General features: G+C 40.2%; 2 protein-coding genes and 2 pseudogenes across 2 annotated transcripts; 2 read left to right on the forward strand and 2 right to left on the reverse strand.

The window, feature by feature from the left end:
• Nucleotides 1-18,751: 18,751 nt before the first annotated feature.
• On the reverse strand, nucleotides 18,752-19,467 carry LOC128563325 (disks large-associated protein 5-like). Its single transcript, XM_053558656.1, has one exon. It carries the CDS (start codon nucleotides 19,337-19,339, stop codon nucleotides 18,752-18,754), a length of 588 nt encoding a protein of 195 aa, XP_053414631.1. The 5' UTR covers nucleotides 19,340-19,467.
• A 12,465-nt stretch (nucleotides 19,468-31,932) lies between these two features.
• On the reverse strand, nucleotides 31,933-175,104 carry LOC128563326 (ral guanine nucleotide dissociation stimulator-like). The gene is made up of 13 exons (XM_053558657.1): nucleotides 175,045-175,104; nucleotides 174,421-174,667; nucleotides 67,001-67,111; nucleotides 54,971-55,158; nucleotides 40,935-41,051; nucleotides 38,828-38,938; nucleotides 36,745-36,935; nucleotides 35,695-35,805; nucleotides 35,226-35,452; nucleotides 34,781-35,103; nucleotides 33,455-33,529; nucleotides 32,396-32,517; nucleotides 31,933-32,163 (listed from the first exon to the last, which is right to left on the reverse strand). Exons 1-13 carry the CDS (start codon nucleotides 175,102-175,104, stop codon nucleotides 32,124-32,126), a joined length of 1,923 nt encoding a protein of 640 aa, XP_053414632.1. The 3' UTR covers nucleotides 31,933-32,123.
• Nucleotides 121,824-123,586, forward strand: LOC128563565 (suppressor of cytokine signaling 7-like; annotated as a pseudogene).
• Nucleotides 175,105-228,774: 53,670 nt separating the features above from the next.
• LOC128563327 (dnaJ homolog subfamily B member 14-like) lies at nucleotides 228,775-230,900 on the forward strand (annotated as a pseudogene).
• Nucleotides 230,901-287,050: the final 56,150 nt, after the last annotated feature.

Genomic DNA, 287,050 nt, shown 5'->3' on the forward strand with positions numbered 1-287,050 from the left:
ACCAAAAGATGTTAATGACAATATAATTTACAATAGCCAGAAAACAGAAACAACTCAAGTGTCCATCAATAGTAGAACAGATTACTGTGGCACATTCATACAATGGAATATTACATAGCAAAGGAAATAAATTACACCTCCATACAACAACCTGGGTAACTCTCACCTTGTTGAAAATAAGCCAGCTGGAGAAAAAAAATTGTATGATTCTATTTACATACAGTTTAAAAATTAGGCGGCGAATCTATATTATTAAAAATCAGGACAATAGTTACTTTTAGGAAGAAAAGAAGACACAGAGATTGAAAGAGGATGTGTGAGGGGCTTCAGGGGTATTGATAACGTTTTATTTCTTGGCCTGGTAGGGGGTAAAAGTGACAACTGAGGTGTGTTCCCTTTCTGATCATTCGTTGAGCTGTATAGACATCATCTGGGCACTTTTCTGAATCTTACGCTTCCATTTTTTTTCTTTCTTTCTTTATTTTTTTGAGGGTCACCCAGGCTAGAGTACAATGGCATGGTCATAGCTCATTGTAAACTCAAATTCCAGGGCTCAAGCAATCCTTCCACCTCAGCCTGCCAAATAGCTGGGGCCACAATCATGTGCAATCACACCAAGCTAATTTTTTATTTTTATTTTTTGTAGAGATAAAATCTTGCTGTCTTACCTGTGCTGGTTTTGAACTCCTGGCCTCAATCAATCCTTGTGCCCCAGCCTCCCAAAGTGCTAGGATTATAAGCAAGAGCCACTGCATCTGGCCATTTTCATTTCTTAAGGAAATGTTCAGTTTTTCTAATAATTAATAAGCCACTTGTATCTCCTCTTTTGTAAACAGCTCATTTGCTTTATTTTTCTTTTGGTGTCTTGAGGGTATTATTTGCATGAGTTCTTTCTATATTAACTTTACTTCTCTATTGATCTTTATTATGGAAAATATTTTTGTATTTTTCATTTACGATTGATAATTCATTTATGATTTACGAGAAGTTTTTAATACTCAAATTTTTCATTGTTTTACTTTGTGATACATCATTCACTGCCAGTATTCTCAGACAACCCTCCTCCATATACAGGTCAGAGAAACTAATAACATTTTATTCTACTTTTTAATGATTTTTAAATTTGATTTTAATAAAGTTTTCTTAAAAATGAGCTTTTATCTATTGAAGTAAAGCTTTTTTTTTTTTTTTTTTTTAAGAGACAGAGTCTCACTTTGTCACCTGCGGTAGAGTGCCATGGCGTCATAGCTCACAGCAACCTCCAGCTCTTGGGCTTAGGCGATTCTCTTGCCTCAGCCTCCCAAGTAGCTGGGACTATAGGCTCCCGCCACAATGCCCAGCTACTGAAATAAAGCTATTTTTAAAGTACATTTCCTCAATAGTAGTAAAAGGCTTGATTGGCTTCTTGCAATCTTACTATTTTAGGGCAGTGCCTGAGGCTCAGTGAGTAGGGCTCAGGCCCCATACGCCGAGGGTGGCGGGTTCAAACCCAGCCCCGGCCAAACTGCAACAAAAAAATAGCCGGGCTTTGTGGCGGGTGCCTGTAGTACCAGCTCCTCGGGAGGCTGTGGCAAGAGAATCATATAAGCCCAAGAGTTAGAGGTTGCTGTGAGCCGTGTGACGCCATGGCACTGTACCCAAGGGTGGTACAGTGAGACTCTGTCTCTACAAAAAAAAAAAAAAAAAAAAAACCTTTACTATTTTAAATGAAGATATCAAATGAAGAGCATGAAAATTAAAGTTCTGTTAAGAAGAGAAGGGATCGAGAAAATATGAAAGGTCACTTTTATTACAAAGAAAATGTCAGTTAAAAAATTAAGTTTAAAAAACTCCTGGCTATTCTGGGGGTGCTGGTAATGTTCTCTATCTTTAAAGTACTGGCGGTGGCTACAGGGGGCAAAAGTATAGAAAAATCCATTGAGTTGTATGCTCAAGAACTGTATATTTTACAGTACAATGTTTTATAAATTGGCGATTTTAAATAATCAAGTTGCTTTTAGTTGAATTTTAATGTCAAATATAACATCTTTGTAATACTACACTTCAAGATTCAGAATATTTAATATTTATTATATATAGCATTAGAACTTCTGAGTAACAATTAAAAATATTAGAATAATCACCACCCTCATCATTTGTATACTTATTCCAAGTCAGCTCTGTCAAAACAGAACAGATTAAAGCTTTGAATGCATGGAATGTATTTCAAAGAAGCCAGTCATATACCATTTCAGAGTAACAGCCAGTGCACAGAGCCAAGACTGGCGGTTAGAAGGGTACATCTAAACTGAAGATAGCATAGAACTTGTCCTCAGGAAAAGGCATAATGTTTAACCAAGTAATTCCACTAAGAGCCAAACTGTAAAAGAATCTTTGCTAAATTAGCTGGGCATTGTGGCAGGTGCCAGTAGGCCCAGCTACTCAGGAAGCTGAGGCAAGAGGTTTGCTTGAGCCCAAGAGTTGGAGGTTGTTGCGAGCTATGACATCACGGAGCTTAACCCAGAGAAACTGACTGAGACAAGACTCTGTCTCACAGAAAAAAAAAAAAAGAAAGAAAGAAAAAAGTCTTCATTAAGGAACAGACTAGAAAGGGAATTCAATTTCATGTGAAGACACCTGCTCGAACTGCACTGGTTAATCCAGGGGCAAGACCTCCTTGACCCTTGTCCTACCTGTGAGCATCAGGGGAAATCCATAGCTCTGGGCAGAAGATCTTGTCAGGGAAGACTCAGTTTTAGTATTTTTAGTAACTTAATAAATTAAGTAAATTAAAAAAGAGTGGAAGTTGTCTTGGTGCCTGTAGCTCAGTGGGTAGGGCACCAGCTATATACAGCAAGGGGGGCGGGTTCGATCCCAGCCCAGGCCAGCTAAACATCAATGACATCTGCAACAACAAATAGCTAGGTATTGTGGCAGGCACCTGTAGTCCCAGCTACTTGGGAGGTTGAGGCAAGAGAATTGCTTAAGCCCAAGAGTTTTAGCTTGCTGTGAGCTGTGATGCCACGGCACTCTAACGAGGGTGACAAAGCAAAACTGTGTCTCAAAAAAAAGAGTTGATGCCTTCTTTGAACTATGAAGAACTATATAAATGGTAATCATGGTTTTTAGAACAAGTGCTCAAAAACACAGTCCTTCAGTGTTGTACTTCTGAAAAGATTATTTAAGTGTTTTGTGTTTACATCCTTATCTATATAAAGCAACTTCTGCATTTACATAGCTAAGTAAGGTGTGGAAAAGCTCCACAGATATTTTACTTTACCTTCTTTATTTCTTCTTAGAATATAATACTTTATACATACAAAACAATGTAAGTACTGTAACATATATTAAATTACCAAGGACAATAAAGGTAATCACTATGAACCAACTACTAGACTCAAAAATAAAAACATAAACTAAGCCACAGATCTACCAATGTTTTCACAGGTATTTCTTTCTTTCTTCTTCTTCTTTTTTTTTTTTTTTTTTTCAGTTTTTGGCTGGGGCTGGGTTTTTAAACCCGCCACCTCCGGCATACGGGGCCAGCGCCCTACTCCGTTGAGCCACAGGTGCCACCCTTCTTTCTTATTTTTTACAGACAAGGTCTTGCTATGTCACTCAGGCCGGAGTACAGTGGTGCCATAGTAGCTCACCATCAAACCATTTTTAAATGGGGTTCAAGCAATCCTATGTCTTCCTGAGGAGCTGGGACTACAAGTGCTACCACACCTGGCTAATTTTTTTAATTTTCTAGAGACGGGTCTTGCTATACTCAGGCTGGTCTCAAATTTCTGGCCTTGAGTGATCCCCCAACCTCGGCCTTCCAAAGAGCTGAGATTACAGGCATGGGCCAACAGGGCAGCCAGGCCTGGGAAAGTGCCTTCATCTGCCTACAATACTATGCTGAGAAAGACTAGAGGCCTTCTGTGGGTCAACAGAACACTGCTGCAGCTAGAACAAAGGCTGGGGGCATGTGTGCCTGACCCTACCAACGCCATCAGCCTCATCTCCTTTCCAAAACCCTACTCTGTTCCAGTCACCATGAAATGTTATAAGTGGCCTCGTGGTTCCGGGTTTTTGCATCCTCTGTTACATGTACTTCTCCCTTTACCTGAATGTTCTCCCTACCTTTTTTTCTTGAATGATTATACATGCATTAAGTCCTAGAAGGCTTTCCTTGACATCCTCAAAAAGAGAGGGCCACATATTTTTCTGTTATCTTCTGACATCTCTACCATAAAAACTACCCAGCTTCAACTACTTGTTTATACGTCTGACTCTCCCACTGGGCTGGGAACCCATGCCTCTAGAAGGGATGAAAGGGATGGAAGTCATTTTTTTTTGTGTGGTTTTTGGCCGGGGCTGGGTTTGAACCCGCCACCTCCGGCATATGGGACTGGCGCCCTACTCCTTCAGCCACAGGCGCCGCCCTGGGATGGAAGTCATTTAGCTTTACATTCCCAAAGCAGGCAATGGGCACTTAAATGCTTTTTGAAGGCACAAACGTAGTATCAAATAATTAGTAAAATGTTTTAACTGCATTATGCAAATTTATTTCAAGTTTAATCTGTAAAACTAATTCAAATACAAATGGAAGAAAGAAAAGAAAACAAGTTGATGAAGGGCAAAGGGAATTAAGAACATCAGGGAGGAAATGCTCCAGGAAGAATTTACAAACATACCTAGTATACAGCACGATTTCACAGAAGAGATAAAATCTGTGTGAGGCTTATTTAACATTCTTAGATTTGGTTTCAGCATCCCTTCAGAATACAATGATAATGACTTACTGGTTATAGAGCTCTGGATGCCTAACCAGGTTTTGAATAAATTCATTCAGTCCTGCTCTTCTTTGTTTAATAAAATCTGTTAAGAGAATATAAGACCTTCGGTTTATTTATGTCAGATTATGTAACTATCATCAATACAATTACATAAGAATAAACAGGTATAGACGGTACATTTTGATTAAGAATCTATTTCTCAATTCATGCTTCTTGGTTACAATGAAGAATAAATGCTCAGAAATATACATCTATAAATCCAATAATTAACATAAATCAGATAATGTAGCTTCCAAAATAACTTAAAAGCTATCTATTTTGGATTGTGAATACATTCAACTACAAAACTTAGAAAAGTACTTTGCTTTGTCTAACTCCTCATGTACTGTCAAGTAATGAATAAAAATGAACACTAATAACTATCATGCTAACTTTTAAAAGACAAATGACAAAAATAAGTATTACTGGAAATCCTTTGCAACTGGGGAATAGTGATTAATTGATTAACTGAGTATTACCAAAACTCTGGTTTAACCCTCATTGTTAAAAACCCCCTTAAAAATGTATGGGTACATTGTCCTAACAAGTACTTGCACAGCATCTTCTAAGTATTTTATTTGTTGATAATTGAGGGTCATATAACAGCAGTTTAGTAATAAATGTGAAGCATAAGCCTTTCTTAGAATTAGAAAACTTTACCCAAGTATCTTGTCTCTGGTACTTATTAGATGACCTTAAACCTTTCTAAGACTTAAATCCTTACTTTAAAATGGGGATAACAACAGTATTCATATGTCAAAATGCTGCTATATGATTAAATGAGACACACAGTAATGCATATAAGCTTATAGCAGAATGTCTGGCAGATGGTTAGGATGTAATCATTAGCTGCTATTATTTTTATTAAATGTGGGGTTAAAAAGCCATCATCCTAAACCCTAATACTTAAGAAATATACAGAAAAAACTGAAGAAATGTGACTTGATAAAGTGCCTCCTAATAGTGAATATCTGAATAAAAACCCACAAACAGTATGTCACTGAATAATGAATTTTGGTTTAGTAAATCCACTCAATAAAGGATTTAAAGTACACCATTTGTCCCCAAACTGATGGGTTATTTCCAGTCACGTAGGTTTATTTCTACTTCTTATATGTTAAGTATGGCTGTTAAAGAACAAATATAAAATTAGGTGCGGACTTTTGGACTGATGCACTTGGTACATTTTTTGTCAACTATGAATTCTCTGAAGAATTTCAGGTATCTTGTAAGATTCTTCCAAGGACATTTTTTCATGTCACCAGACAACGCACATGTGAAGATTACATTAAAAACTGTACTTGAGGCTTGGGCCTGAAGCTTACTGAGTAGGGTGCTGGCCACATACACCGAAGCTGGCAGGTTTGAGCCCAGCCTCGACCTGCTAAACAACAATGTAAACTGCAACCAAGAAATAGTCAGGCATTGTGGTGGGCACCTATAGTCCCAGCTACTTGGAAGGCTGAGGCAATAGAATCGCTTAAGCCCAAGAGTTTTGAGGTTGCTGTGAACTGTGATGCCACAGCACTCTACCAAGGGTGACATAGTCAGACTCTGTTTAAAAAAAATAAAAAACAAAAAACTGTGCTTGAAAAACAGTTATTTCTTGAGAGCTGGACTTAGGAACATGGGAGGAAGAACTAATATGAATGACTGCATTGGGAATATTAAAAGAAAATTTTTTTTCTCCTTGGAGGCAGAGTCTTACTATGTTACCCTCTGAGCTACAGAGTGCTGTAGCATCACAGCTCACGGCAACCTCAAACTCTTCGGCTTAAGCTATTCTCTTGCCTCAGCCTCCCTAGTAGCTGGGACTACAGGTTTCTGCCACAACACCCGGCGATTTTTGTGTTGTAGTTGCCATTATTGTTTAGCTGGCCCCTGCCGGGTCAAACCCACCAGCCTTGGTGTATGTGGCCGGCGCCCTACCCACTGAACTATGGGTGCTGCCTTTAAAAGAAATTTTTTTTTTTTTTGAGACAGAGTCTCACTTTGTTGCCCTGGGTAGAATGCCCTGGCATGACAGCTCACAGCAACCTCCAGCTGTTGGGCTTAGGCAATTCTCTTGTCTCAGCTTCCCGAGTAGCTGGGATTACAGGTGCCCACCACAACACCCGGCTATTTTTTTTGTTGTTGTTGCAGTTTGGCCGGGGCCGGGTTTGAATCTGCCACCCTTGGTATATGGGGCTGGCGCTCTACTCACTGAGCCACAGGCACTGCCCTAAAAGAAAATTTTAATGACTATATGGAAGGAGCTTTAAATTCTTCTGTGGATTTATTAAAGATGCTTTACTTTTGGAGACCAGTATGATAACAGAGGGAGTTTTCTTTTTTCAATGAGCTATAGACCGCGCTGCACTAAGCGCTACAGACTTTCTAGTTCATCACTAACTAAACAGTTTTGAAATCCCAGTGTGAGGCCCTGTACGGAAAGAGAAAGAAAGAAGTCTGCAATCAAACAAGAAGTTCAGCAGCAGTCAGAATTTAGGAACAATTCCAAGCTTCATTTTTTTAGATCAACATTAAGCATGCAAATATCTGAAAAAATTCCAGAAAAGACTAAAATGTGTACCATGCCATTATAGGATTAAGTGCCAAGAATTTTTATAAGGTTGAGATATTGTGTTAAGAATTATAGTAGGCATTTTTAAAATCTCTCTAATGAAGAACTTACACAAACATATCTGTTGTAATTAAAAAGAAATTTCAATTAGAAATTCAGAAAAACCCTTAATGCTCAGATAATAAAATGAAAAGCTTTAGTCTCCAAAATAAGTATTAAACTGAACTATTCCCATTTCTATCATTTTGCTCTTCATGAAAAATCATACAAAAGGACACTATCCTCAACAGTGTGGGGCAGAGGAAAGAATCATCGGACTGACTGAGGAGATGTTGGGTTTTACGACCAATGCCGTGAACTCTGCTTTTAAAGGCATCCTATGTTTACACATGAAGCAGACAGTAAAGAGCTGAGGGAATGAGCTCTGAAGACGGACAACCTGGTAAGTCTGATTCTGCCCTGGATTAGCTATGAGACTCGGGAAAATGGCCTCATCTTGCAAACTCTCTATTTTCCTCATCTATGAAATAGAGGTAAAAGGCACTACCGTATAGATATGAACTCAAATAACAGCACAGTCACCATGACGACTCCTACTAGTATAACGGCCTGCCACAGCAAAGGACACTGGAGTAGTCTCATAACTCTGGATCTTGCCTGTGCCGCTTTCTGGCTTTCTGACCTCAAACAAATGCCCCCTTTCTTTATCTCATGATCTATAAGAGATCCTTCCAGCTATACCACTTTGTGATGGTCGTCTAAAAAAGAAAGGGCGTGGGAAGCTAGCTAACAAAATTATTCTACCTTATTTGGAATCCTTGATAATTTAGAAGTTTAAGTTATACAGTAAGTGATATTTAAAAGCTTTAACCTAATATTGAATAGCCTTTCTAAAAGAAGTCACTCAGGTGAAAATGGCATACAAGCATTCATTTATTCATTCATTAATCATCTATTATACACTTTAAAATGTGCAAGGCACTGGAAATACAAAAATGTTTCATTAATACCTGGTAACTATCCTCAAGAAGTTCACATTCTAGGCTGGGCAGGGTGGCTCACGCCTATAATCCTAGCACTCTGGGAGGCAGAGGCAGGTGGACTACCCTGGACTCAGAGGTTCGAGACCAGCCTGAGCCAGAGTGACACCCCATCTCTACCAGAAAAAAGCCAGGCGTTGTGCCGGGTGCCTGTAGTTCCAGCTACTTGGGAGGCTGAGGCAAGAGAATCTCTTAAGTCCAAGAGTTGGAGGTTGCTGTGACCTATGATGCCATGGCACTCTACCGAGGGCCACAAAGTGAGACTCTGTCTCAATAAAAAATAAATAAATAAAAAGGAAAAAAAAAGAAGAACTCCACATTCTACTGGAGAAGAAATTTAAACAAATCACTACATACAGGCACACCAAGGGTACTAACAGCAAAGAACTCACAGGTTGTTTCAAGAGCAAAGAGATTCCTAACCTATCTAGGGACTAGCTCTTAAGAAAAATATCCTGGACAGCTGACATGACAACAAGGCTTATAAAAAGACCTGGGTAGATAGGAAGTCTGGACTTCAGTAGAACTCAAAGACTGGGACTGAAATAGGAAGTAGTCTTTTTATTTTGTACAAACTTATTTGTCCTCAATAAGCAGAGGTAAATATTGAGTAATAAAAGAAGTTTATAGCTAGGCCAGATGTGGTGGCTGACTCATGTAATCCTGTCACTCTGGTAGGCCAAGGTAGGTAGACTGCCTGAGCTTAGAGGTTCAATACCAGCCTGAACAGGAATAATACCCCACCTCTAAAAATAGCCAGACTTTATAGTCCCAGGTACTCGGAAGGCTGAAGCAAGAGAATTGCTTGAGCCCAAGAGTCTGAGGTTGCTGTGAGCTATGACACCATGGCACTCTACCAGGGGCGATAAAGTGAGACGCTGTCTTAAAAAAAAAGGAGTTTCTATCTAAGCTGTTTAAGGGAAGGATCATGCCTTCCAGGTGGGAATGCAAATTAATACTCATCATCCTTAATCATCAGAGAAATGCAAATCAAAACTACTTTGAGATATCATCTAACTCCAGTAAGATTAGCCCATATCACAAAATCCTAAGACCAGAGATGTTGGCGTGGATGTGGAGAAAAGGGAATACTTCTACACTGCTAGTGGGAATGCAAATTAATATATTCCTTTTGGAAAGATGTTTGGAGAACACTTAGAGACCTAAAAATAGATCAGTCATTCAATCCTATAATTCCTCTACTAGATCTATACCCAGAAGACCAAAAATCACATCATAACAAAGGTATTAGTACCAGAATGTTTATTGCAGCCCAATTCATAATTGCTAAGTCATGGAAAAAGCCCAAGTGTCCATCGATCCACAAATGGATTAATAAATTGTGGTATATGTACACCATGGAATATTATGCAGCCTTAAAGAAAGATGGAGACTTTACCTCTTCCATGTTTACATGGATAGAGCTGTCATATTTTTCTTACTAAAGTATCTCAAGAAAGGAAGAAAAAGTATCCAATGTACTCAGCCCTACTATGAAACTAATTTATGGCTTTCATATGAAAGCTATAACTCAGTTATAACCTAAGAATATGGGGATGAGGAAGGGGGAGAGACAGGGGAGGGAGGGGGGAGGATGGGCAGAGGGAGGGTGATTGGTGGGATTACACCTGCGGTGCATCTTACAAGGGTACATGTGAAACTTAGTAAATGTAGAATATAAATGTCTTTTTTTTTTTTTTTTTTTTTTTTTTGTAGAGACAGAGTCTTACTCTACCACCCTCGGGTAGAGTGCCGTGGCTCTCTCACACAGCTCACAGCAAGCTCTAACTCCTGGGCTTACACGATTCTCTTGCCTCAGCCTCCGGAGGAGATGGGACTACAGGCGGCTGCCACAACGCCCGGCTATTTTTTTTTGTTGCAGTTTGGTCAGGGCTGGGTTTGAACCTGCCACCCTCAGCATATGGGTCCGGTGCCCTACTCACTGAGCCACAGGCGCCGCCCGAATATAAATGTCTTAACACAATAACTCAGAAAATGCCAGAAAGGCTATGTTGACCAGTTGATGAAAATGTATCAAAAGGTCTATAAAACCAGTATATGGTGCCCCCTGATCGCATTAACGTATACGGCTATGTTTTAATAAAAAAAAATTGATCTTTAGCCCTTAATATAATGTCTTACAAGGCACTTAATACTTACAAATAGGCTAGGCGCCCATAGCACAGTGGTTACCGTGCCAGCCATATACATCCAGACTGGTAGGTTCCAACCCAGCCCAGGCCAGCTAAACAACAATGACAACTGCACAACAACAAAAAAAATAGCCAGGCGTTGTGGTGGGCACCTGTAGTCCCAGCTACATGGGAGGCTAAGGCAACAGAATAGCTTGAGCCCAAGAGTTTGAGGTTGCTGTGAGCTGTGATCCCACAGCACTTTACTGAGGGTGACACAGTGAGACTGTCTCAAAAATATATATATATATTTATATGTTAAATAAATAAATACTTGTAATTAAAGAAAATACTGAGCAACCATTTATACATTCTAGCAATTCACATTCTCTAAATTTCATAAAACCACCCCTTAATGAACTCCATTTCTTCATAATTTTGCCATTTTGTTATTTTCAAAAATAATCTTTTTTGGTAAACAAAAAAGTGGTTTCTATATTGATATCAGGATCCCATCAGCAAAAGATTTGATACTAAACTATTTTAAACTTAAGAAATATAGTTTCCTGGGCAGTGCCTGTGGCTCAGTGGATAGAGTGCTGGCCCCATATACTGAGGGTGGCGGGTTCGAGCCTGGCCCCGGACAAACTGCAACAAAAAAATAGCCCGGTGTTGTGGCAGGTGCCTGTAGTCTCAGCTACTCAGGAGGCTGAGACTGGAGAATCACCTAAGCCCAGGAGTTGGAGGTTGCTGTGAGCTGTGTGATGTCACAGCACTCTACCAAGGGTGATAAAGTGAGACTCTGTCTCTACAAAAAAGAAAATATATATACATTTTTTTCTCTCTTTTTTTTTTTTTCCGGGCAGCACCTGTAGCTCAGTGGCTAGGGTGTCAGCCACATACACTGAGGCTAGCAGCATTGAACCCAGTCCAGGCCTGCTAAAACAATGGCAACAAAGAAAAAGCCGAAAGCGAAGAGTTCTGGCAGAATCCTGTAGTCTCAGCTACTAGGGAGGGAGCCTGAGGCAAGAGAATCACTTGAGTCCAAGAGTTTGAGGTTGCTGTGAGCTGTGACACCATAGCACTCTGCCCAGGGTGACAATTTGAGACTCTGTCTTGGAAAAAAGAAAAGAAAAGAAAGAAAGAAATATGGTTTCCTTTGGGTGTGCCTTATAAAAAATCTTATATTCAAAATAAAATTTTAACTTTGAAAAATATAAGCAGAAATCATTCTTAAGCCTTCAAGCACATAAAACTCATCTTACAGAGGTTGGCAACCATCAGAATAAAGAAATAAAAAAAGAAAATGAAGATCAGGCTTGTGCTGCACCCCAAGGACTCAGAAAGATGTAAAACAAACTCAGGACGATGGCTGCCAAACACAAATTAAGTTAAAAGGGGAATTTCAGGCTCGGTGCCTGTGGCTCAAGAGGCTAAGGTGCCAGCCACATACACCTGAGCTGAAGGGTTCGAATCCAGCCTGAGCCCGCCAAACAACAATGAGGGCTGCAACCAAAAAATAGCCGGGCGTTGTGGCGGGTGCCTGTAGTCCCAGCTACTTGGGAGGCAGAGACAGGAGACTCCCTTGAGCCCAGGAGTTGGAGGTTGCTGTGAGCTGTGATGCCATGGCACTCTACCCAGGGCGAAAGCTTTCTGTCTCAAACAAAAGGGGGAGGGGGATTTCAGGATATTTTTCTAAGGTATGCATTTATTTTTAACTTTTCACTGTGGAAAATTTTAGAAATACATAAAAGGTGGCAGACGAGCATAATGAACCACATGCATTCATTACCCTGCTTTAAAAATTACCATACCAACATTCTGGTATTGCTGGCTCATTTATCCCTATTCTTCACTTTTTTTCTGGAGTATTTTAAAGCAATTTTAGACAACTTTGTGGTTTTGTTTTTTTAAATACATCAATGTGTTGCCAGTAATATCTTTTTTTAAAAAACGTGAGATCTTGTGGCGGGCGCCTGTAGTCCCAGCTACTCGGGAGGCTGAGGCAAGAGAATCGCTTAAGCCCAGGAGTTGGAGGTTGCTGGGAGCTTTGTGAGGTCACGGCACTCTACCAAGGGCCATAAAGTGAGACTCTGTCTCTACAAAAAAAAAAAAAAAAACGTGAGATCATCTTACAACGTCCATAAAGTCTTCGATTTGCCTCCAATCTACAGACAGAGCTTAATTCTTCTCTTGAATGTGTGTTGGACTAATGACTATCTTCGAATTAACTGAATATGGTGGATGTGATGGTATGTGACTTCCAAGTCCAGGTCATAAAAGGCATTGCTAGTTCACTTGGATCATTCATTCCGGAAAAGCCAGTTGCCATGTTGAAAGGACAGCGAAGGCTATGTAGCCCACATGCAAGAAGGCTTTCTGCCAAGAACCACAAGAGTGAGTCATCTTGGAAGCAGATTCTCCTTCCCCAGTAAAGCTTTCATCATTGATGGTCTGTGCCTAGATCCATTAACTCATCAGAAGTTATACAGTGATTCTTCCCATTTTGTCATTCCTTTTGCAATTATGAGCTGTTGATTCTTCTATGAAGAAGTACTACTTTCCATCATTAGCTCTTTGGTACAAAGAAATTATGTTTCATACCAAACAAGGATAAATGTTTGATTCTTTGACTGATTGCAAGAATAATAAATCAGTAATCTAGTAACCTCTAAGGTATTTGATGAGTTGTTCTATTTTTTTTTTTAAAGAATCCATGTGAACTCAAGGGTCTTTATATATTAATGTGTTCTAACCCACTCCAATACTCTTTCTCCATGTTCTAATTGTCCAATCTTTGCTCAACTAAAGCTCCCATAAATTCAGCTCTTTTGTAGTTTTGATAAACCTTCAGTAATTGCAGATCACTTCTGTGTGAAAATTTAAGGCAAGATGTCTTGAGATAATCTTGTACATTGCTTGCCCAGAAGCTGAAATGACCGTTTTCCAAGAACTCTGGTTCCCTTGAGAGGAAAATTGTATTTAGAGATCACAACTTAAATCCTGGTGTTGTTGATTGCTACTTATTTGTTGCTGCTTTTAGGCATTTCCAGGAGAGAACACTAATACATACTGTTTGAAAATGTAAACAAAAGAAAAAAATTATGATTCCACGTTAAGTTTCAAAATGAAGCAGAAATTATAGGATTTTCACTTAAAATCTTCGGTTTCATATTTGTTTCTCTTTCCTCTTCTGCTTAAAATCTTGGTTCCCATGACATTAACATAATTCCAGAATAACAACTTTATATAACTTACTATCGAATGCCATATAAAACTTCTTTGAAGGTTTTTGTTTTTGTCTTTGGCATATAAACCCATGAGATATAGTCAAAATCTTATTATTCTAATGATTAATTATTCTCTAAGTATTTACAACAAAAATCAAAATATAGTTAGGTTATTTTTTCCTTTAGTTTCTTTTCGATTGTTAGATTTCTCTTTATTATTGCATTTTAATTTTTGTTTTTAAATCATGTAAAACGGGCTGGGCCCAGTGGCTCATGCCTGTAATCCCAGCACTTGGAAGGCTGAGGTGGGTGGATTGCCTGAGCTTACAGGTTCCAGACCAGACTGAGCCAGTGCAAGACCCTGCCTCTAAAACATAGCCAGGCGTTGGGAAGCTGAGGCCAGAGGATCACTTGAACCCAAGAGTTTGAGGTTGCTGTGAGGTAAGACGCCACAGCACTCTACCAAGGGTGACTAAGTGAAACTCTGTCTCAAACATACATACATACATAAATTATGTAAAACAAATACATGGTTCCAAAGTCAAAACAATGAACAAGATTCACTCAGGGACATTTAACTTCCACCTCTGTTGCGTCCCCTAGCCTCTCCCTCCTCAAAGTCCCAGTTTTGATTTATTCTTTCATCATCTCCTCGGTAGAGTGCTGTGACGTCACAGCTCACAGCAACCTCCAGCTCTTGGGCTTCGGGGATTCTCTTGCCTCAGCTTCCCAAGTAGCTGGGACTACATGTGCCCGCCACAACACCCAGCTACTTTTTGTTGCAGTTTGGCCAGAACCGTGTTTGAACCCGCCACTCTCGGTATATGGGGCTGGTGCTTCCCTGAACATACATCATTTTATGTGCAGTTTATCTTTGGGATAGATTACTAGAAATGTAATTTCTTGGTCCAAGTGAAATACATACAGTTTTCCTAAATGTTACCAAAATTTCCATCGACATGGATTTCCATTTGGCATTCCTACCGGCAAAATGTAAGAATGCCTGTTTCCCCAGCAAGGCTTAACCAAACAGACATTCTTACCTATTTCTGGATTTTTACGTTAAGACTTACATTTGCTATCCCCAATGCTTTTCAAGATTTCTGTTACATACAATGTAGTTCACTGTTACTAAATCATATACAGCACACTTTAAGATAGATTGCAAATGGCTTTTCAATAAAAATCCATTTTTAGTGTCAAATAATTAATTCATTAAAACATAGGTACAATTGGGCATTCAGTCTGGTATCTTGTCTTTTATAAGAAAGGAGTAGAGCTGCGGGTCTTTTACTTCTTTGTGCCTTCATTCCTTGAAGTAATGACTGTCTTAACGATTCAACTAAGGGCTCTACAGAACTCCAACCCAAGTTCAAGTGTCATCACTAGCATCGTTTGATTCTTCTTAAAGTCTTTCAGCCACTTCATATTAATTAATTTTCTCAGTCAGATCATACCTGACACTTCACTTATCTCTCATTCTCTTCTTTATGTGTCATTACTAAGCAATTATCAAAATTTCTTACAGATTTATCATTAGAAGAGCTTTTGCACACGGCTCATTTTTTAACCCTATTCCCACTCGAGTCCCTGTGCTGATTATCTAATGCCATGACTGGTAGGAATACTCTCTTAACCAGACTCCCACTCTCTACTTGGTCTCTCCTCTCTGCAGTGCCTACTACAGGGTATTCTAAAAGTCTCCACACATAGGAAAAACTTTAACACAACAGATCCCTTAGACTGTGTTCTCCAGGAGTAAGGGAGAAGACTGTGTATGTTACAAAGAGGTGGCCATAGAGAACACATAGAGAATATTTTGTAATTTTTTTCTACATATCTATATCTATTTTTCTTTAATTTAAATTGAGTAAAAAAGGGAAATTAGAGGCTCAGCACCTGTAGCTCAGCAGCTAGGGCGCCAGCCACATACACTGGAGCTGGCGGTTCGAACCCAGTGCAGGCCTGCCAAATAATAACTACAACAAGAAAAGAAAAAACAAAACCAGCCAGGCATTGTGGCAGGCGCCTGTAATCCCAGCTTCTTAGGAGGCTGAGGCAAGAGAATCACTTAAGTCCAAGAGTTGGAGGTTGCTGTGAGCTGTGACAGTATAGCACTCTACCAAGGATGATATAGTGAGACTCTGATGCAAAATAAAAAATAAAATAAAATAATGGGAAATTAGACAAATTGATATCCTTAAAGCCCAAAAGAGGATATTTTTACAATCCTAGTATCTGCTACCCTTAAATTAAATGCCAATGATGGCATGCATAAGGATTTTTGCAAAGTACAATAAACTTTATACACAGTGGAACAGACTATTATGTGACATTTTTCAGAAATATGATTACTAGAATCTGTCTCATTACAATAGCAAAAATATTTTCAGCATGTACCAAAGAAGTGCTTGAACTATGTATCTTACTATGTAGAACAAAATTATATATATATATATATATATATGTATGTATGTATATATATCGATCCATCTATCTTGGTCTCGGTCCCTGTAGCTCAGAGGTTAGGACACCAGCCACATACACGGGAGCTGGCATGTTCGAATCCAACCTAGGCCCGCCAAACAACAATGACAATTACAACCAAAAAATAGCTTGGTGTTGTGGCAGGCGCCTATAGTCCCAGCTACTTGGGAGGCTAAGAAAATCGCTTAAGCCCAAGAGTTGGAGGTTGCTGTGAGCTGTGATGCCACAGCACTCTACCAAGGGTGACAAAATAAAACTCTGCCCCCCCACCCAAAAAATATATAAATATACATATGTATATAGGTTCAGGGCCCATAGCTCAGTGGCTAGGGTACACTGGGGCTGGCGGGTTCGAACGCAGCCTGGGCCTGCTAAACAACAATGACAACTACAACAAAAAAATAGTCCCAGCTACTTTCGGAGGCTGAGGCAAGAGAATTGCTTAAGCCCACGAGCTTGAGGTTGCTGTGAGCTATGACTCCACAGCATGCTACCGAGGGTGACATAGCAAGACTCTGTCTCAAAAAAAAAATAAATAAATAAAAAGTTTCTAAATGTAAAAATAAATTCCTTTTCTGGCATTGTTTAAAGTTAGAAAAGTACCCCTAAATTAGCGATTGCTAAATTTATCTGAGGCAAGATTGCTTGAGTTTAACTTCCAAAGCTGCCATTTACCCTGTGTGTGTGACCCTGAGCAAAATAATGAACCTAACTGTGCCTCAGTTTCCTTATCTAATAATGACAACAATACCTACCTTATAGGCTTGTTGTAAGGATTGAATAAATTAAAACACCTGGCACACAGTAAGCACATTCCAGAAGCAGTATTTCCATAAAGCACAAGATCAATTAGTTTTCTAAAGTCCTGCACTATGACACAGTCCAATGAATATGCTCATGACTTCTTCAAACCTGAACTACCACTTAATTCCTGGTCTATAAAGTTACAGCTTACCTGGATCAAAATTATCACCAAATATTCTCTTGGCAGGAATCTTCAGGGCCATAGCAGGGAACTGCTTCTTTAACTAAAAAAATTTAAAATAACATTACAAATTACAAATAATTTTGCAAGTGGTCTAGTTATGCATGCACCAAAACCAAATATAACCTGATTTTGAAGAAAACCCATTCTAAAACACTTTTAAACAGATGCCCACCCAATGTACAGTATTAAGTTATACCAGTAAACCACACACTGACTAAGCATCTTTATTTGCCCCAATAAAGCACTTGGTATCTGTGTTGCCTTCTATCAGTTACTTAACATCTCTGAGCCTCAGTTTTCTGGCCTGTGAAATGGGAGTAATTTTAGCAATTCCTTTACAGATTTAGTGTGAGACTTAGAGGAGATTGGATGTTAAGTGCTTGGACGAGAATCTGATGTGTAAGTACATGTTACTCACCATTTATGACCTCAAGAGCAGATGTGATCTTTTGTGGTCCCTCTACATGAACAGATTAACAATAGTTTTCTTTCTTTTCTTTTTTTTTTTTTTTTGTTTTTTTGAGACAGAGCCTCAAGCTGTAGCACTGGGTTGAGTGCCATGGCATCACAGTTCACAGCAACTTCCAGCTCCTGGGCTTAGGTGATTCTCTTGCCTCAGCCTCCCAAGTAGCTGGGACTACAGGCACCCACCACAATGCCTGGATAGTTTTTGGTTATAGATGTCATTGTTTGGCGGGCCCGGGCTGGATTCCAACCTGCCAGCTCTGGTGTATGTGGCTGGCACTGGCCGCTTAAGCTAGAGGTCCTGGGCCAACAACGGTTTTCTTAAAAAGCTGATGTATTGACAGCTGCCCATGCTCGATGGGCTCCAGGTAGGGTCTCCACCCCGGGTCGGAGTCCGGGGCTCCACGTCCTGCCCCTCTCCAGCACCCAGGCCAACGGGAGGCATTAGAGGTGAAAAGGAGATCAGGTCACCACCAAGGGAAATGTATATGGAATGTTCTCAATGTCTGCCCTCTGGCTGAGTGAATGGATTGCTGCAGTTCAGGCCTGTTGAATCAACAAGGCATTCAGTAGTGAGACTTTTATTATCAAATAGTACTTGACGGAGGAAGTTTAGTTTCCTCTTCTGGTGAGAGGATATTCTGTGATGGTTTAATTTTTTCAGGGCTACTCATCAAAACATCGCGTGATATAATTGAAGAATTAGCTCCATTCCTTCCACAACATCTGAAATTTCTTCTTTTTTGTTAATATTATCTGCTACTCCACCAGCAAGAAGAGGCAAACTCAATTCTTTCACTGGGTAAGTAATGCACGCCAAAGTTTACCTTATTTTCATCATGTTTCGCTTCGATTAAATTCTGTGATCCAGGACACTGAGCATCTTCTCCTAGGTTGCTCTGGCTTTCAGGAGTATTTTCGAACAAAGTCTTCTTATCATCGTGTTCATTTTTGGTACTCCAAGGACTGGAACTCTCTGGTGATGCAGTTTGTCCTAGGAGGCCCACCGCACCCCTGCTCTGAGACGCAGCTTTGCTGACAGACTTAGGTGTTCAACGTCTTTTGAGAAGGATGTTCAAAAGAAATGGAAAGTCTTGAAAATGATATAATGGGACTTTCAACCCTGAAAAATCCAGCATCAAACACTATTTTATCAATCTCCTTTGGCATCATAGAGGCTGCTGCCTCCGCATGTTCTCCCAGCTTCGTCTTCTCTCTCTCTGTACTTTTTATGACAGCCAAGCGATTTCTAGCTGCAATTCTTCCACCATTATGTGGAAGAATTTGTTTTGGTTTATTCACCATACCTGAGATGACTTTTTTCCTGAAGACTAAAATGCTTGCATTACTATTGTTTTGCCACCCAGATTCTTCAAGTCTGGTCAGATTGTTGAATTTTTGCTTTACATCTTCTATCTGAAAACTAATCATATCCCAGAACCTGTCCAGATCTGTGTGAGTAATCTCCTTTTCACCTTGTTTATATTCACAATCATTCCCTAGTCCTTCAAATTGTTTGAACCTTTCCTTCATAAGGAGTCTTGTGGGACCATCTGCTGTGCGAATAAGATCTTTAGCATCATCTGGAATGTCCGATCCCAGCTTCTTCTCCCCCTGAAGGCAACTTGACATTGTTAATTTCTCAGTTTCTGACTGGAGGATATTTCTGAAATGTGGTACATATCTGTCCTTCCTTCATTTCAAGTGATGGGACCTCTGTTACTGGAAGGCCATTTGACTTTTTAATAGATTTATTATGATTTAAGACCTGTTCTGCATTCCAAACTGTTAGAGAACCTAAAGGATTTTGTAATTTACTTGAATCTTGCTGTACTAACTCAGTAGCCGACATTTTACGTTTTAGCACCAAAATCTCTTTTGTTGCTTCTTGAGTCTTATCATCTTCTATTTTGCAAGGGGTCCAGGTGTAACTGGGTGTCGAGAAATCGTCAGCACTTCTGGGAGTCATGGGTTTGACTTGATAGGTCTTCAGACCATCCAGGGGCTTTGCAGGTTTTGTTTCTTTTTGGGGGGCGGGTCTTCCTTTATTTGGTGCCTTTCTTCCTGGTTCACTGTCACCAGTGGCTCTTGAGAATGGCTTTCTTGCTGTGCTGGATGAGACTGCTCCAGCAACCTGCTTTGCTGCTTGAGCAGCAGATCAAGTCATTCTCACCGACGTGGGCACTACAGGCTGTCCAACTTTTCCCTCTTTGTCCAACACTTTGTTTTCAGAAGTTTGTCTTTGACCAGGTCATACTGCTGGTCATACTCCCATTATTGGGAGTGATGTTCGAGCAGTACGAGTGAGCCTCCTAGGACAAACCAAACAGGTCTTTGGCCTTTGACCTTGTAATCCATACAGAAGAAGTCTTTTGTGGCCCAGCTTTCATAGCATTCAGGTTTGATGAAAGGAAACCAGGCGTATCAGGTCTATAAAAACCCACTTTAAACGCTTCTCGTTTAGCTTTCTCTTTCTCTGTGCTTTCAATTTTTGTAGTTGCTTTTCTTCTTTGTATTTTTGGAGCGTTTGTTTTCGTTGGTCACACAGAACAGTTTTTATTGACCTTGGCTTGGCGTTTTCTAGAGCAAGCTCTTGAGATGTCTCATCTAATTCAACAAGAATTCTACCTTCCAAGGTTGGAATGCTGACATCTTTCAAACCAAAGAGTCTATTTTGTTCATATTCCTTATGTCTGTTTTGTTTCTCAGACAGTGATTTCCTTTGAGCAAGTTTAGTCCTAATCATTTCAGTACTGAAATCCTTTCTGAACCGACTGGCAAAATGTGATGAAGACATTCTGAAGCACCTCCTAGCGTGAACCTCAAGTGAATCAAAAGTTAAAGAACCCTGGAAGTGGACGCACACCACCGCCTCCAAGGTTCGCCTCCATGCAACTCAAACTTCCTGCACTGAGCCCATCTTTGGATTTTTAAATAATGCTTTATGAGTATTGTATATAAACTTTTAGAAGTGAAATTTCTGTGCCAATGGATTTAGAAACATTGCTTTAAATTTTTGCTAAATATTGAAAAAAAAAGCTGATGGATTTTGCTTTGAATAACCTCTGCTCTAGCCTTCTTATTAATATTCTAATATATTCAGGTGGCACCTGTAGCTCAGTGGGTAGGGTGTCAGCCACATACACGGAGGGTGGCGGGTTTGAGCCTGGCCTGGTCCTGCTAAACAATGACAACTGCAACAAAAACAAAAAAAAAAAATACCCAGGCATGTTGGCAGGCACCTGTACTCCCAGCTACTAGGAGGCTGTGGCAAGAGAATCACTTGAACCCAAGAAGTGGAGGTTTTGAGCTGTGATGCCACAGCACTCTACCAAGGGTGACATAGTGAGCCCCTGTCTCAAAAAAAAAAAAAAAATTCTAATGCATTCATATCAGATTTGCATGTCCCCAGAGAAGGTAAACTTGGCCCTGAAGAAATTAAATTTGGGACAGTAAAGTCACAAAAATGGGTTATATTTATAATATAAACTTAATATAAACAAAAACCACACGCAAATATAAAAACTACATTTCTAACACCTCAAAATACCAAGAATAAAAGAATGCATTAATCACTTTACAATATAGGCATACTGTCAACTGGAAAATCTATAAGAAAAGAAAAAGACTTTTTTTTTTTTCTTTTGGCCAGGGCTGGGTTTGAACCCACCACCTCCGGCATATGGGACCGGCACCCTACTCCTTGAGCCACAGGCGCCGCCCAGAAAAAGACTTTTTTTCACAAAAGTTTGTAGAGGAAAGAAAAGAGAGGCAAAGAGGAATTTGGTGATTAAAAGACACTTGATAGGGTGGCACTTGTGGCTCAAAGGAGTAGGACGCTGGCCACATATACCGGAGATGGTGGGTTCAAATCCAGCCCCAGCCAAAAAACCACAAAAAAAGAAAAGAAAAAAGAAAAAAAAGACACTTGATAGAGCCATTAACCACTCCTATGAACACTAACTGGGGTTTTTTTTTTTTTTGAGAGAGAGAGTTTTGGCTTGGCACCCATAGCACAGTGGTTATGGCACCAGCCACATACACCAAGGGTGGCAAGTTTGACCTGGGGCAGCTAAGCAACAGTGACAACTGCAACAAAAAAAATAGCCGGGCTTTGTGGTGGGCTCCTGTAGTCCCAGCTACTTGGGAGGCTGTGGCAAGAGAATCTCTTGGGCCCAAGAGTTTGAGGTTGCTATAAGCTGTGGCACCACATACTCTACCGAGAGTGACATAGTAGGGTTCTCTGTCAAAAAAAAAAAAAAAAAAGAAAGAAAAGAAAAGAAAAAAGAGTTTCACTTTGTTACCCTTGGTAGAGTGTCGTTATAGTTCACGGCAACCTCAAACTCTTGGCTTAAACGATTCTCTTGCCTCAGCCTCCCGAGCAGCTGGGACTACAGACACCCACCACAAAGCCTATTTTTAGAGATGGAGTCTCTCTCTTGTTCATACTGGTCTTAAACCCATGAGCTCAGGCAATCCACCTGCTTCAGCCTCTCAGAGTTCTAGGATTACAGGCATGAGCCGCCATGCCTGGACTCTAATTAGATATTTGATACTAAGGCATTACTGTTCTTTTTTTTTTTTTTTTTTTGTAGAGACAGGGTCTCACTTTATGGCCCTCGGGAGAGTGCGGTGGTCTCACACAGCTCACAGCAACCTCCAACTCCTGGGCTTAAGCGATTCTCTTGCCTCAGCCTCCCGAGTAGCTGGGACTACAGGCGCCCACCACAACGCCCAGCTATTTTTTGGTTGCAGTTCAGCCAGGGCCGGGTTTGAACCCACCACCCTCGGTATATGGGGCCGGCGCATTACCGACTGATCCACAGGCGCCGCCCCCTTTTTTTTTTTTTAATGTGATAGTGGTTTTGGTTTTAAGAATTTTTATCTTTTGGCTGGGTGCAGTGGCTCACTCCTGTAATCCTAGCACTTTGGGGAGTCAAGGTGGGTAGATTGAGCTCTGAAGTTCAAGACCAGCCTGAGCAAGGGCAAGACCCCATTTCTATAAGAAAAGAAACACAAATGGCAAGGCATTGTGACGGGTTACCTGTAGTTCCAGCTACTCAGGAGGCTAAAGCAAGAGGATCACTTGAACCCAAGAGTTTGAGGCTGGTATAAGCTATGACACCATGGCACTCTCTAGCAAGGGCGACAAAGTAGAACTCTATATCAACAAAAAAAAAAAAAAGAATTTTTATCTTTTAGAGATGTACACTAAAATATTTACAAATGAAATGATATCTGAGATCTGTGTCAAAATCATTGATGGAATGGTACAGGATGGAGATTAATTAATCAAGAATAGCCATGTACTGGTAATTGTTGAAGGCTAGTGGTACAGTTACGTTATATTACTTTCTATATTTATACTAATCTACTTCTGCATGTATTCGACAATTTCTATAATAAAAAGTTTAAAAATATAAACTATAGTCATCAAATATACATTTAAGCTGACAATAAAATGCTTACAGTTTGGAAAATTTTATTATACTTTTTATCTTTTCTTTTACTCTAAAAGGAGAATAGTTCAAGAATTTGTGTTTTTTGAAATACAGGCCAAGTTTAACCTCATGTCTGCAGTTTCAAAGAACACAACTGATACCATTTTTCTGTTTTACTTCCTGCCCCTCACCACAGGAGGCAGAATTAAAAGGAGTTATACAAAAAGACAGAGGTAGACACAAAAAGGAATGAAGTAAGAAAAAGATGAAAAAAAGGAAGAGAAATAGAAGAGCAACAAGGGAGATGAATGATAAAAAATGAATTACATATTAAAAAATTCTGCTGCAAAAGTTTAAAGACAGGGCATTTCAAAGAAGAGAGAAAATAAGTGATCATGGGGGAAGGGGCTCATACAAGTTTTATTACTTCACCTTTATTATTAAAGATATACAAATATACCCACATATATACATATATTTTTTTTTGAGATATAGTCTCACTTTGTCACACTGTGTAGAGTGATACCCTGGCATCACAGTTCACAGCAACTTCAAATTCTTGAGCTCAAGTGATTCTCTTATCTCAGCCTCCCAAGTAGCTGCGACTACAGGCGCCCACCACAACACCCAGCTATTTTTTTTTTCTTTTTCAGAGACAGGGTCTAACTCTTGCTCAGGCTGGTCTGGAACACTTGAGCTCAAGCAAACCACCCGCCTTGGCCCCCCAGAGTGGTAGGATTACAGGTGTTGAGCCACCTCACCCGGCCAAAGGTACACAAATATTAACACTCTGTCTATGAGATCATCAGCTATTTAATTCATAAAACCATCTTCAAGTGCAGCACTGAGATGGATCACCATACTGCTCAGTTTTTAGGTGACATTCCCTGTACACCCCTTCCTTTTATGAACAGTTCTGCTAAAGGTAAGTTTAGAAAGTAAGTGTAGCCTATAAAATATTTTAAGCAGAAAGTAGAAAGAAGTCTCAAATTTCAGTTATTACTATTTCTTTTTTTTTTTTTTTTTGGCCGGGGCCAGGTTTGAACCTGCCACTTCTGGTCTATGGGGCTGGCACCCTACTCCTTGAGCCACAGGTGCCACCGTTACTACTATTTCTTTAAACAAAATTTCATCTTATCTAAGAAGATCATATAAACTGTGTTCATATGAGAAAGATATTGTAATGTTATTTTTCCCTGAGCATAACTAGGTATCCCAGTGGGTACAGAGTTTACAATCCTCAAAACAAGGATGAACATGTAGATAACAGGTATCTAAGAGTTTTCAGCAGAACTAACAGTTCAACTCTTACTCAGTTTCCAAAATAAAACCATTTTTTAAAAATTACGGAAGGCAGACTGGGTACGGTGGTTCATGCCTGTAATCCTAGAACTCTGGGAGGCTGAGGTGGGTTGAGTGCCTGAGCTCACAGGTTCGAGACCAGACTGAGCCAGAGTGAGATCTCCATCTCTAAAAACAGCCAGGCATTGTGGCGGGTGCCTATAGTCCCAGCTACTTGGGAGGTTAAGGCAAGAGAATCACTTAAGCCCAAGAGTTTGAGGTTGCCTGAGCTGTGACACTACAGCACTCTACCAAAGGTGACAAAATAAGACTCTGTCTCAAGAAACAAAAAAAATTATAGAAGGCTAGCCAGGCATTGTGGTGGGTGCCTGTAGTCGCAGTTACTTGGGAGGCAGAGGCAAGAGGACCACTTGAGCCCAAGAGTTTGAGATTACTGTGAGCTGTGATGCCAGAGCACTCTATCCAGGACAATACCGACTATGTCTCAAAAAGAAAATCATGGAAGGTATTTATTTGTATGCACAAAGTTCTACTGGCTTCTACTTATTTCAAAAGTGGAACTTTGGCAGGGAACAGTGGCTTATCTTGTAATCCTATCACTTGGGCCTCTGTGTAGGATCTTCAAGGCAACACTGTCCACAAACATTGGTACCTATGTAAGATCTGGCCTGATGTATCACAACAGAGGTGGTCTGTGGCCTACTCTAGAAAGTATGTACTAGGAGCACTGAAAACACTAGATTACGAATACTATTTCATATCTGCACTATGAATGCATAAAAATAGGTTTTAATTATTTAAGTAAATAGCTAATGGTCTCTCATCCCAGGTAACTATCAGAACTTCTGAAAGTTTATACACATTTCAGTTGTGTGAGGTACTTAAAATCTGGAACCTGAGACTTACCTTCTAACTAAGTATGAAAGGGGAGTGGGTACATGACATAAGTTAAAACTTAAACCTTACAGTTGGGCAATTTAAACAGAAATATCTTGATGATTAACCATTATCAAAGAGGTAGGTAGAAACAATTGATTTCTAACATTCTACGACAGTAAAATGTACAGGGTGGCCATAAAGTTCGTGCATGAACTTTAAGCCATTATCTAGTTCTCTTACTTTCAATGATTTATTTGGAACCTCTCAATGGTATCTGTTCATCTTCTTCTCTAAGAATTCTTTAGAGTTACAATGCATTTGAAAAATCTTACCCTTTTCTTCTTATCTGATATGTGCAAATATTAATTTAATCATTCAAATAAATATCTCTCGTTTGGTCATTTTCTCAGGTTATTTTGTTTTAAACAAAAATCTTATAAAACGACTATTCCTTACAGTGTTATAAAGTTTATCAAACTCTGCATATCTCCTGAAGACAAACCATTCACTCCTGCCCACTGAGACCAGAACTTTATAAACCTGTGGAGATAAAAAGTAACGTAATGAAACAAAATTCAATTGCAAAAAAATCCACTGTCTATTTAAATATGTGAAAATCTGTTTTCATATCCACGACACTGATATATATTGTGATTCTGTAAGATACATAAGCATGTCAACTAAAACACTTATTATATCTTGACAAAAGGTGATATTCTATTTTAAAAATGTTGCTGGGCATGGTGATTGCTGCCTATAAACCTAGCACTTTAGGAGTCTTGAGGCAGAAAAATCACTTGAGGCCAGGAGTTTGAGACCAGACTAGGCAACGGCGAGAACCCATCTCTATAAACAAAATCAGCCGGACAAGGTGGCAGACACTTGCAGTTCCGGGGCCTCAGAGGGGTGAGGCTGAGGACTGCTGAGGTCAGAAGCTACGACGATGCCACTGCCCTCCAAGCTGGGCGATAGAGTAAGACCTTGTCTCCAAAAGTTGTGAAATATTTCTGTAATTTTCAAGGAATAACACTATGTTTGCTGCGAATTTTCTCTGAAAATTACAGAAATGTTTCTTTGTGCTCATTATTTAGACGTATTAAATTCTATTATTTTATCATTCTTGCGTCATATTTTTCTCCAAGAATAAAATATTATAGATTCAATTGACGTCATTTTCCTCTCTTCTTCCTCAGCCATATATATATATATATATATTTTTTTTTTTTTTTAGAGACAGATTCTCACTTTGTTTCCTGTGGTAGAGTGCTGGCATCACAGCTCACAGCAACGTCCAGCTCTTGGGCTTAGACGATTCTCTTGCCTCACTCAGCCTCCTCAGTAGCTGGGACTACAGGTGCCCGCCACAACGCCCTGCTATTTTTTTGTTGCAGTTTGGCTGGGGCTGAGTTCGAACCCACCACCCTCGGTATATGGGGCCGGCGCCCTATTCACTGAGCCACAGGTGCCACCGCCTTAGCCATAGTTATTACTTTGAAATTATAAAGTATTTTAAAAGTGATGCCTGGCACACAGTAAACAATTATTAGTCCCCTTTCTTCCAGATCATCTTTTAAACATTATATTTCAAGGTAAAAACTTATTCTCAGGTTTCTTACTTCCATCTTACATGCGTTTAATATTTTCCTACATAATCTCACATAATCATATGAAGCCTATGAAGTAAGCAGAATATTGCAGCTTCCACTATACCTCTACTATACATGAGGAAATAACAGACCAAAAATTTATGTAATTTGCCTAAGTTCACAAACTTAATAAAAAAACATAAAACTGAGACTAAAATCTAAAGATAATTGTCTATCCACAAGAAACAGTATCAATTATAATATACAATCAACCCTCATAATTCATTCTACAGGTACTCTCAGAATAGAATTCAACATACCAACAGTAAGAAAAGAGTTTGGAGGACCAACGGTCTTGGACCATTTCTAAAGCGAAAATAATAAGAATCCAGCTATATGAGGAAAGACTAGATGATGCTGGCTTGAGTTACCAATCTTACTATGTTACAGTGATGATGAGGGGAAACATATGATTTGCTCTGGGGTTTATGATGCAACTATCCACAGTCTGTTGAACAAGTTAAAAGAAGAAATAAGATTTACTTCAGAAGACAGGCATACTAAAGTGTATAAACTATCTCTGCCCATGAAAGATAGGTAACCTATACTCACAAGTTCATATTTAGATAATATTGTGAGGAAAACATCTCTCTGATCCTATAGGTGATATTATACATGAATTCTGTAGTACTGTTTAAACTTTAAAATATGGTCACACTGGCTGGGTGCACTGGCTCACACCTGTAATTCTAGCAGTTTGAGAGCCCAAGGAAGGAGTATTACCTGAGGCCAGGAGTTTAAGATGAGCCTGGATGAACACAGTGAGACTTGGTCTCTACAAAAAATTTTAGAAATCAGCCATGCATGGTGGTGTGTGCCTAGCTACTTGGGGGACTGAAGTGGGAGGACGGCTTGAGCCCAGCAATCCTGCAGTGAGCTATGATGGTACCACTGCACTGAAGCATGGGTGACAGACAGAGACCTTGTCTGCGGATGAGGGGAGAAGGTTATATTAACAGCTCACCCATAGTGTCCGTGAAAAGGCCTAGAATGCAAAGCTATGTCCTTCTGTAAAAGAGGGGGAAAGGTCTCATCCAGAAGGTGAGGCAAACAAGGTACTGGTATCAGTCACCTGGGCAAGGAATGCATGCATCCGGGTGGATAGGAAGAGAGGGTAACGTGTAGGGGGATGATCTGGCCCTTTGGGTCTGAGCCAAGAGGGCAGCCAATGGTTTAGGAGAAGCTACTGGGTGAAAAATGTTAGAATAAATAGTAATGGCTCGGTGCCTGTAGCACAGTGGTTACGGGGTCAGGCACATACACTGCGGCTAGCAGGTTGGAACCCAGCCAGGGCCAACTGCAACAAAAAAATAGCTGGGCATTGTGGCAGGCACCTGTAGTCCCAGCTACTGGGAGGCTAAGCAATAGCATCCTTTAAGCCCAGGAATTTGAAGTTGCTGTGAGCTATGATGTCACAGCACTCTACAGAGGGCAATATAGTGAGACTCTGTCTCAAAAAAAAAAATAGAATAAGTAGTGAGATTATACTCCCCACATGGAAAGAATGCAAAGTGGGCTCAGCGCCTATGGCTCAAGCGGCTAAGGCGCCAGCCACATACACCTGAGCTGGCGGGTTAGAATCTAGCCCAGGTCCACCAAACAACAATGACGGCTGCAACCAAAAAATAGCTGGGCATTGTGGCAGATGCCTGTAATCCCAGCTACTTGGGAGGCGGAGGCAGGAGACTCGCTGGAGCCCAGGAGTTGGAGGTTGCTGTGAGCTGTGATGCCACTGCACTCTACCCAGGGTGACAGCTTGAGGCTCTGTCTCAAAAAAAAGAACATAAAAGTGGAGGGTAAAGGACCTAGACAAGGTCCTAGTGAAGCCTAGGAAATAGGGTTGCTTTTAGAGTATAACCCATATGCTTTAGCTTTTATTTTACATTAGTTGGGTCACACTAGGATAGGTGGTTAACACGATTGTTATCGAGAAATATCACGAAGTGCCTTCTTCCTGCATAACGGTGCTCTCCTATCTGAGGATATGAAGACGTATCTATACTAAAGTACATGGATTTGACTTACAAGCAATTTATTTTAGTACTAATAAAATAATTCTCATTTCTAATTCTGGGAGTCTTGTCCATTGTTTGCTTTCTTTGGGGAACCATTTCACTTCCAGCCCATTGGCTCTTTGTTAACTAAAATAACAATATGATTGTGATATTTCTCTCTTTGGCTAACCTTAAGTGTGCATTCCTCTAGATATTCAAATTCATATAATTGCAATATTCCATAAAATAAAATAATTTCAAATTTCTTGTGTCCTGAGGTCTCTGTCATAGATTTCCTTACAGTGCGTTAGTTGAATCATCGATGAGAGAGGATTAGAGATCATTGATAGCCACTATTGTCAGAAATATTTACAAGAAGGAACCTTTACAGTAACCTTACAGTTGGCACTTATGAAAACAGAGGGGTGAGAAAATGGCCATTACAAATGACTTTTTAAAAAACAAAGGAAAGGAGCAAGTGAAATATTTTCTAAAAAACCTTATATGCAATGATGCTTCTAAAAAGTTATGTGTGTGTTGAATGTTGTCTTAGGAACTCTTTATCTTCCATTCCTGCTGATTCCTGTGAGGGATGTTGTGTAATTCACTGAATAAAAAACAAAACAAAACAAAACAAAACTGATGTTACTGTAGTGGGTTTGAAATGCTCAATGCACCACAGTATACAACCTTAAAGTTAAGCTCCCTTTTCACAGCAACCACTGTATAGCTCCTCAAGCGTCTTTGGACCCAACTGCATGTACACACTGAGGCCCCCTGGTCTTTGATGCACCGTTTAGAAGTTTTGTTGGTTACATAGGCACAAACTTGGGGGTTTTTCCTTCATTTGAAAACTCAGCGATAATTTTGCTGCAAGAGGTGAGCGGCAGTGCCCCCTAGGAAAGCACTAGTGGGATTCCGATTATTTCACAAGGTAAAGCAGGTTGGTACCTGTAGCCACGAGGTCAACTAAACTGAAAGATTGCATAGGCTTTGACATGGCCATAAGTTCTGGGGTAGCCGCTAAGCTGTGCTAGGGAAGAGGTGGCAAGTGAAAAGAATGCATGGGGTGGTGCACTGAGGATGGCACACGTCTGTAGGTTTTCTTGTTTTTTAGACAGTCTCACATGGTTGCCCCAGGCTACAGTGCTGTGGTGTCAGAGCTCACAGCAACCCCTAACTCCTGGGCTTCAATGATCTGATCCCCTTGCCTCAGCCTCCCCAATAGCTGTGACTACAGGTACCTACCATTTGCCCATCTAATTTTTCTATTTTTCATAGAGACAAGGTCTCCATCTTGCTCAGACTGGTCTCCACCTCCCCAGCTCAGGCAATCCACCCACCTCAGCCTCCCAGCATGCTAGGATGACAACCATGAGCTATTGTGCCCAGCCAAATCTTTGTCTCACCTGAAGCCTCTCACTTTTTTATTTTTATTTCTTTCTTTATTTATTTCTTGCAGTTTTTAGCCAGGCCCTGGTTCGAAGCAGCCATACCCCTTATGTGGGGCCAGCACCCTACTCCTTGAGCCAAAAAAGCCTCTCCCGTTTTTAAAGAATCTATTCTTATGCCTCTCTGAGCTCACAAATAGGACTCATATTTTTAAAACAACATTACTACTTAACAACCACAAATTTTAAATGAGAACTACTTGTATGACCGTATGTAATTATAAGGGTGACACAATGTGCCAACCGCATTATAAAGCACTTTACAAATATAAACCCTTTTAATGCCCACAGCAATTTTATTAACACAATCTTCATTTCATAGTGAAGGCAAAGGAGCCATTGCTTAAATAATATTCCTGAGGACTCACAAAGAGTAAGTCACAGAGCTGGGAGAGAATCCGGAGAGTCTGGTGCTAGAATCCCGCCTTACCATTACCTTCCATTACACATTTCAGGAAAAACTAGAAGGAAGAAATAGAACAAACCACGGGAGTATGTACTCTCCTCCAACACTACCACGAGCAAGGAGACTAAGACCTTCTTTAGAGAATCTAAAATTTTTTTTATCAAAAGTGAAGTTTGTCCAACCCACATTCCCTCAAACTGTGGTGATGAGGAATTAAAATCATTAGTACTCTAAAGTCAAATGATAACAGAAGATGCTTCAAGCACATGGAGGAGCTAGTGAGAAGCACCAGGTAGTGTAAGTTTAGGGTAGTGCTGCTGCTAGCAAACTAATCAATAGGAGTAGAAAAAAAATTGCTACTAGTCTAATCCAGACCATCTGAGCCACGATAGTGTAGGATGTCCTCTGGTCCAGAAAATGTGGCTTGGGCAGCACCAATTAAGCTGTTATTGATGGTCACCTCCTCCAAGTCTATTGTTGTATGACAACTGAAGTCTAAAAAACACATCTGTGCTGGCATTTTCATCACCCTTCAGGCCGTCTGCGTCTCCAGAGTGGAGTCGGCAGGACAAACTCTACCACCATAGAGAAACCTGCGTGCACCCCTTTTGCCAGCCACCCTTTTCAGCTGGACCAACCTCTCCTCTTCCTCCCCCTGCTCAGCCAGCATGAGTGGAGAATGAGGATGAAGACCTTTGTGGTGAAACACATCCACCTTTAGTAGTAAAGATCAAGTTGTGTTTTGTCCGGTGTTGGTATCAGGGTGAAACTGGTGGCACGAAGTCAGTTTGGAAGTGTGCTAAATCCATGCCACGAAGTGTAGAAGGACAAAAAGAATTAGGAAGCCTTTTGAAAGCAGATACGAGACAATCCTCCAGATGTCATTCATGAGGTGGTCTTTGCAGAAACTCTATACAGGAGAGATGGAGCTCCACACAGCTCCCTTGAGTTCACATAGATAAGCGACAGCCTCAGATCATGAAGAGTTTCATGTCTGTGGCATCCATGCGTTCACAGAGCACACTCTCAAAATGATACAGACTAGCCACGACAGCTATACAGAAAAATCATGAAGAAAACTGATAACAATATGGAACATGCATTTATTTAAGTGAAAGCCAGGGATGAGGAGCAAGGAATAAGGGATATAGATGACAGGAAAAGGGAGTGTCAGGGCGGAGTAAATGAACAGGTTTCCAGGGGGGTGTAAGGGAGTGGCAGGGGAGAGTAAATAAAAGTAGCTCAAATGTGGACACAGTCCCAGGACAGGTCTCCTTGGCCTTGATGTTGTTTTGGCCTATTCAAATGGTGGCTCCAGCTCCCAGGAGAAATTGAGGCTGCAGGACAGAGAGGAAGCTATGAGGCCACCAGGAACAAAATTCAGGTCCCCCACCCAGGGTCTGCCTGGCAGGCTTGGACACCCGGCGCTCAGCAGTCACCATGCGCCAGGGACTGTTGGTGACCAGGGAACCACGGCCACAGGCTCTTTGCAGCTGGCCACCAGACAGAGTCCTGAGCAGGGATGCACAAAGGTCCCCCTACCCTCCGCCAACGTTTGCAGGCACTCACATATTGTACTGGTCCAGTGGCTTCATGGTTTGGAACCAGGACTGAAAGTCTCTGTCCGGTTGAAAACAGAAATTATTGGCAGTCACCTGCAGCAACTGCAGCTGCTGGACGATCTTGAAGGCCTGGAGCCAGAGAGAAGGATGGATACTGACTGGGCCGGGGGGAAGATTCTGAAGGGGCCATGCTGGGGAGGGCAAGGGGCCGATCTCTGGCGCCTTTCTCTGGAGTGGTTCCCTTCTCCCCTCCCATCCTCTGAAGGCCCAGTCTGTCCTCAGAGTTGGATATCAACTGCCTTTCTGCAGGAGTTGGTTTTCATTCCCATCCTGCACGTTTCATGGGGTGGACTGCCCCTTCCCTGTACGTCAAACCCTCCCAGGAAATCTACGATGTGGAAGATGCAGCCAGGAAATGTCCTCCCAGGGCAGTCTCTGACTTCCACATGTTGTGCTTCCCCAGAGAGAGGCCCCCAGTTGCCCACCTTCCCCTTTTTGTTATGTTGAGCACATTTCCGTGCAAGGCACAGCCAACGCCTGGGAGACAGTCCCTCCATCCATGACTCCCCCCTCCTTGGGCTCCCTTACTACGTGTCATCCAGGCTCACCGGCCAGGGGACCTGCACAGAAGGCACTTGCACCCACATCACGCTGTGGGTTGTGATGAAGGGGGCGAGGGGGCTGATGCTCAGGGGCCCTGTGACCCAACACTTCCTCATGACAAGTAGGGTCACACAAAATCTCCTTGCACACAGACAGAGTTTGGAGCCACATGGGAGCTGCCTGAGTGTGGAGGGGCCAATTTCAACTCCTCCCGTGGGCAGCACCTGAGGGAGAGGCTGAGTCCAGTTCAGCCAGACGCTCGGGCAGCTCAGCAGTCAGGCAGCTCTGCAGCTTCTGCCTCGGGAGCAGGGTCTCAAGGCTGACGTCGGGCCTGATACCCCAGCTCACAGGGCTGCCTGGGAGCAGTTTTACTGAGTGCTGAGTTCTCAGGGCTCCATCCAGGAATGTCTCCCCCCAGCCTTAGGATTCTGGTCCCCAGTGTGCCAGCCCTAGGCTCACTCACAGCCACATTATTCTGCGTCCTCTTCTGCAGCAGAGTTAGGTCATCAACGAAGATTCCAAGAAAGAGAATGATGCCCTGTGTCATTGGGGTGGGAGTGGTGATGAGCACCCACCTGCAGGTGGCCTTCCTAGTTCTGTTGTCCGTAATCTCACACTCCATCCCGGTCTCCTAGACCCCTCCTCAAGATCTCTGACTTGCAGCAGCCAGAGACCTTCAGCTTCCTCCTTCCATTCTATCCCTCTCCTCCCCCAGCTGCACCCATGGTCACCTACAGCCTGGGATGTTCACAGTTCACAATGCCTTGTGGTCCCAGACCCCACCCTTCCTGTAGGGAAGTCATGGTCAGTGGGCCCCTGACAGGAAGGGCTGGGGGCTGTTCAGAGGCTTGGACTCTGTTCAGCAAATCTGACATCTGACAGAGGCGAAATCGAGTGTCCTAGGGCCTCCCATGCTTTACCCTGTCCACCTGGATCCGAAGTTCCAGCACCCTGGCCCTGTCCTGGGCCTTCATGGTGTGGGTCCCCAAGCATGGAGTTATTACAAAGTACACCACCCTATAAAAGTGAGTGAGTGCAGCATAGACTGGTGCCACCTGCTTCATGTCCATCCACTCCCACTCAATCCAAATGGACCCCAGGCACTCCCAGGGCAGCACCTTCATGCGTTCCTCCTGGGGAGGAAGAAAGATCCACATGTGCATGGCCCATGTGGATCTAAAGTCACCCCTTGACTCAGGCAGGTGACCAGACTCTGAGCTTTGGCATTGGCTCTCCCAGAGTAGTTGGAGCCCCGGATTTCATTCCCCTTTCATGGAGGGCACGAAACGCATAGAGCCGGGCAAGTAGAGAACAGCATGTGGTGTTTCTCCCAGGCTGGCCTCACAGACCCCACACTTCACAAGATGGCTAAGCCTGGCCCTTCCTGAGGCCACCTGTGTGCAAGGCCTTCTTTCTTTGGAGATGCACACTGCCTGTGGCAGCCACCTCCAGGGTCTCAGTGCAGGTGTCTGGTCTGAAATGGAGTACTTGCCAGATGTGTAGTAACTGCTGAGGGTGGTGAGGCCTCCAGGGTGGGGGGCTTAGCAGCCTGGGGGCGGGGGAGGGTGTGCTCAGTGGTTTACTCCAGCATCTAGTGGGCCAGGTCCCCTCCCTGTGCTCTGTGCCCTCCCATGGGATGTTCCCAGCAGCTGTGTGTAGCTGCCACAGACACAGGGACCGTATCTACAGAAAGAAACTCAACCAGGTGGCCTGGCTCATAAGACGTGGAGCAGCATGGGACCAGATCGTTGGCCTCTGGTCAGGGAAGGGGGTTTGAGCAGCTGCTCACCTCATCCATAAGTGTCAGCTGTTGAGCCAGATGTTGGGCTGTGTAGGCCATGATGGGAGACGGCCGCGCCCTGCACAGCTTTTTCTCAATCACAGTCCATGGAAGGCAGAGGTGTGGAATTGCCTCTGGTTTTGCCTTTCCTGTTATCACTGGCGGTGGCTCTGTCCTAGGTGCTGGTACTGCCCTTGACCCTGGCCCTGGAGCTGGCTCCATATACAGGAGCAGATACAGGGATGCAGGCGCACCTGGCTCCAGAGCAGGCCTCTGCTCTCCCAGATCTGCCAGTGCTGGTTCTATGGCCAGCACTGGGAGTGATTGTCCTTCTGGAGATTGAGCAGGAAATGGAAAAGGAGATGAAGTCAGCCACATCTGTCACTCCCTGCTGAGTTATCTAAACACCCCATTACCTCCCCATGACAAAGAGAATTTCAGCCCCAAACTCTACCTTTGTGAAGCTGGTCAACTGTCGCCATCTCACCCTCTGGGTCTGTGCCAATGGGCCCGAGTTGCTCCAGCCAGGCAAGAGAAATCTTTGCTAGATGCCCCAGGTGTGATGTGGATGCGGTGACCTCTATACAAGCCACCTTAAACATGAGCCCTGCAATGTTCAGAGACTGGTCGAGGACCACAGGGTATCCTTCTGGCCAGGAGATGCAGATGGAAGAGGTGGTTCTGGGGATGACAAGCGGAAGCTGAGTCAGAGGACTGGCTTTTCCTCCAACACCCTTCCCAGGACATTCCTGTGTGTTTATGGGTCCCTGGGCCTGCTCCTCCAGTCTAGAGGACAGGCTGAACTCCCCCTTCTGTCTCTGCTGCCCTGGAAGGGACAGAATGGGTCATGGATTAGGATTGGACACACTATTGTGGGCCTCGCCCTCCCACTGCCATTGTCACCCCAGGTCAACAGCAAATACCTCTGCACACCTGGGCCCTCAGGGCTGTGACTGGAGGCCGGAGGGTCAGCAGGGTGCTCATCATCACTCCAGTCTGGGCTCCCGGTGCTGTGGTCAGTGAGGGGGTGTGAGCTGGAGGAGACAGGCAGAGCTGGGAAGGGACTGTGCTGAGGTTGGGACCCTTAGGGGCAGCTCTGAGCCCCACTTCTCCTCTCTGCAGGGTCATGCAACCTATCCACAGCTCTAACTGAGTCATTTCTTCCCTGAAATCCCCTGACCTTAGCCCTCTCATGAGCGTTCTCAAGTGGCTGAGACCCAGGTTCTGTTTTGTCTCCCCAGCCACAGTCCACAGAGCCCCATACTCTGAGTGGAAAAGAAACTCTTTCATTGGATCACAAATGCATGCCTTTTGAGTTATACCTGGGGTTTGTGATGGAAAAATCCCGGAATCTGGGATATTTCTCCGTGCATAAAAGATGCTGCTTGGTCTTCCAGGAGGAGGACATTACCTCCTCGTGTCTGCTCTGACTTTCTGCCTCCCTGCACAGAAATGCAGCCCGAAGACTGTCCCCTTCTTTGTTCATTAAATTAAGTTTCTAGCACATGCCTGCACAAGCAGCTGGTTACTGAATGACTCCGACAGAACCTTGGCAGATATCTAAGTGGTTCTCGGGACTCTTTCCCCACCCCAGGAAACCCCAGTTCTCTCAAGGACAGGGACAAGGTGGAAGGAAACTCAAACCTCTGCGAGTGGGACAAGGTTTGCTCTCTCTGTGCTTTTCCCACACAGGGAGAGGGGCGGGCTACTGGGGTGTGAGGCAGAGGGCGCCTTCTGTGAGGAGACAGATGTTAATGTGAACAGACACAGCAGCCCCTGGAGCCTCTCCACAGAGCCAGGAGTGAGGGACACACCTGCCACCTCTTATTCTATTTATTTTCCAACAAAACCTCATAAAGCTCATCCTCTGACCACTCCACTTTTCAGAGGAGTGAAGCGAGGCTCAGGGAACTGAATGACACCCACAGACATAGTTGGTAGATGGTGGGCAGCGCTGTGCCTTGGCCACTCACCTCCTGAACAGTTTCTCCAAGAACCATGACATGGTGCTGACATCCAGGTAGGAGCCCTTGGAGGTGGTGGAGGAGATGGTTCGAGCCAGAAAGACCAGCACCAGGGCGCTCACCAGCATGTCCCGGGTGGCTGGCTGGGAGGTCCTCATCAGTTTGAGCTCTCTGAAGTAGAGGGTTGACTCATTTCCATACTACTGGGGACAAAGAGAGACACACAGTCAGTGACCCTGACCCTCCAGAGAATGGGGTCTGATGCTCAATGCAGGAAGCTCCAGCCCTTCTGAGACTCCTGTCCACGATTCTACACTTTTCACATAAAATGTGATGGGCATGAGGAGCTGCAGGAAATCCCTGACACCCTCCAGGCTGCTTCAGGGGGGTTGTTAGGCAGAACAACAATGCCCCTGCTCAGACACCCTGTATGAAGAGCACAGTGCCAGTGAGTCCCCTAATGGCCCTCACCGTGCAGATGAGAAAACTCAGGCTCTGGGATGTCACCTGTCACCGGCACGTGGGTCAGAGCTGCGGCCCTCCCAGGGAGGGCTGCATGAATTTTCCCCTAAGCTTGCAACAGCTCAGCCTGCTCTCACTCAGGGAGAGGGTCTTGGCCCAGCCTGTTTTCCCCCTCTATGTAGAGACCATGCACAGGGTCATGCGTCCTACAAGAGGACTCTCCGCTGAGAACTGCGCAAGTGTCTGTCTTTGTTACTTTAAAAAAGTCTTGAGAGACAGCCTGAGCAACTCTGGACTTGGCATAGGGGCAAATGCAGTGAGACCCCAGGGTGTAAGAAAGCTTGTTACAAGGCCACAGGGCTGAGGAGGTGAGTCAGCGGGGAGAAATCTCAAATAGGTATAAAGAATATAGGTATGACTGAAATAGGACTCCCAGTTGTCAGTCGCAAAACTGGTAATGGAAGCAATGATGTGATTGCATTTCCTACCAAACCTAGATCGGAAAACACTTAAAACAATACTAACACCAGGGAGGCTGCCTACAGAGCAGTAGCGACATTCAAAGACCACTGCTAACCTGTCCCTGCCACAGGAAGTCTGGAAGTTATACTGACCACAGCCAATACAACTCTCCACATGTAAACTGTTGCCAAGCACCCACTTCCTGGAAGCCCACCTGAGCACATGTCATGGGCCAAAATTCATACCTTCATGTCTGATGCCCCCAGAACACGACTGCATTGGCACAAAAGGTCCTTGTAGTTACGTGTCCTTAATTCCATATGACTGGTGTCCTTATAAGAAGAGGTGCTAAGCACACAGAGAGGCATGACTGAGGACCACTCTGTGAACAAGGAGATAGATGGTGGCCACAGAAGCCGAGGAGAGAGGCCTCTGAGAGAGCTCCGCAGCTGGCAGCTTTACATGGGACTTCCAGCCTCCAGAACTGAGGAAAGTGAATTTCTGTTCACGAAGCCCTTCAACCTTGGGGCTGAGTTCTCCCAGCCCCCCAAATCTGTCCCAGCCAAATGGGACACAACAGATTGCCTGCAGCATGGCTGACTGAGAAATAGGAATGTGTTCTGTCAGGCTCCACTGGCATTGAAAGGCTGGGGAGCAGCGGGAAACGGCCTCCCTGAGGGAAAATGGCCAAGACCAGAGGGGAGAGCTCCTGCCCAGTGGGGCCACAAGGAGTTGTTCCTGCAGATGGCACCTTGTAGACAGGAAAGTACAGTAGCTTTATCTCCTTTTGTGAGTGACCCCCTCCCATCTTGTATAGCCCCCCTGGAGTAGTGTTGGTTGTTAAGTGTTGGAAAGGCCAGGCAGGGGAAGGGAGCTGTCTGCCTGGTCTGGGAGACCCGTGGACCAGTTTAAATCTGTGAGAGCATCAGCCACATGGGGAACTATCCCTGGACTAGTGTAAAGTGAAAACTAGAGGAAGCATTTTCTCTGACATCCCCACAAGTATGTGAGTCGTGAAGGTGCCTCTTACCAAGTTGCCACTGGGGACGTAGGAAGGCCGGAATATTTACGGAGGGAATTGTGGGTCACTCAAGGGGAAAACTGCCAAGGACAGAGTCCAGGGCATCCATCTTTGGGTCTGTGGAGACCCCTTTGTGCCCATTCTCACCCCAGTCTGGCGCTGGCTGCGGTTGATGGCCTGGTGCACCTGCTCTTCATCCAAAAACGGTGGATGTTTAGAGTTCTCCAGTGGCTCCTCACGGACCCCCTGCGCGGAGCTCTGGAAAGAGAGGGCCCAAAGTCGGGCCTAGAGGCATCAATGTCTGCCTGGCGCTCTCCTCAGGGGAACCACCCAGGGAGACTCATTTCTATTCTACCATGGACAAAGAGAGACACACAGTCAGTGACCCTGACCCTCCAGAGAATGGGGTCTGATGCTCAATGCAGGAAGCTCCAGCCCTTCAGAGACTCGTGCCTTTAGAAGTCAGGGGTGTCCACGATTCTACACTTTTCACTGAAAATGTGATGGGCACAAAGAGCTGCATGAAACCACTGACACCTTCCTGGCTGCTTCAGGGAGGTTGTTAGGCAGAACAACAATGCCCTGCTCACACACCATGAATGAGGAGCACTGTGCAGTGAGTCTCCAAATGGCCCTCACTGTGCAAATGAGAAAACTCAGGCTCTGGGATGGTCACCTGGCTGTCACAAGCATGTGGGACTTAGCTGCGGCCCTCCCAGGGAGGCCTCCATGAATTTCCCTCTAAGCTCACAGAGACTCAGCCTGCTCTCACTTGGGGAGAGTGTCTTGTGCCAGCCTGTTTTCCCCCTCTCTGTAGAGACCATGCACAGGACCAGATGTCCCAGGAGAGACCTCTCTACTGAGAACAGCGCTGGTGTCTGTCCTTGTTACATTAAACGGATTCCTGAGAAACAGCCTCAGCACCTCTGGGCCTGGCATAGGGGCAAATGCTATGAGACCCCAGGGTGGAAGAAAGCTTGTTACAGGGCCACAGGGCTGAGCAGGTGACTCAGGGGAAAGAAATCCCAAATAGGCATGAAGACACTGAAATGTGACTCCCAGGTGTCAGTCGCAAAGCTAAAAACGGAAGCAATGATGTGATTGCATTTCCTACCAAACCTACATTGGAAAACACTTAAAACAATATTAAAACCAGGGAGGCTGGCTGCAGAGCAACAGTGACATTCAAAGACCACTGCTAACCTGTCCCTGCCACAGGAAGTCTGGAAGTTATACTGACCACAGCCAATACAACTGTCCACATGTAAATTATTGCCAAGCACCCCCTTCCTGGGAGCCCACCTGAGCACATGTCATGGGCCAAAATTCATAACTTCATGTCTGATGCCCCCAGAACATGACTGCATTAGGACAAAAGTTCCTTGTAGTTACATGTCCCTAATTCCGTATGACTGGTGTCCTCATAAGAGGAGGCGCTAAGGACACAGAGAGCAATGACTGAGGACCTCTCTGTGAATGTGGAGATGGAAGGTGGCCACAGAAGCCGAGGAGAGAGGCCTCTGAGAGACCTCCCCAGCCGGCAGCTTTACATGGGACTTCCAGCCTCCAGAACTGAGAGGAAGTCAATTTCTATTGAAGTAGCCCTTCAGCCTTGGGACTAAGTTCTGGCAGCTCCCCGAACTGTCCCAGCCACTTGGGACACAGCAGGTTCCCTGCAGCATGGCTGACTGAGAAATAGGATTGTGCTCAGTTAGGCTCCATGGGCATTGAAAAGCTGGGCAGCAGCGGGAAACAGCCTCCCTAAGGGAAAATGGCCAAGACCGGAGAGCAGAGCTCCTGCCTCGTGGGGCTACAAGGATATGTTCCCGGAGATGGTACTTTGCAGACAAGAGCATGCAGCAGCTTTCTCTCCTTTTGTGTGTGACCCTTTCCCATTTTGTTTAGCTCCCCTGGTGTAGAGTGGCTGTTAGAGTTGGAGAGGCCTGATGGGGAAGGGAACTGCCTTCCTACTCCGGGAGACACCTGGGCCGGGTTAAAGGTGTGAGAGCAGCAGCCACATGGGGAACTATTCCTGGACTCGTGTAAAGTGAAAACTACAGGAAGCATTTGCTCTGCCATCCCCACAAATATGTGAGCAGGGTTGATGCATCTTATGAGGTTGCCACTGGGGACATATGAAGGCTGATTCTTTATAGAGGGGATTGTGGATCACTCAAGTGGGAAAACTGCCGAGGACAGAGCCTGGGGCATCCCTCTTTGGGTCTGTGGGGACCCCCTCTGTGCCCATTCTCACCTCAGTTTGGCACTGGTTGTGGTCTGTGGACTGGTGCACCTGCTCTTCATCTGAGATAAGAGATTGTGTGGAGTCCTCCAGGGGCTCCTCCCAGAGGTCCTGCATCCCCATGCACCTCTGTAAACAGAAGGCCCCATGCCTGGGCATCAATGGCTGCCTGGCGCTCTCCGCAGGGGAAACACCCTGGGAGATTCTGTTCCCCAGAACACGCACAGTGGGGCATCTGAACAGACCTCCCACCAGGGAAGAAGACAGATGACAGCTGGATGTCTATGGATGACATCTCAGTAGACAAACTTGTCCTTGACACTCACCTTTCTATCCCATAGCCAGGACTTGGAGTCTTGGGGTATGAACCTGAAAGCCCCACCAGGATTCCCATTGGTGACACCCTACTCCTATTCAGTAGGGGTCCCCTTGTCTCTTCTTTCCCCAAACATAGTAATATGAGGCGTGTGGACCTCCCCAGATGGGCTCACAGGTGAGAATGTGCCTGCAAGAGACTACCTGCGGCTGCCCTGTGTTACCTGTAGTTGGCCCCTGCCAGGTCTCCGCAGGCAACGGGAGTAGAGGGAGCGCCAACATCAACATCGGCAAAGTCAGATAAGGTCCCCACTTCGGGCTTTCCGGACGTGAGAATCACGAGAAGGTGGGATGCAACAGGAGAACATCTTGCTCTCTTAAGCGTCTCCCACCACATGAGCCGGACACAGGTCTGTGTCTAGAGTGTGGATGTTTGGCTACCAAGGGTTCTAAGTTCTGTTGGGGTCTGTCACCAAGGAAGTAAGGTCACTTTTGCAAGATTCCACATTTGGCCCTCCCCCTCCTCACTATGTCAACTCCACACCTGTACACTGGTATACAAACACAGCCCCCTCAGTGCACGGTCCCCCACACTGTGGAGACAGGGCTGGCTCTCAATCTCCCTTCCTGACCTTGAAGGTCACCCAGACAAATCCTGTGTGTTTCCATTCTGTCCCCCAATCGAATACGTGCACAGTGGGGATCGTGCTATCCTCTATATCCCAGGGAATTCATCAAGCTTACTTGAAAATAATGTAGAAAACTCACAGTGTCTTGTCACCTCTGGATAACACACAGACTTGTGGGTGGAAGAATCACAAGAAGGGGTGTAGACAGAACACTGAATGGTACCAGTTGATGAGGCTATTCAAAAAGCCCACCAGATGTTTGGAACAGCTACAAGTTTACCATGTTCTGGTATTAAAGCGATATGAATTCCTTGAGGGAAATAAAAAAACACATCTGCTCTAATCCCTGAGAGCACTCTGAGGCAGTGGAATGCAACTGCACAGGTGTGAGTCTCCACCTTCCCTAGACTGTTATTGTCTGGGTTTCATATAATTGTGATACCTCAGCACTTCAAAGCAGGGATGGTAGAAGGGTAAGTCAATCACTTTACAAATAACCCAGGGACATGGAGAGAATAAGATCGTCTTCTAACCATCTCTCTAACCGCATAGCATTGTAGAGACAATTACTGTAGAAACTGAGAAGCAGCTTGTAAAGGAGATTATACAAATCTGGAGCCCAGCAATATGTGCATTATTATAGCGTAAATGCAGAAATTGTCCCATTGGAAAATAAACATGTATCTCAAGTGGACCAATGAGCAGTGTAGATTTAATCAATTCTTATAGACATTCTATGTGTTCACTCCATTAAACTATGAAACAAGATATCCTTATAGGATATTTTACTACAGAACTTAGGAAAAAGTTCCATAAGAAAAATTTCCATATTTAATGAAAATGTCTCCAATTCAAAAATGATCATGTGTAGGATAAACAAGGAAGGTGTTTTGATGTAGCCTTGGGGTAATGATTGGTTAAAATTATGATGATGAAGAAAATTCCTCAAAGAAAATAAGAACACACCTTCCAAGATAATACCAACAGCAGATTATCCACTCTGATAAGTTTTAGATTTCTCTCTTAATTCCTTCTTGTTTTATATTTTTTCTTTTGACAAGATCATAAAGTAAAAAGTGTCCTAAAGGGACCAGAAAATACATGAGCAAGTAGTGAAAGTTGCTATATACCATTTCAAGTTTTCTATTATAATTTTTATTAAAGTTAATTTTTAAAATATGTAATGATCTTACAAAATAAATGATTTCTTTTTTCGTGGCAGAGTCTCACTATGTTGCCCAGTAGAGTGCAATGGCATCACAGCTCACAGCAGTCTCCAACTCTTGGGCTTAAGCGATTCTCTTGTCTCAGCCTTCCAAGTAGCTGGGACTTCAGGAGCCTGCCACAGTGCCCAGCCCAGCCATTTTTTGGGTGGAGTTGTCATTGTTATTTTGCAGGCCTGGGCTGGATTCAAACCCGCCAGCCCTGGTGTATGTAGCCACGGCGTAGCTGCAGAGCTACAGGCGCCAAGCAACAAAATAAATTATTCTACAAAAACAAACAAACAAAGAATACAAATGTATTAAAAATAAAAACTCCTAAAATTTTACTTTAGGTAACTATATCTTGTTCAGCCAGCAAATTGTTGTTATTTGGTTTCATATGTTTAAAATATGTCAATATTTATTAATTTATTTATTCATTCATTTATTTCTTAGACAGGATCACACTCTATCACCCTGGGTAGAGGGCTGTAGCGTCATAGGTCACAGCAACCTTAAACTGGGGCTTAAGCTATTCTCCTATCTCAGACTCCCTAGTAGCTGAGATTACAGGTGCCTGCCAGGACACCTGGCTAATTTTTCTATTTTTAGTAGAGATGGGGTCTTGATGCTTCTCAGGCTGTTTTCCAACTCATGAGATCAAGCAATCCACCCACCTCAGCCTCCCGGAGTGCTGAGATTACAGGTGTGAGCCACCACGCCCAGCATAAATATCTAAACATTTAAATCACTTTTCTCAATCTCAGCTAAAGAAAGATGCTGTGAGAAAGCTGAAAGCACGTGGGAACTTTGCAGCATGACCTGCTCACTAATGGTCAAGTAGAAACAAGCAGGAATCAGGAGCTTGGAGTTGGCCACACGAGCCTTTTTTGAACAGTATTCTTACCAGAACTAATAAAATAAATGTGTCTTAGCACAATTAAGGTTCTTTTTCTTTTATTTATTTTATTTTATTTTATTTTATTTTTTTGTGGTTTTGGGCTGGGGCTGGGTTTGAACCCGCCACCTCCGGCACATGGGACCGGCGCCCTACTCCTTGAGCCACAGGCGCCGCCTTATTTATTTATTTTTTAATTGTTAAATCATAGTTGTATACATTAGTGCAGTCAAGGAGTACAATGTGCTGGTTTCATATACAATCTGAACTAATCTCATCAAACTGTTAAACATAGCCTTCATGGCATTTTCTTAGACAATTAGGGTTCTATACATACACATGTATGTTCATGTGGTGGGAAACTTGTGGCCTTCTTGATCTTTGTATGCAAGCTTTTAAATGAATCCAAATTTTACAGAGCCAATCCTTTTCATAAAGAGATGTATTCTCTGGCAGTGCCTGTGGCTCAAAGGAGTAGGGCACCGGCCCCACATACCAGAGGTGGTGGTTCAAACCCGGCTCCAGCCAAAAACTGCAAACAACAACAAAACAAACAAACAAACAAAAAAACGAGATTCTGTGAAATTTGGATTTGGTCAAGGGATCGTACTTGGGGTTCTGAAGGGCCATATTGGCCTCGGGCCGGTTTCCCCACCTTTCAAATCTGGATGGTACCGCATGCTGCACGCCTAGGCTGTCTGACATGGCCTAATGATTTTGTACTACAAATCTGTACAGCATGTTCTGAACATAACAGGCAATCATGACAGTAAGTATTTGTGTGTCTGAACATGTCTAAACTTTGAAAAGGTATACTGAAAGTACAGTATAAAAGATTGTTTTCAATGGTATACCTGCACAGGACACTCACCATGAAGGAAGCTTACAAAATTAGAAGTAAGTCTCTGGGTAAGTCAGCGAGTTAAGGGGTGAGTACATGTGAAGGGTTAGGGGATTACCATATACTGTTGTAGACTTTATAAATACTGTACACTTAGCTACACTATATTTACATTAAAAATTATTCTTTCTTCAGTAATAAATTAACCTTACCTTCCTGTATTTTTTTACTTTGTACATCTTTGAATTTTGTGAACATTCTTACCTTTTTGTAATAAAAGTTTACGTAGCCCAACTGTCCAAAAGTATTTTCTTTCTTTATATCCTAATTCTATAAGCTTTTTCTATTTTTACGATTTTCTTCATCTATTGTATATAATGCAATGGTACATTTTAAAACTATGAAGTGCAGAGCATAAATGTCTTACCATGAAAAATAAGCAAGTCAGGTGCTGGTTATGTTAACAAGTTTGATGTGAGCTTTGCAACCTGTATATCTGTTTAGGACAATGTACCCTATAAATGCATTAATATACACAGTCATGATTTCATAGAATTAAAAATGAAAGTCATTTTAATTAAAAAAAATTGAAGAAAGTAATCAATGGCAAAGTGATTTGCCAAAGTTCGAACAGAATGTGGCTAATAAAGGCAGCATTTAAAACTTAAAAAAGGATTTTCTTTTGACCTTTAAAGCTTTTTTGTGACTGGATGCAGGGCTCATGCTTGTAATTCTAACACTCTGGGAGGCTGAAGCTGGTGGATCGCTTGAGCTCAGGAGTTCAAGAGCAGCCTAAGCAAGAGTGAGACTCCATCGCTACTAAAAATAGAAAAAGCTAGCCAGGCATTGTAGCAGGCACCTGTAGTCTCAACTACTTGGGAAGCTGAGGCAAGAAGATCCCTAGAGCCCGAGAGTTTGAAGTTTGAGGTTGCTGTGAGCTCCAAAGCACTCAACCCCAAGGCAAATGAGTGAGACTCGGGCTCAAAACAATAACAACAATTTTCTTTTGTTAAATACTCAGATGCAGGCACACACATTAGCCTAGTGCTACACAGGGTCAGGATCATTGCTACCACCTTTTCAGCACCACATGTCCCACTGGAAGGTCTTCAGGGAAAACATACACGCAGACATCTCCTACAATAACAACGCCTTTTTCTGAAATACCACCTGAAAAAATTACTGAAGGGACCAGGGATAGACTTGGGGGAAAGGGTCTGTAAAAGGAGGAGGAGGCCAGTTCATGGATTGGGAATACTTTATTAGCAGAGACAGGAGAAAGGGTAGAGTGGAGTGAGCCCAGGATCCAGCTAGGCTCTCGCACAGTCTCAGGAGACTTTTATTATCCCTATCAGTAGGGCTGAATGTGGCAGAGGGTTCAGGGGAGTCATTTCTTCTACAGAGATACTAATTTTTATACTCCAGGAAAATCTAGGAGTTGTTTCCTTAATTGGCCACTGGAGTCAATGAAGGTGTAAGAATAAAGGTTACAGCTCAGGAAGATGCCTGACTGGTAGCAAACCTCGGCAGAGGCTCCTGACCAGAGGAAGGAAAAGTGGACAGAATCGGATACTATGAAGCCAACAGTGGAGACCTGAGCCAAGAAAGAAGTTCAGCAAGCACTCTCTGTAGTAGGCTGTGGCTGTATTAGACTTCCAGGAACACGCCAGTCTCAAAAGAACTGATGTGTTCAGATCTTCCGTGTAGGGCTGTGATTTGTAATTTAAATTTTTAGTTGTGTTCTGAGGTAACCACAAATTACATTCAACCAAACTTGGGTCCACCGAGTGGGAAAAGGGGTGGGGAAGAGAATAATCTTGTTTCTCTTAGGAATTTTTTATTTGGATAGTGCTTTTTCTTTGTTCCACATTAAGGCCTTTTTTGTTTTGACTTGAAATAAATTCTTTGACACAGCATATTGCTTGGTTAAGTAACCTGAATTATGCATTAGAATTGTGAACTGTCTTGTGAATTTGCCAATCCTGAGAGTAGAACCAAATAGTCTTTGATGTAAAGGGCAGTGGATGCCAGAGGCTCTACTTCAGGTGCTGCTAAAGCCTCCTCTAATCAGGTTGTGATTAGTAAACTATAGAGGGAAAGTGTGGTTTCTGCTCAGGCTAAGGGATTCGCTGACCTGTCCTTATAAATTCAAAGCAACGTAAGCAAAACCTCAGCTACAACCCATGTAAGTTAAAGGGATTGTGCATGATCTTTGATAGAATTCCATATATACTGTGTCCAATTTGTTTATTTTTGCCCCTACAAGTGTGATGTGCCCATATTTTTAAGGTATTGGACATTCTGTACATGCAGCGATTGTCCCAGCTAGCTCTGTTATCAACCTATTGGTGTTTCTTTATGTTGTTCATTTGGAGTCAAAGTGAAAGGTGATACAGCACTTCATTTTTGATAATTACAGCTTGAGCTGTCTAATAGTTGTAGTCCTAAAAAGGGACTTGAAGCTACCAGGATTATAGAGAAAAGTTTCCATCCACCTAATGAGTTAGTCTGGCAGTTTCCTAGTTTTAAAAATCTTGGATCTGTCAATCAAATAAGGGTAGACTGAAAATGAGTTTAAGTAACTTATCAAGATGACAAAATCAAAGAGGGTGAAAGATCAGACTTTTTTTTTTTTTGGCCGGGGCTGGGTTTGAACCCACCACCTCTGGCATATGGGACCACCACCCTACTCCTTTGAGCCACAGGCACCGCCCGAAAGATGGGACTTTGTATAAAAGATCTCCAACCCTCTACATCTAAGACTCTTTAGCTAAAGCATAGAACCACTTCCTGGTCTTTACTTACTTTGCTGGCTGCAGGGAATAACAGGATGCATGACTGTCTTTTCTCTCCCTGAAGGCTGTTTACAGCCAGGCCTTCACTTTTATGATGCTTCTTTTTTTTTGTCTAATCCGTCATAAAAGCACTTCTTTTGTCTTGCTATAGGGATTTTCATGTTTCATGAAGGTTTGGGGTTATATTTGGATTCCATCAAAGCTGTATTTCAAGATCAAAATGGTATTTTTAAAATTTGAATATACTTCATTCTATTGTGTTAAATACTTTAGGTTTTTCTTAATGTAGATTTTAAAATCAACAATTTAATAAATTCATAATTGTTTTATGAGAATACCATTTAGGTATTTTGGGAGAAAACTATATATATATATAGATATGTATATATCTATATATATATATACACACACACACACACATACATTTGTATAAGACATGGTTCTTTCCTAAAGTTATGGTCACCCTAGGTAACTCCAAATTACATGTATTGTGAAAACGATATTCCATGTATCTTACTGGTACCACTTCATTTCACCTCTATATACTTCAGGGCACCACTCTCCAATTTCTCATAAAGGGTGTGACACCATCTACTCCTGCTCTATTTTAGGTTTTCTTTAGCTCATAGCATCTATTTTCCACTTCCTGATAGAAAACTCCCTTAAGGCAGATGGTCTTTACTAATATAAAAGTCTCCCTGTTGGTTCAAAAACCTGTTTTAAAAGGTGTTTGAAAAGATTATCCAAAGGCACTTCCTTAAGTGTTTGCATTACTGATGTAAATGCTTACTAATGTCTTCCTTTAAGCAAAACATAAAGAGATAATAATCCTAGATTTTATGCTTTAAAAAGCAAATTCTGAATAATCTGTACTTTATGGTATTCAATGGAGCATGTGGGGAGGCATACACTTATAATCAAGAAATTAAAGAAATAGAGACAAAATTACTATGTGGTACTACAAAAATATTTCTTTGCCCTTTGCAATTTTAATTACATAAACCAGAGTCTTTGATGTATAATAATAATCAAAAGTTATAGAAAGCACATAATTAATTGAAATAGCTGATAGAGATGCAAAAGGGAAAACAAAAGTTATTGTAAAAATATACATGGTAGAAAAACAGAAACTAAACTGAATTTAGAACAAACATTATTTTATTAGTAAGAAAAAGACTCAGGTTAACTTTGAAATAAAGTTGAAAGTTATATATACACAAGATGACTCTCTCCTTGTATATGCAGGCTATCCTAAAACATGTCTATCTTTTAATAATATTCTTTCTTTTCCAAGGGGTAGTGCCTTAATTATATTTTGTACTTAATAGCTAGGAAGTGAAAAGGATTGTGTTGAAGAAAATATGTACTTAAACATGAAGAATGATTTTAATTTTTGGAGTATGAATCAGGGCAAGGGGCCGATCTCTGGGGCCTTTCTCTGGAGTGGTTCCCTTCTCCCCTCCCATCCTCTGAAGGCCCACTCTGTCCTCAGAGTTGGATATAAACTGCCTTTCTCCAGGAGTTGGTTTTCATTCCCATCCTGCACATTTCATGGGGTGGACTGCCCCTTCCCTGTACGTCAAACCCTCCCAGGAAATCTATGATGTGGAGGATGGAGCCAGGGAATGTCCTCCCAGGGCAGTCTCTGACTTCCACATGTTGTGCTTCCCCAGAGAGAGGCCCCCAGTTTTCCACCTTACCCTTTGTGTTATGTCGAGCACATTTCCATGCAAGACACAGCCAGTGCCCGGGAGAGAGGCCTCCTACCAATGACTCCCACCTCCTTGGGCTCCCTTGCTGCGTGTCATCCAGGGTCACCAGCCAGGGGACCTGCACACAGAAAAGCACTTGCACCCACATCACGATGTGGGTTGTGATGTAGGGGGTGGGGGAAGCTGAAGCTGGGCCTTCTGTCCCAACACTCCCTCATGACAAGTAGGGACACACAAACTCTCCTGGCACACAAAGAGTATTTGGAGCCACATGGGAGCTGCCTGAGTGTGGAGGAGCAAATTTCAACTCCTCCCGTGGGCAGCACCTGAGGGAGAGGCTGAGTCCAGCTCAGCCAGACGCTCGGGCAGCTCAGCAGTCAGGCTGCTCTGCAGCTTCTGCCTCAGGACCAGGGACTGGAGGCTGATGTCGGGCCTGATACCCCAGCTCACAGGGCTGCCTGGGAGCAGCTTTGCTGAGTGCTGAGTTCTCGGGGCTCCATCCATGAAAGGTCTCCCCCCAGCCTTAGGATTCTAAGCCCCAGCATGCCAGCCCCAGGCTCACTCACAGCCAGATCACTGTGCGTCCACTTCTGCAGCTCGATTAGGTCATTGAGGAAGATCACAAGAAAGGGAATGATGACCTGTGTCATTGGGGTGGGAGTGGTGATGAGCTCCCATCTGCAGGTGGCCTTCCCAGTTCTGTTGCCTGGAATCTCACCACCCCTGTCTTCTAGACCCCTCCTCAAGATCTCCAACTTGGAGCAGCCAGAGACCTTCAGCTCCCTCCTTCAATTCTATCCCTCTCCTCACTCAGCTGCACCCATGGTCACCTACAGCCCTGGGATGTTAACAGGTCACAATGTCTTGTGGTCCATGACCTCACCCTTCCCAAAGGGCATGCTGAGCCCAGCTCTTTCAGGCCTTTGTCCTGATTCCTCTGCTGAGGGCATTTGAGGCACAATGCCCTCCTACAATGCTTCCTGCTACTACAGGAAGGAGGGCCTAGGAGGAGGCCCTTGCTCTCCTCATGGGGAGACTCCAGCTGGGAGGGAGGCCCTGCCCTCTGTACCAGTGGCCCTCCCCACCCACACCAAAGGAGGTTCACCTTTCCAACTCCACTGCCTCATCTGGGCTCTCTGGGGGTTGCTTTCCCGGGTGGCCAGCTTGGAGATCCCCAGCTGCCAGGTTCAGGACAAGGTCAGTGAGACTATTTTGCCCTCACTCAGCTACTCCCAGGACCCTGACCTCGCACTGTGGACACCTGACCACAGTCAGCTGGTGAGGTGCTACAGTCACTCAGTTAGCTCTGGTTCTGGACCCACCCCTGTCCTACACCCACTTGCTGTGTCACTTGGGGCATGCACGTCAGCCCCCCGTTTGTCTGGAGACCCTGCCCCAGCTGCCCACACCACACACCAGCAATAGAGGCCTGGCTTTCTGAAGAATTTCTGGCTGGTTTTGGGAAAGAAAGAAGCCCCCCCCAACCCCCACCACGTTTTCCCATCTCCTGGTGGAAGCTCCATAACCAGAAAGACCAATGCAAGAGCCAGAGCCCTGCTAATTATCCAGCTCGTCCCTGATGAATAGCCAGCAAAGCCCCACGGCCAGAGCCCCGGCCTGCACCCACCTGCCCCCAGACAGATCCTTCTCTCTTCTGAACAGGACTGGTGACTGGTACTTTTCAGGTCAACGTTGAGTGAGAAAATTAACCAAAAAATACCTGGCCCAGTACCCTTTCCGAATTCACCTCTTTCTGCCCTCAAAACATTTGCCCCCATCTCCAGTCGCCCTTTATTTTTATCAGCTTTTTCTGTGTTATGCCATCATCTTATGCACACAGTTGTTCATAAGCTCTGGAGCTTTCCCTTTGTAGAGGGGAAAGAAAGTCGGATAAATCAGGGAGTAGCGGGGAGGAGGGTGAGTTCACATTCCTTGAACTGGGAATGAAAAGGATCCAAACTGGCAGGATTTGTGTTTCCTCTGGGTTCCTGATTCCTGGGGCTCTACAGGACCGGGGGCTCTACAGCGCTGACCTGCTGTTCATCTGGCCCAACCCAAATTCAACCGGGCAGCTCAGTTTCTCAGTTTACATGTGCTGCGCACTAGACATGGGAATATCTCCAATGTGGCAAAAACCTGTGCCCCATAGTTAAGAAAACTTGGTGCTGAGTTAGATATTCGGTGCTAACACCCAGTGGACTGAGAGACCCTGCCAGGCTGCCCATTCCTGCCTCCGGAGGTGCTGGGCTCCCCTCCCCTCCCAGTGCAGTGAGGGAGCATGGCAGACCCCGGAGAGGTGCTGGGTACAGCTCAGGAGACAGACGCCCACCCACCTGGATGCTGCCCTCCAGGTTTCCTGGAGCCTATAGACGGGCATAGCCTTCAGGGCTTCGACTATGGCATGAGAAGATGAGTAGTTTCTCAACTTGTTACACTCCTGGGGAGAGAAGAGGATGCACCATGAGGTGGGGAGTTGGAACCCCACTGCCCCAGCTGTGCCCCCTGTGCTGACCTTTCCTCTGTGGGGACGCAGAGGCCCAGGGAAGCACAGGAAAGCAGTCTGGGCCAAAGTGAGTTTCACACTCTGGGAGGACAATTACAGTTCAACCCAAGGTACGTGTTCAGGTGGAAAGGGTGCACCAACACTGGGCATGGAAGTCAAGGTCAGTGGGCCCCTGACAGGAAGGGCTGGGGGCTGTTCAGAGGCTTGGACTCTGTTCAGCAAAATTGACATCTGACAGAGGAGAAAAACCAGTGTCCTAGGGCCTCCCATGCTTTACCGGGGCCACCTGGATCCAGAGCCCCAGCAGCCTGGCCCTGTCCCAGTCCCTCCCATAGCTTACCCTGGCCACCTGGATCCAAAGCTCCAGCACCCTGGCCCTGTCCTCGGCCTTCATGGTGTGGGTCCCCAAGCATGGAGTTATTACAAAGTACACCACCCTATAAAAGTGAGTGAGGGCAGCATAGACTGGTGCCACCTGCTTCATGTCCATCCACTCCCACTCAATCCAAATGGACCCCAGGCAATCCCAGGGCAGCACCTTCATGCATTGCTCTTGGGGAGGAAGAAAGATCCACATGTGCATGGCCCAGGACAGCTCTGAGTCTAAAGTCACCCCTTGACTCAGGCAGGTGACCATATTCTGAGCTTTGGCATTGGCTCTCCCAGAGTAGTCGGAGCCCCAGGTTTCATTCCCCTTTCACTGAGGGCACAAAACGCATGGAGCCGGGCAAGTAGAGAACAGCATGTGGTATTTCTCCCAGGCTGGCCTCACAGACCCCACACTTCACAGGATGGCTAAGCCTGGCCCTTCCCGAGGCCACCTGTGTGCGAGGCCTTCTTTCTTTGGAGACGCACATTGCCTGTAGCAGCTACCTCCAGGGTGTCAGTGCGGGTGTCTGGTCTGAAATGGAGTACTTGCCAGATATGTAGTAACTGCTGAGGCTGGTGAGGCCTCCAGGGTGGGGGGCTTAGCAGCCTGGGGGCGGGGGAGGGTGTGCTCAGTGGTTTACTCCAGCATCTAGTGGGCCAGGTCCCCGCCCTGTGCTCTGTGCCCTCCCATGGGATGTGCCCAGCAGCTGTGTGTAGCTGCTACAGACACAGGGAACCACATCTACAGAAAGAAACTCAACAAGGTGGCCTGGCTCATAGGATGTGTAGTAGGGTGGGACCAGATCGTTGGCCTCTGGTCAGGGAAGGGGATTTCAGCAGCTGCTCACCGCATCCATGAGCGTCAGCTGTTCATCCAGATGTTTGGCTGTGTAGGCCATGATGGGAGACGGCCCCGCCCTGCACAGCTTTTTCTCAGGCACAGTCCATGGAAGGCAGAGGCCTGGAATTGCCTCTGGTTGTGCCTTTCCTGTTATCACTTCCGGTGGCTCTGTCCTAGGTGCTGGTGCTGCCCTTGAACCTGGCCCTGGTGTTGGCTCCATATACAGTGGCAGATCCAGGGATGCAGGTGCCCCTGGCTCCAGAGCAGGCCTCTGCTCTCCCAGATCTGCCAGTGCTGGTTCTATGGCCAGCACTGGGAGTGCTTGTCCTTCTGGAGATTGAGCAGGAAATGGAAAAGGAGATGAAGTCAGCGCATCTGTCACTCCCTACTGGGTTATCCAAACACCCCATTACCTCCCCATGACAAAGAGAATTTGAGCCCCAAATTCTACCTTTGTGAAGCTAGTCAACTGTGGCCATCTCACCCTCTGGATCTGCACCAATGGGCCCGAGTTGCTCCAGCCAGGCAAGAGCAATGTTTGCTAGATGCCCCAGATGTGATGTGGACGCGGTGTCCTCTATATGAGCCTCCTGAAACATGAGCCCTGCAATGTTCAGAGACTGGTCAAAGACCACAGGGTATCCTTCTGGCCAGGAGATGCAGATGGAAGAGGTGGTTCTGGGGATGACAAGCGGAAGCTGAGTCAGAGGCCTGGCTTTTCCTCCGACACCTTTCCCAGGACATTCCTGTGTGTTTATGGGTTCCTGGGCCTGCTCCTCCAGTCTAGAGGACAGGCTGAACTCCCCCTTCTGTCTCTGCTGCCCTGGAAGGGACAGAACGGTTCATGGATCAGGACTGGACACACTGTTGTGAGCCTCACCCTCCCACTGCCATTGTCACCCCAGGTCAACTGCAAAGACCTGTGAACCCCTGGGCCCTCAGGGCTGTGACTGGAAGCCGGAGGTCCAGCAGGGTGCTCATGATCACTCCAGTCTGGACTTCCGGTGCTGTTAGCGAGGGGGTGTGGGGTGGAGGAGACAGCCAGAGCTGGGAAGGGGCTGTGCTGAGGATGGGCCCCTCAGGGGCAGCTCTGAGCCCCGCTTCTCCTCTCTGTAGAGACCTGCAACCCACCCACAGCTCTAACCGAGTCATTTCTTCCCTGAAATCCCCTGACATTAGCCCTCTCATGAGCATCCTCAAGTGGCTGAGACCCAGGTTCTGTTTTGTCTCCCCAGCCACAGTCCACAGAGGTCCATACTCTGAGTGGAAAAGGAGTTCTTAGATTGTATCACAAATGCATGCGTTTTGAGTTATTCCTGGGGTTTGTGATGAAAAAATCCCAGAATCTTGGATCTTTCTCCGTGCATAGAAGATTCTGGGTGGTCTTCCAGGAGGAGGACGTTACCTCCTCGTGTCTGCTCTGACTTCCTGCCTCCCTGCACAGAACTGCAGCCCGAAGACTGTCCCCTTCTTTGTTCATTAAATTAAGTTCCTAGCACATGTCTGCACAAGCAGCTGGTTACTGAATGGCTTTGCAGATATCTAAGCAGTTCTCGGGACTCTTTCCCCTCCCCAGGAAACCCTGTTCTCTCAAGGACAGGAACAAGAAAACTCAAACCTCTACAAGTGGGACCAGGCTTGCTCTCTCTGTGCTTTTCCCACAAAGAGAGAGGTGTGGGCTACTGAGGTGTGAGGCAGAGGGCGCCTTCTGTGAAGAGACAGACGGTAAATGTGAACAGCCACAGCAGCCCCTGAAGCCTCTCCACAGAGCCAGGAGCGAGGGACACACCTGCCACCTCTTAAGCATTTTCCACCAAAACCTCATAAAGCTCATCCTCTGACCACTCCACTTTTCAGAGGAGTGAGGCGAGGCTCAGGGAACTGAATGACACCCACAGACATAGATGGCAGGTGGTGGGCAGTGCTGTGCCTTGGCCACTCACCTCCTGAACAGTTTCTCCAAGAACCATGACATGGTGCTGACATCCAGGTGGGAGCCCTGGGAGGTGGTGGAGATGGTTCCAGCTGGAAAAACTGTCACCAGGGCGCTCACCAGCATGTCCCGGGTGGCTGGCTGGGAGGTCTTCATCAGTTTGAGCTCCCTGAAGTAGAGGGTGGACTAATGTCCATACTAGCGGGAACAAAGAGAGACACACAGTCAGTGACCCTGACCCTCCAGAGAACGGGGTCCGATGCTCAATGCAGGAAGCTCCAGCCCTTCTGAGACTCCTGTCCACGATTCTACACTTTTCACATAGAATGTGATGGGCACGAGGAGCTGCAGGAAACCCCTGACACCCTCCAGGCTGCTTCAGGGGGGTTGTTAGGCAGAACAACAATGCCCCTGCTCAGACACCCTGTATGAAGAGCACAGTGCCAGTGAGTCCCCTAATGGCCCTCACCGTGCAGATGAGAAAACTCAGGCTCTGGGATGTCACCTGTCACCGGCACGTGGGTCAGAGCTGCGGCCCTCCCAGGGAGGGCTGCATGAATTTTCCCCTAAGCTTGCAACAGCTCAGCCTGCTCTCACTCAGGGAGAGGGTCTTGGCCCAGCCTGTTTTCCCCCTCTATGTAGAGACCATGCACAGGGTCATGCGTCCTACAAGAGGACTCTCCGCTGAGAACTGCGCAAGTGTCTGTTTTTGTTACTTTAAAAAAGTCTTGAGAGACAGCCTGAGCAACTCTGGGCTTGGCATAGGGGCAAATGCAGTGAGACCCCAGGGTGTAAGAAAGCTTGTTACAAGGCCACAGGGCTAAGGAGGTGAGTCAGCGGGGAGAAATCTCAAATAGGTATGAAGAACATAGGTATGACTGAAATATGACTCCCAGTTGTCAGTTGCAAAACTGGTAATGGAAGCAATGATGTGATTGCATTTCCTACCAAACCTACATTGGAAAACACTTATAACAATATTAATACCAAGGAGGCTGCCTACAGAGCAGCAGCACATTCAAAAACCACTGCTAACCTGTCCCTGCCACAGGAAGTCTGGAAGTTATACTGACCACAGCCAATATAACTGTTCACATGTAAACTGTTGCCAAGCACCCACTTCCTGGAAGCCCACCTGAGCACATGTCATGGGCCAAAATTCATACCTTCATGTCTGATGCCCCCAGAACACGACTGCATTAGGACAAAAGGTCCTTGTAGTTACATGTCCCTAATTCCATATGACTGGTGTCCTTATAAGAAGAGGTGCTAAGCACACAGAGAGGCATGACAGGCAGACATTCACTCTGTGAACGAGGAGATGGAAGGTGGCCACAGAAGCCGAGGAGAGAGGCCTCTGAGAGAGCTCCGCAGCCGGCAGCTTTACATGGGACTTCCAGCCTCCAGAACTGAGGAAAGTGAATTTCTGTTCACGGAGCCCTTCAACCTTGGGGCTGAGTTCTCCCAGCCCCCCAAATCTGTCCCAGCCAAATGGGACACAACAGATTGCCTGCAGCATGGCTGACTGAGAAATAGGAATGTGTTCTGTCAGGCTCCACTGGCATTGAAAGGCTGGGGAGCAGCGGGAAACGGCCTCCCTGAGGGAAAATGGCCAAGACCAGAGGGGAGAGCTCCTGCCCAGTGGGGCCACAAGGAGTTGTTCCTGCAGATGGCACCTTGTAGACAAGAAAGTACAGTAGCTTTATCTCCTTTTGTGAGTGACCCCCTCCCATCTTGTATAGCCCCCCTGGAGTAGTGTTGGTTGTTAAGTATTGGAAAGGCCAGGCAGGGGAAGGGAGCTGCCTGCCTGGTCTGGGAGACCCGTGGACCAGTTTAAATCTGTGAGAGCATCAGCCACATGGGGAACTATCCCTGGACTAGTGTAAAGTGAAAACTAGAGGAAGCATTTTCTCTGACATCCCCACAAGTATGTGAGTCGTGAAGGTACCTCTTACCAAGTTGCCACTGGGGACGTAGGAAGGCCGGAATATTTACGGAGGGAATTGTGGGTCACTCAAGGGGAAAACTGCCAAGGACAGAGTCCAGGGCATCCATCTTTGGGTCTGTGGAGACCCCTTTGTGCCCATTCTCACCCCAGTCTGGCGCTGGCTGCGGTTGATGGCCTGGTGCACCTGCTCTTCATCCAAAAACGGTGGATGTTTAGAGTTCTCCAGTGGCTCCTCACGGACCCCCTGCGCGGAGCTCTGGAAAGAGAGGGCCCAAAGTCGGGCCTAGAGGCATCAATGTCTGCCTGGCGCTCTCCTCAGGGGAACCACCCAGGGAGACTCATTTCTATTCTACCATGGACAAAGAGAGACACAGTCAGTGACCCTGACCCTCCAGAGAATGGGGTCTGATGCTCAATGCAGGAAGCTCCAGCCCTTCAGAGACTCGTGCCTTTAGAAGTCAGGGGTGTCCACGATTCTACACTTTTCACTGAAAATGTGATGGGCACAAAGAGCTGCATGAAACCACTGACACCTTCCTGGCTGCTTCAGGGAAGTTGTTAGGCAGAACAACAATGCCCTGCTCACACACCATGAATGAGAAGCATTGTGGCAGTGAGTCTCCAAATGGCCCTCACTGTGCAAATGAGAAAACTCAGGCTCTGGGATGTCACCTGGCTGTCACAAGCATGTGGGAGATAGCTGCAGCCCTCCCAGGGAGGCCTCCATGAATTTCCCCCTAAGTTCGTAGAGGCTCAGCCTGCTCTCACTCGAGGAGAGGGTCTTGGGCCAGCCTGTTTTCCCCCTCTATGTAGAGACCATGCACAGGACCAGACGTCCCAGGAGAGACCTCTCTACTGAGAACAGCGCAAGTGTCTGTCCTTGTTACATTAAACGGATTCCTGAGAAACAGCCTCAGCACCTCTGGGCCTGGCATAGGGGTAAATGCTATGAGACCCCAGGTAAAAGCTTATTACCGGGCCACCGGGCTGAGCAGGTGACTCAGGGGAAAGAAATCCCAAATAGGTATGAAGACACTGAAATGTGACTCCCAGGTGTCAGTCCCAAAACTGGAAATGGAAGCAATGATGTGATTGCATTTCCTACCAAACCTACATTGGAAAACACTTAAAACCACATTAACACCAGGGAGGCTGGCTACAGAGCAGTGTGACATTCAAAGACCACTGCTAACCTGTCCGTGCCACAGCAAGTCTGGAAGTTATATTGACCACAGCCAGTACAACTCTCCACATGTAAACTGTTGCCAAGCACCCACTTCCTGGGAGCCCACCTGAGCACATGTCATGGGCCAAAATTCATACCTTCATGTCTGATGCCCCCAGAACACGACTGCATTAGGACAAAAGGTCCTTGTAGTTACATGTCCCTAATTCCATATGACTGGTGTCCTTATAAGAAGAGGTGCTAAGGACACAGAGAGGCATGACTGAGGACCACTCTGTGAACGAGGAGATGGAAGGTGGCCACAGAAGCCGAGGAGAGAGGCCTCCGAGAGAGCTCCGCAGCCGGCAGCTTTACATGGGACTTCCAGCCTCCAGAACTGAGGAAAGTGAATTTCTGTTCACGGAGCCCTTCAACCTTGGGGCTGAGTTCTCCCAGCCCCCCAAATCTGTCCCAGCCAAATGGTTGCTACTATTTAGAGGATTTTTACTGCATGTATGATGTTTCACTTAATATAAAAGGAAGAGAATTTTATTCTAGCAACATATAAATATTGGGTCTTTTATTTATTTTTTAGGTGAGGCTTTTAGGTTGCTGGATCCTTTATACTGCATTCCTCAACTCCTGGGCCACAGACCAATATGGTCTTCACACCCCCAGAAACGAGGGTGCTGAGTAGGAGGTGAGCAGGTAGGCGAGTGAGAAAATCCTCATCTTTATTACAGCCACTTCCCATCACTGTAATCACTGCATGAGCCCCCCTCCTGTCAGATCAGGGCATCATCCAACCTTAGTGTAAACTGAGCATGTGAAGGATGTAGGTTGTTGGCTCCTTATGAGACTCAGATGCTGCTCTCCTCACCCCACTCCTTCCATGGAAAAACTGTTTTTCATGAAGCTAGTCCTAGTGCCAAAAATGTTGGGGCCTTCCACTTTATATCATTAGTATGCAGCTTTCTTTTATAATAACAGAATTTCTGAGCATCCCTTTAGATAGTAGGGTAAATTTATTGTTTTATAAAATTTATTTTCCTTTCACTCCTGTGCGCCAAAAGTACTACTATGGCCCCTGATTTGGGGCTTGGTCACATGACCTGCTTTGGTCAATACACTGTTACGACCACTCTAGGAGCTTGACAATTTCCTGCTCTATAGACTGAAAGTCAGTGTTTCATTATTATTCTGAAATAAAGCATTTTCTCACAAAAAAGGTATGTGAATCGATTAGCCAAAAAAAAAAAGAAATCTGATTTATCACTTTCCCAAATCAATGTCCCAGGCTTGCTTAACATAAACAGCAGGTACATCAATCTGTGTATGTGTTTGTATGCATGTTAACTATAAAAATGTTATGACTAATTAAATAATAGTATGGATGTTTTTCACATGTCATAATAATTATATAACAGGCCCTTCTTTTTTTTTTTCTTTTTGAGATGGAGTCTCACTTTTTTGTCCAGGCTAGAGTACCATGGCCTCAGCATCCCTCATGGCAATCCTGGGCTCTAGTGATCCTCCTGCCTTAGCTCCTAAGTACCAGTGACCACAGATGCACACCACCATGTCTGCCTAATTGTTTTTTTTTTTTTTTTAATTTTTTTATTTTTAGTAGAGATGGGATATCACTCTTGCCTGGGCTGGTCTTCAATTCTTGACCTGAAGTAATCCTTCTGCAGCCTCGGCCTCTCTGAATACTAAGATTGCACACATCAGCAACAAGCCTGGCCAAATATGTATTTTTCAAGACACCACACATTGTTAGACTTAGTATCTTATAGTCTGAGAAAACTTAAAAAACGAGTAAATAATAAAATGTCAATTAGTTGTAATTTCTGTTGAAAAAGATCGTTTAAGAGTATATGCCAAGAGACCTCAGGATGTAGGAGCTAAAACATTCTTCCTAGGAGTTGATATTTGAGGTAAAAAGAAAAAAAAACATATTAACATTTAACACACGCTATCAGGCCAGGCATGGTGGCTCATGTTTGTAAATCCTAGCACTCTGGGAGGCCGAGCTGGGTGTATTATTTGAGCACATGAGTTCAAGAACAGCCTGAGCAAAAGTAAGACTCCCATCTTTACTAAAATTAGAAAAACTGAGGCAAGAGAATCACTTGAGCCCAGGAGTGGGAAGTTGCAGTGAGCTACGATGTCACAGCACTCTAGCCTGGGCAAAAGTGTGAGACTCAGTCTCAAAAAATATATACGTAATATATATAAAATACATGCTTTCATAGTATAGAAGTAAAATTGTTTTATATATTCCAGGAAAAGTTTTAAGTCATTACTTTTGAAACGTTGCCCCATGGAGATCTTTGGGTTTTCTAATGCCACTTGGGTAGGGAAGGGGAGTGTAAGTCTCCTCCCACTTCCTATTCCATTGGGACAAAGTCCCACTATATGTTATCAAAAAATTAAATTTAATGATGAAGAGAAATAGACTATCATGTTCCTTTTTTGAAAGGAATTGTTTTCTTAACTTTGGAGTGTTTATTTAGTTTACAACCAGTTAGCTAACTTACAGGCACAAAAAGACTGAATTCTCAGAATTGATTAATTTCATTAGATAAATGTTGGGTATAACTGTAATCTCAGCTAAGCGTTTTCATTTGTGTGCCATTGATTATAACAATCAGGAAAGAGAATTAAGTTTGGGATCAAATTATATGATTTTTAAAATCCCATCTACTGTGGACTTGAAGGGTCTAAGTTTTACTACTAAAAATAAAGACTTTAGATCAGACATGGTGGCTCATGCCTGCAATACTAACACTCTGGGAGGCCAAGGTGGGTGGGATAGACTGAACTCAGGAGGTCGAGACCAGCCTGAGCAAGAGGGAGACCCCTTCTCTACCAGAAATAGAAAAATTATCTGGGTGGGATGATGGTCACCTATAGGCCTCGCTACTCAGGAGGCTGAGGTAGGAGGGTTGCTGGAACCCAAGAGTTTGAGGATGCTATGAGCTATGACTCCATGGCACTCTACCCATGGTACAGTGTCAGACTCTGTCTCAAAATATTATATATACATCTGATAATAAATCATATATGCATACATCTCACAAAGACAATATTTTCGTCTAAAAGGTATTGAGAGTAACATTACATTTGTATGAGTTTTAATTTTTTTTAAATTACAAAAATATTTTCTATATTTGTTATATTTTTCCTCCACTATTTTTTCCTATTACATATGTTTTTATTCTTTAAAAGCACTTTTTCATTTACATCTAAACTGAACAGACTGTAAAGAGAATTCTCATATATCCCTCACTGTAACACACATGGAAAGCCTCTCTCATGATCAGCATCTCCCTCCAGAATCCCACATTTGTTATAATCCATGAATCCACGTTATACATCAGAATCGCCCAAAGCCCATACATCGCATTAGAGCTCACTCTTGGTATTGTACATTCCATGGGTCTTGACAAATATATACATTGACATGTGTCCACCATAAGAATATCATACAGAACAATTTTCCTGCCCTAAAAACCATCTGTGCTCTGCCCTTCATTCTCTTCCCCTGTATTCCCTGGTATCCACTTATCATTTTACCATCTGCAGAGCTTTGCCTTTTCTAGAATGTCACATAGGTGGAACAATGCAGCACGCAGCCTCTTCAAATTCCTTTCTTTCACTGAATGGTTTGTACTAAAACTTCTTTTATGTCTTTTCATGGTTGAATAGCTCATTTTTAGCACTGAGTAACAGGCTATACAATGGTATATCCATTGTCTGGATATACCAGAGTCTACTTATCTATTCACCACTAAGAAATGTGTTACGTGCTTTCAAGTTTTGGCAATTATAAAGATGCTATGTGCAGGTTTTTGATTTCCCATAGTGTTCAGTTCCTTTGGGAAATCATCAGGGAATGTGATTATTGGATCATATGGGAAAAGTATATTTATTTCTGTACGAAACTGCCAAAGTGCCATGCTATTTTGCATTACCATCAGCAATGAATGAGAGTTCTTGTACTATATCGTCACCAGCACTGGGTGTTGTCAGTATTCTGGGTTTCGACCATTCTGATGGGTGTGCAGTGGTATCTCATTGTGCTTTTAATTTACAATACTTAATAACTAAATGAAGCATCTTTTCAACATGCTTATTTGTTATCTTTATATCTTCTTTGATGGGTGATTAAAATCTTTCCTTGTCGTATTTATAAATCAAGTTACTCACTTTATTATTATTGAATTTTGAGAGTTCTTTGTATATTTTGAATAGCAGTCATTAATCACCTATGACTTTTGCAAATATTTTCTCTTATTCCCTGTCTTGTCTTTGCATTTTCTGGTTATTGTCTTTCATGGAGCTGATATTTTTAATTTTAATTAAGTCCAGATTATCAATTTTTTCCTGATAGACTGTGCCTTTGATGTTGTATGTCAGAATTTATTATAATTAATTTTTAAAAGTGTAAATTTATGATTTATAAATTTACAGTAATGGTAATTACTAATTACTAATGTTATACAAAGTAATGGTCTGATTTATGACCATACTGAGAAAAATTTAAATCAAGGTAGTTAACATATGCATCAACTCAAATATTTGTTTTTTATGGTGTGGCCATTGCTCCTGGAGCAATTTTGAAAAGTGCAATACTCTGTTGTTAACTATGTTCATAATGCTATGCAACAGGGCTAAAAAAAAAAAAAAAAAAAAAGGAAGGCGGTGCCTGTGGCTCAAGGAATAGGGTGCGGGCCCCTATACCAGAGATGGGTTTGAACCTGGCCTCAGCCAAAAACTGCAGAAAAAAAAGTGTGAAACTAAATGTAAAATATAAATGTCTTAACATGGGACAGCGCCTGTGGCTCAAAGGAGTAGGGTGCCGGCTCCATATGCTGGAGGTGGCAGGTTCAAGCCCAGCCTTGACCAAAAACTGCCAAATAAATAAATAAATAAATAAGTGTCTTAACACAATAACTAAGACAATGCCATGAACAATGCCATGTTAACCGGTTTGATGAAAATATTTCAAATTGTATATAAAACCAGCACATTGTACCCCATGACTGCATTAATTGTACACAGCTATGATTTAATTTTAAAAAACTAGAAAAACAATAACAGATTCTTCCTCTCTGAGAATTTGTACCCCTTAACCATCACCTTCCTATTCCCTCTACCCTAAGCCTATCATTCTAATCACTGCTTCTATGAGCTGAATTGTTTTAAATTCTGCATGTAAATGGAAATATATGGTGCTTGTCTTTCTATGCTGGGCTTATTTCACCTGGCATAATATCCTCCAATTCCATCCATGTTATCACAAATGAGAAGATTTTTTGTTGTTGTTTTAATTTGTTGTTTTAGGAACCTCTACAGTTTTCCATAAAGGATAAGCTAAATTCCATCTCCACAAACAGTTTAGAAGGGTTCCCACTTCTCCACATCCTCACCAACACTTGTTACCTTTCATCTCTTTGATCATAGCCATTCTGACAAATGTGAGATACCTCATTGTGGTTTTAATTTGCATTTTCCTAATGATTAGCAACATTCCACATATTTTCATTTATCTGTTGAACATTTGCATGTCTTCTTTTAAAAATTGTGTATTCAGGTGCCTTACTCATTTTAAAATTGGTTTTCTTCTTTTCCTGCTATTGAGTTGCTTGAGTTCCTTATATATTAACATATGAGGTCCATTTTTTTCATCGGCATATAAACATCCAATTTCTTCCCCCAAACCACTTATTGAAGAGACTAGCTTTTCCCCACTGCATATTATTGGCAAATAATTTGTCAAAAACAAATTTACTCTAAGTACATGAATTTATTTCTGAGCTCTACATTCCACTGCATTTGTTGATGTCTCTTGTTTTTCACCAATGCCATGTTTTTGACTGACTATAGTTTTGCAGTATAGTTTAAAACTATGTGGTACTTTCAGCTTTCTTCTTTATTTCTCATGATCATCTTGACTATTTGGATTTTTTGTGATTTTATATAAGATTTCAGATTTTTTATTTCTCTTAAACCTGGCATTGGGATTTTGACAGGCATTGTATTGAATCTGTATGTATGTATATATATCATGGGTAGTGAATACTTAATAATGTTAATTATGTCCATCTATGAACATGGATTATCTTACCATTTATTTATATCTTCGTTTCTTCATGAACAGTTTATAGTTTTCAATGTACAGGTTTTTAATTTCTTTGACTAAATTTATTCCTAAGTTTATTTTTTTTTTGTAACTATTATAAATGGGATTATTTTCTTGATATCTTTTTAGCATTGTTTGTTCTTAATGTATAGTAATGTAATTATTTTTCTGTGTTGTTTTGCATTCTACAACCTTATTTTATCTGTTATTATTTCTAACAGTTTTTCTCGTGAAGATTGTATGATTTTCTACATTTAAGCTCATGTCATCAGAGAACACCGATTATTTTACTTATACCTCTTTCCTATTTTAGATGCCTTTTATTTATTTCTCTTTTCCAATGGCTCTGTTATGGACTTCCAATACTATGTTGAATAGAAGTGGTGATAGTAGTAATCCTTACCTTGTGCCAGATTCTAGAGAAAAAGCTATTGCCTTTTACCCTTCATTATAATGTTAGCTGTGGGCTTTTCACATATCACCTTTATTGTACTGAAGTACTCTTCCATATCTAATTTAGATAAAGATTTTGTTGAATTTAATCCAATGTTTTTTCCTGCATCTAATGAGATGATAATATGTTTTTTGTTATTCTTTCTATTAAAATGATAGATCACATTTGTTGATTTGAATATATTGAATCATCTTTGCATCCCAGGAATAAATCTCCACCCAGACAGTAACGGTGGATGAAACGATTTATGTATCATTGAATTCAGTTTGCTAGTATTTTTTTCAAGATTTTTGCATCTTTATCCATCAAGGATATTGACTTGCATTTTCTTTTCTTATAATGTTCTTTTCTGGTTTTGACATCAAGATAATGGTGGCCTCCTAAAAACGTTTTGGAAGTATCTCCTTCTCTCTGATGTTTGGGTATAGTATTAGGAGGATTGCTGTTTGGTCTTCTGGCAATGTTGGTAGAATTGAGCTGAGAATCCATCATATCTTGAAGTTCACTTCAAATTAAAAAAAAATAGAAACTAAGAATTGATACTTATGTTGTTAATGTTGCCTTTTGCATGCGTCTGTAGCAACAGTCTTTAAGAGGTCAAGAGACATAGAATACTAAAGGAAATATTATTTTTCACTACATGGATTTATGGTAATATAATTAATGACTTTTGGTTTTTGGTCTCAGCTTTTCTTTAGATCAGAATCTCAGAGTCAAGGCTATCTTTGTTTCTTTCAGTATTTGGACACAGGGTAAGACTTAAAATAGGCTGGATTAAATGCACAGGTAATTTAAATGAGAGCAGACAAAAGAAAAAAGGGTATTGCAGGAGTTCTGTAAGCTTATATTTTAAAGGGTAGAATTGTTTCTTAAATCTGAAAAATTATTTCTCAATGCAGTCACTGTCATCACTAAATTTTTACTCTTTGTATTCCCACTTGTTCCTAGCCAAACCATGTTTAATTTCAAACATATTTGTTAAATCCTAATTAAATCTGTGCAGGATTATATGGTCCAATTCTTTTCTAAGCTACATATTTTCTCTCCTTGAAGCATTCAGCAAAGTAAGCAATTAATAAATATTTTTTGAAATAATCAGATGAACATGCATTAACATGCATTAACATCCCAATAGACAGATATTATGAGTTGATTGTATCTTTCAAGCTGGTAATGCCACTCTGCAATAAACTCCTGGTAAAGATTATATTCAAATCTCATAAATATGTGACTTAAATCATTAATATAACTGAGAAACTAAAAAAACAAAAATTACATCATATAAGTTTCACTTTAAAAAAATATTGATCTTCAAATGCAGCTGTTTGGTTGTAAAGTCCTTTTGATACTTGAATCACTTTTTTATTTTTTTTTCCTTTTTTTTGTTAAATCATATCTGTGTACATTAATGCAATCATGGGGTACAATGTGCTGGTTTTATATACAATTTGAAATGTTTTCATCAAACTGGTTAACATAGCCTTCATAGCAATTTCTTAATGTTTACCAAGAAATGAAGAGTCATATAAATGACAGTACAAACTATCCCATTTCAATGGGGATTACATTGATTAATATGTAAATTTCTTTTTATCAAAATTAATTGTGCACATATCATATTGTATATACTTACGCATACAAGTGTATGTGTATAGGTGTGTGTATTCACAACTACCTTTTGTCAGGTAGAGTTTATAACAAGTAGAAATTTTCATACATATATTAGAACACATTACAGGCTGGAAAATGTATGTAAAAACAAAATCTTGGACTTTGTATATACATGTACAGTTATATTATTTATACTGGAACTAAAGTGACAAAATCATATTCAAACTCAGCTAGGATTCTTATCTCCAGCTCCTTCTACTTTGGGGGAAAAGAGATTAGACTGAAGTGTGTAAGTATATCCAAAGGCCCAATTTGGTGCTGGTCAGCTGCTTGGCATTAATTATACCATTGGTCAAGGGAAAAATTAAACACATGGACTCACTCTTAGCCATGCTATCTCAATACTGATTATTTTTCCCTCCATCCTGACCAGAAGATGTATAGTATAAAAATAAAATAACCCCACATCTCATTCAATACACAAGTAGTTTAAGACACCCCTAACTCCAATACAAATTTAACACGTGCAGTATGACTTAGTGTTTCAGTTTTATTTAGCTATAACATAAAGGCACAAAGCATTGTTAAAAAAATAAAAAGTAAAAACATTTTATGTACTTTAAGACAGAATAGCTTCTTTCCCTAAACATTATGGTTTAAAAGGATTTCTTATCAAACTCTCACCATAGCAAAGAAAAACAAAGCTTCTCTTACCAGAGTAGGATAAAGCTTCAACCTTGCTATAGCGTCTGCTGCAGCCCTTGTTTGGAAAGGCAGATTCAAAGCAACTTTGTGCATACAAGTGATCTGGTTGATCTCCAGTCCCTGCACAAAAAACAGTATAATCGGCACTTGAAAGAGTGTTGTAAACATTCATCACGATGGTGCTCACATGTTAAATCTAGTCGCTGTTACCCTCGTAGACTTTTTCCAAACAGGCCAATCGCATTTCTACTTTCAATACGAGCTGTTCGCTTTTCTCTATTCAGGGATGGGATTAATGTCTTTAAAGAAAGCATGAATTGGTGAATTTATGCTCTGCTACTAAGTCCACACCTTCAAGTTAGGAAAGTGTGGTTTAAGAAAAACACAAAGTCATGCACACAAATTCAAATTATGACAACATTGTGTGATATATAGGTAAATTTACGTAGCACCTATATGTCTTTATTTTTACATTTGACAATATTAATGCTCTTCTTTACATGGTAATGAAATAATTATTAAGTCTCTTTCATTCAATTTTGGAGAAAAGTCAAATTAACATTCTATATCTATACTTTGCACAGAAGCCGCATCAATAATGCCTACAACATACCCCAGAGTCTGTGACCAACTGTGCTGGATTGCTAAGTCTCATTAAATATTCCACTGTTCCATTGCCCAAATCTTCAAAGGGGTTCAGACACAATCACATACTTTAATTTTTATGAGAGCAATGAAGAGGTCACACAGCGTGGGCTTTTTTATGATTTTTAACATTCAATTTTTACAGAAGCATTAACTGATTGTAACTATGAGTGGCATGATTCTTGTTACCAAGAGAATGTGAACACTACATCAAAAATTAAGGCTCAAGAAAAAATACAGTCCCAATCTGTATCACTCTTTAAAATGATCTAAGCAATACGTTGATCTTTCAACTACATAAGGATCTAATCTTTGTCTTGCTTCCCATGTGTATAAAGCCTGGTTAACAGTTTATCAGCAGTGCCACCACTTCAAAAATAGAAATTAACTGCAGAGAAAAAGTTTCTTTTTCTTTGCATTTTTCTACCTAGTATTTTAACTTTTATCATGTATCTAAGTTAACAAATATAATAAAACAATTTTATGACTATTCAAATTAGGATTATACAAACATCTAAAAATTATAAGCTATAACAATTTATATGCCTCCTAAATGCAAATAAAATTTTTAGGGACTCTGTATGTGTAAAAATAGATGTATTGTTGGTCCTGTTTAAAAGAATATTTAATTAAATTAATAACTCCAGGCTCAGCGCCTGTGGCTCAAGCAGCTAAGGTGCCAGCCACATACACCTGAGCTGGTGGGTTCGAATCCAGCCCAGGCCCACCAAACAACAATGATGGCTGCAATCAAAAAATAGCGGGGCGTTGTGGCAGGCGCCTGTAGTCCCAGCTATTCGGGAGGCTAAGGCAAGATAATCACTTAAGCCCAGGAGATGGAGGTTGCTGTGAGCTGTGATGCCACAGGACTGTACCTGGGGCAACAGCTTGAGGCTCTGTCTCAAAAAAAAAAAAAAAAAAATTACAATTCTAAAACCTTGAAAGTGAAAATTTTTTATTTATAGTTATAGATGCTCTCTATACCACTTTTTTTAGGTTGATAAGTCAACTCTTATCTCTTATTTTTATATAGCAATTGCCTTTTTAAAATTTTCTATTAATATTTCCTTATTTACTTATCAGAAAGGTGAAAATAGCATGACTGTTCTCCATTTTACACATTAAATTAAAACTCAAAGAATAAGAAGTTGACAGGATTCTTAACTAGAGAATCTTCCAATATCAATCAACTATGAACATGTTTTCTTTTAAAACAAAGCATGCATGATTTAGCATAAAAAGCTTGCATGATTTAGCATATTGATTTAAAACGAGGAAAAAACATTTAGAGACCTATTAGAGTGTATTTGCAGTTGTGGTACATTGAGGAACCTAAAGATCTCTTTCTGTTTCTAATGATTTTGCAAATAATTTGCAAATAAATTTCAAAAAGATAATTATGTATTATTTTATATTAAATAATTTTTTAACTTAAGAACTATCTATTTAGCATTTACAAAGTCACAGAATGTAGTCTGTTACATTCTGATGATACAGTAGTGAACAAGATATATAGCCCACTGACCAGCCAATCACCATCTCTCTCTCTCTCCTTGAGCCTTCCCATTTCCTGAAACACAACAGTATTGAAATTAATAGCCCTGCTACAGCCTTTAAGTGTTCAAGTGAAAATAAAGTCACCCATCTCTCACTTTTAATCAAAATCTACAAATGATTATGCTTATTGAGAAAGACGTATTGAAAGGCAAGATAGGCCAAAAACTAGGCCTCCTAATCCAGTTATCCAAGTTGTGAATAAATAAATAATAAAGTTCTTAAAGGAAACTAAAAGCACTACTTCTGTAAAAACGCAAGTGGTTATAAAGCAAAACTGACTGCTGATACACAGAAATTTTGTGATTTGCATAAAAGATCAAACCAGCCACAACTTTCCCTTAAGTGAAAACCTAACCCAAAGCAAGCCCCTGAGTCCCTTCTCTATGAAGCCTGAGAGACATGAGGATGCTACCAAGAGCAGACTAAAGTTAGCAGGGGTCCATTCATGAGGTTTACAAAGGAAGTCATTTCTTTTTTTTTTTTTTTTTTTTGTAGAGACAGAGTCTCACTGTACTGCCCTCGGTAGAATGCCGTGGCGTCACACGGCTCACAGCAACCTCTAACTCTTGGGCTTACGTGATTCTCTTGCCTCAGCCTCCCCAGCAGCTGGGACAACAGACGCCCGCCACAACACCCAGCTATTTTTGTTGTTGTTGTTGCAGTTTGGCCAGGGCTGGGTTTGAACCCGCCACCCTCGTCATATGGGGCCGGCGCCCTACTCACTGAGCCACAGGCGCCGCCCGGAAGTCATTTCTATAATATAAACATGCAAGGTGAAGTTGCAAGTTGAATGTAGACGAAACAGCTTTCTATTAGAAGAGGTTGCCGCGTGGGACTTCCATAGATAGAACGCAGTCAATGCCTGGATTCAAAGCTTGAAAAGACAGGTTGACTCTCTTGTTAAAGGCTAACGCAGCTGGTGACTTACATGTCAAATATATTAATAACAGAGTACAAATGTCTAAACACAACAATTAAATAAGTGAGGTGAATGGTATGTTTACCAGTTTGATGTAAACATTTCAAATTGTATATAAAATCAGCACATTGTACCCCATACATGCAGTAATGTACACAGTTATGATCTAATAAAAAAATAGCCTTTTGCCATTCAAAAAATTCTAAGGCCCTTAAGAGTTATGCTAAATCTATTCTGCCTATGCTCTATTAATGAAAGAAAAAAAGACCTAAATGATTGCAATGAATGCATAATAAAATTCAAGAATTTATTATTTGTGATTTTTATATTAAATATATATTTTTTTAATTTTAGATTATTGTAAGGGTACAAACAACCAGGGTACCATTTCTGAATTTGTTATGTCTGTTATGTACAGAGAGTCCCTCTTATAGTTCTGTCCCGCACCCAAAATGTGTCCCCCTCTCCAGGCTGACATCCTCAAGAGCTGTCTTATTCTCAGCCCTGTCTTATTCCCTTTAAGTGGGAGCACATCAATCTCTCTTCTTCTCCCCTCCCCCAGTCCTCTTCTCCCCAACTTGAATAGAATTATGCTTTTCTCTTTTTGTGAGCATGTGTTATATTGTCTACTGGCTTCATAACAAAATTGAATACATTGGACACCTGCTTTCCATTCTTGTGATACTTTACCAAGAAGAATGTGTGTCAACTCCATCCACGTTAATACGAAAGATATAAAGTCACTATCCTTTCTTAAGGCATAATAGTACTCCATGGTATATATATTCCACAGCTTGTTAATCTATTCCTAGGTGGATGGGCATTTAGGTTGTTTCCACATCTTGGCAATTGTAAATTGAGCTGCAATAAATATTCTAGTGCAATTGTCTTTGTGATAAAATGATTTTTTTTTCTTCTGGGTAGGTGCCTTGTAATGAGATTGCAGGGTCAAACGGGAGATCTAATTTGTTTGAGGAATATCTTTGCAAAGAGTCTGTATTAGTTTGCAGTTCCAAAACATTGTAAAAATGTCCATCTCTCTCCATACCCACACCAACATCTGAAACTCTGGGACTTTGTGATGTAGGCTAATCTCACTGGTAGTAGGTGATGTCTCAAGGTGGTTTAGATTGGGATTGGCATTTCTGTGATAATTAGTAATGTTAAGTATTTTTTTGTATGTTTGTTAGCCATTCCATTGTCTCCCTCAGAGAGTTTCTGTTCATGTCACTTAACCACTGATAGATGGTACTATTGACACTTTTTGGTTGATTAACTTGAGTTCTCTATAGATCCTAGTTATCAAACCTTTGTCAGATTCATAATATGCAAATATCTTCTCCCTTTCTGAAAGTTGTATATTTGCTTTGATTGTTGTGTCATTACCTGTACAAAAGATTTTCAGTTTAATTCAGTTCAATTTGTTTATATTTGTTGTTGCAATTGCACTGAAGTCTTCTTCATAAAATCTTTCCCCACACTGACATATTCAAGAGTTTTTCTTGCACTTTCTTCTGGGATTTTTATCATTTAATGTCATAGATTTAAACCTTTTTTCCACCTTGAGTCAATTTTTGTAATTGGTGAAAACCTCATGTCCAATTTCAGTCTTTTACATGTGATTATCCAGTTCTCCCTGCAACATTTACTAAATAGGGATTCTTTTCCCCACTATATGCTTTAGTTTGGTTTATCAAAGATCAGATGGCAAGTAGAGATGGGTTTCATCTCCTGGTTTTCTATTCTGTTCCATTTGTCTATGTCTCAATTTTTGTGCCAATACCATGCTATTTTTATTACTGTTCACTTGTAATATAGCCTGAAGTCTGGTAAGATGATCCCTCCAATTTTGTTTTTATTACTAAGAATAGACGTAGCTATAAGGGGTGTTTTCTGGTTCCATACAAAATGAAGTACTATTATTTCCAGTTCTTCAAAATATGATCTTGGTATTTTAATGAGGATTGCATTGGATCTATAGATGGCTTTAGGTGGCATAAATATTTTTTTTAAAAATGCTTCAGAAAATGCTTAAAATTGTATTTAATAAATACAAATGTTAAAAAATGCTTAATTGCTATATGTAAAATACATGTTATAGAATGTTTTTTCTTTTTTTTATTTTATTTTATTTATTTATTTTTATTGTTGGGGATTCATTGAGGGTACAATAAGCCAGGTTACACTGATTGCAATTGTTAGGTAAAGTCCCTCTTGCAATCATGTCTTGTAGGTGGCATAAATATTTTAACAATGTTGATTCTTCGTAGCAAAGAGCATGGTAAGTTTTTCCATTTGTTAATGTCTTCTGCTATTTCTTTTCTTAGGGTTTCATAATTCTCTTTGTAGAGATCCTTTACCTCTTTTGTTAAGTATATTAATAGGGATTTTATTTTATTCAGCTTATCTCATCTTATCTTACCATCTAATTTTATCTTTTCTTATCTTATCTTGCCTTGTGCTTTTTTATCCAATTGCCCAGTCTATGCCTCTTAGGTGGGGAATTCGAGCCATTAACATTTATTGATCATATTTTACAATCAGTTCCCTGATTAACTCCTTCAAGGCCTTACACTCCACCACATCCTTTCTTTGTTCTTTGTATTTTTGGCCCAATTTTTGGTTCCATTTTTCCACTTTCTCATCAATTTTCTTGGTTGTTTTTGCTATCCACATATTAAATTTCCTTTCTGTCATTTCCATTAATTCTTTATAGGTGGAATTCTCTGCTGTAGGTGCTTTATAATCCCTTGTGGGAATTGCTCTATTTTGGTTTTTCAGGTTGCCAGAATTATTTTTCTTTTGTTCATTTCCTTCCCCTACTTGTTCCTTCTCATTATTTTAAGGTTTTTTATTTTTAGATTACTTTAAATTTTATTTTTAAATTATCCTGTCTCAGAGCATAGGTGTTGAAGTGACCTTTTGGTATAAGGTGAAAAGGAAGATAATGGTAAAGAGCAAAAAGAGAGAAAGAAAAGAAAAATATAAAGTGGAAAAAAGCAGAAGAGGGTAGGAGGAAACAACTGAAGAAAAGGAGTGAAAAAGGACAGTAAGAGAGAAAGAGAGCACCAGGAGAAATGGGTTTTCCGTGGGGTGCTGCAACCACACCTGCAGCTCTAAGGGAGTGGGGAACCAGGCTTGTGGGTACTGTGAAGTCAGGACTTCCTTATCAGCCTTGGCAAAAGCAACACCCCACTTCTGCCATATATAAAACGAAATCAGTGGTATGTTGCAGCAGGGACCTACGAATAACTTCTTTCTAAAGACTTAAGCTAGAAGGACACCCAAAACAATGAGCTTGTGGTCGCCTTTTGCCAGACCATTGCCATGACACCCCCAGCCAGACCAATGCCATGACTCCCCAGCGTTCAGAGAAGAAAAAAAAAAAATGACAAAAAAAAAGATAAAAAGTTAAAATATGATTGTATAAGATAAAGAAAAAGAATGATGTCTTATATGAGACATTCATGTGGGAAGAACAAGAAAAGTGGAAATATCTGTACCACAATGGAGGAAAAGCAGAGAAATAAAAGAAAGATTAAAAGAAACTCAAAACTGTAACAAAAATAGAGTAGCCTTACTATTGAGAAAAGTAAAAGTTAGAAAATAAAAATATTACCAAACAAAAAAACTAAATAAAAACAAGAATATAATCAAAGAAAAAACAAAGAAAAAATCAAAAAAGATGCAAAAAATGTAAATCATATATGTGTTTATATATAAAAATATAAAAAATGTACTTGTAAAATATACGCATTTTATATATAATATATAAACATTTATATATATTGTAACTATATATAGTTGTATATATTATATATTAAATATATTTGTTACTATATAGTTATATATATTATATATAGTTATAATAGTTATATATAATATGTATTAAATATGTATATTTATATAATATTTATTATATATATAATAAATGGGTTTTCAGTAGGGTACTGCGACCACACCTGCAGCTCTAAGGGAGGGGGGAACCAGGTATAATATAATATGTATAAAATATACATAGTAATTAAAATATGTTAATTAATTAAAATATTATATTAATGTATTAACATATATTAATACACATATAATATTTTATATATACATATAAATACATGTATATTAATATATTAAATATATATTAATTTAAATATATTAATATATTAATATATTATCTGTAAATATATATTAAATATACATATATATGTATATATAATGTATACAATATTAATATATATTAAATATACATATAACATTTAGTATACATAATGTATATAATATATATTTATACTAAATATACATATATTATATATACATATATATGTAGATATTAATATATTAAACATACATACTAAAATATGTTAATTAAAATATCATATTAATATACATTATATATTAAATATACATTAAAATGCCCTTTGCTCTCAATCCTTGCCTGTTTCATGCTTTAACATTTAGTCCCTGTTGGACTGGGGTTCCAAAGCTCTCACCAGACTTCCCAAGAGGCCTATCAGACAGTGTCCCCTGACCACAAAGTGGCCCTCTGGGGGCAGGCGATACAGGCACTTCTCTGATCACCGTAAGAATGGCCAATCAAATTCAGCAGGTGCACCAGAGCCAATGTGCACTAGGACCCCACACATTGTTCCTCCCTGCCATGTTGCTCCACACCCTTTTAAGTATCTTTTTAATTAAAAATTATCTATTCAGTATTTATTAGGAAATTAACAGGAACTTTGTTAATTTCTGAATATGTGGTGGTGAATAGGATAAAAATATTTCACTTCTTCTTGTAACTTTTAACATAGAAATTAAAATGTTTAGCCCAAAATATAAACTTTTTTGGAAAATAACAGTGACCAGGAATTATGGTATAAATTTATTGATATATAAAGAGATTGTATAAAATTAGAAATTGTGTGTCTTTATTACAAACCACAAGTTATAGTGTGGTTGACTAAATAATTTAAGCACATCATTGAGAATAACTGCAAAGAGAAAAAATGTTTCTTTCAAAATATTGTTGCTCATTGACAATGCATCTTGTCATCTAAGAGATCTGATTGAGATATACAAGGACTCTAATGTTGTATTCATACCTACTAACGTAAGGTCCACACTGCAGATTATGAAAAAAGAAGTAATTCTGGCTCTCAATTCTTATTTAAGAAACATGTTTTCTATGGCTGTAGCTGCCATAGAAAGTGATTTTTCTAATGGATCTGGATAAAGTAAATCTTCTGGAAAGAAGTCATTATTCAAGATGTCTTTAAGAACATTTATCATAGATGGAAGGAGGTCAAAATATCAACATTAATAGGAGTTTGTAGGGAGTTGAGTCCAACCCTCCTGGGTGACTTTAAGGGGTTTAAGATTCCAGAGGAGACAGGTATTGTGTTTTAAATGTCTTGGGTCAGGTCTACTAGCATTCTGGCCAGGATGAAACAAAGTTAGTTGCCCCCTTTGATCCCGTAAAGCAAGTCAGTCTGGTTTTATGCAGATAGAGGGAAACCACCTTCCAATGCTTTCTGATTGTGAATGGCCTTTAATTCAAAATACTCTTTATGTCAAAGTCATCATATCTGGGGGTAAAATGTTCTTAGTTCCTTCAAGGTTATGCCTATACTTGACTGGCAGAAAATAGGGCCTTTGGAGGTTCAATGAGCAACTCAGGTCTCCACTTAACTTTACTCAATCTGAACTTTCTCAGAGATCCTGAAGGCCACAATTCCAGGCCATCTCTGACCCCTCAATTAATTCCCATTCAAGAAACTTACTTCTCACTCCCCCTGGGCCTCTAAAATGAGTTTAGATGCCATATCTGCTCCATCAATTCTTTAAGCAGAAGATACAAGTACTTAAAATCCTAAATCTTAAGTGATTCCATCATTTTATCATTCATTTGTAGAATGGCCTGGGTAGATTTTTCACCTAAACTCAAAATGGAATCAGCCTGCAAAACATTCAAGGCAAAAATGGGATTAATAACATACAACAGTGATCAAATGGTTACTGCATGCCAGGCACTGCCCTAAATATTCAGAATAAATATCTCACATTATAACCTTATTGGACAGATAATTCTTGGTGTTCCCTTCTTTTCTAGATGGTGAACAGAGGCTGTGAAAGGATAGGTCATTTGACTGATACTGCATAGCAGGCACATGATGGAGCTTGCACTTGAAGCCAGGCCTGTCTATCGCTCAGCACCATTTCAGAAATCTTTACTATCACCCACAAAGGAGACACAGAAAAGTGATGGAAGTATTTGAATAAGTCAGAGTAAAGAGCAGTGCTGGTGTCAGAGTTTCATGACACAGATACATGATGGAGAGGGAGGGAAATAGAACTTACTTGGACAGAGTCACCTGCTGGTTTAACTGAGTCACCAGTGAGAGACTACTGAGAAAAGAGTTTAAGCACAGGGTCAACTCCTTTGACATTTCAGAGCAGCGTCATCCAATAGAAACATGATACACATCACCACGTGTAATTTTTTTTATACTTGTTTTTTGAGACAGAGTCTCACTATGTCGCCCTTGGTAGAGTGCCATTGCGTCACAGTTCACAGCAACCTCCAACTCTTGGGCTTAAGCGATTCTCTTGCCTCAGCCTCCCAAGTAGCTGGGACTACAGGCGCCTGGCACAATGCCCGGCTATTTTTTTTTTTAAGTTTTATTTGCATACGGAGCACAAGGCGGAGCTGTCCAGTGAGGTCACGTGGCTATGAACAACTGAAGTACTCTGCTGACCAATAGGGAACCAGGGCTCTAGTGGCATAATTGGTTATGCCGAGGTTGTGAGTTCGAGCCTCACCTGGAGTCCTTTCTTTCTTTCTTTTAATTAAATCATAACTGTGTACATTGATATGATCATGGAGCATCATAGACTAGCTTCATATACCGTTTGACACATTTTCATCACACTGGTCAACACAGCCTTCCTGGCATTCTCCCAGTTATTGTGCTAAAACATCAACATTCCACATCTACCAAGTTTCACATGTACCCCTGTAAGATGCACCGCAGGTGTAATCCCACCAATCCCCCTCCCTCCACCCACCTTCTCCCTCCCTTCCTTCCCTTTCTCCCTTCCTCTTATTCTTAGGTTGTAACTGGGTCATAGCTTTCATATGAAAGCCCTAAATTAGTTTCATAGTAGGGCTGAGTACATTGGGTACTTTTTCTTCCATTCTTGAGATACTTTACTAAGAAGAATATGTCCAGCTCCATCCATGTAAACATGAAAGAGGTAAAGTCTCCATCTTTCTTTAAGGCTGCCTAATATTCCATGGTGTACATATACCACAATTTATTAATCCATTTGTGGACCGATGGGCACTTGTCAATTCAATTTACTCAATTTGTTTCCTCTATCTACACCCACCCAGTAACCTCTTGCTTCCCCCATACTCTTTCTCCCCCTCCCATCAAAAAGGCATCTTTGAAGATATCTGACCATCACTGAGACATGGGGTAATCAATCATTCTTGTAGTTCCTCCCATGTGCATGGTATTTGAAAATAAACCTTTCTCTTATTAACAAAAAAAAAAAAAAAACTTTCAGAAGAGGTAGTAACTGCAGATGTGGAATAGCAAGGAAGCTAGGATTAGAAGTTGAGCCTAAGATGTGATTGAATTGTTGTGATCTCATTATAAAATTTGAATGGATATGGAGATGTTTACATGGATGAGGAAAGAAAGAATTTCTTGAGATGAATATCTACTCTTGGTCAAGATGCTGTTAATGTTGTTGAAATCACAGCAAAGAATTTAGTATATTACAGGAACTCAATAAATAAAACAGTGGCAAAATAAATAAATAAATAAATAAAACAGTGGCATGATTTAAGAGGACTGACTACAATTTTGAAGGAAGTTTTACTGTGGACTTGGCAGTATCATACCCCACAGAAAAATACAATGTGATAGGAATAGTCAATAAATGTGGCAAACTTCAATGTCTTATTTTCAGAAATTTTGAGTTATCCAGCCTTCAGCAACCAGTGTCCTTGTCCGTAAGTAGCCATTAACATCCAGGTAAGACTTCACTCAGCAAATATAGAACAGTTCACTGAAGCTTCAGATTATATTTAGCAATTTTTAACGATAGAATATTTTTAAATTATGGTATATATAATTTTATTTATTTATTTATTTTTTTATTAAATCATAGCTGTGTACATTAGTATGATCATGGGGCACCATACACTTGGTTCATAGACCGTTTGACACATTTTCATCACACTAGTTAACACAGCTTTCCTGGCATTTTTATATAATTTTTTCTAAACATTATGTCATTGCATATTTAATAGACTACAGTGTCACATAAATGTTACTTCTGCACAACTTGTGAAATAAAAAACGTTTGTGTGACTCATTTTGCTGTGATATTTGCTTTATTGCTGTGGTATGGAACAGTGCCCACGATATGTCTGAGGTAACTTGTATTCTCCTTGACATTTTGATTAAGAATAATCTTTATATAAACTAAAAACCAGACTCTAAACTAGCCACATTTTCTGATATCGCAGGAATCTTTTAAGGAAGTAACCTTGTCTTAAGTAGAATTTAGTTTATAAGTTATGTTGTTTCTTTGTTTTTCCATTTTTTTTTCTAATAGGGACATAGACAAATGTGACTTATGTAGGTAAGGTAAGGCTATGCACCTGTAGAAGCACTTTCATGCTGTTCTGGCTTCCCATTCCTTATCCTAGAAACCCAAGAGTCCTTCCTGCTACCTCCTTCATCTTGACATCAGCATTCACCCAACTCAAACCATCTCCTTGATTCTTGCTTGAATTACTCAACTAGCCTCCAACTTGGAAGTTACCTTTTAAAAAGTGGATCCTTATATACACGGTCTGATAATTTAGTGCACAAACTCATCTTAGAGAAAGTGCTACATACATTTTGCTCAATATCACTATGGTTACCTTCAAAGTACTCCCCTCAGGAAGCTATGCACTGAAGCCAGCACATATTCCTTCCTTCAAAGTAATTTTGGAACTCTTTTTCCAGAATGACCCTCAGAAATGTCATTCTATGAGGACTGACAATTAAGTTTGTGAACTTAACACTATCCACTTACATTGGTAGCACTGTACAAACAACTCAATGAGGTTTCGTAACAAGGCTCTGTCAGAATCTTACAGCTGTGTTGAAGTCTATGTTGAAGTCTATGTGAGATGTTATCTTGCTGAGTGGCACTCGTTATTTTTGTTGCACATTTTTGCGAGCAGTACAAAATCCTGTGTTAATATCTATACACATTTATAGATAAAACTCCCACTGCCCCACTTTTCCTTCTTGTAACTATGTCCCTACATTGGAAAAATAATATGAAAATGTTGATTTTCTCTTTTCTAAAACCTTAACCTTTACAGAGATCAACCATATGCTTCAAATCACTTAAACAGACCTCATTGTACCTGATCTCCCAACAATTGGTCGATTCATGTCAAAACAGTCTCTTCTTTTGGCTTTAGTGATGCCACATTCTCCTAATGTTTTTCATACCACGTAGGCCTTTTTATCTCAGGCTTATTTGCTGGCTTCTCTTCCTCTGCCAGCATAACGGTTTGTAATATTTTTAGAATTGTCTTGGAACCCCCCCTTTTTTTTCTCAATCTGCATTATTCTTGTAGGTGATCTCATCCAGATCCATGCCTTTAAATATTATCCATTTTTCATGGGCTAGAAAATTTGTATCTGCAGCCTGACCTCTTCATTCTTCTTTAAATGTGATTACTCCATCTGTGTACTGATCTCAGTTCTTGGCTCTATAGCAGGCATTTTAAAATTCAAAGATGGCCCAAAACACAACAATTGATTCTACCAAGTCCTTGCAATCCTGACCTATTACAGTCTTTCAAATTTTACTAAAATTCAGTAATTGTTCCAGCTAAAAGCCAACATCTTTTAGCTTTTGGCTTATTGTGACAAAAATGCATAATATAAAATTCATCATATTAACCATTTCTACAGCACAACTCTGTAGTATAAAGTATATGCACATTGCTGAGCTACAAATCTCCAAAATGTTTTCATCTTACAAAACTAAAATCCTATAACTATCAAACAACAACTCTCCAATGGTAATGATCTATTGATATATGTAGAAATGCAGATAAAACTCTAAATTATATTGAGTAAAAGAAACTAAAGAATACATATTGTATGACCTCATTCATATACAATTCTAAAAATGAATACTTATCCATAGTATTAACAGATAGTAGATCAGTTGTTCCCTGGCGGTGGAAGGTGGGGGTGGACAAATTGATGTAAGGGATTGCCAAGAATCACAGGATTTATGTGAATGACAGATATGTTCATCATTTTGATTTTCATGATGGTTTCAAGAATGTATGAATATATCAAAATTTATCACATTGTAAATTTTAGGTATGTGCAGTTTATGTCATTCATACTGTAATCCTAATATTTACAATGAGTATATAAACAAAACTCCTAAAATTAATAAAAATGCATAAAGGCAATAATAGTAGATCAAGAACTTTAAAAAGAATATGCAGCTGGTCAATAGGATATTAGGGAGTAGTCAACATTGTTTCTTATGAGGAAATTTGAGTAAAATTTATAAAACGGAGTATTTCAAAATATACTAAGAACGTGGAACATATGTAACTATACTACTGAAAGGATGGCAAATTTGAAAAATTGGCGATACACAGTAAAGCTGAAAATACATTTATCCTATAACCTAACACTTCATTCCTGGTTCCACGTTAAAAAATATATGCATGTGTCCTCAAAAGATGCACATTAGACTGTTCACAACAACTAAACACAAAGCACAATAACTAGAAACTATTCAAATGTCCATCATTGTAAAATGGTAAATGCCTTTTGGAATATTCACGTAACAGAATAACACATATCAATAAGAATGAACAAACTCCTTCTATACATGGCAACAATATAGGTGAGTCTCAAGCATAATGCTGAGAAACGATGGCACACACAAAGATTGTGCCTAATATAATTTCATTTATGTGGGCTGTCAAAATGATTATAATCAGTTTATAATGAAAAACTCAATCTTATTATCTTTGGGGTAGTCTGGGTTTAATAACTCAGAAGAGGTAAAAAAATGATTTCCTCAAATGTTGGTAACTTTTTCTTTTTTCCTGTTAGAGTTATGCTTAATCACAGAGATATGCTCACTGTGAAAATTTATTGGATTGTTCACTCAAGAGGTTGTACTTTTCTGTATGGATATATCTCTGTAAAAAGATTTAATGAAATTCATTGTAACACATGCTCTTGAGAACAGATTATTTTGCTGAAAATACATAACTTGAAATGTTTATGAAAAATTATTCCTAAGACAATAGTCCATTTTGTCCTGATAATGAAAACAAACCACACAGATAATTTTATAATATTCAAGTAGGAAAATAGCCATTTGAATAATTACTCATTTAGGAAAGCTGTTCCAGATGGCATTGGGAAGTAAATAATGCATTTACTTTCTAAAAATAATGTATCGTCATAGAACAGATATTACTTTGTATTTATTTCACTTTATTGCTTTTTTCTTTTTTCTCTTTCTTTCTCTCTCTCTCTTTCTTTCTTTCTTTTTTTACCTAACTCCAGGAAAATCAGCCCACATCACAAACTCTCAAAACTGCAGATGCTGGCGTGGATGTGGAGAGAAGGGAACAATTCTATACTAGCTGTGGGATTGCAAACTAATACAGCCTGTTTGGAAAGGGATATGGAGAATCCTCAAAGAACTAAAAGTTCTTCCATTTGATCCTGCAATCCCATTACTAGGCATCTACCCAGAGAACAAAAATCATTTTAGCACAAACACATTTGCACCAGAGTGCTTATTGCAACCCAATTCACAACTGCCAAGTCATGGAAGCAACCCAAATTCACTTTATCTATTTAGAAACTTCTAAAGGTTCTGAAATAGAGAAAGCAACTTGCTTTTTTTTTGGGGGGGGGGTGGGGGCACGGATTTAGAAAATCAACGTCTTAATGAAAAAATAACATGACATAGTATCTAGTTATTCATAGTACCTTGATGGATTTCTTCTTTAAAATAATATTCTTAATATAAATTCCATGTATTGTTTTCAACATTGTCTACTGTTCATATAAAGTAAAAACCACTATCAGGGCTTTCAGTTAATCATGTAATTAATTCCTTTTATCATTTATGGATATGATTAGCCATGATAGATGAATATGAATATCAAAATTATACAGAAACAAGTTTGAACATACGCAAATTTGGACAAGTTATTTGCTGTTACTATGCCTTCTTTTTCTTATCTGTGAGAGAAAGATGGTAATACTAAACCTATTGGTGATTGTGAGAAAACATACGATAATGAATGTGAAATTTCTAAAATAGGCATTCATTCATTATAAATGTAAGCATTACCTTATAAGAATATATGAAAATGTTCTAACCTTAATACTTAAAATTACCCTCTCATGCACTGGTAACAAGATAGCTTATTCAGTTATGCATTACTCATGTTTTAAATTAAAAAATAAGGTTGGAATAAAATTATATAAAACTGGATAAAATGATGAACAATACCAAGGAAAAGATATTGTATTATATCATAGTGACCCTTTAGTGGGAATAATATTCCAAAAGAGTACCCTTTCTTCAATGAGTGATGGTCTGTTTCCATGGCTGTGGCCAAGCACTTTAACCTGAGTAAGAAAGGATGACTGGAAATAACTTGGCCGAATCTAAAAGGAACAATAGCTATGTCAGTAAAATTATAAAAGTTTAGAGATCCTTATTTTCCACAAAATAAAATCATGACACTGTACAAACACCCATTAATACAAAAACAAACAAACAAGTTTAACAGAATTGCTTACAATAAAAAAGCCTGTATAGTGGTCTGTATAATCTTACAATAAATTTTCTTATTGTAAGTGGCTTGATTTATAGTCTCTCTTGGAAAAAAATGAGATCTCCTTAAATAATATAAAAAGTATTTTTTTTTTTAAAGAGGGAATATCTAAGAAAGACAGTAAAAATGGATAGCATAAGAAGGTAGAAAAAGAAATTAAGTGAATCCTATGGAGGTTTATTTCATGACTCACTTTTTTTTTTTTTTTTTTTTGAGACAGAGACTCACTATGTCACCCTGTAGTGTCACATCTCACAGCAACCTCCAACTCTCGGGCTTATGTGATTCTGTTGCCTCAGTCCCCCTAGTAGCTGGGACTACAGGCGCCCGCCACAATACCCAACTGTTTTTTGTTGCAGTTGTTGTTGTTTAGCTGGCCGGGGCCGGGTTCCAACCCACCAGTGTATATGGCTGGCCCTGTAAACACCGTGCTAAAGGTGCTGAGCCTAATGACTCACTTTTTGTCATGATATTCCATGACATTTTATTACGTCAATTAACCTGGTTATTTTCGTAATTTCATGATTTGTGTGTATGACAAAGCATCTCAAATGTAATAGCCTTTTAAAATTGTTTTCTCTTTCTAGAGCAAAACTATTTATGGATTATATTCCTTTTGAATATAATGGCTATATTCCACCAGAAAGAAGATCAATTATTTGCTGGATATGGGAGTGTAGCAGATGTATGTACTGTATTCATCAAAATGATCAAAATGTTCACTTAATACAGATGTATTTTATTGTTTGTATTAATGGATTATAACTCAATAAAACTTATTGGTACTAAAAAATAAATAAAATGGCTAGATTAAGAAAAAGTAAGAGAAGTTGTATCTCTGTGGGGCCACAGCAGTACACAGATCTTAAAGACTGCTAGTCACAAATGTAACGGTGTCCTCTGTAGTTACACTGCACCAATGACCCCCTGCGTCATAGTCCTTCCCACACCACATGGAACTTCCCTTTGTCTGTGAAGTGTCTGTCAAATGCACATGCTCTTTCCTTTCTCTCATATGCCCAGATTTCCCACTTGAATAAAATGAAGAATGCAGAAATATGTACTTAGTGAAAAACTATGATAATGCTCTTTGAATAGAGTATAATATACTTCTTTAGACTATATGAACTGGCTATAGTATATTTTTAAAGATATTGAACAAATACATAATAGATAACAGCATTGATGATCACTATAAAATTAAAAATAAACATTAAAAAGGGGCATATAAAAATAAATGATAGTTGAATGAAAAACTGCATTCGAAGGACAATACAATGAAAACTGTCCGTTTCACTTTGTGTTGTGTTCTTCCTTCTCACCCTTCTGTCCTCCCAATTCTACTGCTCTCCTTCCCATCTTTACTCCCTTGTTTCTACCTTTTCTCATTATTAGTGCAACTGATATTTACTGCACACTTTTTAATGTGCCAAGTAGGCTAGTCGAAATGCTTTTCATATTTAGTAGTTGTTGTATTTATTTCTTTTGCCACTATCTCTCTTACTTTACTAAGTCCTTCATCTTCTACTTTTAAGGTAACTTTTTGTTTTTTTCTTTTTTTAATTTTTCAGTGCCACCATGAAGTATTCATCTTCAAGGCCCATGCCTTCATTATTTTCAGTTCCACCTTGAAGCATTCATCAATATTCATGAATGTTATTTCACTATCAACACTCTTTAAAAGATTACCCTGCATTACTGTTTTCTTTTCCCTTATTACCTAATCAACTAGTTTTAGCACTTGATTTCTGCCCTCAGCACTTTTATAGAAATAAATCTTTCACTCATTGTGATGTGTCAGTATTATCATTCTTGGACTTTGAGCCTTTTGGAACTGTTTAAAAATTCCATTAAAACTACTAACATCCCTTCACATTAAACATCTGAAATATTTTTTCTTAAGCAATCTGAATTTCCTCCCTCAGACCTAACACTGCCAATGCTCTGCATAATTCAGAATCTTCCATTCTGGTGTAGCAGTGTTCAGTCCAGCCACTCATGATCTTAAAGCTATTCTGCCAAGAGATGCAGTCTTACTAGCATTTGGGAGATACTATGCTGAGAACTGTGATTAATGGAAAAAAAAAAAAATACAGATTCTGTTCTCCAGAACTTCCAATCTAGATTTTTGTTTTTTGGTTTAAGCAATGCACTGAAGCCATAAGAAAATGCACAATGGTGGCCCCCGTAGCTCAGTGGGTAGGGCTCTGGCCACATATGCTGGAGCCGGTGGGTTTGAACCCAGCCCGGGCCAGCTAAACAACAATGACAACTCCAACAACAACAAAAAAATAGCCAGGCGCTATGGCAGACACCTGTAATCCCAGCTACTTGGGAGGCTGAAGTAAGAGAATCACTTAAGCCCAAGAGTGGGAGGTTGTTGTGTGCTGTGATGCCAAGTAACTCTACTCTGTCTCAAAACAACAACAACCACAATTAATTATTTTATGTACAGATGTGCAGCTTTATAAGGCCTCACTGATAAGAGTTAGGACAGTGGGATATTATGAATACAGCAAGAAAAAACAGATTAAGAAAAAATACATGTTAGTGAATTTCTATTACAATGGGTTACTAGCTTTTGGGGTGGTATGTAATATATTATGCTGAATATCCTTAGGATACATGATATGCTAAATGTAAGTATAAGGTAATAACTGAGAATATAAAATCAATAATTTTCCATCTTCATGCTAATGATTATAAAATGACAATGTCTCTTTTCTTATAAACTGGAATTGACTAGAAAGCAATGTGAGCCTTCAAGTATTACTGTAAAAAAGGAATAGTGTGACATTGGGATATTTGAAGATATTACAAATCATATAGGCTTGTGTTCAGATTCCAGCTCTATCCTTTACTAAATTTATGATCTTATATGATCATATATCTTTTGTATTTTTATAGGAGTAAGTGACACAAGGTGCGTACATTTTTTAACTGTACAGCTTGATGAATCTTTACAAAGTTATCACATTCATTGAGTCAGTCATCTAACAGGTAAACTTATGCACTATTTCAAAGAGCACGAAAGTCTGCCTTCTGGCCCTTAGAGCCATCATTCTCTCCAGTCACCCTGCAGGGATCACTCTTTTCGCTTTTGCTGCTATAAACCAAATGGATCTGTTTTCAAAATTTTTAGAAAATAATAACGCTGTGTGTATTGTATGTTTGCTTTCCTCTGCAGAACATTCTAAATGTGACATTTAGTATGGGTGTTCCATGCTTTGGCTGTTTGATCATTTTCATTTTTGGATATATTGCATAAACAACATCTCAACATTGTATATCCACATTTAATCTACCCATCCCAGGTTTGGCAAATATTTGAGTTTTTTATTATTAACAATTATTTTGCTTTGACTGCTTAATGGGTACAAGGTTTTCTTTGGGGAAAATGTTTTTGAACTAGACAGAGGTGGTGGTTGCACAACATTGTGGGTGTTTAGGTAACATTGAATTGTACAGTTTAAAATTTACGTTATGGTGATTTTTCACTTCCATAAAAATAATTATGTTGCTTTGAATATCATATCACATTTTTGGCCCATTTATATTATATGATATTCAATTTTAACGTAGTTCAGTTTCCCTTTTTCACCTTATACTTTATGCTTCTTGAGTCTTGTTAGCACAATTTGCCTATTCCAAAGGCATGATTATATCTTGTTATCTTCCAGAAGATTTACTGTATTACCTTTTACATTTTGGCCTAGATCCTTTGGACTTATCCTATCCTTCACTATGTGAAGTTAGTGATCTGGCTTCTTGCTCTATTTTCTCTCTTTTCTACCTTTCCTATAGCTACAGACATTTATTTATGTATATGTATTATTCAAGCATATAAACCCTGTGTGGTATACACACATCCATATGTGTATATACACATATACGCACATGTATGCGTGTTGGTCACCCATGACAGTCTCATTTGGTTCCCTTGAAGGCTATAAACCTTTCCTCCTTTTAAAGAATTTTTTCCCCTTTGCATTTGGTTTTCAATAGAATTAATACAAAGTATCTAGATTCTGTTTACATTTGGGATTCATGCATATTCTTCAACCTTTGGTATCATATTTTTTTTCAGATTTGGAAAATTAATGACAGTATGTGTCTGAATTCTGTGCTTGCCTATTTATGTCTGTCTTTCTAGGACATTAATTGCACATAGGTCCTAATTACTTTTGTCCCTGTTGTTCAAGATAAATATTCTCTGCTTAATTCAATAGATGCATTTAAAAGAAGATAAGACAGTAATCCTCTCTTCTGCGGTGTCAATCTCCTTTTACACCCATCTGTTGAATTCTTTATTGCAATTTTCAAAACTTTCAACACTAGGATTTTCACATTACACAGAAATATGCACACACTCATTTCTAATTCCAATTCTCTACCAAAATTTTGAACATACCATTCTCTCAGTACCCCTTTGCATGTAGAAATTACAAGTGTCTTAAAGTCTGGATCTCATAATTCCAATATCTAGATAACCTGAGTGACTATTTTATTGCTTTTGGTTTTCCATCAGTTGGACTATATTTTATGGTATCAATTATATTTGTTCACTTTTTGTGGTCAGAAACTCATGGGAAAATCACCTCATCAGTTGAGTCTGACCTATTTTTGGTTTGCTTTTCTTCTAGGTATGACCTCTTCTGGCATCTCCACTGAAATCGAGCAGAACTAGTCAGAGTCATTCTTTCTTATGGGCTTCCAAACTTCCATATCTCGTACTAGTGCTGTGTGCTATCAGGTTCTCTGTTTTATTTCTAGCAACTCTTTTCTTCTTAATTTCTTTACATTTAGACCATGCACCAAAGTTTAGGGGGTGAATAAATGCTTTGAAGCAAATTGCACATAGAATACAGGGTGCAATTCTCCATATTTTATTTTTCTTTTCAAATGCTGGCCTCCTGAATACTGACAATTTGGTGACTTTGGCTCTCTTACCCAGTAAACTTGTGGTCAACTGTAGACTGTACCTCTGTTTTCTGACTTTATGTCGAAGCTATAGACTAGCCAAAGCCACAGAGGGGGATTGGAGAGAATAGAGGTAAATCCAAGACTCATCACAATGTATTTCTCTCTGATCTTGTTCTCCCAACTCTTTAGTTGTGTTGATGCCTTAAAACAGGTGAGCTTTGCATTTTCAAACTTTTACTGCTGTTCTTGGTATGGGTGTAAGTCTGATATCTGTTATTACATACAAGAAAGAACTAAAATTATGAAGAATATATTTAAACTCTTTTTCCTCCAGTTATGATGAGCAGCAAGAAAAAGAAATAGACAGCATGGTCAAAGGCGCATGGGAATTATTTACATAACAATGTTTTTGAAGAGTCAACAAAAAACAGAAAATTGTGTTAGGAAAAACTGTTTTCTCATAATTTTTAAAAGAAAACAGGCTTATTTTTTAAAAAAAACCTACAAATACACAGACTATTACAGTTCAGGACACGCTTTGGGACCCTATTAATGTCATTGTTTGTATGTGTATTTATATAACTACATATAAGCATGGAGATAGATGGACTGATAAACACATTGCTACACAAAAGTTACAGAGACTGTATTCGCTCATCAGTTCAAATACAGATTTTATATATTACTGATGAAATGAATCAAGATTTATTAGATATCTAGTGTTTTTGACATTCGGGAGTAAGTAAAGAACAAATTATATGACACAAAGAAAAATTTAAAAATAGCAACGATGGCTCAGTTTTCCAAAATCACAAATTCAGAAAAGAAATGAATGTTCTGCAGTTCTAAAGTTAAACCTACCAACCATGCAAAGAGGGTGGTGCTGCCTTTGATAACTAAAATGTTATTTTATTGATTATGTTATGTCATTTGCAGATTACCTGCTTGGATTGCTTGTGGATGCTGTTATCCATAATTTAATTTAAGATGCCCGTGTATCACTTCTTACGTTTCCATAATTTTGTAACCACAAATAAAAGGTATGGTGGTAGTAAATGTGTTTGAATGGAAAATGATTCATTTTTTGCTCTATTCTAGTACCTAATAATTCAGCCATGCATGCAAGACTTTTTTCAAAGACACGTGTAAGTGTTCAATACAATTCCATTTCTTTCCAAAAGCCAATGGCTGCACATACATTAATGAATCAATCCTGTATGATGAAAACCTATTTGTGAAGTTTTTACTATTCTGGATAAGGTTGATCCTGGTTTAATTCCCATTACCAAATATGCCTCTCCTTATTAAAAAACAGAGTTTCACTTCTATCATGTTATATTACCAGCTAAGTGGTGGTTTTAAAACCACTCACTATTTCTTTTTTCTTTCTTTTTTTTTTTTTTTTTTTTTTTATTGTTGGGGATTCATTGAGGGTACAATAAGCCAGGTTACACTGGTTGCAATTGTTAGGTAAAGTCCCTCTTGCAATCATGTCTTGCCCCTATAAAGTGTGACACACACCAAGGCCCCACCCACTCCCTCCGTCCCTCTTTCTTCTTCCCCACCCCATAACCTTAATTGTCATTAATTGTCCTCATATCAAAATTGAGTACATAGGATTCATGCTTCTCCATTCTTGTGATGCTTTACTAAGAATACTGTCTTCCACTTCCATCCAGGTTAATACGAAGGATGTAAAGTCTCCATTTTTTTTAATGGCTGAATAGTATTCCATGGTATACATATACCACAGCTTGTTAATCCATTCCTGGGTTGGTGGGCATTTAGGCTGTTTCCACATTTTGGCGATTGTAAATTGAGCTGCAATAAACAGTCTAGTACAAGTGTCCTTATGATAAAAGGATTTTTTTCCTTCTAGGTAGATGCCCAGTAATGGGATTGCAGGATCAAATGGACCTCTCACTATTTTTGAAAATATGAAATCTAATAATCGCTCACAAGGGAAGATTCTTCCTTCATAGTGACAATGAAGTCATTGTAAGCATAATTCTCTACAAGACAGAGAACCAGGTAACAGCATCATATAGAGGTTCCCATATTTAACCCCTGAAGGAACTCTTTGAATATGTATTCAAATAAAATTAAGAAATTATGCAATTTTAAAATGAAAAAATACAGAAGTAAAATCACACATTCATTTTGCAGGCAAAACATGAGACTTCTATGAAAAGGTAAATTTTATAGATCATATTTTGAATTTCCAGCATAAATAATATCTAGTGTTTAAACATGTAGGCATGTCCCTGTTGTTATCAGTAAAACTGGTGTTCTTTTATTCAGCACCCCCTCAAAAAGGACAATTTCCAAGACTGACTAACATGTATAACATATTCGGATTTAAGGAGCCTGAAAAGAAGTAGAACAATACTTGAATTGTTCAGTCTTCTTAAACATTTAAGGAAAATATACATCTACTGTTAAGTTCTAGAATCAAATGTAAAAGAAAAAGCTTCAACAAGTCATGATTAGCATGAGCAAGTATTTCAATATATCCTTCCCATTCCTCGTTCTATGTATTAACACAAACACAAAGAAAAGCTTAGTTTTATTTAATTTATAGTGGATATATCTTACTAGGCCATGAAGACAAATAATAAAATCAAAGTCATTAAGCAGACCAGAAAGTTAGGAGGCCAGTATCAACTGCTTTTACCATCATCATTCTGGTGTTGTTACAAGTATATTGTAAGGATAAAAATGTGATAAATAATTCCGGAGAAATGGAAAGCATAATATAGAGTCAAATCAGAATTCAAAACAAATCCTTATCCACGTGGGCACAAGTCCAGAACGATGTATTTAGTAAATGGCGGTCTGGGATTTAGATCTATATACTTCAAAGACCATCCTTGTAAACATGATCACATTCTTACTTCCTGTCGCTAAATCATTCACAATTTACTTAAAGGAGGATTTGTCTATGGTCTGTTAGCATTTGGATTTCATTCTGTGTATGTCTTGGCCGTACTGTGCTGCCTATATACCAGACAGCAAATCCAGAATATTCTAAATCACATGTTCAGACCACAATTTCTAGTTGGCAATAGCTTCCATGGGAAAACCACTTGGTAAATAGGCACAGGACAAGAGGGGAAGGAAATTGGTGGAAAAACATAAAACTAGTATGTAGGGAGGAAGAGATTTCTGTTTGGCCTTGAGTTCTGATCTTTTCAAAGGGCTATGGAATATAATCTGATTTAGCAAGTGATCACAAGACAGAAGCAGAGTTTGATCTCTTAAAATTTTTAAAGTTATGCCCATCATCATCAAGTTCTCTTTTTAAAAAGGAGAGCTTGGCGAGGAGGCAAATTTATCTATGTATGTAGTTCTGAAATGCTGGTTTGACCCCTGAGGCGTCATATATAAATTATAAAACCTTATAAAAATTCTGCAGTATGAGCACTCCATCTTCTGTCTCGTCAGAAAGGCCTATTAGCAACTTCACCTCCACCTGGTAGAACAGTGGTTTCTAGTATCAAACTTCTGGTATGTGCCCCATCAGCTTCATAAGAAAACCCTGGAGAGTAATTTTAAAATCCAGATTTCTGGATCCCCTTTCAGACTAATTGAGTTGAAATCTCAGGTAGAGAAAATGATCTAGGATGTCCCTATTTCAGTCAGCTTAAGTGATAATGACAGTCATCTAGTTTTAGAAACCAGGGATCTAGCAGTAACAAAAAAATTATATATAACAAACATTAGCTGTGGAAGGATTATAAATTCAAAGGAAGATTCAGTTTGTAATTTTTCCCTTTGAATTATTGGATTTAATATATCATAGTTTAATTTTTATAGTATTAGTAACTAGTCTATTACTTAAATTACAATAGTGCTCTCTTGCTCAATTCAAACATATTATTTTTCATTATTTAACTGTCATTACTTGCGTTTCAAAAGCATATAACAGGAGGCGGAGCAAGATGGCAGCCGAGTAACAGCTTCCTTGCATCTGGGCACCGTGAGTCTGGGGATAGAGGACTCCAGGCATCTCTGGCTGGTGGGATCTGCCTATCATCACCCCTGAGAGGATACAGGGAGTCAGCGAGAGACTTCTGGACCCCAAGAGGAGGACTAAAACAGTGGAAAACCGGCAAGTGGTCGCGTGTGTTCAATCCGTCTAAACCTGCCCGCAACTATAAGTTCAGTAGCAGCGAGACTGCAAACCAGAAAGGCCTTACCTGTGAACTGTTTTGGTGTCTTTGGACTTGGCACTCAGCTAAACTGCCTTGGGGAGAGCCTGAGCGGGAGTGCGGAGAACTTTGGCCTTTGTCTAGGGCCCCAGTCTGAGCCGCTGAGCCAGACGGAGCTAATAGTGTTTGGCTCTGGGTCACAGGCAGACATTGTGAGCGATCTGCCTGGCAAGCTCCGCCCTCAGGGTCGCAGAGCTGGAATTGGGTGGGAGCTGGTAACCCAGCGACCAAGTAGCCTAAGGGTGGGGTCTGAGCCTCCTTGCAGCCCTAACCCTCGGGGACAGAGGGAGACCAGTTTTGACACACAGGGTAAGTGGATAGCCACTTCAGCAGTGATTCCAGCGACAAGCACTTCCCTGAGAAAGCTTCTGCTCAGTAAGTGAACAAGTTCAAAGTGCTTTTTAAGTGGGCTGAGGAGAGATTTAGGGTGTCTACCTGCTGGGGTTTGAGAAACTAGCAGCCTCCAGTCGTATCAGAACTGTGATTAACATCTCATACCCCAGAAGACCACGTGTTGCCCAGACAATATTCAATAACATATACATACTGCTTTGTTTTTGGTTGTGTTTTTTTTTGTTGTTTTTTTTTTTTTTTTGGTTTGGTTGTTTTTTTTGTTTATTTTGATGTTGTGGATTGTTGTTTTGTTTTTTAAGTTCAACCTTTTCCATACAGATCCTTTTTTGTTCTCAATTTTTCTACTTTAATTATAATTTCCCATTGCTGCCTACTTCAATAATTAGAACTTCATTTTTGTTAGTGTTTCTACTGCTATTATTTGGTTTTTCCAGCCAATTTTATCCCGTAAAGTTTTCTGTTTGCTTGTTTTGGTTTCATTTATAGCATTTTTGTCTTTCCTCTCTACTTGGTGGAGGTGGGGTACTGTGTCTGATCAGGTTAGCAAAGAGCTGCTGACCTCAAGGGAACCACCCAACTGGGCACCCCCAGAAGGTGGTTTTTTTTTTTTAAGGTTGTATCAAAGTACCCTACTGTACACCTATATTGCTCTGTCTCCTTCTTTCTGTGTCTCTCTTCCTTTTGTCAATATTCCTTTTACCCACCCCCTCTCCTTTCTCTATTTTTCTTTTTTTTTCCTTATCACTTGGGTCTCCTTTCTTTCATCCCTTTTTTGCTCTTAAACCTTCTCACACTTCTGGTCCTGTAACCCTTAGTCCACAGGCACGAGAACTTAAAGAGCAAGAGGAAGTGAAAGGAAAATTAGGGCAAGGAAACAGATAAAAGAAATCACCCATGAGGAAGAATCATCAGAAAACTCCAGGCAACATGAAGAACCAGTCCAGAACAACCCCGCCAAGGGACCATGAGGTAGCTACTGCAGAGGATTCCACCTATACAGAAATGTTAGGAATGACAGAAAGGGAATTTAGAATACACATGTTGAAAACAATGAAAGAAATGATGGAAACAATGAAGGAAACTGCTAATAAAGTGGAAAATAACCAAAAGGAAATCCAAAAACAGAATCAAATCAGAGATGAACGATATGAAGAATATAAAAAGGATATAGCAGAGCTGAAGGAAATGGAACAGTCAATCAGGGAACTTAAAGATGCAATGGAAAGTATCAGCAACAGGTTAGACCATGCAGAAGAAAGAATTTCAGAGGTAGAAGACAAAGACATTCAGAAGAAAAGAGGAGTTGCAATCTTATTTTCAGATTCATGTGGATTTCAAGCAACTCAAGTCAAAAAAAGACAAAGATGGTAACTTTATATTGGTCAAGGGAAAAATACAACAAGAAGATGTTTCAATTCTAAATATTTATGCACCCAATTTAAATGCTCCCAGATTCTTGAAACAGACCTTACTCAGTCTGAGCAATATGATATCTGATAATAAAATAATGACAGGGGACTTTAATACTCCTCTTACAGAGCTGGACAGATCCTCTAAACACAAATTAAACGAAGATATAAGAGATTTAAATGAGACCCGAGAACAACTGTGCTTGATAGACTCATATAGAACACTCCATCCCAAAGATAAAGAATATACATTCTTCTCAACACCCAATGGATCATTCTCCAAAATTGATCATATCCTGGGACACAAAACAAGTATCAACAGAATCAAAAGAATTGAAATTTTACCTTGTATCTTCTCAGACCATAAGGCACTAAAGGTGGAACTCAACTATAACAAAAACGTTCGACCCCACACAAACGCATGGAAATAAAACAATCTTCTGTTCAATAACAGATGGGTGCAGGGAGAAATAAAACAGGAAATCATTAACTTCCTTGAGCATAACAACAATGAAGACACAAACTACCAAAACCTGTGGGATACTGCAAAAGCAGTTTTGACAGGGAAATTCATCGCTTTAGATGCCTACATTCGAAAAACAGAAAACATTCGAAAACAATCTTACAAGCCATTTTACGGAATTGGAAAAAGAAGAACGATCTAAGCCTAAATTCAGTAGAAGAAATATCCAAAATCAAATCAGAGATCAAAGAAATTGAAAACAAAAGAATCATTCAGAAAATTAATGAAACAAGAAGTTGGTTTTTTGAAAAAATAAATAAAATAGATAAACCATTGGCCAGACTAATGAGGAATAGAAAAGTAAAATCTCTAGTAACCTCAATCAGAAATGATAAAGGGGAAATAACAACTGATCACACAGAGATACAAGAGATCATCTCTGAATACTACCAGAAACTCTATGCCCAGAAATTTGACAATGTGAAGGAAATGGATCAATATTTGGAATCACACCCTCTCCATAGACTTAGCCAGGAAGAAATAGAGCTCCTGAACAGACCAATTTCAAGCACTGAGATCAAAGAAACAATAAAAAATCTTCCAATCAAAAAATGCCCTGGTCCAGATGGCTTCACACCAGAATTCTATCAAACCTTCAAGGAAGAGTTTATTCCTGTACTGCAGAAATTATTCCAAAAAACTGAGGAAGAAGGAATCTTCCCCAACACATTCTATGAAGCAAACATCACCCTGATACCAAAACCAGCAAAAGACCCAAACAAAAAGGAGAATTTCAGACCAATCTCACTCATGAATATAGATGCAAAAATTCTCAATAAAATCCTAGCCAATTATTACAGCTTATCATCAAAAAAGCCATTCATCATGATCAAGTAGGCCTCATCCCATGGATGCAAGGCTGGTTTAAAATACGCAAGTCCATAAACGTTATCCACCATATTAACAGAGGCAAAAATAAAGATCACATGATCCTCTCAATAGATGCAGAAAAAGCATTTGATAAAATCCAGCATCCTTTTCTAATTAGAACACTGAAGAGTATAGGCATAGGTGGCACATTTCTAAAACTGATTGAAGCTATCTATGACAAATCCACAGCTAATATTTTACTGAATGGAGTAAAACTGAAAGGTTTTCCTCTTAGAACTGGAACCAGACAAGGTTGTCCTCTGTCACCTTTACTATTCAACATAGTGCTGGAAGTTCTAGACAATACAAGTAGGCAAGACAAGGAAATAAAGGGAATCCAAGTAGGAGCAGAGGAGGTCAAACTCTTCCTCTTTGCTGATGATATGATCTTATACTTAGAGAACCCCAAAGACTCAAGCACAAGACTCTTAGAAGTCATCAAAAAATACAGTAATGTTTCAGGATATAAAATCAATGTCTACAAGTCAGTGGCCTTTGTATACACCAATAACAGTCAAGATGAGAAGCTAATTAAGGACACAACTAACTTCACCATAGTCTCAAAGAAAATGAAATACCTAGGAATATACCTAACGAAGGAAGTGAAGGACCTCTATAAGGAAAATTATGAACTCCTCAGAAAGGAAATAGCAGAGGATATTAACAAATGGAAGAACATACCATGCTCATGGAAGAATCAACATTGTTAAAATGCCCATACTTCCCAAAGCAATCTACCTATTCAATGCCATTCCTATCAAAATACCAACATCGTACTTTCAAGATTTGGAGAAAATGATTCTGCATTTTGTATGGAACTGGAAAAAAACCCGTATAGCTAAGGCAGTTCTTAGTAAGAAAAATAAAGCTGGGGGCGTCAGCAAACCAAGATTTTAGTCTGTACTATGTAGCCATAGTGGTCAAGACAGCATGGTACTGGCACAAAAACAGAGACATAGACACTTGGAATCGAATTGAACACCAAGAAATGAAACTAACGTCTTACAACCACCTAATCTTCGATAAACCAAACAAGAACATACCTTGGGGGAAAGACTCCCTATTCAATAAATGGTGTTGGGATAACTGGATGTCTACATGTTAAAGACTGAAACTGGACCCACACCTTTCCCCACTCACAAAAATTGATTCAAGATGGATAAAGGACTTAAATTTAAGGCATGAAACAATAAAAATCCTCCATGAGCATAGGAAAAACACTGGAGGATATTGGCCTTGGGAAAGACTTCATGAAGAAGAGTGCCATGGGAATTGCAACAACAAAAATAAACAAATGGGACTTCATTAAACTGAAAAGCTTCTGTACAGCTAAGCAGACAATAACCAAAGCAAAGAGACAACCTACACAATGGGAAAGGATATTTGCATATTTTCAGTCAGACAAAAGCTTGATAACTAGGATCTATAGAGAACTCAAATTAATCCACATGAAAAAAGCCAACAATCCCATATATCAATGGGCAAGAGACATGAATAGAACCTTCTCTAAAGATGACAGACGAATGGCTAACAAACACATGAAAAAATGTTCATCATCTCTATATATTAGAGAAATGCAAATCAAAACAACCCTGAGATATCATCTAACCCCAGTGAGAATGACCCACATCACAAAATCTCAAAACTGCAGATGCTGGTGTGGATGTGGAGAGAAGGGAACACTTTTACACTGCTGGTGGGACTGCAAACTAGTACAACCTTTCTGGAAGGAAGTATGGAGAAACCTCAAAGCACTCAAGCTAGACCTCCCATTTGATCCTGCAATCCCATTACTGGGCATCTATCCAGAAGGAAAAAAATCCTTTTATCATAAGGACACTTGTACTAGACTGTTTATTGCAGCTCAATTTACAATCGCCAAAATGTGGAAACAGCCTACATGCCCACCAACCCAGGAATTAACAAGGGATATCCTTTGAGCAGTGGCAGGGGTGAAATTGAACTCCAGGTTAAAACCTGAATTGCCACTCTAAAAACAAGCTAAACCAACTTTAACACTTGTTAACAGGATTAACAAGCTGTGGTATATGTATACCATGGAATACTATTCAGCTAGTAAAAAAAATGGAGACTTTACATCCTTCGTATTAACCTGGGTGGACGTGGAAGACATTATTGTTAGTAAACCATCACAAGAATGGAGAAGCATGAATTCTATGTACTGAATTTTGATATTAGGACAATTAATGACAATTAAGGTTATGGGGGGGAGGAAAAGCAGAAAGAGGGATGGAGGGAGGGGGGTGGGGCCTTGGTGTGTGTCACACTTGATGGGGGCAAGACATGATTGCAAGAGGGACTTTACCTAACAATTGCAATCAGTGTAACCTGGCTTATTGCACCCTCATTGAATCCCCAACAATAAAAAAAAAAAAAAATTCCCTCAGCAACTATAAGTCATTAGAATACAGAAGTAAGCTGAACTTCTTTCTTTGACATGTATCAGGTGCAGACAGCTCTTATATAGAGACAAAGAAATTCCTTGGCAAAGACTGGCACCCACATACACCTGGAAGAGGAAAAAAGTTTCCTCTAATTCAACTTTCTTTCATTTTCAGAAGAATAGAGCCACACATTTGTGATTTAGAGGTATCACCAGACCTTCTGGAACTACATACCATCTAATAAAACCAAAAGATTTTAGGTGCTGTGGTATAGTCAATAATGACATTCTCTAAATAAAATTTTACTCAGATTCAAACTTTTAAAAACTTTTGCCAAAAAATCAAATTAAGAACTTCTCATCTTGATATGTGCCATGCATTGGCACGGCATAACCTCAAATATAGTAGTGTTAAAGTTGGTTTAGCTTGTTTTTAGAGTGGCAATTCAGGTTTTAACCTGGAGTTCAATTTCACCCCTGCCACTGCTCAAAGGATATTTTTGCCAGCGACAAAGCATTCCTGTCATTGTTCCTAATGGGCTGTCTGCTGCCAACTAATAACTACTTAATTTATTAGGTATAATTAAAGGAAATATCTTTCAGAAACTATTGAGAACTGTGAAGATTTACATCTCAAACATCTGGCACGTCTCAATATATTTGTGAGAATATTTTAAATTCTTTATTGGAAAGATACACAAAATAGTACTGATAATTTCTCATGTTTCAGAATTTATAAATTACCCTACAACTAATTACAGAGAGAAGACATTCCTCTGGTCAGTAACTTTTACCCTAACCATAGCACTTAATTCATCCTTCCTGTAAAGCAATCAGTGAAAGATTTACTTATGATAGCAATATAATGTACTTGGTTTTCAAAAAAATTGGCCAGATATGTTATAATTGATTTAAAAGAAAATTTTAGTGCAAATCTTAAGCATCAGTCATAGAAGAATAAAGCTGTAACATTATTTACTTACTTCTCATATATTTATTACAAGTATATTTTTGGAGTATTTTCATTTTACATTGATATGATAAAGATGTCTGCTATAGCCTGTGACAGACAGACATCTATCCATAAGAAAAACCAAAGAGAGTCTTGAACGAGTCGAGGGAAACCCCCCCAAAAAAGGCAAAATAGGACATAACAATAATTTAAAAGGCATTTTTAACTGGAGTAGACACTTTTATATTTTATATTCATTGTTGTTTTTTATCTTCTAAATCACCTACATGAATCATTCTTCTTTCTTATTTCTTCAAATATATGGGCCACTGTTTCACTGCTTACTAGAAGTGTAAGTGTTCTGCTTCTAATAAGATTTTGCAAAAGTACCAAAGAGTTCTCTGCCCCCAAATCTTATTAATTAAAACAACAAGAAATCACGTCCTATGGCCAAGTATTCCAAAATGCTTCATAGTGATATTGGTTTCAGAACTTTTAGAAAAGTTCCTAATAGTTATTTAGACAAATTAACTTTTGAAACAATATTTACCTTGAATAGATAGTCAAACATAAAGACAATCATATTCACAAAAACAATCTATGTTGATAACTCAATATATTAATAACTTAAATCCAGTTATTGAATGCCCATATATGTATCAAATGGGTTTGTGGTTTGTTATTTATGTCTTTGAATTTTATGTGAGAGACAGGGGCTATCTAATGAAAACACATTCAGAAATTTGAACAGTCTGTTGAAAAAAAAACCTTGACTCTCTAACAATCTTATTCTTCGTGTTGAACAAAAAACTTTTAAGAAAATATGCATCATAAGTTCTTAGGTTTCAGTCATAGAATCTTCAAGTATTCTGGAACCAAAGTAAACAATCCTTCTAAGACAAATAGATCCTCTAAAAACTGCACTCGTCTAATTAAACATTACTACAATTAACACTGAGGAATTATGTACTGTCGCCACTTTTTTATTTATATGAAAGTTTTAAATAAGAAAAGCCTAAAAAGTTTTCATGTCCAAATACAATCAGTTAGTGACCATGCATTATTCTCAAATATCCTGAAGACTATTTCCTAAGTTCTTTAATTAAATGTTCCATAAAATTAAAAAAAATTATCCACTAGGATAAAATTAGCTTAGCATGCAAATCCATGTAATTGTTTAACTTCTTAGAGTTTGACTTATATTAAATATCAACAAATCCTTTATAAAATATTCACTTTTATAAAATATCAGCTGATGACACATGATGAATATAGAAAAAATTACTATGTTTCTAGCTTTAGTAAAATTATAATTTTATATTATAAAATTGAATAAACAATTAGCATGTGCCCTTTCCATGTGATACACTGCAACAGCTCGACATTCTGCAGAGTCCCCACAAGTAGGAAGACTCTCGTCGGATATGGTTCCTCCACCTTGAACATCCCAGTAATGGCCTAGCAACCTCAGTAAGGGGCTGAGTAGATGTTTGCTGGAAGAATAAAGGAATTTCTGAAGTTCTGGATGTCTCAAAGATTGAGCTTCCATGTTGGTTCCTGTTGTGTAAGTTTCTTCACAAAGAAAGCATGCTCTTTCCTGCTGGGACCTTCACTGAGACACCTGTCCTGTGGCCAGAAAGGACAGTCCGAACACAGGACCACCATGAATAATGCTGAGGCCTAACAGTGCTGAGACCTGGAAACCTAATCAACCTCAGAGGTGGACACTTAAAAATGGTTTGTTATTGATCTTTTAAAAATGCATTACTATTGGGAAGGAGAGCAAGATGGCGGCCGAGTAACAGTTTCCTTGCATATGGGCACCGTGAGTCTGGGGAGATAGGACTCCAGGCATCTCTGGCTGGTGGGATCTGCTTATCACCACCCCTGTTAGGATACAGGGAGTCAGTGAGAGACTTCTGGACCCCAAGAGGAGGACGAAAACAGTGGAAGACCGGCAAGTGGTCACATGTGTTCAATAGGTTTAAACCTGCCCGCAACTGTAAGTTCAGTAGCAACGAGACTGCAAACCGGAAAGGCCTTACCTGTGAACTGTTTTGGTGTCTTTGGACTTGGCACTCAGTTGAACTGCCTTGGGGACAGCCTGGGCGGGAGTGTGGAGAACTTTGGCCATTGTCTAGGGCCCCAGTCTGAGCCGCTGAGGCAGACGGAGCTAATAGTGTTTGGCTGTGGGATACAGGGAGCCATTGTGAGTGATCTGCCCTGCCACCCTCCACCCTCAGGGTTGCAGAGCTAGAATCGGGTGGGAGCTGGTAACCTGGTGACTGAGTAGCCTAAGGGTGGGGTCTGAGCCGCCTTGCAGCCCTAACCCTCAGGGGCAGAGTGAGACTGCCTTTGGCACACTGGGTAAGTGGATAGCCACTTCAGCAGTGATTCCAACAACAAGCACTTTCCTGGGAAAGCTTCTGCTCAACAAGTTTACAAGTTCAAAGTGCCTTTTAAGTGGGCTGAAGAGATATTTAGGGTGTCTACCTGCTGGGATTTGAGAAATCAGCAGTCTCAAGTCGTATCAGAACTGGGATTAACATCTCATACCCGAGAAGACCACGTGTTGTCCAGACAATATTCAACAACATATACATACTGCTTTGCTTTTGGTTGTGTTTCTTTGTTTGTTTTTTGTTGTTGTTGTTTGGGGTTTTTTGGTTTATTTTGATGTTGCTGATGTAGTTTTGTTTTTTAATTTCAACCTTTTATGTACGGAACTTTTTTCTTATTTTTTCTACTTTAATTATAATTTCCCATTGCTGCCTTTTTTAATAACTAGAACTTCATTTTTGCTAGTGTTTCTACTGCAATTATTTGGTTTTTCACCCAATTTTATCCCGTAAAGTTTTCTGTTTGCTTGTTTTGGTTTGATTTATAGCATTTTTGTCTTTCCTCTCTACTTGGCGGAGGTGGGGTACTGTGTCTGATCAGGTTAGCAAAGAGCTGCTGACCTGAACAGAACTACCCAACTGGGCACCCTGAGGAGGTGGTTTTTTTTTTAACGTTGTGTCAAAGTACCCTACTATACACCTATATTGCTCTGTCTCCCTCTTTCTGTGCCTCTCTTCTTTTTGTCAATATTCATTTTACCCACCCCCTCGCCTTTCTCTATTTTCTTTTTCTTTTCAGATGATCCTCCTTTCTTTCATCCCTTTCTTGCTGTTCAACATTCTCACCCTTCTGGTCCTGTACCAAAAGGACTCATCGAACCCTTAGTCCACAGGCATGAGAACTTAAAAAGCAAGAGGAAGTAAAGGAAAATTAGGACAAGGAAATACATAAAAGAAATCACTCATAAGGAAGAATCAGCAGAAAACTCCAGGCAACATGAAGAACCAGTCCAGAACAATCCCGCCAAGGGACCATGAGGTAGCCACTGCAGAAGATTCCACCTACAAAGAAATGTTAGGAATGACAGAAAGGGAATTTAGAATACACATGATGAAAACAATGAAAGAAATGATGGAAACAATGAAGGAAACTGCTACTAAAGTGGAAAATAACCAAAAGGAAATCCAAAAACAGAATCAAATAAGAGATGAATGATATAAAGAATATAAAAAGGATATAGCAGAGATGAAGGAACTGAAATAGTCAATTAGGGAACTTCAAGATGCAATGGAAAGTATCAGGTTAGACCATGCAGAAGAAAGAATTTCAGAGGTAGAAGACAAAGTTCCTGAGATAACTCAGATAGTAAAAGAGGCAGAAAAGAAGAGAGAGAAAGCAGAACATTCACTGTCAGAATTATGGGACTTTATGAAGCATTCCAACATATGAGTTATAGGAATCCCAGAAGGGGAAGAAGAATGCCCCAGAGGAATGGAAGCCATACTAGAGAATATTATAAAAGAAAATTTCCCAAATATCACCAAAGATTCTGACACACTGCTTTCAGAGGGATAGCGGACCCCAGGTCGCCTCAACTCTAACCCAGCTTCTCCAAGACACATTGTGATGAACCTGTCCAAGGTCAAGACAAAAGAAAAGATTCTGCAAGCTGCCAGAAGTAAGCGCCAGTTGACCTACAGGGGCAAATACATCAGATTGACCACAGACTTATCTAATGAAACATTCCAAGCAAGAACACAATGGTCATCTACCTTTAATCTACTTAAACAGAACAACTTCCAGCCCAGAATTCTGTACCCTGCTAAGCTAAGCTTCAAAATTGACGGAGAAATCAAATCATTTACGGATATACAAAAACTGAGAAAATTCGCCACAACAAGACCAGCTCTGCAGGAAATACTTCAACCTGTTCTGCATGCTGACCACCGCAATGTATCAGCAGCAAAGTAAGAACTCAGAAATTAAAGGAAAGAACCTAACCTCCACACTGATGCAAAAGATAAAACTAAGCAATGGACTCTCACAAAATAAGATGAACAGAATACTACTACACTTATCAATTATCTCAATAAATGTTAATGGCTTGAATTCCCCACTGAAGAGACATAGATTGGCTGACTGGATTAAAAAACACAAGCCATCCATTTGCTGTCTGCAAGAAACAAACCTGCCTTCAAAAGACAAATTAAAGCTCCAAGTCAAGGGTTGGAAGACAATTTTTCAGGCAAATGGAATTCAGAAGAAAAGAGGAGTTGCGATCTTATTTTCAGATTCATGTGGATTTCAAGCAACTCAAGTCAAAAAAGACAAAGATGGTCACTTTATATTGGTCAAGGGAAAAATACAACAAGAAGATGTTTCAATTCTAAATATTTATGCACCCAATTTAAATGCTCCCAGATTCTTGAAAGAGACCTTACTCAGTGGGAGCAATGTGATATGTGATAATACCATAAAAACAGAGGACTTTAACACTCCTCTTACAGAGCTGAAGAGATCCTCTAAACAGAAATTAAACAAAGATATAAGAGATTTAAATGAGACCCTAAAACAACTGTGCTTGATAGTCGCATAGAGAATACACCATCCCAAAGATAAAGAATATACATTCTTGTCATCACCCCAGCGAACATTCTCCAAAATTGATCATATCCTGGGACACAAAACAAATATCAACAGAATCAAAAGAACTGAAATTTCACCTTGTATCATCTCAGACCATAAGGCACTAAAGGTAGAGCTCAACTCTAACAAAAACGCTCCACCCCACACAAAGACATGGAAATTAAACAATCTTCTGTTGAATAACAGATGGGTGCAGGAAGAAATAAAACAGGAAATCATTAACTTCCTTGAGTATAACAACAATGAAGACACAAGCTACCAAAACCTATGGTATACTGCAAAAGCAGTTTGGAGAGGAAAATTCATCGCTTTAGATGCCTACATTTGAATAACAGAAAGAGAGCACATCAACAATCTCACAAGCCATTTTATGGAATTGGAAAAAGAAGAACAAACTAAGCCTAAACTCAGTAGAAGAAAAGAAATCTCCAAAATCAAATCAGAGATCAATGAAATTGAAAACAAAAGAATCATTCAGAAAATTAATGAAACAAGAAGTTGGTTTTTTGAAAAAATAAATAAAATAAACCATTGGCCAGACTAATGACAAATAGAAAAGTAAAATCTCTAGTAACCTCAATCAGAAATTATAAAGGGGAAATAACAACTGATCCCACAGAGATACAAGAGATCATCTCTGAATACTTCCAGAAACTCTATGCCCAGAAATTTGAACAATGTGAAGGAAATGGATCAATATTTGGAATCACACCCTCTCCGTAGACTTAGCCAGGAAGAAATAGACCTCCTGAACAGACCAATTTCAAGCACTGAGACCAAGGAAACAATAAAAAATCTTCCAACCAAAAAATGCCCTGGTCCAGATGGCTTCACACCAGAATTCTATCAAACCTTCAAGGAAGAGCTTATTCCTGTACTGCAGAAATTATTCCAAAAAATTCAGGAAGAAGGACTCTTCCCCAACACATTCTATGAAGCAAACATCACCCTGATACCAAAACCAGCAAAAGACCCAAACAAAAAGGAGAATTTCAGACCAATCTCACTCATGAATATAGATGCAAAAATTCTCAACAAAATCCTAGCCAATAGATTACAGCTTATCATCAAAAAAGTCATTCAGGGCAGCGCCCATGGCTCAATGAGTAGGGCGCCGGTCCCATATGCCGGAGGTGGCGGGTTCAAACCCAGCCCCGGCCAAAAACCACACAAAAAAAGTCATTCATCAGATCAAGTAGGCTTCATCCCAGGGATGCAAGGCTGGTTTAACATACCCAAGTCCATAAACGTTATCCACCATATTAACAGAGGCAAAAATAAAGATCATATGATCCTCTCAATAGATGCAGAAAAAGCATTAGATAAAATCCAGCATCCTTTTCTAATTAGAACACTGAAGAGTATAGGCATAGGTGGCACATTTCTAAAACTGATTGAAGCTATCTATGACAAACCCACAGGTAATATTTTACTGAATGGAGTAAAACTGAAAGCTTCTCCTCTTAGAACTGGAACCAGACAAGGTTGTCCTCTGTCACCTTTACTATTAAACATAGTGCTGGAAGTTCCAGCCAATACAATTAGGTAAGACAAGGAAATAAAGGGAATCCAAATGGGAGCAGAGGAGGTCAAACTCTCCCTCTTTGCTGATGACATGATCTTATACTTAGAGAACTCCAAAGACTCAACCACAAGACTCCTAGAAGTCATCCAAAAATACAGTAATGTTTCAGGATATAAAATCAATGTCCACAAGTCAGTAACCTTTGTATACGCCAATAACAGTCAAGATGAGAAGCTAATTAAGGACAAAACTAACTTCACCATAGTTTCAAAGAAAATGACATACCTAGGAATATACCTAACGAAGGAGGTGAAGGACCTCTATAAAGAAAATTATGAAATCCTCAGAAAGAAATAGCAGAGGATATTAACAAATGGAAGAACATACCATGCTCATGGATGGGAAGAATCAACATTGTTAAAATGCCCATTCTTCCCAGAGCAATCTACCTATGCAATGCCATTCCTATCAAAATACCAACATCGTATTTTCAAGATTTGGAGAAAATGATTCTGCGTTTTGTATGGAACTGGAAAAAAACCCGTATAGCTAAGGCAGTACTTAGTAATAAAAATAAAGCTGGGGGCATCAGCAAACCAGATTTTAGTCTGTACTACAAAGCCATAGTGGTCAAGACAGCATGGCACTGGCACAAAAACAGAGACATAGACACTTGGAATCGAATTGAAAACCAAGAAATGAAACTAACATCTTACAACCACCTAATCTTCGATAAACCAAACAAGAACGTACCCTGGGGGAAAGACTCCCTATTCAATAAATGGTGTTGGGAGAACTGGATGTCTACATGTAAAAGACTGAAACTGGACCCACACCTTTCCCCACTCACAAAAATTGATTCAAGATGGATAAAGGACTTAAATTTAAGGCATGAAACAATAAAAATCCTCAAAGAAAGCATAGGAAAAACACTGGAAGATATTGGCCTGGGGAAAGACTTCATGAAGAAGACTGCTATGGCAATTGCAACAACAACAAAAATAAACAAATGGGACTTCATTAAACTGAAAAGCTTCTGTACAGCTAAGCAGACAATTACCAAAGCAAAGAGACAACCTACACAATGGGAAAGGATATTTGCATATTTTCAGTCAGACAAAAGCTTGATAACTAGGATCTATAGAGAACTCAAATTAATCCACATGAAAAAAGCCAACAATCCCATATATCAATGGGCAAGACACATGAATAGAACCTTCTCTAAAGATGACAGACGAATGGCTAACAAACACATGAAAAAATGTTCATCATCTCTATATATTAGAGAAATGCAAATCAAAACAACCCTTAGATATCATCTAACCCCAGTGAGAATGGCCCACATCACACAATCTCAAAACTGCAGATGCTGGTGTGGATGTGGAGAGAAGGGAACACTTTTACACTGCTGGTGGGACTGCAAACTAGTACAACCTTTCTGGAAGGAAGTATGGAGAAACCTCAAAGCATTCAAGCTAGACCTCCTATTTGATCCTGCAATCCCTTTACTGCACATCTACCCAGTAGGAAAAAAATCCTTTTATCTTAAGGACACTTGTACTAGACTGTTTATTGCAGCTCAATTTACCATTGCCAAAATGTGGAAACAGCCTAAATGCCCACCAACCCAGGAATGGATTAACAAGCTGTGGTAGATGTGTACCATGGAATACTATTCAGCTATTAAAAAATATGGAGACTTTACATCCTTTGTACTTACCTGGATGGAAGTGGAAGACATTATTCTTAGTAAAACATCACAACAATGGAGAACCATGAATCCTATGTACTCAATTTTGATATGAGGACAATTAATGACAATTAAGGTTATGGGGGCGAGGAAAAGCAGAAATAGGTAAGGAGGGAGGGGGCTGGGGCCTTGGTGTGTGTCACACTTTATGGGAACAAGACATGATTGCAAGAGGTACGTTACCGGGCGGCGCCTGTGGCTCAGTCGGTAAGGCGCCGGCCCCATATACCGAGGGTGGCGGGTTCAAACCCAGCCCCCGCAAACTGCAACCAAAAAATAGCCAGGCGTTGTGGCGGGCGCCTGTAGTCCCAGCTACTCGGGAGGCTGAGGCAGGAGGATCACTTAAGCCCAACTCTCTACCGAGGGCCATAAAGTAGTGAGACTCTGTCTCTACAAAAAAAAAAAAAAAAGAGGTACGTTACCTAACAATTGCCGTCAGTGTAACCTGGCCTATTGTACCCTCAATGACTCCCCAACAATAAAATAAATAATAATAATAATAATATTAAAAAAAAGAAAGTCTTAAAAAAAATCGAATAAACAACTGTACTGCAGGTCTGCGACATGCCAGGCACTGTCCTAGGCACTAAAAAAATAATGGGCTCTATTCAGAGATGGCCCTTCCCTCTCCAAGCTTTATGGTTTGTGTTTTCTAGACATTTATGCCTCAGATTTTCATTTGTATTCCGTTTTTCACTAAAACTCTCACAATCCATTTATTGTGAAAATAATTACAGAACTATCTCGTAAGGTTCAATCTTGGGTGATTAAATATCACCCCAAGAGAGAAAAGAAATGAAAAGACAGGCAGATAACATGCAGAAGAATTCAGCAAATACTTTTCCAAAAAAAGTTATGATCTGAAGTCCCAATATTCCTTCTAGCAGTTCATATGTTCTCCTGTTAATACAGAAGCAATTGTGCTCAAGTAGGTTTGATGTTATTGCTTAAGCTGTATATCACAAGGTATACAATTAGATTACTCAATTACTTCCTTTGCATTCTATAAGGAATCATATATGCATACACACATACATATATTCGAGGAATGCATTAGCTTTTATCAGATAGATCTTAGCATCAATCACATTTTCTATAAAAGAATGAATCACTCATCATTTAAAGAAAGATATCTGGTTTCTATACCTTGGAGTGTGATTATTCAGATCATTAGGGAACCTGGTACACGAAATTAGTAAATTCAATCATGTAACTACTTTTTCACCTGTAGTTTAAAATGGCTAAGATGAAAAAACAACAGACCTCATATATAGTAATACCAAATACCAAAAATACATTAATTCTATCTCAAAAACAGAATGAATGTGATTTATTCACTACTTGATTTGAAATACCCATATTTTTATGTCCTAGACCACTACTATGATTTAAATTTTTCTTAAGGATTAGAAAAGTACCAATCTGTAAAGGGAAACACTCAATTACTAGAGAAGCTATTCTCACTATTATCATCTTTGCCAAAACATTTGCATTCAAAATAAAGCAACATCTTCAGAAACCTCATTCTATTTACTCAGAGAAACTTGAAACACTATTAAACTCTTTATTTTTTGTTATTCTTTCCACCTTTTCATAATTTTGCATAGAAAATGTCATACGTAAAAAAAAAAAAAAAATGTTTGTATCCTCACCTCCTTGAATGGAAGCTGGTTTTATGGGTAGAGGAGATAGCACAGTGGCAAAACTGATGTGAGGAGAGAATGATGTAAGGTCCTGAGGGAAACTCACAAGAGTCCAAACAGAGTTTTACCACACTGTCATCTGGCATAGCAAAGACAGAGTTATTGAACTGCTAAAATAAAACCATGTAAGGGGGGAAAAAAAAACAAAAACACAAAAAAACCTCAGACAGAAAAGTCCTCACGACCAGCGTCTGTTAGTATGCCAGAAATACAACTTGGTTTTATAAAAGCATGAACTTTTCCAAAGTTTTTTCTTTAAATACATTTTGATGGCATTTAAACAAATGTCTAAATCATTTAAAAAGCAATTTTGGGGGTGGGGAGGGACGCTCTTCTGGAATATTCTTTAAATACATTGACAAGTCAGTGTCTATTAGTCATTGACGATTGTGAATGATCTAATCCATCATATCATTCTTTCAACACTCATTAGTCGGAATTCTTGTATAAAGATTACATTTTTTATCAAAAGTATTTATAGCTCTAAAATAAAGTGCGTTCAGGAAAAAAACACACTAGTCACCACTAAAACATAAATCTATGTTTTTATAACTATCAGTGACATATTATTAAAATACTCAAGCTACTTTATTTTAACATAAAGACAGTTTCACTATCTGCAATTATAATAAATACCATATTGCGGATACATCATATAGTTATTATAAATGAAAGCTGGTAGAGAAAGTTTTGCCATATTTACATATTACTGCTGTTTCAGTTCCTTACGGAAATTTAGTCAAGTTAATTATGAATCCATTTGGACAGAGTTAAAAACAGAATTTCTGATGTAGACATCTGTGCACCAAAGAAGGAATGAATATTTACTTTGAAATTGTATCACTCTATACTGTCATGCAGACACTTTAAAATAATTATATCATTTCCTACCACGTAGTTGTACCCTTCTAAACGTACACTAAGCAAAGCATGACAAGTACAAACAGGCATAATTGAGAGAAGAGTGGTGGCAAAGCCCCTATGCCAAAACAAATAGACTTAGATAAATGAGGCCTATGTCTTAAGTTGTATTTGACACAAAAATGCAATGTCGGAGACATACATAAAATATGTAATAGGACTGAAACACACATACTGGCTCCAGAAAAAAAAAAAACTCTGTGCATTTTACGTACATTTATTTATACTTTAGTCATTTCAGGATTGAAATATCAAAGCAAAGTAAGATAGTGATAATAAAAATTAGGGAGGACAGTACCTGAATTCTCTTCTGTACCTAAAACCACCTACAGGTCTCAAAGATCAATAGAATCAGTTTACACAGAGTTTCCCTACACAGTGTTTTCACTTTGGGAACTTTCCAGGTCTCAGGAATGTCCCACTGTGAGGGGAGCCAAAGCATTGTTTCTGGATTGTCTCAGTAGCTGGGTTTTTCATTCTAATTAGTGACTATAAATTGTAATTGTATTGTCATCAACACTTTAACCTTTTCTGTAATATTTATTTTGTCTGAATAAAAATGAGACTTGTCATCCTACCACCCTCCAACGTTCAGAGCAACAAGAGAGAAATTGTTGGTGTTGCTAATTGTGGAACCCGGAATACTCAAAAGTGGAGGTGGGGGGACTCAAAAACATTTGTTATCCTCTGTGACCCTTGAGGTGGCCCTTGCCATCATCAATACCTCAATACCAGGACAATATCTTTGCTATCCGGGTATTCATACTAGCCTAACTTCTTAGGGCTTTAGCCCTCAAAAGCAGGTGTCCTCAGAATCTGTAACAAAACACAGATTTTCACAGGAAGGAACCTGAGTGCGCGCGCGCGCACACACACACACACACACACACACACACACACACACACACACACACACACACACACACACACTTTACCTGTTTTTATGAGGAGCCTTTAGCAAGTTTCTTCCAAAGGGAGGCATGGTCTGTCTGGCTAGTGAGCAATCAGAAGCCTGTTTACAGTGATCTGGGGTGGGGGAGGAGAATCTGGGTTTCTAGGGTGAAAGCAGGAAGGCTGGGAGCTTTCTCTGCACCTCCTCAGATGTTCCTGGCTTTCAGCTCATTACTAGCTGCTGAGAGAGTTACTGGAAGTTGTGCAACTGCTGCTTAACTTTTAACTGCTGCATTGTTGTGGCTGCTGCACCTTTGGAGACCTGCCCAGCTTCAGCCTCAAAGAAGGCCTTTGGAAGCAGGAAAAGAAAAAAAAGGGAGAGAGGAGAGAGGAAGGGAGGGGGATGCTATTGTGTTCTGAAGTTATTTACAGACCAGCTAAACTTTAAGAACTCTCAACCCCGCCGGCGTGGTAATACCCATGGAACGGGAATTTCATTCGATTTGGAAACCCCCCTCACACACTTTCCACACCCAACCACACAAATGCACTAAACGCACACAAAAGGATTAAAAGTAAATACCCCCCACCTCCAGGCCGGCTCCAATCTTCCAAAAGTAATCCGATGTAGGCAACGTAAATGAGGGCCAAGAAAACTTTGCCTACGGTTTAGACTCAAAAATTCCCTGCGCAGGATGTCAGCGCTTTAAAACACGTTAAGAGCAAACGAAGAAGCTGGAGATTGTATCCAGGGGGACTCACACAACGCTTGGGATTTTAAATTCCTCAACTCATAATTTCAAGATCTTCCTCCAGCCCCTTCCTCCACACTCCCAAGTTCATTTTCCAAGGGCTAAAGGACAAAGGGGCTCCAGGGGTGATTGATTACAACCTTGGCCTTGGAACCAGCTGGGGTTTTGGGTATGACTCCCAAGGCGTTTACGCCGCCGACCCTGCTTCATCTTCAGCATTTACTGAGTCTTTAGGGCCATGGGAGTTTCAGAGCAAAAGCAAATTGTTCCCGCCCTCAAGTAGTAAAGTGAGCTAGGACACAGCAAGAAGACTTCGCACAACTCCAAGCACGCAGTGAAGATCAGGGGGGAGGGCGCCACCTTCACCTGGTTCTCTGAGAGTTGGAACTCCCAACCCAGGCGTCTGGCGGGGATACAGATCCACGAAGAGTGAGGCAGCTGCGCCCCGCACACCCACCCTGCGCCCCGTAACACCCACCCTGCGCCCCGCAGCACCCACCCTGCGCCCCACAACCGCGCGGCTCCGGGAAGCCTTGTCTAGGGGCGAGGGCGGGAGAGTTTTGCCAGGACCTTACTTATGGGACTTCAACCTCCAACCACCGCCCATTCCCATCCCCCACCCCCTCTACCCATCAAGGGCTTCCGCAGCAGAAGGTGAGGAAGGGACAGCGGGTTCTTTCTGAATTATGCCTCTGGCTGGGGAGACCGGCGACCTGGGCAAAGAAAATGAAAGGCCCACACTTTCTTTGGGAGCTCATCCCTCAACCCCCAACGACAGCAAACAGAAAGTAATCTCAAAAGTTTCTGTAATTCTTGTTGGCACTGAGATTTATGCAGTATTTTACAGCGTGCAAATAAATCATTTTATCATTATAGTTCTTCTGTAGTTCTCTGAAATTTATGCGTATTTCTATATGTTGTACATACTACACAATGTTTTATTGTTTCTTTATACTTTTATATAATTTCTTTTATATAATATCTATATATGCCCCCAAATTATTATGAAGTAAAAAAATTATGGTAGCCAATGTTATCATTAAACTACCTTTTTATATTCCTGGGAGAACATTTTAAAATATGTACCCATCTTAAAATGGATTGATGGTCAATGGTTCCAGGGGGGGGGGGAAAAAGCACTTATTTATTTATTTATTTTAATTTGTATTTTATTAATGTATTTATGTATTTACTTTTTGAGACAGTCTCACTTTGTCTCTCAGGCTAGAGCGTCCTGGCCTCGGCCTACCTTACAGCAATCTCAATCTCCTGGATTCTGGGAATCCTCCTGCTTCGGCCTCCAGAGCAGATGGGATTACAGGAGCCGCCAGGAGGCCTCGCTATTTTTTCTATATTTAGTAGAGGCAGCATCTGGTTCTTGTTCAGGCTGGCCTCAAACTCCTGAGTTGCAATGATCCTCCTGCTCACCCTGCCTGACCGGTAGGATTACATGTGGGAGCCACCGCTCCACCCCAGAGAAGATCTAAAGGTTTTAAAACACCACAAGTAGGAATGACATATGTTGTTATATAAATACATATGTAAACATCTTTATGTATATAAACATAAATAAGTATGTATATATACATTTTCCTTACTATATATAATATATTAAATATATAAATATATTTATATATAAATAAATAAATACATAAATTTATTTATTTTCATAGATAATATATATATTAATATAATATATAAATATAAATATGTATATAATATATATTTTATGTATATAAAATACGTTAGATGCAATGTAAACTACAGAATGTTGGGTTTACTCCTGTTTTTTTTCCTGATTTTATTTTACTAGCACTTCTAAAATATGATTTAGGCTAAGCACCAGGGCTCAGTGGTTAGGGCGCTGGCTGCATACACTGGGGCTGGTGGGTTCGAACCCAGCCCAGGACTGCTAAACAACAATGACAACTATAACAAAAAATTTTAAAAAGTAGCCAGGTGTTGTGGGAGGCAGCTTTAGTTGCAGCTACTTGGGAGACTGTGGCAAGAGAACTGCTTAAGTCCAAGAGTTCGAGGTTGCTGTGAGCTGTGTTGCCACGGCATTCTGCCGAGGATGACATAGTGAGATTCAGTCTCAAAAAATAAAAAAGATAATAAAAATAAAAAAATAAAAAAGATATGATTTAACCTACTATAGAAGTTTACCTAGTTATTCTAAGTTGTTTGAAATATAATCCCCTACAGCTATACATTTACGTATTAATATAAATATGGTAATCACTTAGCAAAAGTTTTCCATTTACAAATGTCCTTGCTTTTCCTGTTGTTTCAGTTTTCCACCCTTAACACCTTACATACTTCATTTTTCAATAAAACAATGTCAGTGGAAAAAGAGGAAATAATATTACATATTTACTTGCAAAATTTTATGTTGCATTTCAAGTTACATAAATTAATCTTATTTATGTAGGATGTTATTAATCCTCACATAAAATATTCCTTCATAATTTTCATAAGGAGTTCTCGGTTGTTTAAGAGTTAAATACAAGGGGGGATGTGCACATCAAATACATACAATTTTTGACAGTTATAACTAAATAAAGCTGAGGTGAAAGCAAAGGGTTAATGTCTCTCAGACATTAAAAGTTAAAAAAAAAATAAAAGAAATGGACACTAATTACTAAATAGAAAAACAGGCGATGATCTTAAAATAATAAAACCATGTGGTTTTAAAAAATTTTTAATTTCTTTATTTACTTGTTTAAAGACAGGGTCTAGCTATGTTGCCCAGCCTTGAGTGCAGCAGCTATTTACATGGGCAAACATTGTGGATTATAGCCTAGAATTCTGGAAGAACTCAAGCAGTCCTTTCCCTTCAGCTTCCCAGTAGCTGACACTACAGGCAGGTACCACCACATCCACCTATAGGTCTGTTTTTTAGAAGGTCACCTTCACTAGTAACCAGATATTGTATAATTAAATTGAAACAAGATTTTATTTTGTATCTACCAAATTGGGTACTTTTAAAAATGTTGATGTTCATCTGTCTCATTATGATAGTCAAGTATCCTACTCTGAGTGAGTAGCATAAATTGGCATGTCATTTTTAGAAATAAGTTTGGCTATGCATAGCAATAACCTTCAAATATTCAAACTCTTATCCAAGTTCTTCCAATAAGAACTTTCTCCAAAGAAATAATCCATTTTGTAAAAAGCCATATGCTCATTGATATTCATTTTTAGAACTAAATGAAATAATGCATGCGAAGTGCTTACACATAATATTAGCCTAAGTACTTACTATTTTATACTAGGGTTGTTGAGAAAAAAATTATAACAAACTTGAAAATAAGGCAAACGAATGACTGTATGTTCTTTCAAAGACATAATGAAGCATTGTCTAATAGTCCCTCTCAAAGTTTATACCATTGTCAGAAAGGATGCATTTTTTTTTACTTACTAATTTTGATTAGGCTTAGACTTTGAAATAGATGTTAAATTATTCAAAAAAATCAGTGGATTTTTTTGTTCAGGAGCAATACAAATGATTTTTGTCTAGTAGAAAATATAACCCAAACTAATTTTAAACATTTAATTGTATCTCAGTATTCTGTCTTAAATTCACTCTATATATGTCTTTCCTATCCACTTTTGGACCAGCTTTATAATTCTGCTGATCCTTCATGAATGATGTAAGTCACATTTACTCACTATATTTCTATGAAATAGGTAAATTTGAGCTTCCTGAAAATTCTACCTTGAAAAATTATAATAATACATAAGTTCTATTCTGAACAAATAAGAAGTTTTCATAGAAACAAGATGGTTACTTATCTATAAAACTTCTACTTTTCTTAAAACATGAAATGTGTAATAAAGGTTTTTATGGTAGAAGATAGAATATTCTTTCACTCATCTATGAGTATGAAGGTCAGCCAAAATAGTAATAGAAAGTAAAGATGTATTCTCTTACACATTTAGATTAACATATGGGAAATCAACATTGAAATGGCACATTGTACTTGATAATGAAAGAATGAGTAACTATTAAATGAATTAAATGAGATTAATTTAATCTTTGGTTAAGAAAATATCAAGAGTTAAACAATGTTAAATGTGCATTCTGATAAAAAAAAAAAAAAAACCGTTTTTGAAGCAGGAATAACCAAGAAAATAAATTGATTGATTTTTGCTCTTGTTCATTTTTAAGGCATAAGTCCAGCCTTTTTTTCATAGTACAAAGTCTCGATTCCCTTTCTGACAACTAAATTTCCAAATTCTTTGAGCTGACCTTACGCATGCATAGAAAGGAAAGTTAAATCTTGGTACAACATCCATTAGTTATGTTCATGTCACTCTCTTGACTATCTTCCTCCTCCCTACCTAATAAAAACTAATCTTTTAAAATTACCACTCTCATTCACAGCTTAAATACTTTTTATACTCTTTCAAAATATAGTCCAAACTCTGTAGGTGGTATTAAAGCCTCTTTATCATATGGGCTTTTCTGATTTTTGGAGTTAGCATATGTAGTTTCAATAAAAGGGTGGCAGATGTGGCAATGGAGTTTATAGAGCATGAATACTGTAAGAGATCTATGACATAGCTTTGTCACTTTCTAGGACAGACCTTGAGTAAATTATTTAACCTTTTGACCCTGTTTTCTGATCATAAAAATGAAAAAAAATACACCCTTATTTTCTTATTAAATGTAAGTTTAAAAGGACTTTTCTCTTTGAAAAACTATCTTACAAAGATGTATTCTTATCGCTAGAACTTTTCTTTTTACATTTTAATGATTAAATTGGTTTACTGGTCTAATTGTCATAGGTGTCTCTGCTGGTAAGAGCCAGTTTTCCCCAGGGCCTGCCTAAAAAGAACAGCAGAGCTGAAATTCCAAGTCTTGGATTACGCAGGGACTTGACCGACCGTGAGCCAATCTGTCACCACTTAAATGGTAATCTATAAGAAAATAACATGTTAGGTAGCTTGTTATAATCCATCAGTTCATCTGATTTACTCAAAACTCCATTCTTAATGAAGGGGAAAATAATAAGGTATAGAACCTGTTTTGTATGGAAAAAAGAAAAAAAAAGAAGAAAGACTGAGAATTAAATAGAGCTATCTAGAAGAGTGGTGCTAGAATTTGAGTGAGAATCCTTGGAAAATATGACAGTGGCCCAAAGACACTGCCATGTAAAACAGTGTTATTTGTAGCAGAAGGTAAAAAAATCCCCCCAGAATATTTAGTGAAGGAGAGTTGGTTAAATTAAACTCCAAAGCTGCTTCTATTACTGATACTATTATTATTATTATTAATCTGCAATGAGTATCCATCTTCCTCAGTTCTTTCCTGTCTTAAATTTGCTCATGATAATAGGAATCATGTCTATAAATTGGATAGATTTTTTTCATAAAGGCTTTTAAATATGAATGTAGGTATAATGGGTTGTAAAATAATTCTCTAAGGTTTTAAGCATAGAAGAAATAGCTATCTTGAATGGTTTACTATATCCCAGCCACAGATTCTATTTCAGCTCTCGGATTCTATCATGACAATGTCCTTTTGATTCTTCATAAATGTTTAGAGTGGCACTCCTAGGCTTTGTAAAAGTTTTATAGTCAGGTGTCTAATTAGTCATCCGCATTCAATGGGTGGTTTCATTAAAAATAGCTTTTAACAATTTAAACTCAGAGTCTGAATGGCTGACCGGTTGGGTGTTGGCCAATTACCTGTGTCCTAAATAAAGGGCCAGATTTCTTCACTTAGCAGCCATCACTATTATTAACTCTAATAAGGTAAAGTGACAAATCTCTATTAGGCTAGATGATGCTAGAAATTGTTTAATATCAAAGAAAACATTTGTAAGCTGTAACACTCAAACACTTTAGCAAGTAAAATATGTGTATATATGTATATAAACACACCAAATATACATTTGCTTGCTATAGTAAATAATATATTACATTTCTGTACTTTGCACAAAGCATTTCTATATTTGCTGGTTTTTTTTTTTTGAATCAGAGTATGGTCAGTAGGAAAGAAAACATTTTCTCAGTTTTATTGATAAGAAACTGAAGTTGAGAGCCATGAGATGAACATATAATTACTCAAAACCAGGGCCAAACTAGAAGATGATTTTATAATTGATAAAAATCATAGCTACCCTCTATATTAAATCTCTCACTGTATAAATGAAGAAAATGAGACCTAGAGATAAATACACTACTCGAGGGCATTTATTTACATGGAATAGAACCAAAAATAGACCTTGCTGACTGTAGTAATCACTGGGGTATAGATTATTTTCATTTCACAAAATAAAAATCTAGGGATTAAAAGAGACCTTAGATTTTATTCATGGAAATCTTCATTTTGCTGCCAAAAATTCTGAGTCTAGAGGGAGTAATTTCTAAATTTCACACAGTAGCAAGGTTGGAGCACAGATCTCCTGATGCAGTATTCTTTTAAAATTATATAACTCTTTATGCTTAATCTATTTGCAATCATTTAAATGTCTAGGGCTCAAACCTCACCTCTATGTCACAGTGTATAAAGAAACAAAATAGCTGTAATCCAATTTCAAGGGATTTCATTTATGGGTAAAATGTGATATCTTGATACAGGTATATAATGTAGAATGATCAAATCAAGCGAGTTAGCATATCCATCAGCTCACTTATATTTTTTTATAGTAAGATAAATTAGTTACTTTGAAAATATTATTTTTCAACTGAATATGATATGAATCTTTTAAAAAAGAAAAAAAATTTCATGAACTCACAAAGCACTAGTGGAATGTTTTTTAAAAAACAATGTCTTAGGCTTGGCTTCCATAGCTCAGTGAGTAGGGCGCCAGCCACATACACCAAGGCTGCAGGTTCTTGGGTTCGAACCAGTCCTGGGCCTGCGAAACGACAATGACAACTGCAATCAAAAAATAACTGGGTGTTGTGGCAGGTGCCTGTGGTCTCAGCTACTCAGAAGGCTGAGGCAAGAGGATCGCTTGAACCCAAGAGTTTGAGGTTGCTGTGAGCTGTGACTCCAGGCACTCTACCAAGGGCGACATAGTGAGACTCTGTCTCAAAAAAAAAAAAAAAAAAAAAAAGTCTTGTACAGATGTGTAGTGTTCTTACTACATTTACTTGTCATGTTTTAATGACTCTCAGACTAATAATTTTAAAATTCAGAGCTATCCGTTAGCAAATCAGTGATGGATATAGAATGAAAAGCTAATACCACGTTGTCAGTCAGGATATTAGTCACTATAGGTAGTTAAGATGAGAGAGGTTTGCTGCAGAGAATTAGTACCAGGGTATTGAAAAAAAAGACGAAACAAAAGCAGAACACCAGAAGCTAGCATTTGTGCAGGAGGAAATAATTTGAGTATTTTTTAATTTAGAGCATTTAAAAAATATTACAAAGGACAGTTTAAAGCCCTGGACTTTGCTTCAAATATCACTAACTCCAAAAATAAAAACCTTGTATCTGGATTTTCTTCCTCATAATGGATTAGGTGAATGGGAATTTGAAGTGGGAATCTGTGGGAATTTGAAGAAAATATCATATAATGACAAATGCTGATATATTTTAGCAAAGGTTAAAAAATTGTTAAAATGTTAGTGTTAAAACATGCTAACAGACTTTTAATTAATGATTTTGCTAATCATTATTCCTTACCATTTATTTTTGGTTCACGTTTAAGGGAAACATTGATTCAAAGCTAATCTTTCTTTGATGCTACTGATGTTTACTGGACACCTAGCTCACGCAAGGCCCTAAATTAAAAAGCTGCTACTCAAAATGAGAAAGCAGAGTTCTGACCTTCAAAATCTTGAGGTGAATGGGAAAAACAATTACAACACCAAGTATCATTTCTTCAATTGAACTATTTATAGAGTACCATGATGACATAGGAGAGTGGTGTAAGCAAGAACATTTATTCAGATGGTTAAGGAAAATCACAGTAACTCTGAGAAACAGGCATTATTATTGCTGCTATACGATATTAACAATAACGGCTTAGAATTATAATGTAATCACTTAAATTGCTATCGGAAATTTTTCCTTAATTGGTATTTTACTTTTCTTAAATAGATGTGGGACCGTTTTCTTTCTTAAACTTACTAAAGGTTTGTTGACATGATGTGAATTTAGCACTGTACCAATTTTTGTTCCTATGATATGGAGAACATATTAGCTTCATATATATCTGAACACTAAAATCAACTGTTGCTGACTGGATTTTGTTCCCGCTCAAAATGTACATATTGAAGTCCTATACTGTATATGACTGCATTTGGACATAATACCTTTAGGGCAATAATTAAGGCTAAATGAAGAAATAAGGGTTAAGGCATTGATCCAATAGAGCCCATGTCCTTATAAGAGGAAGAGGCACCTAAGTTCTGTGTCTTACCACTCATAAACAGATAAAAGGTCATGGGAAGGCAGACCCAGGAGGTGGCTGCCTATAAGCCGGGAAGGGAGTCCTCACCAAATGCCTGGATTCAGGCATTGTGATCATGAACTAACAATTACTTAAGTAAATGCTTACTCGCAGGTAAACTGCTCATATTTTTCCTTTGTCTTTCCTAGTACTTTCCATAAGCAGGACTTCTTTGTTTTTGTAGATAAGGAGGAGAGAAGTGAAAAAGAGAGGGAAAGTTGATATTGGATAACAGAAGTATTTACTTAATGATCAATAAGAAATTTTGAAAATTGATATATTGCTAGCCCTATCCAGTAGTTTAGATTTTAATATGGCAATAAGGTGAATGTTAATATGTAGCAAAACCCTAAGAACTACAATTTAGAAACAGGACACAGAAGTGAATGTAAAATTCACAGAAGGATTAAAGAAGCTCAGTGTTAAGATGCTACAAGATACTGCACGTCCATATATTCTTCTCCCTTCAGTAGGTAAAGCTTGATTCCCCTTTTCTTGAGGTAGGCAGATCTTAGTAACATACTTACAATGAATATAACTTGATTAGATTTAGTGACTTGCTTCTAACAAATAACGGTAGCAGTGATAGTGTATTATCTTCAGTATTAGGTTTTAAGACTGTGGCTTCTATCTTTCTCTGTGGGAAGCCATCATGTGAACAGCACTGTGGAGAGGCACGTGTGGGGAGGAGTTGAAGCCTCCTGCCAATGGCCATGAGAATTAGTTTAGAAGGGATATATTAACTAGTGTGATGTAAGCATTCCAAATTGTATATGAAATCAGCACATTGTACCCCATAAATGCATTAATGTATACATGATCTTTGTGTTTATGATTTAATAAAAAAAATAATAATTAGTTTAGAAGGTACTCCTGTCCCTTCTGAGATTGAGGGCCTCATCTGAAATCTCATGAGACCTTTACTTGAAATGTCAGGAGGCCTTTGGACAGAACCACCCAGACATATTTTGTAGCTCCCAGGTTCTGTACTTTTGTAAATGCCTTAGTTAAGAAATGTTTAATGTTAAGTTTTAGAATAAATTGTTACATAGAATTAAAAAACCATTACAATTAGACTCACCAGGTATTAGACTAGAGAAATGCAAAATAAATCAACAAGTCAGTTCTTAAACATTAGATTGGCCAAATTTTAAAAGAATAATAATCCCACAAATTTACCAGACATACACTACTTATGAGTATTTCACTGAAACTCCAGGTTTGAAAAATAATTTGCCAACATGCCAATTATAAAACAAAACCCCACACATATCTCTGACTTAATGATTCTACTTCTAAAAATCTCACCTAAAAGAGTACAGTATATATAAATGTCCAAAAAGATGTACTTTCGCACCATTTTGTGCAATAGTAAAAAATAAATTATCTAACAACCACTCATTATATGTCAGACACTATCCTTAGTGCTTCTAAGAGTCTAGGAGATTGGCTCATTTTAGAATCCATTTTATGGATAAGAGAAACTGGGAACAGAGATGTGAAATAACTTGCTTGAAGTCATAAAACTACTATGTGGCACAGCAGAGATGTAAAGACATGCTTCAATTTAATATATTAATATTAAAATAGGAGAATGTTTCAATAAATAATGCACTCCAGTTACAGACTACTTAACATGGATATTTAAAAGAATAAGGTAGCTGCCAGGCATTGTGAGGGGAGCCTGTAGTCCCAGATAACTTTGGAGGCTGAGGCAAGAGAATTGCTTAAGCCCAAGAGTTGCAGGTTGCTGTGAGCTGTGCTGCCATGGTGAGACTCTGCCTCTAAAAAAAAAAAAAAGAAAGAAAGAAATAATAATAAAAGAATAAGGCAATACTCAGCGGCGGAGGCGGCTTGGCCTGGCGCTGGGCTTCGCGCGGCCCCCCCCCCCCCCCCTATGAGGCAGAGGCCGCAACAGCCCTTAGCGCTGTCGCTCCGGGGCCGCGGCGAGCTGGGCTCCCGCAGGGGCCGGGCCGAGTCCCCACCTCAGCCTGGCTCCCAGCCACTCTCCCTCCCTCCCTCCCTCCCTCCCTCTCCCCGATACAGGGGGCGGAGCTCCGGGATGGCGAGGCAGCGGCAGCTGCCGCTTTGTACCCGTCTTGAGCCGCCTCCTCCGCTAGGGAGAGGCTGCCCCCGAGCCAGACCTGCCACCGCTGTCCCCGGGCCATGGCCCCCCGCCGCCACCCTTCCTCTCGCAGTCCGGCCCGCTGGGCTCCCGGCCGCCTCAGCTGATGGTGTTCAGCAACGTGGGTCGGCCGCCCGAGGAGGAGGAGGACGCGGAGGTGGCCCTGGAGTCGGGACCCTCGGAACTGCCCGCACCCCTGTGCCCTGGACCCCAAGGCCCTGCCGCCGGGGTTGGCACTCGAGCGGACCTGGGGCCCCGGTGTTGGACTAAAGGCGCAGTTGGCGGCTCTCGGGCTTGGGCAACCGGCGGGGCCAGGGGTCAAGACGGTCAGTGGGGGTTGCTGTCCGTGCCCCCCGCAGCCGCTCCCTCCCCAGCCGCAGCCTCCTGCTGCCACCCCGCAGGCCGGGGAGGACCCCACAGAAACAAGCGACACGCTCCTGGTCCTAGAGGGGCTGGAATCGGAGGCCGAGAGCCTGGAGACTAACAGCTGCTCGGAAGAGGAGCTCAGCAGCCCGGATTGTGGAGGAGGAGGCGGCAGCCGACTTCTGCTGCAGCTCCCAAGGCTCGGAATTACCCTCGGCGCCCTTCCCGTTGCAGGACTTGGCCCCTCCAGGGCGCCTGAGTAGAGGGGAGCAGCAGCAGCAGCCTCCCTGCCACCACCACCTCCGGGGCGCCTCCGGCCACTCGCAGGCCCTTCCTGGAAGGGATCATTTAAAATCCGCCTCAGTCGTCTCTTTCGCACAAAGAGCTGCAATGGTGGCTCCGGTGGTGGGAATGGGACCGGCAAGAGGCCTTCTGGAGAGCTGGCTGCTTCAGCTGCGAGCCTGACAGACATGGGAGGCTCTGCTGGCCGGGAGAAAACCCAGGTTGACAAGAACTCAAAGTGCCTTTTCTCCGGTCTCCTTCAGCCCCCTGTTCACAGGTGAATTGAACAATTGAACAATTGTTCAATTGAACAATTACCCTCCACAGTGTCACTTGTGTACGTGGACATTTCTCAGCGGGGCCTGACCTCTCCACACCCTCTAACTCCCCCTCCTTCTCCAAGAAAAAGCCTCAGCCTTCTAGATGCATTTCCCCAGATTGGTCCCATCCAAGCAGCTGCATCCTTACACAGCCAACCTCCCCAGCACCTCCAGTGTTCCCTCTACCGGCCTGACTCAAGCAGCTTTGCAGCCAGCCTTGGAGAGTTGGAGACATGTGGTTGGTATTGGGGTTCCATGAATTGGGAAGATGCAGAGATGAAGCTGAAAGGGAAACCAGATGTTCTTTCTTGGTACCAAACAGTTCTGATCCTTGTTATATCCTGAGCCACAGTTTCAGATCACAGGGTATCACCCACCACACTAGAATGGAGCACTACAGAGGAACTTTCAGCCTGTGGTGTCATCCCAAGTTTGAAGATCGCTGTCAATCTGTTGTAGAGTTTATTAAAAGAGCTATCATGCACTCTAAGAATGGGAAGTTTCTCTACTTCTTAAGATCCAGAGTTCCAGGACTTCCACCAACTCATGTCCAGCTGCTCTATCTAGTGTGCGTTTCAGCAATGTCAAATCCCTCCAGCACCTTTGCAGATTCCGGATCCCGCAGCTCATCAGGATAAATCACATCCCGGATCGCCCACTGCCTAAACCTCTGATTTCTTATATCCGAAAGTTCTACTACTATGATCCTCAGGAATAGGTGTACCTGTCTCTAAAGGAAGTGCAGCTCATTTCCAAACAGAAGCAGGAGGTAGAACGCTCCACATAGTGAGGGAGGGGCCCCCTGCTGATCGCCACTAAGGGCATTTGGTTGCCAAGTTCCAGTTTTGAAGAACCAAATGAAGCTACCATGTAAAGAAGAGAGGAAAATCAAGAGGGAATAAGAAGGTTTGGGATTCTTTGTGCAAAAAGTTTGGTTCCCCTTCACAGCCCTGGGGCTTGGAAGAAGCACACAACCCTAATGCTCTGAGTGGGGGCTCCACTGCTCATGTCCACTCATGTGGTGTCCTAGAACTGGAAAAGCTCCTTGGAAAACTGGAAGAAGTCTCAACACTGTTTCTTTTTCAGAAAAAAATAAAAATAAAAATAAATAAATAAAAGAATAAGGTAGATCCATAGATAATTTCACAAAGTGACATCATCAATCATTTTCTTTCAAGAGAAACTACATATCAGAGCTTGCCAACTAAAATGCCGAAGGGTATTCAGTAGGATATTCTTATTAATATCATGACCTAGATAGCTCTAATAGATTGCCCCATGTGGAACATGAGTATATTATTTCTAGAGTGCCTGATTTTTTTCAAGGAAAACCATGAAAATCTGATTTTTTTAAGTAAAAATTTGCCATATCAAATGAATGACCACAAAGTACCTTTTTCTTTTGAGACTGAGTCTTACTCCGTCTCCTTAGGGTGGAGTGCTGTGGCGTCCTACCTCACAGCAACTTCAAAGTCCTGGGCTCAAACAGTCCTCTTACCTTAGCCTCCCAACTAGCTGGGACTACAGTCACCTGCCACAACACATAGCTAGTTTTTTTTTTTTTTTTTCTTTTCTATTTTTTCTTTCCTATCTAGGAGTCTCAGTTTGGTTTCAAACTTCTGAGCAATCCACCTGCCTCGTCTTCCCAGAGTGCTAGGATTACAGGATGAGCCACCTCATGCCCAGCCAACAAGTTACATTTTTAAAGATGAAACATAACATTTCTGAACAGACCACCCACTGTTTCAGGTTGAGAACTCTATAAATTAACAATAATAAATTAAGGACAGTTATTCAAAGCGACTTGATCAAAACTTCATTGAACCAGGCTTGACTACATTACCATATCTAAGGAAATATGTCTTATTCAAATCCACTGAAGCCTGGAAAAGTGGAGAGAAAATAGTGATACCACCCAGACAATGTCAGTCCTGGTACTGCCCATCCTAAGAAGCAACCTATAAGGTCAGATATAGCGTGGACTCTGCATAGGCTTCTGGAAGAATGACAGAGAACTTGGACTCTTTAGCCAGAACACTTGTGTCTGAAGCCCAGCTCAGACACTTAGTAGCTACTCAAAACCTCTCTCCCTTCATGTTCTGTTTGTAAAGCAGGGATCTAACTGTGCCTCACAGAGATGCTGTCAGAAAATAATGACTCGATGCATAGCAGCTATTATTACTATGGAGATGGAGCATTAGATTACTAGAGTCTGGTGCCAGAAACCACTCTTATCATTTAAGTCTTTTTTGCTGACATTATTTTCAGAAAACAATTCCTGATTATAATAGGCCTGTGTAAAATGAAAGAATGTCTTTGGCCTGAGGGCATGAGAGCATGAGAGCAAACACTATTGTAGTTAAAGACCTTGGTATAAATTAAGAAATTGCCATTCTTTTTTACTTTTATTTTTTAGAATTGAGAGCTAAAATTGTGTGTACTTACAGTATACAACATATTGTTTTAGAGTATAACACATTATGGACTCTGGCCAATTAACACATGCATTACCTCAAATAGTTATTTCTGTGATGAGAAAACTTCACATCCATGCCCTTAGAATTTTTCAAGAATATAACATATTATTAACTATAGCCACCATATTTTATAACGGATCTCTTGAATTTATTTCTCCTAACTGAAATTTTATAAACTTCGACCACCATCTTCCAACTCCCCACTCTGCTACCCACTGGACCACTCCAGGCCCTGATAACCACCATTCTGCTTTTAACTTCTCTTGGGTCAATTTTTATATATGAGTGAATTCTTATACCATTTTTCTATGTCTGGTTTATTTCACTTAACATAATGTCCTTGAGGTTTAGCCATGTTGTTGAAAATGCCAGAATTTCTTTCTTTTCATGGCTGAATAGTTACCTCTGTGTATATATACCACTTTTTTTTTCCCATTCACCCATTGATAGACATTTAGGTTGACTGCGTAGCTTCATTATTGTGAATAATGCTTCAGTAAACATAGGCATGCAGATGTCTTTTTGACATAGCAATTTATTTTCCTTTTTATAGATAGTGTCTAAAAAGTAACCACTGTGATCAGTCAAAATATATAGGGTAAATGAGAAATTGTAGCCAAATGTATCTTTATTTACAAAATCTTCCTTACAAACTTTTACAAGAGGTGACCAACAGGTTATAGAATATTTTGTAAATACTGTAGAACCTCTGTTAAGTTGACCACCCAAAAGACTACAACAAACTGGGCAAGATACAGAAGTGTTCAACATAAGGAAGTGGGACTACCCTACTGGTGTGTACCTGGAGTGCATGTCCGGTCCGTGAGAATTACGTCAATTTAAAGAGATGGTCAGGTAGGGAGGTGATCAACTACGGAGGTTCTCCTGTATTTATGTAGTTTGTGTATGGTGAATTTGGGAGTGACTTTTGGGACACCTGTATATACCCAATTATGGAATTGCTGAATCAATGGCAGTGTAATTTTTAACTTTTTGAGAAACTTCCATAATGTTTTCCAAAATTGCTGTTATTTTACAGTCACACTAATAGTGTGTGAAGGTTTCTTTTTCTGAAAATCCTAGTCCACACTTATTATCATTTCTCTTTTCGGCAATAGTCATTCTAATAGGTATTAAATAATACATCATAGCATTTTTCATATATTTGTTGGTCTTATATTGAGAAATGCCTATTCAGGTCATTTGCCCATTTTTAAAATTGGTTTTGTTTTTAATTGCTATTGAGTTGAGTTCCTTATATGTATACTTTTAGATATTAACCCTTCATCAGATATATAATTTGCAGGCATTTTCTCTCATTCTGTAGATTTCCTATGCATGCTATCAATTCTCTGCTGCGTAGCTTTTAATTTGGTGTAATCACATTTTTCTATGTTTTCTTTTGTTGTTTGTGCTTTTGTGGTCTTCTGCAAGAAATCATTGCCCAGACTAATGCCATGAAAAATTTCTCTATGTTTTCTTCTAGCTTTACAATTTCATGTGTGTTTAAGTCTTTCATCCCTATTGATGTGATTTTTATTTATAGTGTAAGATGAGGGTCTAATTCCATTCTTCTATATGTGCATATCCAGTTTTCCCAATACCATTTAATGAAGAAAATACTTTTTCATGATTGGGTGTTCTTGGCATCTTTGATGAAAATCAATCAACTGTGAATATGTGGATTTAATTCTGGGCTCTCTGTTTTGTTCCATTGGTCTGTGTCTTTTTCATGTCATTACCATGCCATTTTAATTACTGTAGCTTTGTAGTAGATTTTAAAATTAGATAGTTGGGGGCAGCACCTGTGGCTCAAGTAGGGCGCCGGCCCCATATACCGAGGGAGACAGGTTCAAGCCCAGCCCCGGCCAAACTGCAACAAAAAAATAGCCGGGCGTTGTGGCGGGTGCCTGCAGTCCCAGCTGCTTGGGAGGCTGAGGCAGGAGAATCGCGTAGGGCCAAGTGCTGGAGGTTGCCGGGAGTCCTGTGACGTCATGGCACTCCACCGAGGGCGGTAAAGTGAGACTCTGTCTCTACAAAAAATAAATAAATAAATAAATAAAATTAGATAGTTGGATGTCTCCAGTTTTCTTCTTTTTGCTCAAGGTTTCTGGGCTATTTGGGGTCTTTCGTGGCTGTATAAAATTTTTCTGGGGAAAAAAATGCCATTGGGATTTTGATAGGGACTACATTGAATCTGTAGATAGCTTTGAGTGCACATGGACTTTTTTTAATTAAAAAAAAAATTCAATGCAGTTCAAATCAGTGTATCTGATTGACCTGAGCTTGTTCACTGCCAAACCCAGAAATAGGGCTGCTTAAATTTCTCTGCCTATATTTGTCCATGGTAACCAAGATGTAAAGGAATCTGCTTCATTGAACTTTAAACTTCTTATTGTCCTTATTTTTGTGGATTTTAACAGATTTATCATCCTTTCACCTGGCTGTGACCAAAAAATCCTTGATGTCTTTACCTTTTCTAAGCATGGCCATTAGGCATGCAGAAATGGTGTGGACCAGCACAGCAAGTAGTGAGAAGTGAGGAGGATGAAACAGAATCTATATGGATATTTTTTTTTTTCACAGTTTTATTGAGGTATAATTTACATAATACAAAATTCATACCTTTTAAATGCACAGTTGGTGAGTTTTAGTAAATTTCTACAGGTGTGCAATTATTGTCCCCAAAAGTTTCCCCTAATTGCATGCATCACTTCCTAATCTTAAAGCTTCTTCAGATAATTATCTGATTTCTATCACAGATGGTAACTTTTTCAGAAATTTCATACTAACAAAATAATTTAAAAGGTAGTCTTTTGAGTCTTTTTTTTTTTAACCTTAGCTTAGTATTTTTAAGGATAACATATTCTTTTGATCCAGATGTCTTTCCATTTATTTGTATCTACATCAATGTTTTACTCTATTCAGTGTACAAATCTTTCACCTCCTTGATTAAATTTACTCCAATAGGTTTTTAAAATTTGTTTGCTATTTATTTATTGTAGTTATTGTTGATAAGATTGCTTTCTCGATTTTCTTCTCAGGTAGTTAGTTGTTAGTGTGTAGACATGCCATTGATTTTGAATGTTGATTTTTTTATCCTTCAACTTTACTGAATTCATTAATTAGTTCTAACTCTACAACTCTAACTTTAGAGTTTTATCCATAGAAGATCCTTTTATCTTCAAAAAGACAGTTTTGTTTTTCATAATTTCAAAATATTAATGGGTAAAAATGTTTTTGTTCATGGATAGTTTTGGAATGCTTGAGTCAGAGCTGTTAGTGTGCCCTTCATCCATATACTATTCACTGTAGCCATTAGGTACATTTTTGCCCCTCTCCACCTTCTCCCTCCCTCTTGCTTGTTTTCTAATAACTTTCACTTCTCTCTGTGTCCATCACTTAGTTCCAGTTTATTAAAGAGTATAAGATGTGTTTATTTTTCTATTCTTGATATACTTTTCTTAGGATATTGGTCTCAAACAGACATAATTTAACATCTTTCCAATTGGGATGTCTTTTAGTTCTTCCTCTTGCTTAATTTCTCTGGCTGGGACATCTAGTACTATGTTGAATAGAAGTGGCAAGTGTGGGCATGCTTGTTTTGTTTCTGATCTTGTAAGAAAAGCTTTCAACTTCACATCCTTTGAGTGTAATGTTAGCTGTGAGCTTCTTATATATGGCCTTTATTGTGTTGAGGTACATTTCTGTTATAGCTTATGTGTTGATAGTTTTTCTTATGAAAAGGTGGTCAATTTTGTAGAATGCCCTTTCCACAATTGTTGAGAAGATAATTATGAATTTTGTCCTTCATTCTGTTAATGTAGCATATTGCATTTATTGATTTGCATCTCGTGAATCATCTTTGCAACCCAGGGAAAAATCCCATTTATAATGATGATAATGATAATAATTCTTTCAATGTGCTGTTGAATTTGGTTTGCTAGAATTTTCTTGAGAGTATTTGCATTTATGTTCACTGGGAATAGTATTTCATAATTTTCTTTTCTTGTAGTGCTGTTACCTAGTTTGGTGTCAGGGTAATAAAGGCCTCTTTGATTTTAGTTAATAGTTTGGGAAGGATTGGTATTAGTTCTGTACATATTTGGTATAGTTTTATAGTTTAACAGTAAATAATGGGGTCCTAGGTTTTTCTCTGACAAAGACGTTTTCTTTCTAATTTAATCTCATTACTGGTCATCCAGACTTTCTCTTTTTCAATGATTTAGTCTCGGTAAATTGGATATGTCAAGGAATTTTACTATTGCTTCTAGTTTGCCCAATATGTTGGCATATGATTATTCACAATAGTCTTTTTTTTTTATTTGTGTATTATCATTTGTAATGTCTTATGCATTTCTGATTTTGTTTCTCCTCTTCTATTTTTAGTTAACTAAAACTTTGTTGATTTTGTTTATCTTTTTAAGATATCAACTCTCCACTTCATTGATCTCTACTATTATATTTTTAATTTCTATTTCATTTATTTCTGTGCTCTTTATTTTTTATTTTCCTTCTCTAACTTTGGGCTTAATTTGTTCTTTTTTTGCTAATTCATCAGGTATAAACTTAGCTTGTTTATTTGGTATTTTTCTTCCTTTTGAACATGGAAGGATATCCATAGGTGTGTATTGCTGATTTGCTCTCAGAAGCTATTGCTGCTTCCCAGAGTTTTGGTATGTTGTGCTTCCATTTCAGTTTTCCTCAAGCTCTTTCTTAAAACCCTTTTAATTTCTTATTTTGTCTATTGGTTTATAGGAGCATGTTGTTTAATTTCCACCTATTTGTGAATTTTCCAAAATTTCTTCCGTTATTTATTTCTTCTGTTATACCACTGTGGTCAGAGAAGATCCCTGATATGATTTTAATCTAGAAGATGTTTTTAAATGAATAGCAGTGAAAGCACAACTTAGCAAAATGAGTGGGAAATAGTTAATACCTTAATTTAATGGAAAGTTATAAATTTGAAAGTTGGTATTAAAAATAAAAAAGGATTGAAAGACAAATCTCGTATGTTCTTATTCATGTATGGGAGCCAAATTTGATCAAACAATTGATCTCATGCAGACAGAGAGTATAATGATGGTTACCAAAAGTTGGAAATAAAGTTGGGATGGTTAGTGCATACATAAATGTAATTACATAGTTACATAAAATGAATACTGATAGCACAGTATAGTAACTAAAATCAATAAGTTAGGGTATGCTTTCAAGAAACTAAAAGAATGGAATTGGAATGTTCCTAACATAAACAATAAATGCCTGAAGTGATGTATATTCCATTCATCCTGGTTTGATTAATACACATTGTATGTATGCATCATATTACATGTACCCTATAAGCATATACGACAACTATGTACCCATAATAACTACAAATAAAAAATTTTTTAAAGTAAAAGTTTTTAAATCGATATTCTAAGCTTAACTCAAAGATGATAGAGAAGAGTAATTTAAATCAAAAGTACAATTGACACAAGCCCTGTACAGTTAAAAATCAATGTACAAATTTAGGTCCCCCCAAATTTGACCACTAATAGCCTGATGCTTAGTAGAAACATTATGTATAACATAAACAGTTAGGGTTTATCTCAACAACATAATGTTGATTTAACATTAAAAAAATCTGTCAAAATAATTCACCACACTAATGGAAAAGAAAGACAAAATTCACATGATAATACATTTGGCAAAAGCATTTCACATAATTGAGCACCTACTTATGATTAAAAAATCTCTCAGCAAACTAGCAATATAAATAAAACTTTAATACAGCATAGTGAAATACTGAACTCTTTCCATTTGAAATTAGGAATAGGGCAAGTATTTCTACTCTCACCACTTTACTGTCATTGTCCTAGAGACCCTAGTTAATTCAGTAACAAACAATAACAACGATAGCAAGGATATCAATAATTTAAGGTTTAAAAAGGAAGAAAGAAAGGATCTTTATTTTCAGACAGTATGATTGTTTACTTAGAGAATAGAAAAGCATCTGCAAAAGGCTAGTAGATCAAATAAGTGAATTTGGAAACATTGCAGTACAAAATGACAACATGCGAACCATACTGAAGGAAACACACTTAGCCTTTGGAACTATTAAATGCTGACTGGGCACCAGTCCTTGCCAGAGTCCTACATGAAGTTAACAAACCAGAGCAGTCCAGGGCAGTATGGGTTGGTTAAGTCCTAATTTAAACTATGAACCTCTCTGAAAGCGTTTAATGAGACAAAGGATAGGAATTCTCTGACACAATTTGATCTTGGTCACTTTCCCTCATCTCTGAAGGTCCCGGAAGGCTCAATCATCTTTATTAAATTCAGCACATTCAGGTCCTAAAGGGTCCCTGTTTATTAAGAAAGGACTGGAGTGGCTTTTTAAATACATGTGTTTAATATGTAGTTTTCCCTAATTGACCTTTTCTGATTCTGTTCTAATATAATCATATTGTCTACTCTCTTATCTATTCAAATACTTTATTTAAAGACAGTGTCTATATGTCAGCCACTATTGTCGGTGAGGTTTCAATACTGAACAGGACAAAATTCCCCATCCCCATGGGGCTTTCTAGTGGAGGTGGGAAACAAACCAAACATCTGGCAGAACAGCTGAAGGAACCAGAAGCAGTGGGGAGTAGGACGGCTGGCAGGAGTGGGGCTCTCAGGAAAGACATCACTGACAAACTGTTGGGTGAGCAGAGACCTGAAGGAGGTGGTGGAAACGCAGGTCAGAGAGGGGCTCATCCTGCTGGCCCTGCTGGCCCCTCTATGTGGCCATCTCATAGAACCAGAGCATGCCCAGGGCTTCCAAGGCCACAGCAGGGGTGGGCTTAGCTGGCTGAGGGCACACCTGCACACATGGGCAGATCCATGGAGGCAAAGGGAAGAAGTTCTTTTTTTTCTTTCTTTTTTTTTTTTCTTTGAGACAGACTCTCACTCTGTTGCCTAGGCTAGAGTGTCATGGCAGCAGTCTAACTCAAAGCAACCTCAAACTCCTGGGCTCAAGTGATCCTCCTGTCTCAGCCTCCCAAGTAGGTGGGACTATAGCTGCCCCCTGCCCCTAGGACACCTGGCTAAGTTTTCTATTTTTAGTAGAGACAGGGTCTCACTTTTGTTTAGGCTGGTCTTGAACTTCTGACCTTATGCAATAGTCCCACCTAGAGTGCTAGAATTACAGGCGTGAGCCACGATGGCCAGCCGAAATTTCTTTTCAAAGTCATGATACAAAGAAGAAAACAAGAAGCAAGGTTATCAGCTGAGAAACTTGATGGAGAAGAGGGTATTTGAGGTTTAAGGAGAGAGTAGGAGGAGGTGCTCTGGAAGAAGGGAGGAATGACCAGAAAAGGGAACCAGCAGCCCTGGGGACTCAGTGTGACAAAAGTGAGATCAGTTAGCCCAGTGGTGTCTGCTGCTCAGACATACCCATCAGTAAAGGGGAAGATGCGCAGTGGAGAGAGTTGGGTTACGCAGGGTTGGGGTTTTGCCAGCTGAGCATAATAAGGAAAGAGAGAAACAAACAAAGAGGGTAGATGCAAAGGAGCGCTTAAAGGAGAAACCAGGGACCTTCGGTTGGGTAACTAGGAAAGGAGACCTGGAGGAGTGACAGTAACAGGAAGTAGGATCAAAGGATTTTGAATAGTGGCAGAGTCCACGATGCTGTTAAAGTCCAGGTGAGGGAAAGACAGGAGAATGGGCTGCTTGGAGAGGGAGCTGGTTAGACAATTGCTGTTGCAGCTTCTGCACTGTTTAGGACTTGTAGATATGCAGAATCTCAGACTCACCTCAGACCTACTGAATCAGAATCTGCATTCATGTGTACACTACCTCTGGGAGAGAATTGCCTTGAATCACTGTTCCATCTGAGCCAAGTTGGCTCAGTCTCTGCTTGACTGAAGCCACAGATACCATATAAAAAGGTGTTAGTGAATATGTTTCTGAGGTTAGGGAATTACCTGGGGCTCTGCTTCCCATTTTAGTTTCATAGGTTTCCCTCCAGCTGCCCCACGTCCTCACTCTGTCTTACAGTCTTGCAAGGTAGTCGGCAGGCTTTTGACTACATTTACCAAAGAACGCTGCCCTCCCCCTCCAATGCTGGCTTGCCTTCCTTCCCGTTGGTAGGCAAAGGACATCCCCTACTTCCTGCAACTGAGTTCCAAATACCTTCCTCCATTGTTATCTGCTGCCAGGGGCCCTCAGTCCAGCCTGCAAAACTCCATCCACACACAAACATCTTTATAAGACACTAATGCAAAAGGCATAGTATTGCCTTTAGCTTCCTGCTGTAATGTTGAATGTTTTGTATTTTCTTAATATGAGTAGACTGACTTCACTATTAAGAGTTAACAGCTGTATGTGACATCAGAGAATGAAAGAATAAGGCTGAGCCCCGCCAGTGGAGGCCTTCCTTCCACACACCTTTACTCCCAATAAACAGGGTGACATTTTCACTGACCCAGACACAGCCCCCCATAGAAATACCTGCATATGAAATAATATAAAAACAGCAAATTTAGAATCTCTAGCCCTTCTTTCCAGACAAATATTGCAGATGCTGCCACATATAAGAGTTTTACTATGAGTACTAACAATAATCAGCTGTAATCTCTTACTAGTCACAGACACCATGCTACACATTCCATACATCCTTATTTCATGGAATGCTCACAAGAATTCCATGGGATCCAGATTATTGTTATGCAGGTGGGGAAACTGGGGCTTAGAAAGGTGATATAGCACAGCCAATGAGAGGTGGAGCTGAGTTTCAAACCCGAGTGTACCTGATTCCATGGAAGCTCCTCACTCACACACACATTCTGGATGATACACAGCTACAGCCTAAGAGTGTGGCATGTACAGTTTCCTCTGTGTCTTTGTGCCTCTGAGCACAGTCACTACAAAATATTCTATGTGCTTGCTTGAATCAAGAGAGTATAAACCAAAGGTCTCTAATCTCATTATTGGTAAATACTTGATAAAGTATTTGGTTAGATGGGACCAGTTTTTAGATCCATAATAATCCTTTTAGTTCTCACTGAGCTAGAATCATCCATGAACTGGGCTATTCTGGCATCACTCTGCTAAACTGTGATATGGTTATAGCAAACTGGGGGGAGTGGCATGGCCTCCAGGAACAGAACCTGCTCTGCTCTCAGGAGAAAATGCTGGTAATAGCCACTCATCTGGTCCCTTCCCACAGCAAAGGAGCCCAAGTCCTTGGGTAAGTTCAGCAAGCGCATGTGTGCACAGAAGAAATAGAAGTGAATGCAAACTTTCCTGTGTGAGTTTTCATGAGGCTTCGGACACACCAGTTTCCTTCTCTGCATCACTTAACAGCCTACCATTTGGAGATGACAATGTCTCTGTCTCCTTTGCTTCCCAAAGACACTGTGAGGGTGACTTGATGGAGCTAAGGTCCTTGGGTAAGGAGAGCTGAGGTTAATTTAATGGTCCTGTGTATACACACAGTGCTGAAGGTACCTTGCAGTGGTAATCAGGGTCAGGCATATGGGAACCATAAAATATTTCTTTTTCCAGGTGGTGAGGCCAAAATAGAGCAAACAACAACAAAAGCAGCATCAGAAACTGATGTTCCCATTCCCAACCCCCATTTGAAAAAATCTCTTGTTTTAAAAAAATATAGGACAACTTTTTCAGTTTTAAAAAGAATAAAAGCTCTAAGAAAATAAATATCATAGAGCCCATGCTAAATATATACCCTTTTTATTTTAACATGTTGTATATTTGGATGAACATTTATCACTCAATGTTTATTGCTGCCTAGATATTTATTACTATCTCTCTCTCTATTTCTGTGTCGCAGGTTGTCAAGTCTGATAAGGCAAGGACCAAAACTATTTAGTTCTTTTTGTAAAGCATGTGAAACCGTCATGCATAATTAGGCACTTACAGGGTTTTTGATGAGGATGATTATGAAGAATGAGAACAGCTAATACCATGGTCAGCATGTTTCCCGAAACCGTCCTGTCTTTTCTGAAACGTCAGATGATCACACTTTCACAGAATGGTAGCCTTAATGGAAGCCTGAGCTTAGAAATCGTGCAGAGCCTGCTAAACAGCATGTGGTCTGCGGAGCAGCACCAGCCAAGACCTGGGAGCTTGTTAAAAATGCAACCCCAGGCCCCACCCCAGAACCACTGAATCAGAATCTGCAGTTTCACAGGATGCTTGGTCATCTGTATGTGCATTAAAGCCTGAGCAGCACGGACCAGAGAATCATCAAGTTCAGTGGCTTCATCTTACAGCTGAGGAAGTGTAAGACCCAGACAGTGACTTGTAAACCGTTACTGTACAGATCCTGACCCAGGACTCGCCCCATCCCCCAACTCCAGTGCTCTCCAGCCTCCTCTTCTTCAGGAATATTCCTCCTTACATTACTCATACCTGGGTGGGTCAACAGGAATTAAACTGTAAGTAAATAACCACCTACAGCTTGCAGGGAGCACTGCAATACTGGTTGTATGTGTTTGCCTGGTGGTCTTTAGTTTTGAATACACTTGTAGAAATGTAGAAAACCTTTTTACGTACAAGCTTGCTCATCACACAGTGTGAGACAGGAGAGCACGCTGTGACAGTGTGCGGATGTGGACACTACTTTTCGGTTGAGCTCTGGATCCCCACATTTCTGCCCATTTCAGGTCCAGTGAGGCTGTTCTCTGACCTCTATTTCCCTTTCATTAAATGCTCCTAAGTTCTAGCTTGCATGGGGCTCTGTCTTAGAGTTCTAGAGTCCAACCAAATAAACACAATTCTAATCCTCAAGGATATGTAGTCCAAGAAAAGAGAAAACAGAACCATTTTAGAATCCCCCAATACTTCTTTGAACTGCTGTTCATCTATTAGCTTTTCAATTTGTCTTTTGAATCAGCTCGCTCCATGCTTTGCCAGTCTGGCTACATTACATATTCTCTAACACGGTTTAGGAGCCATTAATGTATGATTGGGGGAATTTTATTATGGAATTTTCCCCTAGAATTCAGCCATCAAAAGTAGTTGGTAAAGAAGATTTAATAATATTCAAATTCCATTACTGTTTCCCAAAGCTGAAAAGGGCCAACATGTACTTTATTCAGTGTCTCTATATGGCAGAAATGTTTTAACTCACACATGAATGCCAACTGGTACCCTCCCATGTGTTGGGAGACTTTTGTAGAAAAAAACATTAATCTCTCCAGGGCTGACAACATTAGCTATACTTTTATCCACAACTAAGTTTTCTTCTGCATACTTAGAAATCACAAAGGAACTTGTTGGCTATAAAAGAAAAGTACTGCATCGAAGCAGGTATGCGTTAAAACACAAAAGATTAATTAAATGAATACTTTAGATCTGGAGTGCAGTTCTGGAAAGGACATGAAAACTTTCCTGCAAAGCAAAATTTTTAGATTTGTTGGACACAAGGACAGGTTGACCTATGTTCTGCCACTTCCTAAATAAACCTTGAGAGAGACAGCCAGATCAAGGCAATGGCCTTCATAAAAAAAAAAAAAATCACCCCATTATTTGGGGGAAAAGTACAAAGCAAATATACTTCTGAACTCCATATGCCATGGAACCTATCATGAATTGAGTTGAAGTATCAAGTTTTAGAAAATGTTCACAGCAAGTCTGAGGTTGTGTTAGGTCAGTATATCAAGCACTTAGAATACGGCCTTATAAATGGTTAAGCAGAATGTGAAATCTACATCACTGGGCTCCCACTTCCACACTTTCCAAAAACAATAAGTGAATGAAAGAAACTTCATCTAATGCTGCCCCATTAGATGAGCACATGCTCCCTGTTTGCTGCAGTCCTTACCAGTCCTCCCTGGTACTCTCAGCCAAGTGCCAGCTGCCTTGTATCACTGCATAGCATTGCTGTTGTTCCTTCAGTTAAGGAACAAGATGCAGCTTTGCTCCTGTGTCTCTCAAACAATTGGTCCCCTGAGAGGGCTTTGAGATGCCCCTGCTGCTCACTTTGTTTATTTATGGTACCTGAGTCTGTGGCTCTTGCTCTGTTTCCTACCAAGCTGTCACCTCTGCTGGAAGTATGATATCTTCCCCTTTCCCATCTGCCCAACTACAAGTCCTTCTTCAGGGCATATGCAGCCTTTCTGACGTCTTCCGTCACAATCTACTGCTTTATTACTACGTGTACAAAAACTTTACAAGTGGGTCTCTGGCACAGATCATTTTAGATCAATGGTTGAATCTTTTGGTCATGCCCGAATAATTTTAGGCCTTCCATCACTCACAACACCTGGCTACAGTTTCTCAAGCTCCTCTCACCATCCTTTCCCCCACAACCTCAGCACAGGAAGGGGGTCCTGCTAGCAGAGGAGATGGGCAAAAGGGGGGGAGGGAAAGGGGCCTTCCCCCAGTGGCTCTCCTAGCCCCACAGGACCTATTAAGAAATGAGTAAGTAATCAGGAAGACCAGAAAAGGGGAAGAAAAGAGAGTTGCTTTACTCTCTTCCAGCACTTCTAGAACTTTCCTCCTCAGCTCCCACTCTGCAACCCAGTGGGGAAGGCAGGTCTACATGACAGCAGGATAGGAGTGAGGGGGAGGTGGCACAGGCAGCAGAAAGAAGCGTCCCTACCTTTGGTCCTCATGACTTCCCAGCCACTCCCCAACCCTTCCTCCCACTTCAGAGACAAAGTCAGTAAAGTCGTGGTTACTAAAAGAACAGGAAAGAAAGAAGGGGTGGCTTAGGCTGGGGCAGGAAAGCTCCCTACACTACCCTGCCATCTCACAAGCATCTTCCTCCTTCACTCCTGTGTCCTCTTCCCAGCCCCGGTCCTCCCTCGGCCACAGGAATCCCTCCTTCCATGACTTATTGCCCCTGCTCCTGAATCCCTAAGTCCATCCCAAAGAGCTGCTTCCCAGGGCTGGAATAGGCCTCACGTCTTGTTCACTCTGTGTGTTACTCTGCCTGTGTTCCGTAGCTCGTGGCAACAACCCTTGTAAATGGAGCTGGATTCATGAAAATCCCTGAACTCAAAAGTATTTTTCCTAACAGGATCATTGCTATGAAGGTACTCAGCAAACCTCTTGAGGTACAAAAGCAAGAAAAATACAGAAGGGGCCTATTAGTTTTTTTTTTTTTTTCTTTTGGCCGGGGCTGGGTTTGAACCCGCCACCTCCGGCATATGGGACCGGCGCCCTACTCCTTGAGCCACAGGTGCCGCCCATGGGGCCTATTAGTTTATTTCTCTCAGTGCCAAAGTTTCTGTGTCCAAATTACTCAGTTGTGTATTATTTCTTATATACTTGTTCTTTAGGTGAAGGTGACAAACTTTTAATTTGCCTTATAAAATCAACTGCATAAATGTTAAAATGTGTTATTAAAGGTACTCTGAAAACAAATACCCCAAATCTCCAAATTGAGAGGTTGATCAAATTTCAGTGTAAGGGGAAGGTTTGTCTTCTGTAGTCCTTAGTTAATAGGGAATAAGGACTAAGGCATTCTCTGTAAGGCCAAAGATCATCCTAACACCTTGTAAGCCATAAACACATGTGTTTGGGAAATGAGTAGATATTTGGGTGTAGCACAAAGACACTCTGAAAAAAACATGTAAGTTTGAAAACAGGTCTTCCAAAGAGACATCTGAAGCCATGTGTGCACTGACGTGGGTCCTGAATACAGGTTATCTTCTGTCCTTATTTTATCTAAATTTCTTCCCAGGCTCCTGACTCCTTATACTAAGACACAGGATATTTCAGATAACTTCGTAGGTATACAATAAAAAGAGCAAGTGATAAAGAAAAGCAATTATCCAGTGCAGAAACGTTGTGACTTATGAAGGACTCTGCTACTTACTGCCTGCTCAGCTCAGGGGCAGCAGGCTTCTCTGTCCTTGTCCATTGAGCCTTCCCTCCCACACAGGGATGCTGCAGGCTGACAACACACCAGGCACCATTCTGTGCATTTTTCACAAGGCAACAACTCTATGTGGTAAATACTATTGTTCGTATTTTACAGATGAAGAAACTGAAGGATTGACAATGAATTACTTGCTCAAGGTCATGCCATTGGTGGGGTAGGGAGCACAACGCAGAAGCTGTATACAAATGGTCTGGCTCCAGAGTACACTTCTGACCCTCTCAACCTTTCCTCTATTTTGTACACACCCTTTCGCTCCTCACCTGCAAATGATGGTGTCCCACCCACAGTGGCATTATAAACTAAGAAGTCACTAATTTCCTGGTATCATGAAACCCTACCCAGGACCCGCTGAGCCTACACAGCCTCCCCTTTCAATAAAGTCTATGGAGTTCAGGAGCCAGAGGTAGGACAGGAAGAGTCTACCGATTGGATCCCATGCAGCCTTTTCACTTTTACATTCTCCCTACTCTCTTTCTATCAGCTCAAATGCTAATTTCTTCTATTAATATGGAAGCTAAAAAAATGGTAGCCACTTCTTCAGGAATCCTATGGCTGAAAGGTCATGACACTGATGGAATTTTCAGTCATCCTTTAATCCCAACACAAGTTATGCAAACAAGACAGCCTGCTGTCATCTACTCCTTGATCAGAAAAAGTTCCTTCTAATTGTAATATAGTTTGCAACCATTATCCTCAGACAATACTAAGTTAGTTAGGAGCTCAATATCAAACAATCAGTTTAATTCTGAATATCTACTCTGTAATGGAAATGTGCTAGGCCCTTCAAAGCATATCCATATGAATAACTTGTTAACCCTTCTCTCTGGTAAATTCCTCTTCCCTGAAATCCTTTTACTTCCATTTCCTTCTATTTTTTTTTTATTAAGTCTTTTGTACATAGATCATAAATACATTTATGCCATTTTCAATGTGTTGATTATTTGTACAAATTGGAGTGCTTACATCATACTAATCAACATTGCTTTCACCTCATTTACCCAATTATATAGCATTAGGACATTTGTATTCTACACATGATAGATCCAAGGAGGGAAGGGAAGAGAGAGGGGAGGGGAGGGATAGTAGGAGATAGTAGGGGTACCACACCTATGGAGTCCATTTCCTTCTAGATTGACTATTTCAGACTGAGTTTATGAGACTCAGAAGAGATACTCAGAGAATCTGGACCCTTAAGAGAGAGACCAGTAGGTGGAGGAAGGGGGCTTTGAGTTGTAAAATTAAAACTACTTAATTAGAAAACCAGACACAGAAAAAATACTTTCTTACTATGCATATCACATGCCATATAGCAGAATTAATTTATAAGCATCTCACTGAAACTTCAGATACACTTCTAGAAAGTTTTTACCAAGGAATGTTAAATTGTAACAATTAACGAAGTAACTGCACAATACTCATAATTTCTAATTTAGAAAATGCCAAAGGAGACATTTTTTATTTCATGCCTGTCTCTTTCATTTTAGTGAATTGCTTTCATAGATGGACTAGTAATATCAGCAATTCCAATTCTATGGGGTCTTAAGTTCAACAATTTCAAACTCACTAATAATGGAGGTTTTCATAACTTTAAGTAGTTTATAATCAGGAAAAATATCACCATACAAATCACTAAGATAAAAGGTAGAATATAAAAGTCATGAAAATGGCTTATAAAGTTAAAAATAACCAGTATAAATTAGAGCAACAGATTTTTACTAAAAAGATCAGGAAGTGTGCATAAACCTTGTAGTATGAGACCTTTTTTCAGAATGAGACACTTGTATGGAAAGGAAGGAGAACACGGTGCTAACAGGGGTAACAACTAGTAGTCCCTTTCCCTGCTTTAAGAAAAACGACAGTATTGTACAATCCTGCAGTTGAGGGTTAGCTGCAGTATTCTTGGGGGCAATAAGGACTGTGGTAAACATACATCATCTGTAGGGGCTAGTCCCCAAGCATCTACATGTAGCCCGTAGTAGATGAAGGAATTTGGGGATTTGAAGCCACTGTTGGTTGAGATTTTCTGAATGTTTTCCTAAGAGAAGGCAGAAATCTGGATTTTTAAATGATAACTCACAATATTTAAATATATGCCACTAGAGTCAATTTAAAAATAATACTCAACTAGCTAACACTAATTATGCCAACAAAATGCACTTTAGAATCAGTCTGAGGGCCATTTAGAATATGGCTTTTCTCAGGTGGGAGCAGGATCGGATTTGGACAGGAAAAGTTTGGAATTTCAATGCCAGATCTACTCTATGACCTTATGGAAAGTGCTTAAACTTTCTGAAGTGAGGGTCCTGCTCCAGAAGAAACTTGGATCCTAATGGCCTGTGCAAATCAGCAGAAGAACGTAGTCATTAAGAAAGGAAGCAGGCTTCGGAATCAGGCTGCTCAGTTGAAATGTGGCCCCTCTACTCATCAGGGCAAATTATCTCACCTTTCTGTGTCTCAGGGTCCTCTTCTTTAAAATAGTGCTGATTACATAGGGTGTTGGGAGTCAACTACTAACAATTTTTTGATCCATACAATCAATACAGCAAAATTCCTTTCCTTCCTCCCCAATCTCCACCAAATAAAGAATTCTACTTTAGAAGAACCAACTTCATGCTAATGTCTTTATGAATTTAGACACAGAAAGTTCTTTATAGTATGACATAGCATTATGTGGCCAAATTCATATGGCTACAATAAGTAATAAAAGTTCCTAACTCTCCTTCTGTTTTTAAATTAATTAAAATTTTTTTCAGATAATTATAGATTCATAAGCAGATGCTTGTAATATAGGGAGATCCCATGTACTCACGGCTCAGTCTTTCTCACTGGTAACTGCTTGCAACATTACTGCACAATATTACATGCAAGATATAGACTAGACATTGATAGAGCAAAGATACGGAACATTTCCATCACCACAAGGATTACTCAACTTACCCTCTGTAGCCACACCTACTTCCCTCTGACCCCTACCATAACCTTTTCTCTGTCCACCACTAATTTAGTCTCTCTTTGTATAATTTTGTAATTCCTAGACTGCTGCTATATAAGTGGAGTCACACTACATATAATCATTTGGGCCTGGCCTGATTCACTTAGCATGATTCCCAAAGAGATTCATTCTAGCAGCTGCATGGATCAATAACTTCTTCCTTTGTATTACTGAGTGGGATCCTACAATATGGATGTATCCCATTGTGATATTTCATTCTGGTTTTAAGTTGCATTTTCCTAATGGCTCAAGATGTTAAACATCTTTTCATGTGCTTTCCTGCCATATGTATATTCTATTCAGTGAAATATCTATATCATGTCCCCATTTCTTAATTGCAATTTTTTTTATTGTTGGGTTTTACTAGTTCCTTATTGGACACATGGTTTGCAAATATTTTCTCCCACTCTGTCACTGACCTCATCCTCTTAACAAGGTCTTTTGCAGGGTAAAATGTTTTAATTTCGATGAAGTCCAATTAATCAGTTTTTCCTTTTATACATTAGGCTTTTGGCATCCAGCCTGAGAACTTCTATCTTAGCTTTAATTCTTGAATATTTGCTCCTATATTTTTTCCTCAAAAGTTCTATAGTTTCAGATTTACACTTAGGTCTGTGATCCATTTTGAATTAATTTCTGCATAAGGTATGAGACTTAGGTCAAGGTTCATTTTTTTCAACCTATGGATATTGCTCCAGCACCATTTGTTGAAAAGGCTAATGTTCCTTCATAGAATTTCTTTCTCATCTTTGCTAAAAATCATTTGGGCATATTTTTTATGTCTATTTCTGTATGATCTATTCAGTTCCATTGCTGTATAGGTCTACCTCTCTACATGGTACTGACAACCGCTGACTCTACACTAAAATATAATTACCACTCAACTCCATAGTTAACATTAAGGTTCACTCTTGGTGTTGTATTTTCAATTTGCTTACATATTCATTGGTAGCATATAAAAAAATCTTAATTTTTGCATGTTTATATTATATCCTACTATCTTCTTGAACTCATTTTAGTTCTAAAAGAGTTTTTGGTAGATGCCTTGGGATTTTCTACTTAGATAATAATGTTATCTACAAATAGTCTAAGTTTTGTCTTTTCCTTTCTAATCTGAATAACTTTTATTTCCTTTTCTTGCCTTACTGCACTGGCTAAAACTTCCAGCACTATAGTGAATAAGAATGGTGAGAATGGACAACCTTGCTTTCAACCTCTTAGGAGGAAAACATTCAGTCGTCTTTCACACTATAAGTTTTTTATCGATGTTCTTTATCAAGGTGAGAAAGTTGCCCTCCATTCCTATTTTTCTGAGAATTTTTATCATGAATGAGCATTACATTGTGTCAAAAGCTTTTTATACACTATTGATTTGATCATGTGATTTTATTCTTTAGCTTGTTAATGTAGTAGATTACATTTATCTTGTGAAATTCTATTTGCTAACATTATGTTCTTTGTGTCTATATATTCCTGAAAGATACTGCTGTCTTTTTTTTTTTTTTTGTACTACTGTCTTTGATTTTGGTCTCACAGTAATACTAGCTTCATAAAATTGAAAGGGAAGTGTTCCATTCCTCTTTCTATTTTCTTAAAGGGATGGTATATAATTGGTGATAATTCCTCTTTAAATATGTGGATTTCACCAGTGAAATAATCTGGGTCTAGACATTTTGGGAGAGTCAATTTTTAAATTAAAAAGTCAACTTTCTTCGTAGTTACAGAGACTATTCAAATTATCTCTGTCATACTAGGTGAGTTATTGGTAGTTTGTTTTGAGGAATTGATCCATTCCACAAAAGATAACTTTATTATGTAGAGTTTTTACATTATTTCCTTACAGTGCTGGTATCGATACAATCTGTAGTAAGATCTCCTGACATGGATAAATTATATGTTCTCTTTTCTTTGTTAGTCTTTATGGTAATTTGTCAACTTTACTGATCCTTTCAAAGAACCTACTGTATGTTTCATAGTTTTCTTTTTACTTTTTTATTTCCTTGATGTCACTCTTTATTATTTCTTTCCTTCTTCTTGCTTTGGGTTAATTTTGGGTTTATTTTTTTAGGATCTTGACATAGAAGTTTAGTTTCTTGATTGAAATGCTTTTTCCTTTTTAATGTATTCATTCAATGCTATAAATTTCAGGTCAGGGCAGAAAGGTAGAATCAGATTCCCCACTATACCAACACCAATAACCAAGGGCATTTCAGTGGGAGAGGAAAAGGGCATACCTTATAAATGTCAGGAGTGGATGAGGGTAGATATGCAGGCCCTTCATGTGGTCCCTACTTACACGGGGTAAAGGTGAGGTTACCACTCGGAAGAAATTACAATCTGGCTCCCCATTCAGTTTCTGTGACAGTACCCAGTGGGGAGGACTAGGGTGCCTCATCACACCTTGGCAACGATGGAATTCTAGTCTTCCCAAACCAGCCTTTGAGGGCAGGGTGGGGCCACATTTTTTTCTGTGGGGCATGGCTGGAATACAACAGTTATTGTCAGAAAGTTTTCTGTCTTGTTAGGCTGTCCCCTTTCTGGTCCTCCACCTAGACAGAACAAAGTTTTACTGGTTTTCATTTGCTTGCATGCATGCATTCATTCATTCACTCATTCATGTACACTGGTGTGTTTGCACATCTCTGCCTATTCATATACACTGGTGTGTTTGTATGTCTCTGCCTATTCATGTATGCTAGTGTGTTTGCACATCTCTGCCTATTCATGTACACTGGTGTGTTTCAACGTCTCTGTCTACTGACGTTTGTCTATGCCTGCTCATGTTGCTGGCGTGTTTATGATGTTTTCTGCTTGTTGCCTTCTTCAACTCATTCACAATCTGAGATACACCGGGCAAAAAGAAAACCTGGGTAACTCATCACTGTGTTGTTCCTTGGGTCTTGAGGTCTATAGATGGTCTCTCTTCTTTTCTCTACCTTTCACAGTCTTCTTATATTTATTATATATGTGTGTGTGATATATATATATGTATGCATATACATGTGTGATAATATATATATATATATCACACACATATATTATATATATGGCTTAGATGTGTTTAGAGGGGGAACCAAAGAAGAATATGTCTACTTCATCTTCCTGGAAGCACAAGTGTTTCCTTTCATTTTGAGGTTAAAATCAGAAATCTTGTTAAGTAAGGAAATTGCATTTGCTATACTGAAAAAGCTAAATCAAATAGTACCAAATGGTTATATGAAATCAGTTTGAAATACTTTCTTTTTTTTTTTTTTCTTCCTTTTTTTTTTTTTGTAGAGACAGAGTTTCACTTTATTGCCCTCGGTAGAGTGCCGTGGCATCACACAGCTCACAGCAACCTCCAACTCCTGGGCTTAGGCGATTCTCCTGCCTCAGCCTCCCTAGTAGCTAGGACTACAGGCGCCCGCCACAATGCCCGGCTATTTTTTTGTTGCAGTTTGCCGGGGCTGGGTTTGAACCCGCCACCCTCAGTATATGGGGCCGGCGCCCTGCTCACCGAGCCACAGGTGCCTCCCAATTTCAAATACTTTCAAAGAACTGTAAGAAAAACTTCAAAAACTATGCAATCACATTTAATCCTTAAGAAAATCAATTAAAAAAGAATACATTTTAAATGTTTGTTAAAAATACCCCAATGATGTTAGTTAGGATTTTGTTTTAAGTATTTTCATTTCAAGAAAAAGAAAGGAAGGAATTTTTCCTGTATGGGTGATTTTTTGTAATCATTATCTAGAATACAGAAGTTTTGTCTTTTCTCTCTATTGGTAATTAATCGAAGGCTTCTTTCTTTCCTAAGCTATCTGTAAGAAGTAGCTAGCCACATCTTATATTTATTTTACCCAAAAGATTGTCTTCCCAATGGCTTCTTTACAGGATTTAAGAGAACTGTGTACACACTAACAGTTTCAGTCTCCTTTTTTATTTAAATTTTAGATTAATAGGAGGATACAAATGTTGAGGTTACACTGTTTTCATCCTAAGGTAAAGTTCAAATTGTAGTTGAGCCCTTCACCCAGGGGGCATGCTGAACACTTCACATTGTACACACTGGGTGAGCACCCACCTGTCATCCACCTTCCTTTCTCCCTGTTGGTCACTATTAAAGAGCAGACAGGGTTCAAATACTACATCTATTTTCCTATAACCAATCCTCAATTATAAAAGATAAATGCAGAGTAGCAAAAGCACAGCTAAAAGCAAACATAATAGAAGTCTACCTAAAATAGATTGAAATTAAAAAAATATATATATATGTATTTTTGCAGTTCAACATGAAAGGTTACTCTTAACAAGAAATTTAGTTGAGAGAAAGCATCACAGTCAAATAAGATACAGTAAATGGCAAGAAATGTGTAAATGAAAATAACCTTTGAATTGCTAAAGGCACTTTAGAACCGAGTATCTGAGTTAAGATGGTTGTTGGGATTTACACGGAATGGTTCTCATAAGAATCAGGGCTCTGATCTTACGTTCCACGTACCAATTAGAAGCAAATGGTGATTCCTGAGGCTAGACTCTAAATTCAACTACATTATTGCTTCATATAGCCATTTTCTCTTCCTTGGCTGAACAGAAGGAAACTGCATGGTACAGCACTCAGTGAAATGTAAAATAAGGATTAACAAGCCATTCTGGAGATTTAGCCAAATTAGGCTCCATCAAACCAGCTTGACTCACAGCAAAAAGCTCCCTAGAAAGAAAATGAACAGTAAAGTGACAAGCAGCACAAAAATTGAAATAACTCAGGCATTAAAATCATGAAAAGGTGCACTGTACCCTCTGATCAACCAAGCCATTACTAGAATAACAAGAGCTCACTCTGCACTCAAAATGCAAGCCTGAAACAGCCCACTGCCCCACTGTGAAATCTGCTTAGGAAAAAGATAATACATTTCTCTACCTATCTCCACAGAAGGAAATTTACCAATAGAGTGGAACATACAGGATTACATAAAGACTTATTTTCATGTAAAACGAACACACGAGACATCCTTGCACAGTTGAGGTATGGTAAAGGCTCTCATCTTCAGCTGCCTGACACCTAGAAATAATATTGAATAAATCTGAGTTTTGTTTGGGCAGAGCAAGTCTTTTTTATGCAAAACTGAATTGTAACACAGTCAGTAAACCTAAGTATACAGTCAATATTTGACGTCTTTGAATGCTTAACACTATATAGCATGCATTTTGCTATATTATTATTATATAATATTTGGCTTACGATATTTTCCATATACAATTATTTTTTGACTTATGATCTTTTCTATATACAATTCTAATTCTTCTAGCAGGCAGGCATACTTTTAATCTGGCTGGGTTTATATGGGCTATTTAAAAAATAGAATTTTGCCTTATTTAATAATAAATACAAACTCTAAGTCAGAATTTTGAGCTGAGAGTATTATAAAAAGTCATCTGGTTCATTTTCCTATCTTCAAGCCAGACTGCATTAACATACTTCAGGCCCAATATAAGTAGTTCTCATTTTCATTGTTAGGGAAAAAGGGGGGAAATAGGGTGTGTATATTTATTTAGCATGTGTGTGCTTATTTATTTCTTTAATTTCTATTTAACCTAGAATCTATGTGCTCTCACTTACACCTTTGCCAAGTGCCCATATTTCCTAGTGTCAGAATAAATAATATTATCCCTTAAAATAGATATCACATAAAATGCTCTAGCAACTGGCTACTCATATGTAATTACAGAAGATCCCATCTCACACCAGATACAAACATCAATTTTTGGTAAGTTAAAACATTTAAATTTAAAATAAAATCAAAAACTGAAATAAAACTTTGAAAAGACAATGTGGAAGATTTCTTATGATGTCAGGGTCAGTGAAATTTCTTATGTCACGAAGGATTATAAGCTAAACGCGAAGAGACTACTAAAACTCACTAAATTGTCAAACTTTAAAATGGTAAACTTTATGATATGTGCGTGTGTATGTACATTATGTCCCAACAAAGCTGTTCTTTTAAGAAAAAAAGGTACTCCATAAAAAGATGCAAACAGGCCACAGAAGTAAGAGGAAATGTTTGAAAGACATTAATAGCAGTGGAATAGTGTATGCAGATTATATAAAACCCCTGCATAAAGATAAGAAAAACAAACAGACCAAATGGAAAATAAGCAAAAGATACAAATAAGCATTTCACAGGCTAGAAAGCACAAATTTCTCATGATTGTGGAAAAAGATGCTCTATTTCATTGGCAATCAGAGAAATGCAAATTAATGCCCATAATAAGATATAATTTCTTATCTACTGGACAAATTAAAAGATATGATAATGTCAGTTTATGCTGTGGATAAGAGACATCAGGAGATCTCACGTACTGCTCATGAGAGGATAAACTGACAAGACCATGTGGAAAAAAGTTTCTCATTGTCCATTAACATGAGCATGTCCATACTGATGGTGAGCAAGTCTGCTCTTAGGTATATATCTGAGAGTAGAGGTCAGAACTATGGCCCATGGCCTAAGAATGGTTTTCACATTTTTAAAGTGATTTTTAGAAAAAGAAAAAGAGGAAGAAGAATATGTAACAGGGGCCGTATTTGCCCTGTGGAGCCTAAAACATTTACCAGCAGGACATTTACAGATAAAGTTTGCTGACATCTATTTTAAAGAAAAGCTGACATATTGTTTTTAGCACCATGTTCATAATAGAACAGAACAACAAAACCTAAGTGTTCATGCACTGGGGATGGATAAATCAACTGTGGAATATTCATATGACGGAATTCTATTACAATGAAAATAAACTATAGCTAGATGCAACATACTTTAATCTCAAAAATACGTCAGTAAAAGAAATAAGTCACAGGGGGCGGCGCCTGTGGCTCAGTGAGTAGGGCGCCGGCCCCATATGCCGAGGGTGGCGGGTTCAAACCCAGCCCCGGCCAAACTGCAACCAAAAAATAGCCGGGCGTTGTGGCGGGCGCCTGTAGTCCCAGCTGCTCGGGAGGCTGAGGCAGGAGAATCGCGTAAGCCCAAGAGTTAAGAGGTTGCTGTGAGCCGTGTGACGCCACGGCACTCTACCCGAGGGCGGTACAGTGAGACTCTGTCTCTACAAAAAAAAAAAAAAAAAAAAAAAGAAATAAGTCACAGGATACAGAGTGTGATTCCACTTGCATAAAGTTACAGAACAAACCCAGCTAATATTTTGAGGATTTGTGCATGGGTAGTGTAGTGGGTCAGTGCCTTATAGGCCAGAGCACTATGGATCTGTGGCAGAGGAACAAACCTGCGAGCTGGAGGACGACACTGCAGTCAGTTCCTTGGACTGGCTAGGCACCCTACACTGGTCCACAGACCCAACAAGGCAATTCTGTATGGTGCTCAACATGATTTTAAGAATGGTAACAGCTATAGGAAAGGGAAGGTGTCATTTTAGGTGTTATTGGGCTTCTCCCAAACATATATCAAGAACAGTGATTTAAAGCTTACAATTCCTCAGAACCAATATTTGCCCTGCTTTTAAGATTTTATGTTGTCTATTTACTTTATCAAAAATAGCTCCTCAATATCTATTATCTCAATAGAGTTTTAGAGTTGGGTGTGCTTCTTTGATTATATATTATTTATATACCGAATCCTTCTTAACAGTATTTCAAATAGTCTGAGTGATTTATAAGTTTATGAAAAAATGTACTAGACACAAGCAGAGCATTGTGTTACAACAGTAGTTCATTAAAATTAGAAGTGGATATCAATGATATATTCATGATCTTTAATCCCCTGAAGTCCATCATCCTCCAAAAGAATAGTTTCTGACACTAAAATAGATATTCCATAATCATTATTAACTGGGGTTTTTTTACAGCTATTTTCTCCCTTACTGCATCTAATTTTATAATGTGTTTATATTTATTATGGACAAATAGAAAATGACTATGATATCTTTATGTGTAATTTTAGAGAGCGCTGAATAAAAAAAGACCTGGAAAAATACTTAGAAAGCACTAAGTCCTAAAAAAGAGCCTGAATAGATCTGCCTTGTCTGTGTAATACAAACAAACATTTAACAAATAAACAATCCCCCCATCGCACACACTTTCAGAAAAAAGGCAGCTTAACATGCCAGTAGAAAGATCCAGAAATGCCAGATATGCTAAGCTCTAACAAGAGCAAAGGAAAGTTGTTACGGAAAATGTCAAAATGAAAGGCTTTAAACAAATTGAAGAGGTTCATTAGTCATCCTTCAGGAAAAAAAGTTAATTCAGCAAAGAACAATTTCTTTCTTGGCAACAACAGTTGGTCTAGTTGCTTTTAGCTTTTTGAGAAAGCATTTTCCAAATTCTTATTGTTCACTACTGTAATTCAATATGCTAAATTACAAGTAGAGATTCTGTCAAGAACTACGAAAGATAGACGATTTCATCCAACTGGTAAGCTAACAAATTGACCTGCACAGTTTTACGGAGGCTAGAAAAAGATACAAAACTCCTGCGTCGGAGACAAAGGACTTAACTGCTTGTAGCATAGCAAATAGTCTATGTTCAATCACTTCTGCTTTTTGCTCTAATACCAGAGGGAACTGCTGAGGGCCTCAAGTGGATGCTGTGCATGTACTAGGTTCACATCATATCCAAAGAATCCTGAGAATAGAGAACTTGAATTATTCACAGTGGAGCCTTGTGCCATGGGGAGACATTATCTTTATTGTACTGGACAGTAAACGACCCTTCCCCTTGCTCTGGAAGGGAGAACTATCTCTATCTTCTACAGCTGTTCGCATACGAACTGCCTTGAAAAGATAGAGCAGAACCAAAGGGCCATTAGTACCTCTTCCTACAAGACACGCAGAAATGTGAGACTGTGGAGAATGGTCTCCCAAAATTCTCATTTAAAAAACAAAAACAAAATCGTGAGGACTTTGATCGAAATTACATTACAATTATAGATTAATTTGGGAAAGGGTTACATCTTTGCTATATTGACTTTCTCAATCTGTAAATACCATGTAACTTTCCACTTAGTTCCTTCATGTGTTTCAAGAGTTCTATAACTTTTTTCACAAAGGTCAAATCTGTTCTCAGATCATTCATAGTTTATGTTGCTAATGTAGATGGTATTTTTATATATTTAAAACAATTATCTATTTCTCCTGGTACACAGGCACACAATAATTCAGACAGTCCATGAGTTACAAACACCTGACTTAAGTATAACTTGCATTTACAAACGGAGGCTATACAGTAAGTCCTCGAGTTAGAAACATTCAAGTGTGGTGCGAATGCAAATTAATACATTCCTTTTGGAAAGATGTTTGGAGAACACTTAAGAGTTCTAAAAATATATCTGCCATTAAATCCTATAATTCCTCTACTAGGCATATACCCAGAAGACCAAAAGTCACATCATAACAAAGATATTTGTACCAGAATGTTTATTGCAGCCCAATTCATAATTGCTAAGTCATGGAAAAAGCCCAAGTGCCCATCGATCTATGAATGGATTAATAAATTGTGGTATATGTACACCATGGAATATTAGGCAGCCTTAAAGAAAGATGGAAACTTTACCTCTTTCATGTTTACATGGATGGAGCTGGAACATATTCTTCTTAGTAAAGTATCTCAAGAATGGAAGAAAAAGTATCCATATCCAGCCCTACTATGAGACAAATTACAGCTTTCACATGAAAGCTATAACCCAGTTATAACCCAAGACTCAGAGGAAGGGGAGGGAGGGGGGAGTTGGGCGGAGGGAGGGTGATTGGTGGGATTACACCTGCAGTGCATCTTACAAGGGTATATGTGAAACTTAATAAATGTAGAATGTAAATGTTTTAACACAATAACTAAGAAAATGCCACGAAGGCTATGTTAACCAGTATGATGAAAATGGGTCAAACGGTCTATAAAACCAGTGTATGGTGCCCCATGATTGCATTAATGTACACAGCTATGTTTTAACAAAAAAAAGAAAGAAACATTCAAGTGACATATGACTCACACTTACAAATAGAGGCTATTTGGGAAGCCTGAAAAGGAGGTAATATGGAAATATACCTGTTCTAACTTATATACATATTCATCTTAAGAACAAACCTACAGACTATCTCGTTCATAACCTGGAGCCTACATGTACAGCCCCCAATCTTTCTAAACTCTCTCTCAGGTAACTTGTGGAACTCCCTCCTTTGCTTTATCAATCAATAGCATACTACAAATATTCAGTGAGTACCTTTCTATAGGTCCCTGGGGTAGACTACAAAACAGGCGCACATTTATGGAGCTCTTATTGTGTGCCAGGCAACATACTGATGCTTTTTATACAGAGCTCTTTTTTTTCCTCAAAAAATCCTATGAGATAAATTCTGCTATTTAGATTAGGACAATGAAGCAGATGTGATACATAATTTGCCCAATATCACAAATATGTAATTGGTTACTATAGACTAGATTCAATGCTAGACATTGAGGAAATAAATATCAAGACGTTAAGTCTGTCTCAAGAAACTCATAGACCAATGGCAGGGAGGAAGACCAGTAACCAGGTAATTATAGCAGAGTGTGAAAGGCTCTTTAAAGGGGATATAATAGAGCACTGTGGGAATGCAAATGAAGGATGTCTACACCAGATTAGGTCCAAGTGGTTGGATGATGAGAATCAGCTTCTCAGAGAATGGGATACCTGAAGAAGGAAGCAAGAATTAGTCAGCTAAAGTAGTAAACTGTGATCCTGTTTTGTGAAAAGTGGTTTTTTGAAAGTAAGAAAAATTAGACAAAACAGAAAATGGCATTGTGTAAAAAAGGATCTTGTGGGGTAAATTTTGTCCTCAAATGAAAGGCAGGGCAAACCAGAAGGTTCAGAACAGTGGTTCTCAACCTTCCTAATGCTGTGGCCCTTTAATACAGTTCCTGTGGGTCGCCACCCACAGGTTGAGAACCGCTGGTTTAGAATGTTTGTGAATTGTCTGTGCAGGTTGAATAAGGTTCATAAGGGAATTTGTGAAGGAATTTTCATGTGATTCACTTGACTATCCAGTATTGCCTTTAGAATTTTTTGGCTTGTAATCTTGCTTGAACAAATGTTTTAAGCCTTTGATATTTGACAAACCTTCCAAAATCAGAACTCTAAAGTTGATCTTTTTGAAATATTAAGACCACTTAAAGTCTGAGAATGACATATTAGGCTTATTTGGTATGTTAAATGTATAGGATACATTATCAAATGTGAAATAGTGGTAATTTTCTGTAGATTATGTTTATATGTATGTTCTAATATTATAAAATATCGCTCTGTCTTAGTGTAAAAAAAAAAAAGAATTAGTCAGTTAAGGGACTCAAGGGAGTAGTCATGCAAAGTGTCAGGCCACATTTGAGGAACTCTGAGTTGCTATATAACTAGAACACTGAACACACAGGACTGTGTAAGAAATGAGTCTGACTGACCATCAGGGACCTGATTGCTACAGACTTTGTATGCCACACTAAGGAGTTAGAATTCTTTCCTGAAGACCATGTTCAGAAAAATCAATGGAGGATTTTAAAGAATAAAATGAGCAAAGAGGCATGTTAGGAAATTTATCCCTGGCACCAGGGTAGAAAATAATATAGTTGTGGCCAAGTCTGGCAGAATGGAGACTAATTAATATAGGACCACATGTCTTTAGATGAGGAGAATCTAAACTCAAAGAATGGCAGAGGGATTCAAAATCAAAAAGCAGATTTAATATTTAATTTAGTATACAGACCTTGATGATGAAGAGTGATTTCTTGTTTTATCTGCCTGACAATTAAATGGGTGGCAGTAAGGAAGGCAAAGACTACGGGAAGATAAGACACGGCAGCGGGAAGCACACCCAAGTGGACAGATGAGTATTTGCATACGTTCAGTTAGAGTCCTAAATAGCAAAAGTTCACTGTGCGTCAGGCACCAAAGGGGAACTCCAAACAAAGCACTAAATATAACTCTTTTGCTCTATGACTAGTTGACAATATACTTGCTTAACAACAGGGAAACATCCCAAGAAATGTATAGTTGGGTGATTTTGTCATGGGAACATCATGGCGTGCACTTGTGCAAACCTAGATGGCGTAGCCTGCTACACACCTAGGCTCCAAGGTGTAGCCTATTGCTCCTAGGCTACAAACCTATACAGCACATTACTGTACTGAATACTTACGCAACTGTAACACAATGGTAAATATTTGTGCATCTAAACATATCTAAACATTAAAAATGGTACAGTAAAAATATGGTATTATAATCTTGTGAGAATACCACTACCTGTGCCTACAGTCCCCTATCCCTGCCAGTATTGGTCTGTGGCCTATTAGCAACTGGCCCACATAGTATCATCACCTGAATTCTGCCTCCTGTCCCATTTCCCTAATCCCCAACCCCACTCCATACAAAAGTTATCTTCCATGAAACTGGTCCCTGGTGCCAAAAAAGTTCCAGGAACCTGTTAGGAACCAGGATGCATTAAAGGAGGTAAGAGGTGGACGAGGAAGTGAAGCTTCATCTGTATTTACAGATGCTCCCCATTGCTGTATCACCTTCTGAGCCCTGTCTCCTGTCTCCACCTGGGTCCATTCACCTTCCCTCATCTTTGGAAAAATTGTCTTCTATGAAACATCATGCCAAAAAGATTGGGGACCAATGGTATATGCGGCCCATCATTGACCAAAATGTTGTGTGGTGCATGAATGTGGATATACTGTACATGAATTAAAAGTTCATGGCAGGACTTAGTAAATACTGAACCTTTCAGCAAACACTCAATGTCAAGCGTTAGCAATGGAATTTATCATAAAAGTTGTATCCTAGGTCACAGAATGAAGCAAAAAAAAAAAAAAACCCAAAACAAAAACAAAACAAAAGAACCAAACCCTGATGATGTTAATTTAGTCATCAGAATAAAAATAAATCTATTCATGGGCAGTGCCTGTGGCTCAAAGGAGTGGGACACCGGCCAGCCCCAGCCCCAGCCCCAGCCAAAAACAAAACAAACAAACAAAAAACAAAACAAAACAAAAAAAACCTATTCATGAATATTAAATGACAATTCTATGATGAGGCTTTGAAGAAAGGTATTTATTCTGACTGTGATTTCATCTTTGTTAAATATGACAAATCCATAGAATCTCTGCATCCCAGAATAAAGAGTTTCTAAATGTCAAACATTAACCATCATATGTTGATATCTGTCTGGATTCAGCAATACTAGCTTGGTCCAAAATTTTATCCCTCTTTGTGGAACTGATTCAACAAACAAAACAGCATTACGACTTTGTAAATGAAGTTCATCATTGAACAGTATGTTTTTTCCAACATCATACGGAAAAAATAATGAAAATTACTTCTCAAGACAAGTCAATAATACTAAACTGCTTTACCTACATCAGACAGACATGTGATTTGATTTAATAATTCATATTTAATCCCTAACTGACCTTAAAACTAGTGCCTATTTCTTGTGATGTGACCTTCAATGGAATAATCACAGGAAAATAGAAGGGGTGAAGGAAAGAACACAACTTAGATCAGATCTCCCTTTAAATCTCAACTCAGAACTTCCTAGATGCATGTCTCAGGCAAGTCACATCATCACTTCAACTACATTTCCTCCTTTACCATGTAGGAATTGTGAGGCCTTAACAATATACATTGATGCTTGAAAAATAGACTTGGTTCTCAATAAATGTTTAACAAATGAAGCCTGGAAGTTATAGACTAAAAACAATAACAACAACAACAACAACAACAAACCCCAGAGAAAATAATATGCTGACAGCACATAGCCTTTTTTGACACCATCAAAACTTGCTACACAAAAGCAGAACTGGCTGTACACCTGGCCTGAATCTGCCCCACATAAGTCACCTTCAGCGAGTGAGCCAAGAATCAAGGACACAGCTAGAATTGAGGAGATAATCTATCACAATTAATTTTAAAGAGGCGTGAGGTCATAAGTCCAAAAATAGGTGAATGGCCATATAAAACAAATTAATATTGCTTTATAATACATGATACAGTAATATTAAAGTATTAATATTACTTTATAATACACAATATGTTCTAGGATACCTATATCTAAAGTTATATCTATGTTTCCAGGCTTTATGGATAACATATATTATCAACACATAAATGCTTCCACTATAATCACAAAGATAAAGTCTCTCCTATGAACAAATCCACCTTTCTTAAAACTGCAGTTAACAGTTTAGTTTTCTTTTCCTTTTCAGATTGTCACTGAAGTTCCTCTTTCACTTAGACACAAATGCAGGCACAGATAGGGGATATGTTGCACTCTCGACATGACCCACCTTGTCTTGTATATACTACATAACCCCAGAGGTGGCCCACCTTCCACCATAAGATGGGCATGAGACCGACCACTAACACCAAACAGTGCAACATCCCTCCATACACAAGAAATCGTCCTCTCTAGATAATCATCCCCACACAATAGCAACTGAATTTGATTGTTGCTGATGAAAATAACCTCAGGAAGGAGTGTTCACCCAATGATCTGAAATAAGCAAGGCAGCTATCTATACGGTGACAATCACGGTGTGGTCTGTAAACAAAAAGGCCCACCTGACACCCCTCCCAACAAAAAGGCCCAGCTGACACCCCTCCCAACAAAAAGGCCCACCTCACACCCCTCCCAACAAAAAGGCCCACCTCACACCCCTCCCAACAAAAAGGCCCACCTCATACCCATAACAACAAAAAGGCTCACCTCACACCCCTCCCAACTCTGTTGTGGCAGGTCAGAACAGCCAGGCTGCAGGGAGAGGCAGAGCCCCGCCATCAATTCCAGGAATCTCAGTCAAACTGGCCTCATGCCAAAGGCAAGTGGTTCACACCTTGGAGTCTGGTGTGGGGTGCTGGCTGACACTCTGGAGGATCCTACACCAAAGCTGTGGTTCCACACAAAACAGTGTGTGGATGAGGGGTGGGGGGATCTTCTCTGGGAGAACTTTATCTGTCCTTTTTTTCATGTTCTTCCTCTCTTCCTACTCCCTAGGAGAGACACCTTCCTAAAAGTCAGGCCAAGCTTAACTTTATTATGAAATTAAATCTTCCAGATAAATATGTTCAATACCCCATTGACAGAAGCAAATTAAACTGGAACCTTCCTCACACACACTCACAAGGGGGCAGGCAGGTAATATATTGAAGCAAATGTGTTTTCAAGCCAGCTTTTAAATAAGATTTCTAATTATCAGCATGCTTTTCACTCAGCAACCCTCCTCCACCTCTTTAACACCATTTTCACAACTCTTAGTTCAAGAACCACTTAAGAAATAAATAATTCATGGCAACTGAAAGCATGATAATTTTCTGTGAGGCATAATGGCTGGTCCATGGGCAATAAAAATGTGCTACCTCTGAGCCATCTCAACTTCTTTATGGAAAGTGACAAAAAGAGACCCAGAGAGACCAATGAAGAGCAAATCTCACCTTTGCAACAAATGTATTTTTCCCTATCACTTAACATTCTAACTCTGAGGGACAAAATTAGGAACAAAATTATATTCTTCCTTCAGAGAAGAGAAAAGCTAGCAAAAATGACCATTTCAGGTTCTAAGATGTGATGTTTTGAGTCCTAAATTTCAGAGATGGATCATGTTCCTTCAGAGAGCACATCAACCAGCAAAGGTTTTCTGAACTTTTCAGGGCTCTTCTTACCATTTCCACACAGGCAGGACTACCTACAAAAAGGGGCAGGTTGCTTACCAGCCATGATATGCGCCAACTGTGTGACCCTGGGCTAGGGGCTTAATCATATTGAGCATGTTTCTTAATCTGTAGCTAGGAAAAATACACCTCTCTATGGGGTGTTTTTTTTTTTTAGAATTAATGGGATATTAAACAGTACAATCCTAAGACACATTCTTTCCCAAATATTGGTCCATGAACTCTCTGCATCAGAGTCCCTTGAAGGCTTAATGAAGTCTTATGTGCCAATCTACACCATTAGATGAGAGCTGGGTCCAGCCCAGCTGGCATTTTTAATCAGTATCTTAGTGAGCGAATTAACAATCCAGGTGTGGTGGCTCATACCTATAATCCTAGCACTCTGGGAGCACTCTGGGATCCTCAAGAGATCGCTTTAGGTCAGGCAAAAGAGCAAGACCCTGTCTCTAACAACAATAGAAAAATTAGCTGGACATTGCACTAGGTGCTTGTAGTCTGAGCTATTCACTAGGCTGAGGCAGGACGATCACTAGAACCCAGAGTTTGAAGTTGCTGTGAGCTAGGCTGAGGCCACAGCATTTCAGCTTGGACAACAGAATGAGACCGCCTCAAAAACAAACAAACAAAAAAAAACAACAAAAACCCCAAACCCCAAAACCAGAAAACAAAAACAACAAATGAATTAAGGCTGGTTGGTGTACTCACCAAACCATGAGGCCCAATCTGGGTTTGAACAGAGGACACAAGAGAGCGTGAGACCAGCATTTACCATCAAGCTGGCAGCTGGTGGCAGCTTCTCAGTTCCCAGCATCTCTGCCTCTGGCTCCAATCTGCCTTTCATGCTGATACCAGAGTGATTTTCCAAAAATGCAAACCTGGCTACTCTGCTCCCTGCTCTTGACTACAAGCACCCAACCTCAAATCTTTGCCTTTCCAGCCTCCTTCAACTGCCTGGGTCTGCTCTGCCCAGGCTGCTCTCAATTCCTGCCAGTCTTTGTTCTTTTGGTTACATTTCAGCTTAAATGTCATCTCCTCAGGGAGGCTTTCCCTAACCACCCAGTGACTCTCAATGACACAAATGTACTTCACTCTCTGCTAAAACCTAACACCTGCTATACTCCCTTGTTATGTGATCGTCTCCTCTCACCAGGAAGAGCAGGTAGCATGTCTGTTTCTACATCCTCTACCTATCACAGTGCCTGGGACATAGTAGGTACTCAATAAACATCTGATGGATGCCCACCTTAATTAATTATTGGTCTACCCTACTAGCCCTGGTTAAGGAATAGAAAGTTGCATTTCTTACCACGAAAAAGGAAACTCCAGCGTAGAGAGTTTGCTTTGTGCAATATCTGTGCTTGGCAAAAACTGGTACATAACTAGAATTTCTGTAAACTGATTCCATACTCCATTAAAGTAGGCTGGCATTTTAAGAATTCTTATGAAGAACTTTCTAAAGTGAACCATTTTGTCTTTATTTGTTTGTAGAACTGGATTTTCACATAAATTTCACATTGGACTTCCTTAAAACAGCTCTAACTAGTTGTTATTAATACCACACTTGATCTTAGCCAAAAGGCCGAGAAGCGAGTTGTTATTAATACCAAAGTCACCTCAATTAAATTTTACTACTTAATCATAAAAATATTGCCTTTGGAACAAAATATCCCTGAGTTATAAAGCATAGGACCCAGAGAGTGTCGTGAAGCTACAACAGCAGAGCACATGATGGGCCCTCTAGAAAATTAATATGCATTCTGACCACAGAAAGTCTGGAAAAGAGACTTGTTGAAAAGCACTTTATAAAGAAACCTACAATCTACCCAGGTCCTGGACTTGTTAATGTATAAACAAAGATTTTAGAAACTTGTAAGTGCATTAAGTAAGAATAAAAGAAACCTATAAATAGATGATAGTTCTATTTTGGTAGTGGTCTCCCCTCTCCACTAATTCAGAAAAATTATATTTTATATAAAAGTTTTCCAGCAAAGACTTGGCCTTTCATCTTTCTAGCAAGTGAAGATCTCCACTTGAGAACTTAATCAGTTCTGCTGTGTGTGCCTTTTAGCCAGGGACTTTCTAAGTGAACCGACGGCAGGTGACAGATGGGGAGGGCCCATGGCTCTGGTTTACAAAGCCTTACAAAAACAAAAATGGAAATACCAGTTTGCAAGGAAGGAGGCTCAAGTTCAGAAAGGAGAATCAGGTGCCTGGTGGCCAGTCTCAGGAGGAGGTAAACATAGGATTCACCTGGAATGATTTCTGGCCTGCTGGGAGCACATGGTTGCTAGGAACTTACTGGTGAGAATACAAGCCCAGAGGGGCAGGAGTCACCCCAGCCAGGTGGGCTTACCAGAACCCATTCTCCTGAGTTGAAACTGAAAATTAACAGAGGGATGAAGTATTGTTTTCTAATCCCCTCCCATCCTTTTTCAAAATTCCCTGCTACTGCTTCCACAATGGCTCCCTTATTACCTACACTAGACAGGTTGCACCCTCTGTATCAGGGGTTCTCAATGCTGGCTGCATTCCTGGCGGGGGGGGGGGGACTTCCAAAAACCACCAAGGTCCAGGCCCCACTCCAGCGTACTTCAGTCTGGTATACCCTGGGCATTAGTATGTTTTAAACCTCCCCAGACAGTAGTAAGCTGTAGCCAGCAGGGAGAACCATGGCTCCAGGCAGGGTGCAATGGCTCACTCCTGTAATCCTAGCACTCTGGGATGCCAAAGGAGGTGGATCCCTTGAGCATAGGAGTTGCAGACCAGTCTGAGCCAGAGCGAGGCCTTGTCTCTATTAAACATAGAAAAAATATGGTGAGTGTTGTGGGGGCACCTATAGTCCCAGCTACTTGGGAGGCGAAGGCAAAAAGATCACTTCAATGCAGGAGTTTGAAGTTGCTGTGAGCTAAGCCGATTCCAAGGCACTCTAGCTGGGCAACAGAGTGAGACCCTGTCTCAAAAATAAAAAGAAAAAATAGAATCATGGCTCCATAGAGCATCATGAGAGCTGTGGCAGGGCAGGGGCAGAGGGTGTATTTAAATGAGGAAGGGGGTGCAGCAGTGACAGGGGGAGGCCATCAGTTTTTTAACAACAGGAAATGTGGTAACAAGAAAAATGTGTGCAAACTCAGGAAGATGCCTGGCAAGAGAAGACAGGTGTAGTATCAAGGCGAGACAAGTTTAGTTCTTTGAAGTCGGGAGACAGAAGAGTAAACGATACTTACGAAGAGCTGTAAGACCTGTGAAGAGACAACTGGCAGAGGCCGGCATAAGAGGTGGGTGTACACCAACAAAGACACCCAGTAGAGAGGTGTGTGGGTAGGAAAGGTGGGGTTCATACTTCTACAACTGAATGGCAATGATTCAACGTCACTTCATACAGATGGTTCCCTTTCAGACAGATTTTGGTGGCACACTTAAAGCAATTAAAAACTTTTTAAAAGAGGTAATAAACAGTACCAATGTAGTTTCTACTGCATGTTTCTGCGTCCCTATGAAAGCATCCAGAATTCCCACCTCTCTTCCTTGCCTGACCATTAGCATCGTGATGCTCTTTGACAACTTATTACTGCCTTGAGGCTGCTGTGAGTCTCTAGGAGGCAACATTGTTGGCTGTTCCTATAAATGTGCAATTTTTTTTTTTTAATCTCATGTTGATGCTATAGTACACTCTGCTCTTTCTTCCAATTTATGGAAACCGGATCCCCTTGCATGCAAATGGGTCGCACAATCTGTAGTACATTCTGCCTAGTGTATAATAACATTACCCACACAAGTATACATTTCATTTGTAACAAAAGCAAATTTTACAATTCAATCAAAATATTCAATCACATTCATGATGGGTAGCAACTTAGAAGTGGTATGGAAAACAAGTTAAGACCCACTGGCCTGCATTTACAGTTTTTCTAAGTACCGCTGTCAGAATCTAGAAATTAACACAGATGTGAAATTTATGGTTAAAAGACTAATGAGGCTTCCTAAGTACCATTAGGCAAATTATATAAGATGATTATGCAGAATTTAACAATTCGCAACAAATCTTTACTATCTTGCTTTGGATTGCTGTCTTACTTCTGAGTTGAAGATCCACTAGAGAATCCCATGTAGTTTTCTTTGCATCTTTATCTTCCTTGAATTCTAAGCATCTTTATCTGAAGAAAATTTACTCTAGTGGAGTCTCATCCCTGGTTTTAATCTCTTTCTATAGCTGTGCAGTTTCACTTCCTGGGATTTTGCCAGGGAAGTGAGGATTGCCAGGCCTGAGGCTGGAGCTAACCAGGATAACAGTGGCCATTGCTATCTTTGGGTTTTTATCCATGAATATCTTTTTGATCCAACAAAACCATCTTTTTTTTTTTTTTTTGTAGAGACAGTCTCACTTTATGCCCCTTGGTAGAGTGCCGTGGCATCACACAGCTCACAGCAACCTCCAGTTCCTGGGCTTAAGCGATTCTCTTGCCTCAGCCTCCCGAGCAGCTGGGACTACAGGTGCCCGCCACAGCACCCGGCTATTTTTTTGTTGCAGTTTGGCCGGGGCTGGGTTTGAACCAGCCACCCTCGGCATATGGGGCCGGAGCCCTACTCACTGAGCCACAGGCACCGCCCCAACAAAACCATCTTATTCTTTCTGGGCCCGAGGGCTGGAGCAGATGAACATGGCTACAGTCCAGAGCTACAGCAGGGAGGTAAAGCCACAAACCACAAATTTTGGCTGGCCATAACACATTCATACCTGGCTTTCTTCCACCAAAACTGACCAGCTAATTTGGCATTTTGTCAAACCCAATGGGAAACATATGTCCGTGGCTAAGTTATATGAGGACAGGGCCATTATTTGAAATATAATTTCCTGGGACATGGTAGGACTGTCTTGCAAACCTTTATCTACAATTTCGAAAAGCAAAAATTTCTGAACACAGTTGCTTTTTTATTTTGCTACCAAATGAACTTAGGGAAAATCTGACCTGAACTGGCATGAGGTTATTTAGTCTTTTTCTGTCCAAGTAAAGGTGAACTTTCATCCACTTTACTACAGAAATTACTGTGTATTCTCTGTATCCCATGAGGATATTACACTAACATACAGTATACAACAAACTATAAAAGCTGAATTCTTAAAGACATTTGGCCCCAAAGGGTTTGGCTAAGGCATGGTTGACCCATATACAACTCATACACAGGTGAATTTTCTAGATTTCATCCTTTTATAGTTTCCCCATATCATGTAGGTATTTGCCTAACCTCAGATTTTCAGTGATTTCTGTAACATTATTTTAGTAGTTCACAAGTGTAAGTATGATTTCTGTAACATTATTTTAGTAGTTCACAAGTGTAAGTAGTATAGTTCATGGGGTGGGGGGGGTCACTGACATAGGAACAAAGCAGGACACAGCTGGAAAACAGCCACTCTGTACACCCTTTAATGTAGAACATGCTGCATTTAACACACACACTCATCTTCTCCTTTGCAGTATTTTTCACATTATCAGTCTAAGAGTTCTGATAACTAAGTGTACTCAAGCCCACACCATAGCATGTGTATGGTATGAGCAATATAAAAAATTCAAAGGTGATGATGACCTTGAAAAAGAAGGTATTAAGCTATATTTTTACTGCTAGACATTAATATCCCATATGAAATGTCCAGAGATTTGCTAAGGTATAGAGACAGAAAGTGAGACAGAACAGAGAAAACAATGGAAAAATTAGTGGTTCTCTGGGGCTGGCAGTGGGAATGAGGATTGATTGCCAATCTGATCTTCTCGGGGTGACAGAGAAGTCCTAAAACTGAACAGCGGTGATAGTTTCCACATTCTGTAGGTTTACTAAAAAATCAGCAAACTGAACAGTTAAAATAGGAGATTTTTATGGCATGTAAATTATATCTCAATGAAGATGTTAAAAAATTTCATTTCCTAAATTACTAAAGTACTACATTTTTATTTTATTTATTTTTTTTATTAAATCATGAAGAAGTAGATCATGTACAATGTGCTGATTTCATATACAATTTGGAATGCTTACATCGTACTGGTTAATATATTCCTCACCTCAATTATTGTGTTAAGCAAGGGTACATGTCGGATCTATTAAGTATAGACTAAAGTAATACTTTTTATATAAACATCTCCCCTTTTCTCCTGACGTTTCAAATGAATACCAGTTGAAATGAGAAGAGGGGAGAACAATAAATGGAACCTACTCCTGATTATCAAGGGAAAATGAGAAATTTCATCTGCAAACGACTGATATTGCGTCTAGACAGAAAACTGATCTCCTCCGGATATTCCCTTACATTTAGCAAATGAAATTTAAATTGTTTTCATTTTACCATGCCACACATGCCTCTAATTACAGCACACATTAAGTTTTATTTAGTAGTCATTCCTGCAAAGGGAGTATAAGTTCCTAAGGACAGGAACTATGTCACGGTCTTCACTGTATTTTCAGAACCTAGTAGGTGTTCAACAAATGATTATACTGAATGCAATGTCTCCTTTACCAGATCTATCACATTTCCAAGTGCATGACCAACATAACACAATAGATAGACCAACATAATAGATAATATCTCTATCTATTAAAGAGATATTCCCTACCTTCCAGATCAGGGTTTCTCATCTTCAGTACTACTGACATTTGGGGGCAGAAAAATCTTTGCTGGGGAAGGCCATTTTGTGCACTGCAGAATGTAAAACAGCATCCTGGGCTTCTAACCCACTAGATGCCAGTAACACCTCCCTTCCAGATGTGACAACCCAAAAAACATTCAGACATTGCTAAATGTCTTCTGGGGAGTTGAGAACCACAGCTCTAGATAGAAAAAGTTTAAGGCAGCGCAAACTCACTGTGGCCACATCTGAAGGATGCCTTTCATGTTATCACTTCTGAAGCCGGTGAGAAGTCAAGAAAGAAAAAGCATATGACTAGCAAACAATGATTCTCTGACCACAGGCCTTGGCGTATGATGGCGAGAAGAAAAGGAAAGAAATTCTTTTTGTTCTCTGTGTAACTGTGGAGAAGCAAAAGGGCTATTCTAATATAAGGCTGACAATCTTCAGGATATATGGAACAAGGGAAATACACAAAGAGAAGAGTCCAAATGCGAAATGGCCTATAGCTATAAAACAGTTTGAAAGAAGCATGCCCCTTGCCAGCACTAGGCTGTGTATCATGAATTATATCAATGAGAATAATTTTGAAAATGCTATTGAATATGTATTAGGAGGAAAGATCTACAATAATTCAGGTCCTGACACGGCACTATTAGGAAATAACTCAACCAGTTGGAAAGGTTAAGAACTGCAATGGCAGAAACCATTAAGTTAAGTATAAGTTTAATACATCTGAGCTTTATTTTATTTTTCTCAACAACTGCAGTATTTACCAATCCTGTTCAAACGCAAAGCTTAAAAAGCTGTTATTATTCATATTGTATATTTATAATCAGACTCCAGACTTTTTAGTTTCTAATTTGGAGATATTGAGCATTTTATGTTAACATTAAATTTCAAAACATACATTTTTGGGCAAGAGACCACTATATAATAACACAAAGGAAAAATATTCTTAACACTATCTAAGGACATGCAAAAATTCAGAATTCATAATGATATTTTACTTCAAATCATCTTTTTTATTTAGCAAAACAAAGGAGTTGCTTCCAGTATCAACATCAACAATTTAGATTCCACAAATGACACCACCCTAGTTTTCAACCAGTTCTATATTTCTTATCAATCCGTTCGTTTAAGGAAAAGCTATAGTAGACAGTTATGTGTCAATTTCTAACACATGAACAGAAGCCTATCTTTTCCAATTCTGTTTGTAAAAATATTTATATTTTGCTCTGTGTGCCTACTGGTAAACATAAACAGGTTTATGACTCTGAAATACTAAGTATGTAATTCCTAAATCCTCTAAGAGAAAGAATATATACAATATGCAGAAGCACGCTATTCAATCAAGCTCCAACCGAACACATAATTATGCTATTCAAATTAGATTACTAATTTAGACATGTTCTATCATGACAAGTATACACTAACTTTCAAATGTCTGAGTAAAATTCAATGCCAATAAGGAAAGAGAGGAAAAGAAAATTTAATGACATTTTAGAAAATGAGCTCCTAGTTCATAATATAAAAATAGAAACTCATAAAAAGACTAGTAGGAAATGCAGCTTAATTGTTCATCTTAGTAGTGAGTAAATACTAACTCTAGGCCCTTCATTATAACATTGTCATTGGAAGAAACTGAGACACACGAAACATGAAATGGACAAATTAATCTTTCTTTTACTTTATTTGAGTTTCCTCACATATTATTATGAATGCAATAAAATCATATGTAACATATCCTATTACTTTATATTATTATTTAAATTTCCATACGTCTACATTGTAATTTCTCAAATGCAGTGGACTAAGGCTACTCTAAATACACCATGCATGGTAATAGCTAACAGAATGAAAGTAGCTGCTTGACATTTTATAAAACTTTTAAAAATTTATAAATGTAATGTTACTTTTGAAAATCAGCATCAGTAGCAAAACAGCAAGTCACCAAATGTCACAAATGCGTAAGCCCCTTTGGATTCATCTCTTCCTACTGGAGCTAAAATGTAAAATTGGCACCATGAAGCTTGAAATTGAGATTTAGGCATCACATTGGCACCAGCATTTTGGCACTTGCTTGAAATTGCTTTCATCTGGAAATTGCCATTTAGTAAGCCTCCTAGATATTTTTTTGTGAAATAAACAAAAATAAATAAACTTTCCAACAGCCATAACGTTCCATGTACATGTCATGATTTTAACATTACTATATATTTGTAGCTAATATCTGCTTTAACAGGAGCTAAATTAGGTAATCAAAATTTTAGACTAGCAGGAGCCAAAACAGAAGTTGTAAACTAAAATAAATCTTTCAGATTTATCCTGTGTCATTTTACACTACTTACAAAAAAGACAAAAGCTTCAACACTTTGGCATTAAATGGGTAACATGACAGCTGCTTTGGCAAGACAAAGCAAGCTACATCATTTAATGCATTTGGGGAATTCTAGAATATTAATAAACGAAAACCAGTAGTTCACAATTTAGCTGACTTTTATTTTATATACATGAACATGCACATGCGTGTGCACACACACACAGAATGCTTCTTATATTCAACAGCAATTGCAACTGCTGAAAAACAAATTTCCATTGCATTACAAATAGTAAGTTTAACTACAATAATTTTACAATTTAAAATATCAAAACCCTGCCTTTAATACTCAGTTAAGTGCTGTTTCAGATAACGAAAGATGTGATTTTATAAAAAAACAGATTTTGCCCTAGTCTAACTTAATCACATATATTTGCATAAATAATCTGTGGCTCATCAAATATGGAAACTGAATTGACAGTTTCTATCACGTCTTTGAGCAGACTATTAAAAAAGAACTCTTAAACATCCCACCCCTTAATTTTTCTTTAGTAGCTATTCACAAACATCCAAGAACCTTCACAGCGTGGTATGAACCCAGGATCTGAAGTCCGAATGTCTCATTTTGGGTCCTGGGAGCTCTACTACTTACCAGGTGTGTTGTCTCCACCCAGTCATCTTTATATCTCCACCCACCCTCTCAGTTTCTTCATCTCTGTAACAGGCCTTTTTCACTTTATCAGTCTGAGAGTTCTGATAACTAAGTGCATCCAAGCCTACACCATAGCATGTGTATGGTATGAGCAATATAAAAAATTCAAAGGTGATGCTGATCTTGAAAAAGAAGTTATTAAGCTACATTTTTACTGCTAGACATTAATATCCCAGATGAAATATCCAGAGATTTGCTAATCGGCCTTCAACTCAAAATTAGAAGACAAAACATTTGAGGACTGAAATGCATGATGTGAACTAAAACACACAGTACTTATTTCCATCCTCTCCAAATATTTCAGTTGTCTATAACAACAAGTTCTATTTTTATACAATAGGTGAAAATTATAGGACACTGTATTCAACATACTTCAAATAATCCAGTGAGCCACAAGTCTCATTAACAGTTGTATAAGGATTGATTCAAAGGTCCATGTCCTCTAAAGATGCTATGGACATAATAAAAGCATAAACTTAAATAAATAAATAAATAAATAAAAATAAAAGCATAGTTTCTGTAAACTGGCAAATAATGTATCACTTATTGCTTTCCTCCTCAGGGTGCTCATCCATGGACAGATCTAGATATGGCTGCTATGGAGAAGCAGTTTATGGACCAGCAAAGTGATTTCTTTCATGCTTCCCATACTCTCATTTGCCTGCATCCTGATGTCAACAAAGGAGAAGAATGAATGGAACACAAAAACAAGGCATGATAATTCTATAAGCTGCTGGAGAACCAGGATCACACTTTTTTTGTAATTTTATTTCTTTCACCACTACCCTCCACATAGTGGGTCTTAACATTTATTGAGAGGAACTGAAACTCTATGACAAACAGTCACCATTATCTGTGTAGATAAACACAAGTTAACAGTCAGATCCGTCTCTTTGCTCTCTGCCTTTTCTTTCTATTTCATTTCTCTTATCACTCACTTCCCATTCAGTCAAGCCCTTCATTCTGCTTTGCCTCTGGCTTCTGCCACTTTATGTCCAAGCACCCATCAAGAACTTTTTCTCACTTAATCTTACTATCCTGGCCAGCATGGTGGCTCACGCCAATAATCTTAGCACTATGGGAGGCCAAGGGGGATGGATTTCTTGAGCTCTGAAGATGAAGACCAGCCTAAGCAAGAGCAAGACCCCATCTCTATGAAAAATAGAAAAACTAGCTGGGCATTGTGGTGAATGTCTATAGTCCCAGCTACTCTGGAGGGTACGGCAAGAGGATGGCTTGGTGAGGTTGCTGTGAGCCATGACTCCCAGGCACTCTACCCAGAACAATAGAATGAGACTCTATCTCAAAAAAGAATAATAAAATAAAAAATGAAAGAAAGGAAAGGAAAGGCAAGGTGGGAGGGAAGGAGGGAAGGAGACTCAGGGTGGGTCAGTGCATTTGGAAAAAACACTTACTATCCCATCTCCTTTTCTGTAAACTGGCAAACACTGTTATCACTTCTGCCACCTTGGCCTTTATCAGTTCCTTAACTGCACATGCTCTCCCAGGCAGATCACAACCTGAAAAACAATTTCAAATGCGCAGAAGACCTACAAACTTACATTTCCAGGACAGCCTCTGTCCTGAATTCCAGGGCACAAGCTGTACAACTGTCAACTGCACCTCAAGCCCAGATGTTCCTCTGGTGTGTCATACTGCATAAACCCACGACTTGTCATGTTCCCCTACAGAGTGCTCCATCCTCTGAATTCACCACCATTACCATATCACCTCTGTCTATCCAAAGCCAGAAACCTGACAGTCATCCTGAAAGTCACCATCCCCTCCTAGCTTCTCTGAGTTCAGACCTTAAATCCACACTAAGATTCAAAGGTTTTTCTTTTTTTTAACATGGCTTTCCTGTTCTCTTCTCACCTTATCCACTCTGCAATAGACCCACAATGATTATTTTAAAAGGATAGCCTCAAGTGTTCAAATTCATCTACAAGATCAAATATGGCCTGCAAGACCCTTCTTCCTGAAGTGGCTCTGGCCTCCAATCTCTGCTTCTAGCCTCATCCCTCCCCCTCTACATGCACCGGTCACAGAGAATGACCAGCTGTTTCACAAACACCCTCCTCATGGGTACCTTTGTTACACCATATTCCCCGTTCCCTGTGCTCAGAAGGATTTCCCCCGGCCCACCTCCATCCTCAGCATCCTGGTAGCCTCCTATTTGCTCTCCCAGACTCAGATCACCGATCCTTAGGGAAAGCCACTTCCTTGGAGTCAGCATCACTGACAGAACCCAGTGGTTGTTATGTATTCATTTCCTTTAAAAACCATAGTCTCAGGGAATGACAGACAACACTGCTATACTAATGTGGTACTCCTGTGACAGTTCACTGCTGATACTTTTTAGATTTAAATAAACATCTAAAATAAAAAAAAAAATCTCAGATCGCCACACTTCTCCTTTCGTTAATGAGAACAATGCAAGTATATGACCCCAAACCCAGAGAAAGTTAACATGCCTCTCCACTATCAGTTGAAGCCTTCATGCTTCCTACTTCACAAAACGGATGTGTGGTTTTCTTTTTTGAGCTCACTGCATGAACTAAGCTTAAGCTCTTCCTCCACCAAGATACAGAGATGATGCTTCCTGTGCAGTCAATTCTTGCTGCTGCTGGCTGTGGGCAAGAAGGTGGGTGTGCGCCTTCCCACGGGGGCGCAAGGGAGATAGCGACCAAGTTAGGGACCTTTATATAGGGACCAAGTCAGGTAGCACAGGATTCTCTCAGAAAGCATGATACAGTACAACATATTAACCCAGAGGTAATAGAATGTTCTATCAGAAGCAATGGCCCTATCATACAGCTCCAAACTCCACTCTTTACTCTGAAACTCACTAGTATCACCTTGGACAAATACCCTGACCTTCCTAGACTTCAGGTGCCACTTTTGCTAAACAAGCTAGTAAAGACCACACAAGGTCACCGTGAGGATTAGAGGAAATAGCGTGTGTAAAGTTTGCAGCATGGCAGCCAGTGTGTAGTGAATGCTCCCTGCCAGCTATTCATTCCTATCCTTATGCAGGGGGATAGCCAGCAAAGGACTAGAAAGGCAGTCGGATAAATTATGCTCAGAGCTGTGCTCCCCTCATATCCACCCCCCGCCCTAAAACTCAGCAATGACTCAGGCTCAATGGGCTGGTTGAGTATGAACTGCTCGCTTGTATAAGTTGTATAAATCTCCAATACACCCCTCATAATGCATAAGACAAGCATTTTAGAAATATCAGCTCCCAATTCCCCAAGCCTAAAGTGAAAATTCCAAAAGTACCTACAACTGGGTAGAGTAAATGACCTTCATTCGCTTATATCCATATTAAAGTTAGTTTGCATTTCTTATGCATGAACCTTCTGACAGCAAAAGAAAGCTGGATGTCCGAAGAATGTTATTTAGAGATTTAAAAGTCACCATAGATAGGTCACTTAAACAGATAAGGGCCAACACAGACAGGAAATAAAACAACTAGATGTAAATTCTAAAGCATTAGTAAATAATTAATTATGGAACTAACTTAGTCACAAAAGTGATCAAGGGGGCCTTTTACTATAGAATAACCCAAAGCAGAAGAACATTTGAAATGTAAGTATTGACCAGAAAAAGGGAATATCTATTCTCTGCAAAGGAGGGTTAAACTTGAAGTAAAAGATGTTTCAGAGAGATGTGACACGTCTCTGTCGATGGCCAAGGCTCTTTTGGCACCTTGCAACTGTGGTATTGTATCCCCAGGTACACTGAAGTAGACAATTAGAAGCCTGTTCCCAGGGAGTTTTTATTTTATAAAAAGAAAACCAACCTGAAGTCTGTCTTCAAAGGTGGGATACCTAAGCTCAGATATTTCATTAAACATTTTATCAGTCTGTGTGCCTATGGTGCCTAGGTGCCTAATACAGCAATTAGATTTTAATTTCTAGACAACAGAGTAAAGATTTGCCAAGGGCCAGAACACCATCTATAAAAGAAAGCCCCCCAAATAGCCTTTCAATCATTCCCAAAATCTGGGGCTCAGGCCCGAAGTTCAACAGGCTGTGGAGAGATGTTTAAAAAAGTACTTCGTGTAGACCCTTAAAACTGTTTCCTGTGACACTGGTACTGAGGCCTCAAGGAAGCGTGCTTATTTAATGTGAAGGAATAATCACTTTCATTTCTGAACACACAGTTTAATATGAAGCCAAGTGCAAGATCTCTCTCTCTCTCTCTGCCCAAGGGGAGCTCTCCTGCTGGGGCGGACTTCATATTCAGGGAGGATATTGTCTGTGGATTGATTGGGGCTGCTCACAGTGGTTTTCTTGACTGTGTGAGGGTTGCTGCAGCTACATGCACAGGCAGGAAGCAAAACAGAGAGCATCAACCTCCAGTGTAAACTCTGACATTACACCAATTTTTCTTTTTGACCCTGTGTACATATATAAACAGAGAAATAAAAAGCAACAGAATTCAGTTCAAATTGAAGGAGAAAACTAACTTCACCTTCTGGTGCATCTACTACATACTAGGAGGTATGGAGCTATGAGTGAATGAATTAACAATAATTATGATGATAATAATCGTTCCCAGTCATGGAGATCTCAGCGGTGGGGGCCATTCTGCACACTTACATCCTTAAGCTTAGATTTCCTCATCTGTAAATTAAGGATAATAATGCGTCTATCTCATTTACAAGTTGAGGCAGCAGGGTCACAAAGGTCAGTTTGAACACAGCCATGAATTAAAATTAAAATCCTAGCTCCAATTTCTACTATTTGATCTCAATGAGCTTCCATTTCCTCATCTCTACAGCAGAGATGAAGCCACCTACCTCAAAGAACTGGAATGAGGAACTGAAGGGGACAGTAGGTTAAATACCAGCTGGTGTCTGTATCTCCAGGTGGTGCCCAATAAATATGTATGCTGTCTCTGCTATTATACACGTGAACCGCTTCTGTTAACCTCCGACAGCAGCTGTAAAATAACTTTACCTAGAGCAAGCTTAATATGCCAGATTACTGGCTCAAAGCTTTACATCTATGAACTCATTTATTCCTTACCACAATCCTGCAAGATAGATACTACTGTTATCCCCATTTTAAAGATAAAAACATGGGGGCAAAGAGTTTGGGTAACTTGCCCAGTTTCAGACAATGGTACTGGAGCCAGTCCCCTTAAGTAGGATGCAACAGTACTTACTGGGTCAATTTCTTTGAGGTTCCATACTTAGAAGGACTCTTTTCCAGAAGTAGACACTGGCTGCTCTCATAAACAGCAATGTGTTGACTTGACTAACTTCTCAACTTCTGAAATAACATTTTGTGTATTTTCTTAGAATTCCTTAAAAAAGCCCTACATTTAAAATAAGGTGCCTTAACTAGTTCATCTTGTTCTAGATGCTGGAATACCATAAATAAATGCACTTCTCTCTCTAAAGATTACCTAAAAAATCTTACATTAAAATACACCACTGAGTTTTGCTTTAAACAACAATTTTAAGTCCAAATTAAACAGATCACAGTTTTAATGTGACCTGTTGTGTTAAACTCATGACTTCTATGCAAATATTCCACTTAGTTTTTTTTAACATTCACTATCTAATATACTGTACACTGTAGACTGTTTACCATATACTGTATGGCATTTTAAAGCACTATTCCTTTTACAAATCTAATCAACTCAAGTATTAAACATCAATGATGATAATCTATTACTCTGCTTAAAAGGAAAAGCTCTAGGGGACAGCTGGGAAAGAAAGGTTAAAGAGTTCTATCCTTCACAGTAGAACACTGAACCTACCTATAAACAATGCTCTTTGTTTATTAAGATAGTTAAGCCCATCAGTACACTTAACTTTCAGACTCAACAACTGTCTAGCATGAACAATTTCCACTTTTTCTAAAACAAAGGGCATGTGTTCAAAAAGGGGTCTTCTGCATGCTCTCTGCACAATGCATGCTATTTTAAAACTTGATTTATGTGTCTAATTCCTGGACCTGCCTTGAAAAATATATTGGAGTTCTTCCTCCCATGCACCCTATTAGGAGAAGACGCTCCAATTTGAAGAGTGCACGGTTTCAGAATACAGGCAGCTATATCATGTCAGTATTTCATTAAACACTGTTCAAGCTGGACTTCGAACAAACGTTATGGAGAACCACAGCTGCAGCCACTGCAGAGAGACAAAGTTATCCAGCCAGAAAGCTTACATAAGAAGTGAAGGACAAGCACGATGAAACCCAAGTGTCATCATCTGATTTCTATTTCTTTGAGACTTGCCCACATTCTTAAAGTGTATGAAATCACATGCACAGAGCGTTTTTCTCATTTCATTTGCCTTAGAGCACAAAACACCAACTTGGTATATAAATTGTTTTTTTTTTTCCCCGAAAGGACTAGCCTCCAATTATGTATGGAAACGCTGGCAACTTCTGCCTAGGGGAAGCGGGAAGCCTGCAGGCCTGAAAGGAGTGTGGTTTAGTTCTTCTTCCCAAAGATTCATAGCAGCGCTGGGCATCCAAGGAGAGTCATTCCCCCAGGACTTAGGACGGAGGTGAGAAGACCTTTTGGACCTCTCCCCCCCCCCCCCACACACACAGAGTTAAGGAGCTCCGAATGTGCTATTAACAAGCAGCATGCGAAATGCCCTGAGAGCACCTGTCCTCTCCCAGCACATTTCCAACTGGCATATTCGTCAGAGGCTGGGGCCAGCCAGTCCTGGACTCCAGACTCTCCCGGTGTCTGAGTGCAGTATCTCCTTTTTCCCACACTGCACTTTCTCACCAAGCAGGAACATTGCTAACAAGAGGTGCCACCCCCGCTTCCCACAACATAAAGATAATAAGAACGAACCTCTCCCTAGCCAGGCATTGTGGCGGGCGCCTGTAGTCCCAGCCACTCGGGAGGCTGAGGCAGGAGAATCGCCTAAGCCCAGGAGTTGGAGGTTGCTGTGAGCTGTGTGACGCCACGGCACTCTACCGAGGGCAATAAAGTGAAACTCTGTCTCTACAAAAAAAAAAAAAAACGAACCTCTCCCTCCCACGGCTTCCCTCCAACTTCAGAAACTTTCCTCAACTTACCGGGACTCAGGAGGCACGGAGTCTTCTTGAGGGGACAGCTCTCCGAGGCAGCCTCGCAAACGCCAGTGCGCAGCCCGACCGGTCGGCACTGCCCCGCCGCAGCGTGAGTGCAGGACGAGGAGCTGCGGCTCTGCACCAGCCGCCTCAGCTCAGCCGTGCCTGACGCCTGGCATTGGCCCCGGCGCACCGCCCTGCGACCGAGGCGGCAAATGAGGCTGCAGACACCGCATGGACACCACCGCTGCGGCTACCGCCAGCCCCGGAGTGCGAGCCCCTGGAGCGTGTCTCCGGCTCCAAGGGAATCACGGCTCAACAGGAAAGCCAGTCCGAGAGAAACCGACTTGTCGCCACCGGCAGACCACCAGCCTTCTGCCAATCGGCCGGTTGCGTCGCGAGCACGCCGGCCGTTACCGCAGTCCACTCTTACTGCAGCGCCGCGGAGGATGACGGGCAGCGCGGGGCGCCAGTGCGCATGTTCGCGGCCCGCTGCGGCACGTCACGGGGAGGGGAGGCGGGGCGGGGAGCAGGGGCGGGGAAGGGACAAGCCGGGCGGGGTCGACGTGGGGGGCGTTGAGGGAGGCTGACGACCGGTGTGGGCTGCCGGCTGCTGTGCAAGAATACTACCTCCTCCGGTACTGTAAACGTAAATTTTTGTGGTTGAACTTGCTTTTCTCTGGAGTCCATGGTCCCTTGAAAAGTACCGTTTACTCTAAGCGGTCCTTAAGGTTGCCGGGCCAGCTTACAAAAGCCAATTTTACTAAGCTTATAGCTTACCCATAAAGAGTAGTGATTTGAGGGACAATGGTCTTCTATTGTGGCTGTACATTAAAATAAGTTGAGAAGCTTGTAAGAGCCCTTTGCCCTGGCCGCACGCGAGAAGTACAGGAGAATCTCTGGGCGGGGTCCCGGGTATCAGTAGGTTGTAAAGCTACCTCAAGATACCAAGGTCCAGCAGTACTTCTCAAACTAATGTAGGACCTAATTCTGGTGACAACCTCCTAGGGATTTTGCTAAGATGCAGATTCTGATTCAGTAGGTCAGGGAGCGAGAACAAGAGGCGATTCTTTCTTTCTAACAAGCTTTCACAGGTCGCCAAAGTGTGGTCTAGAATCTGGAGCACTGCTTCTGAAAAGTTGGTCTTCCTGACAGTCACCCCAGGAGCTGCCAGCTACTAGGGAGGCTGAGGCAAAATGATTGCTTGAGCCCAAGACTCTGTGAGCTATGACACCAGGGCCACTCTGCTGAGGACAACCGAGTGAGACTGTCTCAAAAAAAAAAAAAAGAAGAAGAAGAAGAAAGAAAGAAAATAAAAAAATGCAGAGCAAATGGCCAGGCGCTAACCACTGTGGTAATGGTTCTGGGTCAGTGGTTGGGAATAGTTGAGCTCTGGTATTCCATGTGTAATAAGCACTGTATATAACCCTATTAGGGGTTTTGTTTGGACCAAACTACAGGTTTACACCAGCAACTTGATATTGAAAACAGACTTGTGTGTGACAGAGAGCCAAGCTAGGTCTAGAACTCAGAAGAACTAACTCCAAATCCAAGGTGTTCTAAACCAAATGGTGCTTTACCTGACTAGTCCCAGTTATGTACAATTATTGTGAACTACTTAGCAGGAAAAAAAAAAAAGACATAAATGGTATTAAACATACATACATACACTCTGTTGAACACTAGTTCCACATATCATTAGAGGAGACTTGAAATTGGAGAAGAGGTTCACTTGGGAGAGAGTAGGGAGCAGAGTGATGAAATAAGGGATGATAGTGTGTTGCAAAGAGTGTGGAGAAGGAAACCAACTTCAGACTCAACCTAAAGCTTGGACAGGCACTTTGTGGAAGAAAAGCTAGGGACCAGACTTCAGAACATGGTGTGAAATTCAGGCGTTCAAGAGCTTATAAAGGCATGGCATTTCACATCTTTTACCTCATTGAAATCTTACAATATTCTCTTAAATCAAATAAAAAAAGAAATTATGCCCATTTTACACATTAAAACTGACACACTTTGAGCATTAGTTGACTGTTCAAGTGGAACTTGAATAAAAGCAAGGATCTTAGTGTAGAACACAGCTCCTATAACTCTAAGGAAAACAACAATTCAGCTCTTAAATAAAGCAAATGGTTTCTGAGTTTGCTAGTCTCATCTTTTAAAGGCTGTGCCTATATTTTTTGTTCAGAAGGCTTTCATTCTTGCAGGAAGGAAATACATTTTTGTCTTCATCCCAGTTTTGCAGCTCCACATCTTGGGTTTGGGAGATGTCTTTCTAGTCCTAGGACATTGCAGTTACACAATGCAGGATTTATCGAGGACTTTGAAAGGGACATATTCTGGTGACATGTATAATGACCCTCCTTATTTTACCCAGGCCTAGACGCTAAATCATTTAGACAAAATCACTAATCTGAGCAGGGGCTAGTCTCAAGCCTCTGTCCTTTTCCTTTGCTCTTTTCATCAAATGATATACTGACGATTGTTTTTCATTTGTAAATTTTTCATACCAAGATTTGCCATCAGTATATTAGAACCCAAATGCACTTCAAAGCCATAACTTAATATAGAACCAGAAGTGTCAGGAACAATTATGTGCTTGTGATATAAACTGTATTTCCAATCTGAGTAAGGTATCAGAAGAAAGTATGTGGTATTTATTTGCAGTCTTCTAATCCAGAGGTTTGCCTTGAAATGCTGTTTTGCTAAAATGCTGTCCCACCCACTTGCCTCTTTACTTCTCTTATAACTCTTCATTAGAGCTATTCTTTTGTGATTTTGTGTGATGATGAAGTAAAAATAAATAAATTCCTAGTAGAAAGAGATTCTCTGTCAATGAAGGAGCTGGCACAACCTAGGATATAGTATTTAGCACATTTTTTAATAAGAAATATTTAAAATAGGGCGGCGCCTGTGGCTCAGTGAGTAGGGCGACAGCCCCATATACCGAGGGTGGCGGGTTCAAACCCAGCCCCGGCCAAACTGCAACCAAAAAATAGCCGGGCATTGTGGCGGGCGCCTGTAGTCCCAGCTGCTCGGGAGGCTGAGGCAGGAGAATCGCGTAAGCCCAAGACTTAGAGGTTGCTGTGAGCCGTGTGACACCACGGCACTCTACCAAGGGCAGTACAGTGAGACTCTGTCTCTACAAAAAAATAAAAAAAATAAAAAGAAATATTTAAAATAAGCCAGGTGCCGTGGCTCCTGCCTATAATCCTAGTACTTTGGGCAGCTAAGGCAAGAGGATCACTTGAGGCCAACATAGCAAGACCCTGTCTCTGCCAAAAATTCAAAAGAAAAGGTAGTTAGGGATGGTGGTGCATACTTGTAATCCCAGCTACTCAGGAGGCTGAGGTGGGAGGAGTGCTTCAGCCCAGGAGTTCAAGGTTGCAGTGGGCTATTATCGAGAGTCAACCTGGGAGACAGAGTGTGACTCTATCTCAGAAATAAACAAACAAACAATAGAAATAGTTTAAATAAAAAAACAATTAAGGTGGCAGAATAGTCATCTTGGGACTTCTAGAAGAAGAAACCAAACTTGTCATTCTGAATTTTTTTTTTTATACTAGAAACTCCAGTCAAAATATTTATGTCTATAATATTTGAATTCATTCACATATTGGCTTGAAAAGATTTAAGATTTAATTACATAAATCTTTGCATGTATGTAAGATTTAATTACATAAATCTTAAATTAGTATGTCCCACTGCCATTTTATTTGCATCATTATTATTAGCATTAAACATATGAAATGTATAATGTTACCTTGATATTGTGTTGACTGTGTCTTAATATTGACTGTCTGCATTTAGAATTTGTTTCACTTTAGCTGCTGTTGTCCGGCACGAATAGCAGCTATGTTTTTTTTTTTTTTCCTCTGAGGTCTGTATTCCTTATGGGTCAGCAAAGCCTTCTCTTTGGCTGAGAATTTCTTTCTTCAATGCCTCTGAAACTTCAGTAGTGAGGTTTTCAATTACACAGACACATATGACTCCACTGAACCCCATTAATCCCCTCATTCAAGAAGCTGTTCCTAGAATAGGTAAATTCTTTCTGCTAAAAATCATAGACTCATCACTCAGCTGGAAAGTTTTGTCTCAAAAATTCTCCACCTTTATTAAGTACATATCTTTTTTTTCCTTTATTTTATTGTTTGGGATTCATTGAGGGTGCAAAGAATTAAGTTACACTGATTGCATTTTTTAGATAAAGCCCCTCTTATAATTGTGTCCCATCCATAAGGAGGTGTGCCATACACTGTGACCCCCCTCCCCCTCCTTCTTCCTCTCTCCCCAATTGCTCATTCTCCTACCCCCCTTGTATTAGCTCATCTACTGCCTTCATATTAGAATAAAGTACATTGGATTCTTGCTTCTCCGTTCTTATGATGCTTTACTGAGAAAAATGTATTCCACGTCCATCCAGGTTAATACAAACATTTCTTTATCCATTTCACGTAAAGTGATTCTTGACATGACAATCTTCAGTCTCTTCCTAATCTATAGACAAAGTCCAGAAGATAGGAGAACTATGGGGAGTCCAAGATGACTGGTGAGGCTGAGATAGAATCAAGAGCTAAGAATTAGATGCCAGTGGTGAAAAATAAGCTTGCCATAAAAATTAATACAAATTGTACTTGATTTTTGAACATGGCTTAATACGGAGTTTGCCTTGTTAGAACACATGTAGCAGCTGATAACTTCACTGGAAACCATAGCTGAATCCCTGGTGGATGGTAGAGGCCAAGTGGGGAGATTAGCATTCTATCTTTTTTTCCAGAGAAACTTTAGAAAACTATTGGAAAGTGCAATTCCTGTTCTAACACAGGACACTTATGAAGTGCCTGCATTTGAAATGTTCGTGTCAAAATTAGTCCATTTAAAAGTTAGAGCAGCCAATACAATGAATAATCAGGATTTTCAGGTTAACTCCAAAATGCTTTTTAAAACCTCTATTAACAAATAAGCTAACAGAGTATGAATTATAATGCCAAGCCTGAAAAGAAGTAGGTGTTGGGTAAGGATTCTGGCTGGAGGTAAGAGTGGCATTAGGGGCAGGGGAGGGTGGAATTTAGAAGTGGAGAAGATGATTAAAAGTGGCCTTTGGAAAAAAAAAATAAAAAAAAAGTGGCCTTTGGTGGCTGAGAAGTGGGAGAGTGATGGAGACTAAATATCAGCAGCTACTGAGATCAGGTTTGTAGATGGCCTTGAGACCAAGAAGAGAAATAGCAGTGAGGGCGGCGCCTATGGCTCAGAAGAGTAGGCGCCAGCCGCCTCATATGCCGGAGGTGGCGGGTTCAAACCCAGCCCCAGTCAAAAATTACAAAAAAAGAAATAGCAGTGAGACTGTACTGGCTACACAGGGCTTACCTGTAAAGAAAGCAATGAGAATTCCTTGTTTGACTTGATTTATAGGAAGGAATAAACAGAGATCAACAAATAGATGATAAATTCCTTAAAATCTGTTATACGTGCATCAAAGAATGATTACAGAAATGTACATCCAATTTCAGTCTCTAAGAACTACCTAATGCTTCCTTCTAATGGAGTTCCCCACTAGTAGTAGGAGACAGCAGCCTGAGGGAGAGGCCAAGCAGCCCAGGGTGAACCTCCTAGGCTGTCTGGAGATGGCTGTTGCCATCTCTCAGCTGCATGCACGTGGCTGCCATCTTTGATTACTTGAACACAAATTGACAAGAGCTGAAGCACATATGAGGCTCCTAATAAATAAACACACTGTTAGTGGTGATCTTTCCCTTTTTATCCCACCCCCAGTTAAAATTTGTAGCTAGACATCTCTTAATGTCCATTTTATCATTTTAATGTAAGCCATGATTGACTGTTTTTAAGACAGCACTTTACTGAAAGAAGACGTAAAAGTTACTTTAGGGCTCCTCTGAGAGCAAGAGAATCATGTAGAAAAGGCTTTCAGGGGAGATTAAGGCAAAGCCTACTGTAACTCTGTGGCCTCTACTGCAGAGGAAAAGGCAGAGCTTAAGGACTTGACACGTCTAGATCTTTCTACTGGGAGAAAGAAATTATGGTGGCAAGAGAGAGGGTACTTATAAAAGTGAAAACAGAGAGAGATTTAAGGCAATATCTTTACATTACAGATTAAAGAACGGGCTTTCCCATTGCCCTTTGCCATCTTGACCTTACATATTCCTTAAAGTTTTATACTGACCTCAGCACTCAGGATTTGTGCCTGGAAAACTGATGCAGATTCTCAGGATGTTGGTTGAGACTCTTTAGGTTCACTTTTAATTCTTCTGCCTTTAGTGCTTGAATATAATACACTTTTTAGAAACATATTTCAGGTAGGCATCTGAGAAAACTTTGTATTTCATTAGTCATCAACCATTTAAAAGCCCAACAAGCCAAACTTCAGAATGGAGGCTGAGAGATTCAATCCCAGAGAAGCTAGTTGTGCTGTCTCCAATGTCACAAAGATGTGAAAGGCTTTTAGTCACTAAAGCATTTCTGTCATTTTTTCCCTGTCATATATCTTCCTGCAGTCTCACCCTCTCACCACTTTTTTGGCATTGGAATCTTCTGCTCTTAGTCTTGCACCCTCCCGGGAATGGAGGTCGTCTCTTGTTATATCTCAACAACAGAGGACGAGGAGAGGAAGTTCTGCAGAAACTAGCTCTCCCTTTTACCCAGTGGCCCATTTAGAAGTGGAAGAATACTCATGGTTTCCACGGCTTCTTTCTAAATCTGGGTAAGGTGCCTTACCTGGCAAATGGAGACAACAGTAGTAGTTAATATCATTCTTTGAAAGAGTTAGACATTTACCTAGCTTTACTTCCCCATGATAAAAAGCATCTAGTTTCTGCTGAATTCCCTTCTTTTGTTCCCCACTCCCAGACAAGAGAACCCTGAGAGGGCTAGTGAGAGTGAGGGCTTCCCAGAGCTTCTAAACACTTGTTAGTGGGGTTAGTTTGTCCAGTTCTGACAAAACTCTGGTATTTCAGATGTTATTTGTATGGCTCATAACCAAAACTTCTGGTATTTGAGACGTTACTTCTATGCCTAGTGGTCAGACCAGAGCAGAGCCTCAAATACATTATTCCAGGAATGAATAAAAGCACAACAACAGCCTGATAGGAAGGCAAGGGACCTCAGAGATTTCACAGCAATTCAAATAGTGAGAAGAATTCCCACAGGCGAAAGCCATAAAATAAGCCATCACTCCAAATGTCTTGTAAAAACAGCAGTTGCTTTTAGAAATATTTAATCCCACATTCCACTGAAGTGTTCATGGTATTTCCTGTTTCTAGAAATTTAGAGGAAAATTAAACTCTTGCTTGAAAGAAAGCAGAGCCAGATGTTGGTGTGGGTAATGATTTGCAGAGCCTAACATGCATGTGGCAGCAGTTGGGAAAATGCATGACAGCTATCTGAAGCCATGGGAGCCTAATTTCTCTAGGCTAGAAAGGAAACAAACTGGAGAAGTGTTTTGTTTATATATACAAGAGGACAGCTGAATCCAAGAGACGTTATTTTGTTTTGTAGATCCAGAAACAGCAACTTTACTGAAAGAAGAACAATAGAAATATTGTTTCTATTCCTTGGACTGTACCTGTACTTATGCCAATGAAGTGAGGGAGACCAATTCTTCGATTAGAAGATTGGAACTTTCATACCCACCTTCAACCTCTGGGGAGGGAACTGGGCTAGAGATTAAGTTCACTTGCCTGGCCGATGATTTAACCAGTCATGCTAACTTAATGAACCTCCAATAAAAAACGCAGGTCATTGAGGCTTGGGGAGCTTCCTTGTCGGTGATCGTATTGGTGTGCTGGGAGGGTGATAGACCCTAGCTCCACGGTGACAGATGCTCCTGCACCCAGCACCCTTCCAGGCCTTGCTCTATGTGTCACCTCATCTGGCTGTTCATTTGTATTGTTATAATGAAAAAAATGTTAATCATAAGTACTGTATAATGCTGTCTGGGGTTCTGTGAATCTTGCTAGTGAATTATCAAACTTGAGAGGGGTTATGGGAAAATCTTGGAATTTGTAGCCAAGTCAAACAGAAGTGCCTGGGGTGCCTGCTTGCAGCTGGTGCCTGAAGTGAGGGTCTTATGGGAATCGTGCCCTCTACATTGTGGGACCTCACCCTCACTCTGGGTAGTTAGCATCAAAATTGAATTGAATTATAGGACTCTTAGTATGTCAGAATTGGTGTTGGAACATAATATAACATTCTTGGTGTGTCTGATTTTTGTGATGTCTGTTTATAGTACTGATTAACACAGAGAAGAAATGATATCACCATCTCAGGATGAAGAAGGGAGCAGTGATACCAGGTGATTATGTCCATACCAGTCAATCCGCATGTGATGACTGATGGTCTCTCCCACTGGACTGTAGACTTCTGGAAGTCAAGTCCACACATTCTTTATCTTAGTACTTCAGTGTAGCCTAGTGTGTTATTTTTAAACATCCTAAATTCTACTGAAATGCTTATAGCTGACATGATGATGTAAAAATGTACCTTTTATTTATAATATTCACCTTGCATTTCATGACTACTTAATAGTCATCTCTCTGGACATCACTTTAACAATTTTTTTTTATCTTCTTATTTCACAGATAGGGAAAGCTAGGCCAAAGGTAAATATCTGGCCTAGGATCTCAGAAAAAGTTAGGACTAGTCCTAAAATAGCTTGTCACACCTAAGGATTATACCTAGTCCTTAAGTATCAAGAACTACTGGTCATGTTGGGTTCTGACCATCATGTGGAAGATGATAGGCAGTGAAGTAGTTACTGATGCTCAGAATTAGGTTCTATTATGCGTGGTACATGTGGGAGGACTTTGTCATTCATCTTAGAATTGATCATTTAACGTTACATTTATGCTGGCAACTGAACTCGGTGTCTTCTCGCCAAATTGTTAGTGAATCATTTATGCTAATAGGAAAGCTTAGGAATTGCACTTCATTTAGGATAGGCTGTTTTAAAAAGAGATAGACTTCAGGCAGTAACAAAACAAACAGAAACAAAAAACATTGTTTAAAAAGAAATCTCAGAGTGTAAAAATCATTGTTTTGCTTATCTATCAGATTAAGATGTAATTAACCCTACTAAGTTGTAGCTGGGCTCGTTCTTTGAATCTTCTTTGTTATAGATCAGAGTTGAAACAGTAAGTTTGCAACTAGAAGTATTTTTAATGTCCGGGCTATACCAGCCAATACTTTATTTCAGATGGGAAAGCAGAGAGAGAAATCTCATTTTATTTTATCTGACTTAACTTTTCAGAAGAAATTACTTGCTTTTCTAACATACCAGACATTTCTTTATTGCTAACAAGATCTCTAAAAATGACAGCAACTGGAGCTAGGCAACAGTCATTACTGTGACATTCTATTTGACAACATGTAATCATGTCCATTAAGAGCTCTAAACTCTCCTCAAACGTGGTAGTAAACTTCAAAGTTTGTTTAACTTTGAGCCGAGTATGTAACAAGCTCAATAATAAACACATATTGATAGATTCCCAACACATTTCTTAAGGAGCTTTATCCAAATGGCAAACAGTGACAGAAATGATTGTTTCCTGGAGTTTACGTTTAGACATACTTGTGACACATTTTTTAAGATGAAGCAGGTGATTTTATTGGCTATTTCACAGTTAAGGGAAATGGTCACGGTCCTTCCGTTCTACCTCTGTCTGAGGCCTTATTCCCAGAAGACATGGGGCAGATGCTGACACACACCTGTTCCATACAAACTCTCATATGTGTGTGTGCTGTTGATGGGGGAGGGGCATCTGGGTGACTTGACTTTTCAAAAGAAATTCTCAGAGATTAGCTTGAATTGGATTATTTCAAGGGCTTTTAATTCCACAGGAATCCAGATTGGTTCTGTTTTGAGGTCCACTTATAGTAATAAGTGGAATTCACTCCCTGAATTCTGCAATAGTTTTCCAGCTAATCTGGATTCTTCTGGATTTGGGATGATAAGGCCCATTCTCCAGGACAACCCTCCTATTGCCAAAGGAAAATTGGAAGCTTGGTTGAGGGAAAAATGATGGCTTGGTTACAGAGTTCTAGGTCTGCTGCAATAGGAACTCCAAAGCAATTTTTCTTTTGTCATGGTGGAGAGAGAACCATTGATGAAATTCAACCTCTAGCACAGAGGTTAACAGTGTGGGTTTGGAGGAAGATTCATATGCCTTCTGACAGGGACTATAATCTTAGGCAAGTTGTTTCTCCTCTTCATGTATATCTTAAGATTTCTTGTTTGTAAAATATAGTAATGGCTTATCTTGTTTAATGTTTAGCAATATGCTTAATACACATGCTAATAATAAACCTAACGATTTTTAAACACCTGGCATAGTCTCTGGATTGTAGAAAGTGCTCAAATCACCACCACCATATAGTGTTTAGTGTATGCCAGGCACTGTCTGTGCATGTTATATCTTTAACCTATTTTATTTTCACAAAGGCAGTATGAGATAGCTCATTCTCATTTTACAGATTAGTAAACTGAGGTCCGCATAGGCAAAATTACTGTCCAAGATCACAGCTAACAGCTAGCAGGTTGCCTCTGTGCATTTTAACCCAGGCCACGTGGCTTCTGAGTCCATATACTGAACCACTATTTTTCTGCTGCTTGTCTAATAAATAAATATGATCTTTTACTGTAGTTATTTTCCTTCCTGTAAGTCTTTCCAACTCTGTGACACAGCTCTGACCTCTGCCCCCTCTGGTCTTATGTCCCAGGAGAAGCAGCACCTGACTCCTCCCATTGCTGAACCACTGATTCCCATGGAGAAGGGGAAGGTAGCAGGAGGAAAGGAAGGTCTGCTTATGAGAAGTTACATTTTTGTTTGGATTCTGACACTCTCTTAGCTTATCTGTGTAAACTTGAATATCTCCTTTGGGCCTTTTATTGAAAACTTCTAATAACATTTATGAATACCAAGAATGATCCAGATTTGACAGATTTGAGTCTGTCAAGCTGGAACATTTCTATACATCTTCCATATCTAGAATTTCACAATAGGTAGTTTATTTACTTACATTCAATGAACATTTACTGAATATCTGCCAAGCACAGAGCATTGTGTTCTTTGCTGTGTATTGAAAAATAAATGAATAGAAGCCATGATTTCAGTCACAAAAATTTTTATCTAGGATGATAGACAATTGTATAAGTAACCAAGATGGAGAGCCCATTATGAATCACGAAGGGCTGGGTTCAAATACAATTTTTCATTTTCTAACTGTGAATCACCTTAAACAAATTACCTTTCTGAACCTTAATTTGCTCTTTTATACCATGGGCTTGATAATAGTTTTATCATCAGATTTGGATCATTGTTGGTATTCGTAAATGTTATTAGACGTTTCCAACAAATGCTTTGAATAAATGTATTATTAGAATGAAAACAGGGATGTCAGCAGGAAAAATATATAATACAGTGAGAATATTAAAGTGCATATAGAATTATGGACCAAATTAATTTTCTTTGTCCATTTTCAACATAACCTAAGCAAGAGGTTGGACTCCAACATCCTCTATAAACTGGTTTAAGTATTTAAAGCTGAGACTCTGGGGCGGTGCCTGTGGCTCAGTAAGGAGGGAGCTGGCCCCATATACTGAGGGTGGCAGGTTCAAACCCACCCCCAGCCAAACTGCAACCAAAAAATAGCCAGGCATTGTGGTGGGCACCTGTAGTCCCAGGTACTCAGGAGGCTGAGGAAGAGAATCATCTAAGCCCAAGAGCTGGAGGTTGCTGTGAAAGCTGTGATGCCATGGCACTCTACTGAGGATGACAAAGGGAGACTGTCTCTAAAAAAGATAAATAAATAAAAGAAAAATGAAAAGCTGAGACTCTGAACATAATTTTCAATTAGGATCTTTTTATCTCTCTCTCCTTCTTTCTTTCTTTTGAACAACAGACATTTATTTTCTCAGTTCTGGAGGCTAGAGGTCCAAGACCTAGGTGCCAGCAGGATTTGTTTTTTTTCTGAGGCTGTTCTCCTTGGCTTGTTGATGGCCCTGTCTCCACATGGTCTTTCCTCTGTGTCTTGGCATGAGTGTGCCCCTACTACGTCTGTCTGTCTCTCTCTTATAAGGACACCACTCATATTGGATTGGGGCCCACTGTACTGGTCTTATTTTCACATAATAAACTCTTTAAAGACCTTAACTCCATTATGTTACATTCTGAGGTAATGGGGGTTGAAATTTCAATATGTGAATTTTCAGGGAACACAATTCAATCTGTAGCAGGAATGATGAAAACATTTGAAAATTAGTGATGATGCAGTCAACTTCTGGGAATATATGAAAAAAAACTTAAAATGAATGGTACACTTGAAGAGTGAATTTTTTGGTATATGAATTATAGCTCAATAAAGTGGTTATGAACAAAAAATAAAATCTAAATTGGACACAGCTCTTGCCATCAACAAGCTCACAGACCAGACAGGCAAACAAGAATGTGAGTGGGTACTGTCAGCGCCTTGCTGGACACGATACATGGAGTGCGTTTGTCTGATTTTTTTCTTCCTTTTTAATCTATATAAATGTAAGTGGTAAAGTGCAGTTTTGTGACATAGATACCTTGCATAGTGGTGAAGTCTGGGTTCTTGGTACACCATCACCCAAAGAGTGTACATCGTACCCATTAAGTAATTTCTCTTTTTTCAAATGCACATAGCTATATTTATTTGCATTAAGTAATTTCTCATCTTTTACAACCCTGCAGTCCTTCCACATTTCCAGAGACTCATGTCCATGTGTATGCATTATTTAGCTCCCGCTTAGGACCTCTCCTAGCTCACCATCTGCAGAAATGCCCTAAACATATGCTTTGGCAAAAGATGTGTTTGTGTCCCTGTGCAGTGTGTGTGATATCTTTTGTGGAGGTGGTCAGGGGTTGCACAGATTGGCTGCTATCTCAAAACCCAAATTTCAGTAAAAAGCAGCAAAATATATAAGCAAAATAAGGAAATAAAACGTGTTTCTTCATGGTGAGCAGTAAGGGGAGAAGTTTTTCTTTTCCATACCTGGTATGTTCTTCCATGTAATAGGGGTCATTAGCATCAAATGCCTGGGTCTCTTCTCCCCGGTACCTATCCCCTCCCAGGGATGGAGAGACGCTCAGTCTAGGTGGTGAGGTTGAAAAGAGAGTCAGGTCATGCACAGCCTGCATCCTCCCTTTCTCATTTATGCTCTGGCCATTGGCTCCTGTCTGCATCACAGAGCAGGGTCTGCCTCTGAAGAGGAAGCTGTGGTTTGGTGCAAACCCCCCTCCAGCATGGGGGGAGCCTGCCGTACAGGGATGCTGGCTGTCCCATCTATGTAAGTCATATCCTCCCATAATGTCTTTGTTGGAGACATCTACCTAACTCCTTTATTTTGTATCTTAATTTGTTTAGAGTTCAAGTAAGGGAAAAAAGTGTTAATTATTGAGAATCCTTGATGTCAAGGATCAAGAAGAGTGTTGACCCTACCCCTGGGGGGCAGGGGACTTTGAATTTTCTGCTCAAGTAAATGGGTTTATACAGATTTATCAGCATTCTCTTTTTTCTTCACCCCTCTAATGCTGCCATGTATTTTTCAGGGTGACTGTGAACTACTGGAACTAATTCCCACATACACTTTAAATACTTTAAAGCTGAGTCAATGAGTGGGAAGAATTTAATCTGATAGTCGTTTCATCCGCTGCCTGTGAAATATGCTATAAAAGATGTCAATAAGTACCTTCATAATTGCAAAGATATAATTTTAATATATCAGTTTAATGCCAAAAGGGATTTACTGTATTACATTACTATCAGATACATGATAGGAATAAAGTGTACATTAAAATGTGAGAATCATGCCACTTAATCAATTTAGAAATAAAGAAAAAAGTGAAGTGGAAGGAAATTACAGTTACACTTCCCAGGAGTTGCTAAGCTAGTTGCAAATGGTGGATTTGTGAATGTCCTGGTTAAGCCCTCATTCTAGGGTCTTCCCTAAACATCCATCATATAGCGTAGTTTACACATGAATCCCCATTAATTTTAGGGATCACACAGTTCAGTTCAATTCAACAAACATTTGATTCAAACTTTCCACTTCTTACATTCCATGTTCTGTTTGGGAGAAAGAGCAGTGCACCAGACAAGTATGGGCCATGTGCTAATGGAGAATATTGCAATGAATGCAATTGTATTTGTTATTAAACTGTGACTTTTAACAAAGTAATATTTTCTAAAACTAAAAGTGCCTTAATTTAAATATATGTATTATGGTTCTTATTGCTATGTTTCTTCTAGCAATGTAAGAAAATGAAAACAATGCAAAAAAACCTGAATGTCCATCAATAGGAAATGGTTTCATATATTTCTGTACTTTCGATCTGTGCATTACTATGAAGTTATTTAATAAAGTGAAATAGGTCTGCAAGGAAAATATAATGATATTTCATTAAGAAAAAATGAGTTATGTGTATAATTTCTTTTTTTTTTAAAAAAAGTACAATAGCAGCAATTGTATTTTTATGTCCACTGTATGTATTTGGTTAGCAAAGGAACAAGAAAGGTACATGCCAAACTTGTTATATCAACTGGGACAACTTTTGAATTTAATTCAGAGAAGTAGTACTTTTCATTAAAAACTGAAACAAACGCTTTACTGGTGAAAAAATATGTAACATTAAGTAGAAAAAACAAACCACATCTCAACTACAAAAAACAAATAGGGAAATGATGGAGATGAAAATAAGAGGATGTTAGCAATATTTGCCTCAAAGTAATATAATGATCATTATGAGTGAATTTTTTCTCTCCCTCTGGACCATTTTAAGTGCTTTCTGCTTACATGTGCATTAATGTAACAATTAGCAAAAAATAAAATATGTAAGGAAGTTTCCTAGAAGAAGCTTTAAAGCTAGTCATGTAGAACAGTTTAGGACAACAAATTCAGTTGCCAGTTTGGATTATCCCCTCCTGCCTCCTTACATGTGGTCAAAGGAAGGACAGAGAGCCCTAAGACAATCTCCATTTTATACCAAGCGTGAGACAACAGAGAACTTACAATTAAGAATGGCAGGCAGAATATTCTGTGCAACCCTCATGGAAACGTAGACAAGATGCATGAGGACACACTTAGGAGCACATGTCTTCCCCATCCCTGTCAATGAAGGGATGGCCTCCTACTGAATATCACACTAGTTTTTGGCAGTGATTTCTAAATGCAGAATAAAACAGAAGGGGCAAGAAAATTCTCTGGAAAGGGCAGCCCCCAATTGTGTCATGACCGTTCCCCACCCATGGCCAACAGAGAGCCTGTGCCCCATCCATGACCCCGTGCAGGTTTCAAGTTGACCAGGTGCCTTACGCCCCCCCTGCACTGATGAGATTGCAGGGTTTCTCTGCTTCCCCGCATTTCCTGAGAGGAAAATTCACTCCCTTAAAATAGGAATCAAGAGATTGTTCCCAATAAATATTCTCCTAAGAGTCATATCTTTTCTCTGTGCTGTCTTGGGGGCAGAGGCTTTGGGGAATCTAGATTGTGTGCTTAGTCAAGAATGGTAGAAGTTAGTTCACTTCTTCCTAGTTGCTTTTGGCCTCCAAAAGGTGATCAGTGCCCTGGAGTGGTTGTCAAGGAATGGGTATTATGTCCTGCCACACTCTCTTCCCTGCCTGCCTGAGGAAGTTTGAGAAGATGGGCTGCTTCCCATCTCTTGGACTTCATGGAATTATATTGTAGCTCACACCTTCTCTCATTGTGTCTTTTATATCCCTTAGAGCAGCAGTTCTCAACCTGTGGGTCGTGACCCACAGGATCTGTATTAAAGGCTCACAGCATTAGGAAGGTTGAGAGGATTAAACAAGATTGGGCTTCTATATCTGTTAAAGTAGGACAAAGATAGGTATGTATTACTGAAAATAGTGGTTTAATCATGTCTCAGAAAAAGTGTTTAGTGAACAGAGGATTACACAGGTGGGTGAGGGTGGGTGGGAGTGGTTGAGGGGTTATTGCTGTGGTGCACACTGGGCTGGTTGAAGGAGGATCTGAAGAAAAGGGTAAATGGTGCTAAGGAACCTGTAATATAGGGCGTGCTCATGTGCTGTGGAAGCACACAGGTACTTGAACCTTAATGGTGTGGTTTCCTGACTGGAAAGTGAGGAACATAAAAATATCACAGGCTTAATTGATAACTGGGTCCCAAATGTGCCCAGTATTGGGGCGGGTAACATGTTTGTTATCCTGGAGGTAGGAGGTGAGACAAAGAGGGCATTGCTTGTGAGGAGATTGCCAATAAGCAAAAGTTTATGTATGTTGGGGAGAGGGAGTCAAGGGACATATATCATGCTAAGAGAAAAAGAGATTCAGGTTAGAGGAAGCCAAATAGTTAAGTGGATGCAAGTAGGGATTGTCTTTAACATTATTGTGCTAATGTTTAATTGCCAAATGCTGCTTGTTGCAGCTGATTCATTTTGTGTCTACCTGCTCTTTGATCTAACAGGAATTTGTAGCATCTAAACCTGTGTTGTGTGCTGCCGGGAGCCAAAACATCTCAAAAAATGCCCCTTGCTAAGCCTGCTTGATTTGCGGTTTTACGAGCAAACTACTCTCAGGAATTCAACCATAACAGCAACGGTACTTTCCGCTTGCGTATCTCTTCAAAAATGCACCCCCCGCCTTAGGGTCCTTCTCCTAGTAATTTTCCCAGAAACTAGCCCCCTCCCCGCCCTGTTAGGAATAGCCCTTAGTTACTTCCTCGTTTGTGTGCATATAAGTCCAGCTGAAAAATAAACTCGACGGAGCTTGATCAGACTCTTGACTTGCTCTCATTCTTTCGTGTCTCTTGTCCCCTCATTCGACTGACCCCTTTGTTTCCCAGGTCCCCGTTGAATTCCCCGTGGCTGGGGCAGTGTGCCAGGTCACCAGCCCAGGTCTAGCACTCTCATCCCTCCACAGTCTAAACTCCATGGCCAGTCACCCTTCCGGCAAAGTCGGGACCCTACGACAATCTACCCATATTTTCACTCCCCGTTTCCTAATAGCCAAGGGATAGTGAAGAAATCACACAAGGCAGGAGCTGTAATTCATAATGCTGCATTTCATTTGGACTCCCAACAATCCTGAGTGGTCCTGTCTTTCCCGTTACTCATGCCAGTGTATCCAAATCTTTGCCACTCTTCACAAACTCATCACAAATCTCTACATTAAAACTCTCCTGGTAACCTGGATATCACTTCCCCCTTCATGGAGAAATTTAAACCCGTAGGGACTATTTCCTCAATTTTTTCCCTTGGACATTATTTTCAGGAACCTACCTACTTTCTGTTCTGTTTCTCATAAGACTCAGAAGCAAAGTGCACCTGCACCCAATATGCCCTCATCCTTATGTTCTACTGTCTTCTTAGTTATATTGATCATCGATTATTTCAACTACAGAATTTTCTCTCCAATATCTGCCTCAACACCAGCTCTTTCCCATTAACTGACACACTGTAGTCTCTTTAGACATTCAATAAATCCTTCTCCATCTTGTAACCACTTCTAGCTATGATTCGATTTTTATCTTCCTTTCTCAGCCAAACTTTTTTATAGATATGTCTGGTTACTGGACCCAAAGTTACATTTTTTTTTTAAGGGTGTTTTAAGTGTTCAATTTTTATTTTATTTATTTATTTATGTATTTAATTAAATCATAGCTGTGTACATTAATGTGATCATGGGGCACCATACAGTAGTTTCATAGACTGTTTGACACATTTTCATCACAATGGTTAACATAGCCTTCCTGGCATTTTCTTAGTTATTGTGCTAAGACATTTATTATATGCAAATATGATTTTGCTAATATTTATTTTATTTTTTATTTCAAAATAATATGTGGCTACAAATTTTTATATTACATTGTCTCACTTCCAAGGTAAAGTTCAAGTCGTAAAAGAACCCCTCACCCAGGGGCTGTGATATCCAACCACATATTGTGCCCATTAGGTGAGATGCCCACATACACTCCCTCCTTCTGTCAATTGTCCTCCCTTCTCCCTGTTCCTTCACTGCCCCCCGTACTAGACTATATTTGTGTTTTATTGTTCATGTGAGCATGTAATGGTTTATGAATTGGTTCCAGTTAGTTTTGCATACATTGGACGTTCATTTTTCCATTCTTGCGATACTTTACTAAGAAGAATGTATTTCATTATAAGGAGAATTCTTAAAGATCTGAAAGTTGATCTTCGATACGATCTCTCAACATTACTAGGTATCTACCTAGAAGAGGAAAAATCATTTTACTACAAAGACATTTACACTAGAATGTTTATTGCAGCTCTGTTTATAATTTGAACATCACCCCCCGTCTCTCCATCACCTAACACATAAAGTCTAAGCTCTTCGTCATGGAGAAAACCTCAAAGTCAGACTTCAGACAGTGGAGGGCAGCTTCTGGTTTCCACTCCCCTCCCCCATGCCTTTGTAAATAGTGCCTTTATTGAAGTTCACTTCTATTACCGTTTGATGGTTCTGTTTCCTGTGAGGATTCTTGTGATAAATGGTATCTGGAGTGGATGCCGGAATTAAACCCACAAAAATGGAATTATGGAATTGGGTTGTTTTAAAATTTAATATAGCAGGAATCCTCTCCTTCCTGGGATAATGGCTCAACAGTGATACATGAAATGCAGTGATATTCAGAAGATCACCACTGGTGGTTGAAGATAAAGTGAGGGTCATGGCACAGCGATGGGAGATCCAGGGTCTGTGGCAATTAGGATTTGTCAAGACAATAGTGGTATAAAGATTGTAGTATGAACTGGTTTCTTCTAGATGACCTGAAAATCAGCATAGGGAAAGGAGATATTAAAGCCAACCAAACATACACACAAGGAAAATAAGGAAACCTCCAGGACAATTTGAAATGGTCAATCTTTTCTTTGTAGAGGAGATCAGGATGAAAACCAAGTCCTGGGATTGATGGTGAGGATGTAGAATTGTAGCCCCAGTTTGGTGCTGGATCCTGCCAGGGCTCATCCCCACATCAGGCTGAGATGGGTAAGATGTAGGCTGCTACAAGGAGGAGTGAGAAATTTGGGCACTCACGTTCAATGCTGAGAACTTTGTAACCCCTTTCTCCCTGGCCCCCATCCTCCTGGAAGTTCCTTTGCTGTGTTAGGGAATCTCACTTTCACTGTTAGAAGAAAAGTCTTTCAGTGACAGCACCTGCCTCCAGTGCTCACAGGCTGAGGTGATTCTCCTCATATCGCACCCTACCTCCCTTCATTGCCTGTCTAGGCTCTTGAGTTAGTTCTAAGCATAGCACGGATGGTGTGGTACCTGTTTCTGGGGAAGATAGCCTATATAGGGACGGAACTACAGGGTGTTGTCAATTTACATCAGCAGGAGTAGAAGCCCATGTGTAGGAGTGAATTCTGAGGATGTGTAGTGGATTTCTGTATTGTATGTTCCTCAGTATCCATTGTGAATATAGGTCCAACCTTCTCATACTGGAAGCAGGACACAGTTACCCTTGCCATAGTTTCTGTTCTCCACTGTTCGTCGCTATGGTCATTCCAGATATCTTTTATACAATCCTCTGCTGGTGAGCACCTCCCACTGGGACATGTCAACTCCGTCAACCTGACTCACTCCAGTGACCCCCAATCCCACATGGCCTGTGCAGATGTGCACAGTGACCATCTCTTGGTCATGGTGTGACCCCTTGGGATGGGCACCTGCTTGCTGTAAGCCCATCTGTTAGAGATCCCCATGGAAAACCTGCTTGAGTAATGCCCAATTCCAGTAAAGGCCTGAGCACAAAGGCCCCTCTCTGCCTTGCTCACCACCTGCTGGCTCTGCGCACTGTCGCTGTGACCTTCCTATTGGCCCTAACTGGTTCCCCTCTTCCTTCATGGGCCTATAAGTCATAAACCTCTGTCATTTCATGTTTTACATATTGTTGTGTTGCCCCTCCCTGTCACACTTGGCTGGTATCCCTGCCCTGACTTTTATCCTGGACAAGGTTCCCCTAGAGAGTGGTTATCTTTTTATTTATTTATTTTTATTTTCAAACTTTATTTCTGCAAAGCCAGTCAACAAGCATTGGAAGGAAAAAGTGTAAAAGTTATTCTTGCATATTTGGGGAGAGTGCCTTTCTTGACAGGAATAAATTTAACACAAGGCAGAGGCACAAAGGCCTCTTCCAATAAAAATAAGTTTCCTGTGAGAGGCATACCTGATTACAGGTCAGAGAAGTAGGCATTGGTCCTTTCACCCAGATAAAGAGCTTCACCCCCATGAAAGTCACATTGTAAACTTCCATGACCTGATCTCCTATAGACAGAGCAAGGCAGGGCTAGAGCTTGTAGCCACTCTCCTGAGAGTCACAAGACCAAAGTAGAGAAAATTATAAAAGGCTGTAAGATGAAGTGGGATAAAACATAAGGCCATCAGTACAAATTTATTTACATGGATGTACTCACCCAGAATCTTAGATTTATTATGCAAGGTCAAGTGCTCAGGGGAAGCAACAATAGTCAGTTGGACCTGTTGATTGAGACCTGGATTCAATGGTGGCCCCTGCAAATGAGTCCAAAGTATTAAAAGTCCTCTTGCATTCTGTGACCAAAGGTGATGAAAGAGAAATGGAAATATTATAAGAACTTATATACATATTATCTACTCCCCTTTAACCACAAACCCCAGCCTTGGAGAGCCTGAGCAAAGCACCCTGGAGTCAACGCATCAAGACAGACTATACAATTATCCTTGAAGACTTACATCATGTCCATTCCCTGTAGGCCAGGGACAGTGGGTGGTTGTAACACAATAATAACTAATAAAACCTGAATTTGGTGACAAATGTGTTTTTTTTTCTAGGAATGAGTGTGTTTTAGAAAACCAATCAACACATTACCAAAATAAAGGAGAAAATCTAATTATCTCAATGGAGGTAGTAAAGACACTTGATAACATTAAGTAATCATTCATGACAGAAATGTTCAGCAAACTAGAAAATAAAAGGAAACTTTCCTTTTTTCTTGTAGAGACAGAGTCTCACTTTATGGCCCTGGGTAGAGTGCCGTGGCCTCACACAGCTCACAGCAACCTCCAACTCCTGGGTTTAAGCAATTCTCTTGCCTCAGCCTCCCGAGTAGCTGGGACTACAGGCGCCCGCCACAACGCCTGGCTATTTTTTGGTTGCAGTTTGGCCAGGGCCGGGTTTGAACCCGTCACCCTCGGTATATGGGGCCGGCGCCTTACCGACTGAGCCACAGGCGCCGCCCAAGAGGAAACTTTCTTAATCTGATAGAGTATCTACAAAAATCCTTCAGCCAAATCATACTTAATGGTACAACATTGAACACTTTCTTCCTGGCATCAAAAAAAGAAACACCACTTCAATTTGACCTTTTCCTGCACATTTCCAGAAGGCACGAATAATGTTAGAGATATTAATACTGGAAAATGAAAGAATAATTGAAAGTAGTATTAATCACAAGGGACATAATTGTGTACCCTGAGGAATCTTCAAGCAAAGTACTAGAATTAAGGCATGATTCTGAAAAAGTTGTCTATAAGTAAAATAGTTAAACATTGTATTTATATATATATCAATTATAAACACTTTAGAAATGAAATAAAAGAAATAAAAATAGCATAAATCATCAAACATTTATGTAAGCTCTAACAAAAGTTATAAAGATTTCTCATACTGCAAGCCAAAAAAGAGAAAATGTAGAGAGAAATTTAAGACTTCAAAGAATGGAGAGATACAGGGTTTTTATAAATTGAGTCTATATGATGAAAATTGTTACAATGTCACTTATTACTCGAGTGAACTATGGCGTCAATGCAGCCCAAGCAAAAGCTCAATCTTTGAGAAGAGCAGAGTCAGTAAACTCATAATATCAGATTTGAAGAATTAAAGTTAAGATTTTTTATTTAAAGTAGTGTGGTATTAATTCAAACAGTGTAGTATTAAAGTGGTGTGAACGTAATAGAACAAGAGTCCAGAATTCAGTTCCCTCTCCACTCAATGTGTTGATTTAATGATAAAACTTTCATGACAATTCAGTGGAGGAAATAAAAGTCAAATGATTGAGCATCTGTAGGGAAAAAAACAACAACATCTCTTTCTAACATTGTACTGAACACACACACACAAATCTAAGATGGATAACAGAGCAAAAGGTAAAATATAATACCTCCTAAAGAAATCATAAGACAATATTTTCATGAACTTGGGGTATACCCAAATATTCCTCTCCATCACTTTGGGATTGATAACTGGTGTCTTATTTAGTTCATTTGGTGCTTGTGGATGTCTGTTGGTGTCTGGGCTTTGAAGAGTTAGGTATTTATTCTAATCGTTGCAGTCTGGGCATTTGTACCCATTTTTTGGTACCCATGCTTTTTGGTATTCAGAGAAATTTGAGTGTTATGATGTAAGTCTTTGGTCACTTCAGAGATGTCAGCACTAGGAAGTGCAACAAGACCAGTAACACCATGACTCCTGCCACAGACTGGTAGTACCGCCTTGGTGGGCCTAGGTAAGTCTGGAGAGAATTCCCTGGATTACCATCTCACTCTCTTCCTTCACTTTCCCCCAAATGGAAGGAGTCTCATTCTCTATGCTGGGATGCCTAGAGTTGGGGGAGTGATGATGCAAGCCCTTCCCACAGCCACCACTGCTCTGGTCACAAAAGACTGTGTAGCCTGGAGACTGCTGGTGTTTATTCAAGGCCCAAGTGCTCTTTAGTCAGCAGGTGGTGAATCCTGCCAGGGCTGAGTCTTTCCCTGCAGGGAAGCACGTTTCCTTCTGGTGCAGGGTTAAGTGTAGTAATGTCATCTAGGAGCTAAGGCCTGCAATCATGGACTTTAGGCATCTGTGTGATTTATTTTATGGTGTGACAAAGTTCCCTGTACTCTTCCCTTTCCTTATCCCAAGCTTCTCCCTGAGCTGCACTTCCTGGAGTTGAGGTAGGGGTTATGCGAGCACTCTCTTGGCCACCACAGCTGATATTCCAGCTATGCGCACCCCAAGTCCATTGTATCTAAGCAAACAGCATAAGACTTGCCCAAGGACCACAGTCCTTGTGGCCTGACTATCTTTCACATTTATTCCTGGCCTCAGGCCACTTTCACGAGCTAGTGTAGCTGGAGATAGCTACAACTCAGGTTCTCACTGCAGGGGTAAAAGATTCCTTTCTGGGGCTGGTCTGCATGCTCCCTTCATGGGTGCCAGCAGAATTCTGCCGTGTTATTTCCATGTAATACGATGGCCCTGAGTTCCAATGTGAAGTCCTACAGTCCTGTGCCCACCTTTCCCCAGGCATACAGATTCTCTCTACGCAGTGCTGGCCTGACACCTCTTGAGGTAGAGGAGGTGTTTTGAGGTTTTGTGGTCTGAGCAAACCATCTTTCTTACCTTCTTTAGTGACTCTTCACATGTTATGATGATAAAAGTAGTTTCTGTGATTGCTTGTCTGTTGTTTGGTTCTTACAAAGGTGTTTTTCTGTGTGCGTAGTTGTTCAATTTGGTGTTCCTGCAAGGGGACAATCCCTGGAGGATTCTATTTGGCCATTTGTTCCACCTCTTGACTATGCAAAGATTTTTACACAGAGCATACCTAGACACATGCACACACAATAACAAATGATAGGTTGTAACTTATCATAATTGAGAACTATATTCAACAAAATTCATTATAAGGAGAGTTAAAGGACAAGTCACAAGATGAGAGGTGATCATCAGGATACATAAAAAAAAATAAGACCTCATGTCCTATTATACCTGTATACTTGATAAATATAAATAAAACTATACCTATTCATACCTATGATGTAAATAAACCGCAATTTTTTTTTCATTCTTCATTATTGGGATTTTTTTATTGTTGTTTAGTTTATTATGAATCAAGCTGCTATGAACATTTTTTACATGTCTATTGGTAGTCACTGCACTCAATTCTTTTGGGTATACACCCAGGGCTAGAAATGCTCTCTTAAAGGATACAGGGATACTGTCCAACAATTTTCCAAAGTGGTTGTATTAACATAAATTCCCACCAGCAATGTATGAGATTTCCAATTACTCTGCATTCTTGTCAACACTTAGTATTGTCAGTGTTTTCATTTTAGCTATCTGAGCGTATGTAGTGGTACTCATTGTAGATTTAATTTTCTGTTTTCTGATACATAATGAGGTTGAGCATCTTATCTTTGCATAATCTTATTGGTTATTTGGATCTAAACCTTTATGATGAACTTATTTAACTCTTTTGCCCATTTTAAATTCAGTTGTTTATTTTGGAAAATGTCTTTCAGTTTGAATTTTCTCTAGCTTTATTTATATACAGTTGATAATTAAAAATTATATGTATTTAGGGTATATAATTTGATATTTTGACATATGCCCTCATTGTGAAATAATCACTACAATCAAGTTAATTATCATGTCCATTCATGTGGTTAGCATTTTCATTTCTACCTTTGTGTGTGTGTGTTTGTAATATATACAACAATATTGTGTTTTTCATATACTTTTGCATTTTGTGCTTTTGTTAATACACATAGAAATTTAAATATTCTCATCATCTCATTGAATATAATATTCCAGGCCAGGAACACCTGGTTCATGCCTGTAATCCTCTTGGAGGCTGAGGCAGGATGACTGCTTGAGACCAGGAGTTTAAAACAAGCCAGAGCTAAATAGCAAGAGCCCGTATCTACAAAAATCAGAGGTGATGCATGCTCGTAGTCCCAGATAGTTTGTAGGCCAATGCAGGAGCATCTCTTGAACCCAGGATTCTGAGGTTATAGTGAGCTATTCTTGTACCACTTAACTCCAACCTGAGTGAGTGACTCTAGCTATAAAAAACAAATAAACAAAATGTAAAATATTCCTTGATAGGAGTATAGTAAACTGTAAAATAATTTCAAATTTTTGAAATTTTAGTTTTGACATCCACTTTTTGGTTTTATGAATACAGAATTGATGCCCCTTCCTGAGGCAGTGTAATGCCATTGTGAAGAAGGAACACGATGTGTGCAAACAATTATGCCCCACAGTATCTGATTTGTTCCAGAGATCACTTTTGCAATTACAGATGCTGGGGGTAGTAAAACTTCTCTGCATTTGCATATCTGTTGAACAATGTGGGACTTACTGGTTAACCTGCATTATGAGGTCAGGGGCAGAGTCCCCAGTGTTTCTCCTAGTTTCAAGAAGGAAATATTTCTTCAATGAAAACTTGATTGAGGATGCACATCAAAGAGAGGAGAGAGTTGAAGCTATTAGCAAGGGAAGGGTTGCAGAGTTTAAGAGAGACAAAAGAAGTTGGGAGACAGTTCAGAGGACAGCTATCATGTGATAAAGAGTTTACAAAGAAGGAATAGGAAAAGGTGGAGGTATATTGGTTTTATATACACCTGACATAAAGAGCCTGAATAAAGTCTGGCATACTAGTTGAAATTTGGGCATTTGCGAGGGTGATTATATAGAACACATCTTCTCAAGCTTTGTGTGTGGAAAGGTCACGTTCACATTGCCCATAGAAGATTCAGGTAAGGCTGCTCAAGACCAGAATTTTCCCAAAGGCTTTGACACTTCTAGGTCCTACCTTGCCAACCTGGGCTGAAGGAGTCAACAGTTTATCACACTGTGATCTGGCTTCGGGGATTCACAGACCTGTTATGAAATTTACATAGAGGGGTGGGACTATCTGTTCTTTAGATAGGATTAGAAAAAAATTTATTATCAATAAAATGACTGAAGATTGAAGTAAAAGAGGGAATTTTTTTTTTATGTGGGTGGGACAGAGTCTCACTATGTCACCCTCCGTAGAGTGCTATGTCATCACAGCTCACAGCAACTTCAAACTCTTGGGCTTAAGTGAATCTCATGCCCTAGCCTCCCAGGAAGCTGGGACTACAGGTGCCCACCACGATGCCCAGCTGTTTCTTGGTTGTAGTTGTAATTGTTATTTGACGTCCTGGAGTAAGGCTCAAACTCGTCACCTATGCTCTATGTGGCTGGTGCTGTTTCAAACTTCCAGGGTCCAACACAAAGGTTCCACAAAGCAAAGGGGTACTGAAGTAATAGCTGGGTTACAGATAAAACAAATGGAACATTTCACTAAGGCAAACGTACAGTATGAAGAAAGGGTGAAGTTGTAAGATGGGATGGAGGTGAGGGCAGAGGGCCTCAGAGGTCCGAGTAGGGGCAGAGGGCTCTGCTGGGGTGGCTGCAGGGGGCCTGAGGCTACCTTCCTCCCATTGTCCCCAGTTCTCCCTCAGAACCCCTTTGTGACTCTCCTGTGCTGTGTGATGCAGCCCCAGGGCTACAGCCAAGCACAGGAACACTCAGGACTCAGTTGCTTCAGGCAGCCCCACTGTACAGACAGTCCAGAAGAGTCTCTGATTTCTGAACGACGATACTGAGCCCTGGCTGAGCTCTGCCTCGGCTTTCAGGAATATCAACCCTTACCTCTCCTTTCTGAGTGGTTTGGGTTCTTCCTTTTTTACCTCTGCTACCTTGTGTTGAAAGCATTTTCACCAACCTTCTGGAAAAACTAAGATATCCAAAAGGTAAGGAACATCCAAGAGAGATTCCCTGTTGCTGTTTCCCATTCCTATTAGCACATTTCTAAATGAGGCTGATGGGCTTGGAGAGTGATAGAGCATCACTCCTCCAGGGAGAGAGACTGGGCAGGGCTAGGGGTTCAGGAGAATGAAGGCTTCCATGGTAGGCTCACAGGATGCCTATCAGAGTGTTGGGGGGGTGGGGGCTTCTAGGATAAATCCCAAAACACGTGACTTCTGATTCTGGATTGGCATATTGAGAAAGTGACACTTGGTTGTTGCTATCCCATATTAGGTATCACTCAACCAACCCTTCATGTTGAGCTGATGAGGAGAGCAATGTCCAGACCATGCAAGCTTTGTCCTCAGAATACAGGGTCCTCTGAGGGAGCAGATGTGACTGTTGCTTTATGATTCTGTATCGTCCTTGAGCAGAGGACTTCTGAGAACACTAAGTCGAGATTCCACAACAAAATCCTACCTTGAGTTTTTCAAAGAAGGAAAATGGTAAATATTCTATCACTTTTAAAAATGGATAAGAGGAACACCTTTCTATTTGTTAAAATGGGGAGGCACGTGATTCTTGGATAATGAATGTCTGAGCATCTCGGCAAAGAGGTGTGAGAGAGGCGGGTCTCAGCCTCTCATTCTTTTCCTTTTGTTCTCAGCAGCATCAGGGAAGAGTCAACAGGGGAAAGGAAGGTGAAATTGAAAGGTAAGGTTGTGCATATTTGACCACGTTCTTCAATGGTGAGTCTTCCTGTTAATTCTGTGAGGCCCCAGGTCCATGCTCTCAGAGGATGTCAGTTAGATACAGTCTCTCTGGGAAAAGAGAGCCCTCTGAGGAAGGGTAATAGAAAGATATTAAGCAATGAGACCCTTTTCAGTGTTTGCCCATGTCTGGGCAGGAAGCAGTGACTGACCTGGACACTGAATGTTCCCCAGTAGGTGGCCATGTTAGATGTCCAGGAGAGACTCCAGGTTGCTTTGGAGTCAGCACTTCTGTCTCCTGACTGTATCAGTACTTTGACTTCCTAGGTGCTCAGCTTCCTCTTTGAAGTAACCACTGATGTCTGAGCATCACATGGTGGTTTTGATCAGCAGGTGGGGTAATGTACTGGATAAATGAAACCATATAAATCGAAACCTTTTTAATAATACTCATGACCATTTGACCTTGTCAGCTGATTATGGGCCATCAGAGGTCTCCCCTAAAGGGACTCCAGTATGATCCCTGTGCTCCTATCTTCTTTACATATCATCTGCTCTCCATGTTTTCCTTGTTTGGAGAATTATCTAAAGAAAAGCAGAAGAGTGAAGGAAGCTGAATTCTACTCTGAAAAGGTGATGAATCATTCTGTGTGTTTCCTGGACCCTTTGGAAAGCATGCTCTATACATTTCAAGAATTCAGTGTGTCCTGCAAGGTCATGGGAGAGGGTAGGTATGGGATTGGGGATGGGAGGAGGCCACAGAGGGTATTGTGAAGTCATGAGTGGGTCGAGGTGTGGGGAGCAGGCTTCAGTGACCCCACCCTGCTAGGCGAATAGGCCCCTCTTTCCTTTTCCTGGTCCTGGCCACAGCTTTGTGCCTCCTGTCTTTTGAAGCCCCCAGGCCAGCATCCTGATATTGTCTACATTCATCAGCTGTGTGTCCAGAACCCCTGTGAGACATGCCATGTAACAACTGCTAAAGTCAATCTACTGGTGCCCTGGTAGTCTCTGAAAATCCTCTTCCATTTGCAGGCCTCTTCACTCCCATGTTTTCCATGAGAAAACATGGAAAGTGGTGAACATCTTCACCCACCTTGTCCTCTGCACTCTCAGTCATCCCTCAAGGAGAATTAACACCAGCCCCTCTGCCCAAACCTTCTTCACCTCTGCCCTCCTATTTCTCTCCTGGTCTGAGGACCCCCTTATGTGACTAAATTTCACCCTCACCACTCAGTCACTCTCTGATCCCAGAGCCTTTTCCTCTCTTGGATCCCACATTCCCAGTGGACATTCTGCACCTCAACCGCTTGCCTTTCTTCTTCTCCCAATATGCCACACTCAGGAAGCACATGTTGTTCTCTGATCAGAGGATAACTTTCTCTATGGACACTGCAAATTTATTTGATCTCTCCCTTTCCTGAGATGTCAACCTCTTATCAAGTTTTTCCTTTGTAGTGGTCCCACTGATTCCCATGTTCATCATCAGGCACCACCAGATGGCACTTCAGTTGTGACTCAACTAAATCTGTTTCCATCTACTGAAACTTGTTCTGGAGATCTTCTCTCCAGATGGTGAGCAATCACAGGCACTGATCCTCCAAGCCTATCAGCGTCAGATCTCTTGTGGCTTCTGAGTTTCTTTTCCTTCACCTTCTGAGACTTCATTTCTGGGAGACCCTGCAGCCAATATTTTAACATCTGGTTAACTCTCCCTGCCCAACTCTGATTTTATGGCACTCTTGGGGAGACAAGTTAAAAACTGGAGTGATTTCATGATGTGGAAGGGAAATGAAAAGAAAACAAGACCTTTCCCAAGGCAACTACCAAATTTGCCGTGTTTAATGTGCACCTTTTTGCCCAAATTTTTGAGGGATAAACAAGAATGCACAAAATATGTGGGTAGTATGGCATGGGAGTGTGGGGCCCAATGGACCTTCTGGAGTTGTTGTGCTTTCCCTTTTGGCCATCTGGGTGTATAGAGCTCAGGTCCAGGAGAATCCCAGATTTGGTGGGGGTGAGCCAGTGTGGCCTCTGCCTAGTGCCATGACCAAGGGAGGGGGTTGTGGTGGGGCTGGTGAGGCAGGCCCTGGCTGGTGGGGTGGGAGCCGAAGATGGGTTCCCGAGCCATGGGCAGATCTCTGGGACCATCTTGGCTGCCCTTGTGTTGAGAATCTGAGAAGCTCCTGCCCCGGTGGCCACATGTGTGGTAATCTTGAGTGCGGCCTCTGTCTCTTATCTTTCTTTACCATCGCTCCTACCTCTAAATTCTCCAGTGGATCGCCACTGCTTTCCACAGGTGTAAATGGACGCTACTAAACACATGGACACATGTGCTTGATGGACACATCTAAACCACCATTTTCTGAAATATATGCTTATCTTTGGCCTGCTCCACAGATACAGAAGACCTGTCCTGTTTGCTGCTCTAAAGGATAGAAAACAGACAAGAGGGAGAAGGTGTGGGCTACAATAGAATTTCATGAAGGCAAAGAGATGGGGAACAGCCCATCTTCTCAAACTTTCTAAGACATCGAAGGGGATGTGGGGTCCATAATACCCATTCCTTGACAAGAGCTCCAGAGCACTGGTCAACTTTTGGAGGCCAAATAAGCATTGTGAAGAAATGAACTAACCCCTACCTTTCTTGACTAAGAACACACTCTAGGTTTTCCAAAACTTCTGCCCCCGGACAGCACAGAGAAAAGACATGGGCTTGAGAGAACATTTATTGGGAAGAATCTGTTGGTTTTTCTTTTAGGGAAATAACTAGCCAACTTGAAACCTGCAAGGATTTGTGGATGGAGCAATGGGGCACAGGTCTCTGTGGAGCATGGTGGGGGGATGTTTCTAAAGTTGGGGCTGCCCTTTTCAAGAGAATCTTCTTTCCCCTTCTGTTTTATTCTGCATTTAGAAATCCACTGCCAACCAGAATCATTTTGTTTCTAATGTGATGTTCAGGGCCTGTTTCTAATGTGATGTTCAGGAGGAGGCCCTGCCTTCAGAGACGGGAATGGGGAAAATATTCTCCTAAGCATATGCTCACACATCCTGTATATGCTTACATGAGGGGGGCACAGAAGAGTCGACCTGCCATTCTTAATTTTCTGTATATTCTCTGTTGGCTCAAGCTTGGTATAAATGAGAGATTGTAGTAGAGCTCCCTTTCCTCTCTTTGCCCACTTGTGAGGAGGCACAAGGGGATGATCAAAGCTCGAAACTTTGGAAGCTGGAGCTTCTTCTTGAGTCTTGGGAGATCCTACCTTCAGAATTTGTGTTTCCCACATGTTCCAATTGTTTTTAGACGTAGGCTCACTCTTGAGGGCTTTGGATTGTTCCCTGCTTTTCTAGCTCTTTCAGAGAGTTAGATTCAGACCCTTATCTGAAGACCTATCTGGATCGTTGAACAGATGGACTTTTGGACCATTCCTCAGGCTATGTTCCTTATCCTCCCGAATATTTTTGTTAAGTAGCAGCATTTCAGAGTAGCTCTCTGAAATGAGAGAGCTTCCACTTTGGCTGAATCCACAATTTTCTTGCTGAAGATGAAGCCTTATTATTTTCAGAAGCACAGTGCTGAGAAATAAATCTCCAGAAGGATGGACGTTGGGAATTAGAGGACAAAATATTCCTGTGATTTCTTGATCACATTTTCTGTTCTTTCCTGTGAAATGTCAGATGACATAATACACTTTGCCTCATTCTGGGGTTTATGAAAACACACTCCCCAGACCCTAATCTGGGATTGGGAACCAGGTGATAGATTGGGAGTGGGGATTGAAATTGGGCCTGAGACTGGTCCTGAGTGAGGGTTAAGCACTGAGATTGGGCAGGGTATGACACATGGAGAGAGGTTAATTACTGGGGATTCCTCAGGTGTGAAAGTATTTGAGATTGAAGAACATAGATGGTGAGGGACAGGCACATGGGACAAGTACCACAAAGGGCAGGGACTCACCCTGCAGAGACAGGAGATATCAGGAGAGCTGGATGTATTTCGTCTTTGTCATCCTCAAAGGTCTTTGGACACAGGAGCTGCTGTCCACGTGCAGGTGCTCTGGTTTGCCTTTGCTGGTTCACAAAAGAAGGGAATCATGAGCCATGCTTGCTGGGAATTAATTCTAACATTCTCCCTCAAGAATTTACCATATTTTGCCATGTACTGTGCACCCATGTTATTGAGCAAAATATACTGTGTACCCATGTTATTGACCCAAACTTTCTGGAAAACGCACCTCAGATCTTAGCCAGAAGAGACACATGTGGGGAGGGCTAACATTCCTCTGTAAACATGAAGATTGTGCCACCATTGCATAGCCACCCACTTTGTAAAGGCTGCCCTTCACTCACTCCCAGGAGCCAAACCCTCCTCATCACATCAGAGGCAGGAGCTTCTGATATGCTCAACCCAAGGGCAACCATAATGATCCCGGAGATCTTGTCAAGGCTCCTGAACCATTCTTCACACAGCTGCCAACCTCCTCTGCATAGGCCTTCTACCAACCTCTGCACAACAACACCTTAGGCCACAGGCTTCACCACACAAGGCCAGGGCCTGCCTTGCCAGCCCCACCACAGCCCTCTCTCTTGATCATGGCACTAGGCAGAGGCCACGCTGGCTCACTCCCAACAAATCTGGGATTCTCTTAGACCAGAGCCCCCCACACACACCACACTCAAGAGGGAAAGCACAAAAGCTCCAGGAGGTCCATTGGGCCCCATACTCCCAAGCTTTACTACCCACATATGATGCACACACATCCTTGGGCAAAAAGGTGCACATTAAGCATAACAAATATAGTAGCTGGAAGTCTGGCCTAATTTGGGCGGGGAGAGATCCTGTTTTCCTTTCCTTTCTTTTTAACTTGTTTCTCCAACAGATCCGTAAAATGAGAGTTGGGCATGAATATGTAACCAGATGTCAAAATGTTGGATATAGGGTCTCCTGCAAATGATGTCTCAGATGGTGAAGGAGAAAAACTCAGAAGATGCAGCCTGCCATAGGAGAATTCTGGAGGATCAGTGCCTGTGGTGGCATCAGCACCATCTGGAGGGAACATCTCCAGAACAAGCTTCGTTGGATGGAAACAGGTTTAGTTGAGTCACAACTAAAGTATCATCTGGTGGTGGGCAGGTGGTGCCTGATGATGAACATGGGAATCACTGGAACCACTGCCTAGGATACACTTGGTAAGAGGTTGACATCTCAGGAAAGGCGGGAAGTCACGTCTGATCAAAGAATAACATCTGCTCCCTAAGTGTCACATTGTGGGAGAAGAGGAAAGACAAGCAGCTGAGGTATAGAATGTCCACTGGGAACGTGAGATCCAAGGGAGGATTATGCTCTGGGAACAGAGTATAACTGAGTGGTGAGGGTGAAGTTAAGTCACAGAAGGGGGTCCTCATACCAGGAGAGAGAATGGAGGGTATACGTGAAGAAGGCTCAGGCAAAGGGGCTGGTGCTAACTCCCGGAGGGCTTCCTGAGATTGGAGAGGACAGAGTGGGTAAAGATTATCTCACAGAAAACATGGGAGTGAACAGGCCTGCAGAAGGAACAGGGTCTTCAGAGACAAACAGGGCACCACTAGCTTGACTTCAGCATTTGTTCCATGGCACATCAGACCCCTTGCATTTGTTCCATGGCACATCTCACAAGGGGTCTGTACACACAGCTGATGAATGCAGACGGTATAGTGATGCTGGCCTGGGGACTGCAGAAGATAGGAGGCACAAAGTTGCAACCAGGACCAGGAAAGAGGGGCCTGCTGACCTAGCAGGGTGGGGACATCTGAAGCCTGCTTCCCCTTGACCGTACCATACCCGCCCATGACTTGACAATACTGTCTGTGGCCTCCTCCCAAGACCGTCACTCACATCCCCATCCCATGGCTACCACCTCACATGATCATGGCAGAATGCACTGAATCCCTGAAATGTATAGAACATGCTTTGCAAAGGGTCCAGGAAGCACGAAAAGAGTCATCACATTTTCAGAGCAGAAAGCAGCGTCATTTTTCTACTTCTGTTTGGGAAACCTGCAGAGTAGATGATATGTAAGAAAGATAGCAGCATAGGGATCATACTGGAGTCTCTGTAGGGAAGACACCTTGGTTATTAAACTCTAATGGCCCCAAAAAGCCAACAAAGTCAAATGGTCAACAGTAATATTAACAGATTGAAGTCCTCTGGTTTCATTTATCCAGAATATTAACCCACCTGCTGCTCAAAACCATCATGTGAAGCTCAGACATCAGTGGTTACTTCAAAGAGGAGGCTGAGCACCCAGAAAGTCAAAGTGCTGATTCAGTCAGGAGACTGAAGTGCTGACTCCAAACCAACCTGTAACCTTTCCTGGACATCTCCCTTGGCCACCTATTAGGGAATACCAGTGCCCATTCAGTCATTGCTTCCTGCCCACAAATGGAAAGAGTGGAGACGCTGAGAAGTGTCTCATTGCTTAATATCTTCCTAGGATTCTACCCCATAGGGCTCTGTTTTCACAGAGACACTGTATCTAACAACTGACATTCTCTGAGAGCATGGACATGGGGCCTCACAGAAGTAAAGGAAGGCTCACAATTGGAGAGCTCGGTCAAATCACACAATCTTACCTTTCATGTACACCTTAGTTTCCCCTTTTGGCTCTGCCCTGATGCTGAGAGCAAAAGGAAAAGAATGAAAGGCTGAGATTCACTTCTCTCACACATTCATTATTCAAGAATAATGTGCCTCTCCATTATAACAAACAGAAAGCTATTCCTCTTATCCATTTTTAAAAGTGATAGAATATTTAACATTTTCCTTCTTTGAAAAACTCAAGGGAGGATTTTGTTGTAGAATTTCCACTTAGTGTTCTCTGAAGTCCTCTGCTCAAGGAGGACACAGAATCAGAAATCAACAGTCACATCTGCTACCTCAGAGGACCCTGTATTTTGAGGACAGAGCTTACATGGTCTGGACATTGCTCTCCTGAGGAGCTTAACATGAAGTAAGGGTTGGCTGAGTGGTACCTAATATGGGAAAGCAAAAATCAAGTGTCACTTTCTCAATATGCCAGTCCAGAATCACGAAGTCACGGGTTTGGGCATTTATTCTAGAAGACTCCACCACACCCAGATAGGCAGCCAGTGAGCCTAAAGTGGAAGCCTTTACCCAGATAGGCAGCCTGTGAGCCTAAAGTGGAAACCTTCATTCTCCTGGACCCCTAGCCCTGTCCACGCTTTCCCCCTGGAGGAGTGATGCTCTATCATTCTCCAAGACAATTAGACTCATTTAGAAATGTGGAAGTAGAAATGGGAAACAGCAACAGGGAAACTTGGAAGGTCCTTACCTTTTGGTTGTCTTAGATTTTCCAGAAAGTTGGTGAAAATGCTTTCTTTCTTTATTATTATTATTATTTTTCTTTTCTTTTCTTTTTTTTTTTTATTGTTGGGGATTCATTGAGGGTACAGTAAGCCAGGTTACACTGATTGCATTTGTTAGGTAAAGTCCCTCTTGCAATCATGTCTTGCCCCCAGAAGTTGTGACACACACACCAAGGCCCCAGCCCTCTCCCTCTTTTTCTCTCTCTGCTTTTCCTTCCCCCCAACATGACCTTAATTGTCATTGATTGTCCTCATATCAAAATGAGTACATAGGATTCATGCTTCTCCATTCTTGTGATGCTTTACTAACACAAGGTAACAGAGGTACAAAAGGAAAAACCCGAGACTACGATGAAAGGTGAGGAGGGAGTTAGTATTCAAGAAAGCAGAAGCAGAGCTTAGCCAGAGCTCAGTATAATTGTTCAGAAAACAGACTTTTCTGCACTTTCTGGAGAGTGGGGCTGCCTGAAGCAACTGAGTGCTGAGGGTGCCCAGGCTTGCCTGTAGCCCCAGGTCTGCATCACACAGCACAGGAGAGTCACAAAGGGGGTTTGAGGGTGTGTAGGGGAAAACAGAAGGAGGGCAGCCACAGCCCCCACCCACCATGGGACTTCTGGGTCCCTCTGCCCTCCCCTGCCATCCCGTTTTACAACTTCACCCTTTTCTTCACAAAATATGTTTGCCTCAGTGAAATGTTCTGTTTATCTGTAACCCAGCTATTACCTGAGTCCCCCTTTCTTTGTGCAGCCTTTGACTTGGACCTTGGAAGTCTGACACAGCTGGAATTTCTGCTTCTACACAGGCATTTATAGTCTCAGGATTACACAGATCCTCAAACCTAACCTTAACCTAACCTAGATATAAAACCTAAAGTTCTATTACACTTATTTTAGTCTCATGGATATTGAATAGAAAATGTTTTCAGGTATTTAGCCTTTCATGTTTTTAATCAAAGAAGTTAACTCAAATAAAACTAATATTATTGAACTTTCAAATATATAATTATTTGTATATAATTAAAACTTCAAGTGATATTGGGGGTAAATTTAAAGCACTTATATTTCTCAATTTAGTGAAGCTTAAACTCTACAAGGACTTCAATTTAGTGAAGATTAAACTCTACAAGGACTTCAGCCATACTCCATACACACACACATGCACATGCACATGCTTTGATGAATAGCATAATAATAATGAGTCCAATATTTTGCAATTGAGGAATAAATTCCTTCCCATTACTTCAACCTTCCATTCATTATATTGACCACACTTTGTTTTCTAACCCTACCTAAGGAACAGATAGTCCTAGGCCTCTACATTAATTTCATTATAGGTCTTTGGCTCCCCTAAGCCAGGCCAGTCACATAGCTGTTGACTCCCACAGCTTGTGGTGACAAAGTAGGACCTAGGAGTGTGAAAGGCTTCAGGCAGAATCTGTTCTTGAGCAGCCTCACACGGGCCATGTAAACATGACCTTTCCTATTCATGAACAAAACCTGTTCCATGAGGTTCTTCATGTCAGGTATATCTAATCCCAATATTCCCCCCCCTTTTCCCCATACTGTCATTGTAAACTCTTTATCAGATGATAGCTGTCCTCTGAACTGTCTCACAACTTATCATGTCTCTCTGAAACAATGCAGCCCTTCACTTACCAAGAGCTTTCACTCTCGCCTCTCGTTGATATGCATCCTCAATCAAGTTTTTATTTAAGAAATATTTCCTTCTGGAAAGTAGGAGACACAGACATCTGTAGATTTGGGGCTCTGCCTTTGACCTCATTATGCAGTTTTAGCAGTAAGTCCCACATAGTTAAATAGCTATTCAAATGTGTAGAAGCAGTTTTCCTACCCCAAACATTTGTAACTCCCAGGTGGTCTCTGTAATAAATCAGATACTGTGGGGCTCGCACACATCATGTCCCTTCTTAACAATGGCTTTATACTGCCTCATGCATGTGCATTAATTGGCTATTCATAAAACCAAAAAGTGGACATAAAAACTAAAATTTCAACAATTGTGCAATTATTTTACAGTTTATTATACTCATATTATGGAACATTATGCATTTTTTTATTTGACTTTCTAGATGGGACTCTAACCCAGGCTTGAGTGAAGTGGTATAACCATAGCTCACTATAACATCAGACTCCTAGGACTATCTAGGACTACAGTCATGCATCACCTCTAATTTTTCTAGAGACATGGTCTTGCTATGTTGATCTGGCTGGTTTTAAATACATATCCTCAATCTTTCTGCCTCAGCCTCCCAAGAGATTATAGGCCTGAGCCAGGTGCACCAGGCCTGGAATATTATATTCAATGAGATGATGAAAATATTCAATTTTTTAAGTGTATTAACTAAAACACAAAAAACCAGGGAGTCAACAGCTATGTGACTGGCCTGGCTTAGGGGAGCCAAAGACCTAAATTAGTGACCAGAACAATCCCAGCGGTGGTGGCTGTGGGAAGGACTTTCATCATTGCTCACCCTACTGCAAGAAGCCCAGGTTGGAGAACGAGACTTTTTCCATATGGGGGAAAGCGAAGGAAGAGAGTGAGATGGTAATCTAGGGAATTCTCTCTAACTTTACTCAGGCCCACCAAGGCAGTAACACCAGGAGGCTGCAAGAGTCTTGGGGTTTGTGTTCTTGAGCGCCCCCTAGTTTTGACATGGCTGCAGTGACCAAAGACTTAGATCACAATACTGAATTCCCTCTGAATACCAAAAGGGATGGGTACAAATATGCCCAGACTGCAAGCATTAGAATAAGTACCGAACTCTTCAATGCCTAGGCGATAAACATCGACAAGCATCAAGAACATCCAGGAAAACATGATGACTTAACCAAGTGAACTAAATAAGGCAACACTGACCAATCCCAGAGTGATGGAGATGAGTATCTTGGTATACCTAAAGGCCGTGAAGGTAGTATCTTATGATGTTGTTTAGAAGTATTATATTTTACCTTTTATATTTAGCTCTATGATCCATCTCAGATTTTTTTCGGTGTGTGTTCAGTACAACGTTAGAACAAGTTGTTGTTTGTCTCCCTACAGATGTTCAATTATTTGACATTATTTTCCTCCACTGAATTGTCATGAAAGTTTTGTTGTTAAATTAACATACTGAGTAGAGAAGGGGTTGACGTCTGGACTTTTGTTCTATCTGTCCACACTGCTTTAATACTACACTGTCTAAATTAAAACCACCATATATTTTAATTACAGAAGTATTACTTTAATACTTGAAATCTGATATTATCAGTTTACCAACTGTGTTCTTCCCTTCAAAGACTGAGCTTTTGACTCCATAGTTCAATTTAATAATAAAAGACATTTAAAATTTTTTCAGTATATTGACTCAATTTATAAATACTGATATCTCTCCATTTATTTAGAGTCTTACATTTCTCTCAGCATTTTTCTTTAGTTTCCCATATGAAAAATTTTTGTATCGTTTGTTAGATCTTACCTAAATTTTTGATGTTTTATGCTATTTTTGTTTCTTTTCATTCATTATTAAAGTGTTTATATTTGATATATAGAAATACAATTTTATAATTTTTACTTACATACAAGTTTTTCAGATTCACTTATTAATTCTAGTACATTGCTTGCAGATTCCTTAGGGTACACAATTGTATCCTTTGTAATTATTAACACTTTCAATTATTCATTTCTGTTCCAATATTAATACCTTTAATTTATTTTTGTTGTCTTCTGGAAGTGTTTAGAAAAAGTTCAAATAGAAATGGTGTTTCTTTTTCTGACCCCAGGAAGAAAGTGTTCAATGTTTTACCAATAAGTATAATTTGGTGGAAGTATTTTTGTGCATACTCTTTATCAGATTAAGAAAAGTTACTTTTATTTTCCAGTTTCATGAGCATTTTTGCAATGAATTATTACTTAATTTTAATAAGTGCCTTTTCTACCTCCTTGACATAATTCTTTTTCTCCTTTATTTTGGTAATGTGGTGAATTGATTAATGTTTTAATATCAAACTCATTTCTAGAAAAAACCCAAATTGGTCACCAAATTCTGTTTCTGTTAGTTCTTTTTTTATTAAATCATAGCTGTGTACATTAATGCAATCAATGTGCTTGTTTTGTACACAATTGCTGGGTACAATGTGCTGGTTTTATATACAATTTGAAATATTTTCATCAACTGGTTAACATAGCCTACATGGCATTTTCTTACTTATTATGTTAAGACATTTATATTCTACTTTTAGTACATTTCATATGTGCCATTGTAAGATGCACCATAAGTGTGGTCCCACCAATTACCCTCCCTTCACCCATCCTTCTCCTCCCCTGCCCTCCTTCTCCCCTTTCCCCATATTCTGGGGTTATATTTGAGTTATAGCTTTCACATGAAAGCTATAAATTGGTTTCATAGTAGGGCTGAGTACATTGGATACTTTTTCTTCCATTCTTGAGATACTTTGCTAAGAAGAATATATTTCAGCTCCATCCATGTAAACATGAAAGAGGTAAAGTCTCCATCTTTCTTTATGACTGCATAATATTCAATGGTGTACATATACCACAATTTATTAATCCAGTCATGGGTCGATGGGCACTTGGTTTTTTTCCATGACTTAGCAATTATGAATTGGGCTGCAATAAACATTCTGATACAAATATCTTTGTTATAACGTGATTTTTGGTCTTCTGGATATATACCTAGTAGAGGAATTGTAGGATCAAATGGTAGGTCTATTTTTAAATCCCTAAGTGATCTCCAACCATCTTTCCAAAAGGAATGTATTAGTTTGCATTCCCACCAGCAGTGTAGAAGTGTTCTCTTTTCTCCACATTCATGCCAACATCTTTGGTTTTGAGATTTTGTGATGTGGACTAATCTTACTGGAGTTAGATGATATCTCAAAGTAGTTTTGATTTGCATTTCTATGATGACTCAGGATGATGAACATTTTTTCATACGTCTGTCTGTAGACCGTGTGAATGTCTTCTTCAGAGAAGTTTCTCTTCATGTTCCTTGACCAACCTGAGATGGGATCACTTGTTCTTTTCCTGCTAATATGTTTGAGTTCCCTGTGGATTCTGTTTATTAAAGCCTTGGAGACATATCTGCAAATATCTTCTCCCATTCTTAGGGCTGTCTGCTTGCTTTACTTACTGTGTTCTTAGCTGTGCAGAAGCTGTTTAGTTTGATCAGATCCCAGTAATGTATTTTTGATGTTGCTTCAATTGCCCCAGGGGTCCTTCTCATAAAATGTTCACCCAGGCTGATTTCTTCAAGTGTTTTCACTGCACTTTCTTCTTATTTTTATTTATTTATTCTTATTTTTATTTATTTACTTTTTCTTTGTTTGTTTGTTTTGCAGATTTTGGCTGGGGCCAGGTTCAAACACGTTATCTCGGGTACATGGGCCAGCGCCCTACTCCTTGAGTTACAGGCACCACACACTTCCAGCATTTTTATAGTTTCATGTCTTGAGTTTAAATCTTTAATCCAGTGAAAGTCTATTTTAGTAACAGTGAAAGGTGTGTGTCCAGTTTCAGTCTTCTGCAGGTTGCCAGCCTGTTCACCCAGAACCATTTGTTAAATAGGGAATCTTTTCCCCACTGAATGTTTTTAATTGGCTTGTCAAAGATTAAATAAAGGTAAGTAGCTGGATTCATCTCCTGGTTCCCTATTCTGTTCCAGACATCTACTTCTCTGTTTTTGTGCCAGTACCATGCTGTTTTGATCACTACCAATTTGTAGTATAGGCTGAGGTCTGGTAGCATGATTCCTCCCGCTTTGTTTTTATTTCTGGGTAATGTCTTGGCTATTCGAGGTTTTTTCTGATTCCATATAAAACAAAGTATTGTTTTTTCAAGATCTTTAAAGTATGACAGTGGAGCTTTAATAGGGATTGCATTGAAATTATATATTGCTTTGGGTAGTATGGACATTTTAACAAAGTTGATTCTTCCCAGCCATGAGCATGGTATCTTTTTCTGTTTGTTAACATTTTCAGCTATTTCTTTTCTTAGAGTTTCATAGTTCTCTTTATAGAGCTCTTTCACGTCCTTTGTTAGATAAATTCCCAAATATTTCATCTTCTTTGGCACTACTATGAATGGGATAGAGTCCTTAACTGTTTTTTCAACTTGACTATTGTTGGTATATATAAAGGCTACCAATTTATGAATGTTGATTTTGTAACCTGAGATGCTGCTGTATTCCTTGATCACTTCTAAGAGTTTTGTAGTAAAGTCCCTAGAGTTTTCCAGATATACAATCATATCATCTGCGAAGAGCGAAAGTTTGATCTCTTCTGACCCTATATGGATACCCTTGATCGCCTTTTCTTCCCTAATTGAGGTGGATAAAACTTCCATTACAATGTTAAAAAGCAATGGAGACAATGGGCAGCCTTGTCTGGTTCCTGATCTGAGTGGAAATGATTCCAATTTAACTCCATTCAATATGTTATTGGCTGTGGGTTTGCTGTAGATGGTCTGTATCAGTTTAAGAATTGTCCCTTCTATACTGATTTTCTTACGTGTTCTGATTATGAAGCGATGCTAGATATTATCAAAAGCTTTTTCTGCATCAATTGAGAGAATCATATGGTCTTTGTTTTTTAATTTGTTTATGTGCTGGATTATATTTATAGATTTATGTATATTGAACCAGCCTTGAGACCCGGGGATAAACCGACTTGGTCATGATGTATAATTTGTTTGATGTGTTGCTGGATTCTGTTTGTTAGGATCTTGTTGAATATTTTTGCATCTGTATTCATTAGTGATATTGGTCTATAATTTTCTTTTCTTGTTGGGTCTTTTCCTGGTTTGGGGATCAGGGTGATGTTTGCTTCATAGAACGTGTTGGGTATTCTTCCTTCCTTTTCTACCTTTTGGAACAGCTTGAGTAATATAGGTACTAATTCCTCTTTAAAGGTTTGGTAGAATTCAGACGTGAAACCATCTGGTCCCGGGCTTTTCTTTTTAGGGAGATTTTGTATGGTTGATGCTATTTCAGAACTTGATATGGGCCTATTCAACATTTCCACTTGATTCTGGCTGTGTTGGAAGGTGATGTGCTTCCAAGTATTGGTCAATTTCCTTCAGATTTTCATATTTTTGAGAATAAAGTTTTTTGTAATATTCATTAAGGATTTTTTGGATTTCTGAGGAGTCTGTTATTTCGTCTTTGTCATTTCTGATTGATGAGATTAGAGATTTTACTCTTTTTTTCCTGATTAGGTTGGCCAAAGGTTTATCTATTTTATTGACCTTTTCGAAAAAACAGCTTTTGATTTATTGATCTGTTGCCTTATTCTTTTGTTTTCATTTTCATTTAATTCTGCTCTAATTTTGGTTCTTTTCTTCTACTGTGTTTGGGGTTGGAATGTTCTTCCTTTTCCAGTTGCTTGAGATGTCCCATTAAGTTGTTAACTTCCTCTCTTTCCATTCTCTTGAGGAAGGCTTGCAGTGCTATAAATTTCCCTCTTAGAACTGCCTTTTGTGGTGTCCCAGAGGTTCTGATAGTTCGTGTCTTCATTGTCATTTTGATCCAAAAAATTGGCAATTTCTTTCTTAATCTCATCTCTGACCCAGCAATTATTCAGCATAAGGTTATTTAACTTCCATGTTTTTGTATGAGTATGCAGATTCCTGTTATTACTCAGCTCAAGTTTTATTCCATGGTGGTTCAAGAAGATGCATGGAATAAGTTCTATTCCTTTAAATTTACTGAGGTTAGACTTGTGACCTAAGATGTGATCGATTTTGGAGTAAGTTCCGTGGGCTGATGAGAAGTATGTGTATTCCATTTTGTTGGGATGAAATGTTCTACAGATGTCTGCTAAATCCAAATGTTGGATGGTTAGGTTTAAATCTAAGATTTCTTTGCTCAGCTTCTTGTTGGAAGATCGATCCAACACTGCCAAAGGAGTGTTGAAATCTCCGACTATTATCGAGCTGGAGGAAATTAAGTTGCTCATGTCCTTTAGAGTTTCTCTTATAAATTGAGGCGCATTCTGGTTGGGTGCATAGATATTAATAATAGAAATCTCACCATATTGAGTATTACCCTTAATGAATATGAAGTGACCATTTTTATCCTTCCTTACTTTTGTTTGGTTTAAAGCCAATTGTATCTGCAAATAAAATTACAACACCTGCTTTTTTCTGATTACCATTTGCCTGAAATATGGATGACCATCCTTTCATCCTGAGTCTATATTTGTCTTTTAAGTTAAGATGTGATTCATGTATGCAACAAATATATGGCCTAAATTTTTGTATCCAGTCTGCTAACCTATGCCTCTTTAGAGGACAGTTTTAGCCGTTCACATTAATGGAGAATATTCATACGTCTGGTAAAATTTTGGGTACTGAGTTTTTCAAAAGTCCAGTGGACATTTTTAATCCTTTCACCAGTGTGGAAGTTGGAGTTTGATCAAAAGTTTCTGTGTGAGTTTACTTTTATGGTAGAGGATTGGGTTGGTCATTATGGAGGATAGGTCTGAAGATATCCTGAAAAGCTGGTGTGGTTATGGCAAATTTCTTCAACATATGAATGTCAGTAAAGTATTTAATTTCTCCATCATAAATGAAACTCAGTTTAGCTGGATACAGGATCTGGGGTTGAAAGTTATTTTGCTTTAGGAGATTAAAAGTCAATGACCACCCTCTTCTGGCTTGAAAATTTTCAGCAGAGAGAGATCTGCAGTCATTCTAATATTCTTCCCTTTGTAGGTAATGGCTTTCTTACATCTGGCTGATTTGAGAATCTTCTCTTTCATATTAACTTTAGTGAAGTTAATTATGATATGCCTGGGGGATGTCTTACTGGGGTTAAGTCATGGTGGGGTTCTGAAGCTGTCTGCTATCTGAATTTCAGACTCTCTAGTCATGTCTGGAAAATTCTCTTTCATAATTTCATGGAGAAAGTCCTCTGTGCCTAGCAAGGCCACTTCATCATTTTCAGGGGTTCCAATGAGGTGAATATTAGCTTTCTTTGAATTATCCCAGAGCACTCTGAGAGAATGATCTGTTTTTGCTCGCCATTTCTCTTCCTCTTTCACAGTTTGGGAGCGTTCAAAGGCTTTGTCTTCAATGTCAGAAGTCCTTTCTTCTGCTTGCTCCACTCTGTTACTGAGAGATTCTACTGTATTTTTCAGATCTTTGAGGGCTGCAAATTATTGCTTCAGTGTGTCAAAGTCTTTGGTGTTTTTGTCTTTAAATTCGTTAAATTCTTGAGACAACTTTTGAATTTCTCCTCGAATTCCTAATTCCATTTTATTAATCTTGTTTGCAATCCAAATTCTGAATTCAATTTCTGACATCTCAGCCAGTTGTTTGTCAATGTGATCTTCGATTACATCTGCCATATCTTTCCTTGGGGGGGGGGGTTGATCTATTCTGGTTATTCATGTTACCAGAGTTTTTCCACTGATTCCACCCCATGATTGTTTTACTCCCTTTGATTTTTCCCCTGGAGCTTTTTCAAGTACTCATACAGTGCTGTGGCCTGAGAAACTGGGGCCCATTTTGGTATGGTGGGGGCTAAGTGGTTCTGTCTTATTTTCAGCTGGTTTCTGTTCAACCCCAGTGAAACACTTACTCCGGGTTTAAGTCTCAGCTGTGGAGAAATACAAGCAATTAAGTCACCCTGCCCACCACAGGCAACAATTGGAAAAGGAAAGTCAAACCTTCCTACAACCATACACCCACGGCACCATCTGAATAGCCCTTGGACGATTGGCTCAGTTCAAAAGTTCCAAATCAATTGTCTCAGTCAGCACCTGTCTTGGGTGGGAGAGTTTAAGAGGTCTCTGGGAACTGTATCACAGGGGTCTGGTGACTACTCTGTTATGGCTTGCTCCAGTGCTGCATGGAGTCAGGAGGAGCCACCCAGCAAATAAATCAGTTTGGGAAGGTTGATGCCTCCTTCCCCACCTTGCAGCTCTGTCACACCCAGTTGCTGCTAGCCCCACAGGGCTATGACCCAGTCAGTTGTCTGCAGTGAGCAGATACTCCAGAGGTTTGCACCTGCCTAAATCACAGGGAAGTCTGTATCTGCTCTTGCAGGCCGCTGCTCTCTTCCTCTATCGAGCAGGGGGGGCGATGAGGCCTTTCAATCTCGGGCACTTGATGGAGGCTCGGTGGTGTTCACTAAGTTCCAGCCCCACCCATAGTTTATGTTACTGGCTGAACAGAACAACCCTGTGGGAGTTTGTTTCTGACCCTGCTTAATTCCTCTGCAGAGAAGAGGCTGATTTGAGTTCCCAGAACTTGTGCCTCAGGCCCTGTCTTTACTCCTTCAGGTTTGTATTCACAGCACGATTAGTTGTCAGCTGTAGCCTCTTGGTCTCCTTTGTCTATAGGTTGATGATGCCCTGAAGGCTGGGTGCGTCTTAGGCTCAGTAAAGTCCTCCTCTGGATCAGCCCCACCCTGGGATTTTCCTGGCTCTGCGTGTGCATTTTCTAGTCCCCGTGTTCCACCCAGGCCAGTACCGCCCCAGGCAAACTCTTTACTCACGGGGCCTGTATTTCAGTCCCAGGTCTGTTCCATGGTAGTTGCCATCTGAGAAGATGTCCAGCCTCATGTGGTTGCCCAGGGAGACAGGGGGAATGGCTATGAGATATCTGGGAGTGGGCCTTGTTATTGCTAAAGATGGCTGCTGCTCTGCACCTCGGGGCACCGCCACTCTGGCGTGATTCCCTCTTAGCCGTCCGTCATCTCCTCACTCCTGTGCTTCAGAATCAGCACTGTCTAGCTGCAGTCCAGGTCCTCTCTATGCCTCTCGAGAAATCACCCAAGAATCTGGACTCCTGGGGGGCAGGCCTCCAGACCTCAGAGTGAGAGTGGAGGGGAGTGCTGGGAGCGCCAAGTTGCAGGTTGTAACACCAAGCTCATCAATTGCAAATGAGGAAATAAACAGAAACAAAGGCTACCAGACACATGAGCCCATAGATACAGAAACAGACAGAGACACATAGACATACAGACAACACCCACGACAACAGCAACATAAAAAGAACTGCAATTAAAATAGTGATAATCGTAAAATAATTGAAAAAAAGAAAAAGAAAAAAGTGGTGTTCATAGAAAAGTTAAAAGAGAAGAAAGGAGAAATTAAAAATAGACAAAATAGAAATAAAAAATATATCTATATAAAAAGTAATAATAAAAAATTCACAAAAGTTCCTCCAAGAAAATGGTGAGGAAAAAACAGAACAAAAGAAAAAAAAAAGAAAGAAATAAAGAAAAAGAGAAAAGAAAAAAAGGCACCAACCACAAAAATATTATTCTTGTATGTAGAAATATATATCTGTATGTATGATGTAGGGATCAACTTTCGTAGGAATATATTCATACTGCAATATACTTTCTGGACACCCGGTGTCACTGTGAGTGGTTTCCAGGCTTATACCTGATTCACAGTTTATAGTGTTACCATGGTAACCACCTTCCATGGCCGATCACCATTTTGGAGTTTCTGTAAAAGTTTGTCACCTAAGTATTGTGTAACCTCGGCTGTTCTGCTCCAGACAGCACTGGCGACCGACTTTCCCACTCAGTGCAGGAGTCCACACCTCTCAAATCTTTCCACTCTGCTCCCAGGTTCTCCTGCAAACTGGAGACTGCAATCGGCTGTGGGGGAGGGTGCTGCTGGGGTCGTGCAGTTGAGGCGGGTCCCAGCATCCCGTGGCTGTAGCCGGTTCCCGCGGCTAGAGCACTCGGGGACCTTATTCTGAGTTTTATGGTTCAGAGCTTCCCTTTTGGATTGGGACCCGCCAGTTTGCTGCGCAGCCTGAATCGCCAACCCCCTCCACCATTCTTCACCAGGAATGCTCCAGTCTATTCAGGTCTGTGGGAAGGCGTCCACCCTTTTGGGTAGTTCAAAATGTCTGTTTCCCGGGCGGGATCCCTTCCCTTTAATTTTCTATCAGGCTGCCCAGCTCCCCGTGGTTTTGAGTGGCTCTCCTTTTGGATGCCTCCCTCAGTTCAGGAATAAATATTCGTCAATTGGGTTTTGTCAGCATTTGCAAGCTGCTGTCCTCCATAAGGGAGGGGTCTGCTGGCCAGCATGGCCAAGCAGGGAAGAATCTCTACAACACATTCTGTGGTTTTAAATTGCCCCTGATATATAGCAAGCTGCCAATCTCCAGCTGTCCATCCACACCAATAATCCACACACAGGGAAGGTCCAGACCACCTTTCTTCTCACCTGATGGCTTGGGAGAGGTGGGCTACACATCTGTCCTGTCTGCCATCTTACTCCACCTGCCTCTTATCCATTTTTAAAGGAGATAAAATATTCCCCATTTTCCTTCTCTGAGAAACTCAATGGAGGATTTTGTTGTGAAATCTCGACTTAGTGTTCTCAGAAGTCCTCTGCCAAAGAAGGACCCAGAATCATAAACCAATAGTCATATCTGCTCCCTCAGAGGACCCTGCATTCTGAGGACACAGCTTGGATGGTCTGCACATTGCTTTCCTGAGCAGCTCAATGTGAAGGAAGAGTTGGCTCAGTGATACCTAATATGGGAAAGCAACAATCAAGTATCATTTTCTCAATATGCCAATCCAGAATCATGAAGTCATGTGTTTTGGGATTTATCCAGAAGCCCCCACCACACCCAGTTGGGCAGCCTGTAAGCCTAACTTGGAAGTTTCATCCTCCTGAACCCCTAGCCCTGTCCAACCTCTCCCCCTGGAGGAGTGATGCTCTGTAACTCTCCAAGCCAATCAGACTCATTTAGAAATGTGGGAATAGGATTGGGAAACAGCAACAGGGAATCCCTCTTGGGAGTTCCTTACCTTTTGGATGTCTGAGTTTTTCCAGAAGGTTGGTGAAAATGCTTTCAACAGAAGGTAGCAGAGGCACAAAAGCAACAATCTGAAACAGAACCAGAACTCAGCCAGGGCTCAGTATAGTTGTTCAGAAAACAGGAACTCTTCTTCACTGTCTGGAGAGTGGGGCTGCCTGAAGCAACTGAGTGCTGAGGGTGTCCAGGCTTGGCTGTAGCCCCAGGTCTGCATCACACAGCACAGGAGAGTTACAAAGGGGTTTTGAAGGTGTGGAGGGAACAACAGGAGGAGGGCAACCACAGCCCCCACCCACCATCCCAGAAAACCCTCTGTCCCTGTTGGGACTTCTGGTTCCTCTGTCGTCCCCTGTCATCCCATTTTACGACTTCACACATTCTTCACACCTTATGTTTGCCTCAATGAAATGTTCCATTTGTTTTATGTGTAACCAGCTATTACCTGAGTCCCCCTTTGCTTTGTGTAGCCTTTGACTTGGACCTTGGAAGTCTGAAACAGCTGGAATTTCTGCTTCTATCCAGACATTTATACTCTCAGGATTACACAGATCCTCAAATCCGTGTTAGCTACAGAATTTTTTGCCTAAACTCTAACCTAGATATAAAATCTAAAGTTCTATTACACTTATTTTAGTCTTATGAATGTTGAATAGAAAATGTTTTAAAGTCAGCCTTTAGTGTTTCAATCAGAGTAGCTGACTCAAATAAAATGAATAATATTCAACAATCTATAATTAAGACTTCAAGTGATATGGGGGTAAATTTAGAGCACTTATTTTTCTGAAGTTAATGAAACAAACTGTACAAGGACTTCAGACATACTACATACACACAACCGCACCCACACACATTTACATGCTTTGATGAATGAGTCTAATATTTTCAAATTCAGGAATCAATTCCCTCCTATTACTTCAAGATTATACTCCATTCATTATATTGACTATACCTTTTTTTCTAACTCTATCCAAGGAACAGATAATCCCAGACATCTACATTAATTCCATTACAGGTCTGTGGCTCCCCCAACACAGGCTAGCTCACAGTGTGAATAAATTGTTTGCTCCCTCAGCCCATGGTGGTGAAAAAGGGCCTAGGAGTGTCAAAGCCTTCAGGTAGAATCTGACCTTGAGCAGCCTCACCTGAGTCTTCCATGGGCCACGTGAACATGATCTTTCCTATAGTCAGGCTCTTCATGTCAGGTGTATATACTCCCTATATTCCTCCACCTTTTTCCTAGACCTTCTTTGTAAACTCTTTATCAGATGCTAGCTGTCCTCTGAACTGTCTCCTAACTTATCGTGTTTCTCTGAAACTCTGTAGCCCTTCACTTTCCAAGAGCTTCCACTCTCTCCTCCCTTTGATATGCATCCTCAATCAAGTTTTCAGTTCAGAAATATTTCCTTCTTGAAACTAGGAGGCACAGACACGTGTATATTTGGGATTCTGCCTTTGACCTCATAATGCAGCTTTAACAGTAAGTCCTACATAGTTCAAGATCTATACAAATGCAGAGAAGTGCTTTTCCTACTCCCAGCATTTGTAACTGCCAAGTGGTCTCTGGAACAAATCGGATACTGTGGGGCGTACCTGCTCCCACACATCGCGTTCCTGGCATTATACTGCCTCACAGATGGGCACTAGTTGGCTATTCATAAAACCAAAAAGTGGACATAAAAACTAAAATTTCAACAATTGTGGAATTATTGTGCAAATTATTATGCTAATATCATGGAATGTTATAAATTTTGTTGTTTTTATAGACAGAATCACTCACATGGGCTTAATGAAGTGGTACAATCATAACTCACTTTATCATTAGTCTCCTGGGTTCAAGAGATCCTCCTGCCTCAGCCTCCAAAGTATCTGGGACTACAGTCATGAATCACCTCTAATTTTTGTAGAGACAGGGTCTTGCTATGTTGATGTGACTGGTTTTGAAGGCATATCCTCAAACGATTCTGCCTCAGCCTCCCAAGACATTAAAGGCATGAACCAGGTGCACCTGGCCTGGAATAATATATTCAGTGAGATAATGAGAATATTTAAATTTTTTCAGTGTATTAACTGAGACACAAAATACAAAATTAGATGAAAAACAATTATTGTTGTTTGTATTACACACACACAAAGGTAGAAATGAAAATGCTAACCACATGAATGGACATGTTAATTAACTGCATTGGGGTGATTCTTTCACAATGATGACATATATCAAAATATCAAGTTATACACCCTACATACATACAATTTTTGTCATGTGTACATCAATAAAGCTGAAGAAAATTCAAACTCAGAGACATTTTCCAAAATAAACAACTGATTTTAAAATGGACAAAGATTTAAATAATGCATCATAAAAGATGAGATCCAAATAATCAACAAGATTATGCAAAGATAAGATGCTCAACCTTATTACTCATCAGAAAACAGCAAATTAAAATTACAATAAGTACCTCTACATACTGCTCAGATAGCTCAGATAGCTACATACTGCTCAGACAATACTAAGTGTTGATAAGAATGCAGAGTAACTGGAAATCTCATATATTGCTAGTGGGAATTTATGTTAGTACAACCATTTTGGAAAATTGTTGGGCAGTATCCCTGTACCCTTTAACAGAGCATTTATAATCCTAGCTGTATACCCAAGAGAATTGAGTGCAGTGACTACCAAAAGACATGTAAAAAAATTTCATAGCAAATTCACTTATAATACCCTAAATGAAATAATATTCTAATAATGAAATATGAAATAAAATTTGCAGTAACAACATAGATGTGAATAGATATAGTTGTATATATATTTATCTGAGTATACAGGTATAATAGGAGATGAGGTCCTTGTTTTTTAGATGTATCCCCATAATCACCTCTCATTTTGTGGCTTGTCACTCTGCAAGAATACCAAATTGAACAACTACGCACACGGAAAAACACCTTTATAAGAACCAAACATCAGACAAGCAATCACAGTACCTACTTTTACCATCATAACATGTAAAAAGTCACTTAAGAAGGTAAGAAAAAATTGTTTTCTCAGGCCACGAAACCTCACAACGCGTCGCCTACCTCCAGAGGTGTCAGGCCAGCACTGTGTGGTGAGAGAATCTATGTGCTTGGAGAAAGCAGGACAGAGACCTGTAGGACTTGCATATTGGAACACAGGGCAACCCTGTCACAGGGAAACAACAGCTGAATTCTGCTGGCACCCATGAATGGAGCATACAGACGAGCCCCAGAAAGGAATCTTTCACCCCTGCAGTGGGAACCTAAGCTCCAGCTAGCTCCATCACCAGCTCAAGAAAGTGGCCTGAGGCCAGGAAAAAATGTAAAAGATACTCAGGCCACAAGGACTGTGGTCCTTAGGCAAGTCTTTGTGCTGTTCTGAGCTTCAATCCAGTGGACCTGGGGTATGCATAGCTGAAAAACCAGCTGTGGTGGCCAAGGGAGTGTTCGCATCACCTGTAGTCCAACTCTAGGAAGTGCAGCTCAACGAGAGCTTTTCCACTTTGGAAAAGGAAAGGGAAGAGTACAGGGAACTTTGTCACACCATAAAATAAAGTACCACACAGATGCCTGAAGTCCCTGGTTGCAGGCCTTAGATCCTAGATGACATTACTACACTTAACCCTGCACCAGAAAGAAACGTGCTTCTCTGAAGGGAAAGACTCAGCCGTGGCAGGATTCACCACCTGCTGATGAAAGAGCACTTGGGCCTTGAACAAACACAAGCTGTAGCCAGGCTACATGGTCTGGTGTGACCAGAGCAGTGGTGGCTGTGGGAAGGGCTTGCATTATCACTCCCCCAACTCCTGGCACCCAAGCATGGAGAATGAGACTCTTATTTGGGGGAAAGTGAAGGAAGAGAGTGAGATGGTAATCCATGGAATTCTCCCTGCCTTACCTGGGTCCACGGAGGCGGTAACACCAGTAGGCGGTAAGAGTCATGGTGTTACTAGTCTTAGTGCACTCCCTAGTGCTGACTTGGCTGCACTGACCAAAGACTTAGATTGCAACACTCAAATCCCTCTGCCTACCAAAAACCATGGGTACCAAAGAATGGGTACAAATGCCCAGACTGCAAAGATCAGAATTAATAACTAACTCTTCAAAACCCAGATACCAATAGACATCCACAAGTATCTAGAATATCCAAGAAAACACGATCTCTCCAAATGAACTAAGTAAGACACGAGTGGCCAATCCCAGAGTGATGGAGATGAGTATCTTCGTATATCTCAAGGTCATGAAGATAGTATCCTATGATTTCTTTGGGAAGTATATTTTACCTTTTATATTTAGCGCTATGATCCATCTTAGGGTTTTTGTGTGTGTGTGTGTGTGTGTGTGTTCAGTACAATGTTAGAAAAAGATGTTGTTTTTTTCCCTACAGATATTCAATTATTTTACTTTTTTTTCCTCCACTGAATTGTCATGAAAGTTTTATCATTAAATCAACACATTGAGTGGAGAGGGAACTGAATTCTGGACTCCTGTTCTATTAGTCCACACAGCTTTAATTCATACTACACTGTTTGAATTAATACCACACTACATTAAATGAAAAATCTTAACTTTAATTATTCAAATCTGGTAGTATGAGTTTACCAACTCTGCTCTTCCCCTCCAAGATTTGAGCTTTTGATTGGGTTTCATTGACTCCATAGTTCAATCCAGTAATAAATGACATTGTAACAATTTTCAGTATGTTACTCAATTTGTAAATACCCTATATCTCTCCATACTTTAGAGTCTGAAATTTCTCTCTGCATTTTTCCTTTTTTGGTTTTCATTATGAAAAATCTTTATATCGTTTGTTAGATCTTACCTGAATGTTTGATGTTTTATGCTAGTTTTATTTCTTTTATTTCATTTTAAAGTGTTTATAATTGATAATTAGAAATACAATTTTTAACTATTCTACAGATAGACAAGTTTTTCAGATTCAGTTAATTCTTGTACTTTGCTTGCAGATTCCTCAGGGTACACAATTATGTCCTTTGTGATTAATAACACTTTCAATTATTCTTTCCTTTTCCAATATTAATACTTCTAACTTTTTTTTTCTTTTTATTTAATGTTGAGGATTCATTGAGGGTACAAGAAACCAGTTTACACTGATTGCATTTGTTAGGTAAAGTCCCTCTCACAATCATCTCTTGACCCCAAAAGGTGTGACACACACCAAGACCCCAGCTGCCTCCCTCTTCCCTCTCTCTGCTTTTCCTTTCCCCCACCTCTAACTTATTTTTTGTGCTTTCTGGAAGTGTGAAGAAAAAAGGTCAAATTGAAGTGGTGTTTCTGTTTCTGACCCCAGGAAGAAAGTGTTCAATGTTTTACCATTAAGAATGAATTAGCTTCCTGCAATCCCATTACTGGGCATCTACCCAGAAGGAAAAAAATCCTTTTATCGTAAGGACACTTGTACTAGACTGTTTATTGCAGCTCAATTTACAATCGCCAAAATGTGGAAACAGCCTAAATGCCCACCAACCCAGGAATGGATTAACAAGCTGTGGTATATGTATACCATGGAATACTATTCAGCCATTAAAAAAAATGGAGACTTTACATCCTTCGTATTAACCTGGATGGAAGTGGAAGACATTATTCTTAGTAAAGCATCACAAGAATGGAGAAGCATGAATCCTATGTACTCAATTTTGATATGAGGACAATTAATGACAATTAAGGTTATGGGGGGGGAGCAGAAAGAGGGAAGGAGGGAGGGGGTGGGGCCTTGGTGTGTGTCACACTTTATGGGGGCAAGACATGATTGCAAGAGGGACTTTACCTAACAATTGCAATCAGTGTAACCTGGCTTATTGTACCCTCAATGAATCCCCAACAATAAAAAAAAAAAAAAGAAAGAAAAGAATGAATTAGCTGAAGGATTTTTGAGGATACTCTTTATCAGATTAAGAAAGTTTCTTTTTATTTTCTAATTTGCTGAGCATTTTTGTCATGAATGATTACTTAATTTTATCAAGTGTCTTTTCTACCTCCATTGAGATAATTAGATTTCCTCCTTTATTTTGGTAATGTGGTAAATTGATTGATTTTCTAAAACACACTAATTCCCAGAAAAAAACCCACATTGGTCACCAAATTCCGTTTCTATTAGTTATTCTTGTGTTACAACCACCCCCACTGTCTCTGGCCTGCAGACATGGACACTATGAAAGTTTTCAAGGATAATCGTAAATTCTTTATTGATGCGTTGATTGCGGGGTGCTTTGCTCAGGCTCTCCTAGGCTGAGGGTTAAAGGGGAGTGTAGAATATGCACATAAGTTCTTATAATATTTCCATTTCTCCTTGGTCTCCTTTGGTCACAGAATACAAGAGGAGTTCTAATACTTTGAACTCATTTACACGGACCACCATTGAATCCAGGTTTCAATGAGCAGGTCGAACTGACTATTGTTGCTTATCCAGAGCACTTAACCTTACATAATAAATCCCAGATTCTGGGCGAGTACACCCATGTAAATAAATTTGTACTGATGCCCATATGTTTTATCCCTCTTCATTTTACAACTTTTATAACCTTCTCTTCTTTAGCCTTGTGACTCTCAGGAGATTGGCTACAAGCTCTAGCCCTGCCTGGCTACAGCTATGAGGGATTAAGTCAGGGACGTTTACAATGTGCCTTTCATGGGGAACTTCTTTCTTTTGGGTGAAAAAATCAACCCCAACTTATCTGACCTGTAACCAGTATGACGCTCACAGGAAACTTATTTATATTCCCAGAGGCACTTGTGGTTCTGCCTTGTGTTAAGTTTATTCTTGTAATGGAAACCACTCTCCCCAAATATGCAAGAATAACTTTTACACTTTTTCAATCCAACACCTGTTGATTGACTTTGCAGAAATAAAGTTTGAAAATAAAAAAAAGAAAAAAGAAAAGAACAGATAACTTACACTCTCTAGGAGAGCCTTATCCAGGATAAAAGTTAGGGCAGGGCTCTCCCTGGTCCTGTCCAGGCGAGTCGTTCCCAGAGGTCTGGGGCCTGGGCTCCACCAAGTCCTCCCGCACTGGCAGCCGGGCCACCTCCGCCAGCCTCAGCCGGGGAGCAACCGCCCGGTGGGCTCCGACGCCGGCGAGGAGCGCTGTCCCGAACCAGGTAGGGAAGCGGCTGGCGCGGGGCGGGGAGGCCGCCGTGAGGAGGCAGAGCCGCCCCGCAGTCCCCTGCGCTCCTCCTGGCTCGCCGCCGCACGACCCGCCGGCGGCCTTTCCTCTCCGCAGGGAGGGCTTCTGCTCCTCATAGCTGCGCTACCAGAGGAAACGGAAGAAGCGCAGGCCGTTGAGGGGAACTGGGATGAGGCGGAGAAATGTGTCCAGATTGCACCGCAGGCCGCGAACGTTGGCACCGCAAGAAAGCCCCGCGCTTCCTGCGGAAGCAGAGAAGCTCCGCCCACTGCCCTCAGGCCCCGCACTATTGGAAATAATTATGAAAAATGGAAGCACAGCTGGAAATAGCGCTCCTAGCTGAAAACCATCAGGAGGTGATGATCAAAGGAAGCCTAATTGAACGAAGGACAGCACATCTGGTAGTGGTGAAGGTGGAAAAGGCTACACCAAAGACCAAATAGATGGAGTTCTCAACATAAACAAATGTAAAAATTACTATGAAGTACTTGGAGTTACGAAAGATGCTGTTGATGAAGATTTGAAGAAAAGCTTATAGAAAGCTTGCTTTGAAGTTTCATCCAGACAAAAACCATCAACAGATGCTTTTAAAAAGATTGGAAAAGCTTATGCTGTTTTAAGTAATCTAGAACAACGAAAACAATAGGACCTCACAGGCAATGAAGAACAAGCTTAGTATCACCAAAACAATGGGAGATTTAATTTCCATAGAGGTTGTCAAGCTGATAGAACTCCAGAAGACTTGTTTAATATATTTTTTGCTGGTGGATTTCCCTCAGGTAGTGTACATTCATTTTCAAATGGACAGGCTGGTTGCAGCCATTAACAGCAACATCAACATCAACATCAACATAGTGGCCATGAAAGAGAGGAAGAAAGAAGAGATGGAGGTTTTTCTATGTTTACCCAGCTGATGCCCATTATTGTATTGATCCTTGTGTCATTATTAACCCAATTGATGGTCTCTAATCCTCATTATTCCTTATATCCCAGATCTGGATCAGGGCAAACCATTAAAATGTAGACAGAAAATTGGAGTGTTGTTTATTATGTCAACAAGGACTTTAAAAATAAATATAAAGGAATGTTATTAGAGAAGGTACACCATGGGATATTATGCAGCCTTAAAAAAAGATGGAGACCTCACCTCTTTCATGTTTACATGGATGGAGCTGGAACACATTCTTCTTACCAAAGTATCTCAAGAATGGAAGTAAAAGTATCCAATTGCTCAAGTATCCATGTACTCATCCGTAATGAAACTAATTTATGACTTTCCTATGAAAGCTATAATCCACTTATAGCCTAAGAATATGGGGAAAGGGGAAAAGAGAAAGGGAGGGGAGGGAAGGGTGGAGAATGGGTGGAGGGAGGGTAATTGGTGGGACCACACCTATGGTGCATCTTATAAGGTGCATGTGAAACTTACCAAATGTAGAATATAAATGTCTTAACACAATAATTAAGAAAATGCCAGGAAGGCTATGTTAACCAGTGTGATGAAAATATTTAAATTGTATATAAAACCAGCGCATGGTACCCCATGATTTCATTAATGTATCCAGCTATGATTTAATAATAATAAACAAAACTATTGATACATTCCCTTTAAGTTAGAGGAATAGATAGCAATGGAGACATGGCATAGAAGTAAAGAACATGGCAAATAAATTTAAAAGAACAAAAATAAAATTGTTAAGATAAAAGGTAGAAAAGAGTGTAGTAGATTATGTGACAAATATTTGAAATAATTGATGGAAAGAAACACAACAAAAAACAAGATATGCAGTATGCAGCAAAAGTGTACCATGATGATCTTCTCCGAGGGAAGGCGGACACCTTGAGCACCTTACAACTGTAAGGAATTAGAGCAGCTGACCAGTCTTTATAAAGGACAATGAACTAGAATTTTTATGTATACCTTTTTTGTTTTTTCTGTAAGTTTAGTATCATCATGAGAGATGAAGAAAAAGATTTGATATGAAAAACTAATCTGAGCTGTTAGTTCCCAAATCTTGGACGGTTTATGACCCACTGGCTCCTTTAAATAGTAAGAATGGAAAACTAAAATTAATATTTTCGTTATGCTTCTGCAATTATTTTCATTTTCCAAGCTTATATGATTCCTAACTAAAAATGTCTGGAGAGAAGATTGTCACACTTGTAGCAATTTCCAGTTTTAGTGATTCTCCATGATTCCTTTGTTATGTAAATATTTATGGAATGATCATTTTGTGTACATAAAGATTATTGCCTTTTTATTTAAATTCTTTAATGTTTAGCTCCATAAGACACTTCAGTTTAAATTGATGGAATAAATGTTACATGACACAATTACATTTTTCTTGTCAAAGTGTCAAATACATGGAATTTAAACCAGAAAACTTTTTCAGAAATAAAAAAAAACTGTTTAACTTTATATAAAATCTTATAGCATTATCAGCTTAGAGGGAATTGATATTTTTATTATTGCCATTATATTCCAACATATATATTGAGATAACTGAACTGGTGTAGAGTATCAGTTTACTATTTACTTTTATGAATTGCTATACATATACATGCGTAGAAAAGAAAAGCTATACTGGTAGATTTTAAGAGAAAAATGAGGAAACGGCTATACATGTTAAATTAAAAGAGTCTTCAACAGTAAAGTACAGTTATGCCATTTGCAACTTCAGTAATTAAAAGGCTCCCAAATGTTCATGTATATTTCTTTGAAGGCTGCTAAAATGTATTCTTTAGAGAGGACCACCTATTTTTCTCCCCACGGAAATTGCCGTTTGTTAGTCATCATTTAAGCAGGATCCAAAAGTAAATGGATTTTTTTTTACAAGTAAGTAATAAGAATTATTACTAAAATACAGCTTTGTGCCTTTAACCCTATGCCAACTTTTAAACATATAAATAGATTACAGTACACTTACTGGATCAGAGCATGATCTGTTTGGCCACATGCAACAGTAAACAGAAATACAGCAGCAGGTAGAATAGTGATTTAAAGCAAGTCATCCTTAAAAATTCTGAGTTAAAAATCTATTCATCATCGAATAATTTTATTAATCCTATAGGAACTAGAAAGAACGACCTAGAAATTGAAGTTTTTGGTGCCTATGTATCAGATATAAAAGTTTTGATTTCTTGTCTTCTGTGTTTAACAATTGTAATATTTCTTTTTTTTTTTTTTGTGGTTTTTGGCCAGGGCTGGGTTTGAACCCACCACCTCTGGCATATGGGACCGGCGCCCTACTCCTTGAGCCACAGGTGCCGCCAACAATTGTAATATTTCAATGATTTTACTTCATACTCAGTTAATGGAACATGAACATATCTTTGGTGGATTTTTGGTAGCAAGAAAATGCTAGGTAGTGGCTTTTTCCTTCTGTTTAAAGAGTTTTCTCTGAATTTAGTTAATTTATGCCATCTGTTGAATAAAACTGCTGAAATGATCTCTTAAAAATGTTCTCTTGGAACCCCCTTTCCAAGTAAATCAGTAGAAATTCCTGATTGAATTAGGAGGTTAAACTATGCAACATACTATATTAGGAAAACTGGACACCTTAACCAACTTGTTTATGGAAATCTGACCTTTAAGAAAAAAATAGCAGTGCTTAAAAGAAAATCCCATTTTAAATATTTTCTTGAATTCATAGAGTCAAGTTTTAAAAAAAAAAAATGGCATGGCATTCTAATAAATTTTGAAAGTTCATATATATCAGAAACTTCATAAAAATTTAAATGAAAATTTCAATGATTTTTCCAGTTTTAATGGAAAATTTACAGTATTATGGTTGATAATTATGCCAATGTACCTTTCTCTTGCCTATGTTCTTTTTTCCTCAATTCCACCTTTAAGGGGATCAGTGAAGTTAGTTACCAAGTAAAGTAATACAAAGTGTGTATCATAAAGTCATACATGACTTTTGCACAGTGTTATATGTCATTTGCAGTGCTGAATTCCGTTACATTTTATAAAATGCTAGGGTAATCATGATTAATAAATAAAATTTTCAAACAACTGTGGAAAGCAACTGGTTGAGTGCCTGACCACACAAGGCACAAAAATGTTAAGTGAAGATTGTGTCCTTAATGTCACCTGTACCTGTGTAAAGGACTAACAAATGCCTAAGAACTTTGGGTTAACTTTACCAAGTAAGAAGACTAGATATCTTGAGATGTAAAATGTTCATGTTTACTACTCTTTTTTAATAAAAATCTCAGTATTTTCCATGTTATTTTTAGCTACATGAGTGTAGCAATTTCATTGCATCATTTTAATCAGCACCTATAAATCCTCCGTCTTTTGAGTTTTGTTTTACTAGTTTCTCTAACTGGTATTTTGAGTTCTGTTTTACTAGTTAGACAAACTAGTAAAACAGAGTTATATTTATTAATGCTTTACATTTTTATCTCTTTTTTATAAACACACACATATATGTATATAAACATTTTTGTCCTTCTGAGGGTTTGTGGGGAAAAGAAATAGTACCTTTTCTCCTTTTGTTCCTTAGTTCCTGAATAGATTAGTGCTAGTCACTTAGTCATTTCTAAGTTTCAGTTTCAGAATTTATTTTGATCAAATAAGAAAAATGAATTCTCAGCAATGAAAAACGTCCATTTAGTATCAATTGAGGAAGTGAAAATAATATATGTGTTGGAAACAGATTACACTTGAATGCTTAAGTACATATTTGTTTCATAATCACTACATGCTTTTTTATGATTTACAAAGATTTGGTGAAGAAAAGTGATGTCCTTAAGGCATATATATGCCATTGCAATCAACTACTCTGCTTTTCTGTTAGCTCAGTTGTTCACAGGAGCAGGAATGTGGAATGCCAGCCTTTCACTTTAATCACACTTTTATGCTTAATTTTCTTTCTATTAAATCTTCATTTATACTAGTATGCAAAATAGTTACTAAATGATTAATCTTGTAATTTCCACTTGTAATTTAAAAAAATACAGACACGTGACATGCTAATGTTATTTAATGTATTCCAACATATTTCATTAAAAAAATAAATCTCTCACCTGTGTTAAGGCAGTGAAATATTTCTTGATGTTAGGATCAAATGAACCATCTTTCTAGTTAAACAAGTTTTATGTCAGAGGACCAAGTGGTTAAAAGAAGAAAACTTGTGCATTTACTTAGCTTCCCCATTCCCATTCGAGGGTTCAGTATACCCATATCATTATCCATCTTCATACTGAGCGAAGTAAACTGAAAGGAAGTTCATAATTTTTTTCCTTATCTAAACAGAAAAACTAATGAAATGGAATTGTCAGTCTGAGTTTTAATCTTCACTACAAAGCTGAAAACCTTCTCTATTGGCCATGTTGGATTACTTGAAAAAAATTCATAAAATACTTTATAAGCCAGTGGAAAAAACAGTAGTCTGGCAGTAACTTCTAAAATGTTTTTAAATTCTTTTCAATTATAAAGAAAAAATAGATAGAATGAGGCTTTTCAAGGAATTCTTGCACATTTCTCTAATAATCTGGCAGTCGCAGTCTTAGAATTCAGGCTTCCTTTTTTGTTTCATTAGTATTAAATACTTTCATATGAATCAAACTTTTCCCCCCAAAATATTAATTAAAACATACTTTTTATATTAAGAATTATATGCCACAATTTTGTAAACTCCCTATGTGTAACTCTTTCCTGTTGATATGTGATTCCTCTTCATTTAATTTGATTATCTGCTGGTGTTGGGGCCAATAGATTTGTGAATATCCTGAGGATAAATCCATAATATAGGTGTATATATATAATTTTTTTCAGGCTAATACCTCAACTGTGTGATTGTTTACTATACACCACACTGTGTTTGCACAGATCAGGGCTTCCATTAACAATGGGTATTTTTATTTCTAACTTTGAAAATCAGTTCACTGAATTTCATTGGTGTGAATTTTTTCTGTTCATCTTTTTCATGACTGAATGTAGATTCCTATTGAAAGCCTATATTTCAACTATATATTAATTTTATCTTTCAATATCTAGAAATCTGGAAATATACATGGGTTAAGAAGTAGTTCTTAAAATGCCTTAGTTTAATAAGTTATTAAAAATTGTGATGACTGGTTGCCAAGACTAGTCTAGTAACTGCATAGCGGATGACAACTGGCATGAATGTAATTCTCCTTCATTAAATGAGAATTACATGGCACCAGGTTCTGCGCATTCCAGTCTGATATTCTACTTTGCCATTTAAGTACACCACTAAAATTATAGAGCTTTTTCATGACATTGGAGGGTTTTGGTCATTAGTTTCAAAATGGATTGCTTTTGAATTATAGGACTATACTAATGAGGAGAAGCACACATAAATGATGTTTTTATTATGTTAATGCCGAATGCCTGGTCAGTGACTTAGAGGTTAAGCCTGCTTTTTGAAATGTTTTGAGATGGAGAGGGCTAAAAGCTCTGATGGCAAATAGCATGTTTTTTTTTATTTCTGACCAGTTTTTATAGCCAGTCTTGCACGTCCTGCACGTACACACTATTAATCTCAAATTACACAGTGACCTTAAGGTTACAATGCTAAACTAAATTAACTTTCCCTTAGTGCGCATGTCTACTGATAAAACTGTTATTGCTACACATTCTTCTAAAACTTCTATAATACCATATATAGTAGTAAAGAAAAACATGCTGTTAGCCAAATGCCCACAAACCGATAAGTACCAGCTGCAGGGGAGTGGGCTGCTTGTTTACCGGTCCTCTGAAGTTCGTACCATCTGGAGGTAGAGAACTTATCTTACAAAATGCACAGTGTGGAGATTCCAAAAGACTTACAGTAATGTGTCTGCAGGTGCCAGTCCCCGTAGCCAGTTTCTGAGTACTGGACTTTTACCTCCAAAGTACCCAGGCTTTATCGACCTATTTAGGGTTCAGCCTCATTTCAGCCTGACTATGCTAAGTAAGAATTTTGTCTCTGCACCATCTCAGAAAGGTGGGCACAGAGGCATATAGGCTTTTTGCCTATATGTTTTTAAATTTATTTGTACTAAGAAATGCTTCTTACCTACTTTGTTTTCTTTTAGTTTGGTTTTTAGATTGCTGCATAGGATTTTCCACTTAGTTTCCTTTGTATTTTGAATAGCTGCAGTTAGTTTTCAATATGTAGTAAAATTTTAATGGAAGCCTTGTATAAATTAAATGAAGTAAAACTGTCAAAGAATAGTTTACTTGTCTATACTGAATTCAGGTTTATAAAGTAGGTTTAAAAATGAAATGTCTAATTCGTAAAATGTTTAATGTTATATCAGACAGATAAATTTTCTGTGTGAGAATTCTGTCAAAGAGAACACTTTTCATTTTTAATGAATGTTCTGCTGAATGAATTATGTTGCATTTTTGTCTTTCAGTCTCTGTAGTTTATCTCAATATATTAATAAAGAGGTCTGTTCTCACTGTAAAAAAAAAAAGTTAGGGCAGTGATACCAGCCAAGTGAGACAGAGAGTGGGCGATACAAACAATATGGAAAACATGAAATGACTGAAGTTTATGACTTGTAGGCCCATGAAGGAAGACAAGAACCAGTTAGGGACAATAGGAAGGTCACAGGGACAGTATGCACAGCCAGGAGGTGAGCAGGAGAGAGATGGGCTTAGGCCTTTACTGGTGTCCAGGACATTACTTAAGTAGGTTTCCCATGGGGAGCTCTAACAGATGGGCTTAGAGCAAGAGGTGCACATCCCAGCAGGTCACAGCATGACTAAGAGATTGTCACTGTGCACATCTGCACATGTTATATGGGATGGCAGGGTCACAGGAGTGAGTCAGGTTGATGGAGTCAACATGTCCCACAGGGAGGTAATCACCGGCAGAGGATTGTATAGAACAGATATCTGGACCAACCATACTGAAGAACTGGGAGGAGCTTGAGAACAAAAACCGTGTCAAGGGCAACTGTGTCCTGCTTCCGGTATGAGAAGTTTGGGCCTATATTCACAATGGATGCTGAGGAACATCAAATAAAAAAATCTCCTATACATTGTCAGAATTCACTGCTAAACATGGTTTTCTACTCCTGCTGATGTAAATTGAAAACACCCTGCAGTTCCTTCAGTATATAGGCTCTCTTCTCCAGAAGCAGGTACCACCTCATCTGTGCAATGCTGAGAACTAACTCAAGGGCCTAAACAGGCAATGAGGGGATGTAGGGGTGGGATGTGAGGATATTCACCTCAGCTTGTGAGCACTGAGGTGCTGTCACTGGAAGACTTTTCTTCTAACACTGAACGTGAGATTCCCTAACAGAGCAAAGGAACTTCCAGGAAGATGGGGGCCCGGGAGACAGGTGTTCAAATGTTATTGGTATTGAGTGTGAGTGCTCTAACATTCCACTCCTTTCTGCAGTGGCCTACATCTTCCCCATCTCAGCTTGATGTAGGGATGAGCCCTGGAGGATCCAGCACCAAAGTGGGGTTACGATTCTAAATCCTCACCATCAGTCCCATGACTTGGTTTTCATCCTTAGCTGCTCTACAAAGAAAAGATTGACCCTTTCTAACGACCCTGGAGGTTTTCTTATGTTCCACTTATGTGCTTGTTGGCTTCAATATCTCCTTCCCCTATGCTGATTTCCAGGGTCTGCAGAAGAAACCAGTTCATACTACAACCTTTATACCCCTATCATCTTGACAAATCCTAATTGCCACAGACCCTGGATGTCCCATCGCTGTGCCATGACCCTCACTTTATCCTCAACCACCACTGGTGATCTTCTGAATATCACTGCATTTCATGGATCACTGTTGAGCCATTCTCTGGGGGAAGGAGAGGATTCCTGACATATTAAATGTTAAACTAACCCAATTCCATAATTCCATCTTTGAGAGTTTGATTCCTGCATCCACTCCAGATACAATTTATCACAAGAATCCTCACAGGAAACAGAACCATCAAAGGTTAATATAAGTGAAGTTTAATAAGGACACTATTTACAAAGGCATGGGGGAGGAGGAGGGAAACCACCAGGGATAGTGCAAAATCCTGAGGCTTGTAACAGGAAGGCCTCTGCACCCCAGGCCTGACAGAACAAGAGGAGGGGGCCATTTTATTTCCAATACCCCTTTTGCTAGAGAGGGCTCAGTCTTTAAAGCTAAGCAACAGATCATCTACAAGCCCACATAAGACAACAACTCAATTCAATTCAGGTTGGGGGGAGGCAGAGAGAGAGAGAGAGAGAGTGAGAAGCCCACTGCCTGGTACAAATTGTAACTCTTAAAGATGCAGCAGCCGCAATTTAGTAGTTCATCAATAGACTTTTCTACCTCCCTCCCTTTCCTTCCTCTAATGTCTACTGCAGCTCTCTACTGACTGACCCTACCAGAAGATTCCCATCGCTCCAGGCACAGTGGAAAGCAAAGAAAAAGTGATCTGGACAAGGAAAAGGAAGCTGTCCAGCTCACCCCCAGTCAGTGCTGTCTGCTGCGATCATTTGTTTAGGTTTTCTTTTTTTATTTCCAGTTTTAATGTGAGTGAAAAAACAACTAGTATACAGTATTTGCATTTTTCAGGTGGAGTCCTCTCTTGCAGTTGTGTCCTACACACAAAAAGTGTGCCACATACCCTGACATAGTGTCCATTAAGTGTCAGCACACTAATCCTCTCGCCTCCTCTCCTCTCCCTCGCTCTGACTCCCCCCAACCTGAATTGAATTGAGTTGTTGTCTTATGTGGGCTTGTAGATGATCTGTTGCTTAGCTTTAAAGACTGGGCTCTCTCTAGCAAAAGGGGTATTGGAAATAAAAACAAAGGATAGCTGTTTTTTGCAGCTGCAGAGGGCAGACAGAATCAGAAAATGCAATTCAGTTTTGAGGTCTGGTTTCTGTGATTTGCTGTAAAAATTTTTAAGCTGAGAAAATGCACAAAATATTCTATTGTACTCTTTTGTCAAGTATGATGACTTGGGTAGAAATATTAAACTCTAAGCATCTAAGCAAGGACAAATATAAAAATGTCCTTGAAAACAATTTTTTTCAAGAAACTTACATTTCAACAATTATTTTTATATTTTATGGATTGTAACCTTTAGGAGCCTTTGGGCATGTTACACTGCTGGTCTCACATATTAATTCATGAATTACCTAAATTATGGTTTCAAATTTCCACCCCCTTTCATAGTTTTAACAGCCTACAAATTTAATACTTTTCCCCTTTTTACTTTGAGGTAGATATCCAACCTCAATAGACTTCTTATTAAAACTAAAATTTTAAGAATCTGTGTCTCTATAATATCATCAACAAGTGTGTGATCTGATGCAGTGACTTCTACTTCCTATAATTTCTACTAGCAGATATTTAGTTCATAGTAGAATTTCTATTTATAAAGCAGAAAAGAAAGCCATACTCAAGTTCCCTTTATGTAATATAAGAATTAGAATGTGTTCTTCTTTGGTTTACTTTTGGGCTTCAAATTCATGGTCTGTGTTGAATTATTCAAAAATATAGGATATAGATTATACACAATACACAAACTGCTGCCAAGACAATTATATTTTAAAAACTACTTTCAGTAATTTTATTTAATTTTGTAAATGCATGTACAGAAGAGTTAATGTACCTGGATATAGAATAGTGAGTTGTGAGAGTTCCCACTTAAAACTCTGATAATTTTATGGTATTGGTGTTTTGTCAGGAGAAATATCAAGCCTGTTTGGTTTTCTAGTTTTTTCTAAATAATCTATTATTCTCTGGCATTGTAGAAAATGTAATATGTAGAGAATGTAGTAGTGCACCAGCCCCATATACATAGGGTAGAGTGTTCAAACCCAGCACCAGCACATTTTTATTCTGAAAATAAATAGTCCTAGCCCTAAAATACCAAAATATCAATAGGATACATGCAGGGGGTTTTCATTAAGATTCTCTAGAGCACTAGTTCTCAACCTTCCAAATGCAGCAGCCCTTTAATATGTTTCATCATGTTTTGGTGACCCCAACCATAAAATTATTTTCATTGCTACCTCATAGCATAACAGTAATTTGGCTACGTTATGAATCATAATATAAATATCTGATATGCAGGAAACCCCCAAAGGGGTTGCAACCCACAGGTTGAGAACCGCTGTTCTACAATGTGGTGAGGCTTTCAATCTGTGATGAGATTTTTGGATTCACTGTAATATTTGATTCACCTTATTTAAACTTTCATGTTTTCTTTTTTTCAACTTGTTCTTTACTTTCTGTGCAAGTACTATCTTTCTTAAGTTAGAGTTCCGTGTACTCTTTATACCCAACTTTCTTTCTTGTTTTACACTGGTTGTCATTTTCATTTTCCTTTCAGAAAGACTATTAATTCTGTACTGTGTAGTACTAACGTATTTGTCTGAATTGCCAATTCTGTCTAAACTGCTGATTTAGATCCGTTTTTCTGCCACTTAATTTTTGCTTTTTCCAGATAAATTTTATTTTCATCTAAATTTCTTCTTTACACTGTCTCCTGTTCTCAATGTTTAAGAACATGAAAGAGTGGCGGTGCCTGTGGCTCAGTGAGTAGTGCACCAGCCCCATATACAGAGGGTAGAGTGTTCAAACCCAGCACCAGCAAAACTGCAACAAAAATAGCTGGCCATTGTAGTGGGCACCTGCAGTCCCAGCTACTTAGGAGGCAGAGGCAAGGAATTGCCTAAGTCCGAGAGCTGGAGGTTGCTGTGATCTGTGACACCACAGGACTCAAAGAAGGAAGACAAAGTCAGACTCAGTCTGTAAAACAAACAAACAAACAAACAAAACATGATAGAGATAATTACAAAACAGTTTTCTATTCTCTTTCTTAAAGTGCTTTGAAGTTAAAATTTCCTCCTAAGGACATGTGATATTGTTCCTATTCTTTTATTCGCCAAATACATTTCATAAATTATTCCTATTTCCGAAAACTTATTCAATGAGCTTGGAATTAACTAAGTCTGGAGTTTTCCAACAGACAATTAAATCTAGCCTCTCTGACCTAAATGAAAACTCCACATGTTCTCTGTTTAGGGGGAGACAGGTGGTCAAGATTCCTTTCATAAGCTAATGAAAGCTGTAATCATTGTCCACAGAAAATATTTGCAAATAGTTGAAGAATAAAGAATCACTTTTTACTGACTTATTCCATGCCATTTCACAATTCCTTCTCTCTAATGGGTGTCTAGTAAATAGAACACAGATGTAATAACAGATTTTGAGTTGGCACTAATGGCAGAGTCTGATAGAAGATTTGGGTGAGTTGTCCAACAATTATACTAGTATGTTTGTTAGTATAGCAACAGTTAAGATTCAATAAATGCTAACTATGGGCCAGGCTTTATATTAGGACTTTCAGATATTAATTCAACTTGGTTTTCATAACTGTTTGAGGATGCCATTATTATTGTCATTCCCATTTAAAAAATAAGTAAATTAAAAACTCTCTGAGGCCAGTTATAGACAGTAAGTGGCAGATCCAGGATTCAAGCACAGCCAGAGCTCACAGTCTTCATTATAATCCTCTACAGGAGGTAGTGATCTCTTTATCACAAGATGTGGTCAACCATGTAGACTCATGACCACTAATCAGAGCTGTTGTAAAAGTGACACATACATGAAGTGGACTAGAGAATGTCTACACCCTTTTCATTTCAAGGAATCTAAAACTCTAGGAGACCTACATAAGAGGTCTAGGAGAGGTCTAGGTCTAGGAGACCTCTTATGTAGATCATACTACATAAAAGTATAAACACCACCTTAACCTTCAAGTCAAAACCTAGAGGAATGAATGAAATGTAACTCTCTTTCTTTGCCATACATAACACCTGAAACACCTTCAGTGGGGTTTAAAGAATGATCAAGAGCTGAAGTGTGCCATAGTTCTTGCCAGTCCCAGGTGGATATTCTCAAGTTGATGAGAATGGGCAGCAGGAGAGAGGGGCCCACCTACCAGAGAAGAGGTCCCGCCCAGTCTTGGACCCTGGAGAAGCTCTCCAGGCCTAACTCTCACTACTCACATGTCCTTCTGGGAAGTATTATCCGAGAGCCACGGTGTCACCTCAGGACACAGTGAAGGGATACGTCTATTCTCAACAATAACTCTGACTTTGGCCTGAATGAAGAATTTGGGGAGCCACATTTCAGGATGCTTTATAAACTGCTGAATTATTTCACATTTTCACTATGCCGCATCACACCCTGCTTCACTTGGAAGACAGAAGACTCCTCATTCTCAAGCTTCACCCAGGACATCTTCTTCATCACTTCTGTCCCCAAGGTGGGAAGGTTGGGGTTCTTCCTTCTAAAATATGTGAGTCCTGTTTCTGCTGCCTTAGAAATAGGGACTTGGAATCTGTCATCCAGTGTGCTGCCTCCAGAAAAATTGCTAGCGGGGGCTAGACCAGCTGGCTGTATACTTCTTTTTTTGGACATAGAGTGAAGGCCCAGGGCCAGGAACCTTTCTGAAAGCCTCTGGGGGCTATGCATATTGGAAAATAAATCCTTTCTGACAGGGACATTAAGGGATAGATATCCAGCAACTACACTACATGCTCTTATCTCTTTTGATCCTCACAACACCCCCAAAAGGTAATTAGAATTATTATGTCATTTATCAGATGAAGAAATGGTGAATTGAGTTACCTAAACTCATACCAAAAGCTAGTGGTAAAATTTGGAGTCATACATTGTCCTGACTCCAAATTCTCAAGACTAGATGGCAAAAATGTAGAGAAAGAGAGAGGGACACAGAGAGGACCATCTCCTTCTGATAATGCTTTTTACTGGAATCTTGTCCATTAGAAGAGGATCAGCAAGGGGGTTTCTGATCAGTTTATCCAGTTCAAAGGTCCCTCCACCTTCAGAAGTCTCTCTCTGTGTGTGCATATGTGTAAATGTGCACTTACACAAGTGCAGCATCTTAGACAGGAGCTACAAATACATCTTCCACTCCCACAGTTGATGATGCATCCTGATGAGCCCCTTCAGAAAAATGTTATTTGTCAAAGCACTGATCAGCTTTACTACCAGGAAGCCTCAAAGCATTCATGGAACACCTCTTTTGCTTTAGCTTCTGCCTCTGATGGCAAGGCAAAGGATCTGGTACTTCTGTCTCTGAAAAACTCATCAGCACCATCACACTCATGCCCAGTGTCTCTTAATGCACCTCTAGCATTCATGTTGATGGAACTACAGCGCTCCCTTCCTGCAGTGGAAGGATCTATTGCCCTCCTTCTCCAGGATTTTAGCAAAAATTATCTTTTCCCTGACAACCTCTTGGCATCCAGTACTGTGTATCTGTGTTCTATACCAGTGTTTTGCAAATTTTCTACCTCGTGTCACACTTGAAACTTTAGTTAAACTTCCATTGCACACTTAAATTATGCTGATCAAAAAGGAGAATTTTCAAAAAGGAATATACTTACTGTGCTTTTAACTTTTTTCAAAAATAATTTAATTAATGATCATTAAAATCAGTACTTCATACCATTGTTCAGAAACCTCTCTCCTCTGTTTCCACTTTTTGTGGTTTACTCATTGATTAGAACAACCACTTGTTTTTGTAGTGCTACTTTTTTTATAGTTTTTAACACTTATCACCTTGTGGTTGCCCTCGAAGTATTATGGTATTGATGAGTCTGTTAACTTATGTACCCACATATCTAAGTTTACATCATATAAAAGATTGCTTATGTCAATTCTCAGTAAAGATTAGTATGACCTACATCTGCTATAGTAAGTCTTAGTACCTGATGAACATAGCACAAAGTTCTTAACCTAACCTTCTTCCCAAGTTGATTCCTCTTTGCTTGTATGCTCAGATCCTGATAAGTTTATGTCACACATTTTTCCCTGAAGATTTCCTCCACTGTCTGAACTCTAACTTTGAGCTTTTCTCCATGAAGAAGAACTTGGACATCATGTGTTAGGTGATGGAGAGAGAGGGAGTGATTTTCAAGAGTTAGACAATTATAAATAGAGCTGCAACAAACATTCTGGTGCAAATGTCTTTGTAGCAAAAGGATTTTTGTTCTTCTAGATAGATACCTAGTAATGAAATCAAGAGATCATAGGGAAGATCAACTTTTAGAACATTGAGAATTCTCCTTATGATGGAATTGAAAGGCGTTCTTCTTAGTAACGTATTGCAAGACTGGAAAAAAGAATATCCAATGTATGCAATACTAACTTGAACCAATTTATAAAAAATTACATGTTTACATGAACAATAAAACAGAAATATATTCTAGTATTTGGGCGGGGAAGAGGCGGAAGAGGGGAGGATGACTGACACAAGGAGGCAGGGTATGTGGGCATCTCACCCAATGGTCGAAATGCATGAGGGGTTTCTTTATGACTAGAACTTTACCTTGGTAGTGAGAACAATGTAATCTAAAAATTTGTAGCCTCATATTATTTTGAAATAAAATAAAGAGATCAACACGATTATATTTGCATATAATAAATATACCTTTGGGTCCAGTAACCAGACATCTCTATAAAGATGGCTGAGAAAAGAAGATAGAAATTCCATCATAGGTAGAACTGGGTACAAGATGGGAGAAGGATTCATTGAATACTAAAGAAATGATAATGTGTCAGTTAATGGGAAATAGCTGTTGTTGAGCCAGATATTGGAGATAAAAGGCAGCAGTTGAAAGATTCAATGATCAATATGACTATGAAGACAGTAGAACATAAGGATGAGGACATATTGGGTGCAGGTGCACTTTGCTTCTGTGTCTTGAGAGAGAAAGCACCGAAAGGAGGAAGGTGCCTAAAAATGATGTCCAAGGGAAAATATTGAATACTCCCTCTGGGTTTAAATTTCTCTGTGAAGGAGGAAGTGACACGCATGTTACTAGGGGAGTTTAATGAGAGTTCTGTGGTGAGTTTGTAAAGAGTGGCAAAGGTTTGGATGCACTGCCATGGGTAACGAGAAAGACAGGACCACGGAAGATTGTTTAGCGTCCAAATAAAATACAGCATCATGAATTACAGCTCCTGCCTTGTGTGACTTCTTCACTATCTCTCAGCTATTTAGAAACAGGGAGTGAAAATATGGGCAGCTGGTCGTAGGGTCGACGTTTTGCTGGAGGGGTGTATGGCCATGGACTTTAGACTAGGAGGGATGAAAGTGGTAGAACTTGGCTGGCTACCTGGCACAAAACACAGTTTTAGAGGCTGCAAATCACTGTCAGGTCAAAGAGCAGGTAGACACAGAATGAATAAGCTGCAACAAGCAGCATTTGGCAATTAAACAACATTAGCACAATAGTGTTAAAGACAATCCCGACTTGCATCCACTTAACTATTTGGCTTCCTCTATCCTGAATCTCTTTTTCTCTTAGAATGATATATGTTCCCTGGCTCCCTCTTCCCAACCCACATAAACATTTTTTATTGGCAATCTCCTCAGAAGCAATGCTCTCTTATCTCACCTACCTCCAGGATAAAATGCACCTTACCCCTCCAAATAGTGGCCATATTCGGGACCCAGTTATCAATTAAGCCTGTGATATTTTTCTGTTCCTCACTTTCCAGTGAAGAAACCACACCATTAAGGTCCAAGTACCTGTGTGCTTCCATAGCACATGAGCATTCCCCACATAACAGGTTCTTTAGCACCAACTACCCTGTTCTTCAGATCCTCCTTCAATCAGGCCAGTATCCATCACAGCAATAAGCGCTCAAACACTCCCACCCTCCCTCATCCACCTTTGTCATCCACTGCTCACTGACAACTTTTTCTGAGACATGATTTAACCACTATTTTCTGTAATACATACATGTCTTTGTCCTTATCTACATATATGGAAGAACTATCTTGTTTAATCCTCTACAACAATGGTTCTCAATGTTCCAAATGCTATACAGCCTTTAATACATATCCCGTGGGTTGCGACCCACAGGTTTAGAGCCACTGCTGTAAGGGAAATAAAACAGATGATGACACAGAAGGTGTGAGCTGAAATATCATTCCATGATGGCCAACAGATGGGAAGCAGCCCATCTTCTCAAACATCCTCAGACAGGAAGAGGGTGTGGGGGGACACAATATCCACTCCTTAACAAGAGCTCCAATACACTGGTCAACATTTGGAGGCCAAAATAAGCAACTAGGAAGAAGTGTACTAACTCCCGCCATTCCGACTAAGCATACACTCCAGGTTCCCCAAAACCTATGCCCCCAAATCTGCACAGAGAAAAGACATGACTCTTAGGAGAACATTTATTGGGAAGAATCTCTTGATTCTTATTTTAAGGGAGTGAGTTTCCTTCAGGAAATGCAGGGAAACAGAGAGACCCTGCAATCTCAGCAGTATAGGGGGGCATGCAGGTGCCTGGTCAACTTGCAACCTGCATGGGGTGACGGATGCATCACAGGCTCACTGTTGGCCATGGGTGTGGAACGGTCCTGACACAATTGGGGGCTGTCCTTTTGAGAGAAACTTCTTGTCCCTTCTGTTCTATTTTGCATTTAGAACAACTCATACAACAAGAAAGCATTTACTTTCTAATGTGATGTTCAGTAGGAGGCCATCCCTTCAGTGACAGGGATGGGGAAGACATGTGCTCCTAAGCATGTCCTCATGAATCTTGTCTACGCTTCCATGAGGGGTGCACAGAAGAGTCTGCCTGCCATTCTATTGGCTCATGCTTGGTATAAAACAGAGATTGTCTTAGGGATCCCTGTCCTTCCTTTGGCTACAGGTGAGGAGGCAGGTGGGGATAATCCAAGCTGGCAACTGAATTTGTTGTCACAAACTGTTCTACATGACTAGCTTCAGAGCTTCTTCTACATGTGGGCTTGGAGATCCCACCTTCAGAATTTGGTGTTCCCACGTGTTCCAGTTGTTTCAGACCTAGGCTCACTATTGAGGGCCTTGAATTATTCCCTGATTATGTAGGCCTTTCAGAGAGTTAGACCCAGATCCTTATCTGAAGACCTCTCTAGATCACTCAGCAGATGACCTTTTTGGCTATTCCTCAGGCTAAGTTCCTGATCCTTCTGAGTATCCTTGTTAAGTGAAGCATTTCTCAGCATCTCTCTTGAAAGCTACCAGTTTGACTGAATCCAAATTTCTCTTGTAATGATGCTCCCCAGTTTTCTTCAGAAGCTCAGTGCTGAGAGAAAAATCTCCAGAAGGATGGGGCTGGAATACAGTCTTGGAGGACTGGCTGGAGAATGTTGGGAATTGGAGTACAAAAGGCTTCCAGGGATTTCTTGATCACAGGGTATAAACTCCACATAATTTGCTGCTCTTTGTGTGACACATTCCAGAGCAGGTGGGAAATGTTAGATGCCATAAAACACTGAGCCTCATTCTGGGGTTTTTGAAAACGCACTCCCCAGAACCTAATCTGGCATAGGTAACCAGGTGATAGGACTGGGATCAGGAATTTTAAGTGGGCCTGAGACTGGACCTGAGTGAAGGTTAAGAAATGGAGACTGGGCAGTGTTTGACACATGGAGAGAGTCTGGAGATGGTTAATTACTGGGGATCTTTAGCTATGAAGGTATTTGAGATTGAAGAACACAGATTTTGAGGACCAGTCACCTGGGACAAATACCACAAAAGGCAGGGACTCAACCTGCAGTGACAGGTGAGCTGCATGTATTTTGCTCTATGTCATCCTCAAAATTCTTAGGACACAGGAGCTGCTGTCGACGTGCAGATCTTCTGGGTTTGCCTTTGCTGCTTCATAAAGGAAGGGAATCTGCTGAGCCATGCTTGCTGGCAAATGATACTAACATTGTCCATGAAAAATTTACCATATTTTGCCATGTATACTGTGCACCCACATTTTTGGCCCAAACATTCTGGAAAACACAACCCAGCTCTTGGCCAGAAGAGACACATGTGGGGAGGGCTAACATTCCTCTGTAAACATGCAGATTGTGCCACTTTTCCGTAGTGACCCACTTGTGAAGGCTGCCACTTCCCTTGATTTTGGAAGCCATTCACTCCTTACCACTTCATAGGCCACAAACAACTTACCCTAATGTGGCCACTGGGGCAGGAGCTTATGAGCTGCTCAACACAAAGGCACCCATGACGGTCTGTGAGACCCACACAGGGCTCACAATATCCTCTGTGTGGGGCTCCAAACCCTCTCTGCACAGGACACCCAAACCCTCTGCACAGAGCTCCCAACCCCCTCTGCGCAGCAACACCTCGGACCACAGATTCCACCCCACAAGGCCAGGGCCTGCCTCGCCAGCCCCACCACAGCCCCCTCCCTTGGTCATGACACTAGGCGGAGGCTACACTGGCTCACTAACACCCAATCTTGAATTCTCTTAGACTGGAGCCCAATAAACTCAATAGCCCAAAAAGAAAAGCACAATAACTCCCACATGGGAGTGGGAGTACACCCCCACTCCAAAGCTGTACTACCCACATACAATACGCATTCTTGTTTATCCCTCAAAAATTGGGGCAAATAGTTGCACATTATACATGGCAAATTTTGGTAGTTGGCAGTCTGGCCTAAGTTGCTTTGAGAAAAAACCTGTTTTCTTGTTCTTTTCCTTCCATATCATGAAATCAGCATGGTTTTAAACTTGTCTCTCCACGAGGGCCAGAACATCAGACTTGGGCAGGTAAAGATAAATAGATGTTACAAGGTTAGCTGCAGGGTCTCTCACAAATGAAGACTTAGAATGCAAAGGGAAAGAAACTCCAGAGATGGAGGCTCCCGCAGGAGAATTCTGACACTGCTTGGAAGGGTCAGTGCTTCTGATTGCTGGGATAGAGTGGACAGCTCATCAGCACCATCTGGGGAGAACATCTCCAGAACAAGCTTGCTTAGATGGAAACATGTTCATGTTGAGTCACAGCTAAAGCGCCATCTGGTGGTGGTGAAGCAGACAAGCTGTTGGTTCCTGATGATCAACATTTGAATCAGTGGGACCATTTTCTGAGATAAACTTGGTAAGAGATTGACATCTCAGGAAAGGCAGACATCAAAATCACTGGACAGTGTTCAGAGAGAAAGTCCCCTCTGATTAGAGAACAACATCTGCTCCCTGAGTGTCACATGGTGGGAGAGGAAGAAAGGCAAGTGGCTGGGTGCTGAATGTCCACTGGGAATGTGGAATCCAAGGGAGGAACAGGCATTGGGAGCAGATAGTGACTGAGTGGTGAGGGTGAAATTAAGTCACATAAGGGGGTCCTCGGGTCAGTAGAGAAAATGGAGGGCGGAGGTGAAGATGGTTCAGATAGAGAGGCTGGTCTTAATTCTCCCGGAGGGCTTCCTGGGAGTGCAGAGGACAGAGAGGGTGAAGATTGTCTCAGGGAAACCACAGGAGTGAACAGGTCTGAGGAGGGAGCAGCAGCATCTTGGACTCCCAGGACACCAGTGGCTTGACTTTAGCAGTTGTTCCATGGCACGTGTCACGCGGGGAGTCTCGATACACAGCTGACAAATGTGGACTGTACCACGGTGATACCCTGGGGGCTACAGAAGACAGGAGGCACAAAACTGCTTCCAGGACCAGGTCAAGGAAAGGGGAGCCTACTTGTCTAGCAGGATGGGCCTGCGTGAAGCCTGCTCCCCCTCACCTCATCCCACCCTTGACTTCAGAATACCCTCTGTGGCCTCATCCCAAGGCCGTCACTCACATCAACCATCCCATGGCTACCACCTCGCTTGACCATTGCAGGACACATTGAATCCCTGAAATGTATAAAGCATGCTATGAAAAGGGTCCAGGAAACACAAAGAAAGATTCATCACCTTTTCAGAGTAGAATTCAGCTTTCTTCTCTCTTCTGCTTCTATTTATGTAACTCTCCATAAGTGGCAAAACTGGAGAGTAGGTGATATGTAAGGAAGATAGGAGCACAGGGATCATACTGGAGTGCCTTTAGAGGAGACCCCTGGGTTATTGTACTCTGATGGCCCAAAATCAGCCAACAAAGTCAAATGGTCAACAGTAATATTACCAGATTCAAGTCTGTGTGGTTTCATTTATGAAGTACGTTATCCCACATGCTGCTCAAACCACCACGTGAAGCTCAGACATCAGTGTTTACTTCAAAGAGGAGGCTGAGCACCCAGGAAATCAAAGTGCTCATACAGTCAGGAGACAGAAGTGCTGACTCCAAACCAACCTGTATTTTTTCCTGGACATGTCCCTTGGCCACCTATTGTGGAATACCCAGTGCCCAGTCAGTAACTGCTTCCTGCCCGCAGATGGGCAGAGCGGGGACACTGAAGTATCTTGTTACTTAATATCTTCCTAGGAACCTTCCTCAGGGGGCTCTCTTTTCCCAGAGAGACTGTATCTAGCAACTGACATCCTCTGAGAGCATGGACATAGGGCCTCACGGAGGTAACAGGAAGACTCACAATTAGAGAGCTCAGTCAAATACCCAGAACCTTACCTTTCAATGTTCCACCTTCCTTTCCCCTGTTGGCTCTACCCTGATGCTGCTGAGAACAAAAGGAAAAGAATGAGAGGCTGAGACTCGCTTTTCTCATACCTCTTCCCTAAGAGGCTCAGACATTCATTATCCAAGAATAATGGGCGTCCCCAATTTATCAAATAGAAACGTATTTTTCTTATCCATTTTTAACAGTAATGGAATATTTCCTATTTTTCTTCTCAGAAAAGAAAGAGAGGATTTTGTTATGAAATCTCCTCTTACAGTTCTCAGAAGTTCTTTGCTGAAGGGGGACACAGAATTAGAAACCAACAGTCACATCTGCTCCCTCAGAGGACCCTGTATTCTGAGGACAGAGCTTAGATGGTCTGTACATTGCTCTCCTGAGCACCTCAACCTGAAGGAAGGGTTGGCTGAGTGATACCAAACATGAGAAAGCGACAATCAAGTGTCACTTTCTCAATATGCCGATCCAGAATCATGAAGTCACGTGTCTAGGTATTTATCTTAGTCGCCTCCCCACACCCAGTTAGGGAGCCTGTGAGCCTAAAGTGGAAGCCTTCAACCTCCTGAACCTCCAGCCCTGGCACACCTGTCTGGAGGAGTGATTCTCTTTCACTCTCTAAGCCAATCAGACTAATTTAGAAATGTGAGAATAGGATGGGGAAACAGCAACAGGGAATCTCTCGTGGGGGCTCCTTACCTTTTGGATGTCTGAGTCTTTCCAGAAGGTTGGTGAAAATGCTTTCAATGCAAGGTAGCAGAGGTGCAAAAGGAACAATGTGAAACAGAAGCAGAACTCAGTCAGGGCTCAGGATAGTTGTTCAGAAAACAGGAACTCTTCTGCACTGTCTGGAGAGTGGTTCTGCCTGAAGCAACTGAGTGCTGAGGGTGCCCAGGCTTGGCTGTAGCCTCAGGCCTGCATCACACAGCACAGGAGAGTCATAAAAGGGTTTTGAGGGTGGGGATGGGACATCTGGAGGAGGGCAGCCACAGCCCCCACCCACCATCCCTGCAGATCCTCTGCCCCTGTTGGGACTTCTGAGTCCCTCTGTCCTCCCCGCCATCCCATTTTACAAATTCACCCTTTCTTTATATTGTGTGTTTACCTCAGTGAAATGTTCCATTGGTTTTATCTGTAACCAGCTATTACCTGAGTCCCACTTTGCTTTGTGCAGCCTTTGACATGGACCTTGTAAGTCAGAAATAGCTGGAATTTTTTCCTCTACCCAGACACATATACTCTCAAGATTACACAGACACTCAAATCCATCTTATCTACAGAATTTTGTTGCCTTACTCTAACCTAGATATAAAACCTAAAATTCTATTACATGTATTTTAGTTTTATGAATGTTGAATATAAAATATTTTCAAGTCAGCCTTTAGTGTTTCAATCAGAGTAGCTGACTCAAATAAAACTAATAATGTTATTCAACATTCCAAAACTAAAATAAGTATAAAATAAATGTATACAATTGAAACTTTAAGTGATATTGGGGTTAAATTCAGAGCACTTATATTTCTGAAGTTAATGAAATTTAAACTGCACAAGAACTTTAGACATCGTCTATACACAGATACACAAATGCACATGCACCTGCTTTGATGAGTGAGTCCAATATTTTCCAATTCATGAATCAATTCCCTCCTGTTACTTTAATCTTCTATTCATTATATTGACCATACTTTTTAGTCTAACCCTGCCGAAGAAACAGATAGTCCCAGGCCTCTCTTATCATGTCTCTCTGAAACTCTGCAGCCCTTCACTTGCCAAGAGCTTCCACTCGCTTCTCCCCTTGATATGTTATGTATCCTCAATCAAGTTTTCATTTAAGAAATATTTCCTTCTGGAAACTAGGAGACAGAGACATCTATATACTTGGGGCTCTGCCCTTCAAATCAAATGCAGTTTTAGCAGTAAATCCTGCATAGTTCAAGATGTAGCAAATGCGGAGAAGCAGTTTTCCTACCTCCAGAATGTGTAAAGTCAAGTGGTCTCTGGAACAAATCGAATACTGTGGGGGCATAACTGCTCCCACAGATCATGTTTCTGGCATTATGCTGCCTCACAGATGTGCACTAGTTGGCTATTCATAAAACCAAAAAGTGAACATAAAACTAAAATTTCACCAATTGTGGAATTATTGTGCAGTTTATTATAATAATATCATGGAGTATTATATATTTTATTGTTTATATAGACAGAGTCAGTAACCCAGGCTGGAGTGAATTGGTACAATCATAGCTCACTGTAACATCAGACTCCTGGGTTCAAGAGATTCTCCTGCCTGAGCCTCCAAACTATCTGGGACTACAGTCATGCATCACCTCTAATTTCTGTAGAGACAGGGTCTTGCTATGTTGATCTGAACTCATATACTCAAAAATTCTGCTTAGCCTCCCAAGAGATTACAGGTATGAACCAGGTGCATCTGGCGTGGAATAATATATTCAATGAGATAATGAGAATATTTAAAATTTTTCATTGTATTAACTAAGACACAAAATACAAAATTAGATAAAAAACCAAAAATTGCGGTATATATTACACACACACAAAGGTGCAATGAAAATGATAACCACATGAATGGACATGTTAATTAACTTGATTGTGGTGATTATTTCACAATGAGGGCATATGTCAAAATATCAAGTTATATAACCTAATACATGGAATTTTTACTTATTAATTCTGCATTAATAAAGCTGGAGAAAATTCAAACTGAGAGACATTTTCCAAAATAAAAAACTGATTTTAAAATGGGCGAAAGATTTAAATAAGTGCATTATAATAGATGAGATCCAAATAATCAACAAGATTATGCAAAGTTAAGATGCTCAACCACATACTCATCAGGAAAGAACAATGGGGAAAACTACAATGAGTACCACTGTATACCATTCATAAGGCTAAAATGAAAACACTGAAAATATTAACTCTTGACAAGAACGCAGAGTAACTGGAAATCTCATACTTTGCTGGTGAGAATTTATGTTAGTACAAGTGGTTTGGAAAATCGTTGGACAGTATCCCTGTACCCTCTAACAGAGCATTTCTAATCCTAGCTGTATGCCTAAGAGAATTGAGTGCAGTGACTACCAAAAGACATGTAAAACATGTTCATAGCAACTTGACTCATAGCAACTCAAACCAAAAAAATCCTAATAATGAAGAATGAGATCAGAATTTGCAGTTTATTTGCATCATAGATATGAATAGACATACTTATATATCCGGATGATCACCTCTCATTTTGTGGCTGATCCTTTAACTCTCCTTGTCATAAATTTTGTTGTGTAAAGTTCTGAATTTTGATAACTTACAATCTATCATTTGTTATTGTGAGTGTGTGTGTGTGTAAGTATGTCCTGTTTAAAAATCTTTGCATCGTTGAGAGGTGGAGCAAGATGGCCAAATAGAACCCTCCAGGGATTGTCCCCCTGCAGGAACACTAATTGAAACACAATGCACACAAAACAACACCCTTTTAAGAACCAAACAACAGACAAGCAATCACACCTAGTTTTGTCATCATACCATGGAAAGAGTCACTAAAGAAGGTGGGAAAGGTGGTTTGCTTTGGCCACATAAAATCACAAACCTCCACTATCCCCCCACCAGTGTCAGGCCAGTGCTGGGTGCAGAGAGAATCTATGTGCTTGGGGAAAGGAGGGCACAGGACTGTTGGACTTCACATTGGAACTCAGGGCCACCCTATCACAGAGGAACTCAACACAGGGCAGAATTCTGCTGGCACCCATGAAAGGAGCATGCAGACCAGGATTCACCACCTGCTGATTTAAGAGCTCTTGAGCCTTGAATAAACACCAGCAGTCTCCAGGCTACATAGTCTTTTGTGACCAGAGCAGTGGTGGCTGTGGGAAGGGCTTGCATCATCACTCCCCCAACTCCAGGCAGCCCAGCATGAAGAATAAGGCACTTATTTGGAGAAAAGTGAAAGAAGAGAGTTAGATGGTAATTCTCGCCTGCCTTACCCAGGCCCACCAAGGCGGTGCCACCAGTAGGCGGCAGGAGTCATGGTGTTACTGGTCTTAGTCCGCCCCCTAGTGCTGACATGGCTGCACTGACCAAAGACTTAGGTCACAACACTCAAATCCCTCTGACTACCAAAAAGCATGGGTACCAAAGAATGGTTACAAATGCCCAGACTGCAAAGATTAGAATAAATACCTAACTCTTCAAAGCCTAGACACCAACAGACATCCACAAGCATCAAGAACATCCACGAAAATACGATCTCACCAAATGAACTAAATAAGACACCAGTGACCTATCCCAGAGTGATGGAGAAGAATATCTTGGTATACCTTAAGGTCATAAAGATATTATCTTATGATTTCTTTGGGAGGTATTATATTTTAACTTTTATATTTAGCTCTATGATCCATCTTAGATTTTTTTTGTGTGTTCAGTACAATGTTAGAAAAAGATGTTGTTTTTTTCCTACAGATGTTCAATTATTTGACTTTTTTTCCCTCTACTTAATTGTCATGAAAGTTTTATCATTAAATCAACAAATTGAGTAGAGAGAGGACTGACTTCTGGACTCTTGCTCTATTAGTCCACACCACTTTAATTAATACTACACTATTTGAATTAATACCACAGTACTTTAAATGAAAATTTTTAACTTTAATTCTTGAAATCTGGGATTATGAGTTTATCAACTCTGCTCTTCTCTTCAAAGATTGACCTTTTGATAGGGTTGTATTGACCCCATAGTTCAATCAAGTAATAAATGACGTTGTAACAATTTTCAATATATTTACTCAATTTATAAATACCCTATATCTCTTCATTCTTTAGAGTCTTAAATTTCTCTCTGAGTCTTTTCTTTTTTGGTTATCAGCATGAAAAATCTTTATATCTTTTGTTATATCATACCTAAATGTTTGCTGTTTTATGCTATTTTTATTTTTTTTCATTTTTAAAGTGTTTATAATTAATATATAGAAATATAATTCTTAACTATTTTACATATAGACAACCTTTTCAGATTCACATATTAATTCTCATACTTTTCTTGAAGATTCCTCTGGGTACAAAATTATGTCCTTTGTGATTAATAACACTTTCAAATATGCTTTCCTTTTCCAGTATTAATACTTCTAACTTCTTTTTCTCTCTTTTTGATTTTTGGGAATTCATTGAGAGCATAACAGAACAAGTTACTTAGGTAAAGTCCCTCTTTCAATCCTGTCTTGCCCCAAAATGTGTGGCACACACCAAGACCACACCTACCTCCCTCCTTCCCTCTCTCTGCGTTTCCTTTCCCCCACCTCTAACTTATTTTTCATGACTTCTTGAAGTGTGCAGAAAAAGGTGAAATTGAAGTGCTGTTTCATTTTCTGACCCCAGGAATAAAGTGTTCAATGTTTACCATTAAGAATGAATTAGCTGAAGGATTTCTGTAGATACGCTTTATCAGATTATAAAAGTTTCCTTTTGTTTTCTAGTTTGATGAGCATTTTTGTCATGAATGATTAATTCTATCAAGGGTCTTTTCTACCCCATTGAGACAATTAGATTTTCTCCTTTATTTAGGAAATGTGGTGAATTGATTGATTTTTCTAAAGCACACTCATTCCTGGAAAAAACCCACATTGGTCACGAAATTCCGGTTCTGTTAGTTATTCTTGTGTCACAACCATCCCAACTGTCTCTGGCCTACAGAGGATGGACACGATGTACATTTCCAAGGATAATCGTAAGGTCTTTCTTGATGTGTTGACTGCAGGGTGCTTTGCTCAGGTGTTCCCAGGCTCGGAGTTAGGGTTAAAGGGGAGTGGACAATATGCACATATGTTCTTATAATATTTCCATTTCTCTTTGGTCTCCTTTGGTCACAGAATACAAGAGGAGTTCTAATACTTCGAACTCATTTACAGGGGCCACCATTGAATCCAGGTCTCAGTCAGCAGGTCTAACTGACTATTGTTGCTTCTCCTGAGCACTTGAACTTACATAATAAATCCCAGATTCTGGGCGAGTACACCCATATAAATAAATTTGTACTGATGGCCTTATATTTTATCCCACTTTGTCTTACAACCTTTTATAATCTTCTCTACTTAGTCTTGTGACTCCCAGGAGAGTGGCTTCACCTCTAGCCCTGCCTTGCTCTGGCTATACGGGATTAGGTCATGGATGTTTACAATGTGCCTTCCATGGGGAACTTCTTTATCTGGGTGAAAGGACTAATGCCTACTTATCTAACCTGTAACCAGGTATGTCTCTCACAGGAAACTTATTTATATTGGCAGAAACCCTTGTGCCTCTGCCTTGTGTTAAGTTTATTCCTTCAAGAAAACCACTCTCCCAAACTAAGCAAGAATAACTTTTACACTTTTTTCTTCTAACACTTCTTGATTGGCTTTAAAGAAATAAAGTTTGAAAATAAAAAAAAATATTTAAAAAGTATAAGAAAAGTAGCACCAGAAAGTAAGTTTTTGGTACAATCAATGAGAAAACTTAAAAAAGTGGAACCAGAGGAGAAAGGTTTCTTAGCCACAGTAGGAAGCAGTGATGAAAAGTAGTGTGTTATTCATTCAAACAGTAATAGTATTATTTAAAGCAGTGTGTACAAATAGAGCAAGAGTCCAGAAGCCAGTCTGCTCTCTACTCAATATTATAATTTAACAACAAAACTTTCCCAGGTAACATCCAGCAAAGGATTGTATAAAACATGTGCCTGGTCCAACCACACTGAATAACTGGGAAGAGGTGGAGAACAGAAACAGTGTCGAGGATAACTGTGTCCTGCTTCCAGTATCAGAAGGTTGGACCCATGTTCACAACGGATGCTGAGGAACATACAATATAAAAATCTACTACACATCCTCAGAATTCACTCCTACACATGCTTTTCTGCTCCTGCTGATGTAAATTGAATACACCCTGTAGTTCCTTCGGTATATAGGCCATCTTCCCCAGAAGCAGGTACCACCCCATCTGTGTGATGCTGAGAACTAACTCAGGGGCCTAGATAGGCAATGAGGGGAGATACGGGTGCAATGTGAGGAGAATCATCTCAGCGTGTGAGCACTTGAGACAGATGCTGTCACTGGAAGACTTTTCTTCTAACAGTGAGGGTGAGACTCTCTAACATTGCAAAGGAACTTCTGGGAAGATGGAGGTCAGGGAGACAGGGGTTCCAAAGTTCTCAGCATTGAGTGTGAGTGCCCAATTTCCCATTCCTCCTTGCAGCAGCCCACATCTTACTCTTCAAGCCTGATCTAGGCATGAGCCCTGGCAAGATGGAGCACCAAAATGGAGCTAGATCTAAATCATCATGATCAGCCCCAGAACTTGGTTTTCATCTCGATTTGCTCTACAAAGAAAAGATTGACCCTTTCAAATTGCCTTGGAGGATTTCTTATTTTCCATATGTGTGCTTGGCTGGTTTCAACATCTCCTTTCCCTATACTAATTTTCTGGGCTGATAATACTACAACCTTTATATCACTTGGGTTTTGACAAATCCTAATTGCCACAGCCCCAGGATCTCCCATTGCTGTGTCATGACCCTTACTTTATCCTCAAACACCAAGGATGATCTTTTGAATATCACTGTATTTCATCTATCACTCCTGAGCCATTCTCCCTGGAAGGAGCGGATTCCTGCCATATTAAATGCTCAAATAACCCCATTCCATTATTCACCTTTTGAGAGTTTGATTCCTGCATCACCTTCAGACACCAGGTATCACAAGAATCATCACAGGAAATAGAACTATCAAAAGGATAATATAAGTGAACTTTAATGAAGGCACTATTTACAAAGGCATGGGGGAGGGGGATGAAATCCACCAGGGATAGTGTAAAACCCTGAGGCTAGTTAACAGGAAGTCCCCTGAACCCCAGGCCTGACAGAGCAAGACAAGGGGGCAGATATCACAGCAGAGATAATGACAGAGAAGAAGAGAAGAGAGAGAAAGAGAGAGAGAGGGAGAGAGAGAGAAGAGAGACAAGTGCAAGGCCTGCTGCCTGGTACAAACTGTAACTACTATTGAAAGATGCAGGAGCCACAAGTTAGTAGTTCCTAAATAAAATTTTCTACCTCTCTCTCTTTCCTTATTCTAATCTCTGCTACAGCTCTTTGTTAACTAAACATACCAGAAGGCAGAAAATAGGCAGCTTGTTGTTGAGTCCATAGTGTTCAACTTCCCATAGCACAGGGGACATTGGAAAGCAAAGAAGAGCTGATCTGGAGAAGCCAAGGGAAGCTGCCCAGCTCACCCCCAGTCAGTGCTATCTGGTTCAATCTGTTGTTTAGCTCTTTTTTTTTTTTTTCATTTTCAAGTTGTGGTGAGGGTACAAACAACTAGGTTACAATGTTTGCATTTGTCAGGGAGTCCCCTCTTATAGTTTTGTCCTATACCCCAAAGGTGTGCCATATACCCCTACATGATGTCCATTAAGTGTGAGCACACCAATCCCCTCTCCTCCTCCCCTCTACCTTGTTCCTCCTCCCCACAATCTGAACTGAATTGAATTATTCTCTTATGTCAGCTTGTAGATGACCCGTTGTTTAGCTTTAAAGAGTGGGCCTTCACTAGCAAAAGGGCTATTAGAAATCAAAACAAGGATAGCTGCTCTTTGTAGCTGCAGAGGGCAGACGGAATCAAAAACTGCAAATCAGTTTTGAGGTCTGCTTCATTTGATTCGCTGTAATAAAGTGTTAACCTGAGTAAATGCACATAACATTCTCTTATACTCTATTGTGAAGTATACAGCTTCCTGTTCTGCTGGTCAGTCAAATATAAAAATGTGCTTGAGAGCTGCACAGACACAGTCACTGCAGCTGCTGAGCGATTCCAGTGCTTTGGGCACGTGGCGGCGGCGGGGCCAGCCCAGAGTCTGGAACCCCAGTTCCCGCCCACAGGTCCTCCAAGCCGGCCCCTGCGCCGCAGTCCCCGCCTGCCCAGGCGCAGGAGGCGAGGATCGCGCGCCGGCTTCGGCCAGCGGCGCCGCCTACCCGGGCTGCAAAAGCAGCCCAGCTCTGACCGCCAGGCGCTCAGGGAAGCCGCGCGTCTCATAGGTGGCGAAGGCCAGGGACGGCGAGCGCTCACAGCGGCGGGGGCCTCCAGCCTCGGCTCCCCGCATTCACCATGCTGCGCTCCGCTTGCCGCGCCTCACCGCCTGTGACCTTCCCGGTTGTCTCCCCTGGCCCCGCGCCCCAGGCAGAGGAGGCCCTCTCCAGCACCTCCTTCGCGCAGGCGGGCGGCAGAGGCCCGGGGTGAGGGGTATCCGCTGCGGCTGCAGCCCCTACTACCACGCCAACCCTGCTCGGCACTAGGCCTGGCAGTCTCCTCCTGCCCCAAGGCCACGCCAGAGCCCGAGAGCTCAGAGCTGGGGGCGTGGCCGCCCTCACCTGGCAGGGCCGGTTACTGGCAGGCCCTGCCCTGAAGGGGAGAAGCCCCTGGGAGCGCGGGAGGTGTAGCCTGCCCCAGCGACCACACCCCGGACCCAGCCCGAGGAGGACCCTGGCCCCTGCCTCTGCGGGGCGCCCCCGGCCTGGAAGAGTCGCCAGGGCAGGGAGCAGCTCCAGGCAGCAGCTCCAAAGGAAAAGAAAGAAGGGACAGTGATCAGCTTAAGCGTCCTGGACCCTCCCCGCGGTATTTGGAACCAGGGACTGTCAGGAAGTCTGCCCTTGGCATAGCCACTCCGACTAGGACAACCCCTGCCAGGACCTGGACCTGGACCCACTGCGCTTCTGTGCCACCCATCTCTACCGCAGTCTCCAACTGCCTAGAGGCAGTCATGGCCAAGAACCTACATTAAGAGACACATTCAGATACACCACCCATTTGTAGAGCACCTGTCCTGTGCCACATAAAGAAAACGTTAGATAAACAGCAGGTGGAAACTCTGGTGCTGGGGGACCAAGGCAATATGGCGGACTGAAGCCAGCTTTCCACTGAGGCTCCCATCCAGAAGGAGAGTTAAAGAACAGAAGTTTAGCAAGTAAGCTGATGGTTGGGAGCTGAGCCAAGAGAGAATGTTGAAGAACACACATCAACCCTGCTGAGGTGAGCTGCGACCCTAAGGATACAAACAGTAGGTACAAAATCCATTGCCAAGCTGATGGGAGTCTCCTCCCCCATGAGAATGGCTTATAGTATACCTTCTATAAACAAGCAGGCAGAGTTCAAACATTCTCCTATTTTATCCCTTGGGAGAGACCCTCTAAAAACCAGAACTCCTTACCCTGCTAGGTTGCTATGGTACTCTCTTGCCAGGCATAAAAGTGTATAAATCTGTTTATATTCTCTACCTGCAATTCTGAACTCCCAGCACTCCCCTCCACCGTCACTCTGAGGTCTGGAAGCCCATCCCCCATGAAGTCCAGATTCTTGGGCATTTTCTTGAGAGGTGTGGACAGGACATGGGCTGTTGCAGGTCTGTGCTGATTCTGCGGCAGGAGGGTAAGGAGAAGATGGTGGACTGAAGGAATTATAAGGGAGAAGTAGAGGCAGTGCCCTGAGGCACAAAGCAGAAGTGGTACCAGTGGGAACAATAGGGCTCACACCGCTGGGGATATTTTGGAGAGACACTCCCTATCTCTCTGTGCAACCAGAGAAAGCCCGGCATCTTCTCTGGTGGCAGACACTGGCAGAACAGATCTGGGATGGTAACACAGGCCCAGTGAGTAAAGTATATGCCTGAGGCAGTACCTATTTGGGTGGGGCACAGCTGGATGGAGAATAGAAGACGCCAGCGCAGAGATGGCATACTCCCAGGGCAGAGCTGAGCCAGAGGACTGCTTTAGTGAGCACACACAGAGATGGCATACTCCCAGGGTGGGGCTGCGCCAGGACTGCTTAGTGAGCCTAAGAAACACCCAGCCCTCAGGGGATCATAGCTGAGACAAAGGCAGAAGGGCAGAGCCTGGAACTCAGAGCCGAGTATGAGCTCTAACCACACCTGCCACAACACAGATTGCAGCAGAGACAGAAAAACCAGCTCTGGGCAGCGGCACAGACCGGGGATGATTCACAGTTTCTGAAATCAAAAAGCACCTGGTCTGCAGGGGAATATAGCCAGGACAGAATCACAAATTCTGCAAAAATATAAATGTCAGCAACATCAGTCAGGGGTGGGGCTGGAACTGAGTGAACCACCTCAGCTTCCATTAACCACCCAAGGTTGTCAGGCATTAGCTCACCCTGCCGGATGGTTACAGAGTGTGAAGGCCTGGCTGAGGAGACATAGATCCCCCTATGACTCAAGCAGGTGCAAACCACTGGAGGAGCATCTGCTCATTGGAGGGAACTAGGTCACAACCCTGTGGGGTTACCAGTGACTGGGTGGGACAGAATTGAAAGGTGGGGAAGGAGACATCAACCTTCCCAGACTAATTCATTTGCTGGTGTGTGTGTGGGGTCCTTCTGACTCAACGGAGCACCGGAACAAGTCATACTCCAGCTGCCAGCAGACCCCTGCTATCTAGTTGCCGGAGACCTTCTGAACTCTCCAACTTAGACCGGGTGCTGACTGGGACAATTGATTTGGATCTCTCGCACTGGACCAATCACCTGAGGACTATCCAAAGTGGAATCCTAGGTGTGTGGTTGTGGGAAGGTTTGATTTTCCTTTTCCAGTTGTCGCCCTTGGGGGGTGGGGTGACTTAATTGCTGGTATTTATCCACAACTGAAACTTCAACCCAGAGTAACTGATTCACTAAGGTAGGATAGATAACAGCTGAAAACAAGACAGAGCCACTTAGCCCCAACATACCAAATAAGTCCCCAGTGTCTCAGGCCATAGCACCGTACGAGTTTTTTGCAAAGCTCTAGGGGAAAAGGTATAGACACCAGTCCCAGCTCTTGGGCAAAGGGCTGGTTAATCACTACTCCAGGAGCCCCCCAACCCAACTTCACCTTATCTGCTCAACTAGCCAAATGGTATAAAATAATCATGGGGCAGAATCAGTGGAAAAACTCCAGTAACATGAATAACCAGAGTAGATCAACTCCCCCCAAGGAACAATATGGTGGACATAACTGAAGATTTCATTCATAAACAAATGACTGAGATATCAGAAATTGAATTCAGAACTTGGATTGCAAATAAGATTAATACAGTGGAGGTAAAATTAGAATTAGAAATTCAAGGAGCATTTCAAAAATTGTCTCAAGAAGTCAATGAATTTAAAGACAAAATCACCAAAGATTTTGACACATTGAGACAAGAACTTGCAGCCCTCAAAGATCTGAGAAATACAGTAGAATCCCTCAGTAACAGAATGTTTTATAAAATGTATTCTTTAAGAGACTCTGGGCATGTTAAACTTCTGGCCTCTCTTATTAATTCATGAATGACCTGAATAATGATTTCAAATTCCCACCTTCTTTCATAGTCTTAAGAGCCTTCAAATTCACTTAATTTTCCCTTTATACTTTAAGGTAGATATCCAAATATAAGAATCTCTTATACTTCCTTCTATTTCTAGTATCTCTTTCCATAACATCATATAGATCACAAATGTATGATTTAATGCAGTGACTTCTACTTTGGATATGTTCTACTGGTAGATATCGAGTTCATAGTAGAATTAACCTACTTAAACCTGTATTTCTCTATTTATAAAGTAGAAGACAAATATTCATGGAAAATAAGAAATCCTCCAGGGCAATTTGAAAGAGTCAGTCTTTTCTTCCTAGAGCAGACCAGGATGAAAACCAAGTCCTGCGGCTGATTGTAAGGATTTGGACATGTAGCCCCATTTTGGTGCTGGATCCTTCCAGGGCTCATGCCTAGATCAGGCTTGAAGGGGAAAATGTGGGCCGGTGCAAGGAGGAATGGGAAATTGGGCACTCACACTCAATGCTGAGAACTTTGGAACCCCTGTCTCCCTGGCCCTCATCTTCCCATAAGTTCCTTTGTTGTGTGATGGAGTCTCACCCTCACTGTTACAAGAGAAGTCTTCCAGTGACAGCACCTGTCTCAAGTGCTCACGCACTGAGGTGATTCTCCTCACATCCCACACCTACCTCCCCTCATTGTCTATCTAGGCCCTTGAGTTAATTATCAGCATTGCACAGAGAACAGGGATTGTACCTGCTTCTGGAGAACATGGTGTATATACTGAAGGAATTACAGGGGTTTTTCAATTTTCATCAGCAGGAGTAAAAGAGCACATTTAGGAGTGAATTCTGAGGATGTGTAGTAGATTTTTATATTTTATGTTCCTCAGCATCCATTGTGAATATAGGTCAAACCTTATACCAGAAGCAGGACAATGTTACCCTTCACACTGCTTCTGTTTTCCACCTCTTCCAAGTTCTTCAGTGTGGTTGGTCCAGATACCTGTTTTATGCAATCCTTTGCTGGTGATCACCTCCCTCTGAAACTTATTGACTCCATCAACCTGACTCACTCCAGTGACCTCCATCTGGCCTGTGTATGTGTGCACAGTGACATCTTTTAGTCATGGTGTGACCCCTGGGGATGTGCACCTGCATGCTCTAAGCCCATCTCTTAGAGCTCCTCATGGGAAACCTGCTTAGGTAATGCCATGGACACCAATAAAGGCATGAGCCCAAAGGCCCATCTCTGTCCTGCTCACCTCCTGCTGGATGTGCACACTGTCCCTGTGACCTTCCTATTGGACCAACTGGTTCCCCTCTTCCTTCATGGGACTATAAGTAATAACTGTCTGTCATTTCTTATTTTTCATATTGTTTGTGTTGCCCCCTCTGTGTCTCACTTGGATGATATCCCTGCCCTAACTTTCATCCTGGAGAAGGCTCTCCTAAGAAGTGGGTATCTTAACAGGAATAAACTTAACAGTAGTCACAAGAGAGACACAGAAGACATGCCTGGTTACAGCTCAACTAAGTAGGCATTGGTCCTTTCACCAAGATGAAGAAGTTTCCATGAGAGTCGCATTGTAAACATCCATGACTTAATCCCTTGCAGCCAGAACAAGGCAGGGCTAGAGCTTGTAGCCACTCTCCAGAGAGACACAAGACCAAATTAGAGAAGGAAACAAAAGGTTGTAAGAGTAAGTGGGATAAAATATAAGGCCATGAGTGCAAATTTATTTACATGGGGGTATCGCCCAGAATCTTGGATTTATTGTGTAATCTCAAGTGCTTGGGAGAAGCAACAATAGTCAGTTAGACCTGCTGATTGAGACCTGGACTCAGTGGTTGCCCCCATTAAATGAGTTTGAAGTTTTAGAACTCCTCTTGCATTCTGTGACCAAAAGAGACCCATGGTAAATGGAAATATATGAAATTTATTTGCACTTTGTCCACTCCTCTTCAACCATAGCCCCCAGCCTAAAAGAGCCTGAGCAAAGCACCCTTCAGTCAAAATATCAACAAAAACTTTATGATTATCCTTGAAAACTTACATTGTGTCCATCTGTGTAGGCCAGAGAAAGTGGGGTGGTTGTAACACAGTAAGAACTAACAGAAACAGAATTTGGTGACCAATGTGGGTTTTTTCTAGTAATGAGTTTGATGTTGGAAAATCAATCAATTGACCACATTACCAAAATAAAGGAGAAAAAGAAGGAGGTAGAAAAGACACTTGTTAAAATTAAGTAATCATTCATTGTGAAAACGCTTATGAAACTGGAAAATAAAAGAAAATTTTTTTAATCTTATAAAGACTATCTACAAAAGTCCTTGAGCCAAATCTGGTAAAACAAAGAACACTTTCTTCCTGGGGTCAAAAAAAAAAGTACTACTTCTATTTGAACTTTTTCTGCACAAGTCTAGAAGACAAAGAAAATAAATAAAAGATATTAATATTGGAACAGAAATGAATATTGTAAGTGTTATTAATTACAAACCACATAATGGTGTACCCTAAGGAATCTACAAGCAATGTACCAGAATTAATAAGTGAATCTGAAAAAATTGTTCAAATTTAAACACTTTAAAAATAAAATTAAGAAAAAATAGCACAAAATGTAAAACATTAGGTAAGATCTAACTAAATATATAAAAAATTTTCATACAGAAACCAAAAGGAAAATGCTGTGAGAAATGTAAGACTCTAAATGAAAAGAGAGATATTGGTAGTTATAAATTCAGTAAATATACTGAAAATTTTTTAAATGTCTTTTATTACTAGATTGAACTATGGAGTCAAAAGCTCAATCATTGAAGGGAAGAACGTAGTTGGTAAAGCAACAATATCAGATTTCAAGAATTAAAGTAAGTTTTTTAATTAAAGTAGTGTGGTATTATTTTAGACAGTGTAGTATTAATTAATTTGTTCTTTCCTGATGAGTAATGGGGTTGAATATCTTATCTTTCCATAATCTTGTTCATTATTTGGATCTCATATTTTATGATGCATTTATTTAAATGTTTTGCCCATTTTAAAATCAGTTGTGTATTTTGGAAAATGTCTCTCAGTTTGAATTTTTCCAGCTTATTGATGTACACTTGATAAGTAAAATTGTGTGTATTTAGGGTATATAACTAGATATTTTGCCATATTCCTTCATTGTGAAAAATCACCACAATCAAGTTAATTAAATTGAGCACTCACATGGTTAGCATTTTCATTTCTACCTTTGTTTGTGTGTGTAATATAAGCCACAATACTGGGTTTTTCATCTTATTTTATGTTTTGTGTTTTAGTTAATGCACTAAAAAAAAATTAAATGTTCTCGTTATCTCATTGAATATAATATTCCAGGCCAGATGCACCTGGTTCATGCCTATAATGTCTTGGGAGCCTGAGGCAGAAGAATTATTTGAAGATATGAGTTCAAAACCAGTCAGGTCAACATAGCAAGACCCTGTCTCTACAAAAATTAGAGGTGATGCATGACTGTAGTCCCAGATAGTTTGGAGGCTGAGGCAGGAGGATCTTTTGAACCAAGGAGTCTAATGTTACAGTGAGCTATGACTGAACCACTTCACTCCAGGCTGCTTGAGTGATTCTGTCTATAAAAAGAACAAAATGTATATTATTCCATGATATGAGCATAATAAACTGCACAATAATTCCAGAATTGTTGAAATTTTAGTTTTTATGTCCACTTTTTGGTTTTATGAATAGTCAACTAGTGCACATCTGTGAGGCAGTATAATGCCGGGAACACGATGTGTGGGCAGTTACGCCCCACAGTATTCGATCTGTTTAAGAGACCACTTGGCAGTTACAAATGCTTTTGGTAGGAAAGCCGGTTCTTTGCATTTGCATAGATCTTGAACTATGTAGGACGTACTGCTAATACTGCATTATGAGGTCTGGGGCAGTGCCCCAAATATACTGATGTCTGTGTCTCCTAGTTTCCAGAAGGAAATATTTCTGAAATGAAAACTTGATTGACCATGCATATCAAAGGGAGGAGAGAGTGGAAGCTCTTGGCAAGTAAAGGGCTGCAGAGTTTCAGACAGACATGAGAAGTTGGGAGACAGTTCAGAGGACAGCTATCATCTGAGAAACAGTTTACAAAGAAGGTATAGGAAAAAGGTGGAGCAGAATAGGGAGTATATACCCCTGACATGAAGTGCCTGACTATAAGAAAGTTCACATTCACATGGTCCCTGGAAGACTCAGGTGAGGCTGCTCAAGACCAGATTCTGCCTGAAGGCTTTGACACCTCTAGGTCCTACTTGCCCCCACAGGCTGAGGGAGTCAACAGTTTATCACAATGTGAACTATGCCTGGCTTTGGGGAGCCAAACACCTGTAATGAAATTAATGTAGAGTCCTGGACCATCTATTCCTTGGGTAGGGTTAGGAAAAAAGGTATGGTCAATATAATGAATGGAAGATTGAAGTAATAGGAGGGAATTGATTCCTCAATTTGAAAATATTGGATGCATTCATCAAAGCATGTGCATTTGTGTATCTGTGTGTGTAGAGAGGATGTCTAAAGGATGTCTAAAGGATGTGTGTAGAGGATGTGCAGTTTAAATTTCACTAATTTCAGAAATACAAATGCTCTAAATTTAACCCCAATATCACTTGAAGTTTCAATTGTATACATTTATTTTATATTTATTTTAGTTTTGGAATGTTGAATAACATTATTAGTTTTATTTCAATTAGCTACTCTGATTGAAACACTAAAGGCTGACTTGAAAATATTTTATATTCAACAGTCATAAAACTAAAATAAGTGTAAAAGAAATTTAAGTTTTATATCTAGGTTAGAGTAAGGCAACAAAATTCTGTAGATAAGATGGATTTGAGTGTCTGTGTAATCTTGAGAGTATATGTGTCTGGGTAGAGGAAAAAATTCCAGCTATTTCTGACTTACAAGGTCCATGTCAAAGGCTGCACAAAGCAAAGTGGGACTCAGGTAATAGCTGGTTACAGATAAAACCAATGGAACATTTCACTGAGGTAAACACACAATATAAAGAAAGGGTGAATTTGTAAAATGGGATGGCGGGGAGGACAGAGGGACTCAGAAGTCCCAACAGGGGCAGAGGATCTGCAGGGATGGTGGGTGGGGGCTGTGGCTGCCCTCCTCCAGATGTCCCATACCCACCCTCAAAACCCCTTTGTGACTCTCCTGTGCTATGTGATGCAGGCCTGAGGCTACAGCCAAGCCTGGACACCCTCAGCACTCAGTTACTTCAGGCAGCCCAACTCTCCAGACAGTGAAGAAGAGTTCCTGTTTTCTGAACAACTATCCTGAGCCCTGGCTGAGTTCTGTTTCACATTGTTCCTTTTGCGCCTCTGCTACCTTGTATTGAAAGCACTTTCACCAAACTTCTGGAAAGACTCAGACATCCAAAAGGTAAGGAGCTCCCAAGAGAGATTCCCTGTTGCTGTTTCCCCATCCTATTCTCACATTTCTAAATTAGTCTGATTGGCTTGTACACTGAAAGGTCATCACGCCTCCAGGTAGAGACGTTGGCCAGGGCTAGAGGTTCAGGAGGATGAAGGCTCCCACTTTAGGCTCACAGGCTCCCTATCTAGGTGTGGAGAGATGACTAAGATAAATACCTAAACATGTGACCTCATGATTCTGTATTGGCATATTGAGAAAGTGACATGTGATTGTCGCTTTCTCATGTTTGGTATCACTCATTCAACCCTTCCTTCAGGTTGAGCTGCTCAGGAGAGCAATGTACAGACCATCTAAGCTCTGTCCTCAGCATACAGGGTCCTCTGAGGGAGCAGATGTGACTATTGGTTTTTGATTCTATGCCCTCCTTGAGCAGAGGAATTCTGAGAACAGTAAGAGGAGATTCCATAACAAAAACCTCTCTTTCTTTTCTGAGAGATGGAAAATGAGAAATATTCTATCACTGTTAAAAATGGATAAGAGGAATACGTTTCTATTTGATAAATTGGGGACGCCCATTATTCTTGGATAATGAATGTCTGAGCCTCTTAAGGAAGAGGTATGAGAAAAGCGAGTCTCAGCCTCTCATTCTTTTCCTTTTGTTCTCAGCAGCATCAGGGTAGAGCCAACAGGGGAAAGGAAGGTGGAACATTGAAAGGTAAGGTTCTGGGTATTTGACTGAGCTCTCTAATTGTGAGTCTTCCTGTTACCTCCGTGAGGCCATATGCCCATGCTCTCAGAAGATGTCAGTTGCTAGATACAGTCTCTCTGGGAAAAGAGAGCCCCCTGAGGAAGGTTCCTAGGTAGATATTAAGTAACAAGACACTTCAGTGTCCCCGCTCTGCCCATCTGTGGGCAGGAAGCAGTTACTGACTGGGCACTGGGTATTCCACAATAGGTGGCCAAGGGACATGTCCAGGAAAAAATACAGGTTGGTTTGGAGTCAGCACTTCTGTCTCCTGACTGTATCAGCACTTTGACTTCCTGAATGCTCAGCCTCCTCTTTGAAGTAAACACTGATGTCTGAGCTTCACATGGTTGTTTGAGCAGCATGTGGGATAACGTACTTCATAAATGAAACTACACAGACTTGAATCTGGTAATATTACTGTTGACCATTTGACTTTGTTGGCTGATTTGGGGTCATAAGAGAACAATAACCTAGGGGGTCTTCCCTAAAGGCACTCCAGTATGATCCCTGTCTTCCTTACATATCACCTACTCTCCAGTTTTGCCACTTTTGGAGAGTTACGTAAATAGAAGCACAAGAGAGAAGAAAGCTGAATTCTACTCTGAAAAGGTGATGAATCTTTCTTTGTGTTTCCTGGACCCTTTTCATAGCATGCTTTATACATTTCAGGGATTCAGTGTGTCCTGCAATGGTCATGCGAGGTGGTAGCCATGGGATGGTTGATGTGAGTGACGGCCTTGGGATGAGGCCACAGAGGGCATTCTGAAGTCAAGGGTGGGATGAGGTGAGGGGGAGCAGGCTTCACGCAGGCCCATTCTGCTAGACAAGTAGGCTCCCCTTTCCTTGACCTGGTCCTGGAAGCAGTTTTGTGCCTCCTGTCTTCTGTAGCCCCCAGGGTATCACCGTGGTACAGTCCACATTTGTCAGCTGTGTATCCAGACTCCCCGCATGACACGTGCCATGGAACAACTGCTAAAGTCAAGCCACTGGTGTCCTGGGAGTCCAAGGTGCTGCTGCTCCCTCCTCAGGCCTGTTCACTCCTGTGGTTTCCGTGAGATAATCTTCACCCTCTCTGTCCTCTGCACTCCCAGGAAGCCCTCCGGGAGAATTAAGACCAGCCTCTCTATCTGAACCATCTTCACCTCCTCCCTCCATTTTCTCTACTGACCCGAGGACCCCCTTATGTGACTTAATTTCACCCTCACCACTCAGTCACTATCTGCTCCCAATGCCTGTTCCTCCCTTGGATTCCACATTCCCAGTGGACATTCAGCACCCAGCCACTTGCCTTTCTTCCTCTCCCACCATGTGACACTCAGGGAGCAGATGTTGTTCTCTAATCAGAGGGGACTTTCTCTCTGAACACTGTCCAGTGATTTTGATGTCTGCCTTTCCTGAGATGTCAATCTCTTACCAAGTTTATCTCAGAAAATGGTCCCACTGATTCAAATGTTGATCATCAGGAACCAACAGCCTGTCTGCTTCACCACCACCAGATGGCGCTTTAGCTGTGACTCAACATGAACATGTTTCCATCTAAGCAAGCTTGTTCAGGAGATGTTCTCTCCAGATGGTGCTGATGAGCTGTCCACTCTGTCCCAGCAATCAGAGGCACTGACCCTCCAAGCAGTGTCAGAATTCTCCTGCGGGAGCCTCCATCTCTGGAGTTTCTTTCCCTTTGCATTCTAAGTCTTCATTTGTGAGAGACCCTGCAGCCAACCTTGTAACATCTATTTAGCTTTCCCTGCCCAAGTCTGATGTTCTGGCCCACTTGGAGAGACAAGTTTAAAACCATGCTGATTTCATGATGTGGAAGAAAAAGGAATAGAAAACAGGTTCTTTCCCAAAGCAACTTAGGCCAGGCTCCCAACTACCAAAATTTGCCATGTATAATGTGCAACTATTTGCCCCAATTTTTGAGGGATAAACAAGAATGCGTGGGTAGTACGGCTTTGGAGTGGGGGTGTACTCCCACTTTCATGTGGGGGCCTCCAGGAACTATTGTGGGCCTACTGAGTTTATTGGGCTCCAGTCCAGGAGAATCCAAGATTTAGTGGGAGTGAGCCAGTGTGGCCTCTGCCTAGTGCCATGATGAAGGGAGGGGGCTATGGTGGGGCTGGTGAGGCAGGCCCTGGCCTTATAGGGTGGAATTTTTGTGGTTAGAGGTATTGCTGCATAGAGTGGGTTGAGAGCCCTGAGCAGAGGGTTTGGGTGTCCTGTGCAGAGAGGGTTTGGAGCCCTGCACAGAGGGTTTTGTGAGCCCTGTGTGAATCTTAGGGACCCTCATGGCTGCCTTTGGTTTGAGCAGCTCATAAGCTACTGTCCCATGTGGCCACATGTGGGAATGTTGTTTGTGGCCTATGAAGTGGTGAAGAGCAAATCGCTTTCAGGATGAAGGGAAGGGGAAGCCTTCACAGAGTGGGTCTCTGCAGAAGGGTGGCACAATCTGCATATTTACAGAGGAATGTTAGCCCTCCCCACATGTGTTTCTTCTGGCCTAGAGCTGGGTTGTGTTTTCTGGAACATTTGGGCCAAAAATGTGGGTGCACAGTGTACATGGCAAAATATTGTAAATTTTTCATGGACAATGTCAATGTAAGTATCACTTGCCAGCAAGCATGGATCAGCAGATTCCTTACTTTGTGAACCATCAAAGGCAAACCAGAGACCTGCACGTGAACAGTAGCTCCTGTGTCCTAAGAACTTTGAGGATGACATAGAGCAAAATACATCCAGCTCTCCTGTCACTGCAGGTTGAGTCCCTGCACTTTGTGGTGTTTGTCCCAGGTGACTGGTCCTCAACATGTGCATTCTTCAATCTCAAATACCTTCATAACTAAAGCTCCCCAGTAATTAACCATCTCTAAACTCTCTCCATGTGTCAAACCCTGCCCAGTCTCCATTCCTTTAACCCTCACTCAGGTTCAGTCTCAGGCCCAATTTCAATTCCTGCTCCCAGTCCTATCACCTGGTTCCTATCCCAGATTAGGTTCTGGGAGCATGTTTTCAAAAATTCCAGAATGAGGCACAGTGCATTATGCCATCTGACATTTCCCAACTGATCTGGAATGTGTCACAGAAAGAGTAGCAAATTATGTGGGGTTTATACTCTGTGATCAAGAAATTCCTGGAAGACTTTTGTACTCCAGTTCCCAACATTCCCCAGCCAGTCCTCCAAAGTTGTATTCCAACCCCCATCCTTCTGGAGATTTTTCTCTCAGCACTGAGCTTCTGAAGAAACGGGGCATTTGGATTAAGTGAAACTAGTAGCTTTCAAGAGAGATGCTGAGAAATGCTTCACTTAACAAGGATACTCAGAAGGATCAGGAACTTACCCTAAGAAATAGCCAAAAAGATCATCTGCTGAGTGATCTAGAGAGGTCTTCAGATAAGGATGTGGGTCTAACTCTGAAAGGCCTAGAAAATCAGGGAATAATTCAAGGCCCTCGAGAGCAAGCCTAGGTCTGAAACAACTGGAACACGTGGGAACACCAAATTCTGAAGGTGGGATCTCCAAGCCCCCACACAGAAGAAGCTCTAAAGCTAGTCATGTAGAACAGTTTGGGACAACAAATTCAGTTGCCAGCTTGGATTATCCCCACCTGCCTCCTCATCTGTGGCCAAAGGAAGGACAGGGATCCCTAAGACAATCTCCGTTTTATACCAAGCGTGAGCCAACAGAGAACTTACAATTAAAAATGGCAGGCAGACTCTTCTGTGCACCCCTTATGAAAGCGTAGACAAGATGCATGAAGACATGCTTAGGAACACATGTCTTCCCTATCCCTGTCACTGAAGGGATGGCCTCCTACTGAAGATCACATTAGAAAGTAATTGGTTCCTTGTTGTCAGTGGATTTCTAAATGCAGAATAAAACAGAAGGGGCAAGAAGATTCTCTGGAAAGGGCAGCCCCCAAATGTGTCAGGACCATTCCCCACCCATGGCCAACAGTGAGCCTGTGCCCAATCCATGACCCCGTGCATGTTGCAAGTTGACCGGGCCCCTTAAAGCCCCCCTGTACTGCTGAGATTGCAGGGTCTCTCTGCTTCCCTGCATTTCCTGAGAGGAAACTCACTCCCTTAAAATAAGAATCAAGAGATTCTTCCCAATAAATGTTCTCCTAAGAGTCATGTCTTTTCTCTGTGCTGATTTGGGGGCATAAGTTTTGGGGAACCTGGAGTGTAATGCTTAGTCGGAGTGGTAGAAGTTAGTACACTTCTCCCTATTTGCTTATTTTGGCCTCCAAATGTTGACCAGTGTACTGGAGCTCTTGTTTAGGAGTGGATATTTTGTCCCCCCACACCCTATTTCCTGTCTGAGGATGTTTGAAAAGATGGGCTGCTTCCCATCTGTTGGCCATCATGGAATGATATTTCAGCTCACACCTTCTGTGTCATCATCTGTTTTATTTCCTTTACAGCAGTGGCTCCTAACCTATGGGTCACAACCCACAGGATCTGTTTTAAAGGCTGTATAGCATTTGGAACTTTGAGAACCACTGTCGTGGAGGATTAAACAGATAGTTCTTCCATATCTGTAGAGCAGGAAAAAGATATGTATGTATTACAGAAAATAGTGGTTTAATCATGTCTCAGAAAAAATTGTCAGTGAGCAGAGGATCACACAGGTGGGTGAGGGAGGGTGGGAGTGTTTGAGGGCTTATTGTTGTGATGGATAGTGGGCCAATTGAAGGAGAATCTGAAATATAGGGTAGTTGGTGCTAAAGAACCTGTTATGTGGGGCATGATCATGTGCTGTGGAGGCACACAGGTACTTGGACCTTAATGGTGTGGTTTCCTCACTGGAAACTGAGGAACAGAAAAATATTGTAGGCTTAATTGATAACTGGGTCCCGAATGTGGCCACTGTTTGGATGGGTAAGGTGCACGTTATCCTGGGGTTAGGTGAAATAAAGAGAGCATTGCTTGTGAGGAGATTGCCAATAAAAAAAGTTTATGTGGGTTGGGAAGAGGGAGCCAGGGGACATATATCACCCTAAGAGAAAAAAAGATTCAGGATAGAGGAATCCAAATAGTTAAGTGGATGCAAGTCGGGATTGTCTTTAACACTATTGTGCTAATGTTGTTTAATTGGCAAATGCTGCTTGTTGCAGCTTATTCATTTTGCGTCATTCATTCTACCTGCTCTTTGATCTGACAGTGATTTGCAGCCTCTAAACCTGTGATTTGTACCAGGTAGCCAGCCAAGTTCTACCACTTTCATCCCTCCTACTCTAAAGTCCATGGCCATGCACACTTCCAGCTAAACCTCGACCCTACAACAAGCTGCCCATATTTTCACTCCCTGTGTCTGAATAGCCGAGAGATAGTGAAGAAGTCACACAAGGCAGGAGCTGGAATTCATGATGCTGTATTTTATTTGGACGCTAAACAATCTTCAGTGGTCCTGTCTTTCCTAGTACCCATGGCAGGGCATCCAAAGCTTTGCCAGTCTTTACAAACTCACCACAGAACTCTGCATTAAAACGCTCCTAGTAACCTACGTGCCACTTCCCCCTTCACAGAGAAATTTAAGCCCAGACGGACTATTCAATATTTTCCCTTGGACATCATTTTCAGGTACCTTCCTCCTTTCTGTTCTTGTACTCTCAAGGCACAGAAGCAAAATGCACCTGCACTCAATATTCTCCCATCCTTATGTTCTACTGTCTTCATAGTTATATTGATCATTGAATCTTTCAACTGCTGCCTTTTCTCTCCAATATCTGCCTGAACACCAGCTCTTTCCCATTAACTGCCACATTATAATCTCTTTAGTCAAAATCTTTCTCCGTCTTATACCCCCTTCTAGCTACAATTGCATTTCTTATTTTCTCAGTCAGATTTCTTTATAGGGATGTCTAGTTACTGGACCCAAAAGGTATATTTATTATATGCAAATATGATTGTGTTGATCTCTTTATTTTATTTCACAATAATATGAGGCTACAAACTTTTAGATTACATTGTTCTCACTTCCAAGATAAAGTTCTAGTCATAAAAGATCCCCTTACACATTTTGACCATTAGGTGAGATGCCCACATATTCTCCCTCCTTCTGTCAATCATCCTCCCCTCTTCTGCCTCTTCCCTGTCCAAGTACTAGAATATATTTCTGTTTTATTGTTCATGTAAACATGTAATTGTTTATAAATTGGTTCAAATTAGCATTGCATACATTGGATATTAATTTTTCCAGTCTTACAATACTTTACTAAGAAGAATGTATTTCAATTCCATCATAAGGAGAATTCTCAAAGATCTAAAAGTTGATCTTCCCTATGATCTCTTGATTTCATTACTAGGTATCTACCTAGAAGAACAAAAATCATTTTGCTACAAAGACATTTGCACCAGAATGTTTATTGCAGCTCTATTTCTAATTGTCTATCTCTTGAAAATCACTCCCTCTCTCTCCATCACCTAACACATGATGTCCAAGTTCTTCTTCATGGAGAAAAGCTCAAAGTTAGAGTTCAGACAGTGGAGGGAATCTTCAGGGGAAAATGTGTGACATAAACTTATCAGGATCTGAGTACACATGCAAGGAGGAATCAACCTGGGAAGAAGGTTAGGTTAAGAACTTTGTGCTATGTTCATCAGGTTCTAAGACTTAGTATAGTAGATGAGGGTCATACTTATGTTTTGTGACAAATGACATAAGCAATCTTTTATATGATGTAAACCTGGATATTTGAGTTTATAGGTTAACAGACTGATCAATACCATAATACTTTGAAGGCAACCACAAGGTGATAAGTATTAAAATCTATAAGAAAAGTAGCACTACAAAAACAAGTGGTTGTTCTAATCAATGAGTAAACCACAAAAAGTGGTAACAGAGGAGAGAGGTTTCTGAACAACTGTATTGAGCAGTGATTTTAATAATCATTAATTAAATTATTTTTGAAAAAAGTTAAAACACAGTAAGTATATTTCTTTTTGAAAATTTCCTTTTTGATCAGCATAATTTAAGTGTGCAATGGAAGTTTAACTATAGTTTCAAGTGTGACATGAGGTAGAAAATTTGCAAAACACTGGTATGGAACACAGATACACAGTACTGGATGCCAAGAGGTTGTCAGGGAAAAGATAATTTTTGCTAAAATCCTGGAAAAAGAGGGCAGTAGATCCTTCCACTGCAGGAAGAGGGCCCTGTAGTTCCATCAACATGAATGCTAGAGGTGCATTAAGAGACACTGGGCATGAGTGTGATGGTGCTGATGAGTTTTTCAGAGACAGAAGTGCCAGATCCTTCGCCTTGCCATCAGAGGCAGAAGCTAAAGCAAAAGAGGTGCTCCATGAACGCTTTGAGGCTTCCTGGTTAATTAGAATTAACAAATAACATTTTTTCTGAAGGGGCTCATCAGGATGCATCAGCAACTGTGGGAGTGGAAGATGTATTTGTAGCTCCTGTCTAAGATGCTGTACTTGTGTAAGTGCACATTTACACACATGCACACACACACAGAGACTTCTGAAGGTGGAGGGACCTTTGAACTGTGTAAACTAATCAGAAAAACCCCTTGCTGATCCGCTTCTAATAGACAAGATTCCAGTAAAAACCATTGTCAGAAGAAGACGGTCCTCTCTGTGTCCCTCTTTCTTTCTCTGTCTCTCTGTCTCTTTCTCTACGTTTTTGCCATCTGATCTTGAGAACTTGGGCACTGGAGTCAGGACAATGTATGACTCCAAATTTTGCAACTAGCTTTTGGTATGAGTTTAGGTAAATCAATTCACAATTTTTTCCTCTGATAAACGATATAATAATTCTAATTAACTTTTGGGGGTGTTGTGAAGATCAAAGGAGATAGAGCATGTAGTACAGTTGTTGGATATCTATCCCTTAATGTCCCTGTCAGAAAGGATTTATTTTCCAATGTGCATAGCCCCCAGAGGCTTCAGTAAGGTTCCTGGCCCTTGGCCTTCCCTCCACATCCAAAATGAGAAGTATACAGCCAGCTGGTCTAGCCCCCGGTAGCAATTTTTCTGGAGGCAGCACACTGGATGACAGATTCCCAGTCTCTATTTCTGAGGCAGCAGAAACAGGACTCACATGTTTTTGAAGGAAGAAACCCAAGCTTCCCAGCTCTGGAACAGAAGTGATCAAGAAGCTGTCCTGGGTGGAGCTTGAGCATGAGGAGTCTACTGTCTTTTCAGTGAAGCAGGGTGTGACACGGCATAGTGAAAATGTGAAATAATTTAGCAGTTTATAAAACATCCTGAAATGTGGCTCCCCAAATTCTTCATTCAGGCCAAAGTCAGAGTTATTGTTGAGAATATATGTGTCTTCACTGTGTCCTGAGATGACACAGTGGCTCTCGGATAATACATCCTAGAAGTGAGTAGTGAGAGTTAGTCCTGGAGAGCTTCTCCAGGGCCCACGAATGGGCTGGACCTCTTCTTGGGTAGGTGGGCCCCTCTCCTGCTGCCCATCATCAACTTGAGAATATCCACCTGGGACCGGCAAGCACTATGGCCCACTTCAGCTCCTGATCTTTCTTTAAACCCCACTGAAGGTGTTTCAGGTGTTATGTATGGCAAAGAAAGAGAGTTACATTTCATTCATTCCTCTAGGTTTTGACTTGAGGGTTAAGATGGTGTTTATACTTTTATGTAGTATGTTGATGGTAGGTCTCCTGAAGTTCTACATTCTTTGAAATGAAAAGGGTGTAGGCCTTCTCTAGTCCACTTTATGTATATGTCACTTTTACAACAGCTCTGATTAGTGGTCATGAGTCTACATGGTTGATCATGTCTTGTGATAAAGAGATCACTACCTCCTGTAGAGGATTATAATGAAGACTGTGAGCCCTGGCTGGGCTTGAATCCTGGCTCTCCCACTTACTGTCTATAACTGGCCTCAGAGAGCTATTTAATTTACTTATTTTTCAAACGGGAATGGTAATAATAATGGCATCCTCAAACAGTTATGAAGATCAACTTGAATTAATATCTGAAAATCCTAATATAAAGCCTGGCCCATAGTTAGCACTTATTTAATCTTAACTGTTGCTATACTAACAAACATAGTAGTATAATTGATGGACAACTCACCCAAATCTTTTATCAGACTCTGCCATTAGTGTGCGCTCAATATCTGTTATTACGTCAGTGTTTTATTTACTGGACACCCATTAGACGGAAGGCATTGTGCAATGGCATGGAAGAAGTCAGTAAGAAAGTGATTCTTTATCCTTCAACTATTTGCAAATATTTTCTGTGGACAATGATTATAGCTTTTGTTAGCTTATAAAAGGAATCTGGACCACCTGTCTCCCCCTAAACAGAGAACATGTGGGGTTTTCATTTAGGTCAGAGAGGCTAGATTTAATTGTCTGTTGAAAAACAGACAGCCAGGCTTAGTTGATTCCCAGCTCGTTGAATAAGTTTTTGGAAATAGGAATAATTTATGAAATGTATTTGGGGAATAAGAGAATAGGAACAATACCACATAAATTTTAACGTCAAAGCACTTTAAGAAAGAGAACAGAAAACTGTTTTGAAATTATCTCTATCATGTTTTCTTTTATTTTGATTGTTCATTTTACAGACTGAGTCTCACTTTGTCTCCCTTGGTTGAGTCCTGTGGTGTCACAGCTCACAGCAACCTCCAGCTCTTGGACCTAGGCAATTCCTTGCCTTAGCCTCCCTAGTAGGTGAGACTGCAGGTGCCCACTACAATGTTTTGCTGCAGTTTTGCTGCAGTTTTGCTGGGGCTGGGTTTGAACACACTACCCTCTGTATATGGGGCTGGCGCCCTACTCACTGAGCCATAGGTGCCACCACTCTTTCATGTTCTTAAACATTAAGAACAGGAGACAGCGTAAATAAGAAATTTAGATGGAAATAAAATTTATCTGGAAAAAGCAGAAAGTAAGTGGCAGAAAAGCGATTTAAATCAGCAGTTTAGAGAGAATTGGCAATTCATAAAAATACGTTAGTACTATACAGGACAGAATTCATAGTCTTTCTTAAAGGAAAATGAAAATGACAACCAGTGTAAAACAAGAAAGAAAGTTGGATATGGAGAGTAAATGGAACTCTAACTTAAGAAAAATAGTATTTGCACAGAAAGTAAAGAACAAGTTGACAAAAATAAAACATGAATTTTGTAAAAGGTGAATCAAATACTACAGTGAATCCAAAAATCTCATCACAGATTGAAAGCCTCACCACATTGTAGAGCAACGTTTCTCAACCTGTGTGTCGCAACCCCTTTGGGGGTCTCCTGTCTATCAGATATTTATATTATGATTCACAACAGTAGCAAAATTACTGTTATATTATGAAGTGGCAATGAAAATAATTTTATGGTTGGGTCACCAAAACATGAGGAACAGTATTAAAGGGTTGCAGCATTAGCACTGCTCTAGAGAATCTTAATGCAAACCCCCTGCATGTATCCTATTGATATTTTGGCATTTTAGGGCTAGGGAAAATTTATTTTCAGAATAAAAATGTCAATGCCAGAGAATAATAGATTACTTAGAAAGAAATAGAAAACCAAACAGGCTTGAGATTTCTCCTGACAAAACACCAATGCCATAAAATTATCAGAGTTTTAAGTGGAAACTCTCACAACTCACTATTCTATACCCAGCTACATTAACTCTTCTGTGCATACGTTTACAAAATTAAATAAAATTGCTGAAAATAGTTTTTGAAATATAATTGTCTTGGCAGCAGTTTGCATATTGTGCATAATCTATATTCTATAATTTTGAATAGTTCAACACAGAATATGAATTTGAAGCCCAAAACGGAAACCAAAGAAGAACACATTCTAATTCTTATGTTACATAAAAAGAACTTGAGCTATGGCTTTCCTTTCTGCTTTATAAATAGAAATTCTACTATGAAATCAATATCTGCTGGTAGAACTTATAGAAATTAGAAATCACTGCATCAGATCACATACATGTGATCTATATTATGTTACAGAAAGAGACACAGATACTTAAAATTTTAGTTAAAATAAGAAGTCTATTGAAGTCGGATATCTACCTTAAAGTACAAAAGGGAAATGGATTAAATTTTTAGGTTGTTAAGACTATGAGAGGGGGTGCAAATTTGAAACCATTTTTTAGATAATTCATGAATTAATACGTGAGGCCAGCGCTGTAACATGCCCAAAGGCTCCTAAAGATTACAATCCAGAAAATATAAAAAAAATTGTTGAAATGTAAGTTTCATGAAACAACTTGTTTTCGAGAACATTTTTATGTTTGACTGACAGGAAGAAACAGATGCTTAGAGTTTAATATTTCTACCCAAGTCGTTATATTTGACAAAAGAGTACAATAGAATGTTTTGTGCATTTTCTCAGCTTCAAAATTTTTACGGCAAATCACATAAACGATACCTCAAAGCTGAATTGCAGTTTGTGATTCTGTCTGCCCTCTGTAGCTGCAACGAACAGCTATCTTTTGTTTTTATTTCTAATACCCCTTTTGCTAGAGAGGGCTCAGTCTTTAAAGCTAAACAAAAGATCATCTACAAGCCCACATAAGACAATACAATTCGGGTTGTGGGAAGACAGAGCTAGGGAGACGGGAGGAGGTGAAGGGATTGGTGTGCTCACACTTAATGGACACTATGTTAGGGTACGTGGCACACCTTTTGTGTGTAGGACACAACTGCAAGAGAGGACTCTACCTGAGAAATGCAAATATTGTATCCTAGTTTTTACACTCACATTAACCAGAAAAAACAAACAAACAAACAAACAAACTAAACGATGGATCGCAGCAGACAGCGCTGACTGGGAGTGAGCTGGACAGCTTCCCTTTGCTTGTTCAGATCAGTTTTTCTTTGCTTTCCACTGTGTCCGGAGCTATGGGAATCTTCTGGTAGGGTCAGTCAATAGAGAGCTGCAGTAGACATTGGAGGAAGGAAAGGGAAGCAGAAAAGTTTATTTATGAACTACTAACCTGTGGCTGCTGCATCTTTAAGAGTTACAATTTGTACCAGACAGCGGGCATCTCTCTCTCTCTCTCTGCTTTCATAACTGCCCCCCTTCTATTGTTCTGTCAGGTCAGGGAGGCAAAGGCCTTCCTGTTCCTAGCCTCAGAATTTTGTACTATCCCTGGTGGTTTCCATTCCCCTCCCCCAAGCCTTTCTAAATAGTGCCTTTATTAAACTTCACTTATATTAACCTTTGATGGTTCTGTTTCCTGTGAGGATTCTTGTGATAAATGGTATCTTTAGTGGATGCAGGAATCAAACCCTCAAAAATGGAATCATGGAATTGGGTTAATTTAACATTTAATATGGCAGGAATCCTCTCCTTCCTGAGAGAATGGCTCAACAGTGATCCATGAAATGCAGTGATATTCAGAAGATCACCAGTGGTGGTTGAGCATAAAGTGAGGGTCATGGCACAGCGATGGGACATCCAGGGTCTGTGGCAATTAGGGTTTGTCAAGACAATAGTGGTATAAAGGTTGTAGTATGAACTGGTTTCTTCTGCAGGCCCTGGAAATCAGCATAGAGGAAGGAGATATTGCAGCCAACAAGCACACACGTGGAAAATAAGAAAACCTCCAGGGCAACTTGAAATGGTCAATCTTTTTTTTGTAGAGCAGCTGAGGATGAAAACCAAGTCGTGGGACTGATGGTGAGGATTTAGAATTGTAACCCCACTTGGGTGCTGGATCCTCCAGGGCTCATCCCTACATCAAGCTGAGATGAGGAAGATGTAGGCCACTGCAGAAAGGAATGGAATGTTTGAGCACTCACACTCAATGCCAATAACCTTCGAACCCCTGTCTCCCTGGCCCCCATCTTTCCAGAAGTTCCTTTGCTGTGTCAGGGAGTCTCCCCCCTCAGTGTTAGAAGAAAAGTCTACCGGTGACAGCAGCACCTGTCTACAGTGCTCACAAGCTTAGGTGAATCTCCTCACATCCCACCCCTAACTCCCCTCATTGCCTATCTAGGCCCTTGAGTTAGTTCTCAGCATCGCACAGATGAGGTGGTACCTGCTTCTGGAGAAGAGAGCCTGTATACTGAAGGAACTACAGGCTGGTTTTGATTTACATCAGCAGGAGTAGAAGAGCACGTTTAGGAGTGATTTCTGAGAATGTGTAGTAGATTTTTATATTTAATGTTCCTCAGCATCTGTTGTGAATATAGGCCCAACCTTCTTATACCAGAAGCAGGTCACAGTTACCCTTGACACTGTTTGCCTTCTCAAGCTCCTCCCAGTTTTTCAGTGTGGTTGGTCCAGATATCTCTTCTTATACAATCCTCTGCGGGTGATTACCTCCCTCTGGGACATGTTGACTCCATCAACCTGACTCACTCCTGTGACCCTGCCATCCCATATAACATGTGCAGATGTGCACAGTGACAATCTCTTAGTCATGCTGTGACCTGCTGGCATGTGCACCTCTTGCTCTAAGCCCATCTGTTAGAGCTCCCCATGGAAAACCTACTTAAGTAATGTCCTGGACACCAGTAAAGGCCTAAGCCCATCTCTCTCTTGCTCACCTCCTGGCTGTGCATACTGTCCCTGTCACCATCCTATTGTCCCTAACTGCTTCCCCTCTTCCTTCGTGGGCCTATAAGTCATAAACTTCTGTCATTTCATGTTTTCCACATTGTTTGAGTTGCCCCCTGTGTGTCTCACTTGGCTGGTATCACTGCCCCCCCCCCTTTTTTTTTACGGTGGGAACAGACCTCTTTATTAATATAATGAGATAAACTACAGAGACTGAAAGACAAAAATGCATCATAATTCATTCAGCAGAACATTCATTAAAAATGAAAAGCATTCTCTTTGACAGAATTCTCATACAGAAAATTTATCTGTCTGATATAACATTAAATATTTTACAAATTAGACATTTCATTTTTAAACCTACTTTATAATCCTGAATTCCCTATAGACAAGTAAACTATTCTTTACCAGTTTTACTTCATTTAATTTATACAAGGCTTCCTTTAAAATTCTATCACGTCTTGAAAACTACCTGCAGCTATTCAAATACAAAGGAAACTAAGTGGAAAATCCTATGCAGCAATCTAAAAACCAAACTAAAAGAAAACAAAGTAGGTAAGAAGCATTTCTTAGTACAAATAAATTTAAAAACATATAGGCAAAAAGCCTATATGCCTCTGTGCCCACCTTTCTGAGATGGTGCAGAGACAAAATTCTTACTTAGCATAGTCAGGCTGAAACGAGGCTGAACCCTAAATAGGCCGATGAAGCCTGGATACTTTGGAGGTAAAAGTCTAGTACTCAGAAACTGGCTACGGGGACTGGCACCTCCAGACACATCACCGTAAGTCTTTTGGAATCTCCGCACTGTGCTTTTTGTAAGATAAGTTCTCTACCTCCAGATGGTACGAACTTCAGAGGACCGGTAAACAAGCAGCCCACTCCCCTGCAGCTGTGACTTACTGGTTTCTGGGCATTTGGCTAACAGCATGTTTTTCTTTACTACTATATATGGTATTATAGAAATTTTAGAAGAATGTGTAGCAATAACAGTTTTATCAGTAGACATGCGCACTAACAGAAAGTTAATTTAGTTTTGCCTTGTAACCTTAAGGTCACTATGTAATTTGAGATTAATAGTGTGTACGTGCAGGACGTGCAAGACCAGCTATAAAAACTGGTCAGAAATAAAAAAAGTTGCTATTTGCCATCAGAGCTTTTAGCCCTCTCCATCTCAAAACATTTCAAAAAGCAGGTCTAACCTCTAAGTCACTGACCAGCCATTCGGCATTAACACAACAGAAACATCATTTATGTGTGCTTCTCCTCATTGGTATAGTCCTACAATTCAAAAGCAATCCATTTTGAAACTAATGACTGAAACCCTCCAATGTCATGAAAAATCTCTATTATTTTAGTGGTGTACTTAAATGGCAAAGTAGAATATCAGATTGGAATATTCAAAATTCCAGAACCTGGTGCCAAAGTGAATGAGAATTACATTCATGCAAGGTGTCATCCGCTATGCAGTTACTAGAGGTCTTGGCAACCAGTCATCCCAATTTTTAATAACTTATTAAACTAAGGAATTTTAAGAAATATTTCTTACCCTTGTATATTTCCAGATTTCTAGATATTGAAAGATAAAATTAATATATAGTTGAAATGTAGGCCTTTCGATAGGAATCCATATTCAGTCATGAAAAAGATGAACAGAAAAAATTCACACCAATGAAATTCAGTGAACTAATTTTCAAAGTTAGAAATAAAAATACCCATTGTTAACGGAAGCCCTGCTCTGTGCAAACACAGTGTGGTATATAGTAAACAATCACACATTTGAGGTATTAGCTGGAAAAAAAATTATATATATACAACTATACATGGACTCATCCACAGGATATTTACAAATCTATTGGCCCCAGCACCAGCAGATAATCAAATTAAATGAAGAGGAATCACATATCAACAGGAAAGAGTTACACATAGGGAGTTTACAAAATTGTGATATATAATTCTTAATATAAGGATTATGTTTTTAATTAATATTTTGAGGAAAAATGTTTCCATTTATATGAAAGTATTCACTTTTTAATTTTTTTTAATTTTTTATGTTTTTTATTTATTTTTTTTTATTAAATCAGAGCTGTGTACATTAATGTGATCATGGTGCACCATACCCTGGTTTCATAGACTGTTTGACACATTTTCATCACACTGGTTAACATAGCCTTCCTGGCATTTTCTTAGTTATTGTGCTAAGACACTTACATTCCACATTTACCAAGTTTCACATCTACCCTTGTAAGATGGACCACAGATGTAATCCCACCAATCTCCCTCCCGCTACCCCTCCCTCCTCCCTCTCTTCTCTTTTCCCCTTACCCCTATTCTTAAGTTGTATCTGGGTTATAGCTTTCATGTGAAAGCCATAAATTAGTTTCATAGTAGGGCTGAGTACATTGGATACTTTTTCTTCCATTCTTGACATACTTTACTAAGAAGAATATGTTCTAGCTCCATCCATGTAAACATGAAAGAGGTAAAGTCTCCATCTTTCTTTAAGGCTGCATAATATTCCATAGTGTACATATACCACAATTTATTAATCTATTCGTGGATCAAGGGGCACTTGGGCTTTTTCCATGACTTAGCAATTATGAATAGGGCTGCAATAAACATTCTGGTACAAATATCTTTGTTATGATGTGATTTTTGGTCTTCTGGGTGTATGCCTAGGAGAGGAATTATAGGATTGAATGGCAGATCTATTTTAGATCTCTAAATGTTCTCCAAACATCTTTCCAAAAGGAATGTATTAATTTGCATTCCCACCAGCAGTATAGAAGTGTTCCCTTTTTTCCACATCCACACCAACATCTCTGGTCTTGGGATTTTTTGATATAGGCTAATCTTACTGGAGTTAGATGATATCTCAAAGTAGTTTTGATTTGCATTTCTCTGATGTTTAAAGATTATGAGCATTTTTTCATATATCTGTAGGCCGTGCGCCTGTCTTCTTCAGAGAAGTTTCTCTTCAAGTCCCTTGCCCAGCCTGCGATGGGATCACTTGTTCTTTTCTTGATTATATGTTTGAGTTCTCTATGGATTCTAGTTATTAAACCTTTAAATCAGAGACATAACCTGCAAATATCTTCTCCCATTCTGAGGGCTATTTGCTTGCTTTACTTACTATGTTCTTGGCTGTGCAGAAGCTTTTTAGTTTGATCAGGTCCCAGTAGTGTATTTTTGAAGCTGCTTCAATTGCCCAGGGGGTCCTCCTCATAAAATACTTGCCCAGACCGAAAGTACTTAATAGTAATGAAACAAAAAAGGAAGCCTGAATTCTAAGATGGTGCCTGCCTGATTATTAGAGAAATGTGCAAGAATTCCTTAAAAAACCTCATTCTATCTATTTTTTCTTTATAATTGAAAATAGAATTTAAAAACATTTTAGAAGTTACTGCCAGACTACTGTTTTTTTCCACTGGCTTATAGAGAAGTTTATGAATTTTTCTACTAGGCAGTAATCCAACATGGCCAATAGACAAGGTTTTCAGCTATGTAGTGAAGATTAAAACTCAGATTTATGGTTCCATTTCATTAGTTTTTCTGTTTAGATAAGAAAAAAAATTATGAACTTCCTTTCAGTTTACTTCGCTCAGTATGAAGATGGATAGTGACATGGGTATACTGAACCCAAGCTTCGAATGGGAATGGGGAAGCTAAGTAAAAGCACAAATTTTCTTCTTTTAACCACTTGGTCCTCTGACATAAAACTTGCTTAACTGGAAAGATGGTTCCTTTGGTCCTAACAGCAAGAAATATTTCACTGCCTTAACACAGGTGAGAGATTTTTTTTTAATGAAATATGTTGGAATACATTAAATAACATTAACATGTCACATGTCTGTATTTTATAAACTACAAGTGGAAATCCAAAGATTAATCATTTAGTAACTATTTTTACATACTAGTATAAATGAATCTTTAATGGAAAGAAAATTAAGCATAAAAGTGCGATTAAAGTGAAAGGCTGGCATTCCACATTTCTGCTCCTGTGAACACCTGAGCTAACAGAAAAGCAGAATAGGTGATTGCAATGGCATATATATGCCTTAAGGACATCACTTTTCTTCACCAAATCTTTGTAAATCATAAATAAACATGTAGTGATTATGAAACAAATACATACTTAAGCATTCAAGTGTAATCTGTTTCCAACACATATATTATTTTCACTTCCTCAATTGATACTAAATGGACATTTTTTTATTGCTGAGAATTCATTTTTCTTATTTGATCAAAATAAATTCTGAAACTTAGAAATGACTAAGTGACTAGCACTAATCTATTCAGGAACTAAGGAACAAAAGGAGAAAAGGTACTATTTCTTTTCCCCACAAACCCTCAGAAGGACAGTAATGTTTGTATACATATATGTGTGTGTATAAAAAGAGATAAAAATCTAAAGCATTAATAAATATAACTCTGCCAAACTTATACCAGTTAGAGAAACTAGTGAAACAAAACTCAAAAGACTGAGGATTTATAGGTGCTGATTAAAATGATGCAATGAAATTGCTACACTCATGTAGCTAAAATAAGATAGAAAATATTGAGATTTTTATTAAAAAAAGAGTAGTAAACATGACCATCTTACATCTCAAGATATATAGTCTTCTTACTTGATAAAGTTAACTCAAAATTCTGAGACATTTGTTAGTCCTGTACACCAGGACATAGGTGACATTAAGGAATC

The sequence above is a fragment of the Nycticebus coucang genome, chromosome 13 (genome assembly GCF_027406575.1).
Source record: "Nycticebus coucang isolate mNycCou1 chromosome 13, mNycCou1.pri, whole genome shotgun sequence".
Classification (NCBI taxonomy): Eukaryota; Metazoa; Chordata; class Mammalia; order Primates; family Lorisidae; genus Nycticebus; species Nycticebus coucang.

What these genes read in the sequence shown, in the direction of transcription:
- LOC128563326 (XM_053558657.1), bottom strand. Translation starts at nt 175,104, where the DNA reads ATGGACTCCAGAGAAAAGCAAGTTCAACCACAAAAATTTACGTTTACA. An exon ending in TGAAGCTTTATCCTACTCTG is followed by an intron (nt 55,159 to 67,000) that starts GTAAGAGAAGCT and finishes TGTTCCCGCTAG; the next exon opens with TATGGACATTAGTCCACCCT. An exon ending in AGTTGACCAGCTTCACAAAG is followed by an intron (nt 35,104 to 35,225) that starts GTAGAGTTTGGG and finishes CTCAATCTCCAG; the next exon opens with AAGGACAATCACTCCCAGTG.
- LOC128563325 (XM_053558656.1), bottom strand. Translation starts at nt 19,339, where the DNA reads ATGTCAAGTTGCCTTCAGGGGGAGAAGAAGCTGGGATCGGACATTCCA.